The 256562-nt window shown below is 32.5% G+C and overlaps 5 protein-coding genes and 2 long non-coding RNA genes across 7 annotated transcripts; 3 read left to right on the top strand and 4 right to left on the bottom strand.

Annotated features, from left to right (window-relative positions):
- Positions 1 to 7044: 7044 nt before the first annotated feature.
- On the top strand, positions 7045 to 28304 carry LOC127707333 (uncharacterized). Its single transcript, XR_007984785.1, has 3 exons — positions 7045 to 7096; positions 20331 to 20520; positions 28008 to 28304. It is a non-coding gene; the product is annotated as an uncharacterized LOC127707333 (long non-coding RNA).
- Positions 28305 to 32329: 4025 nt separating this feature from the next.
- Positions 32330 to 75455, top strand: LOC127707338 (uncharacterized). The gene is made up of 7 exons (XM_052211851.1): positions 32330 to 32392; positions 40541 to 40569; positions 50014 to 50100; positions 60060 to 60137; positions 61154 to 61250; positions 62748 to 62989; positions 71711 to 75455. The coding sequence occupies exons 1-7, from the start codon at positions 32385 to 32387 to the stop codon at positions 72307 to 72309; spliced, it is 1140 nt and encodes a 379-aa protein (XP_052067811.1). The 5' UTR covers positions 32330 to 32384; the 3' UTR covers positions 72310 to 75455.
- Positions 75456 to 79591: 4136 nt separating this feature from the next.
- LOC127707332 (uncharacterized) lies at positions 79592 to 86355 on the bottom strand. The gene is made up of 6 exons (XM_052211848.1): positions 86154 to 86355; positions 84913 to 84993; positions 83884 to 84121; positions 83351 to 83437; positions 80668 to 80745; positions 79592 to 80213 (listed from the first exon to the last, which is right to left on the bottom strand). The coding sequence occupies exons 1-6, from the start codon at positions 86333 to 86335 to the stop codon at positions 79908 to 79910; spliced, it is 972 nt and encodes a 323-aa protein (XP_052067808.1). The 5' UTR covers positions 86336 to 86355; the 3' UTR covers positions 79592 to 79907.
- A 341-nt stretch (positions 86356 to 86696) lies between these two features.
- Positions 86697 to 109671, bottom strand: LOC127707337 (uncharacterized). Its single transcript, XR_007984786.1, has 3 exons — positions 108938 to 109671; positions 88235 to 88285; positions 86697 to 86872 (listed from the first exon to the last, which is right to left on the bottom strand). It is a non-coding gene; the product is annotated as an uncharacterized LOC127707337 (long non-coding RNA).
- Positions 93344 to 100549, top strand: LOC127707335 (uncharacterized). Its single transcript, XM_052211849.1, has 7 exons — positions 93344 to 93782; positions 94357 to 94522; positions 95162 to 95392; positions 95839 to 96242; positions 96852 to 97106; positions 97530 to 97628; positions 98125 to 100549. The coding sequence occupies exons 1-7, from the start codon at positions 93423 to 93425 to the stop codon at positions 99217 to 99219; spliced, it is 2610 nt and encodes an 869-aa protein (XP_052067809.1). The 5' UTR covers positions 93344 to 93422; the 3' UTR covers positions 99220 to 100549.
- LOC127707336 (uncharacterized) lies at positions 104424 to 106149 on the bottom strand. The gene is made up of 2 exons (XM_052211850.1): positions 105715 to 106149; positions 104424 to 104686 (listed from the first exon to the last, which is right to left on the bottom strand). Exons 1-2 carry the CDS (start codon positions 106013 to 106015, stop codon positions 104523 to 104525), a joined length of 465 nt encoding a protein of 154 aa, XP_052067810.1. The 5' UTR covers positions 106016 to 106149; the 3' UTR covers positions 104424 to 104522.
- A 14404-nt stretch (positions 109672 to 124075) lies between the features above and the next one.
- On the bottom strand, positions 124076 to 135073 carry LOC127707339 (chloride anion exchanger-like). The gene is given in 10 exon segments (XM_052211852.1): positions 124076 to 124190; positions 124525 to 124631; positions 126180 to 126275; positions 126612 to 126689; positions 127005 to 127118; positions 127871 to 128018; positions 128831 to 128912; positions 129348 to 129504; positions 134228 to 134394; positions 134953 to 135073. Coding segments are annotated over 10 exon segments (1185 nt in total).
- Positions 135074 to 256562: the final 121489 nt, after the last annotated feature.

Below are 256562 nucleotides of genomic sequence, written 5' to 3' on the forward strand. Positions count from 1 at the left end.
GCTAGACCGAGACAAAAAAAAATCACAAAACAAGTACAGGTCAACAATAGACACGTATCATTATGCCTAGCTCAATCGTCCCGAGTCCAATACACTTATGAATATATCTACCGTGAATGTTGTTAAGCTACCCATAAAAGGTACATGTATGAGTATTGCATTTCAAATTGACTTTTTTTTAAATTATCATTTGTACGAAAGACTGGTAGTGACATGTTGTTGTTAAATTTTCTTGACATTCCTCACTTTAAATTTGATAATTATCAGCTCCAAGTTCACATTTTTTACTTCCATGTTGGAACGGGGGAATAACAGTTTGGAAGGGAGGAATGTCAAATAAGAAGTGAGAAATTTCCAGTTGGAAGTTTATAAGGAAAATCCTGATATTTCTATTCAACAATTTGTAAGTAATATTTGAGAGTATTTGTGAAAAAAATAATTATAAATTCAGATTAATATATTATAATTAAACATTGCACTTAATAAATACTACTCTATATAAACACTAATTAATGTATTAATTATGAATTCATTATTTAAATTTCATACCATAATGTTAATTGTGTTAAAGCCAAGCCTAACAAAACGAGCATTCGCCAACATTTCCTTCCTCTACACTCAATGCATCTGGAGATAGGCACAGAAACTAGGACTCTTGGCAAACACAAAGACGACCTGCGACTACTCGTAAGACGTTAGGCCGTACACTTATCCCACCAGCGCTAATTAAAGACGTATGGAATACACTGGAAGTCGCCGTCGAGGTTTCTATCAACACAACAGCTTTTGCCAACTATGTAACCGGTTACTGGATAGAAGGAAACAACCGTCAGCAGTCAGCAATGGAGCAAATACCAACAATCATTTAAAGGGATGGTACAGTAAACGAAAGAAGCACGTCAACCATGCGCACCCAAACATCTGCAATGAACGTCCTGGTAGAAAATCTCCAGAAAACTCAAGCCAACTTAAGGTGGTACCTAACACTACAGGGAGATAACTCTGTAAAAATCAGCTAAACGTTTTAATTACGTTGTATTGTTAAGGAAATATTAAGCTTCTCAATGATCAAAATTGGTGTTTGTCAAACTGCTATATAACCAATGAAATTTTTCTGATAAAGTGGTTGGTTCAAATTTTTAGAAATTATTATATTTTTGTCAAAGGGTCAAAGTAAACATTTTGTCAAAATTTTATGAAAATTAAACGAGCCAAATTAATATTAGTCAAGGTGTTGGGTACCACCTTAATACAAGTAGCATCTGGGGGATTTCAATTTCCTTCATCCAATAAGTACCAACATATAGATAAAATATTGTCAACACTAAAAGAACGATTCCTTCAGGGCGAACTTACCGTCCAGGACTACGCCGACCAATCCTCCTTTCTCTTCCACATGGACATTCGAAAGTAACGTGTAGTGTAGTTTATCGACATTTTTCTAATAGACTAAAACAAATATTTGTTAAGTACATTAATTGTCATTTAATTTATTATAATCGTTGTGGTTAATTTTCAAGATCTTATGGTGCCTTTTTTGTTTGCATAATTCTATTTAAAAAGTGCTCGTAAGTTTATGCATTTTCCTGTGCATTTTTATTTGTTTAGAACATATTAAGTTGTCGTTTTTATTAATTATCCTTTTCTGCTTAACTTGAATTTTTCATAGTGCAGAATTTTGAACAGATATATCATGTTATGGAGGGGTATTTGCGAAAAATACCAGTCAAGGGACTGTAAAATTTCCCGAGCCGTTATGCGAGGGAAATTCGGTCCCAAGACTGGTATTTTTCGCAAATGCCCCTCCATAACATGATATATCTGTTTAATTACACCGAATAGATTTGGACTGAAACTAATTCATTAACATGTTTATGCATAATTTTGAGGATAAGAGGATATTATCATAGAACCGCGGAAATTATACATGTACTAATACGCGTTGGCTCGCTTTTTTATCTAACGTCATATCCGGAAAATGTTGGCGGGAAAATGCTCGAGATGGTAAAAAAGGAATATCCAAAATGACAAATACCATGGTATTTGAGGAAAATTCACCGGCAGTGGTGAAAAACATGCAAATTCGTTTGAAATGAGGAAAAAATATTAGAATATGCGAAAAATACACTGCTTTCAACCAATCAAAATCTGGCTTTCTTATATAAGGTGTAATTAGTTGTTTAATACTATTGAGTGCCCGCAAGTCAAATCATTTCCCTGTACATAATTTCAATATTTTATAGTGTATTTGTCCTTTAATGCCTTTTAATTCTTTTATACGATTGTAAAATTGTTTCGTTATAAATCATTGTTCTGTGTATATTAGTGGTCTTCGATTAAATAGATACATTTTTCTAAATTTTGATTTTATTTCTAAACTATCAATTCGTCAGATCATTCAAGAGTTAACTTGAGCTGGATTCACTGCAATTCTTATTGTAGGTAAACTTCATTAATCCTTATTGCATAAAATTCACCTAATCCACAGTTGGAATGAAATCAATCGTATTTAACAACGTCAACTGTTTTCTAAAAAATCCATTACAATGCTATATGTACGACATTTATAAGTTTGACTATTGCATAGGTACTTTAATCGTGAATTTACTTACAAATAAACTATTTCTTTCACACTTTTATGACAATTTTAAATCCCCTCCCCTTTTGATACAATAATGTTTGTAATATGTTTGAAACACAGATATATTGCTTAGAACTAATGACCGAACTACAATGTAAATTAATTGAACCGCCGATTCACAATAACTTTTTTCACATCTGTCGATCTTCACAAGTCCTTCATTTTTTTCTCGAATTTACAGTTCCAGGTTACCAACTCAGTGGTCTCGTGGTAGCTTTCTCGCCTCGAGTGCTTCAGGTCGTAGGATCGAACCCCAGCCGGGTGAAACCAAAGACTCGAAAAGTCGTATTTGCTGCTTCTCTGCTACGTACGTAGCATTAACGAGTAAGGGCAAATACTGGTCAGCTCGAAGTCAGAATTATGTGTTCAGGTAGGGTGACTTTATAAGTTATATGGTTTGGTACTGACCCCCTTCCGATCCGCAGTGGGTTATTAGAGGTTTCTCAACATCTTACGAACGGACGAAACTCTACGAACGTATCGTTAAGGAGCAGTGATTTCGTTCAGTAACAAATTTCTATCGATATTGCAGTGTGTTTAAAGACAACAGGAAACAATTTGATATTCTTTTCGCAACCTTGCATTTTATTGTTGTGGTTAAACATTAGTGTTCCAATTTATTTAGTGTTGTTGAATGTTGCGTAATCTTACGTAGAGTTTCGTTTGTTTACATGTCGTATATGCGTTCGATTTATCTCCCTTATTCATTAAAAAAAGAACATTGTTTTTGTATTAAATGTCGTTGTTAAAAAAAAAGCTGACACAAACTTATTATTGACTTCTGTTTGACCTGAAGTTGATTTGATTAACAAAAAACTGTTGACAAAGTTTTCATATTTACTGATTCAGGTTAATACATGTACATGTATACATGTACGTGTAAAGCAACTTTGATAAACATTCGGGTGAAGAGATAAGTTTTCGTTTACGACATTTCACTTTCTTCATTGATCCCCTCATGTATGCGATAGTATTCAATAATAAAATAAAGGAATCTCTCCCTACATTAAGATAAGACGGCATGTTTTATGCTTTCTTGGATAAATATGTCGTTAACACCACTATTTATTTAACTTTATTTTTCAGAAACAGAAATATAAAGATGCACTCGATCTATCGAAAAGTAAAATAGTTTTGTGTATTCTTGTTGAAAGTATTAGTGCTACAGCACAAACAAAACTGATAGTCACATAGTTATTAAAAGATACAAGATAACTGTTTTTTCTTCGAATATTTATTTCAATATTTCCCTGTTTTTTTTTCAATTTAAAAACTGATTTTTCCTTGAGGCGTTTCCTCCTAGATTTGTTTTACCTCATTTTTGCGCAGGACTTTTTACCTTTGATCAGAGCCTAGATAAGTATCCCCTCCTATCCCGAAGTTCTACATTAACCCTTTTTCACATGTATGTACTAAAAAATTCGATATGATGTCATGTTCATCACCATCTGGTACGATTACTGTCCTTGGTGTAAATATTTCATATTCTTCGCCGAATTGATTGATTAGATTTACTACTGTGTTGATTGAATCGTTAATTGTATAATATATATTATATATATCAAGTCAATATAATATGTCTGCAACTCAAAATGGTTTAAAACAAAACCTTTATGTGTATTTTTATGTAAAAGACATTTCTAAGGGAAGTGAACAGCCGATAGTCCATTATTATTAAATAAATAAATCAATGTTCCATCTTTTCTCGTTACGGTAAGTAACGTCAAGTTAGGGCAATTTTCGTTAGTTCGTAAGATGTTGAGAAACCTCTATTAGGGAACCGTATAACGAATTTATTGCACACGAGACTTGTCATGCAAAGTTTTATTTAAAAACAAACAACAAAATACAATAACATTAATAGATGACGACATCATTAATAATATACGTGACGTCATGATACCCCTACGGAATCTACTGGTCTCCTACGGATCAACTGGGGGTCACCACACGACGGCGTTAAACCAATCACAACGTCACTAATTTATCCGAGATGCGAATAGTATTCTTGTGGATTGTTACCTTATGAACTATCACGTTAAAAATCCAGCTCAGCGTATTGGTCTAATATAAAGCAGGGTTCTTGTCCTGATTATGCATTTAATTTTCCATTATACCTTATAGTTTTCCATCCATCAGTACCATTCATTCCTATGTGCACTTTTAACAAAAATTAAGATGAACAGATGAATATGTGACCAGAAAATAAGTGTGCATATAAATGGTTTACAACCTCGCTTGTGATCACAATGATTAGGTTAACAGCAACAACACAAAGGCAAAAAGACATCTAGAGGGATCAATGTACGGTTATTAATCAATAAACCTGTTTATCCAGATTTGGAAGATAAAACGTTTCTCCTGAAGAGATTGCCCTATTCAGTTTATGTATTACTGTCGGCAAAAGAAAGTACAGTACTATTAAATATAATTCCAACATTTACTAGAGTTTGTAAATGAGTTTTTTTTCGGCAGTGTAAAGTTCTGAACAAATTAATTTTTGAATCAGTGTCTGTCTGATCGAATGTTTCCTTATCCTTTAGTATTATAAAATATAAGTTTTTAAGATTTGGAATACAGTTCTCAGTCAATAGGCAAAAGGTCCTTTTTTCCAAATCGTAGAAATAGGTAGTCTTTCGTTCCTATCTTTAAGATTTGTGAAAACAGGGTGTTATAACTAAATAAAAAAGAGAATCAAATTACACACATAATTAATGAAGATCAAATAAACAGTTTGACCGAACCTAATAATAAATGAAAACAAATCACATTTACTTTACAATCTACCATTGGCTAATATGGAAGTTGTCAATTGTCAGCATAACTTGTTATTCACAAACAAAACATGGTGGATTCTGATAGGATGTAGAATATATATATACATCAGGTTTTTTTATTTTTCCATAAACCTAATTGATTCTTGGTTGAAGCAATGACAAAATATTTTTTTCTCCTTCCTCTGAAATGGTTGATATTTTTTTCTTCCCTATTGTACATGTTGAACGTATAGATGTTACTGTTATTTTTGTACAAGGTTAGCGGCCACTCTTGACCACTAAAACATTACGCAAGGAAAGGAAACAGATAGCAGCAAGTAATCTATAATACTGTAACAACCATTTTTATTTTGAAATGCATTTTTTCCGCTTTGATCACCAAAACGTCCATTACAAATCCTGAGACCTGTTGAATTACATAAATGCAATATCCGGTTATCAAACGAGTTCAGTGAGTTTAAATCTTCCGTGACAATATTTTGTCTAACGGTACATCAGCAATATACTCAATTAAATTATCATTATGTCCAGTAATTCTCTGTTCAACCCATCTGTAAAAGATGGTATGGTTTATTACCCACATGGCCATTTAAAGTCACCAATAACGACAATATTTCATAATTTTGAAGAAAAATAATTTGTTGTTGTGTTGTTAAGCATCGAAAACGTCAATATCATACTTTCTATAATAAACATTTATAACGGGTGGTGTGCACATAGCTCAAATATTTATATTTTCATTATAAACATTAAATTTTATCTGATTTGATCCATTGTCATACCATCAATACATGAATACACCAGTCAAAAGAACCCAAACTTAAAGTCATCTAAAACTTCAAATTTAAAACAAAAGTTGAATATGTTTTATATACTTGAATGGTTAAGTTTTACTATAAAACAAATGCAAGTGAACTTTCTTGTAAAAAAAATCCTTTATTTTATCAAAATCTTACATAATGTACTGCTATTGAATTATTGCCTTCTCGTACTCATATTCACCAATATTTTCCTATATGCAGTGATTTTAACTACGAGACCTCTTCGTAGAACTTCGGCTACCACACAGCGAAAGTGCGAGGGGAAATCCGTGATCAAACGTGCACTTAAATTTAAATAGTAATAACTGATTCTTAAAGAACAAATGTAATACACCAAATCAATTAGCAATTGTTGAGGGAAAAGTTAAATTGACAATTGGGAACTCATGCAAAAAATAAATAAAAATCATGGCTCTTTCATTTCACTTTTTTTCATGCTCAACTTGCTCTGTGTTTATCAATGTCACGATCGTGTAAACTTCGGCAATAAACTCGAAAGTTAATGGGCTTGCGATCCATCATCATTGAATGAAATATTATTTGTCGTTAATACGTTATAGATTCGTAATAAATGGTAAAAAACAACGTTCATACAGGACTTAGTTTATTATATATGCATGAATTGATTCAATAATTTCGATAACATTATAAATACAAGAAACTCGTTTCATATGAATTTAAACATGTTTAATTGACATACATTGTAGCACATCACGGGTAATGATTTCCAATAAATGTTTTTAAGCTGAGTTTTTAAGCTATTTAAACACACAACCAATGCAATTATAAATTATGTAACCGTAGACCCTTATAGGAAATACGCTATCCGAATAAAAGTTGTATCCGTGACAAATATGGTAAGTTAATTTTATACTGAATAATTAAAACAAAAAAGCAAGATATGAGTGTTTTTTACGTGTAAGTTTATAATGAACACGGTACAAAATTCGATATTCCATAAAAATACAGCAATAACGGATATGTTTAGATCCATCTTAACTATCTAAATGGCTTTGTTTACACCTTTTTGATTAACTTAAGGAACAGACAAACTTGTGTAACTCTAAATAAATTAAAACCTAGCAGCTCCTTTTAGTCTTTGTTAAATTGGCCTTTTTTTAAATTGTGCAGAATTTATCTTTGTTTCAAATAAAGAAACACTAGGCATAAGTAAATTTTTATCCTGTCCAGTACTACATTGAAAATTTCACATAATATTTCGTTGCATATAAGATCATAACCATCACCAGAAGTAAACCAATCAAATGTGCACCCCTTTTTCCCCCTGTTAACAAGCTTTAGTAACCATGCCACCTGAAGTTCCCAAAATATTTTATAGGAACAGCCAATAAAAAAGAATGGTGCTTTGAAACACCTAAGATATACGTTTATGACTCAGAAAAATTTGTTTCTGCAATGAAATGCAGGGTTAATTTCCTACAACTGTCAAATGCAAAGGAATATTTTTTTTCAACCCTTTTTCGTATGAAGCCGGATGTGATGTTCTATGATTTGGTGGTATTACACCTAAACTGCATGTTGTGTTTCCAAAAGTTTCCTGGAATTATATTATATTGTATTGTATTGTATTGATCAATATGGAAACATTAAGTATAATAGATGACTGCACAACAATAGCAGATTTAAACAGTGTAACTCTCAGATATGTACTTTGTGTCATGTCTTTTTGTTAGTTGTTTTTGTATATGCTTTCTGTCGATCTGATTAATCTGGTCTTTTCAACTTTGGGACGGTTGATTGCCCGCAAACATATTTACACCCGCCGTATTCTGTATGTGCCTGTGAAAAATAAAGAAAAAATATCGGTAAAGATATTGGATAGTTTGGGATTTTTTTTTAAACTGAAGTCAAATGCTCACGGATGACATCAAAACTATTGTTTACAGATGGGTGGTAAGTCAGAACACATGGAGTCCTTTTATTTTAATTTATATTTGGAATCCAAGAGCTTGTTCCTTGTGATATTCGTTGCTTCCTGAAAAAAATGTATTTCCATCGTCTGGTGTTTATATCCCTGTTTAAGCGGGTTTCTAGTTGACTCAGAATACGGGATACTTTTTTTACAATGATCTAGATGGCAGCTTTTAAGGGACAGGTTCTGGTTAGTGTCAGTAGGCTTAGAGTATAAGTTTGGGGTTATCATACCATTCGTAAGAGAGATTTCAAGGAAGGTTATTCTGAATTTAGATAACTAACGAGTAAATTTCAAACTTGGATTTATGTTGTTGGCAAGCGTAATGATATATTCCTAATCATCTTTACTTGTATCTCCTCAGCATCTATAAATCTAAACCAACACCAGCAAAACGGTTTTTCGATAGAACGTTGATATAGGTGCTTTTCTTATTTTCCGATAAATAGTTTTGCATCAGATTGGAACTTTTTGATACCCATTGCAGTCCAACAGCTATTTTTTCAAAGGAAAGGCAATACAACCGAGATGAAACAAAAATCGTAAAGAACCCTGTGTCTCGCCTGCAATTGCTTCCGTGAGTGTTTGAATATAATGTTGACTGTATTAATCGAACGTTTTCTTCGCGTACTTTTTTTTTTTTCTTGAAGAAGTTACTGTCTAATTTTCATGAAATATTCCATGAAGGTTTTATCAAATTGTCGATATGTGAAAAATAAATCCCATACTGTATGTAAATGAAAACTACAAAAACTAAGTCACTTATCTGTAAAATATTGAAAAATGAAAACATATATATATTTTCAAAATTTTTCGTCACACATACTCACCGGATCATAAAAAAAGTTTCATGAAATTCTATGAATTCCATCTACTGTAAAGTACAATCACAACAGACTGAACGGAATGTATGAACGCTGTGCCTCGCTTCCGCGACATAATGTCATGATCACAGGCGCGACAAAAATTTGTCAAATGAATACCTCCCAGATAGTGAATATACGATGATCAATCAACGCACGATACTTAGGCATGGACCATTTGACTTTCGGGGGGGGGGGGGGGGGGGGGGAGGAAGACACATATATATATATATTGCATGCACACGTATACAAATTGCGGTTTTTATCCAACGCAATCATAGGTTTGAACGTTGTTTTCAATTTAGACTTGTTTATATATATATATTTTTTTGGAATACAAGACATGGTTTTGTCCATAGCCAGGTAACGGCTTTGGTCCATTTGATATTTTCTGTAGCCAAGTTCCTTTGCTGTTATACTTTTACAACCCATCATAGAGATAAAATGTTCTGTTCATTCTGACATTGCAGTTAAAATGCCCACCATTGCCATAAGTGATGCCACACAGAGAATATCTGAAATATTACATTTTAATAGTATATAATACCAGTACCTATGCAAAATGACATATTGGTAAGAACGCACATTGGTCAATGATTTGGTCAAAATAAAACAAAACAAGGATTAACCAAGTGTTTCCTGTTCTGTCTGTAGGTTTTTCCATAGATCTTAAAAGTGAGGTACTAGTACACTACAATGTGTGGATGATATTTTAAGCGAACGAAGCGAGCGAAGATAAAAAATACATCATACATGTCATACTTGCTGAAGATGAAGCCAAAATATATTTTTTAGCAACTGAATAGGCCAGATTATTCTTTTTTCAAAAAACCCAGGCCCCCCCAGAAAGTCAAATGGTCCATGCCTTATAAGCGTTTCTCTGTGGACGTATAATTTTTTTAGGGATATGATTAAACAGGTTTGTTGCTTGCAAAAAGTCGTAAACAAAAGGAAAACAAGTTGTTATTTATACATTCATGATGTTTGCGTATATTTTTGAAAGGTATTTGCCTAAAACTTGTTGTCATTTTGACTAATTATGAGTATGATTTAGTAAAGGAGTTTACATGTGTGACTTTATTTCTGGACAATATATGCTGAGTTTGAATTTTGCGAAGAGTCTATGTATGAACTATTTTCTGTTTCATCTAGAGACGCATGTTTAGATATCCTGTTATCTATGATGAGTTTATTTACAATCACTGAGACTATTTTAACATCACTAGGTCGCTGCCACTGCTTATGTTTTTCCTCTCCGAGGTTATCACCAAATCAGTATTCATCACCTCCGGCTTGACATGAATTATCATTGATATGATCATATTTATAAATTTACTGTTTATAAAATATTTGATTTTTCATAATAATTAGGATATTTTACCCCAGGAATATTGCCTAAGCTGTATTTGGCAAAACCTTCCAGAATATGTGGTCCTCAATGCTCTTTTAAAAAACTTCGTACATTATTTTGCCTTTTTTAACGTTTTACGTTTTGATTCAAGCGTCACTGTTAGATTCTTTTGTAAACGAAAAGCTCGTCTTACGTACAAAATGTTCATCCTGTTATCTATTATGAGTTTATTTACAACCACTTGGTTGATACAACTGCTGGTAGAGGTCTATTTCTTGAGGGTATCAACAGCCAAGTAGTCAGCACTTCGGTGTTGACATGAATTATCATTGATATTGTCAATACGATATCGTTGAATATTTCATTGATACATTGTTACGGTGACGTCCATTGGCAAATATGTAACACATTCTTTACTCGTGTAATTATAAAAGCCTCCTTACTGCGTATTTGCATTCAAATAATGGTTTTCTAGGAACATGCATGCAAGGGTAAACGCCTCTCTTCATTTTCCCTTTCAAAAATATCCTTGCATTTTCTATTTTTCAAATGGAAAATGTATTTCAATGGGAACATGCAAGGCACCCCTAGACAAAAATATCCTAGAATCACACATTTGATTTCCATTTTTTTCAATAGATACTCGGAATTTGAGATTTGTTTGTTTGTGTGTGCAATTTGTTTTCATTGTAATTGGCGTGTTTCTTCCTAACGTAATATTGAAATGTAATATTAAAATGCAATTTTATTTTTCTGTTTTCTTAATTGCAAATTTCTCAGGGCTATGAAATAAACTCACTTTTATTCTTACAAATATACGTCTATGTTTTATTTCATAATCGATATATATTCACTTTGACATTCATCTTAAAATAATAGAGATTACAATAGAATTTGAAACTGCTATCAAACTCTACAGGTACAAGAAAATTTGCATTGCGTTGAGGAACCATTAAATGCCACATTACAGTGAAAGTTGTTTAACTATTATCAATCGGGTGATACAATCTTCCACTTAGGCATTAAAATTGAACCTTACAATTGAGAATGGAAATGGGGAACGTGTCAAAGAGACAACAACCCGACCATAGAGCAGACAACAGCCGAAGGCCACCAATGGGTCTTCAATGCAGCGAGAAACTCCTGCACCCGAAGGCGTCCTTCAGCTGGCCCCTAAACAAATATGTATACTAGTTCAGTGATAACGGACGTCATACTAAACTCCAAATTATACACAAGAAACTAAAATTAAAAATGATACAAGACTAACAAAGGCCAGATTCTCCTCACTTGGGACAGGCGCAAAAATGCGGCGGGGTTAAACATGTTTTTTTGAGATCTCAACCCTCCCCCTATACCTCTAGCCAATGTAGAAAAAACAAACGTACAACAGTACGCACAGTAAAACTCAGTTTAAGAGAAGTCAGAGTCTGATGTCAGAATAGGAAACAAAAGAAAATAAACAAAATGACAATAATACCTAAAAAACAACAGACTACTAGCAGTTACTAACATGCCAGCTCCAGACCTCAATTAAGCTGATTGAAAGATTACCTCACATGGACAAACCAAATTAATTTGATCTGCTCAAAAATTTTATCCAGGCTATATCTACAATTAAACAGAGCAAGAACTTAATTTCTAAGTGTGGACTGTAAAAAATTATTTTATAAAGGTTATATATTATCACTAATTGATTGTTGTTGTATTGTATAAATTAGTTATAGTAACGAGTGTTTAAATAGAATTTAAATATTGATTACATAAGAGAGCTGTGTGAATAATACTAGATACAGACCCTTTCGCTCCTTTGGAGATTTATTCAAACACTAAAACTGGATGACAGTCGAACAGAGATTAAATACCACAAGTTTGTGGTTACATTTAATTGTAACACAATCGATGCCCCATCAAATCTAAATAGCAACTTGAATTATGCTTCAGTCAAAAAACCATACCCCATTAGAAATGATGCTCTAGGAAACTTCATACTTCCCAAACCAAAAATCGAATTGTTCAAAAAAATTGTTTTGTATTCTGGACATTCCTTGGTGAACAATTTCTGACATCTTTTAGAAATATTAAATGCTTTCAAATAAAAAATAACTGATCATTATATGAAAGCAACCAGTTGATAAATGTTTAAAATTAATTATTTTATCATATCATTTTATGCAGTTGTATTAAATATATTCGTTATATTTGTACCAATGTGTTTGTAATTTTGTTTTTCAGCAAATTTTTGATTATGCGTTTCTATGATGAGGACCTGAGGGAAAATTATATAACTAACTGCATGTGTAACCTACTTAAAAATCAAAATAAAATATTGTTGTTGTTATCGAATACCATTCAGAAGAAATGTTTAGATAAATTTAAAGTGTGTGTTTAACGGTCGGATAAGTATTAGATACAATACAAAGGTAACAAAGAAACAGGCCGGTAACAAGCGTTGCCGGATAGTTTTTCTGCACGAGTAGTCAGGTCAAGGTCCGAGGCGATAGCCGAGGACCTTGACCTGACTACAAGTGCAGAAAAACTATACGGCAGTTTGTTTCCGGCCTGTTTTTTGTTACCTTTGTTTTGTATCTGACTTGTACGACGTTTCAAGAAAGAAGTAGTACATTTTGCATTTAGAAGAGGTAGCAAAATTAAACAGATTAGAGACTTAAATGACCATATACAAGTTAATGTAAGTTACAGTTTAAACAAACTTTTTTTTTCACTTTCCTTCAGCCGAGAGTTTTTTTTTCTCAAGAAATTCAAAAATCTAATAATTTTATAAAAAAGAACCATATCAAGTAAAAGATGAATGTCGTACACGTTTGAGACTTTTTTAAATGCAACTTCGCAAGTAAGTAATGTAGGAAAAAGATTTAAGAGGTAAGCAAGCTAACATTTGATTTTTATTTGGGGAAAAACGGAAAGGGGGGGGGGGGGGGTTAAACATTTAAAATAACAGGCTTGATCCTTTTTTTGTTGAAAAAATGCAGGATGTGCCATTCCATTCCCCATTCCCCCTTAAAAAAATAATAAAAATCGTCCGTTTGCTCCCAAATATATGAATTCAATACATAAGATTTCAATAACAGTATAAATGTATAAAAAGAACGAAGTTCTTATTTCATTAGTGAATGAAATGTTATGAAAAAATAGATTTTGGCTTGTTATTAGATATATATTATCATATATTTTGTTTTTTTTTTTTTAATTTTCATGCTTGTAAGTCTCTAATAGTATTGATCAGGATTAAACACGTGTCACAATTATGATCCAATCGCAGCTTACCGTCCAAAATTGGTGACATAAGTTGAAAGATTTTCTTCAAGATTTGCTGCCTATTTGGACGTGTATTACACGGACACTTATTATTTATAGGATCAATCGTGCATTGGTGAGTTGATAGGGATTTCATCTTTTGATTAGATTTGATTTTTTTCATGTTTATATATTTACTGTCTTTTATATTGAAATATAAACGTCGGTACCAGCATTTCTTTACTTTCAGCATTGTCCAGAATACTATTCATGTCCATATATTGAAAAAATACATTTACGGACCGACCATTTAGCTTCAAAAGGGGTATGTTTTTTTTTCTGAGTAAGAAAATTAATTACCTTTTCAACGCTATCACCAAATATTTTTTTCGAAATTAGCACTTTAATATACTGTACTCGGAAAATCAGGAATCAGAACATTATTTTGTCATCTGCTTGACCACACTATATTTTTTCTCATAAAATTGGGGATCAGAATATTTTTTTTGTGGAAAAAACCATAACCCCCCTTTTGAAGTTAAATGGTCAATTCCGTAGTGTACTGATATGAATAGTAATATACTGGAATTGTTTGAAAAAAATACAGTTATTTGATGCCAACGTAAATATTTTAAACAGACAGGAAATATGTCGGTGAAACAAAAAGTTCAAATCTAATCAAAATTTAAAGTGCCCATGAACTCACTGATCATGCACGAGTGATTCTATTCATAAAAAGTGTCCGTGTAACAACTAAAAAGTGTCAGTGTATCATCTATAAAGTGTCCGTGTAACACCCGTTAATCTACTGTTTTTCTATAGCTCTGCTGGGGGCAAAGTCGTACAAGCCGATATTTGATTATGCTTAACGTTCAGTAGAGCAATAATATACCATGTATGCAATGATGTTTAATAATGTTATGTAATTTTTAACTTTAATATATTAAATATTGTAAAATTGATACAGTCAAAGTTATTGAACTGATCGAGGCTTTTGTTATGACTACGTCTATAACAAACACACTTCAAACTAAAATGGGAAGCTGTGGAAAAAGTTGTTTCTAGATATTTTAATAATATCGACTTCCTGGTCACAAAATAGTTTTTACAACTATATTGTAACAATCGTAACTAATTTGATAATCAATCGATGTATAATTAAATCAATACAATCTTATAATTCTCCCGTTCTTCAAAAATATAAGATATACATGTAGCACTAATGATGGAAGTCTTGAAAGTTCTTCTGTTTAGTGTGTGTTTAGGTAATAAGGTCAACGAATTTCAAATTATTTTCATAGAAGTAACTAGCATTTGTTTTCTTAGACTTAGTATATATCAGATACTTAACGCGTATTGATTTTCGTCGGTACCGAGGATCGACAGAAGTCACCAAAAATATTGTAGGTATAAAAGCTGTCAAATACGTACAATCTTTGATTCTTTATATTGGCTAATTTTGAAACATGTTACTTGAAATTACAAGACGTTTGCAACTTTACATGGTTGATGACTAGAGGACATAAACGGTCATCATTTACGTTGATCGAGTAGCAATCATGGCGGCATAGGTGGCACATGGTTCCCACTGAAAACCTATATGTGAAATCACAACTTGATTTCCCTCTTTAAAAGTGCTTGGCCTATATATGTAAACTAAACTTGGCAGACATGAACCAACGACAACCACTGAACTTCAGGTTCCTGACTTGGGACAGGCACATAAAGAATATGGCGGGGTTAATATAAATAAGAAGATGTGGTATGAGTGCAAATGAGACAACTATCCATCCAAGTCACAATGTGTAAAAAGTAAACATTTATAGGACAAAGTACGGCCTTCAACACGGAGCCTTGGCTCACACCGAACAGCAAGCTATAAAGAGCCCCAAAATGACTAGTGTAAAATAATTCAAACAGGAAAACCAACGGTCTAATCTATATAAAAAACGAGAAACGAGAAACACTTATGAACCACACCAACAAACGACAACCACTGAACAACAGGATCCTGACTTAGGACAGATGCATAAAAATGCAGCGGGTTTAAACGTTTTAACAGGCGCCAACCTTCACCCTAACCTGAAACAGTGGTGTAACATTACAAAATAAAAAGGCACACAATAAAACATGTTTGTTAGAAAGCAATCGTTTCCTCTGAAACTGCAGTGCGAAACAATTGTAAATTTGAAAGGATTTTATACCATTTTATATCTAGGATCTAGTTTAAATTCTCCTACCTTTGTTTAAAGATGCATTCTTCTGATGTTTCAGTCTCGTTTTTTGTTTCAAAATTCTTAGATATGTATTTTTTCAATCATTTATAGGAAAGAAGTTGAAATAATATCCTTTTTGTTCTAAAAAAAGAGAAAAATCCAAAATTGACAAAATTGACAGCATGGTCAATTTGACACGAAAAAACAACAATTTTTTTAAAAACTTTTTAATAAAAACATCAACCTATATTTTTGAAGTTGAATTTATTCAGATTGGTCCACTTCATCTTTAGTGAAAGTATGAAAAAAAGTTTAATTGTAAAACTGTGATTTTTTTCATGATAATAGTCCAAAAATGGGTAAAAATTTACGAAAAATGGGAAAATCATAACAAATGGGATACTTTCAAATGGCCGTAGCAAAAAAAATGGAGTGCACACCATATATTTTTTTCTTAATCAATAACTTTCTTACAGTCATATAAACCCCAAAATCTGGTTAAGAAAAAAGTTTAATTCTAGAAATTGTTGGCTCCTCAGAGGTGTACGTCCTTAATTATTAGTAGTTATACTTATGTCGTCACCGTCCACCAAAACGTAATAGAAACTACGTTGGATTCCCGTAAAGAACGTAGTGGCTTAATATTACCTTCGATGCAAACACTGCAATAGAACTGAAACTCTTTAATTTTTTACACGTTCCTCAGAAGGACGTTACTAATCATTAGCTCACAATAAAATGTTCTTAAAAGTAGTTATAATAAAATAACTAAAATGAAATCAGAATTACCATATAATATTATACTTTCTCATTTGAAATAGTAATCGACAAGGATAGCAGACTTTAGGACTTTTGTGTAGAATTGAATGTTGCTATGGTAATAAATTCCTCACATTCTAACTTCAATATCCAACTGAATGTCTTCTTTGAAAAACGCCATATATATATATATATATATATGCAGCTAGTCAAGAGAGATAAGGGAAAAGAATATTAACAATATTGATTGATATACAGCAAACACACTTTTGAATTTAAGTCTTTTGGTAAAACCTATGTCAAAAAGTTTCTTTTTGCACGAAAAAATCGAAATCCTCATATATTTACTTCATAATGTACAGCATCATCAGATATTTATATTTATTTTTAAGGGAACGGCGTCAAAAAAGGTCTCTCCCCTTCTTTTTTTTAGGTTCTAACAATAAATCATGTCTTACAAGGTTAAAAGAAGAAAAAGCAGTTTTAAACATAATGTATGGCTTTAACGAACACCAATGGTTCATTGAAAATATTCCGAATTTATCGTTCACTTGAAGTACACTGTATGGTCCCAATGAATTTGATCAATTTATGATTTTGCCAGCATTTTTATTTAAATGTTTGATGATTTTTAGAACATTTAAAAATAAAAGAAGAGGGTCGACACTACAAAATTTCACTAAAGTAAGTGTGTTTATAAAAGCAAAAACGTAATAATACTTTTTTATTAGGAAAACTGATCAAAAAGAATATAATAAAAATAGGAGGGGGCGGGGGTTCAAAACCATTCTGTGAATGTGCATAGATTTTTTTTGGTCCATTTCCTGTGAATCTTTTTTATGCGTTTTGCCTCCTTTGATATAGGCAAATTAATGGAGTAAATAATCGACTGTAGTTTTATTTCACACTTTATTCCTCTGTCCTAAAGGAGTTATACCACCATTGTTTACCCAATCGTAGTTTTTTATAAAATTGTCATTTTTTCAGAATTTATATTTATTCCAAATAAAGAAATATTTGGCATATATAAAGTTTTATCCTGTCAAATACTACAGTGAACATTTCACGTACCATTTAAATGCATATAAGAAAAAAATCATCACCGGAAGTAAACCTAACAACTTTTCATCCCCATGTCTCTTCAAATCTCCAAACTATTGCATTTGAACACCAAATAAAAAAAAATAGTGCTTTGAAACACCCAAGATATATGTTTATGATTCTAGAATATTTTCTGTAATGGAATGCAGGGTTAAATTCCTACAACTCAAATTCAATGGCATATTTTTTGCGACCCTCTTTAACATGAAACCGGATGTGACGTACTATGCTTTGGTGGGTTTTTTTCAGGACATCTTCAAAATATGAAAAATGTTCCCCAATTCTCAAAACATCCATTGCATAAGCGTGTTGCAATCCGACACCTCAACCTGGAAAATTTGCGCGAAGTGATAATGTTGATCACGCAAATTTGCGCATGCTAAAACGGATGGCCGGAAAAAACCACACTCCGAAGAGTTTCAAAATCTCAAGGGAACATTCGAAACTCAATCGTGGAAGAGAAACAGACATCGCCATAGTAGAAAACGAACGACGAAAAGAAAAAGAAGTCCACAACACACTACATACTCTGCAAAGAATTTTTTAAGATTGTTTGTAGATTGTTGTTTGCTTAACAACTAGAACCAAAATTGTTTGCATTCAGGAGAACAAATAAACGTAAAATTATATTCATGTAATAGCTGACTATGATGAATGTTTCTCATTGTTGAAGGTCGTATGGTGACCTTTAATTGTTAATATCAACGTCATTTGCACTTTGTTGTCTCATTTGCAATCATTCCACATCTCCTTATTTTTATATATGTTCTGAAAATGGATGAAAAGGGATTGAATTTAGACTTTTCCTGCAAAAAGACGTAATGTTGGATTTGCCAGACATTTTATCTTGAAATAGGCCACAAATGAACCCTAAAAGGGTAGTTGTAGGGGTTCCTTAACATGCATAAAGCGCATCAGTCTCCATACACAAGGCTTCGAATTTAACTTCCCCAAGTGTGACTAGATAATAGCAATATGGTCACTTTGGTCTTCTTCCGACCTGCGGTAAAACCCTCGCCGAAGTGGGCCATCCATTTGGCTGTGCGGAATGAACAAATAAGCAGCAACTTCCGGTCAGAATTGTGCCTTTAAATCCGACCTTGCCTTGTTTAGAAACTGCAACGCTCTCTGCACGTTAAAAACCCTTGCAGCAACTCTTTGGTGAGTCCGTAGGTGCTTGTTGCAAGGCAAAATGCCTGTGTCTGTCCAATATACCCTCATTGTCCAGTGGCAGTCCAAATCTCCCCGAACTTCATCCCGGAAGGCCTCTATAACAAGTCATATCTATTGTTAATGTTGTTAATTTGTTCTCGTCCTGAACATGCAAGAAATATTTGCCACAGGACATTAAGCAACCAACAACCAAACAATCAATACTGCTTCATATATTTTATTTTAGGTCTAAATATGATAGATTAATTTTCTTCCAACCAACTAACAGACCTTGTATTTTATTTTAGATTTAAATGTAGATCTGATAAAAAAACCAATCTTTGAAAATAGCTAACTGCTTCAAATATTTCATTGAAGGTTTGATAGAAGAAATTTTGACAAAGAAAAAACTACCACAAGTAGTTCATTTGATGTCTATGTCTGATAGTAGAAATATCTTCCAAAGAGCTAACAAGTCATTTTAGGTTTGATAGAATAAATCCTTACAATGAACTTACTGCTTCTAGTACTATATTACATTTCAGGTCTGAGTCTGATGGAAGAATTTTCTTCCAATGAACTAACTGCTTCTAGTACTATATTTTGTATCAGATATTAGAAGAAATTTCTACAAATGGAACTGACTTCTCCATGAACTAATTCTTTTTCGGTCTTAAAGAAGGAATGTCTGAGGTGGATTATTCTCATATGTTTACGAAAGTTTGTCATTTCGTTGTTTTTTGCAGGGAAGAAATTTCTTCTAACCATTGAATTTATCAGAACAGTTTACAAAAATTAGAAAACGGTTGATGTATTTGCACTTTTAATGTATTCGTGAATTTGTTTTATATTTCACTTCACAAAGAGGACATTCCTGGATGTTCCTCTTTTTATTTTGGATGGCCTTTAATATAGTATTTAAATAATAATTTTCAATTTATCAACTGAAATATCATTCTATTGGCCAAACATTATGGAACCTAGCTAAACTCTTTTAGGTAAACAAAAATAGTGAAAATGAAGATATATCTATTCTCATCTAATTAAGAAATAATTCATGGGGGCTTGAATTGATATTGGTTTTACCACGAGTTGGCTTTTTCCCCTTTTGCTAAATATTTCAGCACGAGCGATAGTGAGGGATAAACTATCGACATAAAGGAACATACCGTAGTAAACTCAATATAAATTCGTTAACGATCAGCCGACATACAATATATTTGTATTTTGCCACTGGTGTTTACTAAAAGCGTTTGAAGAACGTCATATTAGAATTTATGTTTCAACTTAACCTCTCATCAATGTCTTCATGTTGGTCAAGATATGAAGCGGACTTTATTTATAGTTCAACGGCCTAGTCTCATTTGTATTTTGAATTTGCTAACTGCAATTTATTTAAAATTGAAGTAGTTGTTTTTGTCATGCATCATTATTTAAAATTTCAAACTTTTTTTCTAGTTCCTATGGATATATATAGTTTTACCAGTAACCCTGGGCTTTAATGCGACTTGTCCAGACATGTTACAGAGAGTTATACGATCTAAATATGTTTGCAAAGAAAGTTCAATGGAGCATTATTCCTGTTTATTTGATGAACTTAACCAGTCATACGTAGAATCATGTGCGGATCCAGATTTTGTTAGCCATGGTAAGTATGTTTGCCAGTTTTATTACTAAACATTTCTTCGAGGTATTCTTTTAAGTTTTATCGCTGAGTTTTCCCCCAAATTAGCAGGAATATACCAACTTCACCTGCATATTGAATACATTTTCCAACTCATTCGGTATTCAAGAGCTTGCAGCTGCTACTCAGACTTTATAAAAAGTCACCAGTGTTTGAGCAGAAAGTTGATAAACCAGGGTTATTTCAAAGTACGTCTCGTATTTTTTCTAAAAAAATTTCATCAATCAATTTGATCAACCGGTATAATCGGTAATTTTTTGTGGTTATATAATTATCACGTTTTTTTACTGTCAACATGATCGCAGATATCAAAATTCATATTATAAGTTCTATACCTTAAAGTTACTTTGACTTTCTAATGATTTACATCTATCTGTCAAGTTATCACTTACACTTTTCACCGAGACTTTCGATATATGTATGTAATTTCACAGGTACAGGTTCATACAGTTTCAATAGTCATTTCAAACAAAGATGTCGATTTTAAAATATTTACAGAAAAAAAAAAAGTTAGTCTGTTATTATTTTTTGTAATCTTTTTTGGCGGCTAAGTTTATATTTTCGGTTGATGGATTGTACTTTCTTGTTACTTTGTCATGCGTTGTTGTCCCATACGAATAAAGTAGGTAAACATCAAAGAGACAGCTGTACAGATTCCCTTTTAGTTTGCTTTAAATTTCAAAAATTAAAATCAACAGAAAAAAAGTTGCACATTTTTGTCCCCCAAACCGCAAAAAGTTCGTTTTGCCAAAATTTCCGGTTACACGGTATGACATTAGAGTCACATACTAGACGATTGTTGTTGCACTGTAAAAGATGCGTCCCAGTTAAAGAACCCCTTTTTACTCAATTTGTACAATTCGGACGGTAATATCTCTCGTATTTTTAGTTTGTTTTTCATTTTTAAAATTGATGATTTGAGATGGAAAAAAGAAAATTTGAGTACAGATTTTGTATATTGACTGAATATTATTGATGTATTACTGTCACATTCTCAAAGTATATATAGATGCTAGAAATGGCACAAAATTTCAGGGCTACAGTTACGTCTTATTCCGTCTTTAACAACTCAACATTTTCAAAGTACAAATATTTAATAATTTTTCCCGGATCTCGCACCTCTTCGGAATAACGTCCACCAAGTACGCCTGAAACGAAGAAATGGTCCCTGTGAATTCCGAAAAACATCGGAAAAATATTGTATTTTTTATTATAAAAATTTTTGAAGCAGTTACCTCCCTTGGATTATCAACCCGCGACATGCTATTCTTTGTCTCTGAGCTCAAAAATGATCCAGCAAGCAACAGGTTTTGTCCCTCGGTAGGCAACATATTTCTTGTATATATCCTCTTGAAAGATTATAAGGAAATCTTGAAACTGTGCTTATTTTCACCTCCGTTTATAATTATTTTCCCAATCTTGAATAAATCTCCCTTTATTTAAATGGAACACCTTTTGGATTGAAATAAGATTTAGATCGATGTTTAATTTCGGAAATTTTAATAAAAGTTTGGAGGTCATATCTAAAATAATTGTTAGCAACAAATGAAGCATAATGAAAGTTAATAACCAAGATTTAGACAAAAGCTATTTCAAATTTACCAAAAATTCTCTATTTTTGCAATGGTAGATTGTAATAATGCCATTCAAATTCCCAAACGAATTGCTATGTCAAATATTTGAAGGATTGAACAGACCAATGTACCTTGTTCAAGTTTGTGAGCTAAATCTACCCTGCAAGTCTTTCCCATCTTGTCAGCAACATGGAGCATGGGTGTCGAAATTGGGCCAAATGAATAGAAGAAATTTATCAACAACAATATTTTCCCGACAATTTGCTAAATCCAAGGCACGACGAAAAACTACCCTTGGTTTATATAAACATGTTATCTGTCTACCATAACGTGATTTTGGTTAAATTGCTTTGTTGTTTTTATCGTTTTGTATAACCAATAAGTTGAAAGAAAAATATTCGCAAATTACGGGATGTACGGCGGGGAATGCCCTCGATCACGACAATGCTGCCTTGTTGCATCGACTATACTGCGAAGTTGTTTAGCGATGAAAGAAAAATGGATTCTTCGGCAAATATAAAAAGTCAGTTTTCTGCCTCAAGCCAAATGAAAAAAAGCTCTTTGATATTGCAATCGAGTGGGAATTGTTCTAAGAATTTTATCTCAAAATTGGTGGTAAAAATTAACTGTATTTTTTTCTGTACGTAATTGCAGATGCATGAAATTGTCTTTTGAATTCTTTTACCAATTATTGCATACGTTCACGATAGCTATATGTAATCTAACCTTCGACTTGGTTAATAACTAAAGAAAACTTTACACACAAAAAAACGGTCGGACATATATTGTTTCACTTACAAGTTGTGTTATATTAACGATCGATAATAAAGTAAGAAACTTTGTGGTTTTACGTAAAACATGTCCAAATAAAACAGAAATATCTCCAAAAGTTAGTATTTCGTATTTTATTTTTCATATTCGTGAGTTGATATAAACTTAGATTTTTTTTTTTGTCAAGAAAACATTATGTGTAATCTCTTCTATATCGTTAGCCATTTTATGCCATCATCAACAACATCTAGTAAAGAATCCTGAGTCGTTTGAAAATCGTGCATCCCGGTTGAAATGTTTTTAAGAGGAATTGAAGTTGAGGTGACATCAATATTCAAGGTTCTAATATTGTGATGCTAATATGGTCAATTAAATCAATAACCTACTGGATATCTCATGTCTTTGCTGATGGTTTCGTTTCGTTCAAAGACAAACAACCCTCTGTTAACAGGTCAGCTCTATCGCCGATTTCTGACCTGAATCTATTAAGATACTGCAATGTCAATGTCCGTCTAATGCTGATTGTTTAGGGGAGTTAACCCAACAATCCTGCCATGTTCTTAAGAATTTTTTATGATTGTTTTACGGTGATCTAATATCTTTCTAAATGCCATTAAAGGATTCCTTTTTGTGGTGAAATGTCAATTTACTGAAATCAAATTGTGATACGTGAATATTAAGCATTTCATGATTATGAACAGGGGTGCATTAAGAAAGATTGGCTCTGTTTTTTATATGACGTATGACAATATACAAATGCTATGCAAATGCTATAACTGCAAATTCTCCAGTTCGTAAAGAATTTTTTTAAAGAAAGACTTCAACGGCGTTCGCTTACATAACGCAGAATTTTGACAGTATGTAACAAACGTGTATAAGGCAAAACACGATAACAAGCGTAGGCTGTGAATTCCCACAGCAGCTTCAAATTATATGAGGTAAAAAAAAACTTCAGGCATGGACCATTCGACTTTATGTGGTCTATCTGGATATATATTTTACTGACCAACACTTTCGACATGACCTTATCAACGGTTGACATATACCTTGGATTCAATCAAATGTTGGTGCATACGTGACAGACGTGAAACAAGGACATGAATCTGAAATAAGGCGTTAAGCTCAGTCAGGAATGGTATTCGTTTTAACTCCACAATGAAAGTTTCAACAGTTTCAACATTTCTCTGAACACAAGTCGCAGCAAGAAACCCAATATTTATGATGAAGCTTCACTTTTCGGAACCAGTTAGCATAGCACCGTAGGCATCGTCACGACGGGAACGCTATTTTGGTTATTAAATGATATTCAGTTATTAACATAGCCTGTTCATCGACTAGTATAGGTGGACTGCCTTCAGTCTGCAGTTTGAATACAGCTCTACCCGTAAGATATACTGATTCTTGCCGTCTACCGCATCTTTATTAACGTCTATATTATCAGAACTTTCCTTATCATATCAGCTGACAACGGAACTATTATGTTTGGAATGTACATGCCATTTTGATCTTTTTACTTCATGACTTTATGTATCTATTCCAAACCAGTAGCCTATAATGCAGTGGTTGTCGTAGATTACTGTCTGCCGTAATTTATCGTGCAAATCAGGCCACTGGTTTTCGTTTTGTTAACATTTTGTCATCCAGGGTCTTTTATAAAACGGTTATGGAAAACAAAAGATATTGGGTATCCATCCATGACACAAAATCAGTACAAACACAGCAAAAAAATGCTCAAAAAGCAAAGAAACAGCGCTTTTATTGCTGTTCTTCATCTCAAAGTCAATGAATGTATGAATCTGTATATCCTCAATGTATATGAAGATTTTGTATACAAAGAACATTTAAAAATATGTGAAAATCTACAAAAAAACAAAATATCATATATTCTAAGATATATAAAAAAGCAAAACAGTAACTGGTAATTATAAAAGGGAATACATATTGATCAATCGAGGTATATTCAAAACTCAAAATTTAACCTGTTTTCACATAATATATATCTGATTTTTTTTATATATTTAAAAGGTTTTGCTATGTAATACATCATTCTGGACGAGAAAATAGCATTGCCTTCGTATACCGTATCTTTAACAGATGTTGTTAACATCTTTCATGATCTTTGTCCTTTGGTTTTGAGGGATGGTCGTCTCACTGGTAATCATTCTGCATCTCTTTATAAAAAGTGTGAATGTAAAATGAAAATGTCGTTAATTAAAACTTTCAATTGGATATACTTTAAGTTATAAGAATGAGGCTTCAAAGTATTATTATTGTTCGGATTAAGTAATGAATGAATAATTAAGAAAAACAACAGTTCCGGCACTTTTGAAACAGTTATTGAAACACAAGTAATCAATGATAGAAAGCATACCAATCTCTGTGGTGTGTTCAAAATAAAAATTGATAACGAAAATAACAACAAATTAAAGAGAATTCATCAAATTGGTAATGCAAAATAGCGATATCAAATTCAATATGAAATGCCCATATTAAAAAAACATGGCTCCCCACCCGCACATTTATTGAGGGAAAACAACAATGAGCACCGTAAATGAATATTCCGTCTTTTTCGTATTTCGCAGGTTCAAAAAATTAGTAAGCATATGCGTAGAGAGACTAAGGAAACATGTACTATAGTGCCTGACAAGATATTTGTGAGGTAAACGATTCCGACCATAAAATAATATATTGACTTTTTATATACAAAAATAGGCATATCGGTCATATTTTGAATTCATTAACTCACTGCTTTCGTTTTGGGTTTAATTGGAATGCTTACAGCTTATAATAATCAGACTAAACATATCATTTTATGTTCAGCAACATAAGCTATTTACCTTGCTTAGCCGTGCGTAAGATAAATGTCATTGTTTCTCTTCAAAATAATATCTTTTTATAAACAAAAAAACGCAGGATCTATAGCTATTAAGTTTTTCAAACTTCTGAAGAATGCGCTATTCCAATATTGTCAAATTTCTCGGCATTAGGAAACGTTTTGTGATAGAGTAAAAACTGTCAAAAACGAACCTTTCGTATCTTTTGTTTTCATTGATACAAAAAAAACTTGAACTCTTCCAGCATCCAGTTTGACGGTCAACGAAATAACTAAAATGAAAATTAACCTGTTTTCAGAGAATAAATATTTCATACTACAGGATATAATAATAATGAAGATGCTAAATTATTCAGATTAGGAACTTCCAACACAGTTAAATTATGACTTATTAAGTAAAAGAACATTGTTTTATCATGTTTATTATGAAAATCAGTCAACTTTTAGTATAGAAGAAGGACAGAAAACTAAAGACTAATCATGACTATCTGTTGTTAATCCACAACCAATAGTAATTTATAAATGTCTGAATGAATTATTAACTTCAGATCTGCTTGAGTTGCCATCACTGTCATTATAACCGATTATTGTTACGTAATAAAATTTAACATTCTAATATAATACTCGCAGGACATATTTCAACAGTAAACAGGTAAATTAACCTTCTACGTCATTTGGTTTCTGGTGGATACCGTAAACAAGGAAATTTTCGGGGCAGTTTTGTTTTTTATTATCGCTGTAACAGTTGAAACACGAAAATAAAACTCCTGCGAAAATTGTAAGGAAAACCGATCCAAAGGATAAGGACCATACATGAACTTATACTAAAAGGTTAAATATCGCGGTCAACGATTATATAGACTTTATTTCTAAATGAAGGACAGTATCAGAAATCAAAACTTTTATCTCATGACAGTCGAATCAAAATGAATGTAATCTCGAGTAGGCGGAAATTATTGATATTGTTATATAAAAAAACACTCGTGACTGTCTAATCATTTTTAAAAATGATCACTTATTTGTATCTGCTACACTGATTAATATGATCAAAACATTGATTAATTAGCCGTAATCCTGGCAGCTAAATTAGACAATACTTTTCTGTTAATTGTTTTTGTGTTATTACAAGCAAAAATAAATGTAGATGTTTAGTTTTACTTAAAATAAATCAAATAACTTTTTATCTTCATGTGCATTAATGAAGCGACGATAACTGTTCACTTGTATGTTATCATAGCATCCTTAAACTTCTATATTATAATTTTGATAAAGTCCAGTCGAAACAGTCCTTGTTGGGTATAGTTTTCTCAAACACTATGCACCATTACACTGCATTACACTCTATTTCCCATTCCTATTTGAATCATACACGATTCGTATTATACAAAAGTATCCATGATGAAATGTGTTTGAGGGTATATCAAATGTCGATATAATTTGTTAAAATGATTCAAATTTAAAAAACATACATCATCTCAAGTGCACCATACACTAATACCATGATCCACATACACCGTACATTATTTCAGGATACAACATAAACAATTACACTATACACGTTAATTTGGGACGTTTTCAGCATTTGAAATAATGTATCAAATATTAAATTAAGCGCATAATATGTTTTACTAACAAAATAAAATGAAGTTTGTAAACTAGAAACCTATTCTTCATTTTGTTATAAACAAAACCAACAATAAATTAAGACAAAGGTGCATATGAAAAGTGGACTACGTAATTCATCAACTGCAATCAATAGTATTTGGTTGAATTGTATTACAAAAACTTATAAGCTGCATCAACGGTGAGTGCAATACACGAACATTATTTTACCCTGATATTCGGTCATGCGCTTTTTTTTTATGAAAGTTGCTAACCAGCAGGTGTTGAAAGATCGTTCTCATATTAAGGAAAAAAATAGAACCATATAACAAAAACGAATCGACCGTTGAAGCATGATCTTCCCAAATAAAGACCCAAAACGTTGTTGTGAAACATCGGTTTTAATTATGAATATGACCTTGCATTACTTCGGTTATGGAAAATGGCATTAATCCGTTAAATAATAAAGAACAATTTATTACAAATATTAATGCTAATCGTCTGAAAAATATGTTTTGTATTGTATAATTGATTTTTAATTCATGGTACGTCGATGTTCTGTCACGTTTTATATGTGTAGGTTATATGAGTAAACGTTTCAAATTAATATGCTTTGCCATTTAAATTATTTATGACTTATCATATGGTTAATAAGATTTAATTCTTTTTAGGACAAAAATATATTGTCAGCGGGCTACGACGAAATACTCATTGTTCTTCTAAAAGATATCAACCATTTAAGTTTTGGTCAAATATGTCAAGTCAATGTATCTTTGCAAAATCAACCTGCAATGAAATTGGACAAATACTCGTCGATAACGTATCCACAAGTAAAGACACATTATGTCGATGTGACTACACAAAAGGACTTGGCTTTATTAAAAAACCAAGAAATTCTTGTTTCTGCATACCATCAGAAGAAGACTGTTCATGTTACCCTGTGTCGTGTCCTCTGAATTATACACTTACAGCAGGTAAGTTATATAGCAATAAATGGTTGCAATAGTTCTGTGAAGGAGATATACGCATTAACTGATATTTTGTTCCAATGAAAGCTTTGCGAAGGGAATGCACGAGTTCTCATACACCTAGTTTATAGATTATCTCCAGAAGATATAAAATCTCCAAAGTCTAAAACTTAAAATGCATCAAGCACAAACACATTTCTGTTAAAACATTTCACACATCCCATTAGAACTGTTTATCTACTCTTTTGAAACATATGTATTGTTACGTTGTAAGAAAAGGTAATATTTTTCCTTAACCTTACGTCAATATTTATTAAATATACAACTCTGTAGTCTACTTACTTGTTTAGCACTGAACGATAACTGATAACTTTTCAATCTTGTATTCTTAATATCTTTATGTCTGTAAAAATTATGTTAATAGTATTCCGAACTGAGCGTACAATGAGTGGTTTCAAATACACTCGTCATAGATACCAGGCTGAAACAAAATACGCCAGACGTACGTTTAGTCTTCAAATGACTCATCAGTGACGATCGAATAAAAAATAATAAACAGTCCAAAACAAAATGATAGATATTGCATGTGTAATCTTCAAAAACGTTTTTTGTCTTGTTTTTAAAACCATCTCATATTATCCATTTAAAATATGGCATGCGAACATCTTTATGTCATGCTGATATCAATTTGAAAGTAATATCCGCTAGCAAAAGAACAATGGCTGTATGGGCCACTGATTCATTGGGACACACAATGGACGGTCCAACAGCTGTTGCAATTACCAAGTGAATTATCAATATCCTAGTTCTGCAAAAGCACTGGCCTTATGACTAGTATCAAACTTAATGCTGTTATTGTTTCGTTATATACAGCGGCATAAATTTTTATGATAATAATGTTGATGTGAATCCGAGCTGCAACGCCAGACATTTCAAGTAATTTTGAAGAGTGCATTTAAAAAATGACATCAAATCAAATATTTGTCCCACAGGGAACATTTACAACAACAATTATAATTAAATACAGACAAATTATAAGCAACAAACAGGATTTTTATAGTATTTTATAAGGTAACAGTTAATGTTAAATAAATAAATATAATAACATTATCATTATAAAAGATTTATACCATCATAAATTACTTACCAGTTTATATTAAATGAAACCTGAAGTAAATGTCAAACATTGTGCAAAAGACAACTAGTGACCTGTATTATAGTTCTTCTCGTATCTAATATCGATGAGCCACTTTTATATTTTTTCATAACATCTTTATTAGCTGATATATAGTTCATCTGCAGGAGACATCAAGAGACGATGCTTCATGATATACTGTTGCAATATGCAGCAACAGCAATCCTTCCCGGGTAATATGCTGACAAATCAAACAGGATATAATAAAACGATATAAAATAATATTTAAATTTTCCGTTAACTTTCTTATTTTATATAAGTAAAAAAACAAGTTTTGATGTTTCTTTATTGACATCTATATGAAATGGTATTTGATAATTGTTTACCTGCAAGAGACACCAAGGGAGGACAGCTCTATGATATACTGTTGATTGCGATAGGCAGCAAGAGCTATCTTCCTCGTGCCATAAAGCTTATCTGACAATAAAATCTGTTTAATTTAACAATAAATTCTCAAAAAATAATGACAATAGCTCCTAATTTTGCCTCCATAGAGAAAAGTAGGCTCAATAGTATGATCAAAACATGTATGCTTGTTTTTAAGCTATAATTTTTGCAAAGATAAGAAACATCTTCCCAGTTTGAAATATACTTTGATACCTTTCTTTTACAATTCATTTTGCGCATAAGCGAAGTTGCCTGAAGCACTACTATGGGCATCTATATATGTACAATGCTGTATACATTCCAACTCATATTCTTTTTATGTAACTTTGAGGCAGAGATGTCTGCCGATCTTGTTGAAAATCACAAGTTTATGGTTATAAAGATTAGGAGTATTAATTTAAGAGTAGGCTCAATAGTTTGATCAAAACATGTATGCTATGGCGTTGTCAGTTTATTTACTAATGATGAATTTGGATGTCTCTTTGTTTTCTTTCGCCTCGCTTTTAAGACAACAATCTTAACTATTTTTCCATGATATCAAGTTTTGACAGAAGATAATTAGCATTGGTAGACAATGAAATAATATCATCAGCATACATCGAGCCATACATTGGCCGCCATATCTATTGCTATGTGTATATGTCGTGTAATCAAATTAAGAAATGCGTGTTACTGTGATTCATGAATGAAATGTTGAACTGATAACGCAATTTAACAATCAAGCCTTAAATTCCATTTATACTAAATTCCTTATTCTTAGGTTATTTATTTGTATAACCCATCATTGGAGCACACATTCCAATAATTTCAATTATTCTTATAACAATTTATACAATTTCACGTGCAATAAAATATAACGAATAATTTCGACTGCTGTTTAATATCAATCTTCAAATTATTTATATTACAAATTATTTACAAAGTACATGTTGGACAAATAAACTTTTGCTTACAGCACTAGATACAAATTTTAGCTCTTTTAACAAAACAAAATTAAATTCCTTTTTTACAACGACATAACCTATAAAAAGTACCCCACGGATTGACTGCGGTATAAACATATTTTCCACGGACCTCTCCTGTCACACAGTTCTACCAATACTGTTGAGTAAAATCTGGTGATTTGTGTTGTTATAGTATCACGCTTGTTATGTAGAATTTGAATTGTTTTACTGTTCTGACATGTATAGTTTATTCTTTATATACTGAAACTGACTCTTAGTTTAAGAATGACAGGTGGATCGCTCGTCTCTTCTCCTTTTTCGAAATGAAAATTCTTTATTATTGTGTATGCTTATTGTTTGCGATTTTCTTTAAAGAATTAAGCAATGCATTACAATTGACAATGCCAAGAACAAAGATATATTAATAAGCATGAAAATCTACTATTCTTTAGTTTATGCTCAGTTATTCAAAAAGTTAGTGATCGCCTAGTTTATAAATTCTTTCTTTGTCTCTTTCTGGTAGGTAATCCTCATGTGATACATTTATTTTATATATGACTGCCTATTTATGTGTTTTAATTCAAGACATGTTTAGGAAAATGTCAAAATATTGAAAATGTTTAGGATTAAGATTAAGACATGTTTTGCTTTAGATGCTTGATATAATAGGTAATCATGCTTAGCACAGAAACACGTTTTAAGCGCAATGTTTAGTGTCCAAAAATGTTACATTTTTTAATGCTATGTTTAGACATTCAACGTTTTCCTTAGCACGAAAGATTCGCAACATGTTTAATATCAAAGCACAATTTTTAGGGTGTACATATGTGTACGTACATGTACATGACGATGTGAGGCTAGACATAAAGTTTTTTTCCGTCTTGGGGAAGGCTATCTTCAGTTCTTGCGGACAGGCATATTTATTTCAAAACCAAATGCAATATATATATACTGAATCACACCATCTAAGAATGACACGTTCTTTTAAGTGTTGACAGGACTAACCGAATATACATCATAATTGGAATTGGACTAGGCCTATCAACAGAGATCAATGATCATACTCATTGACCCTTAATTGGTTCAATTAGTTATCGAACCTGTGGTAAAAGCTCTTAATAATCATTGCATGTCAATACAAAGTATACTGAATCAGTAATTGTGCACCATACCCCTGTTTGACAATATCTGTCTACGGTCTTTATGTCTCCTTAACAAATTATTAATCTTAAGACAATTATATACTATCTGCCAGCCTTGTGTATATCACAAAAAGAACATTACACACTTATAAGAGATGAAATGAGTGAATTATCAAATAACAGATATCGCTATTTTCAAACGGATCCACCAAACACTTTTGTAAAATAGGGAAAATATTTCGATTTTTTCAATTAGGCAATGATAACATTATTTATTTTAAAAAGATAAAGATCACTGAAATTTCAGCCATAAAATATAACTCTGATATTAATTGCACTTTTTGTTGTTGTAGATTATCAATGTAAACCAGAAACTGTAATAGCACACATAACTCTTTGTTCAAAGATTCAAATGTCAAGGTAGATATATATATTTTTATTCTAAATTCGTAAAACATTATGTATGTATTTCTTTTTTATTGTAAACCAACATCCATGATAAAGATAGATAATAATTATTAAGAATTTGACAAATAGTTTTTCTATTGACTTGCATGGCAAGAGTTAAAATGAAATCAATGTTTGATGTACAATTGTTATAAAAGTTCCAGTTTATATATGTAGAGGTACAAAATTATAGCAATGTTACCCTAGAGAGTCATCCTTTTGTTAATCAATCTGATAAAACACAAATTGTTCAGCATACAATTTAGTTCTATTTCTAAAATGCATCGTGAATTTAAGTAGGTTTGATCTATTTCGATAGTACGGTTTCAACTTTTTTTCTGACTTAGAGTCCTTAATCTACAAAAAGTAATAATGTTTTCAATAATATTTCACTTTCTGTTATGATACCATTTAGAGTTTGTTCCTTGCAGAAAGTAACATGGTGGACTACTTCTAATGAATTCGGGTACATACATATCTCAATTAATTCAAAAGAAAATGTTGTTTTTTATAAATCTGTTATTAAAGCTTTGAAGGTAATCATACGTATGTTATGTGTCATAACATAAATGACAAATTTTAAATAACACAAAATCTCAATTCTTGAAATAATTATCAGTATATAAATAGATATAGTATGCAACATAACAAACTAGGATTCCATGAGTCACAAATGAAAAACACTGATAAAACCCAAGAAAACATGTTACAACTTTATATACTACATATAACATGTATGTATAAAATAATTTCAAAGAATCAGTCCACACTTTCTTCTATAATCCAAATCGAGGACACGAACCTCGATCCCCCGCAATAAAAACTGGTATACTAAAAAGTATATATAGTAAACCCTCTTAAGAAATAATAAAAAGAAATAAAGAATATCAATAATTCACTCAATTTCAGTCAGAGATTCAGAGTAAATCAGCACCTCAATTATGATGCATACTACTAGTTTTTAATCGTGAATTTATAAGACATAATTCTAATTTCAAAATGGATTTAAAACCAGTTTACACTTTAATTAAATGTATTACACAAGAGCCAAAGTATAAGCTATCAAGTTAAATAAAACGTGTTGAGTCCAGTAGTGGACAAGTGTAATCAGTCAACTGAATATAAGTTATTAATTGACATCCTTATTGTATTATAAACACTTTTCCCAAATGCAATGTATTAACATCTGTAAGGGAGGTAGCCAGCTGTTTAAGTACACTGAATGATGAAAATTACAAGGTCTTGGTAATATTGGCGATAAAATAAAAATACTATCTGGATAACAAACCATTTATTAATGTAATATATCACACACATACTTTTCCTACTGACCAGCATTTATATTAAATAAATCATTTATACCTACAAAATTATATTTTTACAATGATGCCAAAATAATACCCTATTCCTCAATGTCCTCAATTTCATGAGGAAAACTCAAATCTATGATAACTCTCCTTTCTTCAGAGTTTGCTTCTGTCACAGAGTTCAGAAGAGAAATGACCAAATGATCTTTAAATCGGTAAGATGTGAATGGACCATGAGCTGCATCGTAACCTACTTTTTATGTATACACAGATGGTATAGGTATAGGTCACTTTTTTAAAAGTCAAATATATCAATGGGGTACAATTTCAAGGAGGTGATTTAAAAATTGGTAGAAATGCATCTGATAATGTGTCATAAGTATTCAGTTGTATTTCAGATAGATGGCAAATACATAAATTGGTTATGAAATCATTATGAAATATATGTATAGTTAGGAATTTTCGAATAATTCAGGACATGATTTTGGATGGTTTTTTAACTCCATCAGGACATCTGTACGTAATTTTTATATTTAGGTCTCACTTGGTGTCATATTAATATTAGTATTTTTTTTTTTATTTTTTTTTTTTTAACATGACTAATATTTTATTGCACACTATTGCTGTTAATAATATACTTAGTGTACAGTATTAATAATGTTACAGTTTAACTGGAACCAAAATGTCATAATATCTGAAAATGAAAAATGCAACTAATAAATCTGCACAAAATAAAAATAAAAATCATATCTTTTTTCCTAATGAATCACATAAAAACTTTAATAATGTTTATACTGCGAAGCACTCCGTACCTTTGTAGAAATGTTAAACAGGTGACTACTGATATTTCCGATTTGGTTTTGTTGTCTCTGTCCTTGACAACAGATCTACTACCGCCCCTCTAGCCTTTTAACACGTGTGTTCTGTTCCTTCTTAAGATGTCATTTCATTTCTTCTAAGAGTTTCACTTTAACATCCAGATCCTCATCTGAATCGTGGAATTTTTCATTGAATACTTTCGTATAAACAAATTAAAGTTTCTAGAAGTAACATTTCTATTTTCAAACTTCTGCGAGATGTCAATCGTTTATTGACAAGAGATGTTTCTTAAGCGAAGTTTGTAAAATTGCAGCGGCTTCATTTAATTTATAGGTCCGATATCAAATCTAGCAAAGCATCTTCCTCTTCATGAAATAATTAGTCTGTGGAATTTTTTTTTAAATACGTATTATACCACCTGTTTCAGAGGTTCCAAATTCATTATTGTTTTTATTTTCTATCGTTACAAATTTACTTATATACTTATAAGGAAAATAATTTAAACACGCGCTACGATTTGTTGAAATAATAAAGAAATAACGAAATGTTCATTAACACAATTATCAACCAAATTAGTTTCAACTGCAGAACGAGACAACATTTTTCAAAATAGACATAAGCATTTAAAGGAATTAGAACGCCTGACTACCTGTTGTTCTGAAAGTGTTATTACAGATGAGTTATACTATTTATCTGAAAATTAGTCCAATAAAATTCATTGTTCCATTTGAGACCAATTAGAAAAGTTTTTAATGAACTAGTATGAAAGGCAGTCCAAACAAAGGAAATCCATAATGCAGGCGTCAAACTGTCACGAAATTGACACCAGATGGCCAAACGAATATCAACTCTTGAATTTCGTGCGAAGATGGTCCCGAACTTGGGTCAACAGCCAATCATCAGCAGAAGCAAGAGCGATGTCTACAGAATGGCACGCGATGGCACCAGTACAACTCACGAAGGCAACACAAAGATGTATATTTCTATTACGATATTTATTCACAGGACACAAGATAGCAACACGATGGCTATACGATGTCGTATTGAGAGTACGATGCATTCGAACATGGTCATGAAGGCGTCACGAGATCTCCCGATGGTATAAAACCTTCGACCGACTGTGGGGCATTTAATTTAATTACTGAATTTTTTGGAACTGTAGCCTTATCTTAATTTCTATAGTAAAGTTATTTTCAATCAAATTTCTGAAATTAAACTCAATACACATTTTGCTTAAAGTTTCAATGCAATATTTGAAAAAGTTTGTTCATCATCACAATGCTAGTGTCTATATATTGAATTTACTCGGAACTTGTGTGCCTGAATACCAAAGGCATTATCCACTACACGCCTGGCTCTAGAGAGTCTATAGTTAAATATTATTTCATGGTACTCCATTTTTCTGATGGAAACAGGTTCATCAGGCGCTTGTTGATCCAAGAAGCATTGTCCTCTGCTATGTAGTATGGGAGCGTCATCACCAGCTGGTAGAAATTTCTCTTCAGGGAGGATGAATATGCTATTCGGACTTCAGTTCTGAATATTATAAATACTGGCATCGTTGCTGGAACTATCATAGCCGACACCAATCCATAAAAAAAGTGTAGTCTGCATCAACAAGGGCTATCAGAACCATTGGGAAGAAGCCATCGCAGTTTCTGTACACAGAACCAGTATTATAAGGACAGGTGACCGCCACATGCTTTTCATCCAGAGCACAACAGCAGTGTGTCAATCTCCACTTCTTCTCCAACTTCTCAGCAATGGCGGTCCACTCCTCAGTTGTAGTAGTTCATTGGATGACCTCAACGGCAAACTCGGATTCAGTAGCATCGTAGAGGATGCTTGTGTTTAGAGCCACCCTGAAGTTGAAGGATGGGTTTGAATAATTGTCACCGCAGGCCAGATGTCGTACAGCTTGAGGAGAGGAGGTACAAAGTGAAATAAGACACTTTTTACCAGTTAGAGGAGTTGCTGGGCCTGTAAGAGTTGTTCATCATTTTGTTTGACATGCATTAAAAGAAGCAATGCTGCTGTCTTCTTTTTCTTGATTGTCTCATCATCAAAGTATGCCATTCTGCAGGAACTGAATTGTGATTAATTGTGATTGAAGCTTTGGGAGTTGCTCAGGATTATCTACGGAAGATGCTCTTAGGCTAGCATATTTTATATGTTTACGTTACCATGACACATGTGAAACTCTTGAGCTTCTCAAATTTGGCTGTGTTCGCCGACACCGTGGTCCTATCTCGATGTCATTGTACTATATAATACGATGGCTACATGACAGCATTGCAAGGGCTTCATGTAGTGGTGTGGCTTTCTTAAGACAACCGAGCAGATTTTTGTATTGTATTCTTGAGGCAAAAAATGCCTGATGACATCGATGATCACACGAGGTAAAGACGAAGATGACACGATTCCCTCACGATAAAGTCACTGGACCATGCCCATGGGAGTAGGCCTCGAAATATTCACCAAACTGATATATAGTAACCTCATACATAATATCATTGATATATCACAAGTAGATCCTATCAAACTTACTTAAGCAGAAAACTTAACATTGAAAATTGCTAATTAATTCAAAGTCACTGGACCATGTCCTAGGGAGCAGGGCTTCAAAATAGCCATCAAACTGATATGTACTGATAGTAATGCGACTTCACATAAAATATCATTGAGCTATCACAAGTAGATCCTATCAAACAAACATCAGCAGATAATTTAACATTAAAATTGCTTATTAATTCAAAGTCACTGGACCATGTCCAATGGGACAGGGCCTCAAAGTAGTCGTCAAACTGATATGTACTGATAGTAATGCAACTTTATATTAAATATCAATGATCTTTCACAAGTAGTTCCTATAAAACTAACTTAAGCAGAAAACTTAATAATTGGTAACGCCGTCGCCGGATCCGTCGCAAAAGTCGTCGCCGGAAAAGCAATCCCTATGTCTCGTTTTCCAAGACAAAAACTGCCAAAAGATTGGAAAGCCAACTGCACATCCATTGAGGCATTTTAATGAGTAGTCGGGTGACTAATGAGTTGGAGCTGTTGAAAAGAGGATTAAGCACTGAAATTCCCAATCAGAAGAAATATAAGGTATGGGAACAAATTGCTGAGAAAGTGAATGCTTTATGTGTCTGCTTCAAACCTGAAGCAGAAGTCCGAAATAAATATAGAAACATGTGCCGCTTACATACTGTGTCAGTGTAGTTAAGTGAAAGTTCTTCTTTACTTCATGAAAAAATATGGCCGATTACGTGTGACGTTGTGAGTGAAGGTTTACTCATATTGATCGATTTGGATGTGTTTGTGGTCTTATTTCAACTTAATTCTATTGTGATTTGTACCAAAAATGAGCATTTGTGACATTACTAGATCAAATGGGTAGAAACAAGAGGAACAGGAGTAATAATATAAAAACAGGTTTGACTCTACCAAACAAAACACAAATAAATATGGCCTCAACCTATCATCAACAACAACAAAGCTTTCCAATGTTCTGCACCAAGCTCACGACACGTTATACACTAGTACACCATTGAACTCTCACATAACGCCACTAACTAGAACATTTCAACCAAATTCTCACAACCCTGGGAACCATATGAATCAGACCTTTCAATGTCCGAACCCACAGATACAAAAGGCAGCGCATTGTACTTCTAATCCTGGCTATAACCTTCCACCATTACCTTTATTTCCAACATTACCGTTATCACAAACTGGTAGTGTTCATTCAAATACAACCATGGAATTGTTGTTTCCAACAGTTAACATTATGAACCAAAAATTAGAACGAATAGACTTTGTAGTATGTAATAAACACTCAAAATGAGATAAAAACTTGATGAAAGGTTCAATAACATTGAGACGAAAATTTCAAACTTACACCAGGAAATGGACTTTATAAAGAAAACTCAAAATGAGCATGCACAAGTTCTGGGAAATGTTGAAAAGCACCATTTCGAAATTGCTGACAGAATGAGTTGGTAGAAAATTGCATCGAAGAAATCAACTGATAGAAAACTGAAAGAAGATTATCTAAAATTACAGTCACTCGATGAAATCCAACCTTACATTCGAGAGTATTATACAAACTGACGAGGAGGAAGATACGGAAACTACTCTTTAAAACGTTATTAAAACAGAACTTGATATTCCTGAGGCAGATGCAATTGATTTTCAAAACGTCCATAGATTACAACCACGGCACAAGGATATGCGTTTCTCTAATTTTTTCACCATTTTCACATTTCCCAACCGATTGTGAAAACATCGTTCTCCTCACTAGTGCAATAACTGTTCTCGGCAAATCAAATTTTCTTGACCATGCCTGATGACGTCACATACAAAGAACACAACTTTCTTCAAATCTTTGAAAAGGGAGGATTAAAATCAATAAAATAACATATTCCACCACTATAACTCGTGTATTACGATATGTCTCCACTATCTGAACAGATAATTTTTTAATTATTTAAAAAGCTCGGTAAGCCTTGCGCTTTAAATATCAAAATTTAACTGTCTCGAGTGGAGAAATATCGTAACACACTTGTTGCAGTGGTGGAAGATATTTCTCGGACTATTTATGACATATTTACACTAAATCCGTTGGATGTGTACTGATTGGTTCTTAAGTCTGGGAGAAAATGATTTATCTATTACTTGTAATTGGCTTTGAACCAGCTTTCAGTAACTGCGGGTGCTCTTATTTCGGTGATTTCTATTTATTGTTTTTATGCTAGTTGTTAGTCGTACCGAGTTAATTTTAGTTAATTGCAACTCATTTTTACAGTTCTTATGTGGCATTTGCAGATCAACACATTAAGTAAATATATAGTTCTTAAAGACTACATACATATTAGCTAGGCTAACACTACTATATTCTTTAATCAAATCTATATTCTTGCACGATGAACTCAAAGAAAATATAGGTTCGTTTTTACAAAAGTAAGAATTGTTTTATTTCTGTAAATTTTCTTTATCACATACTTCACTATTGTCTTATCGGTGGTGTCATTGCCGTAAAATTGAAGAATACATTTTAAATTACGTTTGTAGGTTATATTTCTAGATATTATAGATAATGTACCTAGTTTACTTTCCTGTCCCATAGAAAATATTGAGCTGTTTAATATTTTTATCCGCAATTCCACATAGCTCAATCTCGTAAGAACAGAGAGAAAGTATCATATTTTTCACTGAATAGTTTTGCTGTAAATGAAGTATTCCTACTTTTCCATAAGGATACACAATTTTTAACTTTATCAATTATTTTGCTACATATCGTTATATTGCATTATATATTATATCATTGTCTTCTATTTCATCACCATGGAAAATCTAATGTTTAACTGAAGTTGTGATCTATTTGATTTTATCAAATTTAGGTCTTCATATTTTAGAAGCCCCGAAAAATAAGTCTTTTGTTTTGTATTGATTTATTCTGAATCCTGAAGCTTTTTCATGTAAAGACAAACCTCGAATGAATGGCCATTGATTTTTCGTTTTTATTAAATACCTGTGAATCCTCTGCAAACATACATAATTTGAATACTATAAAGTTTTCAACCTCTTCTGGTAATTTTAAGCCTTCTATTACCATGTTACCCCTAATCGCACATTAATTTATGTCATAATTGATAATTATGTACTTATTCTTCTCATCCTGGCTTTCCGATTCTAAAGTATGGGTTCTGCTTACATGATTTACAAAAGAGAAATCATTGCTTAGGTGAGCGAGTGTGTGTACTTATTCGGCTTTCATTAAAACAGTCCCGGGAACAAGTCTGCTTTTAAGTGAACTGGGTCTTTCACAGCTTATCATACTGTATGGGTTTTGCTCATGCTTACAGGCCTTGCGGTATTTTGGCTTACATTGATGTTTCTGTTGGATAGTTGTGTAATTGGCAATCATTGCCCATCTTCTCAGTTTTTATATTCATAGTTATAACACTATAATTTTTTTCTTTTTGAATTACAGGAAAGATAACGAAATAACAGATTTACCAGGTAGTATTATAGTTATGCATGTACACTTGTATCTAAGAAATGGCAGTGGATGCACATTGTTAAAAGCCTTACAGTGATTTGTAATTTATTGTTCACATCTTTGTCCTTTACCAAAATGGATAATTGACTCATTGACAAATATGCCTCATCTCCTTTTCTTTGTATATGAATATTTTCTTGATTCTCTTATTTGTATTGTTGATTGTGTTGCACCCGACAGGCTTTATATCACAGTTTTTGTAAATTTTTTGTCTGATTTATTGAAAATAATTCATTAATTTTGTTTCTTATTCAACGGCTATGCTATTCAATATGCTTACGACCTACTCCCTATTTCATACCATCAACTCCTCAATATGCATTGCGTAATAATGACACGAAAATAATCCGGGTTCAAATGTTTATCTCAAATGTAGTGCAATAAAAACATATTTTTTGGTTTTTTTTTATAAAACACTATCAACGTTTCCTACGTCAATTTGATACCCCAGGGTATCGCTTGCCCAGTAGCCAGTACTTCGGTACTAGCTTGAAAATACGGATATTTTTTTCTTGAAATATGCTGTTTTGAAATTTTTGAAATCATTTTAAAGAAGGTAACATATCTCCCCCATGCATAGCTCTGACACAAGTAAATGATTTTTAGTCTGAAGCGGTCATTTTGATCGTAACACCATGTTCAAAGTATGTACAATAAATTATAAGGCCAATGCTCCGTGTTGAAGGCCGTACCTTGACCTATAATGGTTTACTTTTATAAATTGTTACTTGGATGGAGAGTTGTCTCATTGGCACTCATACCACATCTTCCTATATCTATGTTTAGTCTATCAGTCAATTTTCAGACTTATCAACTGTGGTGAATTTAATACGGTTCATACAATTTACTTGCAGTCAATTCAGTACTGTTCAGTAGAATTTCAGGCATTTCAGTATGGCGTTGATGTGTACAGGTAAATTGCAAATACTGAGCAGTCAGAACACATATCTAAATCGACTTCCATTGAAGACTGAACAGTACTTAATTTACCGCAGTGAATATAGTTAGGTAGATATCAAGCATTACATGTTAACTAGCGGGAAAAGTTAACGCGGCGTTCACTTATGTACACTTAATTTAAAAGCTTTGTTAACTCGGTGTTAACTGCAAAATTTCAGTAGAGAAATTGTAACGAGTCATTTACGGATTCTCGCGAGCAGTTTATGGATGGTTACGTGATGTGATGTTGCGAGCGGTTTTCGGTAATTTCGGGAAAATCAATCCGTGGACAATCGTGAAAAGATTTTTGACATGTCAAACAATTTGCCTCTTCATGCACGGATCCTTAAGGTAGGTCGGGTGTCTCCTTCTGATCATCCCTACTGGGTAAGTTGCAAAATGCTTTTTTGGTTTAAAGTTAATTTACCTTTTAAAATCAAGGGCAGATAATTATACTGAATTTGATAGGAAAATCTGTGGGTTTTTTTATTTTTCAAGAAAAAAAAGCACGTGACCTCCTATTTGTATTAGATATGTTGTAAGTATCCATGTAATTCTTTCATTGAATTTTATCCAATTCTATTGTTTAATGTATTGTTTTGATATATTATGTAAAACCTGTCTGTAAGTGAGAACCGCATATGGATACTCTTTTTCTTTTTATTTTAAAGTGTGGTTTGGGATTACCTCATTTTTCAGTTAATATTGATATTACTATAGTATATAAGACATTTTATTAAGATAGGTTAAGCGTCATACAGATTGAATATTTTATTTTGTTAAGTGAGCATCAATTATTCAATCAAATATTTTTTTTCTTCTGAAGTTCTAATATTATCCTTGTGTTTTTGTTGTTATTTGTTGGCTGTTTTTATACTTTTTTGTAATAGGCTCACCTTTTATCATGGTATTATTTGGGACCAGAAAACTGTAAAATTGGGCCTGTTGTATAAAGTCACATTTCATAAAGGCTTGTAAAGGTGAATTTTTCTGGGGTTTGACGTATGAAATGTTAATCTTGGTATCTATGATGAGTTTATTATCAAAAGTTTTAGTACATGTGAACCTTCGACCAAACCGTCATTTTTGTGTGGAAAAATTGTGACTTAGCATTTTGAATATAAATGACACATAGATTGCTTAAACAAGTATCTTATCTGGGCTAATTATGTGGAGTGTGAAAACATTTCTGTTTGTACCAATAAGTTAACCCAAAAATAGCAGAATACTTGCTGGAAAGCATTAAAAGAGAAACAGTTGTGATAAACAAAAGGCAGGAGACAAAAAAAAACCACAAAGAACACAAAAAAGAACCAACAACATTAAGACATTTATACTTACTGGTAGGCCAAATCCTAAAAAAATATTTAAGTATTATATATATTAATTTGTGTGTATAAACACAATTCTTCTATGATGTTCTTCAAACGCTTTTAGTACACACTCGTGGTAATATATGTATATATTGTATGTCAGCTGACCGGCAACGTCATGATTTGTTTGGGCTGTTCCGATCATACTCCCACGTCATATGCTTTTTATGAATGAGCTACCCGACGTCAATCGGTATAAATGACGTCATTGAACGATGTAGTAAGAATATAAGCATTTCACGAGGTAAATGCACGGCTGTGAAACTGAAAGTCATCAAGACAAGGAAACATAAACTAACAATGAAAAAATTTGTTAAAAGGCCTTTTGTTTACATATAAGTAGGATTATCATTTAAATTCATCCAAACCTATCTACGTACGTTTTTGTAAATAGTTTAAGCATGTTAATAGTTCAGTTTTCTCCGTTCTTTGACTTAAATATTAATAGTTTGTTTAATTACGGGAACGGCAAATGTTTGCCTTCAACTAGAGCGCTTCAATCCAAAAGATTAGCTTTATTGGTCCTATAAGAATAGAAATAATTCATGAAGGCTTGAATGTATACTGATTTTACCATGGGGTTGCCCTTTCTGTCGATATATTACCCCTCGCTATCGCTCGTGGTAAAAAATTAGCATAAAGGGCCAACCCGTGGTAAAATTTTCAAAGGAATGATTTCAACTGCAACAGTTGGAACTCTTGGTTTAATAGCTTCCTTGTACGCAGCAACCCTCTATCAAGGAAATCATGATAGGAAATGCAAGGTCTGAAAAAAAAGTAAAATAGCAAAAATACCGAACTCCAAGGAAAATTCAAAACGGTTTTTATAAAATGGCTAAATCAAAAGCTCAAACACGTTAAACGAATGGAAAACAACTGTCATATTCCTGACTTGGTATAGGCATTTCCTTATGTAGGTAATGGTAGATTAAAACCTGATTGTATAGCTAGCTAAACCTCTCACTTGTATGAAAGTTGCATAGAATTCCGTTATATTGACAACAATGTGTGAAAAAACTAAAATAACACAAATACCGAACTCTGAGCAAAATAAATAGACATAATAGGTAAAAATGACAAAAATTGGGGTACAGCAGTCAACATTGTAATATAATCTTATTCACTATAAAAACAAATAACTATTTCAACAAAGAAAAACAAAATGGCATATAGACACTCTAAAGAAAAAGTACATAAGCAAAAATGAAAGACAAAAATACACAATTGACCATAGCACAATAACACGGGATGTATAAGTACTGAACTACGCCAAAAGTATATTACCAAAAATGGAGTAAACAGTAAAGGTTATAAATGTACATGGACAAATAAAAAGAACACTATAACACGTAATTAAGATGATAAACAACGTCAGTACCTAGAATCTGTACTTCAAGACCATCATGTATTATTTGTGAAGTTGATACGGAATATTTACCAACAAGGTCTTAGTATCTTTCAATGAAATCTTTTAGAAAAAGGACCAGACGTTCTTTGATAACTTTGTCCTATCAACTTTCTTCCTAGACACTGGTGACGTTTTATAAAGTCCGAGTAGCAGCTGCAAGCTCTTGAATACCGAATGAGTTGGTAAATGTATATCCCATATGCAGGTGAAGTTGGTATATTGCTGCTAAGGTGGGGGAAATTTATAATTTCAAAATTAACATCGTCTCGTTTGTCAAAGATTCTGGTACTGAGATGACCGCTTATGTCAAATTCGAGGTATAAGTCTAAAAATGATGCAGAGGAAGCCGTTTCTGTTGTTTCTTTAATTTCAAGTTCTGGATGATATATTAATGGAACCAATCAGAAAAGTTTGGATTGTTAATAGAAAGAACATCATGAATATATCTGAATGTGAAATAAAATGATCTGGCTTCTTTGATCTTTTTGTTTTTGACATGTGTCTAAAGGAACTCCGACTCATATGAAAATAAGAAGAGGTCGGCAAGAAGAGGCGCACAGTTCGTTTCAATATGAATGCCGACAATTTGTTGACAAATTCTACATCCATTTCATCAAATATGTTCTCAATAAGAAACTCCAGCATACTTGATCACTTGTTCCTCTGTGTAGCTTGTTTGCATTTTTGTTCACTTTTAACAAAAGCAAAATATGCCGTATGATATCCCAAAGCAATATATTTATAGCGTATGGTACCATTTTTATATTGAAAAGCATTGTGGATTCTTTCTTTTAGACGATTTTTCAATTTCACATGGGGAATGGTGGTATATAGGGTTGAAAAATCAAAAGTTTTGATAGAATTAATTTCAGAGAAAGATCGAGATTTAAATTATCAAGAAGTTCTTCATAGTTTTTTTAGAATCCACATATTAATACCACTACGCAAGTAAACAGTTTCAAAGTAAATCAGAAGACCCGCTGTCACTGCGGACGGATTTTTTGTCAAACTAATAGACAATTCCTTTGTAGAAAATGCAGATGAACCGGCAATGTACCATTGTTTCTACGGAATTTTTGAAAACTTAAGTAACAAATAGAGTTTTAGGTAAGCCAAAGTTTCATTCTTGTCAAATGAAATATTTGTGTATGTGGGATTACCTGAGTGCTCATTTATTCATTATATTTTTTACAAGACACTCGTAGTAGTACGATTTAAATACAAAGACAATATTATGTGAAGCTTTGTCCGCAGGAACAACAACATATTACCAGTGAAGAGATGATAGACATTTCACAGCTTCTTTGTCTCTGAAAATGGACTTTGGTCGATCAATCACACAGTTTTTCAACTTATGAATTCGACGTTTTATCTGATACCTGATTGTTTTGACCCATTCTGACAAAGTGTCCAGTTAAACTTCTCCTCGTTTTGCCAATGATGATGCTTTGGCGTAGTCCTCAATGGAATCCATAATGATTTTTAAGTTATGGTTCTATTTGATGTGTTGGGGTTCTCTAAACTTAGGACCATGAGATATCACCTTTCGGAGATGTTCATATTGAATTATGTTTAGTTCCCCAGTAATAACATAGGCAAATGGACTATAAATATAAGGTGATTTGGAACAGTCACATGTCAGAGGTATTTTTAGGTATTCTTCTAAATCAAAGTTCTGCAATGCTTACTTATAGTAAAATACTTTAGGTGCAGTTTTAGATGTTACTTTTTTGTGATGAAGAACGTTGCTGATGTTGATAGCATCAATTCCTTTAAACTGAACTGGAAGGAATTTCCTCTTTTCACCGTGTAAAGGTATCGATCTTACTGTTTAAAAAACTGAAAAGAGCTACATCACAAATTATATTTTTCTATTTCACATGGGGAATGGTGGTATACAGGGTTGAAAAATCAAAAGTTTTGATAGAACTAATTTCAGAGAAAGATCGAGATTTAAATTATCAAGAAGTTCTTCATAGTTTTTTTAGAATCCACATATTAATACCACTACGCAAGTTAACAGTTTTTAATAACATAAGCAACACGACGGGTGCCACATGTGGAGCAGGATCTGCTTACCCTTCCGGAGATCACCCCCAGTTTTTGGTGGGGTTTGTGTTGCTTAGTCTTTAGTTTTCTATGTTGTGCCATCTGTACTATTATTTGTCTGTGTGTCTTTTGATTTTTTGCCATGGCGTTGTCAGTTTGTTTTCGATCTATGCGTTTGACTGTCCCTCTGGTATCTTTCGTCCCTCTTTTATACTGACCCGTCTGTATATTGGAGAAACTTTATAGGCATTAGCCATAATACAATGTTTATCACCATAATGCATGAATCTTACAATAATTGCGTCAGGGCTGTTTGTACCAAAAACTAGAGGTTTCGACAAAATCCTGTGTGTGCATTTACAAACGGAACAAAAAACTTATCAAGCACTTCCCAAACTATCTCGTTTTGTATTTGCTCAATTCCAATTGCTCATTTTTTTCTGTTTCTATACAATTAAGCTGGGATTCTAAGTGTCCTACAACACTCTCGAGCTCATTGTGGTCTTGCCTCTTTTTTTCTTCTTCGTTTTTGTGATATTCAAGTCAGATTTTACTTGTCACACCTCTGACTTAAAGTCACCAATTAGCTGAGTCAAATGTTTTTCCACCGAGTCATATTGTAGAGGAGAAATTGGTTACCTTAGTATCTATTCCCATTATGATTGTTTTAAGATCTGCGAGATCTTCTTTAGTCACCATCGCTCAACGATACAATGGTATCATTCAATCAATCAACACCAGTGTAATATACATGTACTAGTCTTAGATATTTAAACTTTTTTTACTTACACAATAATCTGAGTTGAAACCATTCTCGTTTTATATAGTGTTTAAACTATTTAACCATCATTCCATTTGTAACAGTACAATCACATTTTATGTGGATATATTTGATAAGACTGTCGTACAAGTGAGAGGTTTAGCGCTATAAAACCAGGTTCAATCCACCATTTTCTACATTTGAAAATGCCTGTACCAAGTCAGGAATATGACAGTTGTTGTCCATTCGTTTGATGTGTTTTGTCATTTGATTTTGCCATGTGATTAGGGACTTTCCGATTGAATTTTCCTCGGAGTTCAGTATTTTTGTGATTTTACTTTTTATGATTAATTACTCTTTTTTGTTAGCTTAGAATTTTCATGGGCGCCGCCAAAACAGGGGCGATAACATATTCATACCGGTGAGTTATTTTCTGATGCTTGCGATTGACTACGAGTTGGCGATCTGTAAGGACTCGTAAGACAAATCCGTGTTTGTGAAGGGAGCATTAAAGGCACAACTTTTGGTTTTTAATGCTCTTCAACTTCGTATTTGATTTGGCGTTCCAATTTGTTAATTCGAGCATCACTGATGAATCTTTATCTAGACGAAACGCGCGTCTTGCGGACAAAATTATAAGCCTAGTGTCTTTGACATGTTGTTACTACTACATGTATTTGTTTTAATTTTACATGAAAAGGACATTTTTATTGTAAGGCTTGTTATGTGTCCCTTTCACATACAAGGATTTTTCGACCGAGTCTTTAAGGATCACCAACTCGTAGTCAATCGCAAGCATCCGTAAATGACTCAAAGATGTCAAAAACCTTCTTACAAATGTCCATAGATTCATTTTACCGTTAATAACTCGTGACAATCTGAAAGTATCGTAAACCGCTCGGAAGCCGCTCGCAACAACACGTAACCATACGTACACTGCTCGCAAGAATCCGTAAATGACCTGTAACGATTTGTTTTTATGATTGTCATGGCTACATTACGATTTGTTTATGGATTATTTACGGATTATTATGAGTGCTGACGTGTTATTTACGATTTCTTTTGGGTCGTGTAACAATAAACGTCTTTACGGATAGTTACGAATTATTACGAACACTTTACGTGTAGTTACGAGGAGTATTTAACGAACAGATACGTCTACTTTGTGTATTCTTACGCACTGGTGACGTTTTGGAAAAAGGTATAAATAAAGGCAACAGTAGTATACCGCTGTTCAATAGTCATAAGTCGAATAGACGAAAACAAATCTGCAAAATCGTTAATTCTCGTAAAGACATTTATACTGTACTGTTTGTTTTACATTGACATAAAACGGACACTCATATTGTACGGTTTGTTTAATTTGACGTAAAAATGACACATACTCTGTACATTTTTTTTTAAATGTTGACATAAAAAGAGCATGTATACTGTACGGTTTGTATTAATTTGACATTTAAAAGTACATTTTTACTACTGCAAGGTTTGTTAAATATTACATGAATAGGACACATCTATTGTCAGGTTGCAATTGTTTAGGTTGGACATGACTAAGACAACCTACACTGTAAGGTTTCAAATCGATTTATTTTGACATGTTAAAGAACACTATAACTATAAGTTTTGTTTTAATTTGAAAAGATACTTCTACTGTAACGTTTGTTTAATTTAACATGAAACGGACATTTTACCTGTAAGGTTCGTTTAATTTCACATGACATGGGTACTTTTATTGTCATATTTCAAAAGACACTTTTACTGCAATGTTTTTAATTGTTTTAATTTGACATGTCAAAGGACACTTTTACCATAATGTTTCAAATTGTTTAATTTGACATGAAAAAGGACAATTTTACTGTAAGGTTTGTTTAACTTGACATGCAAAGGACATTTTATTATCAGGTTTCAATTGATTTAATTTGACATGACAAAGGAATTTTTTACCGAAAGGTTTGTTTTGATTTGACATAACAAAGACACTTATAGTCTAAGACTTGTTTTAACTTGACATGTTGACATGTAATAGAGCACTATACCTGTAACGTTTGTTTTAATTTGACAAAAGACACTTCTAGTGTCAGGTTTGATTTATCTTGCTATAATAAGGACACGTTTACTGTAAGGTTTATTTTAATTTGATATGAAAAGGACACTTTTACTCATTTGGTTTGTTTTAATTCGACATGTCAAAGGACACTTGTTCTGTAAGGTTTGTTTGATTTGATATGCAAAAGACTCTTTATTGTCAAGTTTCAATTGATTTAAGCTGGCATGTCAAAAGTCACTTTTGATGTAAAATTTGTTTTAATTTGACATAAAAAGGTCATTTATACTCTGATAATTGTTTTAACTTGCACATTTGAAATAACAATAAACCTGTAAAAAAAATTGAAAACAACACGTTATAAATTGCATTGCGCTTTTCTGGATTTACCTTCATCAGGAACGCTCGAAGCCGAATCTGTACATTTGTTTTAATTCGACATGTCAAAAGACACTTTTACTATAAGGTTTGTTTTAATTCGACATGTCAATGGACACTTTTATTGTCGAGTTTGTTTTAATTTAACATGTCAAAGAACATTTTCACTGTAAAGTTTGTTTTCACTTTATATGAAAAGGACACTTTTACTGTAATGTGTGTTTAATTTGACATGTAAAAGGAAACTTGTGCTGTAAGATCTGTTTTAGCTTGACATGAAAAGGACACTTTTACTGTACGGATTGTTTTCATTGGACATGTAATAGGACATTTTTACTGTAAATATTTTAATGATTTTAATCCCCTTATTATTCTAACCTATTCGATTATTTAGTAGTACATTTACATATATTGTATTTTTGTATAAATATATTATTTTTTTTCCAAATACAGTTTCAAAGATAATTAGGCAAATAACATCAAAACCATGGGACAGAAACGACATACGAGTTGTTAATTGCCTTATAGTTTTGGCTATAGGTAAGATATTTTATTTTACTAGAAACCAAAACGTAAATATAAGATTAAAAGACCTCTTGTGATTAAAACTGGTGAGTGTACTTAATTATATCTAAATATGCAGCTATCTCTGTAATGCTTTTTCTTGCATAAAAACGATTAAAATCATATGTGGAGTATACGCCATTTAGACAGCAAGCCAACAACACAAAACAACCAAAATCTATTCAGGGTTACATAAGGTATGTTTAAGTATGAATAAAATGTAACAGCTAACTTTTGGGCAATGGACTTACGGAGAAATTCGACCGTACCTTATTAAACATGCTGGGAACTCTACAGACTTCGCAGAAGAAAGACTGGAATTCCCACATAGCTGGACTCGTACATGCGTACAACTGTACTAAACAGACAAAACCTTGATTTTCTCCTTACTTCTTGATGTTCGGTCCATTCTCACGTTTGCCTGGGGACATAGCATTTGGAGTTGAGGATACTGGTACTAAGGAATAATCAACAAAGTACGCTGAATCCATCGTCTGAGGAAAGCATATGAACTTGCATCTCGTTCAGCAAAGACAGCACAAGGTCGACAGAAAGAGATATATGACAAGAGAGCCCGAGGAGCTATTTTACAACCTGAATGTTGTATACTAGTTAAAGTAGTCGCCTTCGATGGGAATCATAAGATAGCGAATAAATGGGAAGAGGAAACGTACAGAATTGTTAGACAGCCTAACATGGACATACCTGTTTACGTGGTCCAGAATGAAAATGGAGATGGACGTAAAAGAACACTGCACAGAAACCTCCTTCTACCAACTGGACATCTGCCTGGTTTTGAAGAGTCTACTAGACCTACAAAAAAGCCTGCACCAAATAAACAACCTACAAAGACAGTCCTTGAAAAAAAGAAAACGAACTCCGACAGTACCAAAGAGGAAACTGAAACAGAATCGGCCGAGGAGTCAGAGCAGGAATATATTATTTATTTGCCAGAGGGAGACGCACAGAGCAACACCAACAGTGATGTTGTACCTGTGGTAGATGGGCAACAAGATACCGTCAACTTGGCTGGTGACGATCAGACTTTAGCTGATGGTAGTCAAGAAAATGGTTTTGGACAAGACGTTATCCCACCTGCATATTTGAAAGATTATATCACCAAACAAGCTTTTGGACAAAAATGTTGGCTACAGAAAGCTGAATGGTTAACGAGACAACTGAAGGAAGGGATGCTTAGAGGAATGTAAAATAATATTACACGTACCATCATTGAGATTGTGAAAGAAGCATCATAATGAAATACCAGTTTCGAACGCCGATTACTTTATTTTTTCGTCAGAGGGAGGAAGAGTCGAATGACGGGAAAGTCATTTTTCCTACACAGGGGAGAATGAGATAGTCTTCTATTCAAATAATTAATCAGTCAAGGGATATTATAATAATATAGTTATCACATAAAAATGACAAAGTATTGCTATTTCATAATATTACAACAATATTATATTACATGTTCTGTATGTATGCTAACAGTATACAAAATAATCACCAGTATGTACTCATATGGACATGAACAATCAAACCTATGTGTTTTACTCAAGGTATAACAAAGCATAAGTATGTTTAAAAAAATATAATATGTATAAAGTCACATATTGAATTTCAAAATATAAGTATTACCCCATATCATTCAATAATATGACATGGTACCGTGTTCTACAACCTCATGGCTACGTGTGAGTCAGCCAACATAGATATCATATACTATCCCTGTATACAAAAATAAAAATAATAATCCTAACTGTGTTTGCAATTGTTCTGTATTTATCATATCAATGCACAACCACAACTACTAAGTTCCAAGTATGAACTTCTATGAGTGTAGTATAAATTGTGTATTGTACAATATCAAAAATGAACAGGTAAGTAATAACATCAAGTGATACTAAGTCAAGTAGGTATTAATCAAACATCTAGGTATGAATGTAAACAAGTACGAATGTACCTAAGTATGAATGCACCTAATTGTGCACAGAGGTGTAAGTTAAGTCAGGTATCAACTGTAGTGTGATGCTAGTATGTGTATGTGTAATCGAGTATCAATGTATCAATGTATGCTATCAACTGTATATATATATGCTAGTGTATGTGTAAACTTAATTTAACTAAGTGTGTGTAATGTTTAAATTAGAATTATGACGTGCTTCTTTCGCTTTGTAAACAACACCGTGATAAAATTCTCGATATATCTATACTTAGCGCAGACTCAGAGATGTGCATATTGGTGGCTGTTACTATTTACCTCCCACGTAAATCCACATTTATCTTAACCTATGTGCAACACTATGTCGAGTTGTGTTTAAATTGAAATTGAAAAAGAAACTACAGAATCGTTATTCCTATTATAATGCATAACAAAAAGAATCAATGCACAAGAGCTTAAAAAATGTACAAAAAATCAAAATAAAATAAAATTCCGCGAAATTTCATGAATGAAAACTCTCAAGCTGATGGTTTTCCGTTACGTATACACCCTAAATTCGGATAATATTGCATTAAAATGGAGTTTTGAGGTAGGCGTTGTTTCATTTTCTTTTCCATTGCATTATTTGCACATTTGTGGATTTCAGCAAGCTACATGGCGGCTCACTCCTTAGTTACGACATGTCAACTCTGGATTTGACTGTAAATAGTAGCCAACGAAAAAAAAGTGTTTGGGTTAAGAATTATGAGAATTGAACACATTTTTTCTTGTGCTTATTTAAGAAATAATTCATGTAAGACTTAGATTTATTTGAAAATTGTAGCTTTTATCTTACAGGGGGTAAAATAGAACAGCCATACACACGACAATCTTACCTTCGCTTCAGTTTTTTAATTACCGTATTTGTCCTATTAGAATCGAAATAATTCATGGAAGCCATAGATTTGTTGGACATTTACACATGGCCTAGGCCGTGATATTCGTTAATTTTATCCCTCGCTAACGCTCAGGATAAAATTCGAATATCACAGCCCAGGCCATGTGTAAATGTCCAACAAATCTATGGCTTCCATGAATTATTTCTTAAATAAAACATTAAAATGTATACAGGAATGATATATAAATGATTTACCTTCAAATGTAATTCTAATCTGCTAATATATATGCACAAATTATTCCACAATATTAACTTACGATAAATTAATTTCAAAATCACAATCACAAAATAACCAAGTTCTTTTTCCAAAATTCAAAGCGTTCGATTACTATTTTAAGTAACTTTCGGAACATATATAGTGAACTGTAGTGTTGTCTTTCTGAGTAGAATATAAACATCCGGTTGACGTAACACGCACATGTGGTCTTTTGTTGATAAACATAAACACGTGGTGGACATCTCATGTGATCACAATAAACCATTTTCCGGTAACACGTGGTAACTATTAACATCGTAGATAAAATCATCAGATTGCTCCATAGTCGTGATCTGTGCTATCAAACACCGGTAGTGGGCGCCAAATATAATAGCTGACGTTTGGGCTTCATATAAAAAAAAACCATTCATACCAAAAATCATTCACTCTATGAAAATATATCAGAAATATTAATGAAGAAGTAAACAAGAAAAACTCACGTCAAAATGTCAAGTCTATCATTTCAATACAATAATGACTATTTTCTATAAATTCTCAATAATTTCAATGGCAACTGGACATAACCATCCGTCTATGTTCGAATCTATTAGTCCTTCTAACTCAAACAAAGAAACTCACAACTCAGCTCTAAAACTTAAAACCAACTAATTAGTTTACTTGAAATCCAAATAATCATGAATATTCACCAAATACGTCAAAAATGTATGGAAACGTTTCAATGTAATCAAAATTTAGAAAAGACAATATGTTTTGTAGTTTTATATTATAATTCAAATATACAAAAAATAAAGAGACTATCACATATGCATTGCTATCATTCAAGACAGTAAGTATTAGTTTTTAAATCTTTTTTATTTGCCCTCGTCGATTAGTTGATGACTCGTTGGCGTATAACCCGCATCTTCTTTAATTACTGTACAATATTTATAAGTTTGATAACGAGTGAGAATTTGATATCGCTTGGTATCAACTCGAGTTATTTTATTTTAATATAATAATAAACCAGAGTTCATCGAGTTTATTTTCACTATCTATATGAAATAACGAGAGTTGATATCAATCGATATCCAATTCTCACGAGATGTTTAACCTATTTCTCTTAGCACATACTTACAACTTCTCGTCCAATCGAATTGCTTGAATGTCCCTTCTAAGTTTCATAGTACATACATACTTTTTCCGTGTACTAAGTACATGAATGAACACAAGGGTAGATTTCATTGATATGAAAAACACTGGCACTGGCATTTGAATATGATGATGTGTTCAAAATTTAAAACAAGATGTTTGTTATTAGTTTTCACGTTGATTTTTATACATCCTGCTATTAAAATCCTTGCTTTTAAAAACTATTTTTGACAATTACAAGTTTGTATCATTTAAATAAAGAATAACAATTATGGTCTTTACTACCTTGATTAGAGAACAATGCTTTCTTAAAATTGTGATAATTTATCATCCATGCAATTACTTTGTACACAAAAAGTATGTGCTATGAAACCTTGTGAAGGGAAATTAAGGCAACTTGATGATGAGGTTTTTAACTTTCTTAAGGAATTTGATCCGTTTCATCTAGAATTGAAAACCCGTGATAATGTCTGAAGGGAAAGTGCCACCTTTATCTTTATTTTGATCTATTACTAGTTGCTTTTTAATGCCTATACGTGAAATTGAAGAATATTATAAAATATTTAATTAAAAGCTTCTAATGCAATTTATTTATGTATGCCTGTTTTTCGTCAATTTATTATGTCATCTTACCAAGTAAAGAAGTACATGTAGTAAAACACCGCTCGATATCAAAATATACATACTTACATCAGCAGCTACCATCTTTTCATTTTGGAGTCAAGGGCCCTTTAAAATCACATATTTGTATGTGTGATTGACACATAAACCGCTATTTTCCTAATTCGTGTTTGCTGCATTAACAAATTCATGATAAGTCTAATTCGTCAGGTAACATTCGGGGGAAAGAAGGGCGGGTTGTGGTAACGACGATTGGAGCATATCCGTCGTTAAAGGTTTAACGATCATCGGTTATTTATCCGGACAATACTCAACACAGTCCTCATGATTAACCCCCAAAAGGAAAGCATGGCGCATCCTATATATATTACTATATCAGACGCTGGCAAATGAACACATAATTGTTGTTACATGTAAGGAAGTCCAGAATTTTTTTTATATGAATTGTTTATGTTAGCAGGTAATTTTTCTGTTTACATATATTTACACATCCGTTACTAAGCTAGTAAACTATTAAGCTTTCATTCGCATGTCCAATTTTGCAATTAATAAGCTTTTCTATAATACTTTGGATTTCGAATTTCGAATTTAAAACTTTAAAGACTAAAGTAGAAGATGCGATAAGACGACTTTTCAGTTGGAAATATAATGACAAAGTATAAAGATTACCTCCCCATTAAAATCTGAAATCTTGATCTTTTCAATGTTTGTCTAGTTTTAACAAGGACGCTGCTACTTGTATGTTCACAAGAAAACATTCTGGTAAATAGGAACAATAAAATAGATTGAAATGAAAACAAACTTCCCATATAATGTTATCATTTTCCTCCTTAAATAGAAAACGACGAGTACAGCAGTCTACACCAGCTTCGTGTAAAATTGGTTTAAAATTTTGCTATGCAAATAAATTCCTGGAGTACCCACTTCAATGTGTTTTTCTTCTGGCTGTATACCTCTCTCGAACTTGCCAATTATCCTTTTATGTATTCAGCTAGATCATAGAAGTTCAGGACCAAATACCAAAAGAATCGATTGATATGCATCAAAGATTAACATTTTTAGATTAAGCTACTAAGTAAATTCAAACGAACCCTATCCCGATGTAATCATTGAATGTGAAAAACATCGATACAATGTACGACTAATTCTTAAAATTGAACAAAATAGTACAAATCTTTTAATTGATTATCTCCTTTGTGAAAATATTAATTTTTTTTATCGATATAAAGCGAAGATTCATAGTTTAAAATGCACTTTTAAATCATTATATTCACGTAAAGATATTATTTCCAAATTTTAAGTTCACATGAGAGGAGCAGACCGGTGTACTCGAAAACTTAGATGAGGAAAATGTGTATAGTTTTGGAAATTGTAACATGCTAAGGACTTATGTCACTATGTGGAACACACCAAAATTGGTGACCGGAAAGATCTTTATAATTTGTATGTGCATAATTTTTTTTTTATCAATAGGCAGCAAAGATTTACATTTTTTTTAAATTTCAGTTTCACAAGCTCCTAATGCAATTATCTCGACAAAAAATGAAAATAAAGCATCATGTATTTGCATCCATATTTCTAATAAAACTGTTTAACAAATAGTTATTACTTTCTTTAAAATGTACGATTGTTGTTTAGAAATAAGTTTTAATCATCATTGTTTAACTATTGACTTTGTCGACATTTTCTTTAAGAGTTCTTTTTCTATTGTTATCGCGACATCAGTTTTGCCACTGTTGTTAGCCCATTGAATTCGAATATTAGAATCATCAAAAATCGATCATGTACATGCAATATCACTCATATGCTAATAAGATATTAGTCTTACAGATATTAGTATTTATAGTTTGAATTTTGTCTAACATATTTAAGGCTTAAAACAATACGTGCAAAAATATCAAAATCTGCCAAAAAAGCCTTATTCTGAGATTTTATATTAATATTTAGATATGATCTAACACTTTACCCAAAAAGATATTTTGATACTTATGTTTTGGACATGCCACAAAAAATCAGAACTATGGAGAACACTGAGTGAATGGATTTATAACAATTATCTCACTTAATGTAAATATCATTTATGTATATATAATTGGAAATTTAGAAGAACAAGAAAGTTTGATATAAAAAAAATCTTTATACTGTTGACACGATTCTTTGTTTTTTAGAACAAAACTTAGTGAAAATCAATTAAATTTTATAGGAATTAGAAGTTTTCTTCGAGAGATTTTCTTTAATGAAAGATTTTTCTTAAATAAGCAACTTGACATTACCAGTATCTGCTGGGAGCCATGGCTTCCTATTTCAGAATAGTTATTATTAAATCAACGTTAGGTGAAAAAAATAAGTACATGTTATCTGGATGTGGATATGTAGATATAGAAAAATATCAGCCCGCGAGCCAGAATATGAAGCTAAATGTCGAGTGAGCGTAGCGAACGAGCCATTTAGCTTCATATTCTGTCGAGGGGGCTAATATTTTTCAATATCTATACAATCCACATTCAAATAACATTTTTATCATCTTTCAAAGCAATGTTTTTTATCAAAATTTCCTTTTTCAATAATTTCGCGGGAATTGTTATTACCAGAGTGTCTTTGTTATTACTCGGCAACACACGTCATCAAAATATTAAACCGCGGATACACCTTGTGGCCAAAATACGCAGAGTAAAATATTCCCATTAACTAGAGGAAGAAAAATGTTTCGTGTTCATGATAATGCATATATGAGAGTATAATATTTGAAGATGATACAAAAAAAAAGAAATATTAAAGATTATATTAAAAGATCGTAGTATTTCATATCACCAGAAGAAGAAAATTTTTACTCGCTGACTGCTGAACAGCATACGCTTCATAAACAAATACCAGAAACGCATCAAAATGCTGTTTGTTTTCAAGACTAAAAGTACACATATATATTTAAGTAGTCGTAATTCGTAAAGGAGAAGTTAATTTGAGAAAGACAGATTTATGTTCACTATAAATGGTTTTAATAATTTAAACTGCCACCCCCGCATTGTTGACATTTGTATCGCTAGATTGATCTCAATACAGGTCAGATCAATAGTTCAAATTAGGTCAAATAGTTCAGTTCTGAAAAAAAGTAGTCCAGGCAGAACTTATCAAGACTGCCGTCGACACCATTTTATCAACATCTCGTTTCAGAATCATTGAATGTAAAGTAATTTTAGGAAAAAAGAAATGGTTCATTGTAAAATATGTACTGCAAGTGTAATTTATTTTATTAAAAGAATTTATTTGGTGACTTATCACCATTACAATACAAGGCAATATGTTGGGAGAGTTTGTTGATAAGTCCTGCTCACTTGATAATGTCTCCTCACTTGCACATTGTTGCTCGCGCTAACTGGATACGAGTTTTACAGATATGTTGAGGAAGCTGATATAGCGGTAGGGAAGGATGATAATATTTAGTTAAGAGATGTTGTTTTTTTCCATAATCCACTTTGTTTGTTTTTTTTTTTTTTTAATATTTCGTTTTTTTGCCGGAAATTTAGATATGATCCGGGTAAACAAAAATATCAATCAGTACACATCCAACATCCAATGAATTTAGAGTAAACGAGAGGCGAAAGATATCAAAGGGACATTCAAACTCATAAGTCGAAAATAAACTGACAATGCCATGGCTTAAATAGAAAAACACCAACAGACAAACAACTGTAAAGAGTACACAAAACACAACATGGAAAACTAAAGACTGAGCAACACGAACCCCACCAAAAACTGGAGGTAATTTCGGGTGGTCTTGAAGGGTAAGCATATCCTGCTTCATATGTGGCACCCATCGTACATAAATGTTGTCAAGAAGAACATTTACGGCTTTAATCATCGCATCACACCTTCAGTAAGTATATCTAGCATATCTACCTTTCTCATTCGAGAAAAAGGCTTTATATGACTTGCAGCAAATAAATGTGCAATCAGATTTATTAAAAGACCAATTAATTAGATAGGAAAACTTTTATTTGATAAGATTGTGTGGAAGTGCAGTATAAAGAGTGGAAAAGTCAAAACTGTCAACCGAATTACTAGTAAAAGGACCATCAAAAACAGTAATTCATCTAAAACATCCAAAGAATTGTGTACACTCCAAAAATGATTAATTCCACTATTTTCATATGTTTTATTACAAAAATTTATGATAAGTTCTTCGATAGTAGTTAAGGAACTCGTTAAAAGCACCATAAGATAATAGTAGAACACTTACTAGAGGCCGTGATGAAACGACATTTTACGGGTTTTTTGTGTAGTTCATGTAACCAATACATAGTGGGACCTTTAAATGTTCAGAGGAGGCCTAAAGCTGAGCTGTGGTAGTCACATGATCATTTTCTATATGACTCTCTGTGGAGCGTACGGCCTTCAATGTAATTGAATGTATAATTTCATTCTTAAGGACTTCCATGTAGTTTGTTATTGTGATGTGCCGTGGCACCTTTGTCCAAGGTTAGAGGTTAGGGGAGGGTTGTTGCCTTCAAACATGTTTAACTCTGCCACATTATGTATGTGCCTGTCCCAAGTCAGGGGTTAGTTTTCTCAATTGTATTGTTTCATATTTTTCATGTCGAGGTCTTTTATAACCAACTATACGGTATATGTTTTCTCATTGTTGAAGGCCGTACGGTTGCCTATAATTGTCTACATCGACTTTATTTGAACTTTGGAACTTTGGTGTATAGTTGTATCTATGACAATCATACGGCATCTTCTTATTTTTATATTCTACAGTGGAATAGACAGTATTGAATCAAACAATCCATAATAAGATGGAGTCAATAAGGCATGTATAGAAAAGATCAGAGAGATTGGTGCAAAACATCTAAACAGACCAAAAATCTGGCTGCGTCACAAACACGAAAAGAACATTTAAATGGGAAAGCCGCGAAGAACGAAGGATATAAAACAGAATATGCTATTTAATTAGACTTCGACAATTATGATATGGGTAAAACTACCATACTTTAACATATACGGCTAAACTTTTTTGACGTTTGAACCAAATAGTTCCTTTTGTACAATGTGCATTAACGTAATTTTATCTTGTCTTATTACTTTCGCAGCCTTTGTGTCAAGTCTGATAATAAAAGGACATTTTATCGACCAAAAGACGACTAGAGAAAGAAGAAATGTAGATAGAGGTATAAATTTCAATAGGTTTTTTGTATTAGGAAATAGTACCTACAAATGATAACTCTATTAAACACGGATACCATTTTATTATTTTATTTGGAAATTTAGGAAAAACAAGAAATGATAAGATAAAGAAATTAAAAATACTCTTTACAAAATGCTTTATTTTTGGAACGAAATTTTGTGAAAATCAAGTTAATTTTAGAAGACTCAAAAATTATCTCAGTGAAAAATACTAAAATATTAAAAAGGAATTTATTTTTTTGTTAAAGTAAGCCTTTTCACATGGCCATAATCTTCTGGAACACCTGGCTTCTAATACTAGAATAGTTTTTACTAGAAGAACTTAGCATTACGGTATTTAGCCTTAAAAGGTAAAGTAAATTTTAACCACACCACCATCTACATGTATTTTCTATATATTATATTTATATATGTTTTTCTATCATTGTTGTTTTGTTGTTTTTTGTTTCGTTTTTTTTTTTTTTGTTTTTGTGCTTATAACTAGATATATGTTTTCCGAATTCTATGTGCTTGTAAAAAATTTACGAAAGAAAACCATTCTTGCTAAGTGTATTGAATTATGTATGTAAGACACATTTTCGTTGTGCATATATGTACTGTTTATACAAAAAATCCATATTCTGTGTTTTTTTTCTTTTTTTTTTCCCTCTCCTTCCTTATCTAAAATATAGATTATTCTTTATCAAAAGATACTATGGAAACAATGAATATATAATAATGTAGTAATGTATATTTCATCGTCTAGATTACTAACAAGTACTAACCAATTCTATTTATAACATACTGCTAACTTTCAAACGAGGGTGGAATAAATAAGGTACCGTTATTTTCTGTACCCAACTAGCAAATTTTCAATAGAGTATGATGCAATTAAAGTACTGTAAAATTATCTTAGCTACTTCATTCCTACACAACCGCACCTTTTTCTACAAATATTAGATAATAAACGCATGAAAAAATCAAGTGGGCAAACAAATTTTAAGAAATGTTGCTTTTGTAGCAATCCCAAATTATCGAGAAGAAACGCAACCTCAAAACCGAGACAACCTACCTGAAAACACAGGTAACGAAGCGGTAAACACCGAAGACCCGCGTATGTAAGTAACACTCACATATATATGTATATATAAGAAGTCTGTCTTCTTTAAAATTGTGTATCCAATACTTTTCTCTGTATAAATAAGACTATTTGTTGCACTTAGGATTGAATCAAAATATTGTGCTATGTATTTTTTGGGGACAAGAAAAAACCCAATGATTGACTGATTTGTTGTGTATACTTTGAGAAATACAAGTGAAATGAATTGACTAACACTATGTTGTGTGATAATGCAGAACTTTTCCCCTTTTGCATTTTCGACGAAAAAAACTCTGACATCGAATGTAAATTTTAAACATAGCTTTTAGTAATTTCGAGTACTATTGGATTAGTACTTTGTGTCTTTTGTCTTATTGTCAGTTTTTGTGCTTCGTGTCAATATGACAAGTCTGATTTTTACAGCGTTTTGTTATGTTGCGCCGGTATACCACTGTCACAAAATAAGGAAAAAGGGTTTCAAGCGCTCGCAAACCTGTTTTACTCCGCCACATTATGTATGTGCCTGTTCAAAACCAGGAGCTTGTAATTCAGTGGTTGTTGGTAGATGCTGGCTGTCATATTTGATTTTCATATATTTTTTTTGGTCATAAATCGGGCCTTTTTTCTTACTTGAAACATTTTACTATTAGTCATGTTGGACCTTTACTATCTTTCTTTTACTTATTGGTTTTGCTAATTGTTGAAAGCATTTCGGTTACCTACGATTGCTGACGTCTACGTCATTTGTTCTTAGATGGACAATTGTTAATGGGCAGTCATATCTTATTTGCTTAAAATGAAAATCCTGTTGACCTATTACGCATAAATATCATATGACATTCAACAACGAATTATATTAGAACTATATATACTATAGGGTGTTATTCATTTTTACAACAACCGGTGGTAAAACCAATGCAAAAGACGGATGCCTCTGTGGTATGTACAAAAACGCAGTCACGTGCTATCGGCACTGGGAGGTGAAAAACGATGTCTCGTGGACATTATTGAATCCGTGCAACAATTATTTGACGGTTCCGTAATTGACCTGATGCAAGACATAATGTTTACTCCTATCATTGATACCTTATTTTCAAGTGGCAATCTGAATTTTCCACCCTTATCTTTTTCCACCAACGCAACATAATCTACATTAAACATTTTTTTATCTCGTCCTGAACATGCATGAGTATTTGTCACTAGTAGATAACAATAAATGACAGTTTTACTTTAAAATAGTACACATAACAAAATCTAAACCTTACACTGAAAGCAGAAAACTGAGGTCAAACTAATAGTCATTCTATGTAAAATCGTTGATCAAACAAATATGAGGGACAAAAAAGCATGTTTACTGGATGTTTCTATTAAAAAATTTCTGTTTTACTTATTTGTGTCGTTGAGTTGCTTAATTTTTTTACATATACTCCGTATTCTTTCTATTCATATCAAAAAGTATCGTTACATTTAATACGAGCCGTTTTCCTTCAATAATTGATAGCTTTTATGTTTCCAGGCAGCAACTTAGAAATGAGATGGAAAACTTCGAGGAAACACTTTTAAAATGGGTTGCGAATAGCGAAACTGCCATTAAAACTTTGCAAACCTTGGCCGAAGAACTCAATGTACATTTTTCAAGAATAAGAAAAACTAAGATAGGTGGTTCGGCAGCGGGTATTGTAGGCGGTGTGTTGGGCATTGTTGGTCTTGCACTGACACCAGTTACATTTGGAGCATCGCTTGGTCTGTCTATTGCAGGTAACATAAAATTATAATGTATTATATATAATTTCTGTGATATGACTTCTGCTGCAGTGATCAAAGAATTTAGAAGAAAAAAAAAAGATATACGTATAAAAAATGAAAGACAGCGTTAAATTTATAAACAAAATACTTTAAACATCTTAGCCAGGCAATTAAAATCCATTAGTCGAAATTACAAAGAGAAAAAGAACGCAATTGCAAACAAAAGGACACATACTTACACTTCACAGAAAACTATATATTTAGAAATAAGTCCAAACCAAACTCAAGGATGACATCCAGAAGGGTTATAAGTTCCTGCTCAAATAGAGCAGCCGTCGTGTTGCCATGGCAAATCAAGATTCGGTGATAAGTCACAGTTGATGATGTCAAGTGCTAGGAAATGACATTATTTTGTCTTAACAGTTATTGCTTGGATTGTTTTGATTGTGTAAGATATTCTAAAAATAACCGTGCAATATCATTTTTCTATCTTCTGTTTTCAGAAATCTACAATTGAAAATATTATTAATTTGTATATTTAATGTATTTTGACTAATTTCATTCGTTCAGGAATAGTACATGTTAAACTATATTTTCAAAAGTCGATTGAAAACGGCGGATAGAAAAGTTATATTGAAGATCTAAAAACCGATATACTTTGTGACGTCATCTAACGAATTTCACGATATTGTTAAGTTTCTCTCTAAGAATATAATGCACTGACGATTTTGATACAATATGGTCCGAAATTAATTATTATGGTGTTATTAACTGGCTGTTTCTGTATTGGACCTGTTATACTAACATTTATTCAAATAGAAAACTCTTGAAAAACACTTTTTCTCACAACAATATTTATTTATCAGAATTAGAGCCCTAAAGAAATCACTGCAAACACACTACTTTTCTTTTACAGTACATTTTATACCCCTACCCCTGTTTCTTTTTTTTTAAGAATTTGAAAACAAGACTGTTATTATTGTCAGCTTACCCAAAGTGCATGCTTTCTAACATGAAATGTCTAGAACCTGTTTGAAACTATTCTGATAACAATATGAAAGCATTTCAGAATACTATAAATGTAAAGTTTAGTAGTTAATCATTCCAACATTCAAGATTATATAACGTATCAAATCCTGCCTTTGTCTCCAGTCCACATCTTACTGTATGCCTATTTGTCAATAAAAGTTCTCAATTTCTGCCTCAAATGGTCAGTATAGAAATCTTGTTACAACAATATTATCTCTAACCATATATCTAACATACTTTAGCTAATATATGAACTAAAAGTATTTAAACAAAGCCATATTTTCAAAAGTTGTATGTATGAAGTGACCAGTCTGATGCATGAATTCACTAAATGTTTTATAGAACTGACTGCTAACATCTGTTTTTTGCATAATTTCAAAGCACAGTTATTTTATTCTGTAGAAAAGACCTTTAAAATAATAAATTCATAGCATTTACAAGTTACATTATCTGTTTTATGACCCAGGGGGTAGGCATTTTTCTCTGTTTTTTGCCACTGGGGCCTCAAATATGATAAATGATTCTGCTGTTTCTGTGAATATGGAATATTTAGTACATATTTAGGATAGAACACACTATTGTTAGTTTTATTTAGGTATTTTTGTATCTCTAGCTTGTATTTTTTTATGCCGCGATCACAAAAAAACACATTTAGGTGTTACGGCTTATTTTTGGGTTATCGACGGGACAAAAACACCCCAACAACAAAATTCATGAAGGATCTATGAGTTTTAATGACTGCGAAGAGTAAATATAAGCACTTATAAACAATTTAAATTACAAATATACATATATTATGAATTTATTTTGCATTCAGGTCTTTAAGTAAACTAAGCATACTGTAAACTGTGAATTTATGATGAGTCATTATAGTTAAAGCCCAGGATTTTCTCAATCTTCATGAAATATTTATAAAACTTTGTTTTTGAGATAATTTCCTTTAAATCTTTGAGATAAACCAGATTTGGTGAAATTCTATATGTTCTCTTTTTTTACCCAATATAGGTTGCAATTCCGTAAATATACAATTCAATTTCCCATAGGAACTCTCTTTGAGGTTAAAACTGTGCTACTTTAACTATGAAGATTCGTAAAAAATTATATCCTAGAACTGAAAGTTGATATGCACTACATATTATTCAAAGGTCAAAATATAGGGCTGTGCGGCATATTTTCAACATTTAAATGCCCTGAATTTCTAAGAGTTTAAACTTATAATAAAATTCTGTACTACCCCTACCTTCACTTCAGGTCTTCCTCAGAATTAAATTGTCGGCGCTACCATGTGTTTCTATGCTGGTAACATTTCCAAGTTATGTCTATATGAGATGAAACACAGAGATCATATCTGGGAACCAGTACGTAAACAAAACAAAATATCTATGAATATTTTATATCTCCCCAAAAGAGGCGTGAGTTGTGAAACAGCTGTATTTACAAAGTGCAACCTATAAATTCAAGGTAAGCTGTATTGGACCCGAGACTCAAAGAGTCGAGGGCCAATACATCTGATCGAGAATCTATAACAGCGTCAATACAGAAACAACCAGTTCATAACAATTTTATTAAATAATTTTAATTCTTTGATAAAAATTAGAAACTTACCGTGAAGAAGATACAGAAATTCATATCTGAACTTGTCTTTGCGCAGTCACGATGGATATTTTGTCAACATTGATGTAATTCATGATTTCTCGTCCAAGTACTTAATCTCATGCTATTACAATTCATTTTATCTAGCAAATATTATGCAGCTTGGAAGAATAAATCAGACAGTTTTAACATTGAATCGTCTGCATTCTGATGATAATTGATCAACGGAAATGAAACAGTGATAATAATCGAAAGTTTTACTCGAAAAGGCTGTGAAATATTTCCGTTTCAAGACGTTAGAAAACACAGAACTTCTCTAAACTTTTTTTATGTTATTTTAAGTTTAAAAAATATGATACAAATGCATTTTATGCAGAACGAAACGTCCAAAGTTAAGTAAGCTTAGGCATAAGAAAATTGAAACCGGACGTGAACGTTCCGTATTAACCCATTGGCCAATACGGCTTTTTTCCGTATTGGACCGGTCCGAAAAGCAATATGAACTTTTGATTTATATCAACAGGGCAACGTCATCAGTATTCCATATGCTGATTTATCCGTATTAGGGCTGATTTGCTCATATCAGTTAATAAATAACAATTATAGCCTTTCCATGAGGTCAATACAGGATATATCGACCTAAAGAAGTATATTGACCTCTGGCTTCGTCCCCAGTCAATATACTTCTTTCAGGTCAATATATCCTTATATTACATATGGTGTAGCATTCTACTTTTTTCATTGGTTATTACGATCACATGTTTCAAAGGTTATTTTATGCATCTGAAGCCTTGTTTCTATTTTTAAGTATATTGACGCTATGTTTCTATTTATATGTTAGTACATTGACGGTCAATATTAAAAATCTTGCTAAATTTAGATCCGGATAAAAACCGTTCCGTTCCGAAATTACTCTATGTCATGACGTCACACATAACAATCACGAGAGAAGCACCGCAGCAGTCGAAAATTATATAATTTGAATTCTTATTTGTTATAAACAGAAAAAAAAATAAAATATGTTATGTGTTTGTTTACAATAAACAATGATAAAACAAGTTCATCTTATTTATTGATATTTTCAATGGCATGTGAAAAATCTTGCAAAATACAACTCAAAAATACGCAGAAAGAACATTGAAGTCCATTTCCCTAATACATTATTTACACATGTAATATAAAAATTAAGGACTTTTCACTCAGTCAATACGATATATATGGACCTGTTAGATTATATTGTGTCCTCGGTCAATATAATATGAACATGTCCATATATAACATATTGACCTCGCCAAAAGTCCATAATTGATAAGTATCAACCTCAAACAAAGGCTATAATTGTATATATAGTTGAACATGTGGCTCTTTCTAAACGAATCAATTTAGTTAGAATATATCATTTGTTTACCCACCAGCTTACAACATACATAAATGTTTATGGAATTCGAAAATGTGATAACATGTGATTTTTTTTTAATTTTCCCTTTTTGTGCGTTCCCGTGCGTGCGAGTCACAAGTAGTTCCTATCAAACTAACTTAACTTGAGGCAGGAGCCTGTAGTTCATTGGTTGTCAATGGTTCATGTCTATCATATTTGTTTTTCGTAAATCGTAAATTTAGCAATTGTTGACGCCAACAACGACGACGCCATATTTTAGGTCATTGTCCTATAATTATTGGCTCTTCTGTATTTTTAAAGTTATGGTGTATTTATTCTTGGGATAACTTCTCTTATGTGTGCCACATCATTCTCTCAATTTTAGGACAGTTTATTTACTAAAATTTTAATAGGACGCAGACCACCTATTCTTGGCCCTCATTCCTGTCCACGTTAAATTTTTCACTTCAAAACATTTTATGGAAGAGGGATCAATATACCTATATTTATACATCAGACCGTACTGCACGGTTACCGGAATTTTGAAGACACCAAACCAGTCACTTCATATCTGAGAAACAGGCTATATATGCTCTCAATTTTAGAATTCAATCATACATTTTTGTATTATTTAAAATTATCAGTAAATTGTGTGCTCTACAAGGATCACCAGTCCTTCACCTTTCATCTGATACTTTAATTACTGAAATATATGCTACATAGTTTCAGATTTACACCTGTGCGTAAGAACTACTTCGTTTTAAATATGTACTACTTTCCAGTATGTTCTTTTTCGACCGGGCCCGATTGGGTGGTGTTACATCTAACAAAGTCTATCCAAATTATTTTTGCAAAGAATTTCGCTTAAGCCGGTGCTAGGGACTGTCTTAAACTTGCAGTGAGGTGAGAGTTTTTTAGCTCCGTGTTGAGGTCTCAATGTGACTTTGAGATGAAGAACAGCAATAAAAGCGCTGTTCCTTTGCTTTTTGTATGTTTTTTTGTTGTGCATTTACTGATTTTGTGTCATGGATGGATACCCCATATCTTTTGTTTTTCTACTATAGCATGTTATATGAGCTTTGTTGCTATCGAAACAGTTTAGTTGGTCACCACCTACGAAATTAAAAACCAACGGTCTAATCTATATAAAAAAACGAGAAACTAGTAACATATATGAACCACATCAACAAACGACAACCACAGGCTCTTGACTTAGGAAAGGTGCATACAAATGTACCGGGTTTTAACGTTTTAACAGGCGCAAACCTACACCATAACATGAAACAGTAGAGTAACATTACAACATAGAAAGACACACTATAAACACAATTGAAATGGCTTAACTCGATCAAAAAGACATATTAACAAAAACAAGTAAATATACAATGAACGAATAAATTAGATCTATGACACAATATAAATACAATTATGATAATAAAAAAAAACGGGATGTAAATCAATGTCAAAAAGACAACTCTACCCTGAGACAAAATGGCGTTAAATATAATAATGTACACAGGTAAATTTGAATATAATAATTTTTGGTGTTAGGAGTACGGAAATATTTTTTACAAAATAAATAAACTTTTTGTTCATAGTACAGAAGTGAAAATTTATCGTCATACTAAATACTTATCAAAGGGGGTACAAAAAGGGGTTAAAAATAGTAAGACGAGATATAACACAAAATAAGTAAATATTGAATAACATAAATGGATTACAAATTGTGTCAACAGGTCAAATTAACACAAAAGTATGATTTGAGAGTACTCGCAGTTAATGAAAGCTAGTTAAAAGCCAAAAACAATTAATAATAAAAAATCATGCATCAGAGACTAAAATCAAATAACACACATCCCAGGGATTTAGTGTTTTAACGCCATAGACAGTCTAAGAAGACATGACTTGTGCAATGCCAAAATAAAAGTATCGACAGGCAGTAGGATTGTTAGGATTTAACCTTATAATAAATACGTATCATGTTAAATATATATATATATATATATAAAGCATATATGTCACCAAATTCTTAATTAAAAAGTAGACATGAAAAACCATGACGAAAATCAGGACATTAACCATTCATATCATCCGAGTCAAACTAGTTTGTGAGTGCGCAATAAGACAACGTTACTGCGAGAAAGCATGCACTTTTCTTCAAAATGTAAGCCAACTTAAAAAATAAACATATTTTGCCTATTAAATTGGCTTAAATTTTAAGACGAATAATGCGATATCGCACACCTTAAGCGGAAGGCGGGATAAAACGTGCGTCGTTAGTAACGCTATAGAGTTACAGCAAGAAAGGAAAAGTGGGTACATAACCGAAAAATTACTTCTTGTGGTTTATCATGAATCAAAGCAAGGAGGCCTTTGGTGTCTCAAAACTTCAAAGAAATTATCAAAATGACTCCTAAACTTCACCTTTTTACTACTGTTACTGTTTCAGACACGCCAGAGATGGTACAAATAAACTCCAGGATTAAATTTTTGTACGCCAAAGATCGCTTTGTCTACAAAAGACTCATCAGTGACGCTCAAATAGATATAAGAAGATGTGGTATGAGTGCCAATGAGACAACTCTCCATCCAAGTCACAATTTGTAAAAGTAAACCATTATAGGTCAAAGTACGGCCTTCAACACGGAGCCTTGGCTCACACCGAACAGCAAGCTATAAAGGGCCCCAAAAATAACTAGTGTAAAATTATTCAAACAGGAAGACAAGATGCTTGAAAATGAAGATACTAAAGTGTCCACTCCCTCATGCAAAGGTGATGGATTTGGCTATAATTGTTAAGTCTTTTTTGGTCATATAACTCTTCAACTGTTGTTGTCTTTATACATCATTGGCTTTCAAATATTCGGCTATGGACATTCCTGATGAATGTTAATCTAGAAAAGCGCTTCGGAAGCATGCAATTTATAGTGTTTTTTTTTTTAATATTCTAACTTGTAATGACACACTATTTGTTTCACTTGGTGGTCCTTTTATTGGTGATAGTCGATTATTTTTTTTATTAGTAAGATGCAGACTTCTTACACGTCTGGCGTATCAAATTATAAGCCTGGTACCTTTGATAACCAATTTCAATATTTGAAAAGTGTTGTATTTGTTGCTCGCATCGCTCCCACTGAAAATTAAATAAATACTATATACTTGATACGCTTTTACTGCTTATACAATTAAAGCTTGGATATTACTTTTTGTAAACTTTTCGTTTAACGCTCTTAAAGTTTCACGTTTCCAAACTTTTGGTATCGATGGTGAACGTATCTGATGAAGGATATTCCATAAACATTTTTTTTATGTTGAATATTTTAAATATCGAATCGACATCGTGGTTGATTTAGGTTAATCATTTTCGCCAAAAGGATTGCTAAGATATCTCATTGCATAAGTTTCAGTTTTGGGGTAAAGATTGCATGATGGTACTGACTTGATATCTAAATCTTTTCAATGTTTATCACTACCCATGATAGTTCAACCAAATAGTGCAGTAAAGTGATCATTCTTTAGATCCTATCTAGTCAATTTCACACAATTTATTAGCGATATGTTATACTTAGATATTCAAGTTGTAATATAATGGGTATTTGAATTTCAATACTTTTCAAGAAAACTTTTCTATATTGAAATTACATAAGAAATTCATGGTGTACGAATCTGTTAATTAAATAGACTCAAATGTACAATCATGAACAAAGGAAGATAACTTCAACTCAAATTTGGCCTAACAAATTACAATTCAATGTTTTATTTTATATTCACAAAATTGCAATATGAAAGTAATCTTTACCCTTCTTTGCTCACAAGCACTTTGATTTTGCACAAGGGGTGTATATATCAAGTTGATACATCATACGAGAGCTAAGGAGTCTTCAGGGTGTTGTTTGAAAAGGATTGCTGCTTTTATGGGAGTTATAATTTATTGATTTTATTTCTTCAAACATTTAAATGATGTACTGACTTTATATCTAAATCTTTCCAATGTTTATCACTACCTTTGATATGTCAAACAAAATAGTGGAGTAAAGTGATCATTCTTTAGATCCTATCTTGTCAATTTCACACAATTTATAAGTGATATGTTATACTTAGATATTCAAGTTACAATATAATGAGTATTTGAATTCCCATACTTTTCATTTCCATACTTTTTAAGAAAACTTTAAATTTCTTTATTGAAATCTACATAAGTAATTCATGGTGTTCGAATCTGTTATAAAAATAGACGCAAATGTACAATCATGAACAAAGGAAGATAACATCAACTCAAATTTGACCTAACGAATTATAATTCAATGCAATGTTTTATTTTATATTAAAAAAAAAATGCAATATGAAAGCAATCTTTACCCTTCTTTGCTCACAAGCACTTTTATTATGCATAAAGGGTGTATATATTATACGAGAGCTTAGGTGTCTTCAGGGTGTTGTTTGAAAAGGATTGCTGCTTTTATGGGAGCTATAATTTATTGATTTTATTTCTACAAACATTTGAATGAAAATCATTATTTATTTTACTTTTTACCGAGTGTCTTTCACAGATAACCATGGATAAGATAAAAAAAAAAAAGATACAAGATAAAAAGGGGGTAATCAAAATTCGTAAATTTTATAAAACAGACAGCGCCACCATGGCCAAGAAGAAAAACGACGAAAACATAAACAACAAACAACAATAACATAAATTTATCAATCTCATAATTTGCATATACTATTATTGACAGGTGGTGTTGTCGCTGGATTAGGTGGAGCCACTGTTGGGGGGTCATTTATTGCAGATAACGTTCTGTCAAAAAAAACAAAGACAAACGCAGAGGTCGAATTGGCAAAATATTCCTCAGGAATTAAATATATCAAAGAAAGATGTTTGGAACTAGGGCAAAAGTTGAAAGACATTGGAACATTAGAAAAGAAATTTCCGGAATGGGTACGCTTTTGGATGCTTTTCGCACATGGACAAGCATCAGACATTAGCAAATTAAACTGGACAACCACCGAAGAACTCATAAATACAAGTATAACAAATGTTGAATCAGCTGCAAGATTTGTTGGTGGAGGAGTTGGAGCTGGAATCAGAATTACCGGTGCTGCTTTACGAGTAACTGGAACTAGTCTGCACGTGCCCAGCGGTATTATTGGCGCCCTGATGATTCCGTTTGATATTTATACGTTAGTAGACTCTGCTTTTGACGTGCACAAGAAAAACAAACATAAAACTTCTAAATTAATCATCGACATATCTGAGGCAATTGCGGGTGAAATTCCGAAAAAAGAAAACATTGAAGAAATGATCAATTGCACAAAAAGCAATATTCAAGCATGATTCCTTTTTGAAAGTGTGTTAAGCAATTTTCATGAATAAAGAGTCAATTTCCAGAGGACATAAGATTGGGAAGATAACCACATTTTGAAATATTTTTAACGCATTTAACAATGTTTGATTGGTTCATCCAGATGTGCATTCCGTATGCATTTCAACTATTTCTTCTTTGTGTGATATGTTGTGTATCATAATGTTTTTTTTTTGTGCAGTAAATTTGATTAGTATGGAAATAGATTAATTAAAACTAAAATCAAACATGATTTCTGTAAACATGGCAATATAATATTTCAACAGACGGGACAAGGTACATTGACACGTTATTCCTAACCAGCTAAGCGATTTAAATCATATCCAGTAGTTAGTGTCAACGCCAGAATCAACAACAATTGTTATAAAACAACTAGCTATAGATGGACAAATGCATTCATATGGAGCAATGTAAATGTCTTTTATAAAATCAGGAACTGAAATACTGTTATACCATTAATGCATTCAACAACTAGTTAACAATTTAATATCAACCAAAATGTATTCATTTTGAATCACTTTCTTTGTAGTTCCTGTTCTGCTTTTCTGTGTAGGATTTTCAGTAATCTATGTGGCGTTCGGAAGGAGACTCAATTTCAAACGTTCTGGCACGCATTACGATTTTTATTTTATGAATCTTTAAAAACAAAACTATTGGAGAGGAGGTGATTCAGTACGACCAAATTGTTTTCCACATAAAACATTGACAAAAGGTTTTTGAGGCTAGAACTGGCGTTGGAAATTACGCCTACCGAGCTTCATCCCGTCGACTCATTTCAATGCAAAAAATCATAAAAACACTTTGTACTTGCATGTCACTTCATGTGTTTAATACTGCTTCAGTTGTTATCGTTCTTACCAAAATAAGTAATATAGTACAAATGTGCGTGATAATTGTACACTCTGTATTATCCCCTTGACCTATAAAAATTTTCTGATAAGTAAGTATGGATATAAAAATAAGAAGATGTGGTATAATTTCCAATGTGACAAATCTCCGACAGAGACTACATGGCATAGACGTTAACAACTATAGGTCACCGTACGGCCTTCGACAATGAGCAAAACCCATACCGCATAGTCAGCTATAAAAGGCACTGGAGCACTTTAAAAATTTCTTGTACTAGACAAAAATGTATTATTTCATAAAAATAAAAGCAATATGTAAAGCCTGGCTCAGAAACAAATATTTTGCCCTATTCCGTTTTTTTTTCGTGAAGCAAACTATATTGGAAATAACAAATAGACTTATCCAATAAATCTGATGAATGAAGTAGAGTTCCATCCTATAAGATACAGAAATTAATTTTAGAATTGCTTTAATGAAAAATAAATGGAAACGCATGTGACATCTACGAAATACAACCATTTAAACATCGTTTAATGAGAGTGCATAATTTAGGATTTTATGCATCGTATATACGTGTTTTACTCAAATTATAGTATGGAGCTTCGAGACATTTGTAAACTTTTTAAATTATAGACTTTCTATCATTTTTATATATTTAGGCTACAGCTTGATTTTATAACATTAAACACTCACAGTAATAAAAATGAAATATATCGGTCCCGTGAAATACCTTTCTAATGAGTCATAACAACAGAGTATGTGTGTTCGAAAAACAAACTTTTACTAAGAGTACTTGACGACAGACTTTACAAGTGGAACTTTAAAATGCATAACTTTAAAAAAAAACATCATTTGGTGTATGTTATCTCAGTTATTAGTCATTAACCTCTGAACATTTTTAGTCTGCCTTTCGACGAAATTTTTTATTAGACTTTTTAACTGTTTTTGAACTTGCGAAAATTCACCCTGACAACCGATCGGACAATAGTTTTTAAGGTTCATCAAAAGGAATTAACAAAATATGGCCTTGTTTACACCATAAAATCTACTATGAGTACAGACAAAATGATCCATCTAGGAAAGTTTTAAGGCATGGCAGGATATATAAAAGTTTTATGTAGTCTATGTTTCAGAAAATTAAAAACTTACCTAGATTTTGATATACATTTTTTCCAGTCTGCAGAAGATAGCAAAATAAACAAACACATGAGTTTCATTTGATACGGTCCACACAGTTACACAGTTTAAATCAACTATTGTTTGCAGATGTCTATTGTCCATCTATTATCCATTTTTTAAATAAAAATCAAGACTACTCACAACATTTATTATATGAGGGGAGCTTCTCGAACTTTCCCAACTTAGTTTATTTTGGCACCTTCTGCAGGAATAAAAAAAATGATTAGCAAAATCCAGACAAGTTTATATATTTTTGAAACATAAAATGCATTTAAAATTTAATTATCTAGTTCTTGTCATGCCTTAAAACTTTTCCAGGTGCACAGGTGTGTTTGTGATCAGAGTAAAATTTGTGGTGTAAATACGGCCATATTAGCCAAAAGGTTATGATAAACCTTAAGTTGACTAAATGCAGAAAAGTATATTAAATGTTGCTCAATAGTTTGTCGATACATTATTCTTTTAAAAAACAACTGGCATATAAGGATCGTAAAGGTGCTATTTGGATAAATTTATCGGTTTTCCAGAGCTAAATTGGCAGCGCGTCATCCCTACAATGGCTTCCATTTTTACGATTGTAAAAATAAGCTGGCGTAATGCCGACATAATTTTGACGAAGTAGAGTCCTGACTTCTATGTCTTCATGCCACTTTATCATAGGTTTTTATACCAGTCCACTTTATCAGATGTTTGTTTACCACTGTTACTAAAATACTATATATACAAATGTAGATGTAAGACATATTGCCCACAAAATATGGTGGGATGGAGTATTTAACATATACTCTGTATGTTTCTTAACATCTGCACAAAAAGTTTAAATAGATCAGAAGCAGCAATTGTTAGAAACGCCACTTAATTCACAAAATCAAGCGTAATATATTTTGTTATATCCTTTTAACTTGATCAAGTTTACAAGTGTTTCTTAATTTTTATAATTTGTGTCTATTACTGTATTATGCAATTTCTCATGATTCATCTTGAAAAATAAAAAAATGTCATCAAATTAACTGAAAGACTGAAAATGACTTAATGCGTTATTGTGCAGACTTATCAGATGATGTTAAGATCAAAATGATCGTTACAGACTAAAATTAATTTACTAGTGAATATGCGTTTTTAAATAAAAAAAAACTCTCATCCACTCAAATGTACGGTTTTTATTGTCGAGCCTGCGACTTTTGTCACAGAAAGCTCGACATAGGGATAGTGATCCGGCGGCGGCGGCGGCGGCGGCGGCGTTAGCTAACTTCTTAAAAGCTTTATATTTTAGAAGGTGGAAGGTCTGGATGCTTCATACTTTGTATATGGATGCCTAATGTTACGAAGTTTCCGTCAGTCACATGTCCAATGTCCTTGGCCTCATTTTCATGGTTCAGTGACTACTTGAAAAAAAAGTTCAGATTTTTTGTAATGTTAAATTCTCTCTTATTATAAGTAATAGGATAACTATATTTGGTATGTGCGTACCTTGCAAGGTCCTCATGCCCGTCAGACAGTTTTCACTTGACCTCAACCTCATTTCATGGATCAGTGAACAAGGTTAAGTTTTGGTGGTCAAGTCCATATCTCAGATACTATAAGCAATAGGTCTAGTATATTCGGTGTATGGAAGGACTGTAAGGTGTACATGTCCAACTGGCAGGTGTCATCTGACCTTGACCTCATTTTCATGGTTCAGTGGTTATAGTTAAGTTTTTGTGTTTTGGTCTGTTTTTCTTATACTGTATGCAATAGGTCTACTATATTTGGTGTATGGAATGATTGTAAGGTGTACATGTCTAGCGGGCAGGTGTCATCTGACCTTGACCTCATTTTCATGGTTCAGTGGTCAAAGTTAAGTTTTTGAGTTTTGGTCTTTTTTTCTAATACTATATGCAATAGTTCAACTATATTTGGTGTATGGAAATATTTTATGATCTATTTGTCAGTCACGCAGGTTTTATTTGACCTTGACCTCATTTTCAAGGTTCATTGCTCAGTGTTAAGTTTTTGTGTTTTGGTCTGTTTTTCTTAAACTATAAGCAATAGGTCAACTATATTTGTTGTATGGAAGAATTGTTAGCTGTACATGCCTGCCTAGCATGGTTCATCTGACCTTGACCTCATTTTCATGGTTTATTGGTCAATGTTTAGTTTACTTGGTTAATGTTAAGTTTATGTGACAGTTGTAATAAAGCTTTATATTTAGGACTATCAACATAATATCAATGATTAGTAAAGAAGGCGAGACATTTCAGCGTGTGCACTCTTGTTCAAAGTGTATTTACTTATTGCTATCTTCTTTTATCTAGCTGAAAAAATTTCACAAAATATGACAAGAAACAATAAAATACTTTTTTACCTCATAACTCATGGTTCCAACAGAAATTGACATCACCATGACAAAAACGAAAGACGGTGAAACGACCAAAGACTGAGCAACCCCAACCCCATCAAAACTGATATCGTGATAAGAAAGATTCAATTTAGAGTGACAAGTTAGAATTGCAAAATCTCTTAACAAAGTGGACAACATTGGTCAAATCAAATAAGACAAAACGATTCTACGGAGCCCCCAATTAAAGTTGTGCGCACAAGTTTAAAAGTTGCGCGCACAAGATTTAAAGTCGCGCGTACAAATATTATACATTTCATCTTTGGCATTTATGGGGCTCCGTATAATTCCTTGTTAGATTTGATTGAGTGTTGTCAATTTGTCAGCCTTCTGGCGAACTGTTACCGCAGATTTGCCGCAAACAAAGCGGTAAGGTTGCGGCAAATAGTTTGCGGCAACTTCACCGCGACCCTTTACCATGCAAAAGTCTGCCGCAAAATTTGATAGCCTTATTTAGTTTGTGTCAAACTTCTGGCGACTATTTGTGGTGAACCTCTGGCGAACTTGATAGCCTTATATAGTTTCTGGCGAACTTCTGGCGACTTTTTGTGGTGAATTTCCGGCAAACTTTGATAGCCTTATATAGTTTGTGGTGATCTTCCGGCAAATCAAATATGCTAATGATGCCTTGTGGCAACCTTTCTGTTAATTCTTTTTCAAAACTGTACGTCTCATTCAAAACACATGCATGCACATAGGGATCAAATTTGAATTGTATTAACTATTATGACCAATAATTTTATTTACCTGCTGATCAAAATTTTATTTTTAAAGAAAGAGAGAAATATAAATTGTGACCACAAAAAAAACCAACAGAAAACTAAATATATATATTTTAGAGGTATATCTATTAATTTACTCAGTGCAGAATTCAGAATGAGTTGATTAATTTCTTAACAGATTCATATGTATGAAAAAATCAAGAACAAATCTGTTTTTATAATGGTCAATTATAAAGAAACTGGGATTTAGGCATGACAACATTTATACTTTATATACCAATTAAGCGTAAAATTATATAAAATATTAATCAAATGTGGTTTAACAATAAAGTATTACAATTTTTTTTACATATAGTCATATTTTTTTAATTTGATCTCAGATTTAAGTTTTATTTTTCTGTAAACATTCATGAAAATGTTCACAATTTTAAAAAGGAGAAATAAAATTGTATTTACACATTTTTTTTATGTTAATGCATATATAAAATTGCAGATTAGAAGACAAATCCTGCAAAACATCATTATACACAAAGTTTAAGTTTACAACTGTAATGATATTTCTAAGGCCAGTAAGGGAGTAACACAATTGTTATTTTCAAAAATGGGGGTTCTTTCACATAAATTTTGTACCAATAATAACGAATTAACATGCAAAAAAATGACTTACAGAGAGATGATCAATGATTCATTGCCTATTCCAGGAATTGAATCATATATAACACAAAAATCTATTATATATAAAATCCATTTCCTTTTTACATGAAAACACCAACATTATAACTTCCCTCCTATTTCAAATTTAAAGAAGCAGGAAGTTTGTTTTAGTGCATGGAGCATACTCAGTATTGGATATAAGCTACATTTAACGGTAAAGGCATGCTATAAAGTTTGCGGCGAAGTTCCAGCAAACTTGGGGCCTACTGTAAAGTCTGTTTACAAAGTTCCTTCAATTTTAAGAAAGGTGAGAGCTTGCGGCAAACTTGCGGCAAACTTTTACATTTGTTCGCCGAAAGGTCGCTGCTAGCGGCGAACACTGGTGAACGACTTTCAGGTCTTCTGGCGAACTGAAACGATTGCCGCAAATTTTCTGCAAACTTACCGCAAGGTTGCAGCAAACTTTCTCTTTTCATAAGGGACATCTTTTATATTTAGATCAGATGGAAATCTGCAGAATCGATTTTCACAACGAAAAACTCAAACCAATTACAAGCAGATCTCGTAGACAGGTTAGTCCTGTTTATTCAGTTATATTCCATTTCGTGGAGTAGCAATGATTTACTACAATATTGTGAGACTGACCCTTGCTTGTTCTCCCCTACATTTGTATACAATATATAAGGATCGTATAATATGATATTAGAATGTTAATAACTTACATTTAATTTCATATTTATCTAAATCAAAGATAATTACAAAAAAGTAAAATCACAAAAATACTGAACTCCGAGGATTTCAAAAAGGAAAGTCCCTAATCAAATGGTAAAATCAAAAGCTCAAACACATCAAACGAATGGATAACAACTGTCATAAACCTCTCACTTGTATGACAGTCGCATCATATACGACGGCTAAAATTGAATTGGATCAAACCTATACACACTTGTATAGTGTTTCATTTAAATTTGCTGTTATATTATTTCTAAATCATTTAAAAATAAAGAAGGCATTTCCCTCATGCATAGCCCTGATTCCCTGTCGTCCTGGTTTGGGTTAATATTGATCCTTTCTTGTTTAATCAGCTTTTCAACGTTTGCATTAGGTTTGGAACTTTCAAAACGTTTGGCCTGGAGTATCAACGAAAAGACATAATTGTCGAAATCACATCTGGTGCAATAAATCAAATTGATACCGTTTATGTTATTACTTCTTTGAAAGAAAAAAAGAAAATTTTCAATTATCCAAATATAAATTAACTGTCAATTGAAATTTCTGGAAAAGATTTATTTAAACAATCTATTATATTTAGAGACAGCAGTCTACATTTGTAATCAACCGATTGTGTCCTTACTGTGACCGAGTCTAGACTTGCTAGGTTATACATGTAAAGCATGAAACACTTTTGTTATCAATACACCTGTTTGCCAATTGCCAGTAGCTCATGAACTTCTTGCTTTTGGTTCGTGTGTTCAAAATAGATTGGTAAAGTATGTTGCTTCTCATTAACCAGAGGTTCAAATAATTTCATTGAAAGATAAAGCACAAATGGAAGTAATTGGGAGAAACAAAGAAGGAAATAAACTAGTCTAAGAATTTATAGAAAATACACTGCCTTGTATCATACAGGAAGCATTTCAACAAGACTTCAAGTAGTTCCTCTTTTTGTAATTAAAAAAATGTTATCTTTCAAATTGGAAATGGGGCTATCTATATCATTTAATGGATAACGTTGTACTTTTTTATTAGCTTTATTTGGTAGTATTCCCTCGTCTGAATGTACATTTACTCAACGAACTTGTACAATTCCTTTTACTAGAATCTCGCCATCCTCCTTAAGAAGTAATGGTGGCCATACACAATATTCAATTCTTTTTCCTCCCTTGGTAAATTCTCTATATAAATCTTTGTCAACGACTGATCCTTTCGGTGGTTCTTTGTCTAAACACAATGGGGGCTCCTCTAAGGTCATACACCAGCATAAGTATACACATTTACCGTAAAAAGGAGTATCGTATATTTGTTTAAGTAACTTGTCCTTTTTAAATGAACACTTGGTCAGCTCTGATTGAAACTTGTCCATCTTTGGTATGTTCTAAGGTAGAAAAATAAAAATCATGTGTACGAATCATCAGGAAGAGATATAGATCAATTAGTATTCATTCACAAAATTTCCATAAATGTTATGTGAATAAATACGAGTTCTCTTTAAAACAAAATATTCGTATCTCAGGACATTCATAAGAAGATCAAGTTAAAATTTGATGCATTAAACAATCAATCATCTTATTTGAAGAATGATGTCATTATGTTTGCTCATTTTGACAAACTATAAGTTAATTTCAAGATGATAAATCACATTAAGAAAGTTTTGCAGTGTTCTTTTGTTTAGGGTTTTAGTGTTCAGTATTTTTTCTACAAAATACTCTCCACTGGCGCTGGAATCATACCAGAAGAAGGCCAGATTTGTAAGGAAGTTGAAGAGCTTTAAAAACAAATTAATTCAAAAAGAATTAATTGAAAATAAAAACATCGTTAAAGAGTGATACCTGTCTGATGTTTATGGCTGTATCAACTGCTATTCGTCTACGTAAATCCATTATTGCCTTAATATCTGTTAAAGGGAGCTGGAAGACGAAATGATATTATTAATAACATAAAAGCGTATTTCGTTAATTCATAGGAAACAAATGGCAAAAGAATAAAAAAAAATCACCTATTCTTAATAAGACGGAGTAAACAATCAAAACACTTCTTGGTTGATTTTTTTTCTAGCCATATTCAGTCTATAGGTTGCACTTTGTAAATACAGCTGTTTCTCAAACCACGCCTCTTTTGGGGAGATATATAATATTCATAGATATGTTGATTTGTTAACGTACTGGTTCCCATTTATGATCTCTGTGTTTCATTTCATAGAGACATCACTTGGGAATGTAACCAGTATAGAAAAACATGGTAGCGCCTAAATTTTAATTCTTAGGAGGTCCAAAAATGGAGGTAAGGGTAGTATAGAATTTTAGTATAAGTTTAAACTCTTAGAAGTTCAGGGCATATAAATGTTGAAAATATGCCGCACAGCCCTATATTTTGACCTTTGAATAAAATAGTAGTGCATATAAACTTTCCGTTCTAGGATATTATTTTTCACGAAACTTCATAGTAAAAGTGTCACAGTTTTAGCCGCAAAGGGAGTTCCTATGGGAAATTGCATTGTCTATATTTACAGAATTGCAACCTATATAGGGTTAAAAATTAGAACATACAGAATTTCACAAAATCTTGTTTATCTCAGAGATTTTGAAGAATTTTACTCAAATATGAAGTTTTATAAATATTTTATGAAGATTGAGAAAATCCTAGGCCTAAACTATGATGAGTCAGCATAAATTCACAGTTTACAGTATGCATTGTTTACTTAAATCCCTGAATTCAAAGTAAATTCATAATTTATGCCTATTTGTAATTTAAATTGTTTAGAAGTGCTTATATTTACTCTTCGCAGTCATTGCAACTCATTGATCCTTCTTAAATATTTTTGGTGGGGTGTTTTTGTCCTATCGATAACCCAAAAGTAAGCCGTAACACCTTAATGTGCTTTTTTGTGACTGCGGTATAAAAAGTACAAGCTAGAATTACAAAAAGACCTCAATAAAACTAACAATGGTGTGTTCTATCCTAAATATGTACCAAATATTCCACATTGCTAGAAACAGGGAAAAAATTTAGGAAATGTGAGGCCCCAGGGGCAAAAAACAGAGAAAAATGCCTCCCCCTGGGTCATAAAACAGATAATTTAACTTCTAAATGCTATGCTTTTATTATTTTAAAGGTCTTTTGTAAAGAAAACAATAACTATGCTAGGAAGTTATGTAAAAATCAGATGTAAGCAGTCATTTCTATCAAACTTTTAGTGCATTTATGCACCAGACTGATATCTTCATAAATACAACTTTTGCAAATATGGCTTTGTTTAAACACTTCTAGTTCATATATTAACTGACTTATGTTAGATATATGGTTAGGGATGATACTGTTGTAACATGAATTCTAAACTGACCATTTGAGGCAGAAATTGTGAACTTTCATTGACAAATAGGCATACAGTAAGATGTGGACTGGAGACACAGGCAGGATTGGATACTTTGTATAATCTTGAATGTTGGAATGATTACCTACTAAACATTACATTTATAGTATTTTAAAATGCTTTCAATTTGTTATCAGAATAATTTCAAACAGGTTTTAGACAGTTCATGTCAGAAAACATGCACATAGGGTAAGCTGGCAATAATTAAAGTCTTGTTTTCAAATTCTTTAAAAAATTGAAACAGGGGTAGGGGTATAAAATATACTGTAAAAGGAAACTTAGAGTATATGCAGTGATTTCTTTTAGACTATAATTCTGATAAATAAGTATTGTTGTGAGAAAAAGTGTTTTAGAGAGTTTTCTATTTGAATAAATGTTTGTATAGGTTGCACTTTGTAAATACAGCTGTTTCTCAAACCACGCCTCTTTTGGGGAGATATATAATATTCATAGATATGTTAATTTGTTAACGTACTGGTTCCCATTTATGATCTCTGTGTTTCATTTCATAGAGACATCACTTGGGAATGTAACCAGTATAGAAAAACATGGTAGCGCCTAAATTTTAATTCTTAGGAGGTCCAAAAATGGAGGTAAGGGTAGTATAGAATTTTAGTATAAGTTTAAACTCTTAGAAGTTCAGGGCATATAAATGTTGAAAATATGCCGCACAGCCCTATATTTTGACCTTTGAATAAAATAGTAGTGCATATAAACTTTCCGTTCTAGGATATTATTTTTCACGAAACTTCATAGTAAAAGTGTCACAGTTTTAGCCGCAAAGGGAGTTCCTATGGGAAATTGCATTGTCTATATTTACAGAATTGCAACCTTTACGATCATGCATGAGCTTATATAAACAGGTGTAACTTTAAAGCTATGGACATTGTCTAATCGATTAATAATAAAAGACGAGATTTAGCTCCAAAAGATGATATGTTGAATAAAATGCCATATAATATAGAATAACCTTTTATTAACTTTTTTTTATTAACCTGTTAAATAGAAACTATACCTTCACGTGATTTTCTCTTTGTTGAATAATTGTCTCGTATGGAATCACATCACATCACTTTATTTTGCAAATTTCTCTTTTCATCTGTATCGTTGCAAGAATATCTAGATTTTAGTCATAAACTCACCCTTCTGCCATTATTTGAGAGAAACACTGTGTCAATCAGATCTTGTAGTTGTTGCTCTTCTATATGTTTACATATTTTGTAACAAGCCTGGAATACACATACACATGTTTACATAGCACATTTCATTAACAAAGAATTAACAGAATATCGGAAATGCAGTACTAGTATGATTAAAGCAATTGAAAACAAATTTAGTAAGCATGATAATTGAAAATACGCATTTATTTACCCAAAATATGCAAAATTGTTAGAATTTTGTAGTCAAAAGTGTATTGTTCAGCAACGAACAGCACACGGTAGTAAAATCTTCCTCAATATTAAAAAAGACGAGTCATTGCAACATAAAATAAACTTTGATAAAAACACCTTCAAAACTTCCCCTTAGTATACATGTACAAACAACAACAAAAATCGCATAGGAAATATACTCATGTATTGTATTTGGTAAAATAATTTAAATTCTAAGTAATACATATTTCATATTTTATGGCTTTAAACTTGGTAAAACACAACAAATGATAAAGCTAGTTTACCTTTATGACTATGTATAGATGTTTTATAACGAGGTCCATAGCCCATCGTTTTCCAGACTGTGTAAGCATGTCCAAGGCATCACTCCATTCGTTATCATACAATTTAGAGTACATGTAAATAATGCTGTTTGGTCTACTACTCTTCTGTGATATGGGAGGTAACTCGCTGACTTTGTCATGGATAGTAGTTGAAACAGTTTCTGCTATGCTGTGGTTGGCTACAGTTTCAATAGACATCCTGTGGAATAAAAATGGTAATGCTGAAACTTTTCATGGAATATCAAAGAAATTAGTCAATACAGTTGAAAGGAGAGAGATGATCTAATCTATAATATAACCTCTCTTGGGAATTTTAAACGCATAACAGATGGCGGCTTTTCAAACTTTTTGGAAAATGAACGTTCTTTCTGTGTTATGTCTAAATAACAGATATATTTGTGTAGTAATAACTGCTTTACGTATTTGGGCGCCACAGAAGTCTTTTTAAATATAAACTCGCGTCTGTCGTACCAAATTATAAGTATGTTACATTATACCTTTGATGGGTTATTGCTTTAGTCTATGATTTGTTGAATTTTTGAAGTACGTTTTAGGAAAGTTGTGGTACCAATATTCAAGTTTATTTGGATAAGTCATACCTAATTATATACACTTTTATATTCATTAAGTTTTTATTCATGTATTTGAGTTTTGACTGTTCATACTGTAGGGATGAACAGTGTAAAAAAGGCGCCAGTCCACTACTGGTAACATCTTTTGCGTTAAATCATTAATTCGTTTTAACTCGAGGATTGGAACATTGTTCTATATGGTGATTGTTTACTTTTGTGCTTTTTCTCTTTGCTTCTTTTATGACGGGTTTGTTATCATAGATATATTTATGGAATAATATATTTTAAAAAAAAATCCTGAAAGGTAAAATGTATTCATAAAATTAATATAGTACAACGATTTGAGTTGATTCAAAACAGATAGTTGCCTAATTGATGTCTGTGAACATATCATTTTAATTAATATATATTTATTTACCTTGTTTGGATACTTGTTGTGTCATCAGTGTTGTTTTGGAGGTCTTCAAAGGATCCCATATCAGTACTTTCAACATTCAGTCTACAATATACACTTGTTACTTATTGCAGATCATGTATAACGTTTATTGATAATGTCAATGTGTACATAATACATGTTATTATATATAAAATACAATTGTTAATTCTAATAAATTAAAAAGAGTATGTATTATGCCTGTGGTTGTGTTTCTATATTTCTTTACTGTTTAGTATAATTGTCTACTAAAAACGGAAATTTTGCCGGTGTAGAATATGCCTTTTACGAATAAAGTTATTTTAATCTTTAACTACTACTCCGATGTTAAATGTACATGTTAAGTATTTTTGAAATTGAGTTTTCACTTTTAATGAAACTTATTCAACGAATATGCAATCCTGAAGATACATCTAAATCATATGATAAGATCAGCTAGTGAAAATTGCCAATCAGCATTAATTCTGTGTTAATTGTTAAGACGCTTTGTATACACTGGGTGTCGATTTGAGCTTGACTGATTGGAAAATTAATGTTTGCTTAATGTCCAGTGGCAAATATTTCATGCAGTTTCAGGACGAAAACAAATTAACAATAAATACAAAAGATATATCATGTAATAGCAGTTGACTGGTATAAAGGGCGGGAAAGTTGAAAGGCCACTGGAAAATGAGGGTTTTTGGATATGGACCTTGCAACAGGCCACGAACGGATCCCTCAAAGAAGTGTTGCAATGGTTCTTAACGTGCAGAGTGGTATAGGATTTCACTTCCCCATTCTAACGGGGTGTGGTTGTGTATTTTTACATCCCACACAACCAAACGGTCGCCCAACATTGGCAAGAGTTTAACTGCTGGTCGGAAGATGACCAAAGAATGGTCATTTTTCTATTCCCCAGTCTTCATTGTGGTTAGAGCTTGAAATATTGTTCGGAAACTTAATTTGTGTATTGACGAAAAACGTATGTGAATCTTATTGTCTTTAAGAGTACCTTTTTTTGAATTATTGGACTACCACTGTCTCCCAGAGATATATTCTATAGCCTTAATTTGAATATCTGAATGAAAGATAGGGCGTACATTACGTTAATGCTTCAGTAACCTTACAACACAATACATCAACAGTCATCTAGAGGACAATGCACAGTCTCGTAATATCGCATGAGTCATTTTATTTTTCATTCATCCTGTATATCTGATCATATCTAGAAATCATTGTTCACTTACATCTCGCTCTTCAGTTTTGAGAAGGAATGTCCAACAGATGAGATACTATGATAGAACTCTGATAATTCATCATCGTCCACCATTGGTTTTCTCAGAGCTTCCAATATATCATCCTCCTGCATCAAGGAAAACTTCATCACGTTTGTACAGTAGTTAGTTAGAAGGGATGTAGCATGCATCATTTCTTTTGTCTGTTTTCGAAGTTTACTGTAACAATAACACAGATAGGTATAACGTTTTCAAACCTTAACTTCTTCGGTTGATGGAGGTAAAAAAATAATGTTTAAAAAATTAGAAACAAAATAAACAATTATTTACTTATGTCTGAAAACTATAAACAAATTAAATAGTTGTCTGCTAATTTCCTATTCATATTTTAGACCTACATGGAAGTAAAAATTCAAAAATACGCAAATGTTGTCTAGGAGTACTAAACATATGATCCATCATCTATGGATGATAATATATGAAAGCCATTCCGACTGACCATATTTCGTATTGCAGAATACATTAATTATTAACAGTTATACACATTACCTGAGTTCCATTTTCAAAGCTTGATTTTCACTTTTGATATACATGATGGAATCTTCTTCGTATTAAGTCAGCATGGTGGTCGCTGTCACGTTTGTCTTTATACTAACTCTTGATTGTGGTCTGGACGCTGGGTTAGTAGCCAAATCAACCATTGTCATTTCTCTATCATAGGCGGTTGCAATCTAAAACATTGAAGAATTTTATGCAATTAAAGAACCTTAGTGAGCGCTGGAGAAACAAAATAACAGTAAGAAACAAAAATTGTATAAGAAAAAAAAATTTAATCATAATTTCCTGTCGATATGCACATCTACGTAGTATGTCCTTATTATCTACAAAGTTTCATGAAATTCTGTTGTGTGGTTTCGGAGGAGTTGCGATGACAAACTGTTGCAGTAGTATATTGAAGCAAATAAGTTCAAAGGGGCATAACTCCTAGAAAAAAAATGAATCGTAATTTCCTGTCGATATGCACATCTGCATAGTATGTCCTTATTATCTAAAAAGGTTTCATGAAATTCTGTTGTTTGGTTTCAGAGGAGTTGCGATGACAAACTGTTGCAGTAGTATATTGAAGCAAATAAGTTCAAAAGGGCATAACTCCTAGAAAAAAAATTGAATCGTAATTTCCTGTCGATATGCACATCTGCATAGTATGTCCTTATTATCTAAAAAGGTTTCATGAAATTCTGTTGTGTGGTTTCAGAGGAGTTGCGATGACAAACTGTTGCAGTAGTATATTGAAGCAAATAAGTTCAAAGGGGCGTAACTCCTAGAAAAAAAATTGAATCGTAATTTCCTGTCGATATGCACATCTATGTAGTACCGGTATGTCCTTATTATCTGAAAAGGTTTTATGAAATTCTGTTGTGTGGTTTGAGAGGAGTTGCGATGACAAGAAGCAGGATTGACGGACTGACGGACGGACGGACGGGTCAAAAACATTATACCCTCCTCAACTCATTGCGTGGGGTATAAAAATATATATCAAGTGAATATATTACTCATGATACCGTGTAAAAGCTTGAAGAAAAAAAAACATATAGCAAGACCGGCTGTAAATATAAGTATCGGTAACAGTGCGTATTAAATCTAATGTAAATATTTCAGTTTGTGTGTTAATGTTTAATGCCACGTTCAACTATTTTAGTAATATCATGTGGATAAGTGTCCGTTGGTTTCAGGAGCCAGATAAACGATTCATGTTATCTGTGTATTCGGCTCGGGTGTGAGGGAGTCGTTGGTTTCAACCCCGCCCAGATCAAACCTAAAACTTTAAAATCGATATTTGTTGCGGCATGTAGGAGTAAGATTAAAAAATGGTCGGCTTTGAGTCAGATGATCAGTCTGGGTTGGGTAACATGTCTCCCTGTGGATTGTTACCTTGTGAACTACCACGTAAAACATCAGGCTCTGTTTGTCGGTGAGGAAAAGGTAGGGTTAATATTCATATGACATTAACTTTTTCTCGTCCTAAATATGCATTTAATTTGTCGCTGAACGTTCAGCAGTCACATATCATCATAGAATTAGTTAATCTTTACCTTTCTATTTCTTCTTGCGTTTTCACAGGCAAGGGAACATTGATACCAGTTCTGTCAAAGGAAATAACATAAAAAGGATAAAATTGCATCATTCTGTATTTCATGAGGCAGAAATTACTGAATTAAATCACCATTTTCATTCGGAAAGTACCTGTTTCAAGTCGTGCATATGACATTTCCTTGGTTCCGTTAGTCTATAATTTAATTTTGTCAGTTAATTCTATGAAATTCCCCTTTTTGATTTACCATTGAGTTCGATATTTTTATTAAAACTTTTTTTTTATATATTTCGATCAAGTAGCAGAAAGGTTCCAAATATAATTAAAAACTAATTGTTCAGAGAACAATTAAAGGTCTTTCCACCCATAAAGATCTATTTTGATATGAAAATATTAAAATTTAGTTTAAAATGTCATTTCCAGCGTCAATTGATAGCTTATTGTACGCTGATTCCAAAAATATATGATTTCTATACTTTTTTTTAAATAAGGGAGATAGTTTGTCACTTCCGGTTTGAAAAATGTTACTTCCGGTTTAATTTGAATGTTTACTTGACACTGATTCCAAAAAATATATGGTTCTATATACTTTTATATTAAATAAGTATAAAAAATAGCTACTTCCGGTTTACACAAGGTCACTTCCGGTTAGATTTTTCAAGGTCAAATGGCTTGCAACCTAATGCAAAAAGTCCCATGGCTTTATCATGTATACATATGAGGTAAAAGCAAAGGTCAAAATCTAAAACGTCAAATTTACCTATGACCTTGAGATCAATTTCAAGGTCATTAACCAAGGACCTCAAATCAAAAGACCCTAGGTCTTAATTATATATGGTTAATGAGTTATATCACCATACGCGTATTTTTAAATACAAGAGGGGGAGAAAACTCTTATTTAATGTTAGCACACCCTTTAAACCAAAATGTATGTGTTACGACATGTCGCAACTAACAATTTAGTAATAATATGTTGTCGATATCTTGTACGGTTTTTGAAAAGAAGTGAGAATAAGCCAAAACCAATATTAAGAATATGACCTTGACCTTTGACCTTGACCTAAGTTTTTTTTTTGTTTAGACCAAGGACCTCAAATCCAAAGACCCTAGGCCAATATCACTTATGGTTTACCAGTTAGAAACGCATATCACTTATATCAAATACATAAGGGGGAATAACTCTCATATGGAGTCTCCGGATAGCTTTGGTCAAAATAAAAATCCTAATCCTGAAGATGTAACGAGCAATTTGGTAAAATAAATTTGTCGTAATCTTTTATGGTTGCGAAGGAGTAGTGGCCACAAGAAAAACCGTGTTTGAGGAGATAACTCTTACAACGTAAGGTATTTGGTTACGCGGTTGTCAGTTTTAAAAGCGTATGAACTATACGATATCATATTCCAAATATCTAAGCGACATCTTATGAAACAACAAAACTACGCATGAAGAAAAATTAGGCGGAAGAAAAAAAAAATAATAATTAAAAACCAATTGTTCAGAGAACAATTGAAGGTCTTTCCACAAAAAAACAAGAATTTTGATATGAAAATAGTAAAAATTCGGTTTAAAATGTCATTTCCAGCGTTAAATGATAGCTAATAGTACGCTGATTCCAAAAATATATACAACATTTTTTAAATAAGGGAAATAATTTGTTACTTCCAGTTTGAAAAAGGTTTACTTCCGGTATTGTTTCACTGTTTAATTGACACTGATTCCAAAAATATATGGTTCTATATACTTTAACATTCAAAAAGTACAAAAAAAATAGCTACTTCCGGTTTACACAGGTTCACTTCCGGTTGTTTTTTAAGGTCATATGTCTTGCAACTAAATGCAAAAAGTCCCATGGCTTTATCATGTATACAAATGAGGTAAAAGTAAAGGTCAAAATCTAGAACGTCAATTTAATCTATGACCTTGAGCTCAATTTCAAGGTCATCAACCAAGGACCTCAAATCAAAAGACCCTAGATCTTAATTATATTTGGTTCATGAGTTATATCACCATATGCATATTTTTAAATAAAGAGGGGAGAAAACTCTTATTTGATGTAAGCGCACCCTTTAAACCAATATGCATGTGTTTCGACATGTCGCAACTTGCAATTAAGTAAAAATATTTTGTCGATATCTTATATCGTGTTTGAAAAGTGGTGAAAATAAGCCAAAATCCAAATTTAAAAATGACCTTCACCTTTGACCTTGACCTATTTTCTTTTTTTTTTGGACCAAGGACCTCAAATCAAAAGACCCTAGGTCCCTTTCACTAATGGTTTACCAATTACAATTACATTTATTTTAAATACAGAAGGGGAAATAACTCTCATATGGAGTTTCTGGACCGCTTCGGTCAGAATTATTCTTAAGATCCTGAGGATATAACGAACAAATTGGAGACATACATTTGTCATAATCTTTTACGGTTGCGAAGGAGATGCGTACACAAGAAAAACAGTGTTTGGGGAGATAACCCTTACAATAAAAAGTATATGGTTAAACAGGGTCAGTTTCAAAATCGCAATAACTTTTCGATATCGTACACAAAAAATCTAAGTGACATCTTGCAAAACAAAAAAGCACCGTCAGAAAAAAGTGGCGGAAGAAGAAAAAAATAAAAATAATAATTAAAAACCAATTGTTCACAGAAGAATTGAAGGTCTTTCCACATCAATTTTCTAAATAATTGATAGGTAGCTACTTCTTGTTTACTCAATGTTATTAATAGCGTCAAAGTATAGATTTCTTCATACTGATTCAATAAATAAATGGTTTCTATATACTTTAGCCTGAAATAAGGGAGATAATTGCCAACTTCCGGTTTAGAAAATGTCACTTCCGGTCTCATATGATAGCTTTATTCACACTGATTCCAAAAATATATAGTTTGTATATACTTATGCCTGTAACAAGGAAGATAATATGCTACTTCCGGGTTATAAAATGTCAATTCCGGTCTCAAATGATAGGTTATGATCATTCAAAAAATATATGGTTTCTAGGTACTTTTCCATGAATAAGTACAAAAAATACTTCTTCCGGTTCGCTCAAGGTCACTTCCGGTTTACTTTTTTCAAGGTCATATGTCAACCAACAGTTTGCAAAAGACCCTATGGCTTTATCATGTACCAAGTTTGAGTAATAATCAATTAACCTTAAATTGAATCATTTCAGGGACAATAACTCCTATAAGATATCATTGGATTGTTTCAGACCAAATGTATCAGATCTTAATCACAATTAAGCAAACAATTTGCACTAGTTCTTTAATTTGTAATTTTAAAAGTGACAGAGGAGATCAAATAACAAGGAAAAGTCAAAATTTAGAATATGACCTTGACCTTTGACCTTGACCTCAATTTCATTTAAATGAACCAAGGAACTCAAATCAATATACCGTAGGTCTCTATCACTTACCATTCATGCTATACATTTATATATCCCTTATGTCAAATACAGAAGGGGAAATAACTCTCATATGGAGTTAACATATCGCTTCGGTCAAAATTGGACAAAACATCCTGAGGATATAACGAGCAATTTGGTAAAATAAATTTGTTGCTTTCTTTTACGGTTACGGAGGAGATGCATGCACAAGGAAAACAGTGTTCGGGGAGATAACTCCTACAAAGAAAAGTATTCGGTTAAGCAGGGTCAATTTCAAAGGTGCATAAACTGTTCGATATCATATACGAAACATCTAAGCGACATCTTGCGAAACAAAAATTTATCGCAAGAACAAAATTTGGCGGAAGAAAAAAAAAAAATTAAAAACCAATTGTTCAAAGAACAATTGAAGGTCTTTCCACATCAATTTTCTAAATAATTGATAGGAAGCTACTTCTGGTTTACTCAAAGTTATTAATAGCGTCAAAGTATAGATTTCTTCATACTGATTCAATAGATAAATGGCTTCTATATACTTTTGCCTAACCCGAATAATGTCAGTCGTTATATTCCGCCGATCTCCGTCTAATCTCCGATTGCTACATTAACGCCTGAATGCATACACAGTTAGAACGCGTCAAAGCGGAAATTGATTGACGCGGTGAATTATGGGCAATTGTTTACAATAACAGATTAGGCGGGAGAAAAAGGCGGAGCATAAACAGATGATACGATTAGTAACCTCCTTAGGTTATATTACCTATTTACCTGTTCGCAAATAGCTGGAAAAGAAGGCGGAGCATGATTAAAAGTAAACACCTTCATAACAATGGAATTTGACAACACGTGTTTGCATTGTCAACATTATTTTGATGTGAACAATTTAAAAACGGAGCGAAGACGTAAACTTATGAAACATAGTGATGTTGATCTAATTGAAACTATTGCAAATTGTTACCAGTTGGAGGAAAATCTGTTGAGAAAGTATGTTGAAGAAAATGAAGACACTTATGTATGTGATGCATGTTTTAAATCTCTTAAAACCATATACAACAGCCAGAAAAAATGCAAACAGTTGACTGACACTCTCAAAGAAAAAGTTTCTAATAACTTTAAGAATCTCACCATCAAGTTAGAATATGTCCGTGGCAACAATAGTGTAAAGCGAAACAGGGACTGTTTAACCCCTTCTAAAACTGGATGTACACCAAAAGGAAAGAAATTGAGTCCACCCAGAGGATCAACTCCTAAAGGCAATAGAAGGAGACTGCAGTTCTCTACACCCATTCCAAGAACTCAAACACAGTCACACTCACAGAATCAGTCCCCTGGCCCCAAAGTCAAGGTATATATATATATATATATATAAGATAACATTAAATTCTTAAACCAATGATCATTGAACCTTTTTTACATGTAAATTACAAATACCCTGACTTAAGCCATGATTTTTTAACTTTGCAATTGTATCTCCCACTTCTTGATTTAGAAAAAAATCAACTCAACATACATGTAATGCAGCATTTGTGTAACTTATTTGAAATATGCATGTATCTCAGTTTACTGGTATTAAGGAATGCAACAAGTTTTGCTATTGTACATGTTCATTATACATGTAGCCAGTTCTGTAAGCTTTTGTAAGCAATTTATTTTCTTTCTTATTTATAAGCATGATAAGTAACAAAATCATAACACGTAATGTACATTTCTTACTTTTTTTCCAGGTGCAAATTGATTACCTCCATAGTAAAAGAAAAACTAATTTACAAGGACCTACTAAGCTGGCCTGTAGGGCTCTTGTAATGAAACAATACAAGACTGCACTGAACCATCTACTTCAAATTGACGAAGTCAAGAAAGAACTAGTTAACACTGTTAAGAAAACTATAAACCAGGAAGTAAACAAAGTATGTTCAGATAAGAACTCTGTGTTGAGATCATCAAATATAGCTAGATTTTCATGGAAGACAGTACATAAGCAATTGCTGAACACATGCCCCACTACAGTTGACCTCCTCAGACTTCTTGCTGGCAAAAAAGAGAATAATGTACCAAGAGTTGTATCAAGTCTTGCCATCCTACTTTTTTCAAGAAACCAACAGATCAACACTTTTCAAGCAATAAACAGTGTACTAATGTTCAGGGGTCATGTAAGAACTAAGGTAAATATATAAAAGATAGCAAGATTAGTATTTGGTTAAGTGAAAATTTTAACTTGTGGACTTGAGTTAGAGTGGAATAATATGAATTTCAAATTTTCAGACTGGCATACTAAATATAATTATTACATGTACATGTATGAATTTGGTAAATAATAGTGTAAATGGTCAGGAGATTTGTATTTGGTCAGTAGTACAGTTAATGTACAAGTAACAATTAACTTAAGAATGCTTACCCAAATTTATATTAATTAGTTAGTCATGTGAGTCAAGGGGCATATATAATTTTATTTTTATCTGAATTTTAAAAAGGATGTATTTACATGTGTAAAACTTGTAAAAAAATTAGTGGTGTTCCGCTTCCCTATTAAGAAAAATAAAGTTGGCTAAAATGTACATGTAGTGTGTAGAGTACACTGGTAGTTTTTTTGTTCTCAAATATGCAACCATTCATACAATTTTTACTTTTTGGTGTCTAGGAAATACCATATCTCCTTGCTTTCGTAGTATAATTGTTTCTATGAATTAGTATGTATTGATCTGAAATGCTCTAAATTTAGATGGAATTTGATTTCAGGTTTACACTACATTCAACCGTGCAGGACTGTGTACATCATACAAATCAACATTGTCCACTATTGACAGAATATGTGAGAGTTTTGACCTGCCAGTGAAGAAATGGGCTAATAAGGTTGCAGAGATGCATAACAAAGAAAATAGTAATACGAAGGACTCAAGCTTAGGTACATGTCTTGTAACTTTTTTCAAAATATTAAACAAAATATGCTGGTCTTGTGAATTATATAATTTTCTACGAGCCTCAGTATTAATCTTTTTATCTAAATAAATTTAGTCAATTTAAGTTTTTAAGTGTACATGTACTAGTATGTCCATGTTGTATTTGTTTGAAATAATAAACTTAATCATTTATATAAAAATTATACAGTTTTATAACATATTTAATGAATAGTAATATACATGTACAAATTTGAAAATGAAATACATGTACATGTACTTGTATATGCCTAGTATACATGTAGTTATAATATAATTGTGTTCAATGAATACCTTATCATTTTGAATATTTTTTATTTACGATGCAATGGTACATTTTTTTTACTACACGTAGAAAATTGAAGCTACAGTTTAATATATGTACAATTTAAAATTATGTTTACTAAAATGAATAGGGTTTGGGACAAAAAAGTTTTCACATAAAATATGTTGTAGTGATGACTTCCATAGTTCATTAGCTAGAGTTATAGGATCAATAAACTTTAGATATATTGGTGGGTGTGATCATAATTAGCAAAAAATTGTGTAGGCCTTATGCATGAAAACTACAATTTTGAATAAAGATTAACTTGTGTCTTTCTTTGCAGATGATCATAGTTATGCTATCCCCATAGATATAGAAACTGAAACCAAGATGGAGGATACATGTATATACACTGCTGAACCTTTGTTTGAATCTCCAATTGACCATTCCAGACTTGACACATCAGGAAATCCTGATTTGAGTCAAGAAAATTTACATTTACCTACACCAATAAAATGTGGAAGCTATGAGTCAGAGGAGTTACTTCAAACACCAGCCTGCAAGATAGACTTGTGTAAGTGATGGCTTTATTTACTTTTTAAGGGAGCAGGTACTTGTCATTATTGATTTTTATCTCCAAATGGGGGGTCGGGGGGTCATGAAAAAAATGGAAACTGAAAGAGGGGGGTTCACTTCTTTTGATATTTAATATGATATATTCATCTGAATATATTACATTTTCAACATCATACTTGATAATTGTATTGTCTATGCGACTCTATGGCCTTAACATACATGTATAACTAGTTCGTAATAATATATTATAATTTTAAACTTTTATTTTCAGTGTAAATATATGGGCATCATTTTGTCTGATTAAAACAAGGCATTATTTCCCTGCTTAGAGTTATAAAAAAGATGTGGAATGATTGCTTAACATTCAATTATGAACAGTCATTAGCTCCCCTAAAATTTCATATACATGTAGCACACAGATAACAATGAACTTTTTTATTCCAGCAATTGATATGGATTCACCATTCACAACAACTATACCGGTAGAAGCATCATCAGAATCTGGACCCTTTCAGATTGTGATGGATAATTTAAATCTGCACCAGAAAACCAGGCACAAGACACTGGATACCTCAAACAAGGTACATAATCTGGTGCATTCAATTGGAATACAACGCAGAGTAACGACAGACTTGGAGTCACTTTTGCCACAGGCAGACATTTTGTCGATACCGAATGAAGCTTTCATTCCAAACCAGACAGACCATGATGATTTATATGCAGATTTTCAAATATTAATTCAGAGGGCTTTAGTCACCTATATACCAGAACTTAAAGATTTTAGAGACCTTGTCACATTTCACATTGAACATCAGTACTCCAAGGCTTCAGAGAAAAAAAGTGATATAGTAAGTAAATTTATTCAGTTGTTTTTTTTTTGTTGTTTTTTTTTTAAATTGAAATCAATCATGTTTTTTACGTAATCAATCAATATTCAAACGGTACACAAATTATTTTCTGAAGAAATGAGATAACTCCAGAATTTTAAAAATAGAAGATGAAGTGAAAATTGAATATATTGGACGGTTACAAAACAAATTAACACATACATGTATATATATAAGTACTAAACAGACCTTTTCTAAGGAAGACTAATACTATTTGTTGGTTGTTTTTTTTTAACTATCAATTTGACAAACAAATTTGTGTGGTATAGTACAAATCAAATGAAGTATTTGTTATTGTAAAAAATCTGAAACTTGTGTAATATACCCCAACTTTAATGATTCATATAACCCCTTCAACAATAATTTCTCTATCTTACTGGTTAAATGTCAATATAAATTTAGGTTTTAATTAATCTTACACATTTTTAAAAGATTGAAACATATCTTCTCCTTTATTAAGTACATGAAACTTTATCGATTTAAAATTGGTTTAGCTTGAATCATTTGCTTCCCCATGTAATATTTATATCTCTTGTTGAAATTTATTAAAATCAAGTTTTTTGATTCAAGGTACCTTTGGGGATCTTAGAAAAGGATGAGAATATCACAGAGCAGATGATAGAAGTTGTGCAGCATTTACAACAATATGTTCCAAAAACCAATGACGGAAAATTTATACCAATACTGTTAGGAGGGGATGCCTTAAGCGTTGAGCGTGGTGAGGCAGCAAGTCGGGCAAGAATGGATGCAATTACTGAAGAAGACAGACTTGAAGGTTTTACGTGGAAATCAGAAGACTGGCATGGACATGTTATTTCTTTGCAGGTATTAAGAAATTTCATTTATTTACTTTGGGAAGAACTGTTTGCTTTGAACAACTTACACATGTTTAGTAAACCCTTTACACATACATGTATATATAAATATATCATATTAAGGGCAAGAATTCTTTTTCAATCATTATTTTGACAATTGGGTAAACAAAATTTGATGGGTGCTGTCTCAAGTATCAGAAGATGTGATATGATTGCCAATGAGATAACTCTCCACAAGAGACCAAATGACACAGAAATTAACAACTATAGGTCACTGTACGGCCTTCAACAATGTTTATGATTACTTTGTTATGTTGAAGGAAATTAGTTTGGCAAGTATTTGCATTTCCTGAAAGCTTAGATATTTTATAATTAAATTCTATATCAGTATATTTTTATATATACATTTCACAACATTCTTATTTCTCATCAGGAAACATTTAACCTGTTATATAAAGGAACATCATCTGGAGAGAAAGGAACACTGTTCCAGCTAAGAAATCTTTTTGACAGAAGAGGAGTAAAATCACAGGTATGTGTAAATGTTTAATCATTGGTTTTGATCCATAAATAATAGTACAAATGTACATATTGTATACATTATATTTTAAAATATTGTTAACATAGATGTGAAATTTCTAGCAATTCAAAAGTAATACATACAAATATGTTTATTGCCATTAATTGTTTTTAATGACAATAAATATAATGGAATGACTACATAAATTTATTTATAAATAAATACTTAAATTGCCATTCAGTTAGTTACAAATTAAAACAGATATGTACCCATGTACGTGTTATTGTTATTTTGTTATGACATAGATGTTAGTAAGTATATAGCATTTGATAGTTGGAAAAACTATAAGTCACCATAAAGCCTTCAACAATGATCAGAACCCATATCACATAATATTAAGCTATATATAAATATTTCACTTGGCTTATGAATATCAGTCTTTGCTTTGTGGTGCTTTGAATTGTTTGTCTCTAATTAAAACACAAATATATTTTTGTTTATGTTTCAGGTGTCAAGTGCAGTTAATGATGACAGAGAGTTCATTAGATTTGCAACACAAGGCTATGCTGTTTTAGCTGCCTTTGAGGTTTTAAACATAAACAGTGCAGATGAATTGAATGTACATATTGAAAATTTAAAAACAAATGAACAGAAAAAGACATTTCTAGAGAAATTGTCTAGTGACATCGTCAATAAGTTTGTTGCCACTAAGACTTTTAAATTTACACATGAGGGAGAAGCAGATAATAACACCAATAAAAGAACTAGCTGTGGGTTTCCGGGTTGTCCGAAGACATTTTCCATTGATGGACGTTGCCGCCAGAGACACAGAGAAACATGCCAGTACCAAAATTTGGAAATTTTAGGAAATGTTGGTCAAATCGAAAATATTAATGAAGAGAAAGAAACAGATATAGACACTAAAACTACCAAGCTGGAAGACAAAAAATTTAATTATTCTTGTTGTTTGTTGCGAGAAGGGCTGATGGATTGGTGCCGAGAAGATGCAGCCAAAGAAAATGACGGAGATAGACTTGTTAGAATGTGGCGTTTCGACATGCTAAGGTTTTCGTACACCAACCATACAAAGTACAGGCTGTTAGCTTTTAAACTGCAAGCTCAGCTTCTTGCTATATTGCCACCAAAAATGGCCCATGAACTGAAGTATAATCGTACTGTGAATATTCATGGTGGACCAGGAGGAAACATTCCTTGTGATCTAGCATTAGAATTCATGAATATGAGGGCGAAAGACGGCTTAACCGGTTTAAGAGGTAACCTTACATCTACTGCTATACAGCGTTGTGGTCGAAGCTTGCAAGGATGCAACTACCTTATTGATGGCTACACCAAAGGATTGCAACAGTTTTTTGGAAAGCCAGCAAACTCAAAGCCTTCTATCCAGAAAGACATAAATAAGCTTGTGAACAGTCTTAAAGTTGAAAAGCTGTTTGAAAGAATACCCGGTCGCAGCCATAGATCCTTCATGACCATGGAGTATGACCCAAATAGTAGACTTAATGGAAAGAATTTTTTCAGTTGGTTGACAGGGAAGAAAGAAGAATGTGCTCGTCAGCAGAGAAATCGCTCATACCGTATATAGTGCTGTGATGACATTACAAATAGTGCAATAGTTTATTTTCATATTGTGATATTTATACCTTTACCTTACATGTATGCTTTTTGCAACTGTTGTTGCAAAAGTCATTTTTTATTGAATATGTTTAACAAATTTCTATTTTCACACTGAATTCGAGTCCAAATATAAATGTACAGTGTTCCAATTACATGTAGTTCTGTTGCTAAACTAAAGCTCAGAATGACTTTTTGTATATATGAGGGTGTGGATGGGGGAGGGCTCCTTCTGTTCTGTATTCTTAAATTTTTATAGCCATTTTCTCTATTCTTTATTAATTTGGCATGAAAATCTCTAGTCTTTATATTTAAGCATCCCATTATTCTCTATTTTGTTTTTTTCTCAATTTTTGTATTTATTTAGCCCTTCATTCTGCACATTCTTTCTCCTATTATGTATACATGTACCCCTTTCAGACTCTCATGTATATACAGCAATAATCAGTGCTGTGTTGATGTAACAAATTTTTCACATCTTCTGTATCATCTTGCTCTAACACACAAGTTAATAAGGAAATGCTGCAATTTTTTTTTGTTTTTCAATTCAGAAATAAAGCATAATTTATAGAGAACAAATGGACATTTCAAATAGATTATTGTTTAAACATTTTTGTTGATTCTTATAAACAATGAATGAAGTAGTCCATTTTCCATGCTTGCCAAAAAAGAAGTTCCACTGGCTATTTTGACCTATAATTTACTATAGATTTTTATATATATGTACATTTTTATATAGATTGTTTTAATTGACACACAGAAGTATTTTTCACCAGAGTCAAGTAATATAAAATATAAATCAGTGTTTATATTACAAATCCATTTACTTCAAAGGTGATGAGTTTTGGCTGCCTAGTTTAAAATATTTTATTTCCAATATAAGTGGCAATGTATATAGTTGATTTTTTACCTGTGTTAATAATACTTATTTATTTAGTGCTTTTAATGGTTTCTTGCTTGCAGTGCTTTTTTTTTTTTTGGAAGATATAATTTCATCTGATGACATACATGTATATACACGTGAACTTAATACCTCTAAAAATTTGATCCAGCTCAAAAATATTAAATTACCAATTTCAAGAAAGTATCTAAAATCATTTTCAGTGCTGTTTTATATAATATTGATACTTGTCAAAGTACTTTAATGTTGTGATTATATAAATTTTTATTGTACAGAAAGTAGCTACATGTATATAATTTCATTTTCAGTGCTTTTTTATATAATATTGAAACTAACTTGTGAATTTTCATGTGTGTTGTGTTTTAAAAATTTTCCTTGTATTAAATTTATATACCAGGTCTATCAGTTTTATTGAGTGTGTAACAACAGAAACAGCAACTTACCAATACAACCAAACCAAAAACATGAGAGTCATTGAAAAGTAACGTGAATGAATGTGTGGATTTCCAATAAGACAACTTTATTGTCTAAAGACCAAGGATTTGAACAAAAACATGTCACCTGCACTGTACAACAATAAAAAACCAATTTATTTAAATATAAATATGCTATACATTCATACATCAATATAGTATACCATATTTATATTGTCCTACATTCTATATTGCTCTACTTTTAGTAGTAAAAATTGAGAACAGTTACAAAGATGAAAAGAAATTATTGAATAATTCTCAATGAAATAAGATTTAATTTTCGTCCTATATGCTACCAAAATACTACACACTCCATAACGTACTGTTTATCACATTCAAATAATTGTTTCAGAATCCGTGAAAGTCCCAATCATGCCAATTGAATGAAACTGGAACCAGTAAATGTACATGTGCACTCATTGGATAACTTAACTGGACAAATAAGTCTGAATCAATATTGTATATATAGTTTCACCAAGAAATTTCAAAGAAAATCAAAAAACAAAGAATAATGCTATAAATTTAAACTTGACCTAAGTATGCATGAAATAGTTGCCCCTGAACAGTATGCTGGTATAGGTAGAAGTATAACAAGAGTGCACACGCTGAAATGTCTCGTCTTCTTTACTTATCATTGATATTATGTTGATAGTCCTAAATATAAAGCTTTATTACAACTGTCACATAAACTTAACATTAACCAAGTAAACTCAACATTGACCAATGAACCATGAAAATGAGGTCAAGGTCAGATGAACCATGCTAGGCAGGCATGGACAGCTAACAATTCTTCCATACAACAAATATAGTTGACCTATTGCTTATAGTTTAAGAAAAACAGACCGAAACACAAAAACTTAACACTGAGCAATGAACCTTGGAAATGAGGTCAAGGTAAAAAAAACCTGCGTGACTGACATATAGATCATAAAATATTTCCATACACCAAATATAGTTGAACTATTGCATATAGTATTAGAAAAAAAGACCAAAACTCAAAAACTTAACTTTGACCACTGAACCATGAAAATGAGGTCAAGGTCAGATGACACCTGCCAGCTAGACATGTACACCTTACAATCATTCCATACACCAAATATAGTAGACCTATTACATACAGTATAAGAAAAACAGACCAAAACACAAAAACTTAACTATAACCACTGAACCATGAAAATGAGGTCAAGGTCAGATGACACCTGCCAGTTGGACATGTACACCTTACAGTCCTTCCATATACCGAATATACTAGACCTATTGCTTATAGTATCTGAGATATGGACTTGACCACCAAAACTTAACCTTGTTCACTGATCCATGAAATGAGGTCGAGGTCAAGTGAAAACTGTCTGACGGGCATAAGGACCTTGCAAGGTACGCACATACCAAATATAGTTATCCTATTACTTATAATAAGAGATCTTAACTTTTTTTTCAAGTAGTCACTGAACCATGAAACTGAGGTCAAGGACATTGGACATGTGACTGACGGAAACTTCGTAACATGAGGCATCCATATACATAGTATGAAGCATCCAGATCTTCCACCTTCTAAAATATTAAGCTTTTAAGAAGTAAGCTAACGCTGCGGCCGGATCACTATCCCTATGTCGAGCTTTCTGCGACAAAAGTCGCAGTCTCGACAAAAATTACTCAAATGGGATTAATTGTCATGAATATGCAACACTATATATTGCTACTGGACATTATAAAGCAAACAAAAATCAATGCATCAGGATCTCGTTAATGGATTTTTAATGGTCCAGAGACAATAGAACATACATGTATTAACAAAAGATCATTGAAGAATATGACCGAGCTCTACTTCTTGCTTTGGAAAGGCTGGCAGTTTCAGTGGTTGTGGTTTGTTGTTGAATATAAACTTGTTTTAATTTCATTCATTCTGTTGTATACAAATCAGGCAGCTAGGTTTTCTGAATTTATAGTTTGTATTGTTTTACATTTGTCATTATGGGGCCGTAAAAGCTTACTATGGAGTATAGGTTTTGCACATTGTTGAAGACCCTACAGCGATCTCTAGTTGTTTACTTCTATGTTATTTGGTGTCGGGTGGAGAGTCTAATCATTGGCAGTCATACCTTATTTTTATATAATGACATACATTATTGAATGGAGATTGTGGAATATTTAATAAATTTTATTAGACAATTTCTTCAATCAACAAAAGTATTTCTCTGGCAAGTTCAATATCACCAACACCAAGTGAAATTATGTCTTCTTCACAGTAAAGATAAGGCGCGTTACGAACGATTTCATTGATTGCTGAGTCGTTGAGATATGTGCAGCCTGGTGCATCCTCATCTTCAAGTATACTCAAAAAATCGAGCAAGTTCTCTTTCAGGAGAATGCTTTCATTGTCACTGATATGTCTGTGTAGATCAGCATCTTCATCTTGTAATTTATATTGTTGCTGTGTCGAGGCAATATTATGAATAAAGTCTAATCTATCACAAGACCCACATTCACAGTTTGCTTTGCAGAATGAGCAACATTTACAAGTCTTTGTTGTGCTGCGGTGTGGCTTATTGTCTAGACTAAAGTAGTCACTCAAAATTTCTTTGCAACATTTCACTTTCTTGCAAAAATCAACTACACTTTCTTTACACCTGCCTTTGGAAATGTCAAAACTTGAATAATAAACAACTGACAATGCATGTCTTCCGTCTCGACCTGCTCGACCACTCTCCTGAGTGAATTGTTCTAGTCCACGAGGAGCACCCCAGTGGATAATCTGCTCAACATCTGCAATGTCAACACCCATTCCAAATGCAATTGTTGCAAACACAACACGTACTTTGCTATCTATCTTGGGAAATTCAGACATAACATGCACTTTGTTTGTTTCAGCTGTAGAACGATGAAACATGGCAATGCGTCTACTGTGAACATCATCTGCACTTTCTGGAAGTTCATAGAAAAAGTATTCATATAATGCTGCACATGAACTTATGTTACGACAATAGACAATGGTCTTTTTAGCCTTTCCTTCTTTCACCTTTATATCATCCAATATCCATTGCAAGTCGCTCATTTGTTTAGTGGTTTTCTTAACAACGTACGTTAAATTAGGTCTTTCAGGAAGCATCCATATTGTATCTGTCCTGTCTTGGTTCATGTTGAGTTTTTTCAGAATTTCAAGTTTCATTTCTTTGGTTGCAGTTGCTGTTAGAGCAACAAATGGTGTTTTCTCAGGAAAAATAGATCTCAACTCGTCTAGCATGGAATATTCTTGTCTGAATTCAGCACCTCTGAAAGGACAATTACAAATATTATCTACTGACTTCTGATCATGACATATCACAAAAAAAAGTATAAAGGTAAACAAAAACTATATCTTTACAATTTTTACTAACCTGCCAAGATTAATAAAACTCATTTTTATGCCGCCACAAAAGACGGAAGTAAATGTTACAATAATGGTTGTTATGGCAACATTATCAATAAATATAGATAGTGAAATAAAAAATTGTTAAGATAAAAAGAAAATAAAAGTAAGTTGAAAGTAAATAAACGGCAGTTAGCTGTATATCCCATTTTATTCAAATACACAGAAATCCTTTTCAGCTTTTTTTGTTTGAAGAATTTGATGTAAAAAAGTTAATCTCTAGTACTTTATTTGGCTTTTTAAACATTTTTTTATTCGAGCATCACTGATGAGTCTTTTGTAGACGAAAAGCGCGTCTGGTGTAAATATAAAATTTCAATCCTGGTACATGTATCTATGAGTTTATTTGAATAGTACTGAAATAGCCTTTTAAGGACCTTAATACTTTTAAGATGGCCCCAATTTAAATTAAATGACAAAAACAATAGAGGAAAATAATTCTGAAAATATTAAATTCTGGTGTCACTGTGTATACATGCAACTAGAAACTGTCCTCACCATTCAGTTATACAGTGGGCCTCATCTATGATTACAGCTTTTACAGCAGTGTTGAAATTTCCACTTGTAAGACTTCTTCTCCATAAACCTGGCAGGAGTGCAGCCTCAGGGGATGAAAAAACTATAGAGTAATCTCCTGCAGATATTCTATCAGCCACACCTGTAAAACAAAAATTTTGAACTTTAGCCAAAAAATGTACATACAACACATAAGGGAAATAAAAAATTTCAGAATGAAAAAATAACACAATAAAAATACATATTATATAATATATCTTATTTGCACAAACTCATTTTTTGTACATTAATTAGGCCGTTAGTTTTCTCGTTTGAATTGTTTTACATTGTCATTTTCGGGTCTTTTATAGCTGACTATTCGGTATGGGCTTTGCTCATTGTTGAAGGCAGTATGGTGACCTAGTTGTTAATTTCTGTATCATTTGGTCTCTTGTCGAGAGTTGTCTCATTGGTAATCATACCTCATCTTTTTATAATCATTAACAAGAAATGGTTGAGACCTGTTGCAAATATTAAAATAAATAAATAGTAATTGACATGAATGAAAAGTAACAGATTATTATATTGCTTTATAAAACTATCTTTTATAAATATATTTAAACACACAGGGACTCGGTTAGCAGATTAGGATTTTTCAGTATACAGATATGGATAGAAAACTGCACATTGCTAGAAAACAAAGAAATATCGATAGATTTTTCTGTATACGGATATGGATAGAAAACTGCACATTGCTAGAAAATAAAGAAATATCGATGTCATCGTCAAATATGTTAATAAAGTAATACAAATAGACAGGAAATACTAAAAAAAAATATAAAAAACATTGATTAACAAAATTTTAATCTGCTAACCGAGTCCCTGTGTTTAAAAACTCTGATATGAAAGAGAAAGACAGTCTTGCCAGTCTTGGTAATAATGATGAGCTTTTGTTTACCAATTGAGGTATTTATATTAATTAATATGCATATCAGTTAACTTGGAAGTTCAGTTTCAATATTCATGATAAAATTTCAACATAATTTTTTTAAATATAATATCATTCTAGTAAATATTATGACTAATTTATGAGATAAAAAAAAACATCAACCTTCCCCCTTTTTTTAATGACGGATTCTCTAACTAATTAAGGCCAACCCTCTCAGTAAATCGAAATTACAATATATTAACCTTTATCTTTTTGACATTCTCCTACAACTGTGGCTGTTATACCCATGTCTTGAAGCTTTTTCATCTGATCTAACATGAGGGCTTGTAACGGTGATATAACCAGAATTGACGATTTCTTCGTTGTTGTCATCTCAAATAGCTCTGGTAAATGGAAGTAAATGCGGGATTTTCCATATCCAGTTGGCAATACAATGAAACAATCCTTGTTTTTCAGGATGGATTTGACAGAATCTAGTTGTTTTTCTTTGAATATAAAGTCGTATCTATCTTGTATTATTTGAAGTGATTGGTCAGCATCCATGTTTGTTTTGAAATACCCGCATTAAAAGTTACAGGAAGTTGTAAGCGCGCAAAATCGAAAGGTTGAGTTCACTGATTGGTTCCCTCTTACAGGGAACGACTGACGAGATATTTGCACTGTATGCCTTCAAGCCCTCGATAGGCTATAGGCCGCTAGAGGGCGCAGAATTATTCGAGTTAACTTTTGCCTGAAATATGGGAGATAATTGCCAACTTCCGGTTTAGAAAATGTCACTTCCGGTCTCATATGATAGCTTTATTCACACTGATTCAAAAAATATATAGTTTGTATATACCTATGCCTGTAATAAGGAAGATGATTTGCTACTTTCGGTATATAAAATGTCACTTCCGGTCTCAAATGATAGGTTAATCTATGATCATTCAAAAAATATATGGTTTCTAGGTACTTTTCCATGAAATAAGTGCAAAAAATACTACTTCCGGTTCACTCAAGGTCACTTCCGATATACTTTTTTCAAGGTCATATGTTAACCAACAGTTTGCAAAAGACCCTATGGCTTTATCATGTACCAAGTTGGAGTAATAATCAATTAACCTTAAATTGGATCATTTCAGGGACAATTACTCCTATAAGATATCATTGGATTGTTTCAGACCAAATGTATCATATCTTAATCACAATTAAGCAAACATTTTGCACTAGTTCTTTAATTTGTTATTCTTAAAGTGACAGAGGAGATCAAATAACAAGGAAAAGTCAAAATTTAGAATATGACCTTGACCTTTGACCTTGGCCTCAATTTCATTTAAATGAACCAAGGAACTCAAATCAATATACCTTAGGTTTCTATCACTTACCATTCATGCTATACATTTATATATACCTTATGTCAAATACAGAAGGGGAAATAACTCTCATATGGAGTTTACGTATCGCTTCGGTCAAAATTGGACAAAACATCCTGAGGATATAACGAGCAATTTGGTAAAATAAATTTGTCGCTTTCTTTTAAGGTTACGGAGGAGATGCACGCACAAGGAAAACAGTGTTCGGGGAGATAACTCCTACAGAGAAAAGTATTCGGTTAAGCAGGGTCAATTTCAAAGGCACATAAACTGTTCGATATCATATACGAAACATCTAAGCGACATCTTGGGAAACAAAAATGTATCGCAAGAACAAAATTTGGCGGAAGAAAAAAAAATAAATAATCAGAAGAAAACCAATAGGTCTTTCCACAGAAAAGTGGAAAGACCTAATAATCAGAAGAAAACCAATAGGTCTTTCCACAGAAAAGTGGAAAGACCTAATAATAATAATCAGAAGAAAACCAATAGGTCTTTCCACAGAAAAGTGGAAAGACCTAATAATCAGAAGAAAACCAATAGGTCTTTCCACAGAAAAGTGGAAAGACCTAAAAAGACTTTATTCATAAACTACAAATGAAGTAACTGTTTGTATTGTGGAATGGTTAGTCCCATACGTTATCCCCAAAAAACATTTCTTTAAAACAGAATGTAAAATTGTTTTCTTTGTCTATTTATATCTATACTATGTCACCTCGATTACAATTGTGGGGATATGAATTAATACATGTATTTGCCTATGTGTTTCTTCATCTGAACTTGACTCCGTTATACATACAATGTTGTTGTTTCTTTGTATTTGAATTAAAACTTATGTGGGACGAAGATTCAGATTAGAAAAATGTTTTCATACGTTTTAAATGATAATTTTTAGTTTTTGGAGTTTAGTATGACGTCCATTTTCACCAAACTCTGAACACTAAACAAATTTTATTTAGGGACCAGCTGAGGCCCACCTCCAGGTGCGATATTTTTATCGCTGGATTGAAGACCCATTGCTGGCCTTCGGCTATTATCTGCTCTTTGATTGGGTTGTTGTCTCTTTGACATATTCCCCTTTTCCATTCTCAATTTTATTCGTTATAATACGTTATTTTGATTGGCTAACAGCAAGCTCGTCATTCAGAAATCAACCTTTATTTAAAATAAAACAGAAAAATTAAAAGAGCCTTTTGGGTAAGCAGTGTTGGTTTTAAGTACTACCAAGTAGGTACATAACTGATATCAAAGGGAAAAATCTTCTTTACATAAATTCTTTGAGGTTTATTTTGTTTTTGTAGTGTTTAGTTTGATTTTCAAACTATTGTTCTTTTAATTAAAAGGGGAGAGTGGATTTTGAAACTAACTAATGTTAAAACTCCCGTTTACAATATGATGTACAATGTAAGAAAACCACCCATGATATACAAAAATTCCATGGTATCTGATATTTTTGCAAATGGCATGAGTTGCTTTATGTATATTTTTATTCGAAATTTCGAGTATCTGCAGTTCATTGATTTATGGTCCCGAAACCTGACTAAATTTGAGTAGAATGTATTTTAATTTATAAAATTGAAGTTGATTTTTTTATGTATCTTTTTCTTATATCGTTGATACAATGAATTTAAATAGGAATGTCATTTGGATTTTTTTTTAATCACAATTGACATGTACCAGTACTATACATACGATTGACTTCAGACTATTTATGGTTGTTGTATTTAATATGAAAAAATGCAATTGTTTAATGTATTTAAGGAATGACTGTAATATTTTTTCTGTCTATGAAGAAATAACATAAAAAATGTGGTGCACACTGAATAACCCGCGTAGCGGGTTATTTTAAAGTTTGCACCACATTTTTTATGTTATTTCGAATAGACAGAAAAAATTTTACAGTCATTTATTATAATTTAATTCTAAATTCCATTTTAAACCGGAGTAAACCATGAAAAAACGTTGATGACGTCACGGTCACATGACAAAATTATGTCTATGAACTGATAAACAAAACAACGTCAGCCAATCAGAAGACGCGTTACATCCAAAATTAAATTATTACACCTTATGTTTAAATTACATTTTCACGTTACATGCAGCTCATACTTACAATGCTTCTAAGTATTCCACTAATGATCTTAACTCGGTTTGGACAAGTTCTGAGTGTTGGAATTTTCTATCATCAGGAAAATCAGCTCTTGTCTTTATAAAAGGTAAATCTAAATTTTCATAATCTTTTATATATTTACAGAAAAGATGGATATTTTCTAGGTTGTGAGGTGCTGTAGAAATTTTATGTAGTGTACGATTGGTTTCCGTCCAAACATCAATAGTCTTCTGAAGCTTTGTTCACTTTCGGCAGCTACTGTTTTATCTAATCGTGCCTGGTCTTCAATAGCGGCGACTATGGCGGAAGGAAGATTAGAGGCGAGGTTTGTGACCTGTCGTCTAGTATTCTGTCTGTCTGTTGAACTGAACCTTTGTTTATCAAGGTCATGTCTTTGCCTTCTAGCCTTTTCTATCTTAACTTTAAGTGATGCGATTTTTTCATCTGTTTGTCTTCGTATCTCTTTAGCAGCGTTATCTACGTTGTATATCACGTGATTTGTATGCTGAGAAAGATCGTTATCTAGACATTCCTCGCACAGCTGGAGAGTGCAAGTAAAACAAAAACGGACGACTTGCTTCAGATGAGTGCGACATTGGAATGGTTTATTATCGATGCTCTTTATCAAGTGTTCACTAGAACTATAGATTGTTGTAGGTGTTGTAGTAACTCCACAGAAATGTTCACGCTTTCAATCACTACATAAATACTGTAGACACTTCTTACATAGCTTTAAATATTTCATTTTTCACAACGATTACAAAACTGAATTATAACTGTCGCCATTTTTGTTTAAAACAATCAACTGTTAACCAATGAACCATAAAATATTGTTTTAACATTAACAATTGATTTGAAACAATTGAAGAAAAATTGACAAACAATACCCCAGATCAGGTTTTTAATTGTCATAAATTGTTTAAAATTTATTACATGAAATATTTCATTATCGACGTTGTTAAAATTGAAACATTTTTTATGCATATATAAGTATATTCTCACAATTGTTGAGAAAAACCAATACAGTATTTTGAGAAGTATAGACTAATTTTTCCAAATAAGAAATTATTATGAAAATTAAATAACCATTTATAACGTCTAAATGGTTCTTGTACCATTGTTAAATTTATAATTTGTTATGCATAGAAGAACATAAGCTAAACCGGAAGTAGACTATATAACAATTTTCACTTTCTTTTTTTCAGTTTTGAAGCAAAAATATGCAATGCGTTATTATGTAAAATAGATTTTAAAAAGTAAGAGAAGATTTATGCCTTGTGACGCACACAATGTCATATACAGTAACAGACCTACTTATTTTGCAACGAAATTCAAGTCTATTGCATAACGTTTTTTTCTTTGATTGTACATGCAACTTTTATGTTGCAATGTTATTTTTGTTAAATTACATGTATAGGTACATGTACCAAAACCAGTTTGCAGCTTATTATGTACAAAAATGTATTTAAATACATGTAGCTGACATTTAATATCGTCAATTCAGAACAAACGAGAAAAACAACGATAATATGTACAGTATGTATCACTGGTGGTAAGCGGATGGTCGTAACGTAAAGTTACGGTTAACCGAAAATGGGAGACAACTCTAGAGATAAGTTTTTCTTTTCCGATTTTCGTGCAGTAAAAGGTTCATTTGAGCCAAACCACTTGTCTCATATACACACTAATCGTGAGTGCGTTGATATTGAAATAGAATTTGATACATAAAATCATTCGAATTTTCGTAAAAAAAATAACTAAAAAATTCGGGCAAAAGTGCAGTACTGTCATAGAGAACATATTCACGACACTTATCAACGGTGAACTACAGTACAGTTTGAGATAACACACCGACAATCAACGAACACTAATTTTAAGGAAAAAAAGACAATAGGCAGAGACTCAAGCAGGATATTTCTAATGTCACATCAGGACTTCAAGAGGTAGATAAGAAAGCCTCACAAATTGACAGCATGAAAGAAAAGGTTGATGATTTATGTGTTCGCATGACTAAAATGGAGCAAACTCAACCATCCAGATTAAAAACCCACTGCCAATATTGCAGGATGAACATCATGAACAGGCTGAACAATCAGAGGAGCAATTTGGTGATTTAGGTTCTACAATTGGCACTTTGATAGCCAGAAAAACTAGCAGATTGAGGAAAAATTTGGAACTAAACCTCAGACATTTAGTACCCCAGCTAGTTCAACAACATATCCAGACTTTTCCAAGGTGTCACCTATCACTAAACCAACTGGACTTTCTAGTTTAGGTGAGTCATACACTATCAACACTAGTCTCCAGGACGATATGTATGCATCAGCAGCGTCCACTCTGAAAGTGAGTACTGCATCTGAAGCGGCTAACCAAAACCACGAGAAAACCAACACTGAATTTCCTGTAGGACAGGGGCCCTCGGCGCCCCCTTTTGTTATTTCTAACATTATGCCTGTTCAGTCAACTATGGAAGTGCAGTCAGAAACAAGCTTCACTAAGCAAGGACAATTGGACAGTCAGTCTAAAAATGGACAGGGGCCTTTGGTTCCACCAATATCCTCAAATACTGAAGGTCATTACCATACTTCAACTCATGAAACGAACCAAAATGTATCGCAGGGCTACGTTGGACAGGGGAATTTGGCCCCATCGTCATCTTATAACCCAATTATAGTTCAAGGTTCCGCAATACCTAATAAGCCAACATTTTGGTCGTACAGTGTTCCACCACCGGGAGTACAACATACTGTTTGATCAACTGTACCGTCTGATGCAGTTTTCTATCCTGGATCAAATAAAGAAACTTCAAATATTCCTTCAATCCCAGTACATTGGAATACTCCAGTAGTTATGCCTTTCCATGTACAGTCTGTGAACAACACTTCTGTTCAGACCAACAGTGAAACCACACCTGAAAGACACAGGGGCAGGGATAGAAAGCGCTGCCAGAGGGAATCCTCTTCATCAAGTAAGGATTCGATGGACAGGGAATCATCCAGTAGTCCCATGCCAGAGAAAGGAGCAAAAGTCCACAACTGCCGAAGATGCAAGAAGACAGCTGCAATACATCAGGCAGTTGGACGGAGAGACCATAGAGGAATACGCAGAGCGAGGTTATTTCTTGACAATGGATAGGTATTACCGAGTAACAATGACATAATAGATCAAATAGACTCTGATCATTCTCTACAGAGGCTCACGGCCTTGAAACACAGTCAGAAGATTGAAAAAGTAGATAACTCTTTACAATCTGATATTAAAGACTTAGTATCTCTACTTGGCCAATTATTAAAAGATGGAAGGAGTAACCGATCATCATCTCCCGAGATGCAAAAGGAATATTCCAACTCGCCCTCAAGGCGCCCTCAAATCAATTATGTCCGATCACCAACCCCACCGAGGTCACAATCGAAATTCCGGAGTCCTCAGAACTCATGCCCCCCGTCATTACGTGTACAAAGAGGTTCAATGTCAAGTAAAGAACTGGACAACATGCCATTCAGAAGGGCAATATCACCGTCTTTTCAGAGGACCTCGTCCTCGTACTCACCAACAGACCAGTCTTTAAACCGGACAGGGTCAGGCCACTGCGCTCTCGTCTGACACAGGAAGAAGAGAGCCTTAATGAGCTGGTTGTGAGAAGAACTGTTGGTAGAAGTTTAGTTATACCTGCAGCCATACCAGTCAAGGCTACCATTGACACTGCTGCTATGGTTACTTTAATTAGCATTTCTACTTTTAAAAGGAATAGGACCTCAACCAGTTATTGGTAAACTCGTTACAAACACTGCTTTTTTTATAGGACATCCTACTATGCAATGGAACGTGTGTGTTATAGGTATGACCGATACCATCATACTTGGACTAGATTTCCTGAATGCATGCAGCGCTGTGGTTGACTTGGTGCACATGTCTGTTGTTTTAAATGGAGAATCCATACCTGCACAACTAGTCGGCGGAAACAGCCAGTCTTTGTCAGAAGTTCTATTGTCTCGATCTGTTAAAGTCCCTCCAAATTCAAGTATGCTCATAACAGTGGAAGTCAAATCACCACCTGAGGACCACTATGTGATCGTCCCAAAACGTAACCATTTGCCTGTCTTAATATCCAACGTCATGGGGGCTGGACCAAAATGCATTTTAAACATTGTCAATGATACTGGACTTAACGTTAGAATAAAGAAAGGATCTTGTTTGGGCTACGCTGAACCAGTAGATGAAATTATAGATGACAACTCGTTCACCAAGGATGCCTATAACATAAAGGAAGTGCATATTCCACCAGCGAATTTTTATGATCAGGAAAATAAGCTGTCTGATATGCCGTTACCAGGTCATCTGCAAGATTTATACGATCGTTCTATCACAAATTTGAAAGACGATCAGATATCTACATTACGGTCATTGTTGATAGAATTTGAGGACGCGTTTTTTCAAAACACGATTTGGATGTTTAACTGCGGTCAAGCATAAAATTGACACAAAAGATTCAACGCCAGTCAAACATAGAATGCGTTGCACACCACTGGGATTCAAGGATGTGGAACAAGAATATCTGACTAAGTTGTTGCCTGCAGGTGTTATACAGCCCTCTACATCGGAATGGTATTCAGTCCCTGTACTTGTAAGAAAACGTGACGGATCTGTTAGATGGTGCGTCTATTATAGGGCCTTGAATAATAGGACGGTGAAAGATTGTTTTCCATTACCCATCATTGAAAATTGTTTGAACTCTTTGCAAGGCGCAACAACCTTTTTTCACGCTGGACCTTGCCAGCAGATATTATCAAATAGAACTAGAGGAGTCAGACCAGAAGAAAACAGCATTCATAACACGCTATGGATTATTCGAGCACACGCGAATGGGAAAAAGTAAAATCACAAAAATACTGAACTCCGAGGAAAATTCAATCGGAAAGTCCCTAATCACATGGCAAAATCAAATGACAAAACACATCAGACGAATGGACAACAACTGTCATATTCCTAACTTGGTACAGGCATTTTCAAATGTAGAAAATGGTGGATTGAATGGGACTTTGTAATGCTCCTGCTACCTTCCAACGAGCTATCACTACAAACCAGTAAAAGTCTGAAATGACCTATATCTGTACTCGACTGTACTGATTTTTACTCGACCAGTCTGAATTGGTCTGAAATTTACTTGATAATACTCGACTGTAGTCTGAACCATACTTAACAGTCTGAACTTGTACTCGACCCTTACTCGACCAGTACTTAACCATTTTATACGCGTCTGAACCATGCTCGACCTAGTCTGAACCATGCTCGACTTAGTCTGAACCATACTCGACCTAGTCTGAACCATACTCGACCTAGTCTGAACCATACTCGACCAAGTCTTAACCAAACTAGACCTATACTTTGTATCTATCTATTGTATTTCATCAATTTAGGAACTGTTTTTAACAACAGCTATTTCCCCTGGCTAGAAATTTGAACAACAATTTGAAATTAAAAATGTATTCAATATAGCATTGAAACCAAAATTTCACAATAAACATAATATAACTTCATCACCATATTCATCAACACTTATATACATACATATATATCACCTTTAAAATAAAAATAAAAAATTGCTGATCAAAAAATCTCAAAACTGAATTGTGACTCATATTTTCAATGTTATTCAAAATTTTTTGAATGTTTCAGATATATTTTATGGTTACTGGACAATTTTCACCATTAAATTAAGCCTCGTATAGATTTATGGTGTCAGTTGAGTTTAGTTAATAATGCATTAATAATAAATTTAAAAAAAGACACCTTTGTTTTGTTAAACCAAGAATTTAATATAATCATGATAATAGAACTTTCATAGTAATCCTGTGATAAACTTTTAAAAAAGGAAAAATGTTCCAAAGTTACAGTAAAAATTTATTTCAATTAAATTTAAATAATTTTTGTCAAAATTAAAGACATGGCATACAAGAAGCACTTTAATAAGATTTAATTACCTCAGTACATGTGTGTTTTACAGGTAAAAAGAAAGCCCTATTTTTCTTAAACTCGTGTATTACTTATCTAGTGAATTCAAAAGGCCTTGTGATTTAAGTTTCACAGGATGTTGCAATTTTGAAAGAATGTTATTTAGAATTTAATACTCTCTGACCAGGTGTAATCTTTTTCATGAATTTGCCCCAAGCAGGAGGTATTACTTTATACTTCCCCACTAATCAGAAGAACAATTTTATTAATTTCTTTAATTTTTATCCCTTTTTGATATATATTGTATATAATATATCCCAAATTATAATAATAGATATATTTCTAAAATAAGGTTAAACAATTTCAGTGATTTTGTTGGCTGTTGTTACCTCATTAAAAAGATAATTATATAACTATTGTACATTTTTTGTATGTAACCATGAAACCTATGTAGTTTTTATTTAGGAATTTAGAAAAATTAATTTAAAAAAAAAACACATGCCAAACAAGAAGCACCTTATTAAGGTTTAATTACCCTCAGTATAGGTGTGGTTTTTAGGTAAAAGAAAATCTTTTTTTAACAAAACTTTAAAACTTTAAAATTGATATAATTAAATTATTATATAAGATAATTTGATTTAACTATCTCTATTCGATAAATCTGAGAATCATGTAAGAATGTAAAAATCTGTTTTTATAATATATCTTTATTTTATTGTGGCTGTTGTCATGTCAGTTAAAAAGAAATTTATTTTAACAGTTAAAATTTAGAAAAAGTAGAGGTTATTTGGTCAAGTATGGTTCAGACTGGTCGAGTATTGTTCAGACCTTTGGTCGAGTATGGTTTAGACTGAAAAAAATAGGTCGAGTACAGGTCGAGAATGGGTTAAGACTGTTTCAGACTGGTCGAGTAATAGTTCAGACTATTTTCAATGGCAAAGATAAGGGTCAAGTACAAATCAGTACAGTCGAGTATGGTTAAGACTGGGGTCGAGTAATGTCGAGTAAAATTCAGACCAATTCAGACTGGTCGAGTAAAAATCAGTACAGTCGAGTACAGATATAGGCCATTTCAGACTTTTACTGGTTTGTAGTGTATGCAGTTAGTACTCCGGGGACTTACCTGGAATTAAGTTTTGGTCCATGTGGATGATGTAGTGATATTAGGCAAGAATTTCGACCACTATATTCAGAGTCTTAGAGAAGCACTATTAAGGTTCCGGAAATATTCCTTGAAGTTGAAACCTAAGAAATGTCAGCTTTTCAGGCAAGAAGTAGAGTTTTTAGGCAAGCCTGTCAGCGCAGAGGGTATAAAAATAGCTCCAATAAGATCTGAAGTGGTACAAAATTGGCCAGTGCCCACGATTAATGTTCTTTCTTGGATTTGTGAATTAACATAGAGACCATGTTCCCTGTTACTGCATGTCTTTATGAGCTAGCACACCAGAAAGGTCAGCCAGTCTGGGAAGACTGTAATGAGCATGCATTCTTGAATATAAAGGAATTATTGACATTACCGCCTTGTTTAGCGTACCCAAATCCACATGACTTGTTTGTATTGGACACTGATGCGTCAGACATTGCTATTGGTGCCGTCCTCTCTCAGCTACAAAATAGTCAGGAAAAAGTCATTTGCTATGCAAGTCATGTTCTAATGAAACCTCAGAGGAAGTTTTGTACAACCCGTAAAGAACTTTAAGCAGTGGTTAAATTTTGCCGACACTTTAGGCATTATTTGCTTGACCGACGTTTTGTTTTGAGTACAGACCACAATAGTCTTGTTTGGTTGATGAGGTTCAAGCATATTGAGGGACAACTGGCAAGATGGTTAGAGGAGCTTGCACAGTTCGACATGGAGATTGTTCATCGACCCGGGAAGAAGCATCTTAATGCTGATGGCCTAAGTCGGATACCAGACTGTCTTGAAGATTGCGACTGTTATAACGCAGGTGCTGACGTAGAGAACTTGCCATGTAAAGGTTGTCAATATTGTCAAAGGGCTCATACTCAGTGGAGTCGGTTTCTAAACGATGTTGATGATGTCATACCATTAGCTAAGAGACAAGTTACTCCACTTGAAGTCAAGATAGCAATTGTAGAAGAACATCATAATAATCAGTCTGAGGAGTCCTTCACATCATCCATTCAAGGGCTCCAAACCTCATCTTTTAATGTAGCGGACTCTAAGGATCATGATATGACTCAACCTAATACTGAGGAAGATGCTATCCATACCAACTGGATGCAGAACTATAGTCCACATCAACTAAGACAATTGCAGTTACAAGATTCAGATCTTTTCCCTCTCATAGAGTGGATAGAAAGTCAGTACGACCCTAGTGATGCCGAGCTGCGATTACAGAGCCCAGCTACCCGAGCTCTAATGTTACTCGGTTTCTGTTTAGAAGTAATTGACGGTGTCCTTTATTACAAATGGATCAACCAATGGTTTGAAATCTGATGTTCTTCTGCATTGCCATGATTCAAAAGTTGCGGGACACCTTGGACAACAGGAAACCTTGGACCGTGTGAAGCAGTCGTTCTGGGATCACCTTCATTCAGACTGTATTGGCTATGTTAAGTCATGCCATATTAGTAACCAGAACAAAAAGGCTCACATTACCCCCTCCCCCCGAGCTGCGTTAAATAAGTTAATTGCTGGCTGTCCTATGGAACGTATTCACCTAGATATATTAGGGCCTTTTAATACCAGTGAGAGTGGGAATCGTTACGTACTTATGATGATTGATCAGTTCTCGAAATGGATTGAGATGGCCGCACTACCTGAGCAATCAGCTCTTCTCATAGCTCAAAAGTTTGTTGTGCATTTTATAGTCACATTCGGATGTCCTTTGGAGGTCCACACTGACCAGGGCCGTAACTTTGATGGCAATATGTTTAAGGCACTAGGACGACTCCATACCATCCTTCATCAAATGGGCAGGTCGAGAGACATAACACTGTTGTGTTACAAATGATACGTTGCTACATTCAGAAGAAAAACAATATGTGGGACGTTTATTTGCCATTACTGACGATGGCATTACACTCAATGGTAAACCGACAAACCGGTTATACACCTAATCGTCTCATGCAAGGAAGAGAAACAATTCAGCCTATACAGTTACTGCTTGGAACTGTTCCGTGTTCCGTCGGGAAATTAGATCCCGTTTCCTGGGTAGCACATCTGGCAAAATCATTAAATAAGGTGCATAAACTTGCTCGTGAAAACCTTAGGACAACTCAACATCGACAGAAGAGAGATTATGATCTGCGACTAGCACAAAATCAATATCATACCGGAGACTTGGTGTACAAGATTGATTCATTAACTAAGATAGGACACAGTAAGAAACTTCGATCTCCATGGATAGGACCTTACTTGGTTGTTTCAGATCACTTACCGCTTTATACAATAAAGGATCGAAAGGGAGAGTCCGTGATTCACCATGACCGCTTGACGAGATGTAATGACAGAGAGATACCACTGTGGTTACGCCAATTGCGACACAATCTGTTCGATGACACAAGTTTTGTGCATGCTGACGAGAGTACAGATCAAGACCCACTAACAGGTCCTGACAACACCCGTCTTTACTGTGGTGGACAGCTGTTACAGAACCTTGATTTGGTTAGTAACGTTTCTCTGAATTATGAATTCCAGCAGTTATTTATAGATCAGGATGATCCGGACGATGAAGCACCACAGGGGCTATTAGCCTCGTCTACTAATGATGATTTTCATTTCAGACGTTGCCGGTCATAGTCTAGTGGTTCAGGGGAACAGGTCCTCGACCACCAGCCATGACTATCCGTGTACCAGGAGGGGCGAACAGTTAAGCCTCCGGCTCGGTACACAGATTTCCAGTAGTTTTGTGAAACGTAGCTACGTAGTGTACATATTGAATATAGTATTGGATTGTATATACTTACGTTATCTTTTGTCTCTTGCAGTTTCCTCAATATGGAGGGTGACGTTCTTTCATTAAGTGCTCATGGAGAGTCGATTGGTGATGACAGTTCCTCTAAAGCAACAGAGCTTTCTGATAGGATGGTCATTAATGAAGTTGGGTATGAAGACACAACCGACGAACCATCTGATAACCGTGAAGTGCATGACGAGGGAATCTACCAACAGTATGTTCATCATCAGAGATCTGCAGGGGCCCAGGTCCCTCACCGTATACTGTTACTGCATCCAGTTCAAAAGAAATTGAAAGTACCTCCATAACCACATTTAAGAGTCGATCACATCAATGTTTTGTGTGTGGATTAGTGACACATGGCAAGATGAGACGCCATGTCTTCAAGACACATTTGCCATGGTATTGGGAACCACACACGGCCTGTTGGAGCTGTGAAGTTCAAGTGGCTCAAGCCGGTTCTTTGGCGCACCGACATACAATGGAACATGTGGTAGAAAGTATCGTATTTGACGAAGACCGTATGCATCTTTGGTGCCAACTTATGTTAGAATCATTTTATCAAATTAGGTCATGGTTAGAATGTTCCACTCTTGACGATCTCTTAGACTATATTTTACAGAGAGAACTTTACTCTTTCGTCAAAAAACAATTTTCACCACAAAAACTTCAACTTTTGATCTGTTGGGCCGATAATTACTGTCCTTCATTAGTGCCGACTTATATTTGTAATCCACCAAATCATATCATTTGTTTATTCAACTGGAAAAAAATTGAAAACAACACGTTTAATAATTTCATGACTGATAGCAGTTCTATCCCGAGTAGGTGCTTACATAACCGAGCCAATTTCACAGTCAGAGGAACAACTTGTGTTCGTGGATAGCCATTTTCATCTAGATCAGATACTCAGAATGATGAGCCTAAGAATCTTTCAACACTTACAATCAGTAGTGGCACCTGGATGCTCTCAATGTTTCTATTATGGAGTGGCAAATTATGTTTTCCCATCAAGATGGAACAACTGGGCTTCTGACGTGGGCTTTGCCCGTGGTGTTTATGTTTCTTTCGGTATACATCCACATCTTGCTGCAGAAGACATATCCAAGAGGCAGATGGATCAACTGGACTCACTGACAGCCATTTATGTGTCGCCATAGGTGAAATAGGACTCGATTACACTACAACTTGTATTTGTCGTCCCTGTTGTAATCCTAGCAAGTGTAAAGAAAAGGCACGTCTTAATCAGGAGGAGTCCTTTGTACAAATGCTGCTCTTAGCCAGGAGGAAACATTTCCCTGTCATAATTTATTGCAGAGAATGCGGTGACGGTTCAGCCGCCAAACGTACTTTAGAAATAATACTTCACCATGATCTTGCAGACATGAAATTCTACCGCCACTGTTTTGAAGGAACTATTGAGGAGATGACTGCTTGGCAACAACTACCAACTATAATTTTCGGTGTATCTGGGAAATTCATTAGGGACAATACCGGTTTAGAAGTAATTCCTAGGATTCCGCCACACCAGCTTGTGCTTGAAACTGATTCACCGTTCTTATCCCCGTTCGCATGGTGCCCAGTAAACCACCCATGGAATCTTCCAGTGATTGCCATGGAAGTCAGTCGATTGAGGAACATACCATTGTCTGTGCTGATCTGGACCGTTAATGACAATGCTCTGAAATTCTTTCAGATGCCAGACAAAGAGAATAGTGTAGAACAGTAGCTATCTATTCTAGCGCATTGGATTAAGTTTCTGAAGAGGAAGAGACATATTTTATTCTTAGGAACGTTTATTTTGCGTATTTTAACTATATATCCTATCGTATTGGATTATGTTTGCAGAGAGGAAAAGACATATTTTATTCTAAAGACAGTTTATTTTGCGTATTTCATGAACTATGAATCTTTAATTGTATTTAAAGAAATATAGAACTTTTATAATGTGGATTTATGCATGAACTTTTATGCAACTGTATTTGTAAAATGAAACCTTGTTTATTCCGACATTACTACATGAATTACTTTTCACAGACAGTGCGTTATTTCTTTTATTTACCCCTGGTCTGGTTCTACTGAGATGGGACGATTGTGGTGCTGAACACCAATATATAGTACTGAACCAGTCCATGTTTTATATGTATCTCATCATGTATCGATGACGTAATACGCATAATGCTAGATTCGAACTCTTCACCTTTTAACCACCTGCGTTGATTGTTTATTGATATTATTGCTTGTCACCTGAATAAACTCTGGTGAGTTATCATATATTGTTCTTATATCATTATTATATGCTCGGATCTCACGACAAAACGTCTGAATGTGTTATGCCCCGCTGCAGCGGAGGGGGCATTAGGTGTTATCCTTGTCCGTCCGTAGTACCGTCCCAACAATTAGTTTCCGTTCTCTAATTAATTTTGCATCAACCAAATGTTATTAACCGTATTCACAAAGCTTATTACCATAAACATAGATCAAGTGCGAATTTGGGTGGCGCCACTTTTACCGTTCTTGAGTAATAACCCTTTATAACGTTATAAGCAAGCGGGGCATTATCTATGTCCTATGGACTCATACTCCATTTATTTGGTTAGATTCAGTAGTTCACAGGAGGTCTCAGTAAAATCATACATTTAAGATATCTACAGCAGTTGGATGTGTTGGCAAGGTGGCTAGAGCTTCAGCGATACAAGTAAATAGCTGTGGCGGACATTAAAGAAAGCGTAGAAGACGAACTCGAAGGCGTAGACAGAACGGGCGCCGAGATATCTAGGTAAGGCAGTGGCTGACACGGCGACAATTGTATGCGCGACTTGCAGGAGCTCAACAAGGAAGATCTCGATGGTTATAAAAACGTCCTCAGAGTGGACGATGATATGTTGTGGGAGGTTTTACTACTTTTTTCTTAAAAATGACGAGATTTGTCACCTGATTGGTACTTATGATGGATAGCAAAATAAAGTTCTACCATCCCCTTTTCCTTGCAAATTAAGCTTACTGTTTGTGTCATATATGTGCATATGCATGTAATATAGATACAATGAATAAGCGTTGATTCTTGAAAAAAAAATACCATGAGCCCGGAGGGCGAATGGTTTGTTTTTCATGAATCAACGCTTATCCATTGTATCTGTAACTTAAACTATTGTGTTAATGTCTTTTCAAAATTAAAGCCTTTTCTTAATTAGAAGGTATTGTAAGTCAGTTTAAATAACCATGGTATCATGTTCAACGATGTATAACTAAATATAAGATCACAACTAATTGGTTAGATCAAATACAAATAAAACACTACACGTCTACCTTTAAATTATCAGCCATCTGAATATTATCTGTGTTTACAAAAAAAGACATATTCGAACTTAATTCTAATAAAATTTAGAATGGAAATGGGGAATGGAGAGACAACAACCTGACCTAAGAGCATACATAAAGTATATATAATAAGTATGTTACCGAACTTTCAAACAAGAAGCTTAATTCTAGGCACATAGAAATTTGCGAATAAACATTTGTAAAATTATGTAGTAAAACAGATGAAATCTTACTATATTTATAAAACAAAAATGGACAAATTAAATGTAATCATTTTCGTTTCAAATATGTGAAATAGCCAATAATAATCCAAAAATAAATGATAAAACTCGCTATTATTACAAAAATATCCACAATTACATACAGAATAAGAAAAAAAAAACAGAAAAACTAAAGAATAGTGACAACAAAGAGAATACAGGGATTCGAACCTAAACCAACAAGTCCCAACCTTTAACCTGACTCTTTTACTCATTGATCTTAACCATGCTAACCTCGCGGCTACCAGCTTAAACTATACGATTGCCTATTATGTATATATAAAGGTACAAGCTCTGTGTGTCCGTTGTACCGATGTATATCATATGTTCATTTATATATATATAAAATAGACACTTAAATTGTAACCAATTGGTAGCCGAGAGGTTTCGTCGATATGTTGATGTCAGTCACACATAACAGATTTCAAGGACGGGTTCGATTTCTAGTAAAGGCATATGAAAATTACAAAAATTAAAGGTAAGTTTTAAATTAATTCCATTAGTGAACAGAAATCAGTAAATTAGCTAATTCAAAGTTAATGAAATTAGGCACACAAAGGAAACAATTGAATGTAATTGATGAATCCATTTCAGCGACATATTTAGAAAGCGTTGATTCTAGAAAAAGAATCCCCGGTAAATGAATAGGCAGACATCACGGCAATGGTTTTAGGAATCAGAATCTTCCATAGATTTCATATCCAGTAGTTGAATGGTTAAAGCTTATTTCTTTTTGGTGTATCCATGGCAAAAACTTGCATGTATTTGCTAAAACATATTACAAATAGGAATAAAGATGTCTCATATTTCCCCAAAATATGGCTAAAAGTGAAATTTGACTCCCTTGGAGTGATACTTTTGTTAAATTGCGTCAAACAGTTCGTGTGAAAAAAAGTGTTTGTAAACATTTGGCCCCGCCGCATTTTTGTGTCTGCCCCAAGTCAGGAGCCTCTGTCCCTTGTTAGTCTTGTATGTTTTATTTATATGTTTTGGAGTTTATATAAAAAAGAAGATGTGGTATAATTGCCAATTAAACAACTCTCCACAAGAGACCAAATGACACAGACATTAACAACTATAGGTCACCGTACGGCCTTCAACAATGAGCAAAGCCCAAACCGCACAGTCGGCTATAAAAGGCCCAGAAATGACAATGTAAAACAATTTAAACGAGAAAACTAACGGCCTAATTTATGTACAAAAAATGAACGAAAAACAAATATGTAACACATAAACAAACGACAACCACTGAATTACTGTCTGGTTTTGTTTGTCGTTAGTTTGGTGTCTCATTGATAAATACATTACGTCTTGTAGACGTTACCTGATCCAGTAGACAAAGTATAAATGTTACATCAAAATAAATCACATAATCTCTATCAATGGATACAACACTTACCGGGCTTATATTTGTCCCTATTTGATTAAACTGTTTCTGTTTCTTCCTGGCATTTACTGGATCTATACCAGTCAACTTAACCACACTCCTCACAAATATGTCGGCATTAGCGAAGTAAATAGGTGCTTGAAACTGAACTGTTCTAACATGGTCTGGTACAATAACCTGCAAAGGGATAGACATTTACTATTTGATTGTACTTGTATGTTTATATAACACAAACGTTGAAGCCATTTAGACCATATCCTTTGAGTATTTTAAACTGGATATTAAAAGCAGACAAGCCTTAATCAGTCCTCTGTGTATTTATTGTATTAGAAGTGATACTTACGGGATCATATCGGTCGACTGATTTTAACTGATTTGTCTTCCCAACAAATCCTAGTGTATATGACGAAGGACTGAAAATAAATATAACATAGACTGTTAAATTTTATATCTTCACACAAAGTGTGCTTGTGTAACCATACATCTTGCAGAAAGAAAAATCATTCTATATTTCGTCATAATATTTTAAACCTTAAACTTCTTTTCATTGCCATATTTATAAGGTTAAGGTTTCATTTTGATCATATAAAAAATTAAATTGAATGCCATGTAAATGTAATAGTTGTCATAGCTCTAAGCAGAGCTACATTATATTATAATTGTTCTAAATTAAAGTAATAATACTAAATAGGCTGTGTGTATAATATTAAACAGACTTTGCAGTCCTATTTTATTTTAATCACTAACCTCTGTGTTCGTTATGATACTGTTAATAGAGAAAATATCAGACTTGAAGCTATGCCAATATCTACATCAAGAATGGATGAGGTCAGAAAGGTCACCATCCATATAACCTGCAGAAAAAATACAAGCAACATTATCAGTCTATTTAGCTTAACTGCACTTGGACAAATCGTTCAACTTTACAAATAAGGAAGCGTAGTAGTATTTCCAATAACACAACTATCTACCAGAGTCTACCTTTTAGGGGAATTCAGTTACATGTAGCTATGTTTCCATTCTAATATGCAGAACAATAAGTTTTAACTTATGATTATACTTGAATTAGGAATTGTTACTCCTAGTCAAGAGTTTGGCTGTATACCATCTATTTCTTGTTTAGTCTGTATCAATATAATTGACATGGCATAGTTGTTCTTACAAATTTGATATGGGGGTGTTTTGGTTTCTTGTATAGTTGAGCGATCTATATTGATAGCTTATTTGCTGTTTGTTTGAGATACAGTGGCAACCATTAATTTAACATTAAGGACGAACATTTTATTTAAAAAATCAATCAAAAATGCGGGATTCGTAAATATGATCGACCAAGATGAAAGCCAAATAATTGAGAAGGCCATTTGAAAAAGATGAAATTTTAAATTAGGGCTGACATTTTGCCTTTCAACAGGCCATCCAAGAACACCTCTGAGAGTAGAGCACGAGATATTACATCCCGCATAGGCAAACGAGCGCTACTCTTAAGCATGGTTTTTGTTCCAGAACGAGTTAGAATTTGTATGTAAAAGCTTGACAAATTTGATATATATAATCTGTGTTCTTCCTTAATGGACTTTTTTTAATATATACATGTACCAGCTTTGATAAGTGTTTAGTATGGCTATAAATTTTCACTTCTGTTTCTCGTACCATGAAAAAATATTTCCGTTCTCCATTTATACTGTATACTTTACAACACAATTATTTTCTTTTACCTTTGTACATTATTCTATTTGGCGGCAAGGTTATTTGTTCAAGGTTATGGTTGACTTTCTGAAATTATTTCACATCTCACAGCGGTATACTACTGTTGCCTTCATTTATTCACCCCTTAGTTTATTGATTTTGCATTTACATTGTGTCATAGATCAAATTTTTTTCGTTCAGTGTATGTTCACTTGTGTTAATATGTCTTTTGATTGAGTTAAGCCATTTAATTGATATTTTACAGTGTGTTATATGTTGTGATGTTACACTATTGTTTCGATTAATGATGAAGGTTGGTACCTATTTAAACGTTTAACACGCTTGCACATGTTTGCACCTGTCCTATAGTAAGTCAGGAACCTGATGTTCAGTAGTTGTCGTTTATTGATGTAAATCATAAGTGTTTCTCGTTTCTCGTTTTTTATATAGATTAGATCGTTGATTTTCCCGTTTGAATGGTTTTACACTAGCCATGTTTTGGGGCTCTTTATAGCTTACTGGTCGGTGTGAGCCAAGGCTCCGTGTTGAAGACCATTCTTTGATCTATAAAGTTTTTTTCTTTTATAAATTATGACTTGGATGGAGAGTTGTCTCATTGGCACTCATACCACACCTTCTAATATCGATTGACTATAATACTTGTATAATAGACCAACATACTTGGTATATAGTTATACGTTTTAGATTTTACTTACAAAATCATACTTTGATGTGCGCCACAGTGATGGTACCTCTAATATCTGAAGATACATTGTCCTTAGGTTTATGATTATTACTGCTGACAAAACACACTGTAAAATGAAATCTTTTTTCAAAGACATCCAATTAATACAATTGTAGGTTGTCTGTCCATTTCTGTAAGCCCTAACCAATAACAGAAGTAACCGTGTATATAGACTACGTGTAGTTTATATATTTATCGGATGAATAGAAAATATTATAGTTATTAATAAGGACAAAAACTCCTTTCAAGTCTGAATAAAAATTCTGGACCAATAGTTGCTCTGAAGTATGAAAGTCAAGTTAACTGACTGAGTACTGTTTTCAAATTACGTGACGTACATTCAGCTTCATTTCAGAAAATTAATATACAGAAACGTCTATATGATGGATAATGAGCATCCTACCTTTGGCAATGAGTAAAACAATGGTCCAATTGCTAATATCATGATTATGACAATAACACATCCCACTAAACAGGCAATCTATAAAATATTATATTAATTATTATTTATACGTTTGTTTATTTTGTTAAAATAACTTTCCATTGAAGATTATTATTTTGGATGTACAATGTACGTGTTATTTTCACATAGTTAAGTCTTCATTTACACGCCTGTGAATCTTCCAAATCAAATTCAGATGCTGAACGTGAACAAAAAGGAACCTGTAGTGGTTCCTGGTTGCGATTATTGAGTTGTATCAGAATGGGAAAACAAGAAGGTAAATGTAAAAATACTGTTCAATTTGTTCAATCTATGCTTTAACCCAAAGAAAGAAATATTATTGTGAACAGATACCTGGGATTTACCGTTCGTACCATCCAGTACCATAGTTCTTGATAATGACCCTGCATTGATGTATCCAGAGAAAATCGAACATACAACGCTCCCAGCTCCACTTGAAACTAACTCCTATGGAAATAATTATGTCTCATTTTACTTTCTCAATATCTTTAATTTATGTACGTTTTCTTTACAAGCACTTTTTTTCTAATTTCACATAATCATATAATTCTATAAAGGTAAGTAACATTGGCACTCATGTGTATGGAACTGATAATTCTCCGATTTTGATTTACCATCATTCCAAAACCTCATCTTCTCTGGAATTAATGCTGACTACTAGTATATCAATTTGATTAAAATACAGATGCACCGTAATTCGCGTGCATGTTGCAGACCAAATATTGAGTAACTTTTATACACGGATTAATGTTGTTTTTACCACTACATAGCTCCTCATCAAATGTTATATTCGTGGAGATCTTGGTACTATTTCATATGTAAGATCCTACTCTGCATTGTATTCTGTTTGAATGGCAAAAAACTTGGCCGCAGAAGAACTCTTTGGTTATGATTGGTTTGTTTTATAAAAGTATTCTCTCAACTAACTATATAGCTATTAAATATTTGTGAAACATTATTGTTTATCAGATGGAAAGCATTAGTGTGCCGGTCACATACAGTTAATATTAAACTAAACGAAAAATAATATTTCAATTTTTTTTCTGAAACACAACGCCGCATCCTGTTGGGATAAAGCATGCAAGGTATTCTATATGAATAAACAGAGCCATCCAATACTAAATTTGACATAGCGGCCATCTATTGGTAAGTACTTGGTGTGTACATAGCCAGGCTCATATGATCGACTGGTTCCTTACCTGGTTAGGATCAATTTCATAATTATGTTTCCTTGCCAGAAGTCTGGCGCCAGATACCGAATGGGTGAATGCCACTATTCCTATAATGAAAGCGTCCGCTATATTCCCTGTAGCTAAAACAGGGTTCGGTAATACTGGTGATGGCAACCTGAAATATTTTACATTTCAAGATAGTTTAAATTACGCAATTATAATCAGTGTGAAACTAAGGTAGATGTTCTTCAGTTATTTTGTAATAATTTTGATATACTTAAACTCGGTGGCGACATGTAACAGTTCTTGTCCTTTTATTACTTTAATTTCAAATAGATTGTATTGCACAAAACAGATTAGAAGTAATTTACAACAATAATACAAAGTAATTAAATAAATATCAATACTATCACCGATATGTATATTGTTAAAATACTACTTATATTCTAAATCGTATACCAGGGATATAGTTTGCACTAACTTGGTGTTGTTACCATTCGCGAAACATTTTAAAAGTGAAATTAAAGTCGTTAACTAGAAAAATGAAATATTTAGAAACAAACGGAAGACACTAAGTCGAACGAAAACTGACAACGCCATGGTAAAAATAGAAAGACAACGAAAAGATAAACAGGTCCACAGAACATTACATAATAAATTAAAGCAATATGGACCCCACCGAAAACTGGGGATGCTTTCAGGCACTCCAGATTGATAATTAGATCTTGTTCCACTTATGGCACCCGTCATACTACCGAGTCATGTAATTAATATAAAAAAGATGTGGTATGATTGCAAATGAGACAACTCTCCACAAGAGACCAAATGACACAGAAATTAACAACTATAGGTCACCGTATGGCCTTATTAAGGCGAGAATGTTAAGAAATGACTGATTTGAAATCGATCTTCTTACTCTAATACCGAATGGTAAGCCAGAAGTTAGATAATTTATGTTTGACAAATTATACATTATGTATACATTACCCTGCTGGAATATATTTTAAAATGTTGATGCTGAACCTCTGATTGAACTCTGCGAAGTGAGCTATTACAGTTGCTATGGATATTTAAAAGAAGGCACATATATGGATTGATTATTTGTTTTTATTTGATACATAACTATATATATAGGTGCAAATCTCGCAATATCTACTAGTAAGAAAATATAAGTGCTTTGAAGTATTTAAGTACATGAATCATGTTTTGTTTTACTTACGACTATCTTTAAGATTTTATTTGTGTCGTTGGGTTGCAGTCTAATCAACCTATACCCACCGTATTTGTTTATTCACCTTTGGCGCAATAGCAAGATAACATACATGTATAGTGTATCTGTAAAGCATCAAATTTTCTTTAATTCACCAAATATTGATACATCCATTTTTTACTGGGCAACTCAACATCATATAAACAATAGAGTGGTGTATGCTTATTATCGTTAACTTAATTAATATGAATATGATTGAATCAATTTAAGTTACTCCATTTTCTGTTTTACTTACAATGATGAGTTCTATAGGAATGGGCATCTTCAGTATAGACTTAAATCGCATATTAATTTGAACTTTAACGATATAAAGAATGATGAAACATATCACAGTTGTAATGAGTGTGGCAAGGTTAGTGGATGGTATGTTGTAATAAACATCTCTCCAGGTCTGAAATAGGAAATAATAAAGTATATATAGTAACATATATACAAGTTTAAATTGAAAACATATATATTTATATTTGGCAATCGCCAATGGCAGTCAGCAGGGTTTAAGAACATCAGTTGTTCGACCTGCTAGTTAAATGCGTTTTGTTTAAATATACTTTTTCACTCATCTGGTCTTTTGGAAAATGTTGTTTGTGCTATACTTAGACCCCTCTACCAAGAAATTTGTTTTGCATGCACATGTATAGAAACTGCGGTTTTTATCCAACGCAATCATAGGTTTGAACGTTGTTTTCAATTTAGACTTTTATACATTTTTTCGTTTGGGCTTGTATTATATTTTCCTTCGGGTTTATATGATCCGTTCATCCTATTTCGACTCTTTAAAATTCAAGAGTCTATCCTAAATTGAGGTAAATTATATGGCCTTCCAAATACCGTTTCGATCCCTAGCATCACTGAAGAGACATTAATTGTCGAAATCCGGATATGGTGTACAAATTTTTGCACCTCATGTTTGTGGTATACCATCTTTTCCACAAGTTTATTGTTTTCTGTTTGGTATTTAATTAATATCAAGATCCATTTCGTTAGATCTGGTGATCAATTTATTTGGCAATCGCCAATGGCAGTCAGCAGGGTTTAAGAACATCAGTTGTTCGACCTGTTAGTCAAAGGCGTTTTGTTAAAATAGACTTTTTCACTTTTTTTGGTCTATTGGAAATTGTTGTTTGTGCTGTATTTAGACCCCTCTACCAAGAAATTTGTTTTACATGCACACGTATAAAAATTGCGGTTTTTATCCAACGCAATCATAGGTTTGAACGTTGTTTTCAATTTAGACTTTTATATATATATATATATATATAGATTGCCTAACAATGTAATTTTAACACACTATTTAGTATGTAAATATAAGAATGTTTAAAATATTTACAAAATGATGAAAATAAACGCAATATTTCGCTAGACTAACTAGCTTTATCAAGCGTGCATCTATCCAGGTGAAATCGGAAGTAGATGATAAGAAACTTTTGCAGCTCAATGTATATGTTGCACTTGAATTTAGCTGCCTTGAAAATAATACATAATTTGGATGAAGTTCAAGATTTTTACAAAATTGGTAGTTGAAGTTAGCAACGTCCATTGTCCAATATTACAGGATAAAAAGGACGATGCTGTGTACTAAATTATTCTTTATCTTTCCTGTATCTTTTCTCATCTTTTTCGTTAAGACCATCAGGTTCTAAAGTGTGGAGTTGGTGGATCCAAAAATTTTCTCTTCTCCTTCTCGCCGTGGTGTCTCACTCGGTGTTGACTTCTATGATTTGGAAGGTAACATTATCAAAAGAATGTTTCGTTGAACGAAGATGTCTTGTGAGAGGACAGTTTTTGTTGGTTTTGTACCATGAACGATGGTTATTGAGCCGAATATTAAATTTGTCCATTGTTTCTCCCACATACTGAATGCCACATGTGTCACATGTTAATATATAAATTGAGTTCTCCGTTTTACAGTTGGAATTTGAGTAGATGGTAAAATTTTGTTTAGTAACGGAGCTGATGAAAGAACTGCTTGTATTGGCAGCTTTACAACACAAGCAGTTCCTTCGACCACATTGTGTGTAGCAACCGGGAGATGGAGTAGGCTGCTTTGCTAATACAGATGTCACTAATTTGTCACGGATGTTTTTAGGTCTTCTGAAGGCCATGACTGGTGGTGAGGAAAATACTTTTTTAAGATTTGAATCATTTTCTATAATTTTCCAATGCTTCTGAACAATGGAAGACACATTTTTAAAATCAGGATGGTAAGTGAGTACAAGGGGTTTTCTGTTAGCTGCTTTATTCTTATCTTTGTACTCTAGAAGTTCTTGGCGACTAGTTTTGTTTGCTCTTTCGAAAGCGCTATCAATGATGTTGTTATTATATCCTCGAACAACTAGATGTTTACGTAGTTGTCCAAGTCTAGCATTTTGCGTATTTTCAGTAGAGCATATTCTCTTGATTCGCAATGCCTGGCTGAATGGGATGCCACGGGAGCAGTGTTTAGGATGGCAACTTTTAGGAGAAAGGAATTGATGTTTGTCCGTTTGTTTGGTATGAAGGTCCGTTATAATGGTTCCGTTCTTGATGTAACTCGTAGTGTCGAGGAAGTTTATTTTCTCCATAGATGATTCATATGTAAATTTTATTGAATGGTGGAAAGAGTTACAGTGTCCTAGAAATTCATTAAGATGTTCTTGTGAATCTGTCCATTTGAAATCAATATCGTCAATGAATCGGAACCATGATAAGGGCTGGTATGGAGCACTAGAGAACAACAACTTCTCTTTCAATGAAAAACATTATCTCCAGATAGACGGTACTAGTATGGGCACAAAAATGGCCCCGTCATATGCCAACATATTTATGGGCCAACTTGAAAAACGCCTCTTGGCTAGTGCTCCATACCAGCCCTTATCATGGTTCCGATTCATTGACGATATTGATTTCAAATGGACAGATTCACAAGAACATCTTAATGAATTTCTAGAACACTGTAACTCTTTCCACCATTCAATAAAATTTACATATGAATCATCTATGGAGAAAATAAACTTCCTCGACACTACGAGTTACATCAAGAACGGAACCATTATAACGGACCTTCATCACAAACAAACGGACAAACATCAATTCCTTTCTCCTAAAAGTTGCCATCCTAAACACTGCTCTCGTGGCATCCCATTCAGCCAGGCATTGCGAATCAAGAGAATATGCTCTACTGAAAATACGCAAAGTGCTAGACTTGGACAACTACGTAAACATCTAGTTGTTCGAGGATACAATAACAACATCATTGATAGCGATTTCGAAAGAGCAAACAAAACTAGTCGCCAAGAACTTCTAGAGTACAAAGATAAGAATAAAGCAGCTAACAGAACACCCCTTGTACTCACTTACCATCCTGATTTTAAAAATGTGTTTCCATTGTTCAGAAGCATTGGAAAATTATAGAAAATGATTCAAATCTTAAAAAAGTATTTTCCTCACCACCAGTCATGGCCTTCAGAAGACCTCAAAACATCCGTGACAAATTAGTGACATCTGTATTAGCAAAGCAGCCTACTCCATCTCCCGGTTGCTACACACAATGTGGTCGAAGGAACTGCTTGTGTTGTAAAGCTGCCAATACAAGCAGTTCTTTCATCAGCTCCGTTACTAAACAAAATTTTACCATCTACTCAAATTCCAACTGTAAAACGGAGAACTCAATTTATATATTAACATGTGACACATGTGGCATTCAGTATGTGGGAGAAACAATGGACAAATTTAATATTCGGCTCAATAACCATCGTTCATGGTACAAAACCAACAAAAACTGTCCTCTCACAAGACATCTTCGTTCAACGAAACATACTTTTGATAATGTTATCTTCCAAATCATAGAAGTCAACACCGAGTGAGACACCACGGCGAGAAGGAGAAGAGAAAATTTTTGGATCCACCAACTCCACACTTTAGAACCTGATGGTCTTAACGAAAAAGATGAGAAAAGATACAGGAAAGATAAAGAATAATTTAGTACACAGCATCGTCCTTTTTATCTCGTAATATTGGCCAATGGACGTTGCTAACTTCAACTACCAATTTTGTAAAAATCTTGAACTTCATCCAAATTATGTATTATTTTCAAGGCAGCTAAATTCAAGTGCAACATATACATTGAGCTGCAAAAGTTTCTTATCATCTACATCCGATTTCACCTGGATAGATGCACGCTTGATAAAGCTTGTTAGTCTAGCGAAATATTGCGTTTATTTTCATCATTTTGTAAATATTTTAAACATTCTTATATTTACATACTAAATAGTGTGTTAAAATTACATTGTTAGGCAATCTATATATAATATATATATATATATATAGCTAATTAACTTGATTTAAAAACTCTCCTTTCTTATTTTAATAATTTACTGATTTTTATGTACAGTGGCGGATTCAGCGTGTTCAAGCCGCGAACGCCACTTTGATTGGTAAATTATGTATGAATATTTTTTGGCATTAAACTGTTTTAAAAAATCAGTTTCCTTGAATTACGCCCCCAACCCCTTAAAAAATCATGGATCCGCTCCTGATGTACACGCAGTTTGAATGCAACACTATAATACTTCTAGTAACATAATTTGCCGTAACCACAATCCCTTCCCATTTTCCTTGATTATGACATTACCGGGTGTGATTTATACCGAATGTTTTACTTGCAGGAGTAACATGACGGGTGTCACATGTTGAGCAGTCACTTTTATCCCTTCCTGAACACTCACCTTTTGAGGCAGGGTTCGTGATGATCAATTTTTTGTTTTCTTTTGGTCATGGTACATGTGTATTGTCTGTTTCAATTGAAATTATAGATTTTGATTGCCCCTTGTTTTCTTTATTCAAACTCACGGCAAGAATGATTGAACAAGACTGAATTGTACGTTGAAGATGTATATGAGTGTCCTCGCTTTTCCGTGCAAAAGTAGGTTATAAATCTAAGCGAAACATGTGGTCTGTATCTCAGCCTTATTTTCATCGTCAACAAATCCATTTTTATTCTTCAGGCATGAAGAAAATCTGGTTCGGATAAGTGCGTGTATTTAAGAACGGATTGACGGACATGGGTAACACTATAATGACGACCAATTAACTGAGCTGTATTGGCATGACAAGGGTTTTAAATTATGGAACCCTACCTTTATGACCTTGAATATGCCATTATGTTGAGGCACAGAGATGCCAAAAACATGTTTCGCCTGACTCGTTGTGATGTGTATTGCCACTGCTGCAGTAAATCCACTAACCAACTGCTCGGACATATAAGTGGAGATCAACCCAAACTTTAATTTACCCAAAAAAATCAGAAAATAATATTTGAAGCGTGAATACATTAGATTTGATTTTATTTTTGTTCATGTAGCAGAACAATTTTTTCAAATTCTTGTATTAACTGATTACATCATCAGTTGCTTTATATGCAATAATTCACCAATATAAATTAAGGAGATGTGCTATGATTGCCAATGAGACAACTATCCACCAAAGTTCAAATGAAGTGGATGTAAGCAATTATAGGCAACCGTACGGCCCTCAACAATGAGAAATATGACACAATTCAATTGAGAAGACTAACGGCCTAATGTATTACGTAAAAATTTACGAAAAACACATTATTTAACTAGTTAGATATAAAAGGTATTATTATAAAGTGGATATTAACATATAAACAATAAAAGGTGTTGGTTATGTTGTGTGTAATGTTGTCTGTCTTTTCGCCGTTTTTCTTCTTTTTTTTTTTTTTGCCATAGCCTTGTCAGTTTGTTTTCGACTTATGAGTTGAATATCCATTTGGTATCTTTCGCTTCTCTTTTAGGTGAATAACATTAAGAAAAAGTAATAAACAATTACTATATTGTTACCATGATTAGCCCAGACACGAATGATAATGACGTAGCTATCTCTATTTTTCGTGTATTAATAATTTCATCTGTTGAAGAATTTGTTGAGTTTGCTTTGATAACATACAGATTGTTTTCTTGCATTGCAACATCAATCACTGAAGCCATCATCAGACTGACTACGGCTACTGCCCCTAATAAAAAAATAAATAACATTAATCAACATCAAACAAGCTCCGACTACTGCTCCTAATAACAAAATAAATTACATTTATCAACATCAAACTGGCTCCGACTACTGCCCCTTATAACAAAATAAATTATATTTATCAACATCAAACTGGCTCCGACTACTGCACATAATAACACAATTAAAACATATGTCAGCATCAAACTAAATCTGGTTACTGCTAAGAATAACAAAACGAATAGCACACATGTATATCAACATCAATCTAGCTCCAGCTACTGCACCCAAAGACCAAAAAAAATAATTCCATTAAAATATTCCGGCTACTGCACATTAACACAGTATTGATAACATATATGAGATTCACTCAGACTCCGGCTACTGCTACATGTAATCTCAATTAACAACGGCTATTGCATTTGATGATAAGTCAATAAAAGGTTGAGAACGTAAGCTAAAACACCCAAGTTAACAAATCAATTATAGCTAAAATGCAAATCTATATGTCGTATACCTGAATTATTAGACAGGGAATCTTCGAAGGTTGGTTTCAGAAAGAATTATTGTTATTCAAGTTTGACTTCTTTCGTCAGACTTTAAGGCGCATGGAGAAAGGGGTTTGTCCAAACGAGTATGCGGGATGTATAAATACGCAGAAAGTTTCAAAGGACCAAAGAAGGCAGTGTACCGTCATTCCACATATCGGTGGCAGTGTTGTCAACAAACCAAATACCATGCCTATAATAAAAAGAGAAGGCAGTGAATATTCAACATATCGGTGGCAGTGTTGTCAACAAACCAAATACCATGTCTATAATAAATGGAGAAGATAGTGCACATTCCACAAATCGGAGGCAGAGTTGTCAACAATCCAAACTTTAGGTTATAGGAAGATGTGGTATGAGTGCCAATGAGACAAATCTCCATCCAAGTAACAATTTATAAAAGTAAACCATTATAGGTCAAGGTACGGCCTTCAACACGGAGCATTGGCTCACACCGAACAGCAAGCTATAAAGGTCCCCAAAAATTACTAGTGTAAAACCATTCAAACGGGAAAACCAACGGTCTAATCTATATAAAAACGAGAAACGAGAAACACGTATGAACTACATAAACAGACGACAACTACTGTACATCAGATTCCTGACTTAGGACAGATGCAAACATTTGCAGCGGGATTAAACGTTTTAATGGTACCAAACCTTCTCCCTTTTCTGAAACAATAGTATAACATCACAACATAGAAAGACACACTATAAAATATCAATTGCAAGGCTTAACTCAATCAAAAAACGTAAATTAACACACAATGAACGAATAAATTTGATCTGTGATACCTGAATGCAAATACATAATTAATAAAAATTATAAGGGATAAATAATTAAGGTCAAAAGTAAATAAACAGGTTTAAACAAAGTTAAAGTTTGATACCACTGTGAAATGTTAAACAATATTTAGAAAATCATCACTTTTGAAAAAAACCTGCGTCATATTATACACAGGTAAATGAAAATAATTTTGTTGTTAAGTATACTTCTTCTTCTGTGTGTATAAAATCTTCCGTTTAAGAATACCAAGAAATTTCTTTAATATCAATAAAGCTAATATAACACTTGGTACATATGGGGTGAATATCAACAATAAAACATACAATTAGTGCTAGATAAAACTTCCTGTACAGGTGCAAGAACAGTATTTAAGGAGAAATGAAATAATTTTGATGTTCATAGTACGAAGAAGTGAAAAATTGTAGTAATTCCAAATAATCAAAGCTGGTATAAAGACAAGATCCATGTTAACATTTAATAACAAAAAAGCATTACAAATAGTATCATCAGGTCAAATTAACAAGAAAGTACGATTTGAGAGTACTCGCAGTTACTGAGAGCTAGTTAAAAGCCAAAACAATTAATAATAAAAAATCATGCATCAGAGACTGAAATCAACTAAAACACATCCCAGGGATTTAGTATTTTAACGTCATGAACAGTCAAGGTGTAATACCACCATTGATTTTCCCCTATTAGTCTTTGTTAAATTTGCACTTTTCAAAAAATTGTGCAGAATTTATCTTTGTTTCAAATAAAGAAATACTTGGCATGAGTAAAGTTTGATCCTGTCCAGTACTATAGAAAAAATTTCACATAACATTTCATTGCATATAAGAAAATAACCATCACTGGAAGTTAACCAATCAAATTTTCCCCCTTTTTTAACCTGTATACAAGCTTTAGTAACCATGTAACCTCAAGTTTCCAAAATATTCTATAGAAACCCCAAATAAAAAAATAATGGTGCTTTGAAATACCCAAGATATATGTTTATGACCCAGAAATGTTTTACTGCAATGAAATGTAGGATCAATTACCTACAACTGTCAAATTCAAGGGAATATTTTTTTTCGACCTATTTTCGTATGCAACCGGATGTGACGTACTATGATTTGGTGGTATTACACCTAAAGAAGACTTTTTTGTTAAATAAACTGAATGTGACTTTTTTCCTTTGTTATACTGGTTATTTCAAGCATTCCTGTCAAGTTTTGTCATAATCAGTTCAATAGTTTGAGAAAAATCTAGTATAATGTAAGACGACATCTACAGCGATTCGAGCTAAATTTCTTCGAAAAATCCAAACCAAGCCGCATCATGATAGAATATAGTGTGAACCAATAAATGATCAAATATTTATCTCATCTGCCTACAAACAGTTGAATATGATACAAAAGATGACTTTAGGATGATAAATACTACTAATGGACCTCTTTGTCTTCCTTATAAGGTCTCATTTGGTCCATTTATACCTCTCATTTCCTCAAAATTTCTACTTTATAGGCCAATAAATAAAAATTTTGGGGTAACTTTCACTCATTTATCATAGAAATGTTATAATAAATGATTAATTGAAGTATTCAAGCTGAATGAACTATCCGTATAAAAGTTTACTGTCTCCAAGGAGGTTTCAATAAGTCCTTACGTAAAACTTAAATTTACGCCGCGTTCCAGAGAGGGACATAAAAAGCTTCTCTTTTGGTGAATAATTTGTTGTTACTGCTTTAAAAATAATTTCATTTACTTAAAACTATATATTTATTAAAGTATTTCTTAGGAAAAATTTTCTAGTATAGCAGAATATAAGAAAAAAGGAGAAAAAGCTCCCCAAAACTCTAAGTATGGCTTATTCTGTCAACTAATATTCATGGTAAAGTCCTATTTCAAGGAAATTTTCTCAAAAAATGTGTTTTGGAGACTCAATCCACTCAGAATATTTCATTATTAGTAATATTTCACTTAAATAGCAAGAAATTTTAACACATGAGAGTACTCACAAGGTCAAAGGTGCATGTACAGCTTCCCATATTAGGTGTAATACCACCATTGATTTTCCCCTATTAGTCTTTGTTAAATTTGCACTTTTCAAAAAATTGTGCAGAATTTATCTTTGTTTCAAATAAAGAAATACTTGGCATGAGTAAAGTTTGATCCTGTCCAGTACTATAGAAAAAATTTCACATAACATTTCATTGCATATAAGAAAATAACCATCACTGGAAGTTAACCAATCAAATTTTCCCCCTTTTTTAACCTGTATACAAGCTTTAGTAACCATGTAACCTCAAGTTTCCAAAATATTCTATAGAAACCCCAAATAAAAAAATAATGGTGCTTTGAAATACCCAAGATATATGTTTATGACCCAGAAATGTTTTACTGCAATGAAATGTAGGATCAATTACCTACAACTGTCAAATTCAAGGGAATATTTTTTTTCGACCTATTTTCGTATGCAACCGGATGTGACGTACTATGATTTGGTGGTATTACACCTAAAGAAGACTTTTTTGATAAATAAACTGAATGTGACTTTTTTCCTTTGTTATACTGGTTATTTCAAGCATTCCTGTCAAGTTTTGTCATAATCAGTTCAATAGTTTGAGAAAAATCTAGTATAATGTAAGACGACATCTACAGCGATTCGAGCTAAATTTCTTCGAAAAATCCAAACCAAGCCGCATCATGATAGAATATAGTGTGGACCAATAAATGATCAAATATTTATCTCATCTGCCTACAAACAGTTGAATATGATACAAAAGATGACTTTAGGATGATAAATACTACTAATGGACCTCTTTGTCTTCCTTATAAGGTCTCATTTGGTCCATTTATACCTCTCATTTCCTCAAAATTTCTACTTTATAGGCCAATAAATAAAATTTTGGGGTAACTTTCACTCATTTATCATAGAAATGTTATAATAAATGATTAATTGAAGTATTCAAGCTGAATGAACTATCCGTATAAAAGTTTACTGTCTCCAAGGAGGTTTCAATAAGTCCTTACGTAAAACTTAAATTTACGCCGCGTTCCAGAGAGGGACATAAAAAGCTTCTCTTTTGGTGAATAATTTGTTGTTACTGCTTTAAAAATAATTTCATTTACTTAAAACTATATATTTATTAAAGTATTTCTTAGGAAAAATTTTCTAGTATAGCAGAATATAAGAAAAAAGGAGAAAAAGCTCCCCAAAACTCTAAGTATGGCTTATTCTGTCAACTAATATTCATGGTAAAGTCCTATTTCAAGGAAATTTTCTCAAAAAATGTGTTTTGGAGACTCAATCCACTCAGAATATTTCATTATTAGTAATATTTCACTTAAATAGCAAGAAATTTTAACACATGAGAGTACTCACAAGGTCAAAGGTGCATGTACAGCTTCCCATATTAGGTGTAATACCACCATTGATTTTCCCCTATTAGTCTTTGTTAAATTTGCACTTTTCAAAAAATTGTGCAGAATTTATCTTTGTTTCAAATAAAGAAATACTTGGCATGAGTAAAGTTTGATCCTGTCCAGTACTATAGAAAAAATTTCACATAACATTTCATTGCATATAAGAAAATAACCATCACTGGAAGTTAACCAATCAAATTTTCCCCCTTTTTTAACCTGTATACAAGCTTTAGTAACCATGTAACCTCAAGTTTCCAAAATATTCTATAGAAACCCCAAATAAAAAAATAATGGTGCTTTGAAATACCCAAGATATATGTTTATGACCCAGAAATGTTTTACTGCAATGAAATGTAGGATCAATTACCTACAACTGTCAAATTCAAGGGAATATTTTTTTTCGACCTATTTTCGTATGCAACCGGATGTGACGTACTATGATTTGGTGGTATTACACCTAAAGAAGACTTTTTTGATAAATAAACTGAATGTGACTTTTTTCCTTTGTTATACTGGTTATTTCAAGCATTCCTGTCAAGTTTTGTCATAATCAGTTCAATAGTTTGAGAAAAATCTAGTATAATGTAAGACGACATCTACAGCGATTCGAGCTAAATTTCTTCGAAAAATCCAAACCAAGCCGCATCATGATAGAATATAGTGTGGACCAATAAATGATCAAATATTTATCTCATCTGCCTACAAACAGTTGAATATGATACAAAAGATGACTTTAGGATGATAAATACTACTAATGGACCTCTTTGTCTTCCTTATAAGGTCTCATTTGGTCCATTTATACCTCTCATTTCCTCAAAATTTCTACTTTATAGGCCAATAAATAAAATTTTGGGGTAACTTTCACTCATTTATCATAGAAATGTTATAATAAATGATTAATTGAAGTATTCAAGCTGAATGAACTATCCGTATAAAAGTTTACTGTCTCCAAGGAGGTTTCAATAAGTCCTTACGTAAAACTTAAATTTACGCCGCGTTCCAGAGAGGGACATAAAAAGCTACTCTTTTGGTGAATAATTTGTTGTTACTGCTTTAAAAATAATTTCATTTACTTAAAACTATATATTTATTAAAGTATTTCTTAGGAAAAATTTTCTAGTATAGCAGAATATAAGAAAAAAGGAGAAAAAGCTCCCCAAAACTCTAAGTATGGCTTATTCTGTCAACTAATATTCATGGTAAAGTCCTATTTCAAGGAAATTTTCTCAAAAAATGTGTTTTGGAGACTCAATCCACTCAGAATATTTCATTATTAGTAATATTTCACTTAAATAGCAAGAAATTTTAACACATGAGAGTACTCACAAGGTCAAAGGTGCATGTACAGCTTCCCATATTAGGTGTAATACCACCATTGATTTTCCCCTATTAGTCTTTGTTAAATTTGCACTTTTCAAAAAATTGTGCAGAATTTATCTTTGTTTCAAATAAAGAAATACTTGGCATGAGTAAAGTTTGATCCTGTCCAGTACTATAGAAAAAATTTCACATAACATTTCATTGCATATAAGAAAATAACCATCACTGGAAGTTAACCAATCAAATTTTCCCCCTTTTTTAACCTGTATACAAGCTTTAGTAACCATGTAACCTCAAGTTTCCAAAATATTCTATAGAAACCCCAAATAAAAAAATAATGGTGCTTTGAAATACCCAAGATATATGTTTATGACCCAGAAATGTTTTACTGCAATGAAATGTAGGATCAATTACCTACAACTGTCAAATTCAAGGGAATATTTTTTTTCGACCTATTTTCGTATGCAACCGGATGTGACGTACTATGATTTGGTGGTATTACACCTAAAGAAGACTTTTTTGATAAATAAACTGAATGTGACTTTTTTCCTTTGTTATACTGGTTATTTCAAGCATTCCTGTCAAGTTTTGTCATAATCAGTTCAATAGTTTGAGAAAAATCTAGTATAATGTAAGACGACATCTACAGCGATTCGAGCTAAATTTCTTCGAAAAATCCAAACCAAGCCGCATCATGATAGACTATAGTGTGGACCAATAAATGATCAAATATTTATCTCATCTGCCTACAAACAGTTGAATATGATACAAAAGATGACTTTAGGATGATAAATACTACTAATGGACCTCTTTGTCTTCCTTATAAGGTCTCATTTGGTCCATTTATACCTCTCATTTCCTCAAAATTTCTACTTTATAGGCCAATAAATAAAATTTTGGGGTAACTTTCACTCATTTATCATAGAAATGTTATAATAAATGATTAATTGAAGTATTCAAGCTGAATGAACTATCCGTATAAAAGTTTACTGTCTCCAAGGAGGTTTCAATAAGTCCTTACGTAAAACTTAAATTTACGCCGCGTTCCAGAGAGGGACATAAAAAGCTTCTCTTTTGGTGAATAATTTGTTGTTACTGCTTTAAAAATAATTTCATTTACTTAAAACTATATATTTATTAAAGTATTTCTTAGGAAAAATTTTCTAGTATAGCAGAATATAAGAAAAAAGGAGAAAAAGCTCCCCAAAACTCTAAGTATGGCTTATTCTGTCAACTAATATTCATGGTAAAGTCCTATTTCAAGGAAATTTTCTCAAAAAATGTGTTTTGGAGACTCAATCCACTCAGAATATTTCATTATTAGTAATATTTCACTTAAATAGCAAGAAATTTTAACACATGAGAGTACTCACAAGGTCAAAGGTGCATGTACAGCTTCCCATATTAGGTGTAATACCACCATTGATTTTCCCCTATTAGTCTTTGTTAAATTTGCACTTTTCAAAAAATTGTGCAGAATTTATCTTTGTTTCAAATAAAGAAATACTTGGCATGAGTAAAGTTTGATCCTGTCCAGTACTATAGAAAAAATTTCACATAACATTTCATTGCATATAAGAAAATAACCATCACTGGAAGTTAACCAATCAAATTTTCCCCCTTTTTTAACCTGTATACAAGCTTTAGTAACCATGTAACCTCAAGTTTCCAAAATATTCTATAGAAACCCCAAATAAAAAAATAATGGTGCTTTGAAATACCCAAGATATATGTTTATGACCCAGAAATGTTTTACTGCAATGAAATGTAGGATCAATTACCTACAACTGTCAAATTCAAGGGAATATTTTTTTTCGACCTATTTTCGTATGCAACCGGATGTGACGTACTATGATTTGGTGGTATTACACCTAAAGAAGACTTTTTTGATAAATAAACTGAATGTGACTTTTTTTCTTTGTTATACTGGTTATTTCAAGCATTCCTGTCAAGTTTTGTCATAATCAGTTCAATAGTTTGAGAAAAATCTAGTATAATGTAAGACGACATCTACAGCGATTCGAGCTAAATTTCTTCGAAAAATCCAAACCAAGCCGCATCATGATAGAATATAGTGTGGACCAATAAATGATCAAATATTTATCTCATCTGCCTACAAACAGTTGAATATGATACAAAAGATGACTTTAGGATGATAAATACTACTAATGGACCTCTTTGTCTTCCTTATAAGGTCTCATTTGGTCCATTTATACCTCTCATTTCCTCAAAATTTCTACTTTATAGGCCAATAAATAAAATTTTGGGGTAACTTTCACTCATTTATCATAGAAATGTTATAATAAATGATTAATTGAAGTATTCAAGCTGAATGAACTATCCGTATAAAAGTTTACTGTCTCCAAGGAGGTTTCAATAAGTCCTTACGTAAAACTTAAATTTACGCCGCGTTCCAGAGAGGGACATAAAAAGCTTCTCTTTTGGTGAATAATTTGTTGTTACTGCTTTAAAAATAATTTCATTTACTTAAAACTATATATTTATTAAAGTATTTCTTAGGAAAAATTTTCTAGTATAGCAGAATATAAGAAAAAAGGAGAAAAAGCTCCCCAAAACTCTAAGTATGGCTTATTCTGTCAACTAATATTCATGGTAAAGTCCTATTTCAAGGAAATTTTCTCAAAAAATGTGTTTTGGAGACTCAATCCACTCAGAATATTTCATTATTAGTAATATTTCACTTAAATAGCAAGAAATTTTAACACATGAGAGTACTCACAAGGTCAAAGGTGCATGTACAGCTTCCCATATTAGGTGTAATACCACCATTGATTTTCCCCTATTAGTCTTTGTTAAATTTGCACTTTTCAAAAAATTGTGCAGAATTTATCTTTGTTTCAAATAAAGAAATACTTGGCATGAGTAAAGTTTGATCCTGTCCAGTACTATAGAAAAAATTTCACATAACATTTCATTGCATATAAGAAAATAACCATCACTGGAAGTTAACCAATCAAATTTTCCCCCTTTTTTAACCTGTATACAAGCTTTAGTAACCATGTAACCTCAAGTTTCCAAAATATTCTATAGAAACCCCAAATAAAAAAATAATGGTGCTTTGAAATACCCAAGATATATGTTTATGACCCAGAAATGTTTTACTGCAATGAAATGTAGGATCAATTACCTACAACTGTCAAATTCAAGGGAATATTTTTTTTCGACCTATTTTCGTATGCAACCGGATGTGACGTACTATGATTTGGTGGTATTACACCTAAAGAAGACTTTTTTGATAAATAAACTGAATGTGACTTTTTTTCTTTGTTATACTGGTTATTTCAAGCATTCCTGTCAAGTTTTGTCATAATCAGTTCAATAGTTTGAGAAAAATCTAGTATAATGTAAGACGACATCTACAGCGATTCGAGCTAAATTTCTTCGAAAAATCCAAACCAAGCCGCATCATGATAGAATATAGTGTGGACCAATAAATGATCAAATATTTATCTCATCTGCCTACAAACAGTTGAATATGATACAAAAGATGACTTTAGGATGATAAATACTACTAATGGACCTCTTTGTCTTCCTTATAAGGTCTCATTTGGTCCATTTATACCTCTCATTTCCTCAAAATTTCTACTTTATAGGCCAATAAATAAAATTTTGGGGTAACTTTCACTCATTTATCATAGAAATGTTATAATAAATGATTAATTGAAGTATTCAAGCTGAATGAACTATCCGTATAAAAGTTTACTGTCTCCAAGGAGGTTTCAATAAGTCCTTACGTAAAACTTAAATTTACGCCGCGTTCCAGAGAGGGACATAAAAAGCTTCTCTTTTGGTGAATAATTTGTTGTTACTGCTTTAAAAATAATTTCATTTACTTAAAACTATATATTTATTAAAGTATTTCTTAGGAAAAATTTTCTAGTATAGCAGAATATAAGAAAAAAGGAGAAAAAGCTCCCCAAAACTCTAAGTATGGCTTATTCTGTCAACTAATATTCATGGTAAAGTCCTATTTCAAGGAAATTTTCTCAAAAAATGTGTTTTGGAGACTCAATCCACTCAGAATATTTCATTATTAGTAATATTTCACTTAAATAGCAAGAAATTTTAACACATGAGAGTACTCACAAGGTCAAAGGTGCATGTACAGCTTCCCATATTAGGTGTAATACCACCATTGATTTTCCCCTATTAGTCTTTGTTAAATTTGCACTTTTCAAAAAATTGTGCAGAATTTATCTTTGTTTCAAATAAAGAAATACTTGGCATGAGTAAAGTTTGATCCTGTCCAGTACTATAGAAAAAATTTCACATAACATTTCATTGCATATAAGAAAATAACCATCACTGGAAGTTAACCAATCAAATTTTCCCCCTTTTTTAACCTGTATACAAGCTTTAGTAACCATGTAACCTCAAGTTTCCAAAATATTCTATAGAAACCCCAAATAAAAAAATAATGGTGCTTTGAAATACCCAAGATATATGTTTATGACCCAGAAATGTTTTACTGCAATGAAATGTAGGATCAATTACCTACAACTGTCAAATTCAAGGGAATATTTTTTTTCGACCTATTTTCGTATGCAACCGGATGTGCGTACTATGATTTGGTGGTATTACACCTCAAAGAAGACATGACTTGTGCAATGCCAAAAATAAATGTATCGACAGGTAGTAGGATAGTTAGGAATTGACTTCTTTATAGATAAAAAGGAACGTGTGTGTGTCTCTATACATCCCGTTTGAAAAGAAAATACAAATTTAGTTATGTTTTAATTTGCTAATGACAACTGAGGTAAAACAGTATACTGCCCCTTTTTTAAAGCGGGGGTATAACAAAGGATCACATTCCAATGTAAAATTATCGATCGCATTTAGGTGTGTTAGACTTTTGTAAAAAATAAATTAGAGTTGTCTCGCTTTCAATATATATCTTGTATTGAATTTGTCCTACACTTTTTGAAAAATGGATCATTATAAAATAAATTTGGACAAATATGCTATAATAATTTTTTTTACAGTTTTTAACGTGTATCATCTAGATGTATTTTATTTTATTTTACTAATATAGGAAATAGAAAACTTCTCACCAATGAGGAATGTCTCATGGTGACAGTAACCAGGCTGAAGCTAGCGAACAATAACTAACGAACAATAAGCCAGCGAACAATAAGGCGATATATCTAAAAACCGAAAAAAATGAATAAGACAGCAACGGCCGTTAAATGAAAAATATTTAAAAAGGCAGACATTCCGTCCAAATATTGCAATTTCAACTCTATCATGAAATGGTATTTATCCCATCCATTGATAAAACAAGTCACATCTCTTTTTAGGCTAATATTCAGTACCACAGAAAATCTGCATCTGTCAAGGGATTATTTGTAGGTGTAAGACCACCAATGCACCCACTTCAATTTAGAACGTATGTAAAAGTAGTCCTTCCCTGTAAAATACAGCACCTTCGATGTCATTGTTTAATTGAACTAAGATACACATTTGCAGAAATGGCGTTGGCCTATTCCATGGCTTCTAGAGAAAAATAATGAGGAGTGTCACGGGGTATGACTATATAGGTCTTGTAGAGGAGAAACAGGCGCATTTTTTGCACAAGGTATCGAAGGGCGCTATGTTCAAAAATCTGAAACTAGAGCTCAAAATTTGAAAAAAAAGTTAAAAACAGGGGGGTTGGCCTATTCCATGACTTCTAGAGAAAAATAAAGAAGGGGTGTCACGGGGTATGACTATATAGGTCTTGTAGAGGAGAAACAGGCGCATCCAAGTTCGTCCCAAAGATGTTCCATTGGCGATAATCTGGAGACATTGCTGGCCACGGCAACACACGAATGTGATTATTCTCCATAAAATCATTGAAATGTGTGCCACGTGACAACGGGCGTTGTTCTGCTGAAAAAACGTGGTTAAAACGATGCCTTCGGAGAAACGGGAGAACGAGTGGAGCCAGAATTTCGTTCCTATACCTTTTTGCATTTAGGTTACCTTCAATAATTGTCAGATCGGTGCGTTCCTGGTAGGTTATTCCGTCCCATACCATAATTCCGCCACCCTCAAACCGATCCGTTTCCTGTACGCACGCATCAGAAAATCATGCATTGCACCTCCGGTAGACCCTGGCTTTGCCGTCGCTAAATGTCAAGTTGAATTTCTATTTATCGGTATAAAAAGGACTTGTCTCCATGTTAGCCTATTCCATCGAATCCGTACCCGAGTCCATTCAAGTCGCGACATCCTTTGACGCTGCGTAAGGATAGGTCCCTTCAACGGACAATGAGCTCATAGGCCAACTTGATGCAGTCGGTTACAAACTGTTTTGGGACTATAGCCTTTTGTTGTTTCTTCCATGAGTTTGTCGTGCTGTTTGTGACAGGTTTACAAATCGATTCCGGAGATGAATAATGCGGATGTGACTGTCTTGACGTAACTTCGTTTCTTATTTGTCGTGCCAGTATCTCTAAGACGAGTCTTAAGCCTTTAAATATTCATTCTAGAGACATTAGGATGATTAGCAACCTGTATTAGAGTCATTTTTGCTGCCAACAACCCAATAGCTCGTTCTCTCTTATTTTTACGTAGACGTGGCATTGACTTACGTGTAACTTTTTCAATTTCTTAATGCGACCTTTTGTTAACAATAGTGCTAGACACATTTAATGATCAAAAGGACAACTCAATTCCACTTATTTGTTTGAAATCAGAAAATGACGTAACGTCGTCTTCGAATTTTTAACAAATTAGTAAATGATAGTTAAATCATTCAGGTCACTAGTTTTAATCTTGAAAATATTATAAATTAATATATGTAATTTCGTTTAATTAAAAACCAGGGTAACGTTTCTTTTTTTGCCTAGTAAACATTTATTCATATCAGACAATGCCCGCACGTGGACGAGGGTACTTATACCGTCTTTAAGAATATGGCGCTTGGATTGTCATTGATAAAGTTACTGGTCTGTATGTAGTTTTACTATCATATCTTTTTAACAACTCAGTACTCTTTGCCGATTTTGTTTTATTCTGATACAAAACCTCTGATATAAATAAACTTTTGAAAATAATACAAAGTAGACTGTCTATTAAGTTTGTAATAGTATAAAGAACTTTAGGTTGTATACCAGCTGGCCTTCGCACTAAAGTTCTTTCATCTTCATAGTTTTCTTTTTCGAAATACCCTTGAAAAAAATTCAGCCAGTGTTCAGCCTTCTCTTTATCAGTACTTACATAACACATTTTACAATCTCTTTTATCATGTAATTCGGATGGGGTAATTTGGATTTTCATTTCGACTTCAATTGACAAGAAGTTCTTCTTTGCTGACTCTGATGTCTTTTTCACGGTTTTCACGTTCTTGTCTGACATTTGAGTTGGCTTTGTTCCTCACTAAATTTTAGTTCCTTTCGACATAATTAAACATAGCACCTCTTGAAGCTTTGCGCAAACTATGCGCCTTTGTGCCCTCTACAAGACCTTTATACTCTTATCCCGCGACATCCCTCATTATAATTCCAGAGGCCATGGAATAGGCAAATTCCTGTTGTATTTTCCAAATATTTTTTGAAATTCCGAGCCCTAGTTTCAGTTTTTGGACAAAGCGCAACTCGAAACCTTGCGCAAACGATGCGCCTGTTTCTCCTCTACAAGACCTATATAGCTATACCCCGTGAAACTCCACATTATTTTTTTCTCTAGAAGCCATTGAATAGGTGTAATACCACCAATGCATGGTACGTCACATCCGGTTACATACGAAAATAGGTCGAAAAAAATATTTCCTTGAATTTGACAGTTGTAGGTAATTAATCCATCATTTTATTGCAGTAAAATATTTCTGTGTCATAAACATATACATGTATCTTGGGTATTTCAAAGCATCATTTTTTTTTTATTTTGGGTTTCTATAGAATATTTAGGAAACTTGAAGTTGCATGGTTACTAAAGCTTGTACACAGGTTATATAAGGGGGTAAATTTGATTGGTAAACTGACAGTTATGGTTATTTTCTTATATGCAATAAAATTTTATGTGAATTTTTTTCTATAGTACTGGACAGGATAAAACTTTACTCATGCCAAGTATTTTTTTAATTTGAAACAAAGATAAATTCTGCACATTTTTTTGAAAAGTGCGAATTTTAAAAAGACTAATAGGGGAAAATCAATGGTGGTATTACACCTAATAGGGGGTGCTGTACATGCACCTTTGACCTTGTGAGTACTCTCATGTGTTAACATTTCTTGCAATTCAAGTGAAATATTACAAACAAGGAAATATTCTGAGTGGATTGAGTCTCCAAAACACATTTTATGAGAACATTTCCTTGAAATAGGACTCTACCATGAATATTAGTTAACAGAACAAGCCATACTTTACGGTGTTTTGGGGAGCTTTTTATCCTTTTTTCTTATATTCTGCTATAATAGAAAAATTTTCTCTCAGAAATATTTTAATAAATATATAGTTATAAGTAAATGTGATTATTTTTTAAAGCAGTACCAACAAATTATTCACTAATAGAGAAGCTTTTTATGTCCCTCTCTGGAACGCAGCGTAAATTTAAGTTTTACGTAAGGACTTATTAAAACCTCCAGTAAACTTTTATATGGATTGTTCATTCTGCTTGAATACTTCAATTACTCAATGTAATTTATTATAACATTTCTATCATAAATGAGTGACCGTTACTTCATTATTTTTATTTATGGGCCTGAAAAGTTGAAATTTTGAGGAAATGACATGTATAAATGGATCAAAAGAGACCTTATAAAGAAAACAAAGGGGTCCATTAGTGGTATTTATCATCCTAAAGTCATCTTTTGTATCATATTCAACTGTTTGTAGGCAGATGAGATAAATATTTAATCATTATTGGTCCACACTATATTCTATCATGATGCGGCTTGGTTTGGATTTTTCGAAGAAATTTTGCACGAATCGCTGAAGATGTCATCGTACATTATACTAGATTTTTCTCAAACTATTGAACTGATTATGACAAAACATGACAGAAATGCTTGAAAAAAACAGCATTTCAAAGGGAAAAAATCCCTTTCAGTTTATTAAATAAAAATGTCTTCTTCAGGTGTAATACCACCAAATCATGGCACGTCACATCCAGTTGCATACAAAAATAGGTCGAAAAAAATATTCCCTTGAATTTGACAGTTGTAGGTAATTAATCCATCATTTTATTGCAGTAAAACATTTCTGGGTCATAAACATATACATGTATCTTGGGTATTTCAAAGAATCATTATTGTTTTATTTGGGGTTTCTATAGAATATTTTGGAAACTTGAGGTTGCATGGTTACTAAAGCTTGTACACAGGTTAAATAAGGGGCAAATTTGATTGGTTAACTGACAGTGGTGGTTATTTTCTTATTTGCAATGAAATGTTATGTTAACTTTTTAATTTGAAACAAAAATAAGTTCTCCACAATTTTTTGAAAACTGCAAATTTAGAAAAAAATAATAAATGAAAATCAATGGAGGTATTACACATAAGACCAACCCCTTCTGGTTTTTTTTTCCATTTTTTTTCAAAATTTGAGCCCTAGTTTCAGATTTTTGAACATAGCGCACTTCGATACCTTGCGCAAAAGATGCGCCTGTTTCTCCTCTACAAGACCTATATAGTCATACCCCGTGACACCCCTCATTATTTTTCTCTAGAAGCCATGGAATAGGCCAACCTCCATTTCTGCAAATGTGTATCTTAGTTCAATTAAACAATGACATCAAAGGTGTTGTATTTTACAGGGAAGGACTACTTTTACATACGTGCTGTCTTATTCATTTTTTTCGATTTTTAGATATATCGCCTTATTGTTTGCTGGCTTATTGTTCGCTAGTTATTGTTCGCTAGCTTCAGCCTGGTGTGACAGTATGTACATATGTAATAAAAATTTTATCAATGATAAAAAAAATGGTTAATATCAATGAGTTAAAGAGTCAAGTTAAAAGTAGAGACTTGTCGGTTTAGGTTCGAATCCCTGTATTCTCTTTGTTGTCCCTATTTTTTAGTTTCTTCGTTTTCTTATTTTGAATGTTACTGTGGATATTTTTGTAATAATAGCGGGTTTTCTCGTTTATTTTTGGATTATTGTTGGCTATTTCACATAATTGAAAAGAAAATGATTACATTCAATTTGTCCATTTTTGTTTTATAAATATAGTATGCTTCCATCTGTTTTTCTATATATCTTTACAAATGTTTATTCGCAAATCCCTATGCTGGTAAATTGTGATGTGTCTAGAATTAGGCTTCTTGATAGAATTTCCGGTAGCATACTTATTATATGTACTTAAAAATAAGTTCGAATATGTCTTATTTTGTAGATTACGGATGATATTCAGATGCCTGATAATTTAGACAGACGTGTTATGTTATATTTGTATTTCTCTAACCAATTAATTGTGAACTAAAATTTATTAATGTATCGTTGAACATGATAATATGGTTATTTAAACTCATTTACAATACCTTCTAATTTAGAAAAGGTTTTAATTTTAAAAAGACATCAACACAATAGTTTAAGTTAGAGATACAATGAATAAGCGTTGATTCATGAAAAACATGATAGGTAGTAAGAAGCACTGATAGATTAGTAGTAGAACACTTGCTAGATGCGGAGTTGTCTATAATAAAAAGAGATTAATATGTATATCGGATGTATTGCTATAGATGACAGTGCTTCCAACAATATAAAGCCGGGTCAAGCCTGAAATAGTATAATGTTATTAGATTTCATATTTTACATTTTAGAAAGAGCAATAATTAAGGTAATTCTGTATGTTGTAGTATTTTATACCTTTCCAATTTGTTAATATTCTAATATAGCTGTGACATTATTTCTTCCCTTAAGTAGTAGATATTTAGCCAGCCGTAAGCGGTTGAGCTAGGGGAATAGGTTAAAGCGCTGTCTTGAAACACAGAAGTCCAGGAGGAGAAAAAGTGATTTTGTGAATCATGCTCTCCGGTTACACAGCAAAATATATGAACATATAAAGTTTGACAACTAACACAATGTTCGTATCGTACTCAGTGATGACTGTAGGCTTTTAAGTCTAGGCTAATTGCATTTGAATTTCTTAAAGATGAGGCTTTCGTTAAAAGGGTGTGGTCTGAATTTCCAACAGCTTTTTAAAACATTTGTTCCATGATTTATCAGCATCAGTTAGATTATTTTGATTTAACGCGGCCAATTAGCTAGAACGTGACAGTGTATTTATACATCCGACACAGCAAACCGAGATGTAATAATTAACAGGGACATAATAAGCAGGCGGCGAGCGTCTCTATTTAACATTTTTCTGTCTCATAATAAATTCGAAGACTAATTTGTGTAGAAGACATAATAAATATAATGCACAAAATGAACTTTCTGTATTGTTTGAAACGTTCATAAGTTATTAATACTTATTTTCTAAATTCTTTCCTCAGTGTAGCCCGACTTTGCATATTCAAAACACGGAATTTAAAAGTTTTTCATGACAAAGACATTGATGCACTTCGTTTATTCAAGTACACAATTAAAAATACATTGAATACGCATACACGTATTATAAAATAACACAACAAAGACAAATTTTCCATAAGTATTTTTTTACAAAATAACACTTTATTAGATATTCAAAATGACAACATAGTTTTTTTTGTCTAGACAGTTACTTCAATTTGATTGGTTGATAAAACAAGTGAAACTGCGAGCTACTGCTCAATGATGATACCTCCAGCCCAAATACTTAACGGTAAACAGGAAGTTGTTGAGTGATGAATTTAAAAACGCATCACACGGTACAGCTGACTTATGTAAACCCCGAAACCAAATTTTAGAAATCCTTGTAATGTAGTTCCTGAGAAAAATGTGACGAAAATTTTCAATTTGGATGTCATGTGTAAAATGAAGCAAGTGTTCGGTAAATAGGAAGTTGTTGAGTGATGAATCTGAAAACGCATCACAAGGTATAGCTTACTCATATAAACCCTGACATCAAAATTTCTTGTAATGTAGTTCCTGGGAAAGATGCGACGAAAAATATTCATGGGACGGACGGACGGACGGACTGACGGACAAGTGGGTGGACGGACGGACGGATGGATGGACGGACGGACGGATGGGTGGACGGACGGACGGATGGATGGATGGATGGATGGATGGATGGACAGACGGACAGACAGAGGTAAAACAGTATACTCCCCCTTTTTTAAAGCGGGGGTATAATAAAGGATCACATTCCAATGTAAAATTATCGATCGCATTTAGGTGTGTTACACTTTTATAAAAAATAAATTAGAGTTGTCTCGCTTTCAATGTATATCTTATATTGAATTTGTCCTACACTTTTTGAAAAATGGATCATTTTAAATTAAATTGGGACAAATATGCTATAATATTTTTTTTTACAGTTTTTAACGTGTATCATCTAGATGTATTTTATTTTATTTTACTAATATAGGGGGATAACTTCTAGCAACTCTGTAAATAGAAAACTTCTCACCAATGAGGAATGTCTCATGGTGACAGTATGTACATATGTAATAAAAATTTCATTAATGATAAAAAAATGGTTAATATCAATGAGTTAAAGAATCATGTTAAAGGTAGAGACTTGTCGGTTTAGGTTCGAATCCCTGTATTCTCTTTGTTGTCCCTATTTTTTAGTTTTTTCGTTTTTCTTATTTTGAATGTTACTGTGGATATTTTTGTAATAATAGGGGGTTTCTTCCGTTTATTTTTGGATTAGTGTTGGCTATTTCACATAATTGAAAAGAAAATGATTACATTCAATTTGTCCATTTTTGTTTTGTAAATATAGTATGCTTTCATCTGTTTTCCAAATATCTTTACAAATGTTTATTCGCAAATCCCTATGCTGCTAAATTGTGATGTGTCTAGAATTAGGCTTCTTGATAGAATTTCCGGTAGCATACTTATTATATGTACTTAAAAATAAGTTCGAATATGTCTTATTTTGTAAATTACGGATGATATTCAGATGCCTGATAATTTAGACAGACGTGTTATGTTATATTTGTATTTCTCTAACCAATTAATTGTGACCTTAGATTTATTAATGCATCGTTGAACATGATAATATGGTTATTTAAACTCATTTACAATACCTTCTAATTTAGAAAAGGTTTTAATTTTAAAAAGACATCAACACAATAATTTAAGTTAGAGATACAATGAATAAGCGTTGATTCATGAAAAACATGATAGGTAGTAAGAAGCACTGATAGATTAGTAGTAGAACACTTACTAGATGCGGAGATGTCTTTTTCAAGAATCAACGCTTATTCATTGTATCTATAATACCAGAAGTCCATTTATTTACTAGACTTCGTGTTACTCAGTCTTTAGTTTTCTATGTTGTGTTTTGTGTACTGCTGTTTGTCTGTTGGTCTTTTTTTTAGCCATTACGTTGTCGGTTGATTTTCGATTTATGAGTTTGACTTTTCCTTAGGTATCTTTCGCCTCTCTTGAATATAAAGCCATATAGTCTAGTAATGGACTTCTGATAATACATAAGATGACACAACGGTACAATGAAAAAGATAGAAATACATTGTGAGTATGAATGTAAATTATGTAATGAGGAATTATTTATTTGTTCATTTACAGTTCAATTTGATAATTTCAAATCTGAGTAACTTAATTGTAGCCAATTTTATTCAAGCTCTTTACAACACATACTATTTAATCATCTAAAAAATTAAAGTTCAAATAAAATGCTTTTTTATTGGAAATTCAAAAGTTAATTTAATTCCCTGTTTAAATTGTATTGCTATATTAGAAATGATGATTCTTACTAACTGCGGATAATATGAGCTTTGTTAAACGTATTAGCTAAAGATGAAGGTTATATGTAGTTTTGATTTTGTTTTTGTTGTTTTTCTGTTTTGCATCATATTGATATTGCTTATTTTTTGTAATGTTGAAGTTCTAAATATTAACAAAATACTTGTTTCAAAATTCTAGTTTCAATAAATAATCCGTTTAAGCTGCTAAATGTGCTAAGGGCAGATGCAACTCATTTATAGATATTTCTTTTGTTTTTAACTTTAATACATTACAGGCCTAAACAATAGGATAATCCCTTACTAAGACGTGATTTACATTCATTCTTCACAATTAAGGAACATCAAATCCTACTATTTCATTTGTCGAGAGCTAAACTTTGCTGAATTTTAATATTCATGAATACTACGTTTAGTGATTATATATTCAGCTTGATCTTACTATTCTGCCTGCAGATTATTGGGTACAAATCAGAGAAGATAAATAAAAACCATTACAAATTCAAATAATATTATGTATATTCAATACTATTATAGTTAGATTCTACCACTGCATCGAGTATGATACGATTTTTTCAAAACAACAAAATGAGACTATTTACTACATTTTTCTTGTTGCGCAAAATATTTGTCTATAAGTATTTTTTACATCTTGTTCGTATATTACTATCTTATATCAATATCATTGAAAAAATCTTTCATATTGTTTTCCTTTTTGTGTAGTATCATTTTCTAGACGATCCGACACCTATAAAACTTGCTGGTTGGTCGTTTTTATAGACTTCTATGTTTAAACAAATATATATATATATCCTATTTTGACTCCTCAAAATTAAAGAGTCTATCCTAAATTGAGGTAAATTATATGGCTTTCCCAATACCGTTTCGATTCCTAACATCACTGAAGAGACATTAATTGTCGAAATCCGGATATGGTGTACGAAAACCTTTGCACCTTTTGTTTGCGGTATACCATCTTTTCCGCAAGTTTATTGTTTTCTGTTTAGTATTAAATTTATATCAAAGATCCATTTATTACATCGGTGATCCGTTTATTTAGCAATCGCCAATGGCAGTTAGCAGGGGTTTAAGAACATTTGTTGTTCGACCTGTTAGTCAAATGCGTTTTGTTAAAATATACTTTTTCACTTTTTTGGTCTTTTGGAAAATGTTGTTTGTGCTGTATTTAGACCCCTCTAACAAGAAATTTGCTTTGCATGCACACGTATAAAAATTGCGGTTTTTATCCAACGCAATCATAGGTTAGAACGTTGTTTTCAATTTAGACTTGTTTATATTTTTTCGTTTGGGCTTGTATTATATTTGCCTTCGGGTTTATATGATCCGTTCATCCTATTTTGACTCCTCAAAATTAAAGAGTCTATCCTAAATTGAGGTAAATTATATGGCTTTCCTAATACCGTTTCGATTCCTAACATCACTGAAGAGACATTAATTGTCGAAATCCGGATATGGTGTACGAAAACCTTTGCACCTTTTGTTTGCGGTATACCATCTTTTCCGCAAGTTTATTGTTTTCTGTTTAGTATTAAATGTATATTAAAGATCCATTTATTACATCGGTGATCCGTTTATTTGGCAATCGCCAATGGCAGTCAGCAGGGGTTTAAGAACAATTGTTGTTCGACCTGTTAGTCAAATGCGTTTTGTTAAAATATACTTTTTCACTTTTTTGGTCTTTTGGAAAATGTTGTTTGTGTTGTATTTAGACCCCTCTAACAAGAAATTTGCTTTGCATGCTCACGTATAAAAATTGCGGTTTTTATCCAACGCAATCATAGGTTTGAACGTTGTTTTCAATTTAGACTTGTTTATATATATATATATATATATATAAGTCTGAAAATTACACCCAACAGTGTTAGAATTAGACTTTTATGCTGACAAATTTTTGTCCCTCAACGGGATTCGAACTCACACCTTTGATACACTACAGCACCAATCGCTTAGCCTCATGTCCAGCGCTCTAGACCACACGACCACATCCGCTATATAAAAATATAACTTCAATAGTCGTAGTGTTACCTTGTCACGTAAGGCGAATCTAGAGATAGACATAAGACATGTGTTTTAAGCGTGTGAAGATGTTATATTATTATTAAATACACAATGTATTTGTTATTTGTCAGCAATCTAACTCAACAATTTTTATATACCGTATGGGATAATGATTCAATTCATTATACAGTCACTATAAATAAGTATATCATACAAACAAGTCTAAGCAAGTGACAACCATACAATATATATGCCCACTGGATCTCAGTGTGTTTGAGACGCAGGGTTAATACAACTATTTATATAAGTCTGAAAATTACACCCAACAGTGTTAGAATTAGACTTTTATGCTGACAAATTTTTGTCCCTCAACGGGATTCGAACTCACACCTTTGATACACTACAGCACCAATCGCTTAGCCTCATGTCCAGCGCTCTAGACCACACGACCACATCCGCTATATAAAAATATAACTTCAATAGTCGTAGTGTTACCTTGTCACGTAAGGCGAATCTAGAGATAGACATAAGACATGTGTTTTAAGCGTGTGAAGATGTTATATTATTATTAAATACACAATGTATTTGTTATTTGTCAGCAATCTAACTCAACAATTTTTATATACCGTATGGGATAATGATTCAATTCATTATACAGTCACTATAAATAAGTATATCATACAAACAAGTCTAAGCAAGTGACAACCATACAATATATATGCCCACTGGATCTCAGTGTGTTTGAGACGCAGGGTTAATACAACTATTTATATAAGTCTGAAAATTACACCCAACAGTGTTAGAATTAGACTTTTATGCTGACAAATTTTTGTCCCTCAACGGGATTCGAACTCACACCTTTGATACACTACAGCACCAATCGCTTAGCCTCATGTCCAGCGCTCTAGACCACACGACCACATCCGCTATATAAAAATATAACTTCAATAGTCGTAGTGTTACCTTGTCACGTAAGGCGAATCTAGAGATAGACATAAGACATGTGTTTTAAGCGTGTGAAGATGTTATATTATTATTAAATACACAATGTATTTGTTATTTGTTGTTATATGTATATATATATATATGTGTGTGTGTGTATGTGTGTTTCTTTATGTAAACAGATTCAAAGACAATACAGAAAAATATATCCAAACCACTGGAAAGAAATAGCTATAGGTTAGATATTCTATATCTAACTTAAGGTGGTACCAAACACCTGGACTAAAATTAATTTGGCTCGTTTAATTTCATAAAATGTTTGACAAAATATTTGCTTTGACCCTTTGACAAAAATATCAAAATTTCAAAAAACTTGAACCACACACTTTATCGGAAAAATTTCATAGAATATATAGCTTTTTGACAAACACTAATTTTGGTCATTGAGAAGCTTAATATTTCCTTAACAATAGAATTTGATTAAAACGTTCAGTTGATTTTTACAGAGTTATCTCCCTGTAGTGTTATGTACCACCTTAAGCATACATCAGAAGAAAAATATGAAAATGAATTAACAACCATGAATTAACAATGATATTGTGCCATCCTTTTTTCTCTATATATATTAGTCATCATAAGATGACTGCTACCATGTAAGGCTACACTATTATCTCAAATCATTACGTAAAAGCATGATTCTATCGTGTCTGTGGTGGAATGGATGAACGTTTGAAATGATATCATAGCCAATATAATTCATCAGTTCAATTATATCGTCTAAATAGGCAACGGGAGAAGATGAATGCGAACGTGAAGATGATTTAACCCCATCAGGTTTTGTACCTACACCAAGTCAGAGTATCTGGATCTAAACAAAAAATTCTGATTTAATGAAAACGTCACTAAAATAAGCATAGTGGTTGTCGTTTGTTGTTGTGTATCATATTTGTTTTTCGTTTATTGTTTTGAGCATAAATCATACCATTAGTTTCTCGCTTGAACTGTTTTACATTTTTGTCATTTCGGGGCCTTTTATAGCTTACTATGCTGTATGGGTTTTGCTCATTGTTGAAGCCCGTACGGTGAATTATAGCTGTTCACTTCTATGTCATTTGGACTCGGGTGGAGTATTGTCTCATGGACAACTATGTCACATATTTCTTATACTTAATGTTTAAATTTGGTATTTTATCTCATCTTCTATTTGCAGCATATGTTGTTATAATTGGAGGTTGTTGCATATTACATAAACGAACAGATCAAGCAAGTTTAAATGCTTATATAGGTATAATACTACCATTGATTTTTACCAGCAGAAAATAAATGCAAAACATGTAAATATTTTGAATTTAAGTTCAGTCCTTCAGTAAATCTTGGAATGATATTGTCTGGTGTAGTAATTTTTTTTTTATCACGCAATTTAATTATTATATTCATTCTTACTTAATGATATTAATAATCGTCATAACATGTAGTATTACGAAGTGAAAAATACCTGCTTTCTAGTTCTCACTACATTTTTTTAGACGAATACATTTGTTCACAATATGTAGACGCTGTTTTATGAAATCTTTGAAGTAAAGATACTAATTTCAAGTGAAGGACGACATTTTATTTTATTTCTTGATAGCAGGTTAGGTACTTTGGGATTGTATTCAGTAAGTTGGATCATTCTCTAATACGGTACATTTTGTATTATTTTTGTTATCTATCATTCCGCCATTATCCTAGACTGGTTTCATATAATACCCGTTTTATGTTTATTATAATCTAGTAATCCATGTCAACAAGAGGAAGAGTCCTCATTTTATATACCTATCCCAAGTCAAGATACATTTCAGTAATTATCGTATGTAACAATATAATGTATTCTACTATTTGGGAAACCATTGCAAATCGTTGATTGTTTCTGTTAAATTTATTCATAACTTTTTATAGACCTGGGACGATGTAGAACTGATATATTGTAGAGGCACATGTCGGTTGTTGAACCCTGTCTGTTGACCTGTAGATGTCTTTTGATTATTTTAGTTTTTGCATTGTTCACTTATTGACATTTACCCCAGATCCCATTTTATTCATACTATTTCTACCTTTCAAAAACTTTCAATATGCACAATCGAAACCGAAATACATTCCGAAAACCAGTTTTCAGAAGTTATTTGAAGTATGTAAATAATGTATAAACTGAAAAATTAACACGCTGTATCTTTTTATATAATACACAAAAAAAACAGTAAAACCTAAATATAAAGGTCACACTAGGGACCAGAGAAAATTGACCGTACAAGAGAGGTGGTCTATGAAATGAGGTTCATGATACTTATGTTTTACTTTAGCGGGACAAGAAATGGGTGACCTGCTAAGACACTTGACATTTTTAGCAGGTTGTATGGTAAATATAGTATTACACTGACAATTGTTGGATGGTGCCTTAGGAGGTACCGATGTAACCACACAAAACATGTTTAACTGAAATAGCATCGGTCTAGTATGCTGGCGACAAAAAGGTACGGAGGCCAAATACCAAAAACATAAAAAGATCATTCCAAACGGTGGGGCAATGATTATCCGTCTGAGTTTTACTCCATCAAATAAATTCAAAACCAGTTCATTTTCATAATTTGTAAAATAGAAATATTAAAAAAACGATTTGCATCATATCCGTATAAAACACTGACAACTAGGCTAGTGATACTATCGGGGTATAAAAACGTACAATAAAAGCCAGCCTCATTGAAAATGTACTTTACATGTAATTGATACGCCTATACGTGTTTCCAACATCTCTGATCTATTTGTTGATGTCTCATCTTTTTTTCTTTATTCTGTATATTCATTGAAAAAATTGTCAAGCAGAAGACAAAAATGAACAGGCTAAACGTCAACCTGGAAAGGCAGATAACAAAGCAAAAGACCGACACATGTAAGTGCCTCTTAATATAAATATCAAAGCAATTTGCATCTTTAAGTTAAAAACAATAGTAACACCACCCTGCTGAGTTTTAAACACAAATTCTATATCATATTTTTATACTCAAACTTTTTGAACAGCATGATTATCAAGCGCTTAATGACAGAAACAAAACAAATGGCTTGCATATATGAGACACGTTTAATGTAGTGTGCAGGTATTGATAAACATTTGGTTCAGAAATAATACTTTACCTGCAAATAATTACATTAGATGTATGTTTCATTATTATACGTTATTTTGATTGGCAAACAGCAATCTCGCGTCATTCTTCATTTCAAAATGAATTGCATGAATTGAAACATACATGATGACACACGTTTCCACAATAAAGTGCACAGGTAAATAAAAGAAAAACTTGATAGCAATCGTCTTTTCATGATCATAGCGAAAAAATGTAATTATAAGTATTGAATGCTTCTTTTAGTAATTTCATAGGGTTATAAAAGCGTTGACTGTGCGTACATTTTTAGAATGAAGCGCTTCCGCGCTTCATACAAAATGTACTTCGGTCAACGTTTTTACACCCCAATGAATTTACAAAAAGAAACATTCAATTCTTAATTATTTATCCAGATTTGTTTGCCACCCTGCATGTAGAATAACTAATTTGATATTGAATCTCAGCCCTTTCATTTAACATTTTAAAGATATATATAATGAGTAACAAAATGCGCATGTTTGTGATTAAATCGTTTCTTCTTATTTGCTTGATGATTTTGCTTTTTTTCTCTCCTTTAATTGGCATAATGTTTTAAATACTAAAAACGTGACGGCAGAAGTTCTATGACACATTCAATACTTCCAAATCGCAAAATGGAAAATTAATAAAAAAAAAAAACAAAGTGATACAATTAACCCATCTGAAAAGAAACCATTCTCCTGTCGTCTCACTGTATCGTCCAAGATGCTGCAGAGAAAGGCCCTCTCGGTTTTGCTCCATAAAAACACTAAGCAGGTGTCTGCAGAGCTGATTATGTGCTATATTGTGTTGTACAACTAGCTATCTACATATACATTTAGTAATCGGTTTATACTCAGCAAAAACTCTTAAATCATTTTAAGACTTCTTATTCCCTTGTTGGGTTTAAACCCTTGCGTCTGTGACATCGTGGCAACCACACCTGCAGTGTCAACAAGGCTAAATGAAACATAAAGTGTCCCTAGGCGAGTATTCCGTTTTTTGTTGGTTTCATCAAGGCTAGAAACACAATACATGATGATTTGTTTCATAAAGATGAAATACTCGCAGATCAGCTGTCTTTATCTGAGATGAGAATACCTACTATCCAACATGTCCAATGCACTCAATATTTATCATACTAGAGAGGCAGAGATACCAAAGGAATGGTCAAACTTACAAGTAAAAAAAGGAACTGACAATGCCGTGGCAAATAAAGATAAACGACAAAAAGACAAACAGTAGGCTACAAAACAAAACAAAAAAAACTAAAACCTGAGCATCACGAACTCCACCAAACACCAGTTATTGTCGCAGGTGCTCCGAATGGTTTGGCAGATCCTTCTCCGCATGTTGCACCTGTTGTGTTGCTCATGCAAGTAAAAACCCGTTGATAAGTCTTATTCGGTAGGTCATACTCAAGGAAAAGAGGACAGGATTGTGGTTACGACAATCGGAACATATCAGCCGTGGTCTGTAAAACAGATATTCGATAACGGTCAACCAACTCGTGTTGGCATATGTAAAATTTTAAGGCATGGCTTCAAATTCATCACTTGGAACTCTTGGTTTAATACCTTCCTTAAGCAATATTCCGCTATTAAGGAAATCATAATAGGACATGCAAGCTCAGCTGGAATATCGTATAAACGTGTACCTTTAATGAAGTATTTACAAGAATCCTTAACTCCAAGGTAAATTCAAAAAGGGGGAACTCTATTAAACCTAACAAAATCACAATCTCGACGGAATGATTAAAAACAAACACTGTCATATGCTCGACTTGGTACAGGCATTTTCTCAAGGGGGTCGGTTAAATCTGGTTTCATAGCGAGCTTAACCTCCCACTTGTATTTGTTTTTGATAGTTTTATGTGACAGCCTTATGTAAAAGCCTGTTTTCATCAGGCTTTTAGTAATAAAAGAAATAACTGCAATCTAGGGTTCTGTAACTTTTATTCAGACGAAACGAAGTAACTATATGAATATGTAAATACAGCCCTGTAAAATATAAATGTACTTATAAGTTACAGATAGATAAATCTGTTTACTAAGTAATAATTAAAACTAATGTTCGTAATTCATTATCATGCAAACTTATTTAGCTGCATACTTATGTATCTAGTCACAAAAATATATACTGTGAATACAATAGCCATTACTTGTCTTAATTACAGTTATACCAATTAGACATAGATATAATAGTACATGTTCTCATATGCTGTCTCATACCAATGGCTATTATAAATATTACTTGTGTTGGTAACATAAACTACACAAAAACGTAAGCTGCGTGCTTGGTTAAATCAAAAAGCAAATAAGCACAAAAAGTAACAATATAGCAAAGCAAATATTAAAAACTAAAGCTAAGCGAATCAAGAATACAAATACACTTAGCTTACCTCACATATCGTGCAAGTGGCACATTTCCATATAAACCATTATATAAACAAACACTACATCTTTGGTAAAGTTTAAATATACCTGTATAAGAAAAATGATTATTATAAATCACTGATAAGCATTATTTATTGTTTATAGTACAAACTCATGTTTACTATAAAAATCAATATTAAACCTAGATATCTATTTTTAGCTCTAAGATATATTTACTGTAATTCGATTAACCTTTAAAAATTACATCATTCATACCAGGCCGCTCGATACGTGCATTCATTCAATTTTTATACGTAAAGTTTTATCTCCAAATTATTATACCAGATTTAAATAGGTTAATGAAGTATTATTATATCTGATCGTAAAATTCTACTCTTCTTATGTTTTAAATACATTTACGATCTCTTTTGCTATAAAATTTAACACTCGTTCTCGACATTCAATCTAAACATGCATACGTGTAAAATATGAACTATTGGACAGTTATTGCAAAATTAATAAAGAAAGAATAAGACTGACCTTATATAAGAAACTTTCCAATCACGGAATTGTTATTTAAGATATTAATTTCTTTAAGTTGTTAAATTGCAGACAGGTAAATATATAGGTGTTGACCACAAGATGTCTTCCCAAACAAACAAAAATGAGGAACAAATCATGGTAACAAATGATAACCAAATCGTATGATTTCTTTATGATTTGAAAGTGATAACATTTCACATGGAAATGGGCTAACAAATCACAACAACAAATCACGACAAATTGCTTCCAATTCATAAGCAAATCACAAACAAATTGTCAAGAAATTGTTTTGAAATCATTAACAAATCAGAGATCATTTCCTTCCTTCTTCAAGCAAATCACAAACAAATTGTATTCAAATTGTGAAGAAATTGTAAAGAAATTGTTATCAAATCTTTAACAAATAAGAAGTAAATCATATTCCTACCTCAAGCAAATCACAAACAAATTGTTTTCAATTTATGAAGAAATTATAAACAAATTGTTATCAGATCTTTAACAAATCACAAGTAAATCATATATTTCTACCTCAGGCAAATCACAAGCAAATCGTCAATAAATTTGCATCAATCATCAATTCACAGATTAAATCATTTACATCCAGATCAAAAATATTTTCTGCCCCTGACTACCCCCAAACTTTGAATTGCATTTGTCTTCATTTTACCGTAGCTACTCCTCTAATTGTAAAAAGGAATACTATCTTTGGTTGCGATGAGGGACGAATCGTTCCCTCTGTTTAGGTTTCTCTTACTTCTCTTCCGAATTTGTCTCTAACGAGATTTGACAAAACTTGGGCAATCACGTATACTAAAAGGATGCATGTCGAATGTATATAGGTGATGAGTCTTAGTCTTGGTCCAAATTTGCTAATGTAGCTTTGCCCCTACTGCCCGGGATCTGGCCAGTAAACATGAAAAATTAAAACATGAAACTTGGCAGTGATTTTGTCTGCTGGCTCGGGAAGCTAGTCTTTAATTGCATGTCTCGATCTGTTTACACATCTTTTACACATTTTTATTTTGAAAATTAATCCTGACAGTACAAAATTAAATCGAGATACTTAAATGCACGGTTTCTGAATTTAAAAATTTCACACCTTTTACATGTTAAATAGTATTAATTGAATGTGTGAAATTATAAATAAATAACTGAGATTCCTTACCACTCTCATCATTGATAGTACAACTCCTCATTGTGCAACCTTCTTTGTTCAGTTAATATAGAACAGTATTTGAAATTTGAATTTGATCTCAACCGGAAGTCAGAGAGATAGATAAACAAAGAAAATTCGATTGCATTAACATTTTATTCATTGTAGAAAATTATCAATAAATCACATCATGATAGCTAACAAAGTTAACAAATCATTTTCAAATCATTTAATATGATATTCTTAGTAAACAAATCATAACGAAATCACATCATTTTAGCTAACAAAGTTAACAAATCTCTTTCAAATCACTTCATACAATATTCCAAGTAAACAAATCATAAAGAAATCACGCAAAAACAGAAACAAATTGCTTACAAATCATACAATTAAAAGAAATCACAAAGAAATCAGTTTTAGGGAATTTGGCAAATTCTGATTTGTTTATAATTTGTTTAATGAATCATAAGCAAATGGTACTAACAAATCGCATAATCATGATTTGAAAGAGATTTGAATACGATTTGAAAGCAATTTGTTCATTTATTTTTCTGTTTGGGTTCCCATAAGATCTAGAACAAAGGAATTAAACCGCCAAAAGTACTGACCAATAGAAGAAATGTACGATAGCGCTTAAATCAACCGTGAAAATAAAGTACTAACTACAGTGAAATCAGACTTAACCAAAGCATGAGATGAGAATTCGTCCGTCAATAGTCCATGTCACTAAGTTCAAATAGAATAATACACACTGCTAATCCTTAATTACAAAATGTAATTAATAAGCTAACAATATAACTTTATTCAAATATATATTAATATCAAGTACTAAGAATATAACAATACACAAAATACATAAAATAACAGGCTATCACACTTACAAAATATCATTTGGGCTTAATTTCAAGACGAGTATATGTAGGGCTAACTAATTAAATAACACATACTTCGTCTGAAATTTAACCCAATAGATTTACACTTGCAAACCAAATTAGTTTCCTCACCTCAGCGAGATGTAAACTATATATAAAAGAGGATAATCCATACTTTTGTGACATCATGGGAACACCGCTTTCAATATTTGCAGCGATTTGATCACTCGGAACAACTAGAATAAATATAGATAAATAAATAGACCAGATTTATTTTTTGGTGTAACAATGTTATAATAATTCGGGTGATGTTATAATAGCAAAGCAATGATATAGATACTTCATAAGTAAATTTACCTGATGTTTGATTTTAACGACTCTTACATATATTGTTTACAAATAATCATAATTGACGTGCTTTACATTTTCTTTCCCGAGATGATCTAAAAGACGAGCTGAAAAATTACGAAAAAGGAACTTTTAGATTGGTTGAAAGATACTAAGTCGGTCATTGAAGCATTGATTTTTTTGGCAGAGGAACTGGATGTTTATTTTTCAAGAAAGAGTAAAGCAAAGATAGGTGGTTCAGCAGCTGATATTGTGGGTTCTGTGCTAGGCATTGTCGGACTATCTTTATCACCATTTACATTTGGAGCATCACTTGGACTGTCTATCGCAGGTATCGCAGTATTTGATAACCAGATCTAGAGAGAATATGGGGTACAACAAATTATTTTAAGAAAAAAACAATTATGATATATCTAAAGACCAATGCCGATGTTCCGTACACAGGACAATTACAATTTGTGGAAGTTTATTCTTTTCCCCGTTTACTTTCCAACCGTGGAAAATAAAACGGTAGTAAGAACGAAGAATAAAAATCTGTTCAGAAACTCTTTGTTCAAATACCACGTTTTGTGCATTCGGAAAGGAAATGATACCTGTTTTACTACCATCTATTTGTTTTGTGGCTGTTGGACTACCTCCTTAAGTGCCCGACAACAGCATTGCTTTGGTATTTGCATGATTAAAATGTTAATTTTAAGTCATTTTTTTCAAATTATACAATAATTCAAGAATGTTTCAGACTAACGCAAAATTTACTGAATTTGTTGTTCTGTATAGGTCCTTTTTGGTTTTTCTGCTCGTGTCCAAATGTTTTAGTTTTGTTGAAATCTACCAGCTGAATACAGTTCCAGAAACACGTGCGTTTCACTCCGTAACACCAATATGATAGCATAGGTTCAAGTTGAACAATTATATTTAATTATTCAACATTTAATTAATGTAAAGATTTAGAAAATGGTCTGGTATACAAGACTTTCTTTTAATCATTAATAACATGAGCATGTTCTCTTACTTATGCTATATTTTCTATTTCAAAATCGACATTCCGGCCTATTCTTAATATAAAATCACATGGTATAGATTCAAGTTTTGTTAACTGAGGGAGATGAAATTGAAGGAACGTACATTTTAAAGATATATACTAGATGTTAATCATTATGTCCACTGGATAGTTTAACTCGCGCAAGGATACTTGAATGATAAAGAAAACTCGGATTGGTTTGAAAGATTTTGAGTGATTTTAATGAATTTTGATTTGGGTCATTCCTTCAGACATGTTTATGTGATTGGTCGATACCACTGCTGATGAACGTTTTGTCCCAGAGAGTATCACAAGGCCATAATTCAAAACTTTGTGTTCAAAAAAAAATCTTATTGATATCCTCATTTCTGTAAATTAAAAAAAACAAGAAGATTTGGTATGATTTCCAATGAGACAATCTCCACCAGAAACCAAAGGACATAGAAGTTTACAACTATAGGTCAACGTATGGCCTTCAACAATGAGCAAAACCCATTCCACATATAGTCAGCTATTAAAGGTCCCGAATTGACAAATGTAAAACAATTCAAACGAGAAAAGTAATAACCTGATTTATGTACAATACAATGGACGAAAAACAAATATGATATACCGCATCAAACGACAACCACTGAATAACAGGATCCTGACTTAGGAGAGGCTCATACAGAATATGGCAGAGTTACACTAGTTTGACGGCGCCAACCCTCCCCCCTAGCCGTGGACAGTGTTGATACGACACAACACTTGACAAACTACATGTGGTGACAATTATTTAGAAAAAATTCAAAAAGTAAAAAATCTCTTAAGTGATTGGTCATTTAGAAATATTACTATATATGGAAAAATTGTAGTTGTGAAAACTCTTACCCTACCAATTCGAATTCAATGTTTTACTGTTTTACCAGATACATCCCCAGCTATATAAGGGAAATACAAGCTATGCTATACAGATTTGTGTGGGATGGTAAAGGGGACAAGATTAAAAGAAATATACTTATCTCAAATTATGAGGATGGCGGTGTAAAAATGCCACACATTGAATTCTTTATAAAATCACTTAAGCTGTCCTGGGTAAAAAAAGTTTTAGACCCTACAAATTATTCTTCATGGAAGGTGTTATTGGCAGATCATCTTGAAATGAATGGTGGAAAAAATATTTGGTATTTATCAAAATCAGCACTCAACAAAATTAAAATTGAATTCAACCCTTTTTGGCAAAATGTAATTTCATCATGGGCCTCACTGTGTGAACCTCTGTCCACAGCCCAAGTGATATCTTGTCTGAACCATTTTTTTTTAAAATGATAATATAATGATTGGTGGGAGAACAGCTTTTTATAAAACATGGATAAAGAAAAATTTATTTTTCATAAATGATCTCATAAAGGAAAATGGAGAATTTTGAGGAATTTATTAGAAACTACAATATAGAAACAACTTTCCTAGAGTTCTACGGACTAATCTATGCACTTCCAAAGGAATGGAAAAATATTATCCATTCACAAGTCTTTTTCAAACTAAATACAGTCCTTCACAAAATTATAACCGCCATGAAAACAGTAGATAAAGTATCAAAACATTTCTATAAAATTTTTCTAGATAAAATAGAGGAAACCCCATCTCGTATACAAGAGAAATGGAAAACAAAATTGGGAATCGATATCGTGGCCGAAGAATGGAGTTTCTACTTTAGTCTTCCTTTACTTATAACTGAAGATCCCACATTAAGGGCATTTCAATATAGATTCCTCCATAGAATTCTAGGAACAAATACTATACTATGAAATGTAAATATAAGTGGAATAGAATTGTGCACTTTTTGTACAGAAACAAAAGAAACATATATACATCTCTTTTTTGAATGTAGATATGTTCGAACATTCTGGCTAAACTTTTTTCAAAAGTTGGAAGAGGTATGTAAAATAAGTTTTCACCCAACTTTATCAAGTATAATCTTCGGTGTTAAATATCATGTATTTAAAGATATTCTTAATACATGTATTCTGATATTGAAGAGATATGTTTACTTATGTCGAGTTAAATTTACAGTCCCATCTGTTACTGAAGCAACTGAATGGCTAAGATATTATTATAGGATTGACATGGTCTCTATGAGTTTGTGCTCGACCAATAAAGCAATAAAAATAAAAGAAAAATGGTCAAATATTGATAATATTATTAATGGAAATAGAGCTTCAGAAGATGTATTCTTTACTGTATTATTGACTTATTATTCTATTGTAACAATTACGGTTAACCATGTATGTATGAGTTATTGCAAAAGTTTTTTTTTTTGTACATCTTTATTTGTAAATGAGACTTGAGAATGATATGTAAATAAAAATATATATTACAAAAAAAGAAAGTTTGATTTCAATTTACTAAAAACATAATCAAAATTACTACCAATAAAAACAATATTCAAAGATCCAATTACCGTGTTGAATTTGTAACCTTTCAGAACAAGTTTATTTAAAGGATCGATAAGTGTACCCGGATCATATCTAACAACGTCTCAGCAAAAATTGGGATGTGCTATCCAGTTTGATTTTAGTTATCTACAGGTACAGTCAAACTTCCAAACCAAATATTTGTATCTATGGAAGAATTTAGTAAAGGTTTTAAGTAATTTGTGGTAACAAAATCCCTGACCTAATAATTTACCAGTAATACATAGATTACTTTCATTGAAATCCAAAACGTTACAACAGACACGGGCATAGCGAACGAGTTGTGATATATTAACAGCGTAAGATGGTGCCAAATGAACATCACCGTCCAAAAAAGGAAAATTAACAATAGGGAACGAAAAATTGTCCCTTTATCTTGATGACATTTTTTTGAAATATAAACAAGAATTTTCTAAATGTACTGCCGAAATTTACCCAAAGTAATTTACTTTAAATTTAAAGTAAGCTCCTTTGTATAAATTTCGGCAGTACATTTACAAAATTCATGATTATTAAACGAAAAAATGTCACCAAGATAATAATAAGTGTTGTTGAATTTATCATTTAAATGCAATTTAGACAATGATCAATGATGACTGCTCTATTCCTATTTCTGACATTTTTACCTATTATGTCTGTTTGTTTTGTTCACACATTGTTGTCAATATAATGGAATTTTATGCGACTGTCATACAAGTGAGAGGTTTAGCTAGCTATAAAACCAGGTTTAATTCACCATTTTCTACATAAGGAAATGCCTTGTACCAAGTCAGGAATATGACAGTTGTTTTCCATTCGTTTGATGTGTTTGAGCTTTTGATTTTGCCATTTAATAAGGGACTTTCCGATTTGAATTTTCCTTGGAGTTCGGTATTTTTGTTATTTTACTTTTTAGACGGGTCATTACTGATTTTGGTCATAATTTTTGTTTATCATAACAGTACAAGAACAAGTCTGCCATCAAAGTGGCGCAATTGGTGTCTATAGGAATACCTACAACCTGTCAATAAACTTTATTGCCGAAACGAACATAAATATTATTAAGGAGAAAATTAAAAGCTTCAATCATCTCATCACACCTACAGTAAGTATATCTAGCATATTTACCTTTCTCAAATATATTTGCAATCAGATTTACCAAAGAAACATTTAATTAAATAGGAAAATGTTTGTTTGATAAGATTGTGTGGAAGTGTAGTGTGAAGAGTTGAAAATTCAAAATTGTCAACAGAATCAAAAGGACCATCAAAATCACGTAATTTTATCTAAAACATCCAAGAATTTTTACACTCCAAAAATAGTCAATTCCACTATTTTCATATGTTTTTTTACAAAAGTTAATGATAAGTTTTTTGATAGTAGTTAAGGGACTAGTTAAAATCACTGAACGATTAGTTGTAGAACACTTACTAGAGGCCGAGATAAAGCGATATTTTATGCGACTGTCATAAAAGTAAGAAGTTTAGCTAGTTATAAAACCAGGTTTAATCCACCATTTTCTACACAAGGAAATGCCTTACAAAGTCAGGAATATGACAGTATTCGTTTGATGTGTTTGAGCTGTTGATTTTGCCATTTGATAATTAAGGGACTTTCCGTTTTGAATTTTTCCTTGGAGTTCGCTATTTTTGTAATTTTACTTTTTAACTTGTTTTTTTGTGTAGTTAAGGTAACAAATACATAGTAGGGACATTCAAAAAATCAGAAGAGGCCTTAAGCTGTGATGTGATTATGATATGAATGTTTACTATATGACTCTCTGTGGAGCGCACGGACTTGGTTGTAGAAGATTTTAATATTTCGTGTAGTATTTACGGCATACTAGCACCGTTTCTTATTCTAGAAATAGGAGTATTATGTACTCTTTTATTGATTTCTAAATTATTATCAAAATGTCATATTTGAATATCCACAACTTTCATACATTAATTCAAATATGAAGAGATTTTTTATATGATTTTTCCCGTTTACACCATTTTTTACAATATGATAAAATAACGTCTTTTATTACTTGACGACACTGTTTCAAATATATTTTAAATGGAGGACGATCTTTCGAACTCATATCCTGTGTTATTGTCAAATATATCTATCGAGTGGTTTTTTTTTTTCGTCTATATAAAGTATAACAATAAACTGCTATTCAATACAGTGAAATAACAAATCCTGAAATTAGAGATGCATCTTTCACATTTTAAAGTAAACTTGTGTTATTTTATCAAGAAAACACAATGGGATTGCATATTCAATTAGACCTATGAGTATGTGTTAAGTTTAGACAGCAATTAAGACCAAAACAACAATTATTGAACTTGCGTCAAGATGTCGCGAAAATAATGAAAACATTCATTTTGTAAAATTATATGTTAGTGAAGTAAACAGAGTGGAAAACTCAGAACTGTCATCGTGGAAATCTGAAAGGTAAAGAAATAACGTAAAACATTTCAAAGAACGTTTTTATCAATTTCACTCTAGAAACACATGTTGTGTGCACTGTTTTCGTTTTATAGCACCCTATAGATATCGCAGATCACGTTTACGCAGGGAGGTTAATGCTGTTCTACGGTAAATTGGGTATTTATTCATAACAAAATCTTAAGAACTTGAAATTATTTAGAATTTTTCTCAAGTAACTTTCATACCCAGAACTAATTTTGATCATCCCTTATATGATCCAAACTTTTAATTTCTGTTGTCTCAGAACTGCCCACCTGGTTACCATGATAACGGGCGACATTCTGAAAGAATAAAAGTTTCAACAAAATATAGGAATAAAATCAACTGGGACAAGATTGACATAGATGACTACCAGCAATGTTTAAACAAGAGGCTTCAAACGTTAAAATTAGAAGAGAACCCTAACTTCATTAACACAGAGAAACTTATCAGCATACTAGTCGAGACAGGACAGGAAATGGCTCCACCAAGCTCTAGGCGTAAACCGGCTCACTGTCACATTTGGAGTGACGAAATAGGACTAGCTTTGACAAATAATAAAAATGCCCTATTTGCGTGGAAAGAGAATGGAAGACCACAAGAAGGTCCATTAAAAGACACTAAGAAGTCAACAACAAAGAAACTCAGAAGCGCAAGGAGACAAGAGATTGCTAGACAAAGAAATGAGAACTTGGAAAAAATAATAAATGCAAAATCCCAAGACAGTAAAACCTTCTATAAGTTAATAAATGCGCACAGAGTAACACCGCAGGTGCAGTTAGAGGAGCTTTTAGTGGTAGATAACACATATTCCACACCAGAGAATATTATCAAGGGATGGAAAGAACACTTTGAAAGCCTGACAACTCCAACAGACAGGGAAGCCGCTTATTACACTGATACTGACTTCGATCTAGATGTAATTTTCGATCTATATATGCAAAAATGATGACCAAGAACTAGTTTTCAGTACAGAAGAAGTTAAAGAAGCCATTGAATCGCTGAATGGAAACAAATCACCAGACGTATTTGGACTTACAGCTGAACATCTTAAATTTGGTGGGGGAAGCATTGCTGAACTGTATTACTGAAATCATAAACAGCTTCTGTGAGGTTGAAAACATCCCAGATCTCATAAAGTTGGGCATACTCTCCTCAGTCTTCAAAAGGAAAGGTATGAAACATGAAGCAAACAACTATAGAGGCATCACTGTCCTACCAGTAATAGGAAAATTACTGGAATTCCTACTCCGAAAGAGGCTGAGAGTCCTGATTGACGTCCTACAAAACCGGTTACAGAGAGGGTTTACACCTAAAGTTTCTCCACTTTTCTGCGCTCTGATCTGTACGAGTCAATTCTAGAAGCTGTGGATATGAAAGTCCCACTGCACGTTTCATTTTTGGATGCGAAAGCCGCCTTTGATGTAGTGGGCCACTCAAGCTTATACAGAAAGCTCTTTCTGGCAGGAGTCACCGGAAAGCTGTGGATACTAACATACCTACTGAGCCAGGGAGCAATGACCTCAGTCAAATGGGATAATGAATTTACAGACCCTTTTTCAATCCTACAGGGAGTAAGACAAGGTGGTATTCTCAGCACAGACCTCTATAAGGTGTATGTCAATTCCTTGTTGAATCAGATAGAAGAATCTGGTATAGGCGCACGCATAGGAACCATCCCTTGCGCTGCGCCAACTTGTGCAGATGATGTGTCTTTCCTAGCCAATACTCCAGGAGATCTCCAAATACTGCTAGATACTGCTGAAAATTACAGCAAACAAGAAAATTACAAGCTCCAACCAACGAAATGTGCTGTTATCTCAATGAACTGCAAAGATAAAGATTGTCAACAATTCATTTTGGGAAATAATATATTACTGCAACCAGAAACCTGTGTACATCTGGGCATAACACATAACAAGAACAAAAATAAAACACTGTCTACTCACATACAGTCTAATATAGAAAAGGCTAGGCGTACACTCTATAGTTTGATGGGGGCAGGGCTCCATGGAAAAAATGGCTTAAACCCAGTTGCTTGTCTACACCTACTACAAGTATATGTACTCCCGATCCTGTTATATGGATTAGAAATCCTTGTTCCATCTAGAAACGAGCTACAGGCAATAGAAACATTCTACAGAAAAATCCTGAAACAAGTAATATCAATACCAAGTACAACGCCAGATCCAGCAACATACATCCTAGCCGGAACAAGTCCACTAGAAAGCAATATTCACAAGAAAGCCTTAGGGATGTATGCCTATATATGCAGATCAGAGAACTCAATAGAAAAAGAAATAGCAGAAAGGCAATTATGAATCAAGGGTATTAACGACCACAGCTGGTTTTCAAAAATAAGACAACTTCTAGCAATTTACGAATTACCATCTGGCACAAAGATATTTGACAATCCTCCAACAAAAAATGTCTGGAAAAAAATAGTGTCTAAGGCCATAGACTCCTATTGGATAAGATATATAACAGACCTTGCAACTCTATATAATAGAATACATTATATTGGCATTGACCAATACGCCATTGGTGCTCCCCATCCGGCATTAACTAGTGTCACAACATCAACTAGAGATGTCGCAAGACTACCAGTGAAGTTAAAACTAATGACTTGAACCTACCAACTACAGAGTACAAGAGCGGCTTTCAACCAGAATCAAGTAGATCCAACATGCCAGCTTTGCAAAGAAGAGTCAGAAACACTAGAGCACTTTCTCACTAGATGCAATGCTTTATAACCTATACGCATGTCTTTCTTGCTTGAATATCATAACCTTCTTAAAACGTCGGTGTGTACTAAGTGCTCCATCAAGGACAATACAACAGTAGATACATTATGTATATTGAACCCGAGTGCTGTATTCTGTGGTTGTGGGTGTAAATGTAACTGTACTCACAAGCTAAACCTGCTAGAACACCTTAGCCGAAGAATATATTTTTCTTTGCACGTAGGCAGAAACAATATTCTAAACGCTTTGCCTAGTAGCAAGAGAAAGGGATTAAGGGCAGCCATCCCTCTGTAAAGTACTGTTCCTAAACAAAAAAACAAAAAAACACTTTAAATAGAACAATTGTGAATTATACTCTACTCCGTTTACTGGAGGTGGTCCTATATAGGACGGATCTACTTAAAGACAAGACAAGACAAGATGGCGTGTACACCTTCAACTTCACGAGCCCGGCACACCCCAAAGAACTACACTTATGAATGAAAATAAAGTTGTATTTGGTTGATAAAAATGTTTCCTTTCCTGTAGCAGCTGTTTCTTTCTGAAATTATGCCCTTTTCTAATAGAAAATAACAGAAGTGACATACAATCCAACCATGGCTACACCAAAATGCAACTTCCCTGTCCATTTAAAAGCGTTGTGCCTCATTTTATAAACAAGAAACAGCAATCTCGGTATTCATGAGCTTTTCAAGAATAAATATGCCAAGTTTTAAATAGATCAATAAATATTAACGGGGTGTGCCAATGTCATCTTTATAAATGAATGAGGCATAAGTCCTTTCGCGGTGACATGTAAACACTGAATTGATTCAGATCAATTATTCCCCTTTACGGTGTCAAAGTACCGGGAAAGAAATAAACGACATTTTGATAGTTTTTGACTTGAAATGGACACATTAAAGATGTCAAACAACGTTATTTTTATCATTTTCATACTTGAATGTGTTAATGAATCTTAAAAGAATCACGATGAATACGAATGTTATGAGGGGAAAAGGGGGGGACTCTAACATTAGCCACCATATACACTTGTACACTTTATAAGAACCTTCGTAACTTCATGTTCATTTCTAACTCCACGTGTGACGACTATAAATAACATTAACTTGTTTACTTATTTTGCTTCAATTCTCATAGGGTTTTTACGACTTTAAGATGACGAACGGCAATACTTTTTTTTCTAAAACAAATGAAGAGAACGTATCAAGCCAATTCTTCCAAAATTTGCGTGTTTCATGAGAAATATTAATCTGCCCAGACCTGATAAAAACTTTGAAAATGTTCTTTTTTAAAAACATTTTTAAATACTTCACTGACATTAGTATGGATCGGAAAACTGTCACATATGTAAATGCATCTTTCCAGAGACAATATTTGCTTTAAACTAGAATTTTTCTATGTTCATTTGCTGAACATGCATCATTCATTCATTGCAGTCTCTTCAGTATAAAATTTATTAAATCAATTAATTTGATAACAAGTCCTTTGGTCCAGGATTTAAACATGCAAAAACTATAATACTAGGTAAATAATAACATATTTAATTTTTATTGTTATAGAAAAAAATTAATTAATAGGTGAAACTATTTGTTTAATTTAATAAAGGGGTATGCATGTGAAACAAAGACTTTACTTCTTGAGTTCATCATGAGTATTAATTAATATGTACATAATATTTATAATTATTCATTCATTTCAAAACAGTTTTCTCACACTTAATATCAAAAGCATTGTACAGGTCACATTAAATTGGTAATCCTTATCACAATACATACAATATTTTTTTTGCTTTTCCATGATCCATAATAAATGTAGACAAATATCATCCTGTTGGTTTTCATATATGTTATTGTTCCACTGGAATATTCTTTATTCCTTAATTTTTCTTTTAATTCATATGTCACATGCAAAGAATATTCCTATATACCAGTAAGCACATGCAGTTACCAGCCTGCCAAATATGATGTTTGGATTATAATTCTCACTCATTTCAATATGTATAGATCCAAAATTATCTCAATAACTTATAATGAATAATGATGTGAACATTCCCTTTTTTGTGTTGATCTTACAAGAAAGTGCACAGTCCTTTCCTCTGATGTAATACTTTCATTCCTTTTCTGCAGTGTTCATGAGTCAGTTTAAACATATAATTTTTCCTTTTTATATTCATTTGTTGAACTGAAAATTAATTCATTTCAAAGTTTTTCTTTCAATTCACATGTGACATACCATGGATTATTTCCTATAAAGCTCTGTAGTAATTGTGTTATATATGTCTTCACAATTATTATCTTTAAAACAAATTTCTGTTCATGCATAGATCTAAAATTGTCTCAAAATATGATAATATATGGTCTGTCCTTGTGTCTGTTGAACTTCAAGTAAAACAAGTGCACATTCTTTTCCTCTGATTACTTTTTCAATTTCAGTTTGTAAAAACTATTATTACACCATTGCTTCCAAGTCATCTTAATTATAATACTGAAAAAAATATTGTAACAGTTAAAGGCAATCTAAATGTTATTGCATTCATGTTATGATACACATAGACACTTCAGTTTAAATTTTGTTTCCTAAATAGCATTTAAGTAAATTAAGCTTGTCATAAATAAAACTCTGTATTTATTTAAAACGTACCTTAAAATTATGTCCTTTCTATAAAACTACAATTAAAGTTTAACTACAGGATACTTTAACTGATATTTATCCATCACAACGCTTAACCACTTTGTTATTAATTATAACTTAATCAATCAATATTCAATTTGACTGAATTCAACTCAATGAAGCAGAAAAAATATGCAAACCTACTGCATAAGGGTCTAAATTGGGTTCACAGATAGGGAATAATTAGGGGAGTGCAGAATAAAGGGTGAAAAAATGAAAGGACAGAGAAAAACCGGGGAAAAAAGAAAAGCGAATAATGGAGTGTTAAAACATAAATAAAGACTAGAGAAATTTAAAAATTCAAAAAATAAAGATATGAAGGAGCCCTATCCAGACCCTTTGCTGACATACATTATAAAATTAATGCTTACATTGTGTAGACATCTTGCTTAATATAATTGAAACATGTCTTTAAGCAGTAATATTGTCATTTTAATGTAACAGTATGGTGTTAATCATTATAAAAAAGAAGTTACAAGAATTACTGGAAGGTTTCAAATTAAATTTACACATCCCATTGTAAATGAACAAGAATAAGACTTACTATGTTTATTGTTTTAAGTGATGCTTGTCAAAATGTGAAAAAAGATCTACACAAAGAAATATAATTAAATCTGACAGATTTCAGATACAAATTTTGATAGTCAACCAATATTTATAACAAATAAACATTAGTCTATAGACTAACATATATTTAAGTAGAATATATTAATTAATGTAAAAAAAAAATTAAATGTACACAAAAAGGGATGGATGATGATGGTATAATGAATATCAGATTTAAAACCATACAAAATGAGATTTTTTTTTCTTTAAATTGTGGCCATAATAAATAATAGCTCTTATATATATATTTAAACATCTCTTGTGCTTGCCTTTTCAATTTTATTATATTCTGGCAAATCATAAGTATGATTGCACACACAGTGCCATGCATGCATATATTTTAAAATATTTTCTTTCTCTTTATATGTTATCCAATGAAATAAACATATAAGGAAATAATTTTTCATGTGCAATCTGAAGATTCATGCTCAAAACTTACTGAATAGCTATGTCTAGTGTTTGCCTCCAACTTAAACTTAAAAACATGACATGCATCAGAGGCGAATTATCAATAGGGGAAGGGGTGGGGTACAACCAGGGTGCTCGGACTTCTTACAAGTTCCATTCTTTCTTTTTAAAAATCATGGCAGGCCAGTCTGCAAAATGTCAACATAAAATTAATCAATGGTCAATGAAGAAATTATCCTTTAAACCCTGTACTATTAGATAATGTTTAAGTCACAGTTTAAACGAGTTATAAAATACTTTTGACTTGGATAGTTTATTCATTTGAAGTCAAATCAGATGCGGCTCCAGAATTTTCAAAAGGGGGACCCGGGATTCCCTGATGAAGCAACGTTTGGAGTGGGACATGTCAAAAGTCTATGCATTAGCCATTTCATTTAGCTCAAAAAAGAGGGACGAAAGATACCAGAGGGACAGTCAAACTCATAGATTGAAAATAACCTGACAACGCCATGGCCAAAAATAAAAAGACAAACAGACAAATAATAGTACAGATGACACAACATAGAAAACTAAAGACTAAGCAACACAAGCCCCACCAAAACCTGGGGGTGGTCTCAGGTGCACCGGAATGGTTAGCAGATCCTGCTCCACATGTGGCACCCGTCGTGTTGCTTATGTTATTACAAATCCGGTAAATAGTCTTATTCGGTAGGTCACATTCGTGAAAAGGGGACACCATTCCCTATCCCTTAATTCGCCCCCGAGTTTACTTCTCTTGTTATGTTGACACCAAAACGCCTAATTAAGTTGCAGCTTAATCTAGATTCTAGATTCATAGACGCTATCTTCAATGAAATGAAAATCTACAAACCTCGGCAATAGCCAATAAGTAGCTACAACAGTGTTTAACAAACTAACCTCAAAATATAAGCAACATCCTTCTTTTAATAGACGTGATTTTGTTAGCTGGTCTATCATAACAAGGTGCCCGATCAGCTGTTCGTGACAAGCTCAAACTTGACGTCGAATAAACGTTTTAGCCAATCACGTTCCGCATAGTTTAGATTATGACGTCAGATTTAGATTTCGATGCAATCGTCGAAAATCATTGCTTAATATTTCTAAAGTGCATTAACCTGCCTGCGTAATATTTCTATGATAACAAGTTACTGATCATGAATAGTAACCAAGTTCTGGTGAAAAGAACAGAGATGTGTGTAGCAAAATTTCAATGGATGCACATATAACACGAAAATACGTAGGCGATTTCAAAATTATAAAAACATAAGATTCTTTAATCATGTTAATTATTAATAAAGTATCGGATTTTATTGAATTTTTGGCTTTTAAGCGATAGTAAAACATCCTGAATACGGCTTTAAGTTTTTGGCAATATTACTAAAAAAAAGTGTTCCAACGTCTTTATAGTATTGAAGTTCAATAAAAACATGTTAATCCAAGGCTGGTAATTCCTGTATGAGTCTGTTGAACTACCAACACTATTTATTTGGACTATCTTTTCTTACATAAGGCACCACAATATGATAACGCTTGGATATATTATATACCCGAGTAGTTATATTTTGATCGAGATAAGAAGGTTATGAATAATCAAAGAAATGTATTCACGTTTACATAATATGCATTTAGGCTAAATGTCAGCATTTCAGTGTTGACATGAATTATCATTGATACATGTATGGTGATAATTATAAATTAACTGTTTACTGTCTGCAATGCTCTTTCACTTGGTACATTAATTGGTCTTTTAAATTTTTTTCATTCGAACGTCAGTGACTAGGTTTTTGCAGATGAAAAAAAATGTACTACTACCAGAAAGAACAGCATGCGCGAAGAAATTTTAAATAGCTCTGAAGGCAAAAATGAGCCAGGTGCATAAAAGAAATGATTTCTGAGCCAAGAATATCATACAGAAACATGAGAAAAGAAAAGTGTTTACAGGAATATAATTATATCATTCCCTATCGAATGTCTCGTAAATTATAGTATGTGAATTAAAAATGGGTAGTGTTTGTCTAAACATCATCTAGCTGCAACAAGCATAATCTGTAATCTAAAAGAATATCTAATCTCTTTAAATAACTATCGTCCAACAACTCTGTTAAATTATGATGTAAAATTATTAGCTTATGAAATTGCTCAAAGATTAAAAAAAGTATTACCAAAAATAATTCATACTGACCAAATACGTTATATAAAAAATAGATACATAGGTTTCAAAACTAGGCAAATACAAGATATTATTGATTACTCAGAGAACTTTAAAGTAGATGGAGCTATACTTTTTGTTGATTTTTCTAAGGAATTTGACTCCCTTGAAATGAACTTTATGTCAGAAACCTTGGAAAAATTTAGCTTTAAAAGTAGTTTTATTAGATGGATTCAAACAATGTACACAGACATACAAGGCTGTATACTCAACAATGGTTAATATTTTTCGCGGAATTCGACAAGGATGTCCAATTTCTTCGTTAGTCATTGTATTGGTAGTTGAAATTATGGCAATTAAATTAAGACAAAATGATAACCTCAAGGATGAGAGGTGACATTAGATGGTGAAAACTGCTCACTGAAAGTATGTCAACTTGCAGATGATACAACCCTATTTCTTAAATCACCAAAAGATCTCAGTTTAGCAATGAATATAATTGAAACTTTTGGGAGCTTCTCAGGATTACAATTAAACAGAAACAAAACAGAAGGATTTTGGTTGGGAAAACTTAAAACATAGAAGAGACAAATTTGAAAACATAAATTGGACACTGATAACATTAAAAGTCTAGGCTTTTACTTTGGTTATAACAATCAAGATTGTCAAAAACTTAACACTGAGAAGTAGCTTTAAAAATGTGAAAAGATAATATCAGACTGGATGAAAAGAAATTTAATATTAATAGGTAAAATAATACATGTGTAATAGTAGTAAATTATTAATTCTTCCAAATTTAATTTATATTGCATCACACATGTACATACCAAAGGAAATGATACAAAAGTTTAAAACTCAAGGCTATAATTTCATATGGAATAGGAAAAAAAGATAAAATATCATACCCCAAGTTTACTTAAACAAATTTGGTAAGCACCTTTTGATATTCGAAAAGAACATTAAAAATGTTAATATGTTAGACAAAAAAATATTTAAATCCCTTCCTGAGTTTTATCAGCAATTGATAAAAACTTGGATTAATGTAAAGGGTGGAAAGACAAAGATCCCACAAACTTTTCTAGATATAAGAAAGCAGATTTTATGAGGCAATAATAACATACAAACAAAAGGAAAATACCTATTGTTTACAAAGTGGATTGAACAAAATATTCTGTATGTAAATGACATACTTGTTGAAAGAGGTTATATATCAGAAGATATAATATTACTTAAACTAAAAGATAAACGAGATTGGATTATAGAATTATCCGTAATAAAGAAAGCTATTACAAAACATTGGCAGAATATTTTAAAGCAAGAAAGTACATTTAAAACAAAAATACATATAAAGAATACCAAAAGTCTTAAGTAAAATACCTTGATAACAACAAATTTAAACATTTTACATTTAACATATGAAAAATAAGGGCTAAATATTTCCTATAAAATATTTTTACATACACTTTAATAGATATTCCTACTGATATTTTATTTTAACATTTTTCAGATATAAAAATATCATTTTGATTTAACTTTGTTCAAAATCCCACAGACAATTTTTTAAGGAATTAGCTTGTTGCTGTTTTGTTTATATCTTAAACATTGTAAATGTAATCAATACTTAAGTTTATTAATTCAGTCACATTTCATTTCATTAAATATTAAATTCAAAAGAGTCAACTTTCATTTAAGCGAGAATGTTTTAATAAACAATTGCTTATTCTTTAATGTTCACTTAATTTGTACGTGTGTATTTTAGAAATTTAGAATTGAAATAAATTAAACTTCTTTCATTTCATTTGTATCGTTATGCATTACGGAAAATTTACCTTTTCCGAAATTGGTGCGGAATTCGAAGTCGACTTGAAATTTAAAATTTGAAACAAAGACAAAGAAAATCTAAAAAGAGTACGAAGAAAATTGTTTGTTGCTCACTTGGTAAGAATGAATAAACTCCTAAGATGAAACTTGTATATTTTTTTGGGGTTATTCAATCAAAATCGGAACCAACAACTTCTACAGGTGCGCGATCCATGATTTTGAAAAGGGGGTGGGGGGGGGGGGGGGGGGGGGCTATCAAGCCAACGTTTGAGTGTCAGTGATACTTGAAAAAACTCTATACATATATGTAGCTCCATAAGGGGGCACCGGACCCTGGGCCCACTAAATCTGCCTCTGTTCTAGTATATACATACATCAATGTTTCGAGACGATTCGGATTGTTTAAAAAAAAGAGATGTGGATTGTGTATGATTGCTAATTAATGAGACAGCTATCCACCAGATAACTCGAATAATTACAGGGCCCCCTTATGGTCATTGTAGTGATCGAAGTCAGTGAAATATAACGACTGGAATATTCAGGTTATCCACCAGAGTTCAAATGAAGTGGATATAACAAGCAATTATATGTCACTGTACGGCCTTCAACAATGAGAACAAGAAACCTAACCTGTTTTGTGTTTTCTTTACACAACAAAATCATTGGACCACAGTTATTTTTCCCCAAATTGTACCGATTGTAACCTTGATTTTGATTTTTTTAGTTGCTTTTACATTTACTTGACATCGGAACAGAATGTCCTACCACATAGTAGGTAATCTGTCGAAAAATTATACACTCCCGAGTCAAAAGTCAGTTATAAGAAAGAAAAAAAAGTCTATTACAAGTATGAGAGGATCCAATGTGTTCATACTAAATTTTAATTTGTTGATGGCATAAAGTTTAGTGTTAAGTTGCTTTCGAGTCCAATTTCATATTGTAGTTTTCCTATAGAACAGCCTTTTGGTTAAATTATAAATTAAAGCAATTTTTTACCATCATGATCATGGCATCACCGATCTTTTGTGGCTGCCTGTGCAGAAATTAAAAAAAAATATATATAGAATAACTAATTAATCCAAGAATGAAAATATAGAAAAGTAGTCATCGAGTGACAGAAAAACACATTAATTCACGAATGCAGGTAGCGCATGAGTTAATTTAATATCAGTGTTATTTGGATACGAGTTGAATATGTTTCGATATTTTAATTCTTGGACAATTTATTCTTTTTATTACATTGACCATGGACTTTTTATTGGAATAAAGTAGAAAATAAATTCTCAATTGTCTTGGATGACAAGGACAACACCCATATTTGTATGAGGTCAGAGGTGTGACATTATCAGATTTGTTTCACATGTGAAATAATCGGTTTTTATTTCACTGAGAAATCACGGTAATTCATTGCAACTAATGCAACTAATGTAATAAAAAATAAGAACAAAATAGATTAAAAGAAAATTGTTTTACTGTGTATTGTTTAAAAAAAATGATTTAGTAAAATCAATGTACACGTTTAAGGATTTATAAGCAATGCAGTAAATTTTGATTAAATTGTTCTCTATGATTATTATGAGAACTGTTTAAGACTTAAGTTACAAGAAAGATAATTTAAACTGTTGCTTAAAATTATATCCATACACAAACTGTAATTATCTTTTAATCTTTAACTGGAACTATTAGTAAAGACACAAAAGACTAGCTCAGTATGCAGGTTTACAATTTGGAAGTGGCACAGATACATTTGTACAAAGGAATGCCCCAACCAACCAGGAGGAAACATTTTATTTGAAGTAAGATTTTCATACAGTATTACTGACATTTTATATTTAATTCAAACTTTAGCATAAACAATACATTAACTTAATGAATAAGGGCATACGATACAGAAAAGATCTCTGGATTTTTAAATAAATTAGTTTTGGTGACAAAATAGAAACAAGTTGTTTATTTAAATCGAGCTTTTAGTCCTATAGTAGATTTTATGTGCTTTCAGCATCAACATCTTTGTTTTCCTTTGAGAATGCTTTCAAATACAACTGATTTGATGACGTCTGTCTGTTTTCCCGGAAATTTGAATTATATTATTAGCTAAATCACAAATACAATGCTTAAAACTTAGATTAGTTATTATTTGCCCCTCTTACTGTATATTATGCCTATGTTACAAATAACAAGTTAACTATGTCACCCTTTGACTTTTAACGATTAGAAAAGACAAAAACAGTATATATGTGTCATGTATGTAGCAGGTTTTAAAAAGCCCTTACATGATAAAATGAAAAACAAGAAAAACCAACAGCCTGATTTATATAAAACAAAAAACGAAAAAATATGACAGAAACAATCAACGACAATAATTGAATATATAACATGTATAACAGGCTCTTGACCGGAGACGTCTGTAGTACCAAATTTAAAAATATTTTTTTCTTACATAATGTAACAAAACAGAGTGCAGCTTTTATGTAAGGCAATTAAGCCCATTAATATTGATTGAATGAAAAAGTTTTTTTTTTCTCTATTGTGTATTTGATCCTGTTAAATGCTTTATATATATTGTTTAAATGATAAAATTGATGTCTAGTTATAATTTGTCAATATCCTCATTTTGAGACTACTAGTTTATTATTTCAAAACTTTTTAGGAGGGGGTGTCTATGTCCATCACACATCTTGATTCGTCCCCTAAAAAAGGAATGTTAAAGAAGTTTATATACATGTGAAAATTAATAAATTGTTTTAATTATTTTTTTTGCAGAAGCATGGCACAAAAAGAAAACGATCTAATACACTACCAGACATTCCAAGTGATTCTGAGTAAGAAAATTAATGGACTTTCAACTTGAATAAATCAAATAATGAATGAAAAATAGTCTTTTGCTCTTTATCTCTTAAGCCAATTATTGACTACTGATGTAATCGGATAAGAAAGTGTGATATTTTTTGTTTAGATAGAGGAGTTATTTTGAAAAATCTCAATTTGAGACACAAGTTTTAGTCAATGTAACCTCAACTATGAAATGTTTTTTTTTTGTTGATTGATTGATGTTTGCCTAACGTTTAGAGGCAAATATTTCATGCATGTTAAGGATGAAGGACAACAAGTGTATTGGATAAGTGATAAAGGTTGAGTGAAAACTAAACTTTATACCCTCGCTGTAGGAATGTGGGTTTTATTGCAATGTCTGTCTGTCCATCTGTCTTTGTCAAACAAATATTTTCATTGCCCTGTTCCAAAAAACTACTCAACAGGATGAGTTCATATTTGGTGAGCTGCTTGATAGTGATGAGCTTTAATGTGTGAGCACTTTTCATATGTCATATACCTGTTTCCTGTTGCTGATATTTAAGTATGTCAATGCAGAATGAATTCATATTTGGTTAGCGGCTAAACCATCAATGAGTTGTGTGCAATTTTATGTATATATATTTTCTGTTTTCATACTTTAAATTGTGAATTGTCACATGCTTGGCAAAACGACTAATTTATTCTTGTTGGTATACAGAATGAATCACTTATGATTTGTAATATTAAAAATCTTGAAACTCAATTTAAAGTACAGAAACCTTTATTTGAATATGAAATAGATATCAATCAAAACATCTCCTAAATACATCTTGAAGACATTTTGCAGGCACTTAAAAGAAAATATCCCAAAAACATTTTTATGACATTATTTGATGTTCATAATGTTTTGAAAATGTTTTGAAAACATTTTGAGAAAATATTCGTGAAAAGATAATCAAAATGTTTTATACACCATTGATGTTCACCTTATCATGATATTTCTTGACAATATTTTAATGATATAATGCCAATATTTTAGGAAATATATTTGAAAATGTTTTTACGATATTTTTCCAACCATACACTTTAATGTTTTTTAGACATTTTATTGTGATATTTTGGTGACATTTGACATAACATTTTTATAACATTTTAAAAATATTTTTGTGTTTCCTGGGTAAGACTAGAAAATTTAGTAACTGGCTATAAAGTATCAGATATAAAATATTTTGACATCAACAACCTTATAACAGTTATAGTCTTCTCTATATATAAGGCATATTTTATTTGAAAAAAAATGAAACTAAGATAGATATATTCAAAATTTTCAAAACGAAAATAAATGAAATCATAAAATTAAATGCGAATAGAAATATTGAAACCGAAACATCAACATCAACATATTGAAACTTGTAAGTGATATCTGTAGTGTGTATGTTTGATAAATCAACACATGCTACTTTCCGTGTATAAATAATAGACCACGAGGTGCCAAAAATGCATCGCTGAAAAGATAACCTATTGATTCGCAATTAACATATAATAATTATATACACTTACCTTCATATTTATTTTCATCAGTCAAACAATAAAGTTTGAAACAAATTATCAGAAAAGAATAATTAAAGTCCAGTTACACAGGTTTCCTGTGAGGAAAGTAAACACACTGTATAATAACCATAAAACGTAGATCCGTTATTTTTTTCGATGTGTAGTAGACATAAAATCGTATGAATCAATTTATATTTACGTTAATTTATATTATGTATTATGTTAAAGTGTATAATACTAGCATTTATGTATATTTTATTAGATATTTTCCCTAGATATCTAATAATTTAATACACAGGGAAACTTAGCCCAATGCTGTACGCTAAGTAAATTTTTAAACAGCATATAGTGCAATAAAGTTTAGTTAATTGTGTTAAAAAAATCTGTAATCTCTAAATGTAAAGATATTAAGACTTGTGTAGACAAACTTATCAGCTTATATAAGCTAGTATCGTTGATAAGTTGTTCAGCTTCTGGGTTGTTACAAATGTAAAGGGCGTTTCGTCCGCGATTCTATCAACATCATGGTAGTTAGCACTTGTTCCTGATCACATGAAATAGAATTAATAAAATCTTAATTATGTGAATTATTTCTATATAAATGTCTTAAATCATTCGAAACAATACGATGTTTCTTCCCCAGCGAAAGATGGAATAAGCCAGATATGGCACAACTTTGCTGGAATATTTAACTGTCAATGCTCTTCAAATTCGAAATCTACACGTAGACGAATTACACATTTTGCGTACCAATTTATAGGTCTTGCAACTTTGAGATATTATAGAATCACAGGGTCTATTCCACACACCCTGGCAACTATTATACTTTGGCATCAGATTCGGGAGTAAAATTCGATGCTAGTTGAACCCAAATCTATGGTATTGTCCAGAAAAAAATATGTCGATATACCAGATTTTATTACAAGTGACATAGCCCTTATGAGTACATGTACGGAGAAACGTCTTGGACTATGCTTCAATTAACACGGAACTTGGAATTTTATATATGAGATCTATTCTAAAGCCTGTTCTGGACTTCTGTATAGTACTGACAGAATTTTCAGGATTTTTTTTTCTTTTGTTTTATAAGACCAATTTTGAGTTTGGGAATGTGATATGGGTAATTGTACAAAAGAAGAACAGGCCTTTTTGAGTTTGTGTCTAGAGGCACATCTAGATTATTTTAAGAGCTTGGATTGGACTCATTGCAAGGCTGACGTAAGCAGCAAAAACGTAGTCTTATATATAAAGCATTGCATGGGTACTTGCAATACTACATTTCTAAACAGGCGATGTCACACGTTTCTTTGAAGAGAAATATATGCTTATAGGTTGCAATTCTGTAAATATAGACAATGCAATTTCCCATAGGAACTCCCTTTGCGGCTAAAACTGTGCCACTTTTACTGTGAAGTTTCGTGAAAAATTATATCCAAGAACGGAAAGTTGATATGCACTACTATTTTATTTAAAGGTCAAAATATAGGGCTGTGTGGCATATTTTCAACATTTATATGCCCTGAACTTCTAAGAGTTTAAACTTATACTAAAATTCTATACTACCCCTACCTCCATTATTGGACCTCCGAAGAATTAAATTTTAGGCGCTACCATGTTTTTCTATACTGGTAACATTCCCAAGTTATATCTCTATGAGATGAAACACAGAGATCATATCTGGGAACCAGTACGTTAACAAATTAACATATCTATGAATAATATATATCTCCCCAAAAGAGGCGTGGCTTGTGAAACATATGTATTTACAAAGTGCAACCTATGAATCCTTTATTTTACAAACTTCTATAAGCACATACTCAATCATATAAAAAAGCTTTCATCATTTTCACTGTATATATGGAATTAATTTACTCAAAGCAAGCCGTATGTGTCTTTGTTAAGGAATTCGTGAAATGCAGAGATTAAGTCACCTTCAGTTCACTTTGTAATAGTAAATTGCAATGCCAAAAAATACAAAGGCAATTGGCTAAAACTGGAATAAGAAGACGTAGACACTCCTTCCAAAAGGGTTAAGGCTTTGAGGTCGTTGATACAAAGAAGAATTAGAACTGACAAATCAATTGAAAATTCAACATTTACCCCTACGACAATTACCAAAAAAGTAATTTTGAATAATCGTAGGTCTGTTCTATGTTAGTTTCGAATTTCACCCAAAGATGAGGAATTGCATATATCTCAACTGTATTGGATACCTTAAGTAGAGCAGTGTCATGACAAACAACGTAATTGAAGCCTTTTTCTCAAATGAGAAAGGTAAATATGCTAGATATACTGGAGGTGTGATGAGATGATTAAAGCCTTAAATTTTCTCCTTGACAACATTTATGTACGTTTCGGCAATAAAGTTTATCGACAGGTTGCAGGTATTCCTATTAGAACCAATTGTGCCCCTTTAATATCAGACTTGTTTTTATACTGTCATGAATCACAGTTTATGGCCAAATTCAGTACATAACCGTCTAAATTGCATTTAATCGATAAATTCAACAACACTTATCGTTATCTTGATGATATGTGTTTGTTAAATAATCAAGAATTCTCTAAATACACTGTTGAAATTTACCCAAAGGAACTTACTTTAAATTAATCAAATATTAACAGCAATAACTGTCCTTTCCTAGATTTAGATAAATCAGTGTTACACCAGAAACTCTGCACAAAAAATTACGACAAAAGGAATGATATTTCGTTCCCTTTTGTTAATTTTTCCTTTTTTGGACGGTGATGTTCATCCGGCACCATCTTACGGTGTTTATATATCCGAACTCGTTCGCTATGCCTGTGTCTGAAATGAATTTTGGATTTCAATGAGCGTATTGTATGTATTACTAGTAAATTATTAAGTCACAACTTACTAAAAACCTTTACTAAATTCTTCCGTAGGTACAAAGATGTGGTTTGCAAGTTTGGCTGTACCTGTAGAAAACTTATTTCAAACGAAATAGCACATCCTAAATTTTACAGTGATATTGTTAAACGAGCCCAGAAATTTAGATACGATCCAGGTAAACTTATCAATCCTTTAAATAAACTTATTCGAAAAGGTTACCAATTCAACACTGTAACTGAATCTTTGAATATTGTTTAATATATTGGTATAAATATTGATTTCGTTATCAGTAAATTAAAACCATACTAGATATTAATGTCAGGCAAAAATGTACTTTCACGGTACTACAATCTGTCGATACCTATAGTTTGGCATTGCACAAGGTCATGTTTTTCTCTGACTATTTATGATGTCTTTACACTAAATCCATTGGATTTTGGATGTGTACTGATTGATATTTTAGTCCAAGATATATGATTTTTTTATAAGTTGTTATTGGCTTCGAACTAGCTGTCAGTATCTGCGGGTACTCTAAGATCTGTACTTAGTGTCTTTTTTGATGTTAAGGATGAGGGATAGATATGTATCCTGCCACGTCCGGTCTGTGTTTTTGTATCATGTTTTTTCCTGCTTTGTATCGATCTGATGAGTTAAGCCTTTTTCAACTGATTTTTAAAGAGTTTGTTCTTATGTTGTGCTGTTACAACACTGTCCCAGATAATGAAAAGGGTTGAGCACTCACAAACATGTTTAACCCCGACACATTCTTTCTGTGCCTGTCCCTAGTCAGGAGCATATAGTTGAGTGGTTTTCGTTGGTTCATGTCTGTCATATTTGTTTTTCGTAAATAGTTTTGTTATGAATTAGGCCTTTAGTTTTCTCCATTGAATTGTTTCATATATTTTCATGTCAAGGTCTTTTATAGCCGACTATACAGTGTGGGTTTTTTCATTGTTGACGGCCGTACGATTGCCTATAATTGCTTACATCCACTTCATTTGAACTTAAGTGGATAGTTGTCTCATTTGCAATCATACCACATCTCCTTAGTTTTATATTGTATTGCTGGGTCTTCTTATCATAATTGCAATGTACAAAAAGGGAAGGACTTCAATAAATATTGAACAAAGCATTGCTACTTATTTGTTTAGTCTTTATTAGTTACGTCTATAGTCATTATTATATTAAAATATTTTCAACTCTTTCAAGTCAAGCTCAAACTTCATATACTTTTTTTCCGGATTCTTTTGATCACAAAAACTAAAGGAAAAATTTATATAGAATTAACAGTTGTTTTTTCGTAGTGTAAATCAATGATATGTGTTATAAGTTTTTGTTAGTCTTGCTATTAAACGTTAAAAAATGAATCTTCTTATGGCGTAATAGACACTTTTAAAACAATGTGTCTTTTTTGTTGTTAGGGATGAGGGATGGATAAGTTCCCTGCCACGTCCGGTCTGTGTTTTTGTTTCATATTTTTTCCTGCTTTGTATCGATCTCATGAGTTGAGCCTTTTTCAACTGATTTTTATAGAGTTTGTTCTTATGTTGTGCTGTTACACAATTTCCCAGATTATGGAAAGGGTTGAGCACTCACAAACATATTAACCCCGACACATTCTTTCTGTGCCTGTCCCAAGTTAGGAGCATATAGTTGAGTGGTTTTCGTTGGTTCATGACTGTCATATTTGTTTTTCGTAAATAGTTTTGTTATGAATTAGGCCGTTAGTTTTCTCCATTGAATTGTTTCATATATTTTCATGTCAAGGTCTTTTATAGCCGACTATACGGTGTGGGTTTTTATATTGTTGACGGCCGTACGGTTGCCTATAATTGCTTACAACCACTTCATTTGAACTTTAGTGGTTAGTTGTCTCATTGGTTAGCAACATCCTTTAACTCTACGTTCCGCTATAGAGATGATGTTCTCTCACTAAATAATACAAAATTTGGTGACTATGTTGAACGAATCTATCCCATCGAACTAGAGATAAAAGATACTACAGATACAGTTAAGTCTGCCTCATATCTTGAGTTACATCTAGAAATTGACAATAAGGGTCGGTTGAAAACAAAACTTTACGACAAAAGAGATGATTTCAGCTTCCCAATTGTGAACTTTCCATTTCTATGTAGCAACATTCCAGCAGCGCCTGCATACGGAGTATATATCTCCTAATCGATACGATATTCCCGGGCTTGTGTTTCCTATCATGATTTCCTTGATAGAGGATTGCTGCTCACAAGGAAGCTATTAAGCCAAGAGTCCCAAATGGTTAAGTTGAAGTCATCCCTTTGTAAATTTTACGGGCGCCATCACGAGTTGGTTTACCGTTATGGAATAACCGTTTCACAGATGATATCGGATATGTTCCTTATGTCGTAACTACAATACCCTTCCCTTTTCACGAATGTGACTTACCGAATTAGACTATTTACCGAATTTGTAATAACATAAGCAACACGACGGGTGCCACATGTGGAGCAGGATCTGCTTACCCTTCCGGAGATCACCCCCAGTTTTTGGTGGGGTTCGTGTTGCTTAGTCTTTAGTTGTCTATATTGTGTCATCTGTACTATTATTTGTCTGTTTGTCTTTTTATTTTTGGCCATGGCGTTGTCAGTTTGTTTTCGATCTATGAGTTTGACTGTCCCTCTGGTATCTTTCGTCCCTCTTTTGCAATCATACTACATCTCCTTAGTTTTATATTGTATTGCTGGGTCTTCTTATCATAACTGCAATGTACAAAAAGGGAAGGACTTGAATAAATATTGAACAAAGCATTGCTACTTATTTGTTTAGTCTTTATCAGGTACGTCTATAGTCATTATTATATTAAAATATTTTCAACTCTTTCAAGTCAAGCGCAATCTTCATATCCTTTTTTTTCGGATTCTTTTGATCACAAAAACTAAAGGAAAACATTTATATAGAATTAAAAGTTGTTTTTTCGTAGTGTAAATCAATGATATGTGTTATAAGTGTTTGTTAGTCTTGCATTAAACGTTAAATGATGAATATCCTTATGACGTAATTGCCACTTTTAAAACAATGTTAAGTTGTGTTACTATAATGTATTGTCAAAGTTTCTCTGAACTGATTTGCTATAGTTGTAGTACCCACGATTAGGACAATTTTCTAGAAATTCGTTATTTAAGAGTACATAAACTTGCTATAGTCTCATTTTATAGGTGGTGTTATCGGAGGAATAGGATGAGATACTGTCGGGGGCTTATCTATAGCAGACAATGTTCTCTCCAAGCAATCTAAGATAAAAGCAAATGAAAAATTGGAAGGATATTCTGCAGCAAGTAAAATCACAAAACGAAGATGTTTGGAACTTAGTCTTTATTTGCAAACGATAGGGAAAGTAGAAGATCGCTTTCCGGAATGGTTCAATTTTTGAGTTCCTGATAGCACATGGACAGGAGGAGTCGGAAACAGGGGAAAAAACTGGGATGAAATTGAAGATATTATTGAAACAAGTCTACGTAATATCAGCAGCACGGTTTCTTGGTCCAGGAATGGGAGCTGGAATCAAAATTACTGGTGCTGCTGTTAAAATTACTGAAACTAGGTTTCATGTAGCTAGTGGCATCATTGGCGCCTAAATGATTCCTCTTGATATCCATACGCTAATGACGTCTGCAATGGACGTGCACAATAACAATAAACATGAAACTTCCGAATTAATCACTAAACTATCCAAAGGCATTGAAAGTGAACTTCCAAAAGAAAATGATATACAAAAAATGATTGACCGTACCCTGAGCAGGTTATAAATTCAAACCATGCATTGTAAAGATGATACAAAATAATGCTTTTTGTTAGTTTGTTTTTCATGATATTGACTGAGCATATCTGTTTATTATATACCTATATGAAGTTATTTCCTTTCAGACATACAATTCATTCTTTTGAAGAATCAACCTTGCGATACCAAGTTTCAATGAAATGTGCTTCAAGGCATAACATAATGACCCGTATAAGGTCACTATTTTTCCTAATTAAGATACAAACTACATTCAAGTCATTTAATAGTAATCGTGTGTTGTTACCAATTGATGTTTTACTGTAGTCTTACTTCAATCGACATAAATGTCTACTTTATTTAAAGTGACATAGATTTTATATTTGATTCTCAAAGATATAGCATTAGCAAGAAGTTAATCAAACCTAAGTTAAATATTCAACACGTTTAACCACGCCACATGCTTATATTTGCCTTTCTGAGGTCAGGAGACTGTAAACCATGCTTTGTCGTTGGTTGCTGTCTGTCGTCAAAATGTTTTTTGTTTATTGTTTTAGTATAAAATAGGCCAGTGTTTCTGATTTCTGCATTTTTTCCTTTACTTTAAGGTATGAGATTTGTTCAGTGTTGAAAGCCGTACGGTTACCCTTAGTTGTTCACTTAAATTTGGACTTTGGTGGGCGGTGGAAAATTGCTTATTTTGATGGCAATAATTCCTTATCTTGTTATTTTTAAAAGGACAATGATTATCAGTTTCCTTACATTGGATAGGAAACGTAAGATCTGACAAGGTTAATAATGTAAGCTATTGGGAACACAGCTCTCCTCGGTTTTATATTTCCCAAATCATTAAATAACAAATAGCAACGCATAAAAGTGTTCCAGATCAATATCGTTATTTTTGAAACCACGACCACAAGAAAGTATACCAGGAGGTCACAATAGAAAATTAGCCAGATGATATAAAACCTGGTGTAATTTTGAGACACGAGTGGTGATGGTTCTAATCTTTATTCCAGATCAGGTTTATTTATATGGTAACATGTTCCAGGCTAATATCTAGTTGAAATAAAACAACATAAATTAAATCTTTATAAGGGAGGGTATAAATGGCCAAGATGGTATATTTGAATTGTTTACATCTGTTTCTTTGGCCTTTAAAAGTTTAGGATTTTCGCATCTTATAGACGTTTCTGTACTCAAATTAACGTATGTAGCATAAAGATATTTCGAAATTTTACATTTAAGACACATGGCAAACGTTTTATGAGAAAAAAATCTACAAATAAACAATGATCTTATCAAAAAGAGAAATTCGGGTACATCTTATCACGTTCAGGCGTGTTTCAGTTAACTGTTGTGGTCTTGAAAACGTATAAAGCAAACATATTTGATACATCATCACGCTTCAGATTACATTATGTTTTATGTAGGCTTCGTGTTGATTTAATAAAATTAAAACTTCACAGTACAAAAAAATGAATACTTCCCGTATGAGTCATAACAACAAAAAAAAGTGTGTTTGGGTAACAAAAAAGCTTCGTGGTATAGTATACTTCAAATGTTTAAACTTGAGTTCTATTTCTTACGTGTTCTTTTTTAATGTTCGTTCACTCATATTTGAATTAAGATTCAGATATTATTTATTTTTATCATTAAATGTTCCCAAAAAAACACAAGAAAAAATGGGAAAAACCAATTACTAATACTAAATTTTAATAAAAGAAACCTTGACGACAGACGTTACAAGTGGATCTTACAAATGGTTAACTTTAAACATATTTTATTTTATTGTGGGTGTGTTCTATAGTAATTAGTTTTCAATCCTAGAAAATGTTTAGTTTGCCCTCCCAAGAAATATTAAAATATAATTTTTTAGTGTTTTTTCTTAACTTTCGAAAACTAATCCAGACAACCAATCAGAAAAAAAGTTGTAAGTTTATAAAAGTCATTACAGTACATAAAATGTTGCTTTAAAGATATTAGATACGTGTGTCATTTATTATAAAACTGTCATATAAGGCTTGTAATGATGCCACGTGGATACATTTATCGGTTTTATAGAGGTAAATTGACAGCGCATCATACCAACACTGGCTTCCATTTCCACCACGACCGAAAAATATAGGTGGCGTATATACGGTCGGTCTTTTATTTGATCAATCCTAACACCCCGCGGTGTGACGAAAATCTTCAAATATGCATTATGTGTAACTTGGGGTATTTGCTGAAAACTGAAAGTGCAACAAGCTAAATGATTTTGGCTATCACATAAAAAGGGGCAAACTATGTAAATGAAAGAAGCAAGAAATTAATGAATTGTTACGGTGTATGAAAAACATTAGTCACTTGGTAAGTAATTTATTATATTAACTTTATAATGAGATTGTTATGTTTTTTTTTCTTCTTTAATGATATTATTTTTACCACAGAAAAGCAGATTATATTTTAACAAATTTATACAAATAATTCAGAATAATTGTTTTCTCCCTTTTGTCTGGCAATAGTATTTTTTTCTTGAAAAATTGAAAATCAGTATAAAATATTTTACCCCACCTACAAAATAAATAACGAGTCTGTTTGTAGAAAAAGAGAATATTTGGAATTTGATAATGTAAAGGTAAAAGGTATATAAAATTGTAATAAATCACAGAATGGCAAAAAGATAACAATTTGTTATGTACATGTAACACGGAAAAACAAACATCCATAGAATTTCCTATACGTTGTGAATCAACAAGATTGTATAATGTTTTATGTGATATAATTTGACTTGTGATAAAAGTGTAATGAAAAGTTTTAAATTATCAAATATCTCTCACATTTCCCTTTATTGTATTCGGATTGATTGTTTAGAAAAGTAAACTCTGCATTAACTACATTTTTGTTGTGTTTCAGTCTAAATAACGGAAAATAAAGATTGCCTAAAAATGGAAATATGTACAGTTAATCCCCAATTGGCAATAATTCACAACTACTGTTCAATGTATTGAATGTAGTTTGTGTTTTAACCAAGGAAAATAATGCCCTTACACAGGTCATTATGTTTTGCCTTGAAGCACATTTCACTGAAACCCTGTGTGATAATTAACCAGAGAATTCAAATGATAATTATTATTAAATACATATTACAAATACGTTAATTACATATAAAAATATATATATAGAAAACAAAACAAATCAAAACACAACAACAAAAAATAAAATACACTATATATTTAATGCGTCCGAAGAGCTTGGATTTACTTTCATCAGGAACACTCAAAGATGCGAATAATCAAGTTATTGTTTTCTTTTTTAAAAGCCTACTTATTTACTTTTAGTTAGGAAATTTGACTGCATCATTTTATGAATTAATAAAAATTTGGAATACTAGACGTATAGCCGTACGGTTGCCTTTAATTGCCTACATCCACTTCATTTGAACGTTGGTGGATAGTGATGTCTCATTGACAATCATACCACATTTCCTTTTTTTATATTAACCTGCTACAAGTCCCTCTCCCCCCTCCCCTTTGCTGAGCATGCGGCAACAGGTTTACCTAGCTTAAGGAAGATGCAAAACAATAATTTTGGAAACAAAAATCACATGCTATGAAATACCATTGAAAAAAAAGTGCGGAAAATGACATTTTATTATTGCGGAAGGCAAAGACCATTATAATTTATCGGAAACGTGACACATTTTTTTGCGGAAATATAAAAATAAATTGCGGAAACGTTAAACTGCGGTTTTCAATTATTGATATAATTGTTGGTTATTGTATATATTAAAATAAAACGATATGGTATGATTGCCAATGAGACCACTCTCCACAATAGACCAAATGACATAAAAATTTGCAACTATAGGTCACCGTACAGCCTTCAGCAAATCCCACACCGCACAGTCAGCTATAAAAGGCCCCGAAATGACAAATGTAAAACAATTCAAACGAGGATACTAACGACCTTATACTTGTACAAAACAATGAACGAATCACAAATATGATATACAGCAACAAACGAGAACCACTTAATTACAGGCTCTTGACTTGGGACTGGCACATACAGAATGTGGCGGGGTTAAACAAGTTTGTAGTATTCTTCACATCTCCATTTATGCTTCATTTCAGTTATGCATGAAGTAGAACTAATTATTGAAGATTGACACAGGTATAATGGATGACCGAATAACGTCGTTTTTTATGGCATTCCTAGTTTATATTTGAGTATTGTTTGTAAATGTTAACTTTAAAATGTACAGTTATAATCGTAGTAATTCGAAAAGATACATCTCACAGTCCTACTTAATTTGTGATTAAAATTACTATTAAGTATGTTCATTTGGTTGATTCTTGCTTGTGAAATTGTAACTTTGAAAATACCGTTCATGCGAACTTGAGCGGTGGAATTATCTCTTTTATTCAATGTTCTTTTCAGTTTTAGTTTTGTGTATTTCAATTGTAGATTTTATTTACTTGATATAATTCTTCAAATATTTTTTTTCTACAAAAAGTTCAATATTTGCAAGATATAAATAGGCATTCAAGGTTCGGAATGGTCTATATTTGTACCGTTAATAGAAATTGAGTCCTCTTTAATCTCTTGAAGTTCATTGAGTTCACATTGGCCAGAAACAACAACCTTAAGCTTGGAATCTGTTATGTCCTCATCATTTGTTTTAGATTCATATTTATGGACATCTTCATCAGTAACAATAGGTTGATATGAATGAAGATAACCTGACCCCCTTACTGTATTCTCAGTATCTGACGACTCAAAATGTTCTCCGTCATCGCTTGTTGAATTCATAAGTGATTCTGCATCTGACTGAACTGGATTTAGGTATCCAGGAGATGGATTCACGTCATTCTTTGTTTCGATATTAAGTTCATTTGAGTGATTTCTTAGGCTAATGTCCTGGGGAAGAATATCAGACATATTTAACTCGTCTATTGAATCGTATCGTCTTTCCATTCTTTGTTCAACTGCATTGTTCTGTTGACCAATGCTGATGTTTGATGATCTCTGTTGGTAGTACCGTATGCACAGAACAGAAATCACAACGATTATTAGAAACGTTATTGGAACCAATGTATAAATAAAGATCTCTCTTACTAGCAATCCTGCAATAAAAATCAATTTTAACAATTATATGAATTAACTTTTTTTATGCATATGCATGCATTTTAAAAATGAAAGAATTGGCAATGGACATCAAGAAAGGAATTTATTAATTGTTATCAACGACGTGGTTGCAATGCGTCAATTTAGGGATTGGGTTACACTGAAGAAATATATATTGTGCAGTTGCTCTGATTGTCAATTGTTGACAAGACGATATATTTCAGCGGGTTCTACATGCATGTGATATTTGAATTTATGGCAATCTTATACCTTCAGATGGTTTATTTTGTAACTGGGGGATCCAGAAATGTTTTCCGGGATATCACCAATACAAACTTTCAAACCTTTTAACGTTTTTATTGATGAAAAAGGCCATGAGGGTGTTTACAAAGCAAATTGTAACTCATTCTTTTACAAAAACTATGTCAACTTAAGTCTAAACGAGTCCATCAATGTCTTAGTGCGAATCACAATGCATGCGCATCCTTATCGTACAGACAATTTTAGAATGATAGATGTTTCTAAAATCAAACGAGTTGCTTGTTTGACAATGTTTCTTATTTTGCCAGGAAAACCACAAGTAATTGGCGAGTTATAAGGAAAAAAAACACGTATTTACTAATTAATAAGAATGAACAAGTCAGAGTTAAAAAAAATCAAGAAAGAGTTTAAGGTTTTCGATTTTAACGCGTGCGTCGGGGTTCTTGATATCAATCTTATGAAGAAAACTGGTCAAATTTACAATTTTCAAAACACGTAAAAAGTTCCAAATTTGAGGGATATTTATATAGTGTTGGGTAAAGGATTTAACATGTTAATAATAATCAGCACGATCGAATGACTATCATTTAGATTTTGGCATCACAGTATCAAAAACAAAATAATGTTCGGGTAGTTTTATCAGTAACGTTTAAACCTTTAACTTAAGATAAGTGTTTGGTATTACTATAAATTTTCACTTCTTCGAACTATGAACATCAAAATTATTTATTTTGTAAAAAATATTTCCTTTCTCCATTTGAACTGTACACGTTTACCTAGCAACAAAATTATTTTCATTTACCAGTGTTTAAAGTAATTGCAAATGGCTGATATTTTTGTTCAAACATATTGTTTTTTTCTTAAATTGTTTAACATTTCACATTGGTATAACATGTTACTTTAATTGTTTTCCCTTAATTTATTTATTTTGTATTTACATTGTATCATAGATCAAATTTATTTGTTCAGTGTATGTTTACTGGTGTTAATATGTCTTTTGATTGAGTTAAGCCATTTCAAATGATATTTTATAGTAAATCTTTCTATGCTGTGATGTCACACTATTGTTTCAGATAAGAGTGAAGGTTTGGTACCATTGAAACGTTTAAAACCGCTGCATTTGTTTGCACCTGTCCTAAGTCAGGAATCTGATGTTCAGTAGTTGTCGTTTGTTGATGTAGTTCATAAGTTTCTCGTTTCTTGTTTTTTATATAGATTAGACCGTTGGTTTTCCCGTTTGAATCGTTTTACACTAGTAATTTTTGGGGCCCTTTATAGCTTGCTGTTCGGTGTGAGCCAAGGCTCCGTGTTGAAGACCGTACTTTGACCTGTAATGGTTTACTTTTATAAATTTTGACTTGGATGGAGAGTTTTCTCATTGGCACTCATACCACATCTTCCTATACATCTTTCTATATCTATTAAGATATATAAAATAAAACATAAATGCATAGAAAAAAACATTTAATATAAAAAATTGACTCTTTATTTTCACAAATCCACATAGAGAGAACCAAAGTGGCAATTAACTATCGGTAATTATATGTTCATTGTATAAATATGTCTTTTTGGCTTAAGGTTTACATTTATATTGGAACCACAATGACAAGTTTATTATTAGCAACAGACTAATGGTAAATCAAATCAAAATTTAAATTATACTCTAAGCACATATTAACAACTTCTCGTCCAAATGAAAATTGCTTGAATGTATCTCTAAGTTCCATAGTACATACTTTTCCCTGTAGTAAGTAACTATGCATGAGGGTAAGATTTTCTTGTATGTTAATCAAGATATTTAGAACAATAAGTACCACTGGCTATTTTAGAATCAAATTTGTAATCACATATTAAAGAAATGTACGTAACTAGTGTTTAAATATCCTGCTATTAAAATCCTTGGTTTTAAAATAAGTTTGTTTTAACGACAAGTAAGTCACTATCATTTAAAGAAAGAATAAACAAATATGGCTCTTTTTGAAATACATTGATCAGAGAACAAAGCAATCTTATTGTGGTCGGCAAGCATTCATGCAGTTGCTTTTTACTGAAAAACGTACGTATGTACTGTAAAACCTTGTGATGGGAAATTCAAGTGCCATCTTATTTGTTGGAGAATTTGTAATATATACTTTAGAAATAATGTCACATAAAATGATTCTGATTACAATTTTTTGTAAACGTTCTTAAGGAATATAATCCCTTTCATCAGCTTTTTTAATGCATAGACTATATGCGGACCAAATAAATCTATAAGTTTCTAATTAAGATGGCTTTAGTTTAACTGTGAATTTGAAACATATTTTTAAAACATGTAGAATGCCAGAAATGGTACTAGTGAGTAAGTTCACATTAAATAAAATTAATGCGCTCCGTTTGACAAACGTAACATATCATGACTTACATCTAGAAATCGACTACGAGGGTCGGCTGAGAACAAAGGTTTACGACAAAAGAAAGAAATGATTTCAGCTTCCCAATTATGATCTTTCCATTTTTATGTAGCAATATTCTGGCAGCGCCTGCATGTAGAGTATATATCTCCAAGTTGAACCGACATTCCAGAACTTGCATTTTCTATTCCTTGATAGAGGGTTGCTGCTAACAATGAAGCTATTGAACCAAGAGTTCCACGTGAAAAGTTGCAATCATCCCTTCGAAAATTTTACGGACGCTATCACGAGTTGGTTGACCGTTATGGAATATCTCTTAAACAGATGACGAAGTATATATTCCATCCCGTCCTCTTTTCCTCGAATGCGACCTACCGAATACTATTGTTGATGTTGTTATACGTATAAGTTAACAACTATTAGTTATAAATTAACTTATAGTCATATGTCATTTTCCTCTTTGGTAAATAGTTTTGATCAGGTATATACTTTATATGCCTGGATTTGTGGTGCATGTCTGATTATAACTAGTAGTGATTTGACATTAGTTTGAGGAATACATATTGTTCTAATAAATATATTAAAGGCTGCTACATAAACACTTATAGACACAATTATCCGATGTATGTGTTGTTTCATTTGTTAAATTATGTATATTCGTTTGATATTGGCAAAGTAGAATATAAAAATATCAATGAAAAATTTTTTTTTTTTTTTTTTATGCCTTACATCAATTGTATTCATCAACTCGTTGGACTATATATAACATTCACTAATGAAAATGAGTTTAACGGAAAACTTGAGCCAATCATAAACCTTGGCAAAGATGACAGTGGTGCTTGTTCTAATTTCCGGTTACAGAACGAATAGGTGAAAATGCCGGATCAGGTGCTTTCTCGGAAGTTCGAGTATCATAGAGATTCATCGCAAGTTTCTAAGTTGATCGAATGAGTCCAAATAATATTTTCCTGCGGTTTTTCATTTTCAAAGGAAGCTAACAGAGTTTTCCCGGATTTTTGCTGTTTAAATGTTTACAGAATGTAAATTTACAGTTTTGGATTAAATTCCACGCGTTATTCTCCGCATACAAACAGCCATGGAGTAAAATCTCTTTTCATAAACATAACTGGTGAAAAGTATCAGGTTTTTGTTTTGTATTTGGATAACATTCATGATACTAATTTTACATCATCAGATTCGCATTTCGACAGTTAATGTCTCTTCAGTGGTGCTCGAGGTTAAAATATTTGAAAATCCAAACATAAACTGCACGTTTCTATGAGCTTTCGTGAATAAATTTGTTGTTTGTTTAGCATCGAATATTTCTCTATTTTTTAATTCTTGGAGTAGTTATTTTATAACTAACAAGCATCTTGATTATCAATACCACCACTGAGGGGTTACTTATGCATGCTCCCTAATATTATGATGTCATACATATAATATGTGCTAATTCAAGTTTATGGTTGGCTAAACGTTTCTGTCTTACCTATTCGCCATACAGGAATATCCGAGATTTGATTGGCGAAACTGGTCGACAAAATAACTTGAATATTCCAGCCATATCAAAATCAGATATGACTTGATTGCCAATGAGACAACTCTACACGAAATACTAAATGACGTATAAGTTAACAACTTTTAGTCACCGTACGGCTTTCAACAATGAGCAAAACCCAAACCGCAAAGTAATCTATAAATTAAAAGGCCCCGAAATAACAAATGTAAATATATCAAAACGAGAAAACTAACGACCTAATTTATGTTCAAAACAATAAACAAAAACAAAATATTATATAAAGCAACGAACAACAACCACTGAATTACAGGCTGCTGACTTGAGACAAGCACAGACAGATTGTGGCGGGGTTAAAAATGCGTATTCCCAAAAAGCAATTATACTTCCGGTCTCTTTTTTGCAGTAGTAACAACCAAAATGGAGCCACTGCAACTGGTACGGAAATTGTGCATGTACAACTACTGCTACTAGACAAGGGAAAAAAAGTAATCAATTAAATAAAAAAATACTACAGATTGCAACAATCACTAACAATCAAACCAAGATAGGTGTAAAACATTCGCAGACACTTAATATAAACCTAATATAGGTCGAAAGAAAGATAGCGATGCACAAAAATAAGGTTGTTTTCAAGGAGAAATTGCTCCCTATTCCTACTTAAAACCTCAGGTCTAAAAATCTCAAATCTATATAACATTTATGTTCGTTGATATTTTTACAACTGATTTAATTTTCAACAGGCGTACAAATAATGAATGTCTAAAGACGACCCAAAACAGCAACAATGTTATTTGGAAAGTTTTTAGTATTCATCCAGAAAATAATATCGAAAAACGATATCTTAACCAATACTCCAATTCTGTTGAAAAAGAAACTATATATTCTCCTTCTGATGATAATTAATTCATTTTGGTTAGCGAAATCCTTCGACACGTAAACTTTTTCTAAACAAATTTGCAAGTTCGCATCAAAATAACGTACACAGCAACTTGTAGTGCTGAATCAAGTTTTCATATTATGCAAATGTGTGAAATTGAAGAATTTTCATTAAAGCATTTGTTATAGACTATCCAGTTTCTAAATTCTAGTAATTGACAACCCCCAGATTTTGACTTTGTGAGTGAATAAAATACAAGTATAATTGACCCTATCGCTTTGGACTGTTATTGTCGCTCAAGAAGCAAAAGGCGAAAGACACCACTACTTATGCTAGGTTTTGTTTAAATTCAAAATAGTTTTGGTTTTAAATTAAAGTAGTAAATATGGAAGGCCGTTTATGCTTTGTATTTACCTTTGACTGGTGGAAACGTTGTCGTACCAAGCTTTTCCTTTGTGCAACCAACGACATGATCACATCTGAAATGTAACGAAATACCAAACACTGGAAATCGGATATCGACGAACTACAGAAATAACAAGGTAAATTATGTAGGACTAACTCATTACATTACTCATAATTCGTCTGAAATGTAATCTAATAATTTTACACTTGCAAAACTTAATTTTTTTCTCACCTCATCGAGATGTAAACTATACATAAAAAAGGATAATCCATACTTTTGTGACATCATGGGGACACCACTTTAAAGGTTGCCAGCGACTTGATCACTCGGAACAACTAAGATAAATACATAAATATACCATTTGTTTTTCTTTTGTGATGTAACAAGTTAAATTCAGGTGATGTAATAATAGCAACACAATGATATAGATACTTAATAAGTTTATCTTATGGTTGATTTTAACGACTCTTGCATATATTGTTTGCAAATAATCTTTATTGACGTGGTTTATTTTTCTTTAGAGATAATCTAAAAGTTGAGCTGAAAAAGTTTGAAAAGGAACTTTGTAGATTGGTTGAAAGATACCGAGTCGGTCATTGAAACATTGATTTTTTTGGCAAAGGACCTGGATGTTTATTTTTCAAGAATCAGTAAAGCAAAGATAGGTGGTTCAACGGCGGGGATCGTGGGTTCTGTGCTAGGCATTGTCGGGTTATCACTATCTCCATTTACATTTGGAGCATCACTTGGACTGTCTATCGCAGGTATCGCAGTATTTAATAACCAGGTATAGAAAGAATTCGGGGTTTACGTCAATAGGACAACAGTCCAACGACACAAAATAGTGCAAGTCGATTTTTAAGATAATTTTCTTTGTGGCATATTCTAAGCTCCTAATTATCTGTAATACAAGAAAGATGAAAATGAATATCGCAGAAACCATCCGACATGTTTTATCTACACAAAATGTACCTAAAGAACAAAACAATTATCATGATTATGATATATATAAAGACCACTGGCGATGTTCCGTACAGAGGACAGTCACGTTTTGTGGAAATTTATTCTTTTTCCGATTTAATTACTTTCCAACCGTGAAAAATAAAACGGTAGTAAGATAGAGGAATAAAAATCGGTTCGGAAAAGAAACTTTGTTCAAATACCACGTTTTGTGCATTCGGAAAGGAAATGATACCTGTTTTACTACCATCTATTTGTTTTGTGGCTGTTGGACTACCTCCTTAAGTGCCCGACAACAGCATTGCTTATGTATTTGCATGATTGAAATGTAAAACTTTATAAATATTACTGAATTGGTTGTTTTGTATAGGTCCTTTTTGTTTTTCTTCTCTAACCTGATTGTTTTAGTTTTTTCTCAAAAAGAAATCTACATGCTGAATACAGTTCCAGAAACACGTGTGCACTCGAAAAATTTATGCGTTTTACTCCTTTACAACAATATGATAGCATAGGTTCAGGTTAAATATTCAACATTTAATCAATTTATAGAGTTAGAAAATGGTCTGGTATACAAGAGGTTACTTTTTTTGAATTTTTAATAGTATGGGCATGTTCTCCTAATTATGCTATATTGTTTACGTTCCCGGCTATATATATAGTTTTCATTTGTGAACTAAGACAGTTTACGCATAGCATAAATGTGAATATAAGAGACGAAAGATAACAATTGTACATCCAAACTTATATCCGGTGTTATTGTCGAACATATCTATCGAATGGTGTTTTCGTCTTTATAAAGTTTAACAATAAACTGCAATTCAATACAAGGAAACAACAAATTCTGAAATTAGAGATGCATCTTTCAAATTGTTAAGTTTACTTGTGTAATGTAATCAAGTAAACACAATGGGATTGCATATTCGATTAGACGTTAGAGTATGTTTTTAAGTTTAAAAAGCAATTAAGACCTACACAACAATAATTAAGCTTGCGAAAATAATAAAAAAGAAATCAAATTTTGTAAAATCATATGATAGTGAAGTAAACTAGTAGCCAAGTTGTCAGCATTTCAGTATTGACATGAATTTTCATTGATATGGTCATACTTATAACTAAACTGTTTACTGTCTGCAATGCTCTTTCACTTCGTACTTTATTTTATCTTTTATAACTTTTTTTATTCGAACGTCTTTTGCAAATGAACAGCGCGTCTGGCGAATAAAATTTAAGCACGCCTGGTAACTATAATGCGTTTATTTAACTCTACGTCTTTGCTTATGGATAAAGTGTGTATCGTATTGTTCATAATTTTTTTTCTAAAACTCATATTCACATATATATTAAGATTCTGGGTGCATTTCTTGGGGACCATTTCAATAAATTTGCTTTCGTTTAGACCGACTTAAATTAACAATAACAAATACAAGCGACTACAATTTTATACAAGGCACTATTAGAATGATTATGCAAAAGATGCCGCCACATTACAACAGGGGTATTAGAGGAGAGGATGAAAGTGTCTAATTTAGTAGACATTAGTTTGGGGTACGATTTTTAAACATGCATATGCTTATCATTTTCTTCTATATGACTTTACGGAAACCTAATTCTCCGGTGGCTGCTTAATTGAGAAGTAGTAGGATGATCAGCAATGTGTCAGAAAGCGTTTATATTACGACTATTTTACAAAAGAACCCTTTGTTTTTTAAATGGTTACAGCGGCAATACATATATTTTGCATGTCATAGTTGACATAATTCTAAAAATATACATCTTACGGATAGTCAAACACAAACATAATGTTCGAAAAATGTACTATTAAAAGGAAGAACAGCCTGCCCGAAGTAATATTACATAGCTCTGAAGGCCAAAAAGAATTAGTTGTGTAAAAGACATGATTTTTGCGACAACAAATATCATACAAAAAAGAAATAGTATTTACAGGAATATAATTACAGAATTGCCTATGGAATGTCTCGTACATTATAGTATGTGAATCAATAATGGATAGTGTTTGTCTAAACATAACCTGCAACAAACATAATCTGAAATCTCTAGATGTACAGATGCTAAGATTTGTGTAGACGAACTTATGAGACTAGTATCGTTGATGAGTTCCACTTATGGATTGAATTCTCAGAAAATGTTTTTGTTTTGATTTATACGACCAATTTGAAGTTTGTAAATGTGATATGGAGTTATTGTCCAAAAGAAGAACCTGATCTTATTGAGTTTGTGTCTAGAGGCATATCTTAATTATATTACGAGCTTTGATTGGACTCATTTCAAGAAAGACATCAGAAACTAAAACGTATTCTTATATATAAAGCCTTGCATAGGTACCTGCAATACTACATTTCTAAACAGGCGATGTCGTACGTCTCTTTGAAGATAAGTAAATGATTATAAACCCTATAATTTACAATCTTCTATAAGCACATACTCAATCATGTAAAAAATGTTTTGCCATTTTCTATGAATATGTAGAATAACTTTACTCAAATAATCGTAGGTCTGTTCTATATTCCTTTGGAATTTCACCCAAGGATGAGGAACTGGATATATCTGCACTGTATTGGATACCTTAAGTAAACAATTGCTCTTACAAACAACGTTATATTGCTGGGTCTTCCAAGTAGATACGATATTCAAAAGCTTATCATGATATCCTAAATAGAGGGTTGCTGCTTACAAAGAAGTTATCAAACCAAGATTTCCAAGTGGCGAAGTGTTAGTCATCCATTCGGAAATTTTAAAGACGCCTTCACTTGTTGGTTGACTTTTATAGAATATCTGCTTTATAGATTACGATGAATACTTTCCAATTGTCGTAAAAACAATTTTGTTCTCTTTTCCTCAAATGTGGTGACCTACCGAATTAAACTTATCATTTTGTACTTACATTTTTTTTTTGTAGACGAACAACACGACAAGAGCCAAATGTGGAGCAGGATCTGCTTACCCTTCAAGATCACCTGTATGTATGTTCATCTGATCTCATTACCGTTGGATTGACCAGTGCTTTGCAAATTATTTATACACATGAGTTTTGTCAATTTTGTTCATTCTGTTAAGAAACAATTGTATATAGAATTTGTCGGTTGTGTAATTTCCTTTGATAAGTTAAAAAAAAAAACAATAAATGAAATATAGAAATAAAGAGCCGATGTAAGATTGCCAACTACGTACGGCCTTCAACAATGAACAAAACCCATATCGTTTAGTCAGATATAAAATCGCCCGGTATGACAAAATGTGAAACAATTCAACAAGAGAAAAACAACCGCCTAATTTATGACAAATCTGATAACTAGTTGATGTTTGAGAGTATCACCAACCAAGTAGTCTGCACTTCTGTTCCGACTTGAAATGTCATCTTTAAAACCATTCTCTGTAAGTTTAATGTACATACCATTTTGACATCATTTAAAACACTATGGAGTATCTACGTACTTAAAGACATCGATGACATTAAACGAATTCGGATTTAGATTATTCATGTTTGTTACTGCTCTTCATCTTCGTAATTGATTTAGTTTCGTACGTTCTAACTCGAGCAAATAATGAGTTTTATGTAGACGAAACGCATATCTGCCGTTCCAAAATATAAGCCTGGTATCTTTGATGGGTGTTAATAACAGCTTGGTCGATGCCGATGCGGGTGGACGTTTCGTCCATGAGGGTATCACCAGCACATTATTTTACAGTTCAGTCCTGACACGAAACATCATTGATACAGCCATTGCATGTAATTTTAATGTTCATGAAATGTAGAAATCATTCGAAACTTGAAACTTTCTGCTGCTTTTAATTTTCTTTACATTCGTAATTAATTCAGTTTTCTAACTGTGTTGAATCGAGCACCACTAGTAAGGTTTTTGTAGACGAAACGCACGTCTTTTATTCAAAATCATATTAAATCATAATAGCAACAAAAAAAATGGGAAGGAAATGAATAAATATTGAACAAAACATTGCTTCTTTTTTGTTCAGTCCTTTTCAGATACGTCAATAATCATTATATTAGAATATTTTCCACTCTTTCAAGTCACGCTCAACCTTCATACTCTTATTTTCATTCGGATTCTTCTGATCACAAAAGTTAAAGGAAAATGTCAAGTTTTTTTCGTCTTTTAAATCAGTGATTTGTGTTATATGTTTTTGTTAGTTTTCCGATTAAACGTAAAATATTGAATCTTCTAATGACATCATTGACATAATTAAGACAATGTTAAGTTGTGTTACTAATATGTATTGTCAGGGTTTCTCTGAACTGATTTGCTTTAGTTGTAGTACCCACGACTAGGACAATTTGCTGGAAATTCGTTATTTAAGAGTACATACAATTGCTTTACTCTCATTTTATAGGTGGTGTTATCGGTGGAATAAGAGGAGCTACTGTCGGGGGCTCTTTTACTGCAGAAAATGTTCTCTCCAAACAATCTAAGAGAAAAGCAAATGAAAAATTTGAAGGATATTCTGCAACAAGTAAACTTACAAAACGAAGATGTTTGGAAATTAGTCTTAATTTAGAAACAATGGGGAAAGTAGAAAAACTCTTTTCGGAATGGGTAAATTTTTGGTACCTGATCACACATGGACAGGAGGAACTGAAACAAAGGGCAAAAACTGGGAAGAAATTAAAGATATTATTGAAATAAGTCTACGTCATATATCATCAGCATCAAGGTTCCTTGCTGGAGCTGGAATCAGAATTGCTGGTGCTACTGGTGCTGCTGTTAGAATTACTGAAACTAGCTTTCATGTAGCTAGTGGTATTGTTGGCGCCCTAATGATTCCTCTTGATATCCATACGCTAGTGACGTCTGTAATGGACTTGCACAACAACAATAAACATGAAACTTCCGAAATAATCACTAAACTATCCAAAATCATTGAAAGTGAACTTCCCAAAGAAGATGATATACAAAAAATGATTGACCGTACCTTGAGCAGGTTATAAATTTAAACAATGCATTGTAAAAATGAAACAAAATAATGCTTTTTGTTAGTTTGTTTTTGTTTTTCATCTTGTTTCTTGGGTTTTGTTGTTGCATTTGTAATTGATATAAGTGTGTAGTTTGTTTTAGGTGACATTGATTTTATATTTGATTGTGAAAGATATAGCATTAGCAAGAAATTAGTCAAACCTAAGTTAAGTGTTTCAACATGTTCAACCACACCACATACTTATATTTGCCTTTCTGAAGTCAGGACACTGTACACCATTCGTTGTCTTTGGTTGATGTCGGTCAAAATGTTTTTGCTTATTGTTTTAGTTTAAAACAGGCCGTTGTTTCTGTTTTCTGACGTTTTTCTTTATTATAAAGTATGAGTTTTTTGTTCATTGTTGAAAGCCGTACGGTTACCCTTCAATTTGGATAACTGCTTATTTTGATGCCAATAATTCCTCATCTTGTTATATTTATAAGTACATCGAATATCAGTTTCCTGGTATGCGATAGGAAACGTAAGATCTGGCAAGGTTGATAAAAGACATGCGAAAGATACCAAAAGGACATTTAAACTCATAAGTCGAAAATAATTCCATAACGGTCAACCAACTCAGGATGGCGTCCTTATAGTTTACGAAGGAATGATTTTCAACTGCACCAATTGGAACTTTGGTGTAATAGCTTCCTTGTGAGCTGCAAACCCCTATCAAAGAAATCATGATATGAAAAACATGCCCTGTTATATCGTAACAACTAGGAGATATATACTTAGTATGCAGGCGCTGCTTGAATGTTGCTACATAGAAATGGAAAGTTTACAATTGGGAAGCTGAAATCATCTCTTTTGTCGTAAAGTTTTGTTTTCAACCGACCATCTTTGCCAATTTTTAGATGTAAGTCAAGATATGAGAAAGACTTTACTACGAGATGGATAGATGCATTCAACATAGTCACCAAATTTTTAATTATTTTTTAATATTAGTTGTTGGGAACACATATGTGGCCATGTTAGTATATTTGAAATGTTTACATCTGTTTCTTTGGCCTTTAAAAGTTTAATGAAAATATTTAGAATTTTTTGCATCTTTAAGCCGTGTTTATACTCAATTAACGTATTCAGCATAGTGATATTTCTAAAGTTTTACATTTAAGATACATGTTCACAAAACAGTCGATTATTGCAGGTGCATATACATTTGGATATTTAATATGCATAAGCATAAATTCCACCAAAAATAAGAGAATTCCACAGAAAAATGACAGATAGAACTTTTAAAAGCATAATAATTTAAGCTCTGCCCCCGGCAACCATTTTTTGAGAAAAATCCTAAAAATGAACAATAGTCTTAACAAAAAGAAAAAGTCAGGTACACCTTATCACGTTCAGCAACATATTTGATACCTCATATTGCTTCATATTACATTATGTTTTATGTATTTAGGCTTCATGTTGATTAAATAACATTAAAACTTCACTGTACCGAAAAATTTAATATATGGGTCAAGTGAAATACTTTCCCAATGAGTCATAGCAACAGAAAAAGTGTGTTTGAGTGACAACAAAGCTTCATTTAATTCTAATAAAAGCCCTTGATGACCGACGTTACAAGTTGATCTTACAAAAACTTAACTTCAAACAAATATCATTTTTTATTGTGTTATCTATAGCAATTAGTCTTTAATCCTTGAAAATGTTTAGTTGTCCTTCCACGAAATATTCAAAAATTTGTTTATTATTTTTTCTTAACTTCGAAAAGTCTTCCAAACAACCAATCAGAAAAAAGTTGTAAGTTGACAAAATGCCTTTTCTTTAACCAATCAGAAAAAAAGTTGTAAGTTGACGAAAGGCCTTAAAGTACATTACGTGATGCTTTATAGATAAAAGATACATTTGTCTTTTATTATAAATAAAGGCAACAGTAGTATACCAGTGTTCAAAAGTCATAAATCGATTGAGGGTAAACAAATCCGGGTAACGAACTAAAACCGAGGGAAACACATCAACTATAAGAGGAAAACAAAGGAAAAATAGGAACACTGAAGTGCAATAAAAACAAACGCCAACATACATAGAAACGAACTATTTGATAATAACTGCCATATTCCTTACTTGGTACAGGACATTTTAAGAAAACAATGGTGGGTTGAACCTGGTTTAATGGCTAGCCAAACCTCCCGCTTTATGACAATGTTAAAACATATCGCTAAAATGAAAACACTACGTGACAGAAATACAGCACAAACACACGCAAGATCATTCATCACAGAGAAACGCACTAACAAATAATATAATAGTCGACACAACATGCAAACCGCAGAACAACAACGAACATATTCTATCAACGACAAACCCCACAGGATAGCACAAAGAATGACGCGCTTACGTAACTAACATGCAATCTTGAACTTTATACAATTATTTTCACAATACTCGTCCAAACAATTTTCATGACAATGATGGTATTGAAAGGCAATTTTATAATTATGTGGACTCAAACGATAAGACATAACACATTATCCCACCGAAACCATCAAACATCATAAAATAAATACATGAATGTTGGATGTACAAAAAACCGAGACACGTCATATAGCAATGCAAATTCACACTCGGTATAACAGTCATATTCTTGAATATGACAATGATGGTATTGAAAGGCAATTTTATAATTATTTGGACAACAAACGATAAGACATAAAACATTATTCAACCGAAACCATAACAAAAACTTCAAAAATTAATACATGATTGTTGGATGTACAAAATACCGAGACACGTCGTATATCAATGCAAATTCACACTCTGTATAACAATCATATTCGGGAATAGGTCACGTTCGGTACTTAGCAGACAGACGACATAGATGTTAAACCACAATCTTAGACGTAGTAAAAATGTCATTAGTTAGTTTAAACAGACATATAAGGCTTGTTATGATGCCATGACGATACATTTATCGGTTTTCAAGAGATAAATTGAGAGCGCGTCATCGCTACAATGGCCTCAATTTCCACGATTTAAAATAGGTGGCGTATATACGGTCGGACTTTCATTTGATCAATCACGCTTCGGTGTGTTATACGACAAAACAAACCTTCAAGTATGCATTATATATAACTTAGGGTATTTGGTGAAAACTAAAATTGAAAAAAGTTAAATAAATTTGGCTATTTCGTAAATAGGAGCTAACAATTTATTTACTTCCACATTTATTTTTATACAGGATATTATGGGTGATCCCAAACAAATTGTTTAAAATTTTCGGTCCAATAGGGATGGGAATAAATCTATTTCTAATGTATTATTTTAGAAAAAAGTGTTATCCTTGATACTTTTGGAATGAGTTTAAAAGATCCGACTTGATGAATATTTATTGATTGTTGTTCAATCAGACATTTTCGACAATACCATTTCACTGATATGTAGAATAATTAGATAACCAGACGACCGTTACTTGCGTCAAAAAATCTCGTGATGTCTTCTATGAATGAATATGTTTATGCATAGCTTATGGTGCAATGTATAGCTAACTGTTATTTACTAAAGATGGACGATGCCTTATAAGATTATTGTTCTTGAAGCGTTACTGGGTTGAATATGCTTCCCCATCAGTTTTTCTGTTAACGTTAGTTATCACTGTCAAGTTGAATTAAAAAAAATGTCGATGTAAATGATTGAAGCAAGAAATTAATGAATTGTAACGGTGTGTGAAAAATACAAGTCACTTTAAGTAGCTTATTATATTAACTTTATAAAGGGATTGTTATGTTTTTTCTTTTGTTTCATGATATTTTTTTTACCACAGAAAAGCAGATTATATTTTAACAAATTTATACGAATAATTCAGAATAATTGTTTTCTCCCTTTTTGTCTGGCAATAGTATTTTTTTTTTCTTAAAAAATTGAAAATCTGATTAAATATTTTACCCCACTTACAAAATAAGTTTTGAAAATTAAACTCTGCGTTAACGACATTTTTTTTGTGTTTCAGTCTAAATAACGAAAAAAAGGATTGCCTCAATATGGAAATATGTACAATAAAACCCAAATTGGCAATAACTCACGATTACTATTAAATAAATAGAATGTAGTTTGTATTTTAATCAAGGAAAATAATAACCTTACAAAGGTCATTATGCTAAGCCTTGAAGCACATTTCATTGAAATCCTGTATAATAATTAACCAAAGATTTCAAATGATAATTAATACCAAACATATATTACAAATAGGTTAATTACATATAATATATATATATATATATATATATATATATATATAATGTCTAAAAATAGCAACAATCAACATCCAATCTATTTAGGCGTGGATCAGTTTGTGAACATAAACTGATACAGTTACTGAATTAAAATTATATAAATGTCTAAGAATATAACTTAAACACGCTTATTAATACATTAAAAAGTTCTATTAGATTTTAAATAGAAATACGCAATATTTCGCTAAACAAATTAGCTTCATCAGGCGTGTGCATCTCTCAAAGTGAAATCGGATGCATGACAAAAAAATATTTTTGTAGCTTGAACTACACAAAATTTGAGTAAAAGTTTAACAAAATTTATTGATGTTCTATAAAAAATATATGTTTGTAGCTTCAACTACATAAAGTTGGAGTAAAAGTTCAACATATTTTTTGATGTTCGATAAATTGTATGAATTTCTATAAATTGTATGAATTTCTATAAATTAATTTATATGATTTCAAGATTATTGTTTTGATTTGTTTTTAAATCTTTTTTCGTCTCTCTCATTGAGTCCATCAGGTTCAAGAGGTCGTAACTGGTGCATCCAAAATCTCTCTGTCTTTAGTCTTCCTTGTGTATCCCAATTTTGGTTTTTCTCAATGATTTGAAATGTGACGTTTTCAAAATCATGTCCTGCTCTTAAAAGATGTCTTGTGATTGGGCAGTTTCTTTCTTTTGTATAAAATGACCGATGGTTATTCAGTCGGATGTTAAATGGTGTTTCTGTTTCACCAACATATTGCAACTTGCATGTTTCACACGTTAGAACATAAATACAATTTTGCGTTTTGCAATTTGATGTTATAAATATGTTGTATTTTTTCTTTGTGACTGTGCTGACGAATTGGGTTTCGATGTTGGCGACTTTGCAGCACTTACAATTGCCCCTTCCGCATGGTTTATAACCTTCTATTGTCGATACCTCCTGTTTAGATACTTTGGATGTTACTAGAATATCTTTGAGGTTTTTGGGTCTGCGGTAAGCCCTGACGGGAGGTGATGGAAAAATCTCTTTTAAAGAAGGATCATTTTCAATAAGACGCCAGTGTTTGTGGACAATAGATGAAAGATTTGTCAGGTCAGGATGAAAGCTAACAACAAACGGGATTTTTTTTTGTCTGGGCAGTCTTTTTTTTTGTATTCAAGTAGGTTTGTTCGATCTTTTACTTTTGCTTTACCGAAAGCTTCTTATATCCTCTTGATTTAAGTTGCTGTCTGAGTTGTCCCAAACGGTGGTTTAATTTTGATTCCGATGAACAAATCCTTTTTAACCTGATGGCTTGGCTGTACGGAATGCTCCGGGAACAGTGTTTAGGGTGACAACTCTTCGGAGAGAGAAATTGGTGTTTATCAGTTTTTTTGGTGTGAAGGTCGGTTGTCATGACTCCGTTTTCTAAAGTTATGGTGGTGTCGAGAAACGCAATTTTCTCATTTGAAACTTCAGATGTGAACTTTATAGATTGATGAGAGTTATTACAGAAATCGAGAAATTCTTGCAGACGTTCTTCAGTTTCGTTCCATTTGAGGTCGATGTCATCAATATAACGGAGCCAAGACAAGGGTTTGTATGGTACACTCGAAAGGATGCGTTCTTCGAGACTCCCCATTAAAATGAAGGCAAAAGAAGGTGCCATTTTGGTTCCCATACTGGTACCGTCAATCTGCAAGTAGTGCTGGTCGTTGAATACAAAATTGTTGTTTTCGAGCACTAGTCTCAGCAAATGAACCAGACAGTCTGTTGGGGGATGTTTATCCTTACGATTGTTCCATACTTGTTCACAAGCGACTACTCCTTCATTTTTTAAGAATATTGGTGTATAAAGAAGACAAATCCATCGATACCAAAATTGTGTTGTTTGGTAAGGGATTTAATGAATTCATTTTCTGCAAATAATCTGTTGTATCTTGAATGTAGGATGGCATTTTTCTAACATGTGGTCTAAGATGGTAATCAACGAATTCAGATATTTTTTCTGTTGGATGGCTATTGGCAGATACTATCGGTCTTCCCGGAATCCCTTCTTTATGAATTTTTGGGAGCAAGTAAAATCGACCGGCTGTGCAGGTTTCATCAGGGCGTAGATAGTCGTACGTGTCGTCATCTATGTGCTTTTTGCTATTCATATCTGAAAGGACCTCATTAATTTGCTTGCTAATTTCTTTTGTAGGATCACATTCTAATTGTTTGTAAAATTTAGTGTTTGAAAGCTGACGATTCCCTTATTCAATGTAGTCGGTTTTGTTCATCACAACAACTGCACTTCCTTTGTCTGCTTGTTTAATAACAATATCATCACGGCTTTTTAAATTGTTCATGGCTTGGCTTTCTTGTTCTGAGAGATTCCTTATACGTTTGCCACTGACTGATGATTTTACTTCAGTTTTGATAGATGATATAAAAGATTCTAAATTATCGTTCTTACTTTTTGGTGGATTTTATTCGCTTTTCTTCTTAAATCTGGGGATGCACTTGTCCTCTTTATCACTCTCATATTCAGAATCATTCATTCCGGCTTCCTGTATTTTTTTTTTGTGTTGCCTAAAATGTTCTTTTAGGCGAAGACGTCTTGCAAAATGAACTACATCTGTCTCCAATTGCAGGTTGTTAATATTGGCTGGTATAGGACAGAAATTTAGACCTCTACTTGACAATTTTTCTTCGGAGTTGGTTAATTCTGTTGACACCACAAACACCTGGTGTAAAGTCTTTCAGATTTATGAAACGTTGGGACGAAACTTTATTCAATTGTTCTTTACGGCTTCTCCAACTTTTACTCTCCTTTTCTATCTATTCATATAAACAAATCAACTCTGGAATAAATAAAATGCTTTCTAAAACACCAGTGTCTATTACTAACGAAGACATGGATTTAATCAAGAAAAGATTATCCGATATAGAAAGAAAATAAAGGCAAAATTACAAAAACAAACAACAAAAGAAATTCATCAGAGATCGTCTTAAACAGCAAATTTCATGTTTTGATATAAATCAGATTTCAAGAGAGAGTGATTTAAAAAAACCTAGAAAAAGACGTTTAATGCATCCGATTTCACCTTGAGAGATGCACACGCCTGATGATGCTAATTTGTTTAGCGAAATATTGCGTATTTCTATTTAAAATCTAATAGAACTTTTTAATGTATTAATAAGCGTGTTTAAGTAATATTCTTAGACCAATTTATATATATATATATATATGTATAAACAAGTCTAAATTGAAAACAACGTTCAAACCTATGATTGCGTTGGATAAAAACCGCAATTATTATACGTGTGCATAATTTCTTGGTAGAGGGTCTAAATACAGCACAAACAACATTTTCCAAAAGACCAAATGAGTGAAAAAGTTTATTTTAACAAACCGCATTTGACTAGCAGTTCGAACAACTGATATTCTTAAACCCTGCTGACTGCCATTGGCGATTGCCAAATAAATGGATCACCGATGTAATAAATGGATCTTACTCATAAATTAAATACTAGACAGAAAACAATAAACTTGCGGAAAAGATGGTATACCGCAAACAAAAGGTGCAAAGGTTTTTGTACACCATATCCGGATTTCGACAATTAATGTCTCTTCAGTGATGTTAGGAATCGAAACGGTATTTGGAAGGCCATATAATTTACCTCAATTTAGGATAGACTCTTAAATTTTGAAAGAGTCAAAATAGGATGAACGGATCATATAAACCCGAAGGCAAATATAATACAAGCCCAAACGAAAAAATATAAACAAGTCTAAATTGAAAACAACGTTCAAACCTATGATTGCGTTGGATAAAAACCGTAATTATATATATATAGAAAACAAAAAACAACAAAAAACACTACCACTAAAAATATAATACACTATACATTTAATGCGTCCGAACAGCTTGGATTTACCTTCATCAGGAACACTCAAAGATGCGTATAATCAAGTTATTGATTTCTTTTTTAGAAAGCTTACTTATGTACCTTTAGTTAGGAAATTTGACTGCATAATTTTATCAATTAATGAAAATTTGGAATACTAGACTTATAGCCGTACGGTTGCCTGTAAATGCTTACATCCACTCCATTTGAACGTTGGTGGATAGTTGTCTTATTCGCAATCATACCACATCTCCTTAATTTTACATTAACCTGCTTAAGTCCCACTTCCCCCTCCCATTTATGCACGTGGCAACAGGTTTTCCTAGCTTTAGGAAGAGGGAAAAAATAAGTGCGGAAACAAAAATCACATGATATGAAATACCAGTAAAAACAAAATTCGGAAAATGACATTTTAACATTGCGGAAGGCAGATACCATTATAATCTAACGGAAACGTGACACATTTTTTTGCAGAAATATAACAATAAATTGCGAAACGTAAAACTGCGTTTTTCTGTTGTTGGTATAATTATTGGTTATTGTATATATTAAAATAAAAAGATGTGGTAAGATTGCCAATGCGACAACTTTCCAACAGATACCAAATGCCATAGAAGTTTACAACTATAGGTCATCGTACGGCCTTCAGCAAAACCCACACCGCTTAGTCAGCTATAAAAGGCCCCGAAATGACAAATGTAAAACAATTCAAACGAGGATACTAACGACCTTATACTTGTACAAAACAATGAACGAATTACAAATATGATATACAGCAACAAACGAGAACCACTTAATTACAGGCTCTTGACTTGGGACAGGCACATACAGAATGTGGCGGGGTTAAACAAGTTTGTAGTATTCTTCACATCTCCATTTATGCTAAAGTGGATACAATTCAGTTACGCATGCAGTAGCACTAATGATTGAAGATTGACATGGGTATAAAGAATGGCCGAATAACGTCGTTTTTCATGGCATTCCTAGTTTATACTTAAGTGCCAATCTGCCTAAGAATCAATCAGTGGTGAAAACATGACAAACAAAAACCCACTTAGCTTTACATTAATTTAATTTCAGAATGTATAAAGGTGCATGAAAATAACATGCGTTTCCTTTCCCTGATCTGGTAAATCAAAATATAATTTGGTTGAAATGCACTAGAAATTAATAACTAAGGGGAGATAACTGCTAAATTTGCTATCATTCTAACCAAAATGTATCTGAATATTTCTCGAATTACCAGACACGCAAAAATGAAAGATCTACCATTTCTTACTCAGAATGAGGGTAACTTCAAAATAGGGTGAATAAGTCGGTGGGTTTTTTTCGACCATGTTTTGAAATTTTTCTAAATTGCCTGATTGTTACAAAGACTGGCACTTAATTTTTTATTGTAAATGTTAATGTTAAAATTTACAGCTATAATCGTAGTACTTCGAAAAAGGTACATCTCACAGTCTTACTTAATTTGTGACTAGTAATTAAAATTATTATTAAGTATGTTAATTTGGTTGATTCTTGCTTTTGAAATTGTAACTTTGAAAATATCGTTCATGCGAACTTGAGCGGAGGAATTATCTATTTTACCGAACTACTACTCTCTCACTATCAGGTGGAGTTTTTGTGCTTTTTTTATTATTATCTGATCCTTTCGATTAAATTCTTCAATATTCTTTTCAGTTTTACTTTTGTGTATTTCAATTGTAGATTTTATTTACTTGATATAATTCTTTAAATATTTTTTTTCTACAAAAAGTTGTAACAGTGTATGCAAGATATGAATAGGCATTCAAGGTTCGGAATGGTCTATATTTGTACTGTTAAGAGAAAATGAATCCTCTTTTATCTCTTGAAGTTCATTGAGTTCACATTGGCCAGAAACAACAACCTTAAGTTTGGAATCTATTATGTCCTCATCATTTGTTTTAGAATCATATTTATGGAGATCTTCATCAGTAACAATAGGTTGATATGGGTGAAGATAACCTGACCCCCTTACTGTATTCTCAGTATCTGTCGACTCAGAATGTTCTCCTTCATCGCTTGTTGAATTCATAAGTGATTCAGCATCTGACAGAACTGGATTCAGGTATCCAGGAGATGGATTCACGTCATTCTTTGTTTCGATATTAAGTTCATTTGAGTGATTTCTTCTGCTCATGTCTTGGGGAAGTATATCAGACATATTTAATTCGTCTATTGAATCGTATCGTCTTTCCATTCTTTGTTCAACTGCATTATTCTGTTGGCCAATGCTGTTGTTTGATGATCTCTGTTGGTAGTACCGTATGCACAGAACAGAAATCCCAACGATTATTAGGAACGTTATTGGAACCAATGTATAAATAAAGATCTCTCTTGCTAGCAATCCTGCAATAAAAATCAAATTAAATAATCATATGAATTAACTTTGTTTATGCATACGCATACATTTCAAAAATAACAGAATTGGCAATGAACATCAAGAAAGAAATTTAGGTATTGTAATCAACGACGTGGTTGTAATGCATCAGTTAAGGGATTGGGTACACTGAAGAAATATATATTGTACAGTTGCTATGACTGTCAATTGTTGAACAGACGATAGATTTCAACTGGTTCTACATGTATGTGATATTTGAATTTATGGCATTCTTATACCTGCAAATGGTTTTTTGATGAATGTTTTTGTGCGCAGGGTGCATCCGGAAAATGTTTAGAGGGTATCACCAATAAGAACTTTCAAAACTTTTAAACGTTTTTATTGATATAAAAGGCCATGAGGGTGCTTACAAGGCAAACTGTAACTCATGCTTTACAAAATAAATTTCAACTTAAGTCTAAACGAGTCCATCAAGGTCTTAGTGTGAATCATAATGCACATGCATACTTATCGTACAGACAATATTAGAATGATATGTGTTTGGAAAATTAAACTTGTTGCTGACTTTGACAGAGTTTCTTATTTTGCCAGAAATACCACAAGTACTTTGCGAGATATTAGAAAAAACTAAACCACGTATTTACTATTTAATTAGAATAAACAAGTCAGAGTTAAAAAAAAAAACCAGGAAACCGTTTAAGGTTTTCGATGATAACGCGTGCGTCGGAGTTCTTGATATCAATTTTTGAGAGACATGATAGGTCCATTACGAGTCGTTGGTTCTTTGGTTTGGTGCTGATTTATCAGCACGATCGAATGACTATCATTTAGATTTTGATATCAAAGTAGCAAAAAAGAAATAATGTTCGGGTAGTTTTAGCAGTAACGTGTAAACCTTTAACTTTAGATATATAAAAAAAAAACATAAATGCATAGAAAAAAAAATTAATATACAGAATTGTCTCTTTAATTTTTACACATCCACATAGAAGGAACCAAATTGGCAATAAAGTAATTATATGTTTATTGTATAAACATGTCTTTTTGTCTTAAGGTTGACATTTGCATCGGAACTTTAATGACAAGTTTTGTATAAGCAACAAACTAAAGGTAAATGAAATCAAAATTTTAATTATACTTTTAGCACATGTTAACAACTTCTCGCCAAATTAATTTGCATGAATTTACCGTCTAACTGCCATAGTACATACTTTTCCGTGTACTTAGAATACTCTCGACCAGACCAATGTCATTGTAGGATTTGAAGAATGAATGTAAATCATGTTCTTAGTAAGGGATTATCCTATTATTTGGGTCTATTTACAGTTCAAAACAAAGAGTTTCTATAAATGATTTAGAACTGCCCCAAAGCACATTTATCAGATTGAAAGGATTTATCACAGTGATTGAAACTGACTAAAAGTGGAATTGTGAAACAAACAAAAAATCAAAATAAGCTGAAGTTTCCTAGTGCAGTAAACTGTAAATAAAAAAAGGATAATTCCTCACTAAAATAATACATGATTTACATTCATACTCACAATCATATACAATTCCGACCTTTTCTTTGTACTGTTGTAGACCTAATGTCTATAACGCATTCTTTAAATATTTCACAAATTATAAGAAAGTCCTTACGTCACTAAAACTAACCCATAAATGAAATGCTGAAAAATGATGTCATGCATCAATTATAAACATTACACTGACAATGAAACTAATTATCGAATACAACCAGTCAAGAGATCATTTGAGCCTTGAGCACTTTACAATATTCAAAGGTTGTAATAGAATGATAATCCCTTATTTCATTATAAGTACTCGCTAACGCTCGTACTTAATCATGGAGAGAGGGATTATCATTCTCTTTCATATACAAAGTAACTACGGATGAATGACCACGAGGGGGAGATTTTATTGTATTGTAATCAAGATATTTAGAACAAAAAGTACCACTGGCTATTTTAGAATCAATTTTGTTATCCCAAATTGAAGAAATGTACGTAACCAGTTTTCACAATTATTTTTATATATCCTGCTGTTAAAACCCTTAGTGTTAAAATATAATTGTGTTAAAGACAAGTAAGTTACTATCGTTTAGAAAAAGAATAAACAAATTTGGCTATTTCTAAAATATCTTGATCAGAGTACAACGCAATCTTATTGTGGTCGTTAATCATTCATGCAGTTAGTTTGTACTAAAAAATAAACGTATGTACTGTAAAACCTTGTGATGAGAAATTTAAGTGCCAACTTGATTGTGCGAGGATTTGGTTTTTTTTTAACAACAGAATAATATTTATTCATCAAATCTTGCTTGTTACAAATCTCACCAAGAGTCCAAGCTTCTCTTGATTTAACGTGTTACACTCCACTGATTATCCAGGGAAATAAACAGCTGATTAAACTTAGTAATTTATAAAGATGTACAAGTGTCCTATATAAAGACTAACTATTGCGAAAATTATTTTTAATTGACAATAACATTGTGCATGTTGAGTTATATCTATTTGTGTCTACTCTCTTATTAAATTCATTTACAAAAATACTATAGACATCAACAATTTTTGTTCTCTGCTCGGATACATACTATGACTTATAGATAGAAAAACTAAGAATCGTTATTAGAGAATTCAAAAAGTAATATTTTTTATCTGTGATTTTATATCCAAACATAAGATGTTGTAATTTAATAACAAAATCTATTTTACTTTTTTCAAGAGGTCATAAACTTTTTGCCAAAATCTAGACAAATATGAACAATATAGAAAATTGTGTGCATAATCTTCTTCTTGGTTACAAAAAATACACTTATCTGTCTTAGTTATTTTCCATTGCAATAAATATTTTTTTCGTTGGAACAATATATTGTAATCATTTCCATCTTAATATTTTTAACTTATTTTCAGTCAGATATTCAAAAAAGAAATTGATACAATGAATTCATATTTAGAGTTTCTTGTATTTCTAGGATTCTAAGCCATCTGTTTATTCCTATTGATGGCTCTATTTTTATATTTATTAAAGAGTTATATAACATTTTTTTGTTAATAATTGAGTCTCAGTATAATGATTTTTCCATATAATCTTATTTTTCTGAATATCGCTCATATTCATGCTAAATATTGACAGAATTCTGTTTGAAACATTTAAATATTTAAATGGTATAAGCTTCCAAGTCACAAGTTTACAATTTATCCATCTATTTACCCATGATGCTTTAAAAGCCACAAAATAACTTTTAAAGTCCACCATTTTTAAACCCCCCTTTTTCATATGGACTTATCATCAGATTTCTTTTAATTTTGTCTGGTTTTCCATCCCAAGTATAATTAAAGCTTCTGTTTTCTATTTCTTTTAAATAATTTTCTGAGATTAGACAGACGCTTCCAAGGAATGTAAGTAAAGGCAATATTAAAGTCTTCATAATTAGGATTTTCCTTAAAATTGATAGATTTCGTTTTTTCCAAATCATTAGTAATTTATTCATGTTTTCTATTTTACAATCCCAATTCACTTTTTGGCATTCCACTTCATTATGGCCTAAAAACACACCTAGAGCTTCAAAAGGTTTATCTCCCCACTTAATCCCGAAAATTTTATCTTTACAAGATTTCAATTTCCAAATCCATTAGCCCTTTGTTTTATTTCCATTTGATAACTTACCCTAAAAAAGAACCAAAAATGTCTATTTCGTTCATTGCAGTTACCACATCGTTTTTATCTATGCAAAAAAGTGTTGTGTCGTCAGCTAATTGTGAAAACTTAATACTATGACTTTTCCCATCTAGTTTTACATTTATATCCTTTACATTTTTATTATTTCTTAATCTTTGGGACATAATTTCAACAGCCAATGTAACAATGTGTGACCTTACTTAACTTCGTGTCAATTATTAACTCGTGAAGTACGGACGTACCCATGTACAAACTATCTGTTACATTGCGTATTAAGCACTGGATAAATAAATCTGCCGCTATCGATTTAATTAATAATAAAGAACTCAGACATAATTGCCTGTTTGTATTATTTTTACGAGTTATGAACGACTTCAGTGTCCTGAAGAAGAGTACATTTTCAATAAAGTAAGTAATTTTAGATTTCTTCAAAAACATTGATTGCACATTTTTGTTTATAATTTACTTTGTAATGATTTAAAACAAGTGTATGTTTGAAAATAGTTTTACAATTTTGAATGCCGTAAACTCTGTCCAAAAATAGACATAGGAAAACCCAGAATAGCAAGTAAGCACAAAATGTCTTCGGCATTCCAATTAAATAATCATACAATATATTGTAGAATAAGCTCGTAACTTCACATGTTAACCTATGTTTAAAGAAACTATACATGCTATACATTGTTTGCATTTCAGATACATAAATGAACATCTCAAATCTAATCAGTTGAATTAGTACAAATAATAGGTGGATAGTACTGTATACACATGTCCATAATAATATCAGTGCAGAACTAACTACCAATCACACATTTTTGTCTATATATATTTGCTTTAAGTTTATGAAACAACAATAATGTATACAATATAAACTCCTGTGGTTCAATAATGACCATAATTACCTGAATATTTTTTAATGCGATATGATGTTTCTAAAAAAAGAATAGGGAAACACCAGCTGGGTACAGGCATTTCCTTATGTAGAACATGGTCGATTAAATCTGGTTTTATAGCTAGCTAAACCTCTCACTTGTATGACAGTCGCATAAGAAAAAACCTGCGAAACGCTGTTAGCTCCCTAGAAAAATGTGAAACCGCGAGAAAATGTACAGATTACTTTTGACAACTTTGAAACAAGCGCTTATTCTCAGGGATATTCGAAGTTGGGAACGCGGACCTCAAATAAATCATCCAATCCGACATTCAAACCTATCTGTCCCGTAACAAAAGAACACTAAGAACTATATAACTTGCGCTTATTTAAGTTAATGATTGGCTAAACGCTTCTGTATAACGCATTAACCTTGGGAATATCCGAGATTTGATGAGCGAAACTGGTCGACAAAACAACTAGAATATTCCAGCCATATAAAAATAAAATGTGATTTGATTGCCAATGAGACAACTTTCCACCAAAACCCAAATGGCGTAAAAGTTAACTTCGCTGTACGGCCTTCAACAATGAGCAACACCCATACCTAAAATAATCTATAAATTAAAAGGCCCGAAATGACAAATGTAAAAATACTAAAACGAGAAAACTAACGACCTGATTGATGTAAAAAAACAATAAACGAAAAACCACATCTTCCACTGTAAATGGTACGTAAACTGTACTTGTAAACTACTGCTACTGGACATTAGGGAAAAAAAACAATGAATTAATTAATACTACAGATTGCAACAATCACTAACAATCAACTATACATAGATTGGTGCAAAAATACGCAGACACCTAATATAAACCTTGTATAGGTCGAGAGAAGTTTTCAAGGAGAAATTGCTCCCTATTCCTACTTAAAACCTCAAGTCTAAAAAACTCATGTTTAAATATTTTTTTCTGTTATATAATAAGTTTTAACCCATTTTAATCACTAATTATATATTTAAAGACACTCCAGGACCATTAAAAAAGAATGTCTCATATTTTTATTTCATGGAGTTATCAGTATCACAGCTCCATGTATGTTTGTTGATATCTTAACAAATGATTTAATTCTAAACAGATGATCAAATTATGAAAGTCTAAAGATGATAAAAAAAAGCAACAATATTGATTGGAATGATTTTATTAGCTATTATTCGTACGTTTCTCTGTCCTATATGTTCTCCCATTTATTTGTATTGTAGTCCTGTCATGTAATGTTGTCATTTTAATGTTATATTTAACATTGCCATAAAAGCGGGAGGTTTGGCTAGCCACAAAACCAGGTTCAACCCACCATTTTTTTCTTAAAATGTCCTGTACCAAGTCAAGAAAATGGCCATTGTTATATTATAGTTCGTTTCTGTGTGTGTTACATTTTAATGTTGTGTTTCTGTTGTGTCGTAGTTCTCCTCTTATATTTGATGTGTTTCCCTCAGTTTTAGTTTGTAACCCGGATTTGTTTTTTTCTCAATCGATTTATGAATTTCGAACAGCGGTATACTACTGTTGCCTTTATTTTAGTATTTATCCAGTAAATAATTACGAAAAACGTTCTTAACCAAAACCCCAATTCTTTTGAAGAAGAAACTATTTGTTTTCCTTCTGATAATAATTAATTCATTTTGGTTAGCGAAATTCTTCGACACATTTATTTGTTCAAAAACAATTTGCAAGTTCACATCAAAACAACGTACGCAGCAACATGTAGTGCTGAATTAAATTTTCATATTATGGAAATGTGTGCAGTTGAAGAATTTTCAATGAAGCTTTTGTTATAGACTATCCAGTATCTAAAGTCTAGTATTTGACAACCCCCAGATTTTGACTATTTGATTCAATAAAATACAAGTGAAATTGACCCTTTCGCTTTGGACTGTCACTGTCGCTCAAGAGGCAATTGACGAAAGACAACACTACTTATACTAGGTTTTGTTTAAGTTCAAATTAGTTTTTGTTTTAAATTTAAGTAGTATATATGGAATATGTCTTTTATGCTTTATATTTACCTCTGACCGGTGGAAATGTTGTCGTACCAAGTTTCTCCTTTGTACAACCAACGACATGATCACATCTGAAATGTAACGAAATATCAAACATGTGTGTCACTGTGTGTCGTCGGCATTTGAAATCGGACTGTCAACGAACTGCAGAAATAAACAAGGAAAGGTTTGTATTTCATTTGAAACTCTTCTGTCCATTGGATGAGGTCTGCTGTGATATTTAATTAGTTATGCCAAGAAGTTAAAAACAAAGACAAAATTTTGTTTTATACTAATAGAGCATGACAGTGTGACTTTCTAAGAAATTCTGTAACAAAAAGGCGTTATCGAAAGGGTATTATGGGGGACAATTTTTTTGTTTACGTTTTTGTTTTCTTTTTTTTTACATGTTTGGCTTGTTGCTAAAATGTAAATTATGGTAAAACGTCCTTTTCAAGACAACTATGCTATGCGTCTAAATCCCATATAATTAAATATGCGGAAATACAAAACCACAAATTGTATATGTAACAGTGATTTTGCGAAATCAGATATGTTGTTAAATCACTAACAGCTTTAGAAACTAGCAAATGAATTTGAGTCTTAAACGGTCATTTTGATCTTTACATCATCTGAAAAGTCTGAACAATAAATTATTCAATCATTTTAAGTCTTTAAGTTAATTTCAAAACATATTCACTGATGTAAATTCAGTACTTTGTAGACAAGTCGATTGACTGCAAGCGACTTGTCTGAACAGTACAAATTATCGTACTTATTACCCAAACCAACATTGAACCCTAACCTTCTTTGTTCACATGTTTTGTTTCAAAACAACCACTTGTACATGCTTTGATAAATCTTGTCCATCACAAATGGCAGATTACCCCCAGGAATTTAAAATAAATTGTTTTAACATCCTCACAATTGCAGACCTTTGTATATACATGTACTTTATTTTATTTGTTTCTTTATTTTGAATTTTGTTCTAGAAGGTAATAATTCATAAAATATCAAAATATTAATTGAATTTTTGACAGGGATTGTGATCAAATTGATATATTTAAATCTCGATGATGACACTTCTGCTTAAGTGCACGTCTAATAGCAACTTTTTTTATCGAAGTATCTTCTGTGGTAAATTCAGTACTTTGTAGACAAGTCGATTGACTGCAAGCGACTTGTCTGAACAGTACAAATTATCGTACTTATTACCCAAACCAACATTGAACCCTTACCTTCTTTGTTCACAGGTTTTGTTTCAAAACAACCACTTGTACATGCTTTGATAAATCTTGTCCATCACAAATGGCATAACCCCCAGGAATATAAGATAAATTGTTTTAATATCCTCACAATTGCAGACCTTTGTATATACATGTACTTAATTTTATTTGTTTCCTTATTTTGAATTTTGTTCTAGAAGGTAATTATTCATAAAATATCAAAATATTAATTGAATTTTTGACAGGGATTCTGATCAAATTAATATATTTAAATCTCGATGATGACTCGTCTTCTTAAATGCACGTCTAATAGAAACTTTTTTTATCGAAGTATCTTCTCTGGTCCCCCTCCTTTATTCTTTATTATTTTAATATTTTCGTGGGTAGATATACTGTTTTATCGATACAATTAGTGGAAAGAATTTTATTTTTTTTTCTAAATTTCCTGATTAAATCAGTGAATCTGTAAAATAAATTCTCAATTATTTCATTGATTTTGTCAAATTCCGAGTCAACACCAAGAATTAAAAAAATCCTTTATCGATTTAGTAGTAATACAATGACAACATGTGTACCTTGTTCTCGCTTAAAAATATTTTCGATTCAATAATTAAATGGTACTTTTTAGGTAGTCAATCAAAACTAACTCTTGTAAAGTAAGAATATCAAGATGGCATGTATATCGTCTGAAACTAATCGATTTGCATCGTAATGCAAAGCAAAAACATCGCTATCATATAAATTTATTATAATCTCTAAACGTGCGAGCTGATAGGAACAAAAAGTGGTAGAATTTTCGTAGTTTTATCGTAATTATCAAAATAACAAGTCTAAATGGTTGACAGAAAAACAAAAACAGAACTACAATAAAAAAAGGACTTTTCTAGATAGAAAAAAGAAGGATAAATATTATGAAAACGTAATCGAATCTTATCACCTGTAATTGTCTTCACAATTGCAAATTTCAGCGCATTTTCTCCCGTATGACCCATCAGAACACGGACGACACGGTTCACCTCGCTCAGAATGGTATCCCTGCTTACATTCTTAAAAAGTAAAAAGGGAGCAAGAGAATTAAAAGCAAATTAACATACGTGTGAGAGAAAAGAAAACATACAACATGTATTTTCATTGAAATAAAACACGCAAACAATATCTGCTCATATACATCTGTCCTCTGAAGTCGATAATAATCTGTCTGTCAATTTGTCCGTCAGTACTTCTATGTATGAATAGATAAAATATATCCTATCCCTTGATTTCCATTTGAATTCAACCTAGCACTCCATAAGCAGTATACCCTTGATTAAATACGAAATGATAATAGCATCTAAGCTCTCCTTTGTGCAACCAATGACATCTTTATACTTAATTCGTATATCGACTGATATTGTTATATTGTCGTCATTCACCAAGAAAGGAAACTATTAAATTTCGGACGAACACGGTGTTGGGAGGTAATCCATTTCTTTGTTTTACGTCACGAAATCGCTACGTTTTTCGAAGTCGAGCAATCCTACGTGTTGTGATTTGTGCCTAATATAAAGGTGTTTGGTGGTTTATTCTTTGTCGAGTGTCGAGACAAGGAACCATAGCACGTCTCGTTTATTTATTTTTTTTTTTCGATATTTGAGAGAACTTAAGAGTAAATTTAGCAGTTTTTTCATAAAATGTTGTACTTGATATGCAAATGAATTAGTAACTACTAATATAAATGTATTTCATGTAAACTATATGATATATATAATTCATATGAATTTAATCGTTGCGAGCAACTTTATCCTATATGGTTTGTCATAACTTATCAATGAAAGACAGTTTTTTTTTTTCGAACAAACGAAGTGTATGCAGAGAATAAATTATTACCTTATTTAATATTTACAATGTACCAAGTACATACAAACCTTTGCATACTCCGTTGACATCTTCTTTGTTGTCACAACAAAACCATTCTTTGCGCCCATCACTGTAATATTAAACAAGGCGCCAAATGGTTATTATATTTTTCATTACGTATTCCTTCGACGGGTCTGCAATTAATTACTTTTGTTATTAACACTTGTAAAATTTACTGATGATGAGATTGAAGAAGAAGTTTAAAATAAAACAAATAGTCAAAACCTGCCACTTGTACACTTATCTGTACCTAGTCAAAAACCTCGTCCGTGGTTGATTTATTTGTTCGGAAGTCACGGAATTTGGACAAATCTTTAATACTGTCTAATAAAATGTTCACAAATATTTCTTTATTGTCGTCTGGTTCAAGTTCATTTCTCATTTGAATGCTATCACCCTGAATATGCATGTAATATTTTCCATAGGTCATTAGCAGCCATGAATCAAACCATGATCAATCTTTTTATACGGAATGATTAAAGGAAACAAAAAACAAAAACAAAAGGATGATTTTTAAACGCTGTGGTAAGAACTTCTATTGCCTTTTTCCCGGTTGAACTACAGTTAAAATTTCTTACATCTTCAGCATGCATGTGTTGACATTCTGTACCACCTAGATTCGGGTAACTGAGTGAAACATACATGTATGTGTCACAAATGAGATAAAAATATGTCAAAACACACATGTTATACTCTCCAAGCGTTTGAACATGATGCAATCTTACAATGTGTGTGGTTAGTTCTGTTTTATGTGATAACGTCGTATGTAAGGTTGGACCATGGACTTTTGAATTTGTTATTGTGTATAATATGCGGATTTTATCACTTGAATGAATAAAGACTTAAAATAATTACCATAAAATACGACAACTGCATTTGTTTTTTAAAAAAGAAAAGCGCTAAAGTTCAGTCCGGGATGTAGCTTAAGACTTAAATACTTTTATTTGCTAATTCTCCTTCAAACATGTATAATAAAAGCTTAACATCGAATAGATTGGAGTCTTGATATTGTTTCTGCTCATTGGTAAACCTGACTATTACTTCGTTATCTTCAGATTAAAATGTGCTTACTTAGACGATTTAGTGCACACCAAGATATCGCCACAGAATATTAACATATTGTCTTTTTGTTTAGGACTTGTTCGTTATAAATGTTACATTTGTCATCAATAAAAGACCCATTTACGGTGTTAATATATCCGAACTCGCTCTCCATGCTCGTGTCTGTAGTGACGTTTTTGATTTCAATGAGCGAAATGTATATATTACTGGTAAATAATTAAGTCAAAGATTTCGTTACTACTAATAACTTACAACCTTTATTACATTCTTCCATAGATGCAAAGATTTGTTTTGGAAGTTTGGCTGTACCTTCAAATTTCAAACGGAATAGCACATCCTAATTTTCACGGTAATGCTGTTTACCGAACCCGATAATCAAGATACGATCTGACTGTTCATGACTTCTTTACACTAAATCCATTGGATGTTGGATGTGAACTGAATGATATTTTTGAACTAGCTGTCAATAGCTGCGAATACTCTCATATTTGTACTTTGTGTCTTTTTTGTTGTGTGAGATGTATAAATTCCCTGCCACGTCCGGTCTGTTTTTTTTTTTGTTTTTTTTTTGTAAAATATTTTTTTCTGCTTTTTATCGATCTGATGAGTTAAGCCATTTTCAAATGATTTTGATAGTATTTTCTTATGTTGTATTGTTACATCACTGTCCCAGGCTGGCGCATTCGAACATGTTTAACCTCGACACATTATGTATGTGCCTGTCCCAAGTCAGGAGCCTGTAGTTCAGTGGTTGCAGCTGGTTCATGTCTGTCATATTTGTTTTTCGTAAAATTATTTTGTTATAAGTTAGACCGTTAGTTTTCTCAATTAAATTGATTTTATATTTCATGTCGGGGCCTTTCATAGCCTACTATACGGTATGGTTTTTTCTCCTTGTTGAAGGCCATACGTTTGCCTATAATTGCTCTCATTCACTTTATTTGAACTTTGGTGGATAGTTGTCTCATAGGCAATCATACAACATCTCCTTTTTTATACCACCAGGAGACTAATCTAATCAAACAAGCAAAACAATCCATCTTATTTATTGTAATTCCACAGTGAGCAATTCTTTAAAAACAATTGGATTTTTTAACGATAGAGTATACGTAGAATTCAGATCACGACACAAATCAGAATGTGTGTTTGTGCTTTTGGTCCAGACATACGGTTAATTCTTTATGATTCTACCTTTTTTGATTAATTGTCAAATCTGAAAAACTAACGCTATGCACATTGTGAATGTATGCATTATTTTTATGTGACATTTTGAAACCAGGTCGTATTTAAACACATTTCAAGTAAATACTGACGATATGTTTCTATAAATCATTTAATACATTGCTGTGCGTTTCACTCTCGGGTCATGTTTCTCGACTCACTGATTCGAGTATACACATTGCAGTTGTAAAGCATTTCAATTGACTAGTTGTATGTTCTACCTTAACACAGTATTCTGTTAGAAATCGGTAAATACTCAAAAATTAGTGTTTCTTTTTCAATTCTGAATTCGTACCGATTGCTACACGGAAGCCAAACTTAAAATAATATAGTATAAAGGAAAAACTTAAGTATGCAGCTTGGTATTAATAGACATGCTAATCCTGGCAGTATCACAACTATCCTCCGAAGACCAAGGGCATTGATGTGAACAACTAAAGGTCACCGTATGGCCTTCAACAATGAGACAAATCATACCGTGTAACATGCTAAGAGACATCCCAGAACGACAGAATTTGAAACTATTTAAAAAGAAATTTAGCAAACTAAAATACACAAAAAATTGAAAATGACAGACAACAACAAACGGCAACCACTGGATAATACGCTCATTGCTTGGAAAAAGCACATACAAAAAGTGAAAATAACACTTTACATAATTCCGTTTGTCTGAAGCGCTTTTTTGGATTTACCTTCTTCAACCGCACCTTACATATGAAAGTGGAGTAAAATCACAACATCAGAACAAACTGTTGATATTATGTCTACAAGTATTCATACGTGTCATAAAGAAAAATCATATTGTAGGACATTGAAGTAGTAGGGACTATCATATCGAACTAGATGAAAAATAAGTGAAAAAAAAACGATAAAGAGGACAAATTGCTTTCAAACATTGGTTGAATTATACAATGAGATCATCTTGAACAATTAAATGTAATGACCCCTAGCCTTGTTACATTTCCGCTTTCATAACTTAAATAATAGAAATTGTAGGTATTTTACGCTATATATCAATGTATATCGACTTACCTTATACTATAGAAATAGTTATGTTCTTAATATATGTACCTGAGAATCTCAGCACACCTGTCAGAAGTGTAATTACTCCTCGAAAATTGCATGTACAACAATAAAGAACAAAAACATAGCAATGATTTCATGTCGGCTTTGTATGTGGTGCTATGGTTTTAAAACTTGATAAAAAATAAATTAAGGAAGTACAAATTGTGCAGAATGTACATTTATTAAGTGCCAGTTTCCTTTTTGAAGTCATATACACGCAAAAATCATAAAACGTGTGTATAAAAGTACGGATACATGTTCGTTTAACGCGTACGCTAATTTCAAAATAAAAAGAATGATCATAGTAAATGTCGCTTCGCCTACATTTCTTATTTCTGTCACAAAATCATGCATGACAATAGATATCAAAGGAGCCTCATATTTCAATATGCTTCGGATCTGTTGCTAGACCGAGACAAAACAAAATCACAAAACGAGAAGAGGTCAACAATAGACAGGTATCTGTATGCCTAGCTCAATCGTCCCGAATCCAATATAGTTATGAATATACCTACCGTGAATGTTGTTAAGCTACCAATAAAAGGTAAATGTATGAGTATTGCATTTCAAATTGACTTTTTTTAATTATCATTTTGGTTCCATTAATATATCCCCCAGAACTAGAAATTAAAGAAACACCAGACACGGCTCCCTCCGCCTCATTTTTAGACTTATATCTCGAATTTGACATACACAGTCATCTCAGTACCAGAATCTATGACAAACGAGACGATTTTAATTTTAAAATTATAAGTTTCCCCCACCTTAGTAGCAATAAACCAACTTCACCTGCATATGGGATATACATTTCCCAACTTATTCGATATCCAAGAGCTTGCAGCTCCTACTCAGACTTTGTAAAACGTCACCAGTGTCTGAGCAGAAAGTTGATGAACCAGGGGTATGTCAAAGAACGTCTCGTCCTTTTTCTAAAAAAGTTCATCGGACGGTACCAAGACCTTGATGATAAATATTCCGTATCAACTTTACAAATAATACATGATGGTCTTGAAGTATAGATTCGGCGTACTGACGTTGTTTATCATCTTAACAACGTGTTATATTGTTCTTTCATTTGTCTTTGTTCTATTATTAATATTACTTTTACTGCTTGGTTTGTTTTCTGTGATATCCATTTGACGTGGCTCGGTACTTATACATCCCGTCAATGTGTTTGTATTATCGTTCATTTTTGTTGGTGTGTTTTGTATATGCGACTTTTTGTGTTTCTTTGGTTCTTATAACGTGACTCTGTACTTTAAAGATCCCGTCATTATGTTATTGTTCTATTATATATCATTATGTTATTGTTCTATTATAAATTTGAAAATACTTTGAACGACAAACGACAAATTTATTTTACTCGCGTAGTGGTATTAACCATATGTGGATTCTTAAAAATTCTAAAGAACTTCTGGACAATTTTGAATCTCGGTCTTTTTCTGAAATTAATTCTAACATAACTTTTGATTTTTTAACCCTGTATACCAACATTCCTCATGTGAAATTATAAAATTGTTTTGAATAAACATTGAACGACAAAATTTCTTCTTACAAAAATGTATGTGACGTTTACATTTTCTGACGTCAGACACGCGAAGCAATGAATGTGGTTTTTAATTTGATAGATGCTTTTGTGCTTTTTTGTAAATGATTGTTTGTTTTGATATTGTAACACAGTGATGACTGCTGTACCCATATTTTGACTATTTTATCTATTATGTCTGTTTTGTTCACGCATCGTTGTAAATATAACGGAATTTGATGAGACTGTATTTATTATGAATTCATTATTTAAATTTCATACCATTATGTTAATTGTGCTAAAGCCAAGCCTAACAAAACGAGCATTCGCCAACATTTCATTCCTCTACAGTCAATGCATCTGGAGATAGACACAGAAACTAGGACTCCTGGCAAACACAACGACGACCTGCGACTACTAGTAAGACGTTAGGCCGTACTTTTATCCCAACAGCGCTTATTTAAGACTTATGGAATACACTGGAAGACGCCGTCGAGATTACTATCAACACAACAGCTTTTGCCTACTATGTAACCGGTTACTGGATGGAAGGAAACAACCGTCAGCAATGGAGCAAACACCAACAATCATTTAAAGGGATGGTACAGCAAACGAAAGAAGCACGTCAACCATGCGCACCCAAACATCTACAATGTACATCCTGGTAGAAAATCTCCAGAAAACTCAAGCAAAACTCAAGTCAAGTCATTAAGGATTGCATATTTTGGTATTAATATTGATTCACTCATAGGATCTTGGCATCGGAAATAAACACATTTATTCTAAAACCAGTTGTTGGCATGATACGGGTTATGTTCTTCTCATATATTTCATGATGGTATGATACTAAACCCCTAACGGGAGGGATTGTACTTGATTTTCATATGATGAAGACATAATCTTTCAATCAGTTTAATTGAGGTTTGGAGCTGGCATGTCAGTAACTCTAGTAGTCCTTTGTTCATTTATGTATCATTGTCATTTTGCTTAGTTTCTTTTGTTACCTATTCTGACATCGGACTCGGACTTCTTTTAAACTGCTTTATTCTACATTGGATAGAGGTATTAGGGGGGGGGTTGAGATCTCACAAAACATGTTTAACCCCACCGCATTTTTGCGCCTGTCTCAAGTCAGGAGCCTCTGGCCTTTGTTAGTCTAGTATGTTTTTAGTTTTAGTTCATTTATATGTTTTGGAGTTTAGTGTGACGTCCATTTTCACTGAACTAGCAGACAATTTTAGTTAGCTGAAGACCACCTCCGGGTGCGGGATTTTCTCGCTGCATTGAAGACCCGTTGGTGGCCTTCGGCTGTTGTCTGCTCTTTAGTCGGGTTGTTGTCTCTTTGACATATTCCCCTTTTCCATTCTCAATTTTATTAATACAAGTAGCATCTGGGGGAATTCAATGACCTTCATCCAACAAGTACCGACATATAGATAAAATATTGTCAACACTAAAAGAACGATTCCTTCAGGGCGAACTTACCGTCCAGGACTACGCCGACCAATCCTCCTTTCTCTTCCACATGGACATTCGACAGTAAAGTGTATTGTATTTTATCGACATTTTGCTAATAGACTAAAACAAATATTTGTTTAGTACATTAATTGTCATTTAATTTATTATAATCGTTGTGGTTAATTTTCAAGATCTTATAGTGCCTTTTTTTGTTTGCATAATTCTATTTAAAAAGTGCCCGTAAGTTAATGCCTTTTCCTGTGCATTTTTATTTGTTTAGAACATATTAAGTTGTCGTTTTTATTAATTATCCTTTTCTGCTTAACTTGAATTTTTCATAGTGCAGAATTTGTTGTATAATATACTATTGAGTGCCCACAAGTCAAATCATTTTCCTGTACATAATTTCAATGTTTTATAGTGTATTTGTCCTTTAATGCTTTTTAATTCTTTTATACGATTGTAAAATTGTTTCGTTATAAATCATTGTTGTGTGTATAGCAGTGGTCTTCGATTAAATAGATACCTTTTTCCTTAATTTTGATTATATTTCTAAGCTATCAATCCGTCAGATCATTCAAGAGTACATTTGAGCTGGATTCACTGCAATTCTAATTATAGGTAAACTTCATTAATCCTTATTGCATAAAATTCACGTAATCCACAGTTGGAATGAAATCAATCGTATTTAACAACTTCAACTGTTTTCTAAAAAATCCATTGCAATGCTGTGTGTACGACATTTATAAGTTTGACTATTTCATGTGTACTTTAATAGTGAATTTACTTACAAATAAACTATTTCATTCACACTTTTATGACAATTTTAAATCCCCTCCCCTTTTGATACAATAGTTTTTGTAACGAGTAAGGGCAAATACTGGTCAGCTCGGAGTCAAAATAATGTGTTCAGGTAGGGTGACTTTATAAGTTATATGGTTTGGTACTGACCCCCTACCGATCCATAGTGGGTTATTAGGGAACCGTATAACGAATTTATTGCACACGAGACTTTTCATGCCAAGTTTTATTTAAAAACAAACAACAAAATACGATAACATTAATAGATGACGACATCATTAATGATATACGTAACGTCATGATACCCCTACGGAATCTACTGGTCTCCTACGTATTCATTGGGGGTCACCACACGACGGCGTTAAACCAATCACAACGTCACTAATTTCCCCGAGCTGCGAATAGTATTCTTGTGGATTGCTACCTTATGAACTATCACGTTAAAAATCCAGCTCAGCGTATTGGTCTAATATAAAGCAGGGTTCTTGTCCTGATTATGCATTTAATTTTCCATTATACCTTATAGTTTTCCATCCATCAGTACCATTCATTCCTATGTGCACTTTTGACAAAAATTAAGATGAACAGATAAATATGTGACCAGAAAAAAAGTGTGCATATGTAACTTGGATGGAGAGTTGTCTCATTGGCACTCATACCACATCTTCCTATATCTATATAGATGGTTTACAACCTCGCTTGTAATCACAATGATTAGGTTAACAGCAACGACACAAAGGCAAAAAGACTTCTAGAGGGATCAATGTACGGTTATCAAACGATAAACTGTTTATCCAGATTTGGAAGATAAAACGTTTCTCCTGAAGAGATTGCCCTATTCAATTTATGCATTACTGTCGGCAAAAGAAAGTACAGTACTATTAAATATAATTCCACCAATTTTGTTTACTAGAGTTTGTAAATGATTTTTTTTCGGCAGTGTTAAGTTCTGAACAAATTAATTTTTGAATCAGTGTCTGTCTGATCGAATGTTCCCTTGTCCTTAAATATAATGAAATACAATGTATAAGTTTTTCAGTTTTAAGTCAATAGGCAAAATGTCCTAATTATCCAAATCTTAGAGATAGGAAGGAAAGACAACTGGTAGTCTTTCGTTCCTATCTTTAAGATTTGTGAAAACAGGGTGTTATAACTAAATAAAAAAGAGAATCAAATTACACACATAATTAATGAAGATCAAATAAACAGTTTGACCGAACCTAATAATAAATGAAAACAAATCACATTTACATTACAATCTACCATTGGCTAATATGGAAGTTGTCAATTGTCAGCATAACTTGTTATTCACAAACAAAACATGGTGGATTCTGATAGGATGTAGAATATATCTACATCAGGTTTTTTTTTTTATTTTTCCTAAAACCTAATTGATTCTTGGTTGACGCAAAGACAAAATATTTTTTTCTCCTTCCTCCGAAATAGTTTTTTCCTCCCTATTGTACATGTTGAACGCATAGATGTTACTGTTATTTTTGTACAAGATTAGCGGCCACTAAAACATTACACAAGGAAACAGGATAATATATGTTGTTATGCAATATGTTAACTTTATTTTAAATAAATTTTGAAAATCAAAATCAACTGGGTTAAATCAGTACAGCAGGAAACATTACTATTGTCCGCAATGGGGAAAAAAACATTTTCTTGGGGGTTTGGATGGGGGCATTCTATAAAGTGCTCGGATTTACTTTCACTTGCATATAGAAAAACCAAACTGCTGGTTATTATGTCTGCATGACAGATGATTATAGAGATTACGATGTGATATTTCATAGGAAGACTATGTACTTCGACAATATCCATGGTTTTGTGGTATGGAACGGCTATGTTCACAAACTGAGATATGCTGTAATACATAACTGGAAGGTGAAAAAAAAGATACAGCACACAGACTTGTATATACGATTAAGCTCAGAAAAAACACAATGATATACAAATAAGAAGATGACGCATGGTGGCCAATGCGACAACTCTCAATCAGACACAAATTTACACCAAAGTTCGCAGCAATAGGTCACTGTACAAAAACCCACTAGACTTGATGAACACATCAATCGCATAGAATGCAGTCACTTGTGTCATAATAAAACTTGTGTCGATGCAAAGTATATCATACTTAGTTCCATGCTACTAACCAAGAACACAAACACTGTTTAGAACAAAATGTATGTTCAAATGTCATGTACCATATTTTATGTTAAACTTTATTGTATGTGTGCCTTATTTTAAAATCAACATTTTTTTTGTCACTGCACTCAGTCGTCTTGTGTTTGTGAAGGTCTTAAATTGCCACAAACAATGTCTTCTTCATAACAAACACACGTTCTGTAGTATCAGATCTTTCCTATTGTGGTTTTTATTGATTTTTATAAACTTTCTGTAATCTGTCTTTGTATTGCAATACCTATAGTTTTGTTCAGCAGCTGACATCGGACCGTTCTCTGCCCCAATTTGTTCTCAACTCAACAGAAGGGACACACCAAGACCAAGATCAACTCTTTGAATAGCTGATCAACGGACCAATCATCCAAACGGCTTATTTTGAAACTGTTTGATAAGAAAGTTAGACAACCAGAATTTCTTTACACCCTTGCACACTAAAAAAATAATGACTGCCGGTATAACATGCTGATATGAGATTACCGGTGTAAGATAACTTGTTCGGAACCTTGTTGAAATCACCGCGCTGTATATTTCAATGGCCTGGGTAAACTCGGACAGACATCTCTCAGCTAAATCAAATCAAAATTGCTTAAAATCTTTGGGGTTTTTTTTTCAACCATGAAATTAATATTTGAAAAATGATCTGCTGCGTTAAAAATGTTTAACACAAATACTAAACTTCAAGGCAAATCCAAAAAAGAGAAGTCCATAAAAACTGAATAAATCAAATGCTATCAATCAATGGAACAAGTGAAAAACAACTACCATAATCCTGGCTTGGTAAACGCATTTTCAGAAGAAAATGGTTGGTTAAACCATGTTTTATACCAAGCTAAACATCCCGCTATTTACCATAGTTCTTTATAGTTTCGTTATATTGACACAATTGGTTAATCGTCTTGTAAGCTTTTCATGAATTTAACTGATTGAATTCATTCGGAACATTGTTGGGTTTTTTTTTTTTTGGCAAACAACTCCATTAATGTTTTTTTCTCTCTGTTTCAGATTCCGCGACAGAGTACACCACGTGTGCAACAGGTTGTTCATAAGTTGTTTCAATGTTGGAATAAATTGTATTCTTGTATGCACCACCCCTGTGAACATAGAGAACAAAATTGTTTAATTACTCTTAGTTTATTAATTGTTTATATTTCCGGTATATTGACAACATTGGGTAAGCAACCCAAACAGGCATAAAAGGTTAATGTGACAATAATTAGGATCCAGCAGTCAAAACTGTGTAAACACAACAGGGATATCTGGATCTGATGTGAATTGTTTTCCTATATGGCATCACTGCAAAGTTTAAGCATCTTCCAGATATATTTGTACCCATGAGTAATCGTCCTGTATGCTATTCATGAATGTTAAATTTAACTACATGCGGGAGTACACTTTTCAATTGCTTAAATTGGATGAACTGAACATTGTTTATTTTTGCAAACAACTCCATTAATGGTTTTATTTCTCTGTTTCAGTTTCCCCGACAGAGTACACCTGTTACATTACAGGTTCTAAATATACTTCAAATATTTGTGAATTACCTTCCTTTACATGCTTTATACTCATTTCTTTTGTATACAAATATAAAACTCATTTTAAATGATGTTGTTCAAAACATTTCTTTTGATTCAACAAATGTGTACTTACATGACCAACACGAAAGATGCCAAACGTGGAGCATGATTTGCTTAACCTACCTTAGCACCTGAGATCACGGCGGTTTTTTTTTTTTTTTTTTTTTTTTTTTGTGTGTTGTCGTTTTTTGTTTGTGTGTTGTCGTTTTTTGTTGGGTGTTGTCGTTTTTGTCATTATTGACATTTTGTATGTTTTGTTGCCATGGCGATGTCAGTTTTTATTCGTCTTTGAGTTCGGATATTTATTTAATTATTCCTTTTTTTATGTTTTAGTGTTGTACACGTTTTGAGGCACATACATAATTAATCTATTGTGTACTGCGTCGTTTTTATAACGATCCGAAACCCTTGTACGAAAGATCGTTTATTTTAATTGTTTTCAATTTAGACTTATATATATATATACATATATATATATATATATATATACAAGTCTAAATTGAAAACAACGTTCAAACCTATGATTGCGTTGGATAAAAACCGCAATTTTTATACGTGTGCATTCAAAACAAATTTCTTGGTAGAGGGGTCTAAATACAGCACAAACAACATTTTCCAAAAGACCAAAAACGTGAAAAGTATATTTTAACAAAACGCATTTGACTAGCAGGTCGAACAACTGATGTTCTTAAACCCTGCTGACTGCCATTGGCGATTGCCAAATAAACGGATCACCAGATGTAACAAAATGGATCTTACAATAATTTATTACCAAACAGAAAACAATAAACTTGCGGAAAAGATGGTATACCGCAAACATGAGGTGCAAAAATTTGTACATCATATCCGGATTTCGACAATTAATGTCTCTTCAGTGATGTTAGGAATCGAAACGGTATTTGGAAGCGGTATTTGTATATATATATACCGGTATATATATATACACGTTTAAGTATGTGACAACTTTATGACAGACATTCTCCATTGGATAACACGTGGTTAACAGGGCTAACACCATAATATATATATATAATTCGTCTCAAATTTAGCCAAACAATGTTAGATCTTCAAATTTACGTTAGCAAATTTTTGTTCTTTCCTTGCTTCTATCAGAGACATATAATAAATTGTATTATATGTCTCTGCTTCTATGATATCGTGGCAACACCGCCCGCACTGTGTCCAATGCCCTAGACCACTCGACCACCCACTCGACCACCTGTGGCGGCATGTTAATTAACATTATCATGCCTTACAACAGTCAAAATAGCTGATCTGAAAGGTACACCATCTACTTGCCACAATACATCATGTACTGTGTTACAACCCTAGATAAAGCCGACGAGGAAAAGCATTACATCGACCACCGAAAGCTATCTTTTTATGTTGCCTAGGTGGTCGAGTGGTCTAGGGCGTTGGACACGGTTCAGGCCACGATGTCACAGAAGCAAGGGTTCGAATCCCGCTGAGAGAAGAACAAAAATTTGCGTTTTGCTAACGCAAATTTGAAGATCTAACATTGTTGGTCTAAATTTTTGACGAATTATATTTACACCCCACTTCTTTTGTTATACTTCATAGTTTCTATTTCTGAAACAAGTGTAAATTAAATAGATCTATTGTTACGAATAACAATGGATTTTGACCACAGAGTGTGACGAGCGGGGTTTCTGGGTTTTCTGCTACAAGATTCTTTATTTCTCAAACACCATATAGTTACAATGGTACAAAGAAGTTCATCAAAAGTTATAACATAACATAAACACACATGACAAGATGAGAAGAAAAAATAAAATAAAACAAAATAACACAGTAGTGGCGAAGAGTGGTGATTAACCAGGAAGACTTGCTTGAAAAGTTATAACCCTGATAAATTTGCACAGCTTTTTTAACTTATTTTTTAATTTTAACTGAAATAGTTTTCCAAACTTTAGTTTATTACTTCTGTGCAAGAAAAAAGTATCCAAATATTGTGCTCGAAAGTTTGTCAAGGAACTACACTGCAAAATATAATGAAATCCATCCCCAATCTCGTTACAATGACATAAATTACAATATCTGTAGTTACGTTCAATTTTATTCCATCTACCAGTTTCGATGGGTAACTTGTGGTTTCCCGTTCTAAATCTACAATATGTTATTCTATCTTTATCACTTAAAATATTCAGATATTCTTCATATTCAAATTTATGTTTAAACAATTTGTAGGCCAAACCTTTTGATGAACAGTCAATATCTGCTCTCCATTTCTGTTGAAACTGATCAAATAACCTTTGTTTTTAACTAATACCCAACCATTTAGGATTAAAGTTTCCTTGTGACAACCATATATTGCTGTATCCACATCTATCTAATGTATCTTTAACGTATTTCAACCAATCTGACCTAAATTGGTTGTCAGAATTCTTCAAGAACATGTATCTGTATAATATTTTAGCAATCCTGTTATCATTCCCATTTACCATTTTTGACCAAAAATTAACCATACGCAGCTGTATATACAAAGACATGGGATAAATACTAAGTTCATCATAAATCATAAAATTAGGTGTCGACTTCTTAAGGTTTAGTAATAGTTTACAAAATTTTAAGTGCACTCTTTCTATAATATCAGTATTACTGAAACCCCAAATCTCGCATCCATATAGTAGGATTGGCTTCACAATTTTATCAAATAGATCATATTGAGATTTCACTGACAAGTTGTGCAACCTCCCCTTTTTCAATACTTCATACATTGCTTTATTTGCTTTTCTAACTAAAATTTTCTTAGCACTCATAAAGCTACCTGTTCTTGAAAAATTCAACCCAAGGTATGTCAGTTCATTAACTATCTCCAATGCATTTCCATCATATATAAAATTAATATTTTGGGATAATCTACCACTAGAAAAAATTATAATCTTAGTTTTACTAGTGTTTACTTTCAATTTCCAGGTTTTGCAATAATCATGGAATATATCTAATTGCAACTGTAGATCAGATGCTTTATTAGAAAATAACACTGTATCATCTGCGTACAATAACACAAAAAGTTTTAGGTAGATATCAAACTCATCCTCTATTTCATCAGTAATACAATTTAAACCACATACATTTTTTTCTTCAATAAACTGCTGAAGATCGTTCAAATATAAAGAAAATAAAAATGGAGACATATTTTCACCCTGTCTTACACCAATATTGCATGAAAAGTATTCTGACATTTCACCATTATATACAATGCGAGATTTAATACCAGTGCACATATTAAAAATTACGTTATACATTTTACTGTTAATATCATTTATAAGTAATTTATGCCAGAGACCCTCTCTCCAAACCGTATCAAAGGCTTTAGCAAAATCAACGAATGCACAGAATAGTTTCTTTTTCTTATTTTTCATGATACTAATAAGCATGTAAATAACAAATAAGTTATCTGTAGTTGAATAACCTTCTCGGAAACCAGCTTGATTTTGACATAATAAACAAAAATCATCAGAAAATTTATTCAATCGTGAATTCAAAATAGAAGTGAATAATTTTCCAAAGCAGCTTATAACTGTTATAGGTCTAAAATTGCTAGGATCATGTTTGTCTCCTTTATTCTTAAATAAAGGTATTATGCTTCTACATCCCGAAAACAAAGTCCATTGTTATTCATTACAATAGAAATTGATTATTTTCTAAATAGCATGAACATAAGAAATTACTAATAGTGTTCACTACAAGTTGTTTCAAGATATTAAAAAAACATATTTCAGGAAATTCCAATAGCGAAAAAAATATTAAGCATCAATTATGAATAAAAAAAAGTCCTTTAAGGGAAAAATAATTTGATTGATAGCGTTGAAAAAGTAAATAAAATTGTTAGCAATTTGCGAGAATTTTTTTCTTCAAAAAACCATAACCCCCCCCCCCCCCCCCCCCCACGTTTTTTTTTGAAGTTCAAATGGTTGCTCCCTAAATAATCCTTTGCTTGAAGGTAAAATGTTTGATCTGTTCAACCGATCTTGTAAAAGATGGTATCATGGTTTATTACCCACATGGCCATTTAAATGTCACCAATAACGACAATATTACATAATTTTGAAGAAAAAAAAATTGTGGTTATGTGTGGCACCGTTAAATTCCACAATTCCTCTAAAGTCCACAACACCGCTTAAGTCCACAACTAATTTCTGCTAAAGTCCACAACGCCGTTAAAGACCACAAACTTGCCTCTAAAGTCCACAAAATGACCTCCGCTAAAGTCCACAAAAAACACCGTTAAAGTCCACAATAACAAGTTCCGCTAAAGTCCACAAAAAAACACCGTTAAAGTCCATCCAACTTTTTTTTATTATTAAAAAATCAATTCGCTTTTTTTTTAATCCCGATGGTATAGATCTAATAAAAAGCATGGACTTCTGTTCTTGGAAAGTATTTCTTATCCGCTTGAATTATATTTTTGATAAGTGAAAAGATTCTGATTTTGATCCCCATAAAAGATCTTTGTATTGTGATTTTCTATGAATCAAACAGGCAACATTTCTGAAAAGTTATCTAGCTATGGTGCTCTTTTTGTATTTTATTTGGTAACCATTTATACACACTGACATATCTTGGAGCCTATATTTGACATTGAAATTTCGTTTGCAAATATCTTTGCAAATATCTATAAAACATAAGAACGAAATCCATTCAGTTTCTGTTATGCTCCACAGCAGCCAAAACGGTCCCTTATTCCAAAAATAGACTTTAAACCATAATGTACTGGTTTGTAATCAAAATAATGATAAATAAAAGAATTTCACACATGCATTTGGTGGTGCTAAGCAGATTTCGATCACTCATTAGTTTGCATGTTTGTTTGGTTTTCAAAAAGGAAAATATATTTGTTTCAGAATGCGTTGAAGATAAATTGAATAGATTATACGCAGATGCGGTTCTGTATTATGTCTTACCCATGATGAGTACAAGTATAAAAGATTTGCGCTTATGTTTAGAATGAGGGACCGGTCAATATTTATTGGGGGGTTGGGACCGGTGCAAAACACAGTAGGACACACATTTTTTTTAACTTAATTTTTGATAGGACTTCTACTTTTTTAGTTTTCAGCACTGATAGGACAGCAATATTTTTATGGCATATGTATGAATGTAGAAAATAGGCTATACAAATTTAATTACAACAAAATAAACAAGATTAATCAAGGAACAAACAAGTAGCATATGGTGTAAATCAGCCAATCTAACTAAACTAAATATAGATCTAACAAAATTCCAGTTTTTTTGGTAGTTTGGTTCATTGCTGTGAAATTAAAGAATTAAATTAATAGGTAAAAAAAATTGGATTAAATTCAGATAGTCATCTTTAATTATTTTTTTAACTTTTTCAAATCAACTTGGATTTTCATCAAACTATACAGCTATCTTAGTTATATATTGATCTTACTGAATCCCAGGTCGTTATGTAGTTTGGTGTATTGCTGTCAAATTTAAGGATTAAATTAATCTATTTCAAAAAAGCTAGAATTTGCAGTTCAGACTAAATTCAGATAGTAAACTTTAAATTATTTTATAACTATTTCAAAGCAACTTGAATTTTCATCCAAATCTACAGCTATCTTCATTATATATTTATCTTACAAAAAAAACAAGCTATTTGGTAATTTGGTTTATTGCTGTCAAATTTTAATATTTAAATTATAGGTATCTATCTGAATTTCGTCAACACTGAAAATTTTAGCCTTGTTTTACCTATTAACTAAGTCCTTGAATTTGACACAATACTCCAAAACACAAAACAACCTGGTATTTTGTATGATAAATATATAATAAAGATAGCTGAAAAGTTTGATGACATGGCATACAAGAAGCACTTTAATAAGGTTTAATTACATCAGTACATGTGTGTTTTACAGGTAAAAAGAAAGCCCTACTTTTCTTAAAGACCAAACAGCCTATTCAGTTCTACCAGTGAATTTTCCTTAAAATTTTGTGTGAAAGTATTTCATGATTTGAGGAACAAAATATGATAAAAAAAATTGGGGGTCACCGACTTAGTTTTGTCACTATAGCAACCTCAGTTTTGTGTTTTCCCGAATATTAACATGATATTTGCTTGTTATTTAAACTCTCAAAAAATCCCATTATATCAAACCTACAAGCATAATTCTTGTTTCATGTTAAACAGCAGATGTGTGTCTATCAAATACAGGTTCAAGAGTTTAAGACTCTTATTGTTTGATCTTAAAAAATATGATTTTTTTCATTCCCGCCAAAAATAAAACGCAAGAATGAAAAACGTTTCAAGTATTAAAAAATATCTACCAGTGATTTTTTCATAAAAATTTCAAGAAGGAAAGTGACATGTGTACTCTTCAAAATAAAGCAAAAACATGTATATGTCACCGACCTTTCAAAAAAATTATGATTAATTTTCATGTTTTTTTTCTCGTTCGTTTTGAAGAAAAGAGTTGTCTTTCTTCAGAACATTGAATCTGACGTCATAGTACAAGTTTTCCTTGCTGGCGTACTGTTTGAAAAAAATTGCAAATTGGACGTTTGAAACCTACATTTAAATTTTCAAGAATCAAGAATAACAACTATATTCACCTACTTTATTATCCGGTAATACAAGAGATCACATGTATGTATCAGTATCAGATCTCATGATGTTGTTGCCGCACAAAATTAACCTTCAGAAACACCATCCGTCGGAATGAAAAATTGTTCGAAATAACCTTTTACGACGCTTTAGAAAGGAAAGTCTGTTTTTGTCCTCTCCCTCTCATTAGCAAAATCATTGGAAATAAAAAGAGAAATGAAAGATGACACTGGTTAACTTACAGACTATTTGACTATAAGACTAGATGTGTGGGTTTTTTTGTCGCGTCAATTTCAGAACTTCGCCCTAGCGCACTCTTTCGCTACTGTTGACAGACAGACAGACATTAGCAAGGACGGACTTCTTTATACCATTATGTGTCCAGACTAAGACGAGCGTATACAAATTATTCCATCTAGTTTGTGGATTCATTATTTCTGAATATTTAAAATATAAGAAAATTAAAATTATAGGTATAATATATGAATTAAAGTTTTTGATTCTAAAACGTTATACATCCATTTATCATAAAATACGATCCCCGTTATTACTACCTCACGTGTTTTGAATAAACGAGACAGTAAATATAAAATACAAATAAGTTTTTAATTCAAAAATTGATTTAGAATCTAAGGAATAATTTTCCGTTGAAAACTATAAAGTATTTATCAAAACTGGATGAAATATTATGAATCTAAATAGCTCATTTTGGAAATCAAAACAAAGACAAGGTTGTATGTATAGATTGCCGGCATTGAAAATCGAAATTTGTTTTCAATCTTTCCGGTCATTGTAGCTTTTTGAAAGTGAGAAATTTTATGTTGGATCTTATTCTTGAAGCAATTGTTTTTGTCATAAGTTAAATTTACAACAAGTTTAGTTTTAAAAACCGTAAATTTTTATTTTAATTCACATTCACTGAGTATATTAATTTCTTATATTTTTTGCCTTAAGCTTCTGTGAGATCAGGCGAAATCTTTATCATTTCTCGTTGAGACAATTTGAAATGAAACAAATGACAAAAGACAATGAACCTTTATCATTTTTATTTTTACTATAAGATTTTGTCAGTTAAGCAGTATAGATAAAATTTAACTTCATTGCAAGATCACCATTATTTTACGAGAATATTAAAGAAATAAGTTAATCTCAATATGCATACGTTGCCAGTATATCTAAACTTCTAGAAAGTATTGTTTATCGGCCTAACCTTCTGAAAACTCAGTTTTGAAAATCACATATTGAGTTAAAATTCTAAGCGTAAGTCATATAAATTTACCAGTGTAAAGTTACACGGGCGTACGAGATTTGCGCCGATTTAAAAAAAAATCGATCTTTAATTTGCGCCGATTTGATTCTTTCATTAGCGCCTATTTTTATTTTTTTTATCACTTACCCCGAGACTTTATTCGCTAAACGAGTAAATACATGTACATGTAGTTAACCTAGAATGTATATTGCATGGTAATATATGGATATAAATAGTGTTCCCTTATGTTTAAGATAATTTTGGTCATATCGGTCGAGAACTTCGTTTTGACACGAGAAAGACAAGATGGACTTCGTTATTGGCAAGTACAACAAGTATAGAAAAGATGAAATGACAAGAAAGGAATATATCAGATGTGTGGCATATAAATTATCGGCAAGATAATAATTCATTGTACTAGTATTACATTTTTATGGATTTTATTGTGGTGCTTTGAAATGCTGTAAATAGAATTTTACTCCGTGATTTTAGTGAATGTAAACAGAGTGCACAAATATCTTTTAAATTGACTTATCCTGCTCGAAATTCTACTCCCATCTCCCCTTTGTGAGCAGGGGACAACAGTTTATCATATAAACCTCTTCCGTTAGCCAGTTATACATATGTTATGAATAATACCTTTCATCTATAATTTACCTGTACACAATCGGCGCAAATGAAAGACAAAATCGGCGCAAGTGAAAGAAAAAAGATGAAATGCAGATCGGCGTAAATGCAAAAAGCCGAGTTCAAAATTTATATGTTTATTATTATTTTTATTAGAACGGAGGTTTCAGATAGTGTAGTATCTTTTGTGTCCATTTGTGTTTAATTTCCACTAGGTATCAGGGCGACGCTTAATTCCACTTTTCTTGGAAGACGTAGTTTTAAGCGTACACCATGTTGGAGTCCGTGAAAAACGAGAATTAGGACGTTATAATTTGACGTTTTTTTTCATGGCTAGAAACAACGTCATAGAGCTTTTATGTCACTACCAAGTTGCGTTAGTTGATGCGCATCAACAATAGGCTGTTTGGTCTTTAAAATCGTGTATTACTTATCGAATGTAGTACAGAAAGTCACAGGACAAAAAGTTACAGACAAAAAGTCACAGGACAAAAAGTCACAATTCAGTTTTGAGATTATTTTTCTTTAACAATATAACACTTATTTAAAAAAAATATTTTTGTACTTTTCTTAAACTTTAGTATATAAAGCAACTTTGTAAACAAAATTTATATAAAAAAGTATTTATAATGATCAAATAATTGTTATGAAAACAAAATGTCAAAGTGGGTTGGTACTTAAACGGCTTCATGATGCCAAGAAATATATCTTTTGCATGATCAAAATTTAATAACTCTTTATTTATCAAGTCTAATGAACAATTTCCACAACTGTAAACTCAAGTTGATCTTTCTCTAAAATATTCAAACAAGTGTATACATATTATTTGTGACTTTTTGTCCTGTGACTTTCTGTCTGTTTACCTACTTATCTAGTGAATTCAAAAGCCTTGCGATTTAAGTTTAACAGGAATTGTTGCAATTTTGAAAGAATGTTATTTGATCCCTTTTTGATATATTCATATATTATATATCAACATGTCGAGACAATGTCGAGACTAGTCGAGTAAAATGTGAGCAGAAAATCTAGTCTTTTCAGACTCTGAGCATTTTGTAGTGTAGATAATGAACAAATCCAAAGTGACGAGGAAGATGACCTTGTAATAAGAGCCTATGACAGTTCTGACAGTGATAATGACAATGATGATAATAATACTAAATGATGAATACAGTAGTAATAGTAGTAGTAGTGGCAGTGAAAGTGAAAGTGAAATTTAAAAGGAATCTTATTTGCCTTCTTCAAGGAGGAGATCAGTTGAAATTCCAGACAAATTCAAAGACTACTATATGTGATCTATGATTTTAATCTGATAAAAATGAAGTTAAAGTCTGTTTGATTTATTCATAGATTAGATAGGACATATACTTATTCAGTAGATATTTCATATAGGACAGAGACTTTTTTGGTATATTCAGAGGGTAGGACATAGATTTTTTTAAGGGAGAAATATGAATTGCACCGGTCCCAACCCCCCAATAAATATTGACCGGTCCCTGAAGCGCTTCCGCGCTTCATACAAAATGTACTTCGGTCAACGCTTTTACGCCCCAATGAATTTACAAAAAGGAAGCATTCAATTCTTAAATACAGGCATTTGTTAAAATCTTAAACTAATATTGTTACAATTACATGAATAAAGAGAATAAGCGAACATTCAATCATTTGAAATGAATTATTTATTTTCTTTTTTTGCACTCTCGCCCACAAGGAACATTAGATTTTTTACATTTACATGTTTTGTTCATGCATATTCTTTTCCATTTACATTTTTTAGTAAAGTTCTTAAATATTCTAAAAACTTTTCTTCCCACATTATGTTTACTTCCAATAACTTCAATTTCAGCGAGCATAATTAATTAATTTCGTGTATTACAGACATGCTAAATACAGAAGATTACCATATCAAATGAACATGACTTTTTTGAATAATTAAAATTTATGTTTTTATTTCAATTGCAATTGAACTTTTTGCATTAATTTAAGATTTCAGTTATTTTGATCTGTACTGTACATTTGTATCTAATACACAAAATTAGGCAGATCGTACGCGTACAGTCCGACCGTATGCGTATTTTGAAAAAGTACACATTCGCTCCAGACCGTACGCGTACGGTTCAAATATTAATATGGTCTGGAACATATATGTTGTAGGTCACTGTAAAACAATTTGAAGATGCAAATTTGATCAAAACACTCCTAAATGAAATTGGCCGAACTTGCATAAACTAGGTTTCAGAATTAGATGAGAAAATCATCAGACTCTAATACCATGAACTTGCAGATTACTTTAAACAAGATCTTTGACCACCCACTTTACTTCCGGTTGATCAGTTAATAGGTTGAATGATCTGGTAGGCACACATTTCCAATTGACAACATCAAAATTAAAATATTACTCTGATTTCAAGTTTGCCAGGAATTACTAAACAAATCAAAGTGGCTGCGTGTCTTAGTTCCTTCCCTTGATTTGTTTGGTATAAAAATTAAAAAAAAGGCGATCAACATTACTTTCGTTTTCAGGTTTTATGAGAATTGATAATAATGAAGTATAGAATGACCATTCAAATTTAATAAACAACAGGAAATTCTGTACAACATATACATATCTAAATATTATTAAAACTAGAGTATCATTTGATCTTAAGCTTGTATCGTTCTATTGACCTAAATATGATCATTGTTGGTTTTAAGGAACACATAGTTTAAGCTTTTTCTATAGAAGCGTATTCTAAACTTTGGACCTCTAGTGCTCGGTCCCCATAGACATGCATTTCTTTAAACTAAAATCTTCACATCCATTCTACTGAAGCTTCGAAGGAAAATCTAACATCTTACATAGCTTACATGACCAACAGGGTCATGTACTTGACTTGACTTTCAACCGTTCAATAATGGCTTCGATATAACCCTTTACTCATAATCTTATACCGAAATGTACATCTTTAGGACCCTGTACCGTACACATTCTCAGTAAAACAATCATGTACTTCGTTATTGGTGAACAAGGTAAATTCAAAACTAAATTAAATGTACGAATACTCAGAATTCTTATCTAACTATTTCATTCGTGTTAAAAATCTAACACTGCCTTTTATAATAACTAGCAAGTAACTAATAGACAGGCATTCTGCATTAAATGAATGAAAATATAACTTCTTCCTCTTTTTGTAAAAATCAAAATAACTTTATAATGTATTTATTTTTACATTTTTTAGTAGTTCACCTACTAATTATATCAAATTGTAATCACTTTAATCACATCAAATCCAATGTACGGATGTTCCAGACCATATGCGCATTTAGACCATATGCGTACAGTATATGGTCTGGACCGTAGACGAACTTATTCAAAATACGTATACGGTCGGACCGTACGCGTGCCGTCTGCCTAATTTTAAGAAATTTGTCAAATCTAGAATTAAAAAATGAAATAAAACTTTAACTAAATACAATAGTCACGCTACATTGTAACTTTATCAGTTAATATCCTGTATTAAGTATGAAATTGAGTTAAAATGCTCACTGAAACTGAAGTTATTTGAAATACAAATAATGTTGGAAGATAAGTTTTTAGAAAATTTAGGAACTTTACTACAAAAACCGTCAAGTCAGCTGCTTACTTGTGAGAAGACTTATAGAATTAAACTGAAATGCTTAATATATAGTTTTGACAGTTTCTCAGATATTTTAAGTGATATTAAAGTCATGTATACATCTTGTGTATTGAATGGTTGTAAGGTGTACATGACTGTCTGTCTGGTCTGTGTCATATTTCCTTGATCTAATTTAATGGTTCATTAGTCAAAGTTCTTATTTCTTGATGATGTTTGCTTCCGAGATACTTTAAGCGATAGTTAACTTAATTTGGTATATCATGGGATGAATTTATACGGCCTTAAATACGTTAATCCGATAGCAATTATCAATACAAAAATATTGGATGGAGAGTGGTCCCATTGGCACTCATACCACATCTTATTAACACAGGTACATGGGGTCATGATGATGTACCCTGTCCTCCTCCTTTTTTACGAGGCAATATTTTGTCAAAGCTCTGATTTCAAGCCATTTATACAAATAACGTTTACCCATCTATTCCTGGTCATCTATACTGATATTTTTACTTATTTGTGCTGTTTTACTATCCAGCTGTTTTTATATCGGCAAACTATAAAAAAGTTGAAAAAATAGCTGGAGGGGAGTGCAGGATACATTATTATGACCCCATGTCCATGTGCTTAGTATGTTTGGTAACAATTTAATTAAAACTAGCAAAATCGAATTATATGTCGAATTTCTTGTCGGTGCTCATGTTTTTAAACATCAACATAAAAAAACATAATTAATAACATGTCCCGAGACGTTTGCTCTGTACATTTATAGTGACGTAAAAAAGTGATTTATATACAAAGAATAAGAAAAAAAAACAGTACCTGAAGATTGCAGTAATTATGTTATAACTAACGAATTTACTATGACTAGATAACTTTTTAGAAATGATGTCCAAATTGGCCTGTTTGATTCATTGATCGGATCATCATAATACAAAGATCAAATTAATGAAACAAAATGTTCTACAGATACTGTACTTTTTTTCATTTATCAAACTGATAAAAAATAACTACCAAGAACAAAAGCCCATGCTTTGTATTGTAATACTGGGATAAAAAAGAAAGCGAATTGATATTCTTATAATAAAAAAAGTTGTGTGGACTTTAACGGTGTTTTTTGTGGACTTTAGCGGAACTAGTTATTGTGGACTTTAACGGCGTTTTCTTGTGGCCTTAGCGGAGGTCATTTTGTGGACTTTAGCGGCGTTGTGGACTTTAGCGGAAATTTGTTGTGGACTTTAGCGGTGTTGTGGACTTTAGAGGAATTATGGACTTTAACGGTGCCACAGTTGTGTTGTTAAGCATCTAAAACGTCAATATCATACTTTCTATAATAAACATTTATATCGGGCGGTATGCACATAGCTCAAATATTTATATTTTCATTATAAACATTCAATTTTTATCTGATTTGATCCATTATCATACAATCAATGCATGAATACAACAGTCAAAAGAACCCAATTACAGTCATCTAAAACTTCAAATTTAAAACAAAAGTTGAATATGTTTTACATACTTGAATGGCTAAGTTCTACTATAAAACAAGTGTACGTGAACTTTCTTGTAAAAGAAAATCCTTTATTTTATCAAAATCTTACATAATGTACTGCTATTGAATTATTGCCTTCCCGTCCTCATATTCGTCAATATTTTCCTATATGCAGTGATTTTAACTACGAGACCTCTTTTTAGAACTTCGGCCACCACACAGCGAAAGTGCGAGTGTAAAACCGTGATCAAACGTGCACTAATAACTGATTCTTCAAGAACAAATTTAATACACTAAATCAATTAGCAACTGTTGAGGAAAAGTTTAATTGACAATTGGGAACGCATGCAAAAATAAATAAAAATCATGGCTCTATCATTTCACTTTTTTTCGTGCTGAACTTGCTCTGTGTTTATCAATGTCACGATCGTGTAAACTTCGGCAATAAACTCGAAAGTCAATGGGCTTACGATCCATAATCACTGAATGAAATATTATTTGTCGTTAACACGTTATAGATTCGTTATAAATGTAAAAAAAAACCGTTCATACAGGACTTAGTTTATTATATATGCATGAATTGGTTCAATAATTTCGATAACATTATAAATACAAGAAACTCGTTTCATATGAATTTATACATTTTTAATTGACATAGCACATCACGGGTAATGATTTCCAATAAATGTTTTTAAGCTGAGTTTTTAAACTATTTAAACACACAACCAATGCAATTATAGATTATGTAACCGGTGATCCTTATAGGAAATACTCTATCCGAATAAACGTTGTATCCGTGACAAATATGGTAAGTTAATTTTATACTGAATAATTAAAACAAAAAAGCAAGATATGAGTGTTTTTCAGTGTAAGTTTATCAAGACCACGGAACAAAATTCGATATTCTATAAAAATACAGCAATAACGGATATGTTTAGATTCATCTTAACTATTCAAATGGTTTAATTAACTTAAGGAACAGACAAACTTGTGTAACTCTAAATAAATTAAAACCTTGTAGCTCCTAGATTTATAATTGTAAAGGAGTAATACCACCATTAATTTTCCTCTATTAGTCTTTGTTAAATTGGTCTTTTTTTTAATTGTGCAGAATTTTTGTTTCAAATAAAGAAATACTGGGCAAGAGTAAAGTTTTATCCTGTCCAGTACTACATTGAAAATTTCACATAATATTTCGTTGCATATAAGATCATAACCATCACCAGAAGTAAACAAAGCAAATGTTCACACCCCCCCCCCTTTTTTTCCCTGTTAACAAGCTTTGGTAACCATGTCACCTGAAGTTTCCAAAATATGTTATAGGAACAGCAAATAAAAAAGAATGGTGCTTTAGCCCCGGTCACACCTTACCGGATAGCGCGAACGGACACCGAACGGATAACTTTTTTTCAATCCGTTCATGTCCGTTAGACGTCCGTTCTTATCCGTTAGTCGTCCGTCCATATCCGTTTCATGTCCGTTCAGCGTCCGTTTTATCCGTCGACGTCCGTTCTGTCCGGTGGAAAATTTTGAGCATGTTCAAAACTTTGAACGGACGTCCAACGGATGAAGTGTCCGTTGAACGTCCGGTAGGCGTCCGTTTTTTACGGTACTCGTCCGTTCCGTTTCCATTTTGTATCCGTTACTTGTCCGTTATACATCCGTTGGAGGTCCGGTAGACTAAATTACCAACGGACTTCTACCGGACGTATAACGGATAAAACGGATGATGAACGGATGTGAAACGGACATGAACGGAAGGATAACGGACAGAC

The sequence above is a fragment of the Mytilus californianus genome, unplaced genomic scaffold, assembly GCF_021869535.1.
Source record: "Mytilus californianus isolate M0D057914Y unplaced genomic scaffold, xbMytCali1.0.p SCAF_65, whole genome shotgun sequence".
In the NCBI taxonomy this organism is placed as follows: Eukaryota; Metazoa; Mollusca; class Bivalvia; order Mytilida; family Mytilidae; genus Mytilus; species Mytilus californianus.

Coding starts and splice junctions, on each gene's coding strand:
- LOC127707338 (XM_052211851.1), top strand. Junction 60,138..61,153: donor AAGAAGAAATGTAGATAGAG/GTATAAATTTCA, acceptor TTGCTTTTGTAG/CAATCCCAAATTATCGAGAA. Junction 61,251..62,747: donor AACACCGAAGACCCGCGTAT/GTAAGTAACACT, acceptor TTATGTTTCCAG/GCAGCAACTTAGAAATGAGA.
- LOC127707332 (XM_052211848.1), bottom strand. CDS start 86,335: ATGATGCATGCTACATCCCTTCTAACTAACTACTGTACAAACGTGATG. Junction 83,438..83,883: donor ATCTATACATAGTCATAAAG/GTAAACTAGCTT, acceptor TGTGTATTCCAG/GCTTGTTACAAAATATGTAA. Junction 80,746..83,350: donor TCTCAAATAATGGCAGAAGG/GTGAGTTTATGA, acceptor TTCGTCTTCCAG/CTCCCTTTAACAGATATTAA.
- LOC127707335 (XM_052211849.1), top strand. CDS start 93,423: ATGAAACAATACAAGACTGCACTGAACCATCTACTTCAAATTGACGAA. Junction 95,393..95,838: donor AGCCTGCAAGATAGACTTGT/GTAAGTGATGGC, acceptor TTTTTATTCCAG/CAATTGATATGGATTCACCA. Junction 97,107..97,529: donor GACATGTTATTTCTTTGCAG/GTATTAAGAAAT, acceptor ATTTCTCATCAG/GAAACATTTAACCTGTTATA.
- LOC127707336 (XM_052211850.1), bottom strand. CDS start 106,015: ATGGATGCTGACCAATCACTTCAAATAATACAAGATAGATACGACTTT. Junction 104,687..105,714: donor AGAATGTCAAAAAGATAAAG/GTTAATATATTG, acceptor TTTGTTTTACAG/GTGTGGCTGATAGAATATCT.